The sequence below is a fragment of the Cyprinus carpio genome, chromosome B8, assembly GCF_018340385.1.
Source record: "Cyprinus carpio isolate SPL01 chromosome B8, ASM1834038v1, whole genome shotgun sequence".
In the NCBI taxonomy this organism is placed as follows: domain Eukaryota; kingdom Metazoa; phylum Chordata; class Actinopteri; order Cypriniformes; family Cyprinidae; genus Cyprinus; species Cyprinus carpio.
In genome coordinates this window covers 9,845,638-10,093,137 of record NC_056604.1, presented here as the reverse complement: position 1 = coordinate 10,093,137, position 247,500 = coordinate 9,845,638, and the positions used below count along the sequence as shown (strand labels likewise).

Sequence of the window (247,500 nt, the reverse complement as noted above, 5' to 3'; positions counted from 1 at the left end):
AAACTAAAATATGGTCACTCTATTAATAAAACTTCCTGGATGCAGAACTGACTGTTCTGTCAGACGTTTCCTGTTGTTTTAGGTGTGATCGAAACTTTATCACATCTTTTGAGACAAGTGATGTGTAGGCTGCTTCTGCTTAGCTGGGTCTTCCTCCCGCAGAAGCACTCTGATCGACCTTCTTGCAAGAATAAAATATCAAAGACATATCTCAGTGTTAATTTAATCTCAGCCTCACCCCAAATGTTTGAACACGGTTTTTCCATTACAGAAAGAAAACATTTTGTTTATCATTTTAAAGGGGTCATATGATGAAGTCGTGGCCTAGTGGTTAGAGAGTTTGACTCCTAACCCTAAGGTTGTGGGTTTGAGTCTCGGGCCGGCAATACCATGACTGAGGTGACCCATGTAGTGCATTAGAAGGGGTTTGCATAGCTTGTGCATCTAAGGGTTAAATGTGTTAGAAAATGTATCTAATTAACAATATATTAAACTAACAAAGTTAACATTGTCTTAGTGTTATTCATGCTACCAGGGCCAATTTACTCAGCCATGAAGATGGAGGACAATGAAGAGATTATAGAAAATGACAAAGCAGGTGAAGAGAGCAGTTAGGACCAGGCTACACATGACTAAAACATATAAAATGCATTGCAGATCTAGATAAAAACATATCTGGTGAAATATCTGGTCTCATTACTGTATTAGACGAAGAACAAAAAGTTACAACTACTCAACATATTATGAATACATTAAAGATTAGGGTATTGCATTTAAGATCATAGCATTGCAATTGTTGATTTTTCTTTAAAAATATGTTTGTTTTCTGCATTAATTTGTCATATAATGTCATCTGATCTTCATCAAATTGACTATCTTGTTGTTAGCTAAGATTTTTTTATGTTTTGTGATAGTTGTTTAGAGTCTCTTGTTTGATCCGAGAATTTAACAGAGAATCGATTCCAAAGGTTGGAATCAATTCTATTAAAGTGAATCAACTCTTCTTTAATAGCTAATTTAAAGGAATAGTTCACCCCAAAATGAAATTTTTGTCTTCATTTGCTCACCCTCCCGTTGTTACAAAACTGTGTGTAAATTTCTTTGTTGTGCTGAACACAAATGAAGATATTTTAATGAAAGTTTGTATCCAAGTCATTTTAGCTCACCACTGAATCCCACAGTAGGACATACAAATACTATGGAAGGCAATGGTGACTAAAAACGGCTTGGTTACATAATTTCATTAAAATATCTTCATTTGTGTTCAGCACAACAAAGAAATTTACACAGGCTTGTAACAACTGGAGGGTGAGCAAATGATGACAAAATTGTAATTTTGGGGTGAATATTCCTTTAAGTACAAACTCCACCTCATAACTGATTTCAAAACAACTGCAGGTGACAACACTTTGATGTTTAGATAGTAAGAAGGCTGTTTACTAAAAAAAAAAAAAAACCCGCTAAGAAATGGCATTGTAAAACATCTCACAAATGTTGTGGTTTGCTGTGGCATTGTTTTAGTTATGAAAACAAACACATACTTTTTGTTATATTTTGTTATTTATTCGCATAGTTTATGTATGTGTCTGTGTGAATGAGTTAAACACGGGGCTCTTAGAACTGAACAGAAATTTGTTCATTCATTTTAGCATTTTTAAACTACATTATTAATCGAAAATGAATCGAAAAACTTTTATCCCGTATTTCAGTGACAAGTGAAAGTTGGCAACCCTAAAAACAGGTATGTTTAAGGGGATCACAGCAACATCACATATGAGTCTGGATAAATCATAAGTCCAGCATATAGTGGTTCAGTGAATGTTGTGTTGAATGTGTGCAAGTGTGTGAATGTGTGCGTGTCAGAGACGCTGTAGAAGGATAGAGTGCCGGCCAGACAGTCCACATACACTCCTACTCTATTAGAGTGAGGTGATGGAGCAGGAATGTCTGTTTTATTACTATTGTGACAGGCAATGAATCTTTTAGGAGTGATGGTCAGACTCCAGGAATTTTCACTGTAGTCAAACCAGCAGTCCTTGCTCATGCCTTTCCTCCTGATTCCTTTATAAACCACTGAAGTACGAGCTCCTTGTCCGTTCCATTCAACCTCCCAGTAACAGCGTCCAGTCAGACTCTCTCTACACAAAACATTACAATAGTAATCAAATCGGTCTGGATGATCAGGATACGGCTGAGACTCTTTCACACGTGTGACCTTTCTGTTCCCCTCAGATAGAACAAGTTGAGGGTATGCTGTGTTTGGATCCAGTGTGAAATCACAGGCGTCTAACAACAAAAAAAGATAATAAAAATATATGTATATATCTCCACTGAGGAAGTAATAAGTAACAAGAAACAAAACTAAATATATACATTTTTAAATTTTTTGACAATGACCCAGTTGACAACAATTGGTACTGTATGTGAGGATATGTTTATGTAGAGTATGTCTATGTGATTAAAAACTTACATTTTCGTAGTCCTGGTGTAATCCTGCTCTCTCCTCCATGGTCCAAACTACAGTGACACACAAAGTAATATTTTAACTCTCTTGCCCAGTAGTGACTCACTTGCAGTAATATTAATGAAGTCCAAAATAGGGAAAAATATTTTATACAGAAATTTTAAAAAAAGTAACTTTACACAAAACATAAAAAACATAATAGTAGTTAATTGCCTCCAAAGTTTCCTAAAAATAAAGGAGGAAGATTTGTACACAGTTTTAGTGCACACCTATTGAATTTGATTAGGGACCCTAATGTCTGAAATCAGATGAAACTCTAAATTAAGTTGTACATACTTGAGTGTCTCCAGTCTGTAGTTTGGATCATTTAAATGAGAGATAAGCTGAACTCCTGATTGTTGTGGGTTATTGTAGCTCAGATCCAATTCTCTCAGGTGTGAAGGGTTTGAACTCAGAGCTAAAGCCAAATAACCGCATCCTTCATCGCTCACCATACAACCTGACAGCCTACAGGAAATAAACATGTTTATATACAGTTCATTGAGTACTTTGATAAGTCAGTGTATTGAGATAAATACCTCAGTATGTGTAGTTGACAGTTGTGACTCTTGAGAGCATCAGAGATCAGCTTCACTCCTGAATCCTGCAGGTCATTGTTACTCAAATCCAGCTCTCTCAGAGGAGAGTTTGATGATTGGAGAGCTGAAGCGATGATTTCACAACACTGATGAGTCAGTTTACTGTCAGCAAGACTATAACAAAAAATTACATAAAACACAATAACGTTAATTTGATTTGCAGAACTTTCTCTCATTTCTCAACAGATCTGAACTCATTTCCAAACCAGTATACCTACGATCTCAAAACATTTATGTTACGTGTAAGAGAGGCAGTGCTCCAACAGTATTGATATTTAATAACAGGGACTTTTGTCTCTACACTGTGGTCCAGATCAGTGTGTGTAAGCAGTGTGGAAACTTATCATGAAAGTTATCATGTTCCTCAACACATTTCATATTGTATTGTGGCATATAAATCCGGCACTAAATGTCTATTGTACAGAGGTGAAAACTGTCCACTTGGAAAAGTTGTCAGGTATTACACATTTCCCTTTCTGTCACTCCTCTCACTCTACACCAAACTCTTTATTGCTTCGTGATACAGCCACATTAGTCTAACTCTTGATATTGCTTAAAACTGAATTTTAATAAGCTATACTCACAGAGCTTTTGTGCAGTTGTTGACAGCTGGTATGAGTCTTCTTCTGCCCTCCTCTGTTGTGTTGTATTTCTTCAGATCAAACTCATCCACCACCTCCTCTGACATTTGAAGCATGTAGGCTATTGCTGAACAGTGAGCAACAGAGAGTTTCTTCTCTGACTGTTTGTCTGATCTCACAAACTCCTCAATCTCTCTGTACAGAGTTTGATCATTCACTTCAAGCAGACACAGAAACAGATTGATGGATCGTTCAGTGGAGAAATCCCGACCATCTTTGATCTTGTCTTTGATATATGTAATAGTTTCTCTGATGCTCTCTGAGGTGTCCACCGTGTGTGTCAGTAGATCCTTTAAGAGACTCTGATTGGACTCCAGTGAGATCCCCAGCAGAAATCGCAGGAAAAGATCCAGATGACCAGTTTCACTCTGAAGGGATTTATCCACTGCACCTTTCAGTACAGTATAAATTACATCAAAAAACTGTGAAGTGCCTAGGCTGTTGTAATAGTAAAACACATAGAGAGCAGCAAGGAACTCCTGAAAGCTGAGATGTATGAAGCAGTAGATTTTCCTCTGATGAATTACAGATTCCTCCTTAAAGGTTTGAGTGCAGATGCCAGAATACAGCAAGGCATTGTCAGTGATGTCTATCCCACACTCTCTCAGATCCTCCTCATAGAACATCACATTGCCCTTCATCAGCTGTTTGAAAGCTACTTCAGCCAGTTTCACAATCACCTCTCTGTTGAACCGCAGGAGTTTCTCTGGATCTCTCTCTGGATCATACTTCTGATTCTTCATCTTCATCTGAATCAGCAGGAAGTGGATGTACATTTCACTCAGAGTTTGAGGGATTTCTGCTCTCTTGTTGTCTTGTTTCAGGATATTTTCAAGCACAGTGGATGAGATCCAACAGAAGACTGGTATGTGACACATAATGTGGAGGCTTCTCACTCTTCTAATGTGTGAGATGGTTCTGCTGGCTTGATGCTCATCACTGATTCTCTTCCTGAAATATTCCTCCTTCTGTGCGTCATTGAATCCCTGGATTTCTGTCACACGCTGGATGTATTTGGAGGGGATCTGATTGGCTGCTGCTGGTCTGGAAGTGATCCAGATGAGGGCAGAGGGGAGCAGATCACCTTTCATGAGGTTTGACATCAACACAGACACTGATGAAGTCTCAGTCACATCACAAACTTTCTCACTATCATCTGAAAACATCAGTGGCATTCTGCTTTCATCCAGACCATCAAAGATGAAAACAACTTTACACGCATCATACATCTTTGAGTTCAGATCTTGAAGTTCAGGATGAAAGTCCAGCAGAAGTTTGTGAAGACTGTAGCGATTGTGTCGGATCAAGTTGAGCTCTCGAAACGGAAGCACAAAGATGAAATCTACATCCCAATTGGCCGTTCCCTCGGCCCAATCTAGAATGAACTTCTGCACAGAGACTGTTTTTCCAATTCCAGCGATGCCTTTAGTAAGAACACTCTTGATTTTCTCTCTTTGATATTGTGCTTCAGATAAGACTTTAAAGATGTCATTGCAGTAGATTGGAGTATCTTGTAAGTGTTGTGTTTGGGGCTTTATCTCCATGTGCAAAACCTCATGTTCTTCATTCACTCCTTCACTCTCTCCCTCTATGATGTACAGCTGTGTGTAAATTCTCTTCAGGAGGGTTTGATTCTCTTGTATTTTGATTCCCTCAAATAAACTCTCATACTTGTCCTTCATGCTGGTTTTGTGTATATCTTTCACTCTCTGCAGAACATCAACCACTGGCTGATGTGAACCCTGCTGATGGTCTTCAGTCTCTTCAAGCAGGTCTGATTCTGGGCAGCGGTGAGCAGAACCAGCAGAACTAGATTCCTCTAGGTGTTTGTGTGATTTTAGAACTGGACGGGTTCTTGATCTCTTTCTACATTGAGGACAGTCAAAGTCTTCTGATGTTCTGGCCTGGTCCCAGTAACGGTTGATACAGTGTCTGCAGAAACTATGTCCACAGGTGATAGAGACTGCATCTGTCTGAACCTGCTCACAAACTCCACATCTGGACTGAATCTGGATCAGAACATCCCTCTGAATACTGAATAAACACACCGTGCTGAATCACACTGATCAATGAGCATAGAAAAATAGTTGCTAATGATGACTACAATTACAATGAGTGTCATGAGTATTATTATATTCTAACATGATTTTGTATTTTTAAATCAAAGGCTGATACATTTTAACCACTTGCATTATTCTGGTCCAAATCATAGTCCTGAAGGTCTTTGCACAAGTGGTAAGCTGATTGATTTCATATTTACAGACACTCTGTAGGTTCTTAATATACTGCTTTCTGTATTTGTAGTCTTAGAGCATGAAAATGAATATTATGAACATTGTTAATGTATGCTTCAATGAGACTCAGTATGAGTTTTGTCTTACCCAGGGTCAGATGTCAGTGTTTCATCACTGAGATTAGGCAGACTAACTATTGACTCATTACTGGTTATAGACACAGAGCTGGATACTGGAGATGCTGCAGTGTCCTCCTCCATCTCCTTGACACTCATTACAGAAGCAATGCTGATCTTCTTCATGTCATTCAAAAGAAACAGCTGTCAGTCCTAAAAAATTGTGAGTCACCTAATTTGTAAGTCGCTTTTTGAGAGAAGTGTCTGCTAATTGTAAATGTAAAATAAAACAAAAAAATCATATAAGTATCAGGCAGGTCTCTTGTATATTTTTGGTGTAATGTTACACTTACCCTATTTTGTGGATAAATCAATTCAAATTAATTTCTTTATCAATTTTTTTAATTTTGTAGTGTTGCAAAGCAGCTTTACAGTAAACACACATACACACGATTGTGAACACGATACACAATGTTCTAAAGAAATATTTGTCAATCTGGCCTTCCATAGCCTATATTTTCGGCAAAATGCACTCCCACGTACCATCGTGGACTCTCGAGCCTAGCGCCTACAGAGTCTGGACTAATATTAACTGTGGTTTTTGCCAGAGACATCTGTATCTATTAGAAATATCCGTCCTCCTCCATCCAAGTAGATAGGACTGCTGTCTAGCCAGGACTGCCCCGACTTCGCTAAACGGCCTTTGCACCCATCGGCATAGATTTTAACTGTAAACCATTTCAAGCTGTGTATGGTTGCCTTCTAAATCTGACACACTATATTCAGTTTATGGATATCTCTGCAATCGACCGCATATCGAAACAGACGTGTTGAATATGAGAGAAATGTGCTGTGTAACTTTAGCTATTATTGAATATTATCTGTTACCGTTTTTCTATGAATGTTATTGTTAAATATGGTTCCGTTAGTGAGATAAAATGTAAAATCTGTGGTTATTATGGTTTCACTACAAATGCATAGTTAAACCATGGTTACTGTAGTAAAACCATGCGTTAGTTAATTTCCGTGAGACTTAGATGATTTAAAATGATGAAAAGTAAAGATGCAGTACTATTAGGTATTTTAAGTATTTATCGACTTACTGTGAAAGACTCAAAAAGATGTTTCCGCAAGTCTTTACATTCGGTTCTACGGTGCTTGGCGTGATATCATTCATTTTAGTTAGAAATGCGCGAAAATGAAACCAACGCAAGAAGATCTATGCAGATGGTGCAGCTGTCACACGTTTGCGGGCTTCACCATAGACACACGGAGCGTGTAAACTGCGCATGCTCCCTGACCTTCCGAACAAACCACGCCCGCGTGATGACGTCAGACCCGAAATACTCAAGTGTTTATGACGAAGGCGGGAGCGCTACTGCTGCATGGTGTGAAAGAAAACACGTTTGTTTCTTACTCTATTACTAACAGTAGTACTTTGCACATGTTGTTTTTAATATATGATTTTTAACGTTCTGATGTTTATTTCGTTGTAATTTTTTTTCCATAATAGCGACCATGTGCATATAGTTTTGATTTTAACTGAAAGTTTTAAGGGAGTTTGAAGTGTCCCACAGGTTGTTTATTAATTAGTGAAAGATTAGTTTAGCGCTATGAGCAGGTTAAGATCTGCAGTGCAGAAGGGGAAGAGAGCGGCTCTGGAAAACACAGAGGTGATCAAATCCAGCAAAAAGAAGAAATCAAAAGCCGCCATTAAAGAGGGTGAGTGGTTCTCTGTGTGTGGCTGAGAGACGTTATAAATCAAGGCAACACGACGTTTGCCTTTAAAATGTTATAATGTTTAAGTTTGATTTCTTATTTCCACCAGAGGAACCATCTGAAACTGAACCTTCCTCATCATACCACTTTTTCCATGATCCAACTGAAATCCCTCTTTTCCGCTCTCACCTTCTGCAGTGGTATGATCAGAATAAGAGAGATCTTCCCTGGAGGACACTGGTAAAGGCATATTATATTCTTAATTAGTAAATAACCTGATCTACTAGACTGTCGACTGTACATAGTTTTTGTCACGTGACTATGCTTTTTGGGGCCCATGGTATAACTTGCAGCTGCCTGAGAGATGCTCATTGGAAGTGATCAGCATTTCAATGCTAGTTTTTTTTTTTAATTTTATTTTTATTTGTTTGTTGCACATGTTAAAGCACATTTAATGTATTGCAGAAAAAAAAACTATTGTAGGCCTAAAAATATGATTCATACTGGTAATGAAAAAATGGTCTGTGTATAAAAGCACATAAATTGTTTAGTTAGCAGGGAATTATTGATTTTTTTTTTTTTTTCCAAAATGTTGACTGTGGGGTTAAGTGTGTTAGTTATGATTGAGGGTTATTTGTGTCAGTGGCTTAACTAATGACTGTCACAAACACTGTTACAAAATTGGTTAATTGCATTCAGTGCAAATAAGACTTTGAAATGAGATCAGTCTTTTGTGTGTGTGTGTGTGTGTGTGTATGTGTGTGTGTTGTAATCCATACAGGCTATGACAGAACCAGATGTTAATATCAGGACATATGGAGGTATGAAAAAGTGTTTTAATTTCATGATCATCATAAACTCAAATCATTTTTTATATGTAAATGTATTTATTTTATTTTTATTTTTTCTAATGTTGTCCTAAGTGTGGGTCTCAGAGATCATGTTACAGCAGACCCAAGTTGCCACAGTGATAGACTACTATAACAGATGGATGAAGGTAGGCAAGCTGTTTGACATCTCCTCTCACAGTACCTCTGGAATGCCACATTTTATGCTGTTTCTGCATCTTTATTTTTAGAGATGGCCAACTGTGGAAAAACTTGCTGCAGCTACACTGGAGGTGATAGTTAATTCCATAGACATACGCAAAATATAAAGACAGAGACATAGTGAGCATCTGACAGTGGTGTATTATTGTCTCCTTGCAGGAAGTGAACCAAATGTGGGCGGGTCTTGGATACTACTCTCGAGGGCGCAGGCTGCACGAAGGTGCTCAGAAAGTAGGTTTGAACATAGTAATGCAGAATTTAGATACAATTTAGATGTTTGCTTTCATATATTTGTGTAATCTGCACATATTAAAAGATTTGATTCTTACAATAGGTAGTATCAGAACTGGATGGACAGATGCCAAAGACCACAGCAGCACTACTAAAACAGCTGCCTGGAGTTGGACGTTACACCGCCGGTGCAATCAGTTCTATAGCACTTGGGCAGGTAAATTTGTTGATGCATTTGATTTGACCCATGTTCCTAAAGAAATGGTTCACCAAAAAATTGCTGAAATTTACTCACTCTCAAGCTGTCAAAGACGTAGATGAGTTTGATAAGAAATTTAGCATTTTATCACTTGCTCACCAATGCCTCCTTTGCATTGAATGGGTGCCATCAGAATGAAAGCACAAAAAGCTGATAAAAAAAAATCACAATGATCCACAAGTGATTCACACAACTCCAGTCCATAAATTAACATCTTGTGAAGTGAAAAGCTGCATGTTTGTTAGAAACAAATCCATCATGAAGACTTTTTTTTTTTTAACTTCAATCTGTTGTCCTCTCACTTGATAAACCACATATTAGTTTAGAACTGTTTTGTACTTTTTTCACTTGTAAACTGTGCCTCATTTGTGCATATTTTTCTCCTGACTCAGATGACTTTTTCACCGGAGAAAACAATATTATGTACAGAGGACTTGTATTTTAGCTGGAAGCAACAGTTTGAAGTTAATCGCATCTTAATGAAAGCTTTTTTCTTCAAGACATTAATTGATGGACTGGATTAGTGTGGATTACTTGTGAATTATTGTAATGTTTTGTCAGCTGTTTGAACTCTCATTCTGGCACCCATTCACTACAGAGGATCCATTGGTGAGTAACTTATGTAATGCTAAATAAAACAATCTCATTTACACCTTAAAGATCCTATATTTGGGGGAAATTCTACTCCTTTAATACAATTAATTTACTTGTCTGATCCACTAATAGTGCAGCGCAGATCAGTTTGGGCAGCATTACATTGTTGGGATATTAAACGCTGTGAATATTTAGCAGTAAATGCTGTTTATTTATTTGATGCAGTGATGTTTGTTGTTCTCCAGGTGACCGGTGCCGTTGATGGAAATGTCATTCGAGTTCTTTGTCGCGTTCGAGCCATAGGTGCAGACAGCACCAGTCCTGCTGTAACAGATGCTTTGTGGTACTGAAAGACCCATCAAGTTGATTGTACCATTAAGCAAATGTAGATCTAATATGTAAAATGTTGGCTTTAATTGGTCTATTTCAGGAAAATTGCTGATACACTTGTTGACCCAGAGAAACCCGGAGACTTTAATCAGGCTATGATGGAATTAGGGGCCAGAGTCTGCACCCCGAAATCCCCTCTGTGCGGCCAGTGTCCCGTTCAAACCCACTGTCATGCCTTTAGGAAGGTACTGCTGAGCAGCTCTCACCAAAACGCTTCCTTGTGAAACTGTCAAATGACTTATTATATATCAGATATTGTCGTCTTTACTGTAGGTGAGCATTAAACAAGAGATTGACTCCAAAAGACTTCTAAGTAAACTTGTCTCAAAGCTCAACACCTCAGTTCCTGACATAGAGAATTGTTGTAAGTTGTAAAGTCTTCTGTTAATCAAGAAATATTCTCTTTTTATTCATACATCAGATTTATAAATTAAAAGCAGTGTCTAAAGTATGTTCACATTCTCTGACAGTGGCTGCTGGCAGCTGTGACTTGTGTCTATTAGAGGACTGGGACCCTCAGCTGGGGGTGCAGAATTATCCAAGAAAGCCAGTTAAAAAAGCTCCACGTGTGGAGCAAACCCTAACCTGTATAGTGGAACGTCAGCGAGACGGAGAAGAGATGGAGTATCTGCTTACTCAAAGACCAAGTAAAGGTGAAACAATAGTTTTGACTGGGTGAATGAGAAAAAGATGAACAACTGCTAGAAAATATCATGAAAAAATGTGATTTTGGATTACATGGATGTGTTACAGGACTCTTGGCAGGGATGTGGGAGCTACCCAGTATGCTCTTGGAGGCTGACGTCTCTGAGAATAAATATAAAGGCTTGATATGTGACATGATGCAAAAACTGCTGGAAAAATCTCTAGACGCTAACTCAGTGCAGTTTGTGGGAGAGGTTTGTGTTTTCCCCAAAACGTATCATCTTGGGTTTAGAATAATCCAAATTTATGCAATATTTGATTTGCATCTTCGGTGATGATTTGCACGTTTGGTTACAATGCACGTGTTTGATATTCATTCATGTCTTTCATGTTCTCTGTCAGGTGGTGCACATTTTTTCCCACATCCATCAAACCTATATAGTCTTTTCCGTGCGTGTGTCTGACTGGTCAGAAGGAGAGCAAGAGCAGAAGACCTGCTGGCTCACTAAATCTGCTCTGAAGGAGGCGGCTGTATCCACTGGGGTTAAAAAGGAAACCAACATTAAAACAACAAAAAAAAAAAAGCCAAACAAAAATCAAAACTACAAAAAAAAAACATTTTTTAAATGTGCTTGTGTGTACAAGAAATGCATTTTTTAAATGTGCATTTTTTTTTTTAATACTTTTTTTAAACCATGTTGTTACAGTGATTAACATGTATGTAAAGATCTTGTATTTTCAATTACACAGATTATGAAGCTCTATGAATCTTCAAGCAAGGTGGACAGCAACGTAAGTGTTCCTGAGTTTGCATGTGCTTCATATATTGCACTGTTTGGTGTTTTTGAGTTCTTTTTATTTTTCATATCTTACTGATACTAAAATTCTGTTTTTGCCCTATCCTAACATTTCACACTTTTTCAGGAAGAGAAGAGAAAACCCAGCCCTGAGAAACGGTCAAATAAAATAAAAAAGCCTAAGGGTGCTGTTACTAATGAAGGACCCAAACAACTCTGCATCAGTCAATTTTTTTCTACCTCTAATACAACAGCCAAAAGCCAAAACTGTTGACATAAGCCTGTCTGTATATTAATTATTGATATAGTCAATGTGTAGTCATGTAAATTTGATATGTTAAGAGTGTTACATATAATAACACGTATTACCTACAGCTTTAATGTTTCATTTTTTAGAGGGATAGTTGTGTTTGTAAATAAATAATAAATGTATAATAAGGCTGATTTTAAAAAGGGAATAAAAAAATTGGGATCCAGAATAAAAGACTTGGGTTTTTAAATAAATCTGACCTGATTTCATAACACATTTACACACACACACACATACACAAATCTTTCTCTCCACTTCAATTTTTTAGTTTGCAGCATACAGATTTAGCCAGACAGATAAATTAGATTACATGGTCATGTTCATTTAATTCTCTGCGCCCTGAATGCCCTTCCCTCTCTGATACTAGGGTGTCAAAATAAGAGTCAAGATTATATATATTTTTTTAACAAACCTGAGATTATTTCTTATATGACACATATGTGGAAAGATACTTTCTTAGTAAAAATTGCAAAATGTATCATTTTGGTCTATTTGTTTAAATTACAGGTTAATGTGTCTGTTTTCTCGGTCCTAGTGGGACTTTTAACTGTGAAATGTGAGTTATGAAAACTGGGTGCAGTCCAAAGTTTTTCTTCCAATAGTTATGTGCACCTCTGCATAACAACTGTTAACACCCTATTTCCCATGTTGCTCAAATAAGTTTGTGTGAATTTCAACGTTCCTATCTGACCGTGACCGAACTCTTCCGCACAGTGCGATACACCTGTACTGTTCCTCAGGTAAGTTAACCGGTAGATTTATGTTGATTGCAAAAAGACGATTGCAGTCAAATAATAAAAACATCCCATGTACGTTAAATTTCTTGTCAATAAGTTGAACGCTTTGTCATTATAATTAAGTTGCAATAATTACAAGAACAGCCTGCATAGGGAGAAGGTATCCCTCAAGGACAAGACCACAAATCATTGTGTTGCAAATCTACTTCCTTAACAAGGTATGCAACCCTTCGCAATTTTTTTTATACCACGTGGCCTATTATTAAGAGCGCACAAACACGGGATATATTATTCCTCTTTATACATGTTTTGCCCTTTTCTGCTGAATGCTAGTCTAGTCTCTTTTTTATGATAAAGCACAGTCCTCTATGGAATCAGCATGGCAGAGAGTGGAATCCATGCACCGCTGGATTCTGGAGAATGGGGGTATAAGCATGATTTATTTTACACCTTGTATTTTACTGTACTATCTAGAGAAAAGTTACATCATAAAATATGCATATAATAATCTATAGAATGCACTTTTATGCAGAACTCCTTGTGTTTCCTGTCATGGTATTTCAGATAAGCGGACTGATCCATGGCTTCTTGTCTACTCTCCTGTACCAATCATCTGTACATTTTTGTGCTATCTTGGTATTATCTGGATTGGACCTAAGCTTATGAAACACAAGGAACCAGTGAACCTAAAAGCAGTGCTTATTGTATACAACTTTGCCATGGTCGGTTTGTCGATTTACATGTTCCATGAGGTACATTATTTCATACATACATACTCTAGTTCAGTCCAATATAGGTGCATACTATTTCAAGGTCTTACATTAAAATAACCTAGTCATCAAATCTGAAATCTATTTTTCTTTCGACAGTTCTTGGTCACATCTTGGCTGGCAAACTACAGTTATCTATGCCAACCTGTGGACTACAGCCCCAGTCCTCTAGGAATGAGGGTGATTACATCTCTGTTTAGCTGCCTAGTGTTCTTTGTTAATAATCAGTAATTCCTGTTTTCCAAATCATACTCAAATTTACCTATGATGTTATCATTATTTTTTAGATTCTCAATAAATATGCATTGGTTGCCTAATAATTAATTTATCTTTTAAATGGCCAGTGTATGCTGGTGGTTCTTCTTCTCTAAAGTTATTGAGCTTAGTGATACAGTAAGTTCTACTCATTTAAAAAATATGATTGTTGCAGATATTTACACCCGTTTTAGACATGCAGTTCAGATAAAGAAGCTTTCCCTCCCAACTTCCTCTCTCAGGTCTTTTTTATCCTAAGAAAAAAGAACAGCCAGCTCACTTTTCTACATGTGTATCATCATGGAACTATGATCTTCAACTGGTGGGCAGGAGTTAAATTTGTGGCGGGAGGTCAATGTAAGAGAAACATTAAATAATTCATATATATTCAGTGACTACAGTTAATATGCACCGTTTCATAGCCTTGTTTGATTCTATGTATTTTTATATACACATTAAATATAACAATTATGCATGCATTTTTTTAAAGTAATTTTTTCATGTATTTTATTATGTTGTGTCTTTTTGCTTATTCATTCAGCATTTTTTATCGGGCTGCTGAACACCTTTGTTCATATAGTGATGTATTCTTACTATGGCCTGGCGGCCCTGGGGCCTCACATGCAGAAATATCTGTGGTGGAAGCGCTACCTCACCTCATTACAGCTGGTAAATACACAATACATTGATATTCTGCTCATTTAGTCTTTCACTTTTAGTCTATCAGAGCCTTTTTTTCACAATTTTTTATTCTTTTGTAAATTACTTCAATACAGATGTCCTGTTAGATGGCAAGATGATAATTTTTTTAATTAGAATTAAAGGGGTCAGATGATGCTTTTTTAAAGATCATTATTTTGTGTATTTGGTGTAACAGAATATGTTGACATGCTTTAATGTTCAAAAAACACATTATTTTTCAAATACTGTACATTATTGTAGGTTCTCAATGCCCCGCCTCTCTCAAATGCATCCTTTTTTACAAAGTCCCTCCTGACAAGCACAGTCTGCTCTGATTGGCCAACTGACCCAGTGCATTGTGATTGGCTGAACACTACAAGCACTTGTCGGAAATGTAACGCCCCTTTCCATAATCGCGAGCTTCATCTTTCAAAATAAATGTAAAGACAGTTAATAATGTCCTTAGTTTTACCATCGCGCAAAACTCCGCATTTGAACAGTCAATAGCAAAAACTAATAACAAAACATACTTACAGTAGCTGATTCAGAATTGCCAGATTGTTGTAGCAAAGTCAGAATTACCTTCACTCCTAGGTTCATGAAACGGTCGTCCATAAAATGCGTTGCTGTTCTGTTGTAAGTAATCTTAAAGATTTCTACATGCATCTGCTTTCAGAAGGCCAAATAAAGTGCTGTTGCTTTCGCCTCGATACACACAACATCTCCCTGACGTGGCTGCTTCAACACTAACTGCGATAACTGAAACCATGCCTTCTTTCTTTGCGTGAACATTTTGGCAGCATTACGCAAATATCTCCACATAGTGACGTAGATATGTGGGGGCATGTTTGAATGAGACATTTTAGGGGGGCGTGGCAGAGTCTTAACTTTTATAAAGAATATCTCTTTGGATTTGAGACTTTAGTCTTTGCAACTTTACAGATCTTCTTCATGCACCAAGAGCTTGTAACACTCCAAAGAGAAAGGAAAAATTGAAATCACATCATATGACCCCTTTAAAAAATTTAAATAATAACATAACATCAGCGGGACTATTGAACATCTTCTCATTACAGGTCCAGTTTGTCTTGCTGACTATTCACACTGGTTACAACCTCTTCACGGAGTGTGATTTTCCTGATTCCATGAATGCAGTCGTGTTTGCATATTGTGTCAGCCTCATTATACTCTTCAGCAACTTTTACTACCAGAGCTACATAACCAGGAAGAGCAAGATGTCTTAACATAGTTGGTCCACATGATGAGGAGAGGACTCACCCATCCTTTGAAGACTAATTTGTCCATTGCTGTTCTCACTGCAGTCATTCCTCAGCTAAATTAAGTATTCAGGACTGAAAATTTGGTGAAACCACTGACCACATATATAATTTGGGTTGTTAATGACTTATCCAATAACATGTCTTATTGCATTTTGGAACCTCAACCAAAATAACTTGATCTGTAAATAAAGTGTTTCGTTTTAAATAACTTTAAGATGGAACCTTATGTAAAAACAGCTTTGTAAAGTCTTATAAATTGTCTTTATTAACAATAGTGAAGTGCACTAGATGGCGCTATTTACGTATCTTGACTGCAGCTGCCTCAAGACAATGTCACGAGTCCAGTGTTGCCAACTTAGCAATTTTGTTGCTAAATTTAGCAACTTTTCAGACTAACCTAACAACAAATTTAGCTTGGTTTTATTACAGTAACCACAGTTTACCACAGTATTTGTACTAAAACTGCAGTAACCACAAATTTACCATGGTAATAATAATAATAATACATTTTAGTACTTATGTAACACCATGTTTATTTCTCATGAGGTATTCTCAAAGGTGTACCTTTGTAACTTATCTACCCTTAAAGCATGCATACTTGTATGGCACTAATCTGCAGCTGGATACTATTGTCACTTTTTGGGGTATAGTTGCAGCTTTGAGGTTACTGCCCAAGTAAAGGGCTAAAATACAATTATAGTATATTTTATTTCAGTGAGTGACAGTGACGTGACATTCAGCCAAGTATGGTGACCCATACTCAGAATTCGTGCTCTGCATTTAACCCATCCGAAGTGCACACACACAGAGCAGTGAACACACACACAACACTGTGAACACACACCCGGAGCAGTGGGCAGCCATTTTATGCTGCGGCGCCCGGGGAGCAGTTGGGGGTTCGATGCCTTGCTCAAGGGCACCTAAGTCATGGTATTGAAGGTGGAGAGAGAACTGTACATGCACTCCCCCCACCCACAATTCCTGCCGGCCCGAGACTCGAACTCACAACCCTTCGATTGGGAGTCCGACTCTCTAACCATTAGGCCACGACTTCCCACAGTTTTTGACAGTGTAAACAAAAAAGGCCTATGAAATTTAAAAAAACATGGCTTTAAAATCTAATATTAAGTGAGTATAATTACTTATTATATTATTTTAATAATTTAAAAGATCAGTTTAGTTTAGAGGTATCAGTATACTGTGCGATATCAACGATACTGGGCTTGAAAATATTGGAATCGGATCGAAAGGAATTAGCATAGAAGAAGATGATGATTTTGTAGATTTGAATTGTGGAGAGTGGAATCAGGTAGAGCCGACATCTCAGAAACGGAAAGACAGGCTCAGATTTGGAAGAAATCGGGGGAGAAGGAGGAAGGAGTACAAGGTTATGTTTACATTTGCAACAATGGGTGAAATGAGTAATCCTATGCGATTAACCAAAGTTCTCAAAAAAGCATTTGGAAATATTAAATCTGCAAAATACCTTTCAAACAATTGAGTGCTTGAGTTCTGTCTGAACAAAAAGCAACAAGAGATGGCTATTAAGATAAAAGAATGGGGAGGAATAGGAGTGAAATGCAATGTGCCAGGTGAAGAGAACGGAATTAAAGGGGTGATGGGGTTCCATTGACACTAACTGATGAGATACTAAGGAAACAGATTACAGGCATAAAGGTAACAGAGGTTAAATGGTTGACATCAAATAGGAATGGGAAAAGAGAAATGAGTACAACTCTAGTGATAGGTATGAATGAGAAAATTCTATCAGTAAATGTTAAAATCGGATTCATGAGCTAACCCTGTGTGCCCTTACATAAAGCCTGCATTCAGATGCTTCAATTGTCAACAGTTAGGACATAAGGAAAGAAAATATGTTGCAAATGTTGAGGGGAACATGACTATGGGGAATGTGGAGATATATTTGGACCTAAATGTTGTTATTGTGGAGGCTTTCATAGTGGTGCATATTTTGGGTGTATAGCACAAAAACAAGCAATGAAATATAAATCAGTTCACAATGTATCTTATGCATAAGCAGTGAAGAAAATCCAAAATGATGAAGGAAACTTGATGGAAACATCAATGAACGGGAAATTACAAGCAAAGAGACAGACAAGAATATAAATAATGAAGATGCAAATGTGCTTATAGTCAGTAAAGTAAGTTTCATTGCATTTATTTCTGAAGTAATTAACTGTACATATAGGGAAGTTAATATAGATACACAAGATGAAAGCATTAAGGTGGAGGTTTGGACTTCAATAGGAAAACTAACAATAATAAATTATTATAATCCTTGTGGACAGTTATCCTTGTTAGAATTAAGCAAAATTTGGAGTAAGAAGGTATAGTAATATGGTGTGGGGATTTTTATGCACATAGTGTTACACAGGGAAGTAGATTCAAGTTGTACGTAGTTCTTTTAACTATTGGGGCTAGACAAAAATACTATTGAAATATAAACATATTTCATAGTACTAGCATAACCGCTGATTATTGTCTCAGCTTTAGTTAAGTTGTACGTAGTTATATAACTGTTGGAGGCTAGACAAATAGTACTAGCATAACCGCTGATTATTGTCTCAGCTTTAGTTAAGTTGTACGTAGTTATATAAATGTTGGGGGCTAGACAAATAGTACTAGCATAACCGCTGATTATTGTTTTGAGCTTTAAATAAGTTGTACATGGGTAATTGTAGGGGACTTAACAAAAATACTATTTAAAGAATGGTAAGCCTGGGCAACCTATTAAATAGTATTAGTCATAACCTCTGGCTAACGAGTTTGTGATCATGGGGCCCACATAGAGCGGCCAACATGAGGCACCCTGAGCGACAGATTCCTAATGAACGAATAAATATAAAGTAAAGAGTTAACTAGAATAATCAAATGTCAGAATAATAATAATAATTAGAGACAGACAAACAACCAATTTGCCTTTCAACCTAAATTCGAGGTCATACTAAAATGGAATCAGATTAGAATTTAACTTAAAATTGAATAACTTTGCGCACTGAAAAGACCGAAAACGCAAGAAACCTTCATCCACAATTGGATACCTTCCTTGGGCTAAATTTGTGGACCTTACAATGGATGATCCAAGTACTGTATAAATATTGCACTCAGCAGAACAGAAGGGAAACAGTTAATATTAAATGCATGCAATATTGTATGGCAGATATACTGGGACTCATGTCAAACAGGTAGGCATTATCACAAAGTACAAAGGAGTATAAAGATAAGAAAAATCATTCATAACATAAGTAGAAGGGAACAAGTCATTTTAACACATATAAAAACAAAACATTCAAAACACAAAAAAAAACAATACATTATAGGGAAACATAATATTGGTCTATGTAATGTTTGTTTAACAGAGGAATCAGTGGAACATGTTATGATGATATGTACAGCATATGAAAGAGAAAGGGACCGACTTAAAGATGAATTGCAATCCTTAGGAATTTAGAAAAAAGTTATTCTCAAAAATCATCAAAACAAATAAAAACAAACAAGAAAACTCATAAGAATTCTTAAAAAATGAGCAAAATTTACTTCATCACAGTACGTGGCGGTATGCACCTATGAAGTTGGTTCGCAACCCGCCATAAAACCAAAAGAAGAAGAACTTCCCCTTAAAATTAGTTGGTAACAGTGGTAGTGTCAAAGGGGACTGTTGATCGGCGGTTGACAGCACTGAACTGTGACTGGAGCTGAGATGGTAGGAAGTGACGATGGATCAGGACGTGAAGAGTTGGAATGGATGGAAGAAGCTGGTGAGGGAGGTAGGACTGGAATGGAGTGGAATCTAGTTCTAGTGCATTTACATTTACATTTAATCATTTAGCAGACACTTTTATCAAAAGCGACTTACAAATGAGAACAATAGAAGCAATCAGATCAACAAGAGAACAACGGTATACAAGTGCTATGACAAGTCTCAGTTAGTCTAGTACAGAACATGTAGCCAGGTTTTTTTTTTTATTTAATTTTTTTTAAGAATATGATAGACAGGAAAAGAAAAGGTAAGTACTAGTATTAGTTGTTTAAGTGCTGGCGAAAAAGATGAATCTTTAGATGTTTTTTGAAAATGAGTAAAGACTCACCTGTTCGAATTGAGATCGGGAGGTCATTCCACCAGCTGGATGCAGTCCAGGAAAAGGTCCTTGAGAGTGATTTTGAACCTCTTTGGGATGGCACCACAAGGTGTCGTTCACTTGCAGAGCGCAAACTTCTGGAGGGCGCATAAGACTGAACTAATGAGCTTAGGTATGTTGGTGCCGTGCCAGTGGTCGTCTTGTAGGCAAGCATCAGTACCTTGAATTTGATGCGAGCGGCTACTGGTAGCCAGTGTAACCTGATGAGGAGAGGTGTAACGTGAGCTGTTTTTGACTCATTGAAGACAACCCTCGCTGCTGCATGCTGGATTAGTTGCAGAGGCTTGATAGTACATGCAGGAAGGCCCGCCAGGAGAGCATTACAATAGTCCAGTCTGGAGAGAACAAGAGCTTGGACAAGAAGTTGGGTGGCTTGCTCTGACAGAAAGGGTCTAATCTTCCTAATGTTGTATAAGGCAATTCTGCAGGACCAGGTCATTGTAGCAACATGGTCTGTGAAGCTTAACTGATGATCCATCACAACTCCTAGGTTTCTGGCTGTCCTGGAAGGAGTTATGGTTGACGAACCCAGCTGTATAGAGAAGTTGTGATGAAACGATGGGTTAGCTGGAACCACCAGCAGTTCAGTCTTAGTAAGGTTGAGCTGAAGGTGATGGTCATTCATCCAGCTAGATTAGTCACTCAGACAGGCTGAAATGCGAGCAACTACCGTTGGGTCATCTGGTTGGAAGGAGAAGTAGAGTTGAGTGTCATCAGCGTAGCAGTGATAGGAAAAGCCATGGTTCTGAATGACAGATCCTAATGACATCACGTAGATGGAGAAGAGAAGTGGTCCAAGTACTGAGCCTTGAGGAACACCAGTAGCAAGTTGTTGTGACTTAGAAACTTCACCCCTCCAAGACACCCTGAAGGATCTATCAGAAAGGTAGGACTTAAACAACTGGAGTGCGGTTCCAGAGATGCCCATCTTTCTGAGGGTGGACAGGAGAATCTGGTGATTAACGGTCTCAAATGCAGCAGACAGGTCCAGCAAAATGAGTACTGAGGATTTTGAAGCTGCTCTTGCCAGTAGCAGGGCTTCAGTAACCGAAAGCAGGGCAGTCTCAGTTGAGTGGCCGCTTTTGAAGCCAGATTGGTTGCTGTCCAGGAGGTTGTTCTGTACAAGAAACATAGAGAGCTGGTTGAACACAGCTCGTTCAAGTGTCTTTGCAATGAATGGAAGAAGGGATACGGGTCTGTAGTTTTCTAGAAGTGCTGGATTTAGAGATGGTTTTTTTCAGCAGTGGGCTTACCCGAGCCTGCTTAAATGCTGAGGGAAATGTTCCAGAGTGAAGAGAGGAGTTGATAATGTGAGTAAGTGAAGGTATGACAGAAGAAGAAATCGCTTGAAGGAGGTGAGTGGGGATCGGATCATGTGGACAAATAGTAGGATGACTGGACAGGATAAGTTTGGAAATGTCCATCTCTGAGAGTGGAGAGAAGGAGGAGAGAGAGTGTGCATTAGTCGTTGTGAAGTTATCCTCAGTCTACGGTGTGGAGAATTGGTCACTGATGGTTCTTGTCTTATTTGTGAAGAAAACTGCAAAGTCGTCAGCTGTAAGAGTCGATGGAGGAGGAGGTGGTGTGTGCTGGTCTAGACGACAGTGGGCAAAAGTTGTCCAAGCAAGAGGTTAGAGTGGAGCAAAAAGTGTCTGTAGCACTGTTCGTGTCCAGAGCTGAAAACTGAGAGAGTGAAGGAAGTGAGGATGAAACCACAGAGATGGAGAGAGTGAGTGTAGGTTCCTCCGAAAGGTGAACTGCGTTGGAGCGTGTGCCACTTCAGGAGTAAGTGCTAGGTTAGCAGTAATGAGGAAGTGGTCTGAGGTGTGCAGTGGAGCAACTAAAGAGTTGTCCACAGAGCAACAGCGCGTGTAGATGAGGTCCAGTTGGTTGCCTGATTTGTGAGTCACTGTAGTAGACACTTGCTTGAGATCAAAAGAGGCGAGCAGAGTGTTGAAGTCAGCAGCCTGGGGTTTATCTAGGTGGATGTTGAAGTCAGCAAGCAGTACCAGAGGAGGACCATCTTCAGGATAGTTTGATAGCAGCACGTCCAACTCCTCCAAAAAGTTTCCCAATTGACCTGGGGGACAATAAATGACCACAAAGTGGATTTTAACAGGGTGGGTTACAGTAATAGCATGTGATTCAAATGAACCGTTACCTGTAGGTGGTGGTTGAAGATCAAATTTCCAATCTTTCGATATAAGGAAACCAGTACATCCACCCCTCCCAGTCGTACGAGGGGTGTGGGAACAAGTCAAATTAGTGGAGAGGGCTGCGGGAGTGGCAGTGTCTTCAGGTTTGATCCAAGTCTCAGTCAGTGCCATGAGGTTGAGACCGGAATGAGTAGCAATAGAAGAAATGAAGTCTGCTTTGTTAACAGCAGACTGGCAGTTCCAGAGACCAACTGGACTAGAGAGCGTAGTAGTAGTGGTCAGAGGGACAGGCCGTAGATTTGTCGGGCAGGCCTTCCTTCAACGTACATAGCGTGCTTTCTGAGTGTTAGTAGTGATAGTAGAGATCGTAGATAGTAGACATAGTGACTACAAGTGACAGAAATAAGTATTTGAGGACAAGCTATAAATACTCAAGTGCCCTGTCGGTGTCGCGCAGGTAGAGTCGATGGTCTTTACACTCGTCGGTCTTCACACGAGGAGGCTTCACACGAGGGCTGCCTCAGTGAAACATACCACTTATAAATTTGCCTGATTATCTGTGATTGAAGTCAGCTGGTCACGCCTCCCTATTTAGCAGACCGAAACTGGCCAGTCCCGCGATAGGCAAACGCAAAACTAAGCGCCACTTCAGCACGTATTTACCAGGGTAAGACACACAGTAAATAAAGCAAAGTTTTCCTAGCAACGACGATCACGCAGTAGTCTAATGAGAAAGCGAGGCAAAACACTTACAAACTGCTGTCCTTATCTGTTGCTCGACTGTGGAATGTAGAATCTAAGAAAAGGAAGTGATTATGTGATTATGTGGATAGTGATAGTGATTATGAGGAAAGTAGTTGAAGAAACATGGAAAGGAAGAAAGAACATAAGGTTATCATTAATTTTGAAGTGCCTGGATCAAAGAACTCGTTGAAGATAACAGCAGCACTCAAAATGAAACTAGGGAACATTAAGTATGCAAAAACACTATGTGACAGAAATATAATGCTAATATGCAGAGATGAAAAGCAGAAAGAAAAAGCATTGCAATTAAAAATACTATTAAATCATCTTATTTATGCTTAGACCTTATAAAGTATAAGAATGCACAAGCTATAGTAAGGAAAACTATTAAAACAGCTAAAAGAAACTATTGGAGAAGTTACTGTAATAATATTGGATGGAATATACAGATTTCAGTTATTTGGAGTATGATTAGAAGGATGGGAGGTATTTGCAAGAATTTTAACATGCCGGTATTAAAAAATGGAAATGAAATTTAAGTTTCAAATCAAGAGAAGGCAGAGATGCTAGCTGAAGTATTTGCAAAAGTAAATTGTAGTAGAAATTTGACTGAAGAGGCTAAGGCTGAGTGTAGAGAGAGAGAGTAAGGAGAGAAAATCCTGATATTTTGAAGGTAGATTTTTTGCTTTATGAATTAAAAAGAGCAATTGCTAAAGTAAAAGAAACTTGTTATGTTATAGTATGATAGGAAAATTATCAGATGTAGCCATTTTTAAATTACTAAAGTTATACAACAAAATATGGGCAGAGGGCAAACTTCGTTCAGCATGGAAACATTCAATAGTTATCCCTGTAGGAAAGTCTGGCAAAGATAGGTCGGAAGCAACAAATTATAGACCAATAGCACTAACATCAAATATTCAATTATGGAGAGAATGATTACAAATAGGCTTACATATGTAATAGAACACAGAGGTCTTTTTACTCCTCATCAAAGTGGCTTCCGGATAGGAAGAACAACAATGGATTCAGTATTATGTAAATAATAGTCGTAATTGTTGAAAATGCTTATGACGTGTTATGGAAAGAATTAGAGGAAGAATTTATAACTGGGTGTTGGATTTTTTTATATTTTAGATGAAAATTCAGGTTAGAGTGGGAACATCTTTTTCTACTGTTTATGCAGATGGAAATGGAACTCCTCAAAGGAGTGTGTGTAGCCCTCTTCTCTATTCACTATAATGATGATAAATGATATATTCAGTGATTTACAGCAAGATATGGGTACCTCTTTATATGCGGATGATGGGGCACTTTGGAAAAGAGGCCGAAATGTTTCATATACAGTTAAGAAAGTTCAGGCTGCAATAAATAAAGTCGAAGTTTTCGAATATCAGTGGCCAAAACACAAGTCATTTGTTTTACAAAAAAAAAGAGAAATGTTAATATTAATTAAGCACTGGACAGCATCTGGAACAGGTGTCAATGGTAAAATTTCTTGGAGTGTGGTTGGACTCAAGATTGACATTTAATACACATGTAGAAAAATTGCTGACCAAGTGCAAAAAGGCACAGATCTCAAAAATATAAAATTCATTACAGTACATGTCAGCAGTTCCACCACGGATGTTTGTAACGCCTAATAATAGATCTTCATTTAACAGATGAAGTGAAGAAACATGATTGTGACCCAATAAAAATAAGAGTTAATAAATATATGTATCAGAAATATTATGATATGATACAGATATTTACAGATGGTTCAAAAGATCCAGAAACTATGAAAACAGGAGTAGCAGTAGTAAGTCCACAATATGAAATATTTATTAAGAAAAGAACTCCACATTTTTTTAATCTTTATTTACAGCAGAGATGGTAGCTATTGTTATAGCTCTCCAGTGGGTAGAGGAAAATAAAATAAAAAAAGCAGTAATATGTTCAGATTCATAGGCTGCTTTAAAGAGCATTCAATCAGGCCAGTCTAACTGCAGACAAGATGTCATACTTGAAATACTGCAGTGTATATATACAATGAAAAATCATTGATACTGATTTTTTTTTTTTTTTTCCTTCATTTAATAAACTACAAACCTGGTTAACAGACTCTGTGCCTGGGTCAGTAAGAATTATCTTTGGTGCTCCAAACCTGTAAAATAAATTAATGCAGTACACAATTGCTTCATATTTAGTCAGAATAGCATAGGCTATTTTGTGTAATAGTCAATAAATGTACTCATTTACATTGTTGGTCCTGGTGATTTTCCCCACTAATTCATCACCAGCTGTTCCAGAGGCTTGTCCACCTTAAAATTAAAATAGCAACATTAATACATTTAAATTTTGTAACCTCATGACTTCCCTATCTTAAAACCCATCCACATCTGTGGACAACAAGCTTACATACACATATTGGGATGTACTTGGGCTACTGCTTGATGGAAAGTCAGCTAAACTGGTACCGGGCACACTGCAAAACCTGATGTTCAGAAATAAGCACATGAGAAATGCATTCCATAACATAATCAGTTTATATGTCTCACAGCAATGTTGAAAAGGAAAAGATTTAGTAGCCTATTTACCCATTTATCAATGTCCACCCCATTCCAGGCCAGTAGAATCTAGGTGAAATGGCAAGCTTGTTTTTTTCTAATTCTAAAATAAAAATTGGCTGACCTCTTTTTGTCCAGCAACCACTTTTCTTCTAAACTTTACATGGTCTTTTGAGGAGATGTGATAAAGTTTGCCATCTGTTGAAATAGCTTTATTGTTAAAATCTAAACAAGTGTTCTAAAGGCACAATTGAAGGAATACGCCCATTTAAACTGAAATTGGAAAACAGGTCATTGTCAATGTGCTAGTTGCATTAAGTCAGTTAAGTATAGTTTCTTTAATTTGCATAGGAAAAATTAAACTGCAAAAACTCGGACAAGACAAAAACAAAGGAACAATTGCAAGATGAATAAAAAAATAATAATAATAGAGCATTAACTGGAGTTTGAGAATCATTTTACTATGCTGCAGTGTAGCAAGACATTTGTCCCTTTTTGCTTTCCTTACATCCAGTTGTGTTTGGTGTTGCCAAATCCACAGAATTTTTTCCCCACTACTTTGGGGCAATGTTTGATTAACTATTTGGTCGGGTTTATTACACAGACCGGGTAAACCGAGGGAAAACAGGCATTCCAGAGGGGAACAGAATCGACTGCTGCAATGGCCCTACAGTTAAGCCTCACTGTAAAAAAAAATCTGTGACATTTACGGTAAATTACCGGCAGCTGTGGTTGCCAGAAACACTGTTAGAAATATGGTAGCAACATTTTAGGTTTTACAGACTTAACTTAAATTCACAATAAAATACCGTATTTCATTAAATGATCTAATGTTCATAAACCAACATATTGAAGTACTAATATCTATTTTGAACCATTGCAATGCACTAATAACCACCAAAAACCGGTGGTGATGAGAAAGTAACATGATGAATCAAAGTTCGTCACTAATTTCCACAAGCTGAGAAGGGATATATATATATACATATATGGAAGGTGCACAGTGTCATTCACCCAAACACTAAACACCATCATGGTAACACACGATACTGAAATAATGCAATAAACATTAATTTAACAACTTTAGATGAAAGATAAAACCCTAATGTACACAGCTGATAAGAAAAAACTAAGAAGAAACATAGTTATTTCAATGAAAAAACATAAAATACGAAGTGTCATGCAGGGAATTCTGGGAGTGTCAAATTACAGTTTTTCACTGTAAATTCAACAATGACTTTTTCTTTTTCACTTCCAAAAACTGTAATTTTAACATTATTTTACCGTAAAATTACATTAAATGTAATTACAGTTATTCACCGTATATAGTATGGAAACTTACTGATAACCAATTAACAGGTTTTTACTGTAGCATTTTTACAGTCTTTTACTGTTAAGATCACAATCATTTTTTACAGTGCTGTGTTACTTTCCGCATGAGCAATCCAGACGCGGACTTCCATTTATACTTCCGAAAGCGTACGCTGATGGTCCGCTCTGCAACAAAGATGTGAACAAGCACATCTGGCTGTCTTTATTCTTTTATTGACGGATTGCACAGGTTCGAGAAGCAATGGGCTTAACCCCCGAATGTTTTGTCAAAAGCCCCGAATCTTTTAGTTGTTTTTTTTTATTTATTTTTTAAATAACTTCAACTTTGTTTCATTTCCTCTCAGTCATTCAGACTGGAGCGACAAAAAAATTAAACAAAATCTCTATTACCGTGCGTGGTGGCGGATGGTAATGTTTGCCAACTGCCAATAAAAACTAACGAAGAAGAATATAAATCTTCTTCTTCGTCGTTGTCATCAGGGGCTGGTGGCTTTAATTTTTTTTTAAAAGGAACACTAACAGTAAACCTCACCGGCCGGAGAGAGATTCAGAAGCAGCGTCAGACGAACCGCGGACAAGTGTTACAGGTTTGTGAATCCGCTGTTGTAACGCTTGAGTTACGTGACTGTACTGCTGGGAAAACAGGAAAAAATTGTATTGCTGGAAATTACAGGAAAAGACTGTTACTGGAAATTACAGGAAAAAAATCTCCCCGGGGGAGTATGCCCCTGGAGCCCTCTAGTTTTGTTCACGTTCAATTGTGTTTTTGAAGCCTACTGACCGCGCGCACTTGTCCGCTCAGAGCCTCCGCACATTCTCTGAAGACGATTTTTGCGCCATAGCGGACACTAGCGGATTCGCGGACGCGGAAAGTATAACAGAGGCTTTATAATAAACATTAGAAGAAGAAGAGGTAGTAGCGTAAAAGGCCAGAAATGGGTGAGTATTTCAAAATATGGAGTGAGTAACCTAAATTACGCAGGTCTGTCTAAAGCCTTGTCAATACTTTATAAACCCTAAATTTACAATTTGGACATAATATGTATTAGGTTTGTTTGATATGCAAATAAACAGCTCAGACAGGGCTCCAGACTGAGACCAAATGGTCGCATTTAGCGACTAATTTTTGTGAGCGGTAGCAAACGAAAGCGAAACTAAACCGCGCTACGTTTCAGCAGCGCGGACCGTTTATCAGCTCGAACCGCGACGCAAACAAACTTGTCCGAGCTTTACTCGGGAGCCAAAGTTGATTTCGCGACACTGTTACTGTACAGATGCAACAGTGCTGCGAGATCTATTGAGAATCATATTCCTTCGTCAGGAAACCATAGGCAGTAACGCTAACTGTAACCATAGTGTTGTGGTAGAAATAGGCGAATGCATTACATCAGGGGATCTCAAACCTCTCCATGAAGTATCCCCAGCACTGACACACCCATTCAGGTCTCCACTAATCAGCGGAGTTGAATCTGGTGTGATAGATTAGGGAGACATACAAAATGTGCAGGGCTGGGGGTACTCCAGGGCAGGTTTGAGAACCACTGCGTTACATCATTCATTTCAGGGTTTGTACAACCTTTTCAGAGAGAAATTGAAGCACTTTTCAATGACTTTCAAGCATTTCACACAACAATTTCCAACACTTTAAAGCTCTCAGTGATCCAGTTTGAATGTTATTTTTAACGGGATGACCAAAATATACTTTGTGGTAAACAAACACTTATGTAAAATGTAAAAAAAAAAAATACATTAAATCACAGTTATAATGAGTAGATGGCAGCAGAGGAGCACTTATTGGCTTATTAGTCATTAATTTCTACTTTTTCTCTATATTTTGACATTTAACTATTATAAAATATTAAATCATGAAGAAATCAGATTTACCCTTTTTTTAATGTATGAAGTAAGAGTCACAAAGGGCCTTGAAAAACAAACTTTTCTTCAGTTTGGTAAATCATAATCACTGTAGTTGGGCAGTTACATATGCTAGAAGAATAATGGTACATGTAATATGGAATATATAATTTTTCTATATAAAAATTAGATTTTGCACCTGTTGCTGTTGTTAATAAAAGTAAATTTTGTATGCATCTTAACTCAAGCCTAGTGTTTACTATCAAATCTGTATTAACATTAAACAAAAGAAAAATAAACAAGAAATTAACATGTAATATTACTAGTAACTGCACTAACTAATGCAAAACAAAAGTAATATTATGATTAAATGATCTATATTTTAATACTCCTGCACACCACCCCCAGTGCTACAAAATCTGCTCCTGGTGCCACCATCTGTAGAACTTAGTGGCGCTGGTGCCACTGCTCTCAAATGTTAGTCTGGAGCCCTGATCTCAGAGCTGGTATGATGGCGGTATTTTCTGCTTATTGCTGTAATCAGCTGTAGTCTGTAGCTCTTCAAGTTTCAGTTTTGCACTACAAACAGTCAACTCAAATCAAGCTGCGCAATATCTGCGACAGGCGGATTGAACTTTACTGTTTGTGCGGAGTTAATTCCCTGCAAATACAGCAGAGCATTATTTTTTTAGGCATTAAAAATAATAACATTTAACTTTGGTGCATGTAATTTCGAAATAATGTCAATTCTTTTGTTTGTTTTTGTCATCTCTGATCTCTTCAGGTATCTTCAGGGATCACTGGCACAAGCGTAGTAAAACCGGAGGGAAAAGAAAGCCCTGCCATAAGAAAAGAAAGTATGAACTGGGTCGCCCTCCTGCCAACTCAAAGGTGCGATACTTTAGTTGACGAGCACCAAAGATCATAGTATTGTTAGGCATTGCTGGGAACTCCCACAAAAACGCCATAACCTTTTATGCCGTAGGGGGAAAACAAACAATTCGAATTAACACGCAGAGACCTTGTTAGGCGCTTGATCTTTACGTTTTGTGAAGATTTTGTTTGATTTTTGCTTGGTGCAGTGCCGGTTGCTGTGTGGCGTTCTGTACCTCTAATAAGTATCTGAAGATGTATCTGATCTGAAGATGTATATGACTGATAAACAGACGGAGTACCGGAGGTAGCACTGAGCGGGTAGCACAGATAGGCTACACAAACTTACCCTGCAATGATCTATCATTAGTCCTGTCCCCCTGCACAGCTTACAGTAACACTCCTTCGCATAAACAAACAAATAAAGCTGACTCTCTGATATTTTGAGATGTCAAAAGCGTCTGCTAAATGACTAAATGTCATAATCTATTAAAACATTTATTTCATATTATTATACACAATCACTTACAAAAATTAGCAATGGTATTACTACAGTAAAAGGTTTTTTTTTTGTTGGTGTTTTTATTACCAATTATAGCCTTTAACCACAGTTTTACTACAAATACCATGGTTAAACTATGGTTAGTGTAGCAAACTTTGTTTTTACCATGGTTTAACTAGTAACCAATAACCATGTTTTTTTTGTATTTTATATACAATTTTTCAAGTTATATATTTATTTTATGGCATTTGTGAAAATGATTAGGCAGCCGCAGCACACACCCCATAGAATAACACTGCACATTTCAGACGTCTTAGTTTTTATGCATATGTTGCTCTGTCGAGCGGCAGAAATAATTTTATGTATGCCATTCTGAGTCAACACCATGCTTTTCCAATGAGGGGGAAATGACTGTTTTCCCCCACGCCCACTCCGCCCACACAGCTATGACACGACACTGAACAAGTCAATAACGCTATTTGAGCAAAAGTAACAACATTTATGACACAGTTGTTGTCAGATTTCTTTGGTGATTTCAAATATGAAATTTAATCATAAGCTTAGTGAACAGTTTTGGAGAATTTGATGTTTCCCAATTCAAAGAGATAGGAGTTGCACTTGCATGCCCAAAAGACGTTTCAAAGATGGCCGCTGAGTGACATGACTTGTCTTAAAAGGACTTTGACTATAGTAACCTATAACCATGTTTTTTTGGTATTTTATATACATATTTTCATGTTATCTTTTTATTTTACAACATGTAGTTGTGAAAATGATTAGGCAGCCGCAGCACACACCACATAGAATAATGCTGCACATTTCAAGGCACTTCAGTGGACCTTAATGTTACCTGTTTTGTCAATGTTATAAATCTTTTTAATATATCAATAAGAAAGTACGACAGGCTTTTAATCAAATCTTTATCACTTTATTAAAATTAATCAAAACAAAACTACAAATGTTTACCTTCACAAGCCATCTTGTATAGGCTTGTAGTAAGCTGTTTTTTGCTCAATTAGGTAACAAAAAATGTTGGGAAACGACACCTCTGGCCATTCCGTTGGGTTGTTTGTCCAGTCACAGATACCGTACGGACAGTCCGACTCAATGCGGCTCAGTTTTTATACATATGTTGCTCTGTCGAGAGGCAGAAATGATTTTATGTGGGCCATTCTGAGTCAACACCATGCTTTTCCAATGAGTGGGAAAGGTCTGTTTTACCCCACGCCATCTCCACCCACACAGCTATGACATGACACAGAACAAGTCTGATAAGCATCAGGTTATGTGCATCATTTCAGATGTATTTGATTTGATGACTGCAGAGACGCAGTCTACATCGCAATATGCTGTTAAATGCATAAAACTACACTAAGAATGCATAAAAATGTATAATAACAAATAATGTACATAAAAATAAATTTAAAATAAATAGTTATTTAAAAACTTTATATATCCCCCCCCCTCATACACACACAGCGCGTGAGAGGAGACAAAAAAAAAAACACCGCGCTCAGACACTACACAGCGAAATTTGCCTGGGGCTTTGAATGTAAGTGCACATTCCTGCTTATCCAAAAGCAGGTTACTACATTTTTTTTTTTTTTTACATTGACCTAACAATGCAACAATGTTAAGCTCGAGAGTTTTAATGTTTGCATAATTATTACGATTTATTACATAAAACCTTGTAAGCCCTTTATTTGTTAGCTTATTAATGTAGTTAACATTTTCTTTATTTGGTAATAATCAATAAATTGATCTCATAAGATTAATTTTATTTGTAGGTTTGTAAGTTTTAGGACGAAACTGATGTTGCAAATTAGCTCAAAAGGGAAATATTTATAATTTATAAAAACTGGTTATAATTAATTATGAATATTTAGATCTTAGAATTAACTGTAGCAAAATCAATATTACAATGATTTAATCTGTTTGTCCACCAACAGTATAATCATTTATCAGTTCTAGGAAAGATTATTTTCCTGGCCAAGAAATAATAACTTTCCTACTTCATACAGTACTAGCATTAACTTAGCATGTAGCAAGATCAACATTCAGTGACTCAGAATTGTGAGCAAATTAAGCAAATTACCATGCTTTCAGACAAAGGGCCGTAAAACTCTCCAATATTTCCAACTTCCCGCTGGAATTTCAGCCTTTCTCATTGGACAAGCCCATCCTGAGAGGCGTGAATCTTCTCAGACCTTAAAAGGCTCACGCACAGTTCTGCCCATGGTCTTCTTTCTTCTGCTGAATCTTCTGATTGCTGAACGTGGCAAATTCAGTGCACACAGACTGAAGTAATTTAAGGCTTTGGTTCTTTTAATTGTGATGATTTTGGCTCACATTTAACAAAAACCCACCAATTCACCAGCAAATTAGAATACTTCATAAACATTTTTAGTGAATTGTTGGCCTTCTGGAAAGTATGTTCATTTACTGTACATGTACTCAATACTTGGTAGGGGCTTGTTTTGCTTTAATTACTGCCTCAATTCGTCGTGACATGGAGGTGATCAGTTTGTGGCACTGCTGAGGTGGTATGGAAGCCCAGGTTTCTTTGACAGTGGCCTTCAGCTCATCTGCATTTTTTGGTCTCTTGTTTCTCTTTTCCTCTTGACAGTACCCCATAGATTCTCTCTGGCCAGTCAAGCACACCAACACCATGGTCATTTAACCAACTTTAGATGCTTTTGGCAGTGTGGGCAGATGCCAAATCCTGCTGGAAAATGAAATTTAGCATCTTCAAAAAGCTGGTCAGCAGAAGGAAGCATGAAGTGCTCCAAAATTTCTTGTTAAACGGGTACAGTGACTTTGGTTTTCAAAAAACATAATGGGCCAACACCAGTAGATTACATTGCACCCCAAATCATCACAGACTGTGGAAACTTAACACTGGACTTCAAGCAACTTGGACTATGAGCTTCTCCACCCTTCCTCCAGACTCTAGGACCTTGGTTTCCAAATGTAATACAAAACTTGCTCTCATCTGAAAAGAGGACTTTGGACCACTGGGCAACAGTCCAGTTCTTCTTCTCCTTAGCCCAGGTAAGAAGCCTCTGACGTTGTCTGTGGTTCAGGAGTGGCTTAACAAGTGGAATACGACAACTGTAGCCAAATTCCTTGACACATCTGTGTGTGGTGGCTCTTGATGCCTTGACCCCAGCCTCAGTCCATTCCTTGTGAAGTTCACTCAAATTCTTGAATCGATTTTGCTCGACAATCCTCATAAGGCTGCTGTTCTCTCGTTTGGTTGTGCAACTTTTTCTTCCACACCTTTTCCTTCCACTCAACTTTCTGTTAACATGCTTGGATACAGCATTTTGTGAACAGCCAGCTTCTTTGGCAATGAATGTTTGTGGCTTACCCTCCTTGTAAAGGGTGTCAATGATTGTCTTCTGGACAACTGTCAGATCAACAGTCTTCCCCATGATTGTGTATCCTAGTGAACCAAACTGAGGGACCATTTTGAAGGCTCAGGAAACCTTTGCAGGTGTTTTGAGTTGATTAGCTGATTGGCATGTCACCATATTCTAATTTGTTGAGATAGTGAATTGGTGGGTTTTTGTTAAATGTGAGCCAAAATCATCACAATTAAAAGGACCAAAGAATTAAACTACTTCAGTCTGTGTGCACTGAATTTATTTAATACACGAGTTTCACAAATTGAGTTGAATTACTGAAATAAATGAACTTTTCCACGACATTCTAATTTATTGAGATGCATCTGTATAAATCAGCCTTAAGGCAGGGATACATTCATATGTCTAGATCCAAGTAATTGGAGCTTTACTACAGTACTACAGAGTTATAACTAAGCTACTATAACCTAGGAACATGCATACAACACAGGAATACACTATGTACATTTTGGAACAGTTTAATTGTGAATAAATGGAGTCAATGTCCTTTCCTATGTGTATTGTGGCTTTTGAGTATGTCTGGGCCACGGTTAGTGGCTCCTTGTGGGGATGGGGGAATCGTTCCTTCCACCCTGGAATCTCTTTGAAGCTCAAAGAGAAAGTTGACGACTGTCTCTGGTAGCATTGGAGAAGATAGCAAAGGTGATAAAGCTCTTTGAACCAAAGGTGGACGTTAGACATGCATCTGTAATTGCATCTGTAATTTAGTTATGACAAGGGAGCAGGGAAAGTTTAAAATGCCTAAAACCTGATTGAACGTCTTGATTTCATTCAAATGCTACACTGACCAGCTCTATTGAATTACTTTTGACTTTTTAAACGTGCAGACGTCCATTAAAATGCTAATTATTGTGGTCTACTGAGTGAGTGACTGAGCAGTCATTCAAACTTCTGTTGCAAACTTATAAATCGGTGTGTTTTGGTGCATTGTCACCCCCTCTAGCTTCCAGATGTCTTGACAACTAATATTTTTATTGGTTGTCAGGACACTGAGTCTGTTTGTCAGTGCATTTAGAAGTATTAAAACCATGAAATGCCTTTAGACTGAGATCATGGAAGAGGTGCCTGGAAATTTTGTGTGAAGCCTCTGATGTAACACATCACTGTTAATCAAAACAATTTGCTTGTGCAGGGAAAACTGTTGAATTGACCTGCTCTTAAATGTATGTCTCATGGGTCGCGTGGACATTTTTCAGTTTTTACACATGGCCTACATAATGCCATGTGAATTATTTATTTACTGTGAGCAAATCTAAACATGACATGGGTGAAATCCTGCTCTGGAAGTTCTCTGGGTTTTTTCTCTCGATTTTTGGCAATGATTAAAAGCACATGTAATTTTTCACTCTAATTCACAGGTTGCACTCGCAAAACCAGGATCATTGACGTTGTGTACAATGCCTCCAACAATGAGCTTGTGAGAACCAAGACCCTGGTGAAGAACTGCATTGTTCTGGTGGACAGCACACCGTTCAGGCAGTGGTATGAAGCACAATACGTCATTCCACTGGGCCGTAAGAAAGGGGCAAAGCTGGTAGGTATTAATTTCACAGCTCACACTATAAATAGATGAGCATGTGTATTATTAGAGATGAAATTCAGGCATCTCAGCCACAGTGTTCATGCACCATTGCATGCATATTGCACACAAAATGCTTTTCCAAAACCACAAGTTCCAATGTGTCATCTTTACATGGTTGCTACAATGCAGATTTTCATAGGAGCTTGTAATTGCATTGCTCATTTATGAAACTGGCAATTCAAGTGAGTAGAGCAAAGTTGAACTTCATGCAATTAAAATACTGCAGACACATAACTAGTATCATAACACCTGCAGCAATTTGTCACATCCGGCTCGCAAGCCGCGACAAAGAAGGGAATGACACGTTGAAGTGGTATGCAAAAAGGAATAACATTTATTAAAGTAAAAGTAATAAAGTAAGAGAATAAACCAAAAACGGGAACAAGACAACAACTAAGACGACAACAAAATGGCACGAGGGGAGAGCAACCCCGTCACGACTGAAGGGAGCTGCTTTAGTTTGCCGGCATCAGCTCTAACACAGGTGTTCATTATGACGTCACTCACTCCAACTCCAACCTACAAAACAAATAACAAAGGACAACCAAACCCACACAATATGACCCACACTGGGGTCGTAACAGATTTGATAAATAGCTATATAAATGCACCTTTAGACTTCAGACTTCAGACTGTCAACTTTAGAAGTATGGGTTAGTATGGCATCTTAAATGGATACTCCACCCCAGAATGAAAATGTTGTCATTAATCACTTTACCCCCATGTCATTCCAATCCTGTAAAAGCTCTGTTCATCTTCGGAACACAATTGAAGATATTTTGGATGAAAACTGGGAGGCTTGAGACTGTCCCATAGACTGCCAAGTAAACAGCAGTGTCAATGTCCATAAAAGGTATGAAAGTCGTCTTCAGAATACTCCGTCTGCCATCAGACATGCAATCTGGGTTTTATGAAGCGACGGGAACACTTTTTGTAAGCAAAGAAAACAAAAATAACGACTTTTTTCAATAATTCCTTTGTCAACAGTCTCCTCTGTGTCTCTCCATATCACCGTATGCTGTTTGTGCTCTTCAGTGTCATCTGCGCCACAAGGATGTGCTGTTTTATTTCAAATCAAAGCTAAATACATGTAGAAACGGCGATTAAGTTATTAATGACAAAATTTTCATTTTGAGTATCCCTTTAAGCAAGAATAAACCAATATTGTTTTCTAATTAAGCTCTAATATTCAATTCAGATATAAAATTAAAGACTGGGACCTTGTTCAAACAATCCATACCACATAAAACACCAGAATCTAAACCTTCTTGGAGCTATTAAGTGCATTATTTTGTGAAGTTGCCTTTGTAAATTTACATATGCATCTTCATCGCTCAGACTCCAGAGGAGGAGGAGATCTTGAACAAGAAACGGTCAAAGAAGGTTCAGAAGAAGATTAATGGACGCAGGAAGAAGAGCAAGATTAGCAGTTTGCTGGAGGAGCAGTTCTTGCAGGGCAAGCTTCTTGGTGAGTATTCCACTTAGAGGCATTCACAACCATCTCCATTTTCTTAAACTGATCATTGAGAAGAGGATGTTTTTTTCATCAGCATTAGCTAGAGGTGACACATTTCCATTATTCCATTCAATCCATGGTCCAAAGCAAATAAACATTACAGTGTCCTAATCCTTGCTGACTGATTAAGTAATATCACAGGATGCTCTCATCTTTATTATCATATGAGGAACAAGAAACAAGCCAAACTCTGGTCTCACACACTAATTTTCAGTTTTTTCTGTGTTGTTCAAAACCAGTCAGAATGGTCTCAGTCAAAGACTAAACTTTGTTTAATTAGTCAAAGAGTCCCAGTGCTTCTAAGTTCGCTTTTTACTGTTCTACTGTCTCAGCCTGTATTGCATCCAGTCCTGGCCAGTGCGGCAGAGCAGACGGATACATCTTGGAAGGGAAAGAGCTGGAGTTCTACCTCCGGAAGATCAGAGCAAAGAAAGGCAAATAGACTTAACCCCTTTGCTATCACACCCCACAGTTTATCTCACATAAGCTCCTTTCACACTGTGATTCCGGAAAATACACAGGTAATGTGTCCCAGCAATTCTTCCCGGGTCGTTAGATTTTGCACTTTCACACTGTGATCACACCAGTGATTACCCGGAATATGTTCGTGCGTTCATACACAACCCGTAAAGGTCCCATGAAGACACGTGATATCAGGGTGGGACGTGTAATATACGAGTCGAAACCGCTAGGCACGTTAACTTTCACTTAAGCTGGTGAACGATCTCAGCTTCAACGCAGATTAGTGAGGAACTAACTGATCTCTGCTTCATTACAGTTTGCACATATTTGTTTCATCGCGAACGTTAATCTGCCTTCAAAACATGCTAAAAGAGTCACGCGAAAACGTGCGTCATCACTACGACATGGCATTAGTTCTGGCTTTTGTTCACAAAGCACTCATTCCGGGACTGAACCCGGCAATGTTACTAGGTCCCCGACCCGGAATCAATCCCGGTACGTGTTTGCATTCACACAGAAGGCGACCCGGCAATGTTCCGGCAATTTTCCGGGTCGAACGTGCACTGTGAAATAGGCTATACAAAACAAACAACACACACACAATAAACACAAAAACAAAAAAAAACAAAAAAAACACCCATAATATACAATATGAATATGAAAAACAAAGATATAGTTATCATACATACATATACACACTAGACTTGTGCCGGTATTCGGTAATTCGGTAATGAATATGCACGATATTGTTATCGTGGGCACTTCTAAATACCGTGAATAATTATATATTACAAATTATTCAGAATTTGGAATGCATTTTAAGAATACTTTTCCCATCAACTGCTCAAAATGCACAACACCGCTGTATGCTGCTTGAAAGAGCTTGTGCTCTGATGAAGAAGCACATGGGGGAACACGTGAGAGACGCACAGAATGAAAGCACATTTACTCTCTGAAAGCAGATGGCGCTAAAATGCAGCCCTTACCCTGTAAACCCCATAAATAAAGCAGCTGCTACTTTCTAAAACATATTTAAATAATTTTAAATAGCCATTTAGATTTGTGGATTTGCTATGGTGTTCATCACAGAGCCAAATACTTAAATATTTAGACCTTATAGGCTATTTATTTTCAAACTTTTTTTTTTTTTAATCTGGACTACAACATGCCCTAGATATTGTTTGAAAGTGTTTTGATTCTTTATTGTTCATTCACACTTTACATTAGGGCTTCTTTAGTTAACAACCTGCCAATGAAAAATTCTTCTGAACATTCATTAATCTTAGGTATTCCAATATTTAATAACACATTGTTAAAACTGAAAGTTGCAACTGTGTTATTTAATGAGCTAACATGAACTAAGACTTGTATTTTTTTAACAAAGATTAATAACTTCTATAGCAAATGTAGCTATTGCTCATTGTTTAGCTGTGTATTTATTGAATGAGCACTATGTGATGTCCGAACTGATTACACTATATTTTATGTATTGCACTGTATTTTATTGCACTGTATTAAAATCATTTTCTATTTTTAAACGGTCTTAAATTCTTTTTAAGTCAATTTTTAAATAATTTTCAAAGTTCTTAAATTGCTTGTTTTATTTTTGTGGTTGTTTTTCTTTATGATTTTTTTTTTTACTTTCTTTTATGTAAAGCACTTTGAATTACCATTGTGTACAAAATGTGCTATATAAATAAACTTGCCTTGCCTTGAATGTTAATGCATTAACTAAGGTTAACTAATGAGGTCTTATTGTAAAGTGATACGTATTGGTCTTTATAGTTCTTTTGCACTTTAATGTGTAAAACTTTTAACTTTATATATTTTTCTGTATTGCTTTATTGTATTTAAATGTTCAGTTATTTTTGTTATAAGAAAAAAGTTATTTAACCTGTTATACTGTATTATGACCACTTTTTTGAAACTAAATTTCAATACTGTGATAATACCGTATAAATAAACTGTGATAAAAGCATTATCAATTAATCGCAACAGGGAAATTTGATACCGGCATATCCCTAATACACACATATACATATATATATACACACACATACATATGCACACATACATACATACAGTAGCGGAGTGGCAATCGGGAGAGTCTGGACTTTTCCTGGTGGGCCGGTAGTGTTTTGAGGCCGCGAGAGCCGGTCTGATAATAGTTATACATTGCGAGTTATATTAGCAACAGCATCTGGCGGCCTGATGTGCGGCCACTTCCCGCAGGCTCAACACTTCCCGCTGGCTCAACACAGTATATAAAAGTGCTCAACCCGTTCGGCAGGTCCAACCATGTCTAGGATTTTCAAAACTATAGGGGGATCAGTGAGCGGCCCCTCCCCAAATGGCATAGCCTGTCCCACCGAACACCTCTTTTTCCTCATCACGTTTTGGAAGTTTAACATCCGTGTGAGTTAAATGATGCAAAGGCAAAAAAAAAACTGGAAAATGGCGCTGAGAAAAAAAAAACTGGAAAATGGCGCTGAGAAGGTCAGATTCAAAAGGAAAAAAATTATGGAGGAGGAGGCAGTGAAATGCTCCAAAATAACAGACATGTTCCGGGCATCAACGAGCAAAGATACTACAGGTAAAATAAACTGAAGCACATGTCGTCAAAGCTAGGCACAGATGGGAATTAGCACCAGCTACCAGCCAACCAGCCAAGAGCTTGTGACATTTGAAAGTAGCTGTGGTAAATATGAGACAAATGAATAGTTTACTATTGAGTGACTTGAATTTGTCCTTCAGTGGTTGGCAGATTTCCTAGTTTTAAAACGAGTAACTTCCCTTGGCTGCTGCTGCTATGTTAAGTGTATACGGATTATGATGTTAACACTAGCAGAAGCTAACGAGCAAGGTGTCGTGTCACCATGAAAATGGACCCTTTTCAACAGGGTGATTAGAGCGTGTGTGTGTGAGAGAGAGAGAGAGAGAGAGAGACAATACACCCGAAAACAACTCACAATAATTGAGAAGTCAGTAAACACAAACCAATTTTGGAATAATTGGAAAAATCTGAAAAAAACTGATCATGAAAAATTGGCAATCCAAAATGGAGTAATATGGTAAAGTCATTTCCAAACATTGTTTAATAAAGTACAAACAGACACAAACTGTAAACCAAATCAAACAATCAACCCGGAAAACTAGAATTAGCAATCAAATATAACCAAAACCCATTAGATTTAACAATGACTGATAAAGAAAAAATCTAAAACCTCCAACTCAAAAAAGCATCTGGACCTGATGGGATATTAAATGAAATGATAAAACACACGAGCAGTAAATTTCAATTGGCCATTCTAAAACTATTCAATGTGATTCTGAGTGTAGGTTACTTCCCTGACATCTGGAATCAAGGCTTGATCACACCAATCTTTAAAAACTGAGATAAATTTGATCCTAGCAACTACAGAGGCATCTGTGTGAGCAGCAACCTGGGAAAGTTATTCTGTAGCATAATAAATGCTCGACTATTAGACTTCATCACCACACACAATGTACTGAGCAGAAATCAAATTGGATTTTTACCAAATTACCGTACATCTGACCACATCTATACATTACATACTCTAATTGAAAAACATGTTAACCAAGATAAAGGTAAAATATATATGCATGCTTTATTGACTCTAAAAAAGCTTTTGACTCAATTTGGCACCAAGGACTATTTTACAAACTTATCGAAAGTGGCATAGGAGGTAAAACCTATGACCTTATCAAATCAATGTACACTGAAAGTAAATGTGGTGTAAAAATCGGCAACAAACGTACGAGGTATATTTCCCAATAGCATGGAGTGAGACAGGGCTGCTGCTTAAGCCCAACATTATTTAACATTTACATCAATGAACTGGCGAGCAGTCTGGAGCGATCTGCAGCCCCTGGCCTCACCCTACACAACTCACAGATCAAATGCCTGCTGTATACAGACGATCTGGTTCTGCTGTCCTCCACTCAGCATGGTTTACAGCAAAACCTGGACCTGCTAGAACAACACTGCCAGACCTGGGCCCTGACAGTCAACCTGAAGAAGACCAAAATCATGATCTTTCAGAAAAGATCCAGATCCCAGGGAACACAACACACATTTACATAAGGCACTAACCAGATAACACACACAACACACTACAACTACCTGGGTTTGAAAATCACATCCACAGGAAACTTTAATCATGCAGTGCATGAACTAAGAGATAAAGCACGCAGGGCCTTCTACGCCATAAAACAGCAATGTCCTATAGAAATCCCTATTAGAATATTAGAATCAGTAACTGAGCTCATTGCCCTCTATGGCAGTGAGTGTGTGGTCCATTGACAAATCCAAATCAAGATTTCACCAAAAGGGAAAAACATCCAATTGAGACTCTGCATTCAGAACTCTGTAAAAATATAATACACATGCGCACAACAAATAACGCATGCAGGGCAGAATTAGGCAAATATCCTCTAATCATAAAGATACAAAAAAGGGCAATTAAATTCTGGTAACATCTGAAACTCAGTGACCCCCAATCATATCATTATAAAGCCCTGCAACACCAAGAGATGAGCAAAGAAAGCAGTACCCTCCCTCAGCTGATCCAGAGCTTCAGTCCTGATGCTTCACTAACATCTACTGATGCTCTGAATCACATCAGAATCAATCAGATAACTGCACAATTCAAACAGAACTACATCTCTCACTGGCAAACCCAAACACAAAAACTAAAATGCAATGCTATTTGGCTCTAAAGAGAGAGTACAGTATGGCAGAGTATCTGTATTATTTTATTTCTAACTTATACACTTACATACACTAATTCATTTAGCACTACATGCTTAATACTTTTTATATATTTATATTATTACTATTATTCTTTTTCTTTCTGTTAATACATATGCACACTATTTGTAAGCAGCCCTGCAACTGCTTTGGCAATACAAATGTACAGTTTTTTGTCAATAAAGCTCACCTAAATTGAAATTGAGTGTGTGTGTGTGTGTGTGTGTGTGTGTGTGTGTGTGTGTGTTGTGTCTGTTGTGTGTGTGGTGTGTGTGTGTGTGTGTGTGTGTGTGTGTGAGAGAGAGAGAGAGAGAGATTGTGTGTGTGTGTGTGTGTGTGTGTGTGTGTGTGTGTGTGTGTGTGAGTGAGTGCGAGAGAGAGAGAGAGAGAGAGAGAGAGAGAGAGATTGTGTGTGTGTGTGTGTGTGTGTGTGTGTGTGTGTGTGTGTGTGTGTGTGTGTGTGTGTGTGTACAATACCACTTATGTTTGTGTATAGTCAAAGCATCTATATTAGCAACTGTTAAATGGCCTGTTTAAGGTCTGTTCTAAACATGCATATGCATAGCAAAATGTGTCTGTCATAAATTTTTTTCAGTTATTACTGTATGTTGTTGTTGACTTCATGATCTTTTAAATAATAATTATTACACTTGGTATTTCATGTTGTTGTGCAGTCATTTTATTGTAATTTTAGATTTCAGCATTTGCTTATTTACAGGGAACCATTTTCATGAAACTTACAAAAACTTCACTGTTCACTCTATAATCTATTAACTCCGTAGAACGCATAGAACAAAACCTAAAACATGATGCGGCGTTGTCAAGGTAGCAATTTCAATGGATCTAAACAAATCAATCTAACCATAGATGTGACCAGTAGCGGTGGCTTTCTTAATATATATAAAATAATTTTGCAAGGGTTCTATGATTATTATTTTTTTTTTTTTCTTATGAATATATATATATATATATATATATATATATATATATATATATATATATATATATATATATATATATATATATATATATCTATTTTTTTATTATTTTTTTTTTTTTCTTATGACCACCAAAGGCCAGTAGATTGTTTGGTCCCATTCCGCCCCTGCATACATACATACATACATACATACATACATACACACACACATACACACACACATACCTACATACACATACACACATTTATACACATTACAATTATGATACACATATCTACACACATATCTATACATATAATACTTGCTTGAAAGGGAGTGGGAAGAAGTAGAACTTATTTGCTCTCACCCCCAATTCATTCCCATATATAACACCATATGGTTACTTCCATTGTCTGTTACTAATAATTTATAATTTTTATATGCAAATACCCAATTACAATAGGACCATCTCAATAATCACAATAATACAATATAACAATCTTAAACATTCTAATATGTCCCAGTATTCATAATAATCATGTAATATAACCATATCCTATTATATTGTTAGATCACAGTTTTAAATAACAACAGTAGTAACAATAATAACAATGATAATGATAGTAATAATAATCTTTTCTACCATCACAATAGCAATACATCAATTCCAATACTATGACTAAATTAATTTTTGTTGTAAATTACAATTTTGTGGTCATTTATTTGTCTGCTTATGTCATTATCATTATTATTATTTGCTTAGCTATGAAATTGTATCCCATTCTGTTGTAATAATATCACCATTTATAGTATCAATATTAATAGTAAGAACAATTAAGATCATCCCCACTACCGTTTTTATGCAATAATAATCACCCCATAATCACAATCCTGAGAACACCAAGATCCTTCCCTCAGCCTCAGCACCATTTCTTTATATCTTGATTTAAACAGATAAATATTTGGGCATTGCTTGAGCTGTATCCCCAAACCATTCCATAGTTTGACACCACACACAGACACACACAAACTTTTCCTGGTGGTTCTCACCACCTGGACTTTAAGGTTCCCACATGCCCTCAGATTATAGCCACCCTCTCTTCCTGTAAAGAACTTTTGAATATTACCCGGTAGTTCATTTTTGTTGGCTTTATACAAGAGCTGTGCAGTATAAAAATCAACTAAATAAAAATTTTTAAATAGTCTGGATTGCAGAAATAATATATTTGTGTGATCAAAATATCACACCTTATGTATGATTCTAATTGCATGTTTTTGAAGTACGAAGAGGGGATGTAGTGAACTTTTATAGTTATTGCCCCAAACTTCTATACAGTAAGTTAAGTAGGGCAAAACTAATGAACAATCCAATATATATAATGCATTATATTCCAAAACATATTTAACTTTATTAATTACAGAGATACTTTTGGATACTTTACCTTGTATGTATCTGATGTTTGGTTTCCAGCTTAATTTACTGTCAATAGTGATTCCTAAGAATTTAATTTCTGACACTTTTTCTATTACAATACCATCTATACTTATTAAAATACTTCTGAGTTTTCTTTATAATTACCAAACATCATTACTTTAGTTTTATTTAAATTCAAAGATAATTTATTAACATCCATCCACGTTTTTAGTTTTACTAATTTTTTATTGACTGTGTTTATAAGTGTATTATAATTATCACTAGAATAGAATACATTAGTGTCATCGGTAAATAATATCAATTTCAGATACATTTTTAGATACATGGAATATATCATTTATATATAAGTTAAATAACTTAGGACCCAATACTGATCCTTGAGGGACCCCACAGGGTTTCTTTAACTCAATAAACATTCCAACTCCATATTTTTTTCTCTCTAGGGTGTTTGTGATTTCTTTTCACAGCTTCAATTATGGCCATTGATTTTGACCTCTTTGCTCTAAAACCATACTGACTTTCATTTATTATATCATATTTATCAATAAATGTTTCTAATCTTTCATTAAATAGTTTCTCTAAAATTTTTGAAAATTGAGGTAGCAAAGAGAAAGGTCTATAATTTGTGAAGATGTGCTTGTTTCCATTTTTATACAGTGGTATTACTTTTGCAATTTTCATTTTATTTGGAAATATTCCAGTCTAAAATGATACATTGCATATGTACATTAGGGGTTTTGAAATAATAATGTCATATTTATGTCATAACAATCAGTAGATGTTTTATTTTTGCATTTATTTACAATAGTTTTAATATCTGTCTCACTCACATCAGAGATGAAGATGGTCTTCGCATTCCTTTCTATAAATGAATCATTCAATTTATTACTTCCACACTCAGGAATTATTGCTGCTAAATCTGGCCAAACATTTACAAAAAATTATATACTATTTTATGCATATTAAAGTTTTCACCCTTCATATCAATAAAATAATCTGGATATGGATTCTTATTTATTTTATCTTTAATTATACTTCTTAGTATTCCCCATAACCCTTTAATATTATTTTTGTTTTCATTTAATACATTTTTATAGTATAATTTCTTACTAGTTCTTATTATATTAGCCAATTTATTTTTATATGATTTTTGTCTGTTTTCACATTCTTTTGTCCTCAATTTAATAAATTGTCTATATAGAGTATTTTTCTTTTTACAAGCATTTTGTAAATCCTTAGTTAACCATGGACATTTTATGAATTTATTCTTGTAGTTGATTTGACGAATGGGACAGGTTTTGTTATATAATGTGCTAAATATTTCTAAAAAACTATTATACAATGTTCCAGTCTTGTTCCATTAAGTCATAATTGAGTGAATTAATTGCTTCTTTTGTCCTTATACGTTTATATATAGATGTTTGGGGAGTTTTATTATTTATATAATTGTCATCATACAATGTGAAGACCGGCAGATGGTCAGTTATGTCACAAATCATTAGGCCACTGACATTAGTGTATTCAATGTTATTTGTAAATATATTATCAATGAGTGTGGCACAGTGAGAAGTAATTCTACTGGGTCTAGTGATGGTGGGGTATAATCTCATACTGTACATCCTGTTCATAAATTCAACCATTATTTTATGTTTATTTGGATTTATCAGATCTATATTATAATCTCCACAGATGAAAAGTATTTTGTTACTTGTTATAGAAAACATTTTTTCCATCCAGTCAATAAATGACTCCATTCTTGAACCCGGTGACCTATATATACAACTTATAATATTTTTTTTTCTTTTCATTGTGAATTTCAATCGATATACATTGTAGTATATCATTTATTGTTAGTGTCATCTTTTCAATTACGTTAAACGTAAAATTTTTGATACTGTTGTTAAAATCATCTTCAGTAAAGTCGTTACAACTAATATTGATAGAAGAAAAAAACATGTTATCAGGGTCTATTCCATCTTCCAGGTCTTGTGCATTATTTGAAACCTGAAAGGATAGTTCACCCAAAAATGAATTTTAATTAATGGGTTTGGAATGACACCAGAGTGATTAAATGAAAATTGTTCCTTTAAGTATATATAAAAGATTTTCTGAGACGAATGATCCTTATCCTCTCCAAAAGGGGGCAGACTCCACCTAAGAAAAGTCTGCAATAGTTTATTAAATTACAAAATATTTTTTTTGCTCAGTTCATTTATATGGCTGGGACTAGTTCCAATAAACTTTTAAAAGTAAAGGGAACATATGCAAATCATTTGCAAAATATCTTGCAATTTGATTCTCCAGTATTTCATAGTGTTTAAACTGAATTTAATGATATTTGAGTTAGAGTAACGCCATATTTATTTAGTTAAACAGTCAACATAATTACCACAGCTCTAAAATATACAATGATGAGCATTAGACCGCAATATTCAAGAGTCATTTATTTTCAGAGATTGAGAATTATTAATATTAAACAAACTGTACATTTTATACATACGTTGAAGTGTGGTAGATATTAAAGCCATCAACCATTACAAAATAAAGAACTCTGTTTATCTGGGATGACGACAACCAAATGACAAAGCAATACAAACATTTGCAAACATTCACTGACAAAACACAGCAACACTAAATAATTGTTTCCAACACAACAGCCAACAAATCAGAAAAAGAGCTGTGAGAGGGAAATGTGGAACTCATCACTGATGAGCTGTGGTGGTTCTGAAGTTTCTATCAAACCGTTCCAAAGTTACAATAGGGTCTGAGCTGACCAGCTGGATTTATTAAGACTAGTGATGCTTTGATGACGACAAGGGAGTATCTCATGAGACTTTGAACATATCTTTCAAAAAACTGTGAAAAAAAAGCACAATTTCATAACATCCACAAATAAACACTCCACAACACAAACCCCTCATCATTTAACCCTCGTTGCTGTGGAATAGCAGCTTTACGCGTAGTCAAGGAAGCAGATATTTCAGTCCAATTGAGGTGATCCAACTATGCATTTCAGGAAAAAAAAGATGAATTCTGAGAAGAAAAAAATCTAAACTCTTGATAGGTTGAAACTGCATAGATAAAAGAAAAGAGGGTTTTGGTCTGAAAGAAGAAGATTGTGTTGATGGCCAACAAGGTAAGCTGGTCCTATGTTTCTGTGTAAACTGACGACATTTGGCTCAAGCCGCGATCGAAGCCGCCCACCTGAAAGAAAACACTCTCCTCTGTGCCCGGTGAGAACTGGCAACCTGATCCTATGATGTCCGGCACCAAGCTGAAACTGCATTATGAAAAAAAGGTAAATATTGAAAAATGTGTTAAACTTGTATTAAGCTTTTAGAAAAAGTGCTAAAAAATGTCCTGTTAGCCCATAAGCACCTAGAGGTATTAATTATGCTACTAATGTGCACTCATGAAGGGAAGATAAGGTTGTCTTTTTGAAGGTACTGCCCAATTTTTGCAGATTTGAAAAACACTTAAATTAAAATACAACAAGAATAATTTGTAGGGCAGTGAAGAAAAACGACAAGGTGACTACAAGACAGATCAGTTGAGCTGTTACTAGCCATGTTGCCTATTACTGCTGATGTGCTGAAATGAAGCTACAGTGCCCTTATGTATAATGGCAACTGACAATATCAGTTATACTTAATTTTATTGTGATATTACTTATTAAAAGTATTTGAGGAGGTAAAAGTGTAGTCACATTTACTGTTGTTGTGTGATTTTTCATTTTCATTTCAATCTGCTCAATTTTGTGTCAGGGCAAAAGTAGTAAAGGCCAAACAAAGCATTTTATTTTATTATTATTATTATTAATTTTATTTTATTTAAAAAAAATAATAGTAGAAAAAATTGTAGACATTATTTTAGTGATTATTTTAGTGCTAGAACACTAATTAAATTGCTTTTGGGGAAAAAAAATGGCCACTCAACAATCTCCAAAACATATAATCAATTCAAAAAAAAATACATACAAAACTCATAAAATAAAAATTCTTAATATATAACACTACTCTACTGACAACAGACAAATTTTTAATGCCCTAGTAATTTCACTAGTGAGATTGTACTTTAAGGGGTATTTGTGTACCTGTGGAAGAGGTGCTGGTGGAACAGCTCATGTGGAAGCCGTTGTGTTGGTTTGTGTTGAAGCTGTGGGACTCTGCAGGTTGATGGCCGCTGCTGATGGACTGGTCCATTCTGTAGCCATCACCAAAATGGAAACAGCTCTGGAAATTGCCACGGTAATCTGTGCACACACACCCAAACACAAAGTAAAACATCAGAATCAAATGTCATTCAAATGTGGCTTTTTTGTATATGTTCAAAACTTAAACTAGCGATGGCAAAAACCACAGAAAGTCTGCATTACTGTTTGTATTTCTATCTTTGGACTATTCCAGTTTCTCCAGGGTTGCTTCCAGAAGTGTTAAACAAGTAGTCTCTCTCCAATGGGGGTCTTGGATTTGAGGTGGTACACACATGTACATCTGTATCCTGACAAGGAAGTCGAGCATTTCTCTTTCCCAGCAGTTCTTTTGACAGACAGCTGAGCTGTTTTGAACGGGGTGGTTTTAGAGCAAAAAGCTTCCTCTTGTGGTTCCAGGCGTCTCTTTCAGCCCACATGTTCTGGCTGATGCACACAGCACTGCAGAGACTACGCCAGCTCTCACACCGATGGGGCTCTCTCTGACATCAAACACTGAGATTTGCTGAGATCTTTCAACAGGTATATTCCAATAAATCACAAAAAAAGGCAGGCAACTGGAACCGTGAGAGTTTTGACTCTTATTTGTGGTACATGCTCAGGAAATCATGATTACTAATGTTACTTTACAATGAAATCAAAAAATTTACAATTATTTTTTTTAAGGGGTACTGCAGTGTTCCTTATATATTACTGTATTTGTGCACATAATTTTAACCCCATAAAGCCTACTGTGTCATATGTGACGTGAACACTTACTGGACTGAAGTAACTTCTTCAGTTTTTAGAAAAAGCATGTTAAAATGTGAACATCAAATATGATACATCAGACTTTTGAAGAATGTTCATTGGTTAATCTCTTAATCATCACTGTATTGCACTGCATCAGATGATTTTTCTACATGTATATGAATTGGATGCAAATAGTCTGCTATACTGTTAAAGATCTCATTGATTTACAAGCAATCAGAATTTCATCTTACTCTTCACCATATAATATCCGCAACTTCAACAAATTGCATATTTTTGCTCAGTTTGGACCTCCTTGTCCTCCTTGAGTATGAGCTCCATATATACTATATATCATACAATATCAACTATAAAACCTGATGTATCAAATATGATACTCTTCTTTTTTGATTTTGCATAAAAGTTCAATAAAATGTTAACTAAAAAAATATATATATATTTTCTGGCCATTGCATAAGTCAGGCTTTACAGGGTTAAAATAGTTAAAGAAAGACAAATCGCAATTTCCTTTTAATGCCGACTCCACCTTTTATAACCTCATCTTATTTCTCAGATTTGTGTTAGGTTATGTGGCTTCTTGAAGAGATGTGTACTATTACTTTTCTAAGCAATCATACTGACCAATAAAGCAGGCAAACAAAAATCCCATAGACTACTGAAAGAGGGATCTGACTCTGAGGCACTAAAATTATATTAGCGACTTCGCAGTGGGCTCTTTTAATTTGGACCAGTAAGCAACTACTGTCCCTAACAAACACTCAGAACAACTTAGCAACACATTATAAAAACATTCTGAATAACTTAGAAACCACATAACAACACCCTGGCAACCAACCACAACACCCAAGAATCATGGAAAAATCTAGTTTCATATCCACACTGAAAAAATGTTGGTGTAGGATTTACCTTTAAACAATTTTCACTTAGAAATTATTAGTAAATTTCACAAAGAATTACAAAGAAATAGCAAGTAACACACTGAATTAAAATTTTGAAGTAGAAAGACTGAAGTAGTATTTTCTTGTAAAATGTAAAGCAGTGTTTGCTTTAATTTACTTTGAAAAATACTTTTTTTTTTCACAGTGAGTTTTAAATCAGCCTGAAGGAAGTGCTGGACTTTTGATGTGTGTGAAGACTACCACCCAATAAAATCAGAGCAAACAAACGCAGAAGGTCTCGTACCCTCAGTAGAAGGCAGGTTGTGGAAGGCGGTGTAGGGTTTATGGTGAGTGTGGAGGTGTTGCTGGCTGGAAGAGGAGTTCTGTTGCTTCTCTAGTGTTGGTGAAGGAGACGTGGCGGCCTTCAGCAGACTGATCCCTGGAGACAGCAAAGCTCCAGATAACTCAATAGAGAAAGTAAGCGTTAACTATTAAGATTAACGGTGGAAGATAAGCAGGCCAAAATAATGCTATAAAATTTCATATAGCTTATATAATTTATACGAGTCCAGTGAATATTACTTTATAGTAACTTTATAGCCTCACCCCATCCTACCTTTAACCCTGAGAAAGATCTGAGAGGATTACCTCAGAAAAAGAGTCACATAGCCTAAAGTGAAACATTATTTATTTATTTTATTCATTTATTTTTTATTTACTCTAACATGCTTCATCCTTTTCCAATTCTTGTTATAATGGAAAGTCAAGAGCCTGGTTTTGATTGAGTACAAGCCCGTTCTTCACTCCAGATGCCACTTATACATAACATGCCACTGACTTACTGTACACAGTGATGTCTTTGGGGAAGTTATGATAGCTTGCTCATGCTTGCACACAATGGAACAAATAAAGGCTTTGTTAGTGCCATTAGTTGCAGCTGTCACAAGCAAGTCTTCAAATATGCAAAACCAAGTTCCAGCGGGATGCAGAGTGCCAACCCAATGGCCCTGTGAAGTCGTTCCTGCCCCCTAAGTCAAGGCTCTCTGCCTTTAGTGAGAGCCTTTCAGAAATGAACAGAGAACAAAAACAAACTCAAAGAAGCGCCTGTTTAAACAGAAGTATGACAAACAGATGCTAGTTGTGGAGAGATATTATGAGGACATATGCAGTTATAATCTAAGGATTTTATAGTTTTTCCATGGCCCTGTATAAGCTAGTCTACTCCCAAATACTGATTTCACTTTTTACTGATTTTCACACTAAAAAAATTCACTTTTAGAAGATAAACACTACGGTTCAAAGGTTTGCAGTCAGCAAGATTTTTTTAAAACAAAATAATACTTTTATTCTGTTATAACACAGTACATTTAGCGAAAGTGACAGTAAAGACATATAAATGCTGTTCTTTTGAATTTATCAAAGAAATCTGAAAAAAATGTATCCTAGTTTCCACAACAACATTAAGCAACACAATTGTTGTCAATATTGCGAATAATAAGAAATGTTTCTTAAGCACCAAATCAGCATTTTAGAATGATTTCTGAAGGATCACGTGACACTGAAGACTGGAGTAATGACTGCTGAATATTCAGTTTTGCCATCACAGGAATAAATTACATTTTAAAATATATTCAAGTAGAAAACATTTACTTTAAACTGTAATAGTATTTCACAATATTACTGTTTTTACTGTATTTTTGATCAAATAAATGCAGCCTTGGTTACCATAAGAGGCTTCTTTCCAAGACATTCAAAATCTTACCGACACCAAACTTTTGAATGACATTGTACACATTATTATTTACAAACTTTCTTGTCTGGAAAAATGAAGCAAAATCATCGATGACTCATCCTGCACTGCACCAATTTTTGTCCAATCAAATGCTCTTGAATGAGAATGTCCCTCCCCCAATATCATGTGCAACCCAGCAGCAAGCAGCAAATGTTTGTTCATTGCTTTGATCCTTTGATATGTCCCACACAAACTACAAAAAACAATAACATAAATAAATCAGTGTTAATTAGGCCAGTGATATGATCTCATGTGAGTGATTTTAAACATTTAAAAAAAAATAAACACAATTGCTACGAGTAACACTTTTTTAACAAAGGAAACCTTTCCTGCACCTTTAGAGCATGTACATTTACACAGACACATTATTGCATTTAAATGTCCTTTTGTATATCATCCACAGAGTTAAAACCTAGCAAAGCATTAATGTAAAATTTGGACTCCAATGAGCTGATAATTCTTTTTTATTTATGTTTCAGGCCTTACGTGGGAGTGATATTTTCCATCGTTCATTTGCCCAGAATCTGATAAGGACTTCCTTGGCTGTTACATCTGTTAGACCATTATGTCGTTTTTCACTCTTAGCCAAATTCACATTCCAAGGACTCAGTTTCATCACTGAATTCAATACACTTTTTTTTTTTTTTTTACTGTGCTCGGATGTAACCCCATGATTCATGGGGCTCTTCTCAAACAGCCATGTCCTCAAAAGCTTTGCTAACATATTTCACAAGGCATGCAGCAAATATACGTTTAGGAATTAGAGTTAGAGGGCTAGCTGTTCAGATCTAGTCGCTGGCTGTGATCTGACGTACGGCCATGTGTTTCTGCGGAAAGCACGACGGCAGCGTTCCCCCTGGGAGATGCTGTCAGCACAAGCTCAGGAAACAGTTATACTGTTCATATTTTTACAAGCAGCCTCTATGTGCAGCTAAAGTGAATCAGGCTATAATCACTGCCAGCTGCAGCTCACTAAGGCTCCAGGAATGAGGGGAATCTTTCATATGCAAGATTAATCTCTCCCTTCAGTATTTACCTTCACTGATCATCTGCTTTCACCTTCGCAGGCTCTTTTTGTGACTATACAGCCTGTGTCTCACGTCATAAGAGCTTGTATGGCCGCTGACCTATGAATCATCCAAAAGTTGATGTTCATCTAATCTTCAAAAGTGATAGAAAAGCATTTGGCTTGCTCAAGTATGACACTTAAGTCGAACTGGATGTAAACAAGGAAAGAAAGAATTTTACATTTAAATAAATGCTGTTCTTTTGTACATTCTATTCATCAAAGAATCCTGAAAAAAGTATCACCGTTTCCATGAAAATATTAAGCAGCACAACTGACCCTCGGCAAAGACCCGCCCCCTACACGCAGTGAAAAATACCTCATGGAGCAAAGAGGAAACTGACACCGCATCGACAGACAAGACAGAACAGGTTATTTTTGGTATGAAACAAAGTCTCAGCTTACAAATTTTGTCATTTTGTAAGAAATTCAAACTATAAATACCGTTTGGCTCTTTAATGTGTCGTGACAGATCGCTTTACCGCCTCAGTTCAAGTGGCACGTGAACCGAATTGTTTTTATATTTACTAGTTATAGTATGGAGTAAACATGAATGAACATCAGAAGGTGTCTTGTTTCAACCTCGGAAAGACGTCAATACACACCATTTTTCAAAGTTCAAGTACACCCACATTAATGTACTCTCCTGTCTGGCTTGTTTGTTGGACAAAATGGCCGATTCCGCAACTGGGCTGGCATAAAGTTGGTTTAACGTTGGACATTCGATATTCGCAAATTTAGGGACCATCTCTAAAGATACATATGACATTGGTATACACTTTCCTAACTTCAAAAGCATTTAAGGATGTTTATAATATGATACACAATACTTATCATTATTTTCTTGGCAAAAACATGCCAATTGGGAATTAAAATAAACTTCCAAAAATGTTAAATAAATACATTTTCATTTAAATTATATGTTTATTTACATTTTCTAGTGATCGCAGCAGCAGTAATTCAACAAAATATAGCATATCCTCCACTCAGAATCAGCAAGATGGGGAATTGAGTCATGCAAAATTGTACTTATGACTGATTTGTGAGCCTTCTGAATTGGTTATTTTGAGTCAAGAGTGATGGGATAGGAAACTTTGGTCTACTATCTTAAAAAAGGCAATGATGATGAGTCGACTACAGGAACTTCAAAGCATAATGACCTAACTCTTAATAGTTTGCTTGTGAACAAAGTGTTTACAAATGGTATTTCTTCAAAGTAGCAGATTGAGGAATAAAGGCAAAGTGTTTAATGTTGACTGTGATTCAGTGAATGTGACTCCATGGGAACGTTTAAATATCCCAGAGCATCGCTCAGTTGACATGAGTAAGTCCTTACTCAGCACAGCAGACATGATTCAGTGAACATGACTCCAAATATGAATATGATTCACTGGACTTGCTCCATGTTAAAGAACATAGTTACTTTATGTCTGGCTCAGAAAGTAACCATCAAAAGGATCAAAGAACTACTGTCTAAATGGGACATAGCAACTCTGACCACAAAAAAAATAAATAAAATAAATATAAATATATATATAACATTAATGTGGACAAACCATTGGGGGTTTGAAGTTAAGTTTACACTGATGACACACATTGAAAAGTTACATTTTGGATGAAGGAATAATAGTTATTAAATGCAGGCTGCGAGGTTCATGAAAAGCTCTGTCGTAGTGTCATGTTCCAGTTTAAGAGGGGTCAAAGACCTTACAAATCGTGCAGCAGAGGTGCTGCTTTGAGGGGTGAGGCAATCCTAATGCTCAAACAGACACAAATCCTCCAGGAGTCGGCTGGAGACAAAATAGATCAAGATGGAGTTTTTTCCCCCCACATCCTTTTTGAATGAAGATTCATGAAGAAGAGTGCTCTGTTCTCAGTTTGTCTTGTCTCACCTGTCAGGTTGTGCTCCGCTGGGAGACGGTGTGTATGAGAGAGCGTGGATAGCCCCGGTGTCTCACGGTAAGATCTTCTGATTGAAGAACGAAGTGGCCGCTGACTTGGCACGGGTCGGTGGGAACCTTTCTGGTTCTGGTTAGCAAACTAAAGCCACTCGTGAGAGATCAGGCCCTTACTGATCCAAGCCTATTGCTTGCTTCTAAACACTCAAAAGCTTAAGTGCTCAAACCCTGAATGCGCAGTCAACCGGGGAAATTAGTTTAAGATACAATGTATCAGTGTAGCTACCGTTTAGATCAGCAGGTGATACTGAAACCTGCTGAAATGGACTCAAGTTCAAGGAATTTTATTCTTTATGACTATATTATATGACACTAAATGATGTTTTATTAACGAAGTTCACCACCTTCTCCACCCCTTCTCTGCACTTACAACTATTCCTATCCTAACATGTGGGAGGGGGGGTACTCTGGGTTCAGGCCGAAATTCTGAGCTTGGAGAGCCTCCCATCGGACAACACGCAAAATACGCATAACCTTTACTCTGTTTATTATATGTAAGTGTGAACTCATGAATCAGACTTTTATGAGACTAAATATATGCAATGTTGGTCAAAAGTATAGAATTACAAGGATTTTCTTCATGTTTTTGAAATAAGTCTCTTATGCTTACCAAGGCTGCATTTATTTAATAAAAATACAGTAAAAAACTGTAGTATTGTGTGATTTAATAACTGTTATATATTTTAATATATTCTAAAATGTAATTTATTTCTGTCATGACAAAAATGTAAAAGTTTCAGGGTCACATGATACTCAATTATTAATAATTGTTCTTATTATCAGTATTGAAAAAACTGTTTCAATTTATTTTTTATTATTATTATTAATTTTTTTTGTAAATGTATTTATAAATGAATTTTTATAAATGTATTTTTTGTCCTTTTTAAATCTAACTTAACCTTAACATTTGAATGGTAGTGCATCGTGGTAATGGCAACATTGATAATAATAAGAATTTTTTCTTGAGCACCAAATTAAGGATTTATGAACTATCATGTGACACACTTAAGACTGAAATAATTCAATTTGAGATATAATTAGATAAAATAATTGCAGCTTTGGCGAGCATAAAAGACTTCTTTCAAAAAACATGAAATTCCAACCCCAAATTTTTGAACAGTAGTGAATATAAACATACTTTTTTTTTTTATTATCTTCTCGTTAATACAAACCTGTTTCTCATTACCATTAAGGTACACCAGGATCGGCTATTCCTAATTTTACTGTAAAACTGTCACCTACAAAACACATAGCCAATGCCACCCATTACGCTCCTCGGCCCTCCAGGCTGGTGAGCACGCTCCTCTGAGCAAAAGCGAACACTTCTGCCTCCCTCCATCTCAAATTCCACACAACAGAGACCACTCAGAGGCTGCAGCAGTGGAGTCAAGCAAGTTAGATAATTTTGTCAAAATGTTTAACGTCCTGCTAAACCATTTGGGAAAAACAAGAGCGGCAGCTGCTGTTGACACTGGCAGCCAAGTGTATACTCTAGGCTTTAAACACATAAAATCAAAATGCTCCATCTTCAAATGTAAGTAGACGTTTCATACCCTGTTTAGTGTGTAGGTCCTGGCAGAGAGATGTGGCGTTAGATGGATGGCATAAAGCATGCTATATGTGCATATACCTTTCTGATCGGGAACCCCAACTCTAATGACTTCCGCAAACAAGAAGACAGCCATTTTCTTAATACTGTGTTGTCAGCGCGACTGTATGGGGAAGTTATAATATTACAGCTGACACTAGACTTACTAGGTGGATAAAATACTACATTTCAAGCTCAAACATATGCTCATTACTTACACAAAATGTTCATGTCCACTGTCATCTCATGCTTTGTGTGAAGGGTGTGTATAAACTTCCATTTTTCGCAGACTTAAACTTTCAGCATCAGTGAATAGCAGAGTCCTCTGTTCGCTCGAATATGTCATCGTGACCTTCAGTGCACGTATAGAGTTACACACGTATCCTCTGAGCTGGTTTTCGTTCAGCTCTCATTCCTCTCCAAGTAGCAGTTATTGTTTGTGGAGCTTTAAAATGGCTCCTTAAATTTTTTTGTGTGTGTTCTTTACGTGACCTGGAAAAACAGCTCACCTTCCAAAAAGGTTTTAAAGAACATGACAACTCACTGCTGCCTGGGCACATTTTATGGACGTTAGAGTATTTTTACTAGAAATTGATGTATCCAACTGGCTTATGCTAACGAAAAACGTCACATTTGATTGAAATTTCAATCTGAAAAAAGAAACAATATTTACACACATTAACAGGGCATTCAAAGTATACATGTTTTTTGTTTTCCTCTGGGAAATCAAACCCACAACCTTGGCATTGTTAGCCACGATGCTCTACCAGTTGAGCAAACATTGATAATAATAAGAATTTTTTCTTGAGCACCAAAATTAAGGATTTATGAACTATCATGTGACACACTTAAGACTGAAATAATTCAATTTGAGATATAATTAGATAAAATAATTGCAGCTTTGGCGAGCATAAAAGACTTCTTTCAAAAACATGAAATTCCAACCCCAAATTTTTGAACAGTAGTGAATATAAACATACTTTTTTTTTTTATATCTTCTCGTTAATACAAACCTGTTTCTCATTACCATTAAGGTACACCAGGATCGGCTATTCCTAATTTTACTGTAAAACTGTCACCTACAAAACACATAGCCAATGCCACCCATTACGCTCCTCGGCCCTCCAGGCTGGTGAGCACGCTCCTCTGAGCAAAAGCGAACACTTCTGCCTCCCTCCATCTCAAATTCCACACAACAGAGACCACTAGATGTATTTTCACTGGCATATTTTTTAATATTAGCTTCAGAAAATGACACTAGTATTTGCGAAGTAAAAGGAGTCTAAATGGGCCATTTCAGCCAGGGTAAACACATTTAGCAATGAGGTCAGAGGCTGCAGCAGTGGAGTCAAGCAAGTTAGATAATTTTGTCAAAATGTTTAACGTCCTGCTAAACCATTTGGGAAAAACAAGAGCGGCAGCTGCTGTTGACACTGGCAGCCAAGTGTATACTCTAGGCTTTAAACACATAAATCAAAATGCTCCATCTTCAAATGTAAGTAGACGTTTCATACCTGGTTAGTTGTAGGTCCTGGCAGAGATGTGGCGTTAGATGGATGGCATAAAGCATGCTATATGTGCATATACCTTTCTGATCGGGAACCCCAACTCTAATGACTTCCGCAAACAAGAAGACAGCCATTTTCTTAATACTGTGTTGTCAGCGCGACTGTATGGGGAAGTTATAATATTACAGCTGACACTAGACTTACTAGGTGGATAAAATACTACATTTCAAGCTCAACATATGCTCATTACTTCCACAAAATGTTCATGTCCACTGTCATCTCATGCTTTGTGTGAAGGGTGTGTATAAACTTCCATTTTCGCAGACTTAAACTTTCAGCATCAGTGAATAGCAGAGTCCTCTGTTCGCTCGAATATGTCATCGTGACCTTCAGTGCACGTATAGAGTTACACACGTATCCTCTGAGCTGGTTTCGTTCAGCTCTCATTCCTCTCCAAGTAGCAGTTATTGTTTGTGGAGCTTTAAAATGGCTCCTTAAATTTTTTTGTGTGTGTTCTTTACGTGACCTGGAAAAAACAGCTCACCTTCCAAAAAGGTTTTAAAGAACATGACAACTCACTGCTGCCTGGGCACATTTTATGGACGTTAGAGTATTTTTACTAGAAATTGATGTATCCAACTGGCTTATGCTAACGAAAACGTCACATTGATTGAAATTTCAATCTGAAAAAAAGAAACAATATTTACACACATTAACAGTGCATTCAAAGTATACATGTTTTTGTTTTCCCTGGGAATCAAACCCACAACCTTGGCATTGTTAGCACGATGCTCTACCAGTTGAGCAAACAGGAAGAGAAAAATAATAAAAGTAGAGCTCATTATTGTTTCAATAGGGTCATGTTGTTTACAAGCTCTTGAATAAGTTTCTGTTCTAAGATGTGGGTGAAATTAGTTAATTTACTTAACACTACCCGTTTGCTTTTGTTTAACTATGATAAAGAACAGAAAAAATCCCATTTAAATCTATTGCTTTGAAAGAACAGATTTGCTCTATTTTTTCTCCATTTCTCTTTCTCATTTCCAGCATCTCTGTTTATCACTATACACATTGGGCGTCTTGATGACACATTGGATTTGCAGCTCTGGACTTGGCTGGTCCAGAGGGAAATCATGGTTTTTAATGGGAAACATGCCTCAGTCCTGTTAGGGACATATTAGGCTTCATTGTATTTGTCCTCTGAGTGTTCCAGAACACTAAACACAGCTTCACTCTTAAAAATAAAGGTGCTTAAAAGGTTCTTCACAGTGATGCCATAGAAGAACCATTTTTGGTTCTACAAAGAACCATTCAGTCAAAGGTTCTATAAAGAACCATCTCTTTCTTACCTTTTTACAATCTGAAGAACCTTCTTTCACCACAAAGGACCTTTTGTGAAACAGAAAGTTTCTTCAGATGTTAAAGGTTCTTTATGGAACAATTTAGACAAAAAGGTTCTTCTATGGCACCGTGAAGCACCTTTATTTTTAAGAATGTTGAGGACAGAGAGTAACACACAGAGAAGTGCACTAGAAAATCTTTTTTGGGAACATGGTCCTGCTTTAATTACACAGCACTGACACCTCCAAACTGAAGCAAAGTGCACAGAGTTGGTTTATGTTGTGTTAGGGTAACAAGAGAAGAGCCCAGCCGCATGGATCAAATGCATCGTAGGGTGTGTGTTTTAGGAGCGTGTTACAATGAAAACAAACACTCTGTATGGACAAGGGAAAAATCTGCCGGTGGTGCTTTGGATGGTAAATAAATCCAGGCCCCTAAATCAATATGGTTTCTACACACAGTGAAAAACACATTAGACAGCAAACATTACCAAAGAAAATCTCCTGTTATGAGAAAAACCTTGCAGCATTGCAATAGTAACAAGATCACAATGTGACTAGTTATTCCGAAGCAATTTGATGAAATCAAAAAGCACACATGCATTTCGTAGTTATTAGCAAAAAAGTTATTTAAAAAACTCATTATTATTCAGGTGTATTTTTTTAGTCTCTTTCTGCTAGTTACATTGTTACACCAGTAAGTGGCAACAAATGATTGTCTTTACAAACAAGTCAATGAATCAACACATCTGATTCTTTCTAAAACAGATTCATTCAGGAATGAAAGAAGTCTTTATGAGTGAGTCAGAAAATCATTCTCTCAACCAATTAGTTCCAAACATTTAGTTCAAAACAAAACACCAGAAAAATGCTCAATGATTCATTCAAATTACTGATTTATTCAGGAATTGGTCAAAAACTGCCTGAATTCAGAAAAAATACATACTAGTGACCTACTTACTATTTGTATTATATATTTTTATGACAAAAATTGTACTATTTTATGCTAGTATTCTATTCTGAATTCAGCCACAGATTCATTCCAGAAAGAAAAAGTCTCTTTTAGTCAATTAATAATTTACTCAATGATTCATTCAAATTACTGCTTTATTCAGAAATTGATCCAAAACAGTGGATGTATTCAGAAAAGCATACTAGCATACTACTTACTATTTGTACTATTTGAACTATGTCTTTAGTTGGCAAAAACAGTAAGAGTTGAATGCTAGTAACCTATTCTGTATTCAGCCACTGATTCATTCCAAAAGAAAAAAGTGACCCTGACTTTATAAACGATTCATTCCGAAACACAGATTCATTCAGGAATGAAACAAGTGAAAATCTTTAAGAGTGAATCAATGAATCATTAACTTAATGATTCATTCAAAAACAATGGCTTAATTCAGCATTCTATTCAGTGTTTGTGCTATATGTTTAATGGCAAAAACAGTTAGAGTAGTGTGCTAGCGTGCTATTCTGAATTCAGCCACTGATTTTTCCCTGAGAGAAACAACTGACTGTCATTATGAGTGAGTCAAATTCACTCAACAATGATTCATTCAGGATGAAACAAGTGACAACTGAGTGTCACTATCATTATAGAATTACTTTTTAATTAGACTAAAGTACAACATTTCATCATTCATTTCTCACTTCGTCAGACATCTCAGATTGTTCACAGAGCATATCGCAATGCATGGTGGGACAGCCTTTCTGTTACAGCTAACTCTTTGGAACAGAGCCAGTGCGTGTAACTTCTTTGCCTACAGTGATATCTGTTATTGTGATGACAACCTTCCTCCGTTCTGATGTCATCTACTGTACATCGATCTCATCCACCCTGCGTGTATGTCAGAGTAACTGAAAGTAAATGTGATGCCCATTGGGTTAGGTACTCACCCTTCCCGGGTGTTCTCGAGGCCAGACAGCGGTGAGAGATGGTGGGGGCTGCCAATGTTGCGGTCCAGGCGGGGCTGCCTGGGAGGCAGGTCAGGTCCAGAAGAGAGCAACTCAAGTTGGGCTCCATTGTGTTGTGTGCTGGAGCCGGCATACAGGCCTGGAAGACAAACAAAACTAATGCACAAAACATGCCTGATAAACCTCAAGGAGCCCTCAAGAACGGCACATTGACCAAATTAAATCTCCACAAAACAGCCCTTAATGGCAACAAGCACTTGTTATGACAACAAAAACTCACCATGGCCCTTTTGGATGAAATTAAATGTTCCTGTTCTGTGCTGTGCTGTTAGCAATTTACTGTACATGATTTATGTTGCTGTGAGGCATGGATTTGATTGACTGTTGCTGTTTTGAACGTAACATCTTTGACAGATCGGTTGAATTTTAATGGAATGGCAGAACTAATAAGTATAGACAGATCTACTTGAAGCTACTTGTATTGAAATGAAAGGAACAGGTAGGCTGGATCTTTAGCCAAGGACACATAACCTTGAAGCGAAAAACAGCAGACGCATCAACTTCATTCGCAGTTTATAATGGAAATAACAGTGTAGATCAGAGCTCCAACTGCTCCAAATGTCATCCCGCCATAGATTATACTACTGTACACAAACTGGGCCAGATGAAAATAATAGTCGCTCGTTCCGCAAAGGGGCTTCTACTGTCCCCGGGCTTCTTGTGCAGCCTGAGAGACTGACAGGCGGACACTGTTCCCGGTTGCTCCAGCTGTTAATGTGTTTCTCTGAATTTGCCCAGTAATTGTTTTCCCAGAAGCCCTCTAGAGGGATGGCTGTGCATTGACTGTCGTCAGTGGCTCGTCCCAGCAGCCCTTCTCTTTGTGCTCCTCTTCAACTGCTTTACGGTGGAAGCGGGGCCCATCTGACAGTTTTCTGAACTGGTTACAAACTTGATTCATTACCCGAAATCATCAATCAAAGTCCTTAAATGCTTTCCCCTTTAGCCCTAACATCTGCTACCAGACTGGGAAGCATTCAACAAGTAATGGCCATGATTGCTTTAGTTGTTATTTGCTGGAGAGAGGGGAGGGGTGCACCAGGAGGCAGAATCAGACTCTAATGGCTGAGAGTGATCGTGAATTTCTAAATAATCAGTACATTCATTCATTAATGTGTGTTCAATTATTAGTACAGGTTTTCATGAATGAATTCTAATTAGGACAATTTTTTTAACAGTTTGTAAAAATGCTTTCATTAAGACAATTTTCTAATTTGATTTTTTTTATTACACTTACATTTAAAAGTTATACATATTATTTCCCCCCCAAAATAAATTAAATTATATATATATATATTAATGCTGTCAAATGATTAATTGCGATTAATCACATACAAAATAAAAGTTCTGTATATTGTTTGTATAATTGTTAGTGTGGAAGGAATGTTAGTGTTGAAGAATCCATAACCAGCCTTATCACAGCGTATAATTATGGCATGATTAGCATATGTTCAAGCAGCCACAGAGATTGCACAAAATTGTATGGACCAACCAAACACAAACCTACACAAAGACAGAACAGAGGACTAGAATGCACTTGATATGTGCAAATTACAAAATGACAGAGGTACCCGCTCTCCACTTTGCTTTACTTTTTCTACTGGCCCCAGAACAAAGCATAGGGAGAGGCAGAAACATCTACATTAAATGCAGGCATCTTGGCAAGACACAACCACAACTTCTCCTCTAAACAAGAACAAACAGCCACAGTAACATAACAGGTCCTTCAGGCTAAAGACATTTGCACATTGAAGCAACAACTTATCCCCTTTGAACCGAGAGAATGAGAAAGACGGTGCAAGCCAGGACATCTATTTTTCCCTGGCAGACGTTGGCAGTGATTTAAGCTGTTGCACTGCAAAGTGTGTTTTGTACAAGGATGCTTTAATGATGGGGAGTTCTGCAATTGTCCTTCAAATTACTCTCACACGGAGATTAAGGGTCTGTTCTACCTTTCTCTTGCCTGAATTACTGCTCTTAAAGGAATAGTTCACACAAAAATCTAAATTCTGTAATCATTCTTCCACAGAATTCTAAAGATGAAATTTTGAAGACTGTATTCCATGCTCTGGTTTTTCTGTGCAACTACAATTAAAGAGATTAAAACATGCTGAGGAAAAAAGCAAAAGCATAGTAAAGGTGGTCCATATGCTGTGTTTTAGACATGATGTGTGAGAAACAGACTGAAATTTAAGTCATAAATCACTGATAACTGTGGAAAAAAACAATCTTGATTTACCTCACAACAATATTTAAAATTCTGACATGAACATTTTAAAATGTGATAAAAATCTTATAAGTATGTTGTGCTTGTTTGTAGATATGCAAAACAACAAAATGACATTTTGAGATTTTAATGAGATTTATGTTTGATATTTTTAGTAGTACTAATTATTTATTAATCATAATCATAATAATTGTTGTTGTTAAATAAAAATAATAATACTAAATAATACATCACATAATTAAATAACAGAAAACTAATTTCAATATTTATAATAATAATAATAATAATACTTATTATTACTACTATTACAATATATTTCTTATAGGTTTGGGAAGATGGTCGATTTTACATGTTGCGTTTATCAGTAAATAAAAACTTACATTTCAGTCTGTTTCTCACAAAAACCATCATCTGGTTTCAGAAGACCAGAATATAGTCACATGGATCACATTTATGATACTTTAATGGTGCTTTCACATCCTTTTTGAAGCCTGAATGCTTCAATCCCCATTCCTTTTAATTGCACAGATGAGAGAGAGCAACAGTTTTTAGAAAGTTTCCTTATGTGTTCCATGAAAGAAAGAAGGTTTGGGATGACAAAAATGTTTGTAAATGATAACAGAATTTTCATTTTGGGGGAACTTTCAGTGTTCTAGGCTTTGCCTTTTCATGAAATCTCCTCTGCTAACAATTGCACTACAGTATGCCCAGCATTATGACAAGAGCAATCAGAAGAACAAGAAAAATGGCTTACAGGGAGGACCATAACTACTGTGGTTTAACTAATGCAAATCAAACAAAATACAAAACATGCAAAACCTTAACCTCTGACCTCCCTCTCTAAATCAAAGAGTAGTGAGTCATAGCAGGGTATTTTAAGGTAAGTGTCCTCTAGGTCCGATTTAGCGTGAATTGCATAACATTGGAAGTAGCATGGGAAAATTCCCATCTAACGCAGATCGTGCATTGCAGCTGTTTGCAATATTATCATAGCATATGGTCTTCATAACATTACAATCCCCTTTATTCTGTCATGTCCATTTGAGCTGTTAAATCGGAGCTTATTGGTTTTGGATCACATAAATGGTTCTGCAAGTGAATGTACACTTAAACACATCTGGGTTTTGGTACATTCTAGGGTGGAGGGAACAATCCTCTACCCATCTCTACAAAACATCCCAGGATACATAAATTAGACAGCACGTATGCACCTACAAAAACAAGCAGTAATGGATTCTATAGACCAAGATATACAATCATTTCTCTCAAGGTTTGGAAAGCGGCAGTTAATCTCACAAATTCAAGTATAAAATTACAATCAATATAATCTTTAGAATCATTAATGTAATTATTTAAACACTTTTCAGATATTATTATTAGGATTATTTAAACATCTTTAGAACTAAAACTACATTGTGGGGACCATCGAAAACTCACCATCACAATGCTAGATGTTTGCTATGCGGTCGCAAGGGTGTTCCGGATAGTTTGTAGGTGGTTGCTTATAGGCCAAAAAAAATAAATAAAAAAGCAGTGTGACACACATGTATATGGGATATTATTTTGCCTCTTTTTAACATCCACCAGGTTAAAATTTATACTTTATCAAATCTTAAAATGTTGAAATAAGTATTCCAAAAGTACCTGGGTTGTTTACTATTTCAAATGGAAATTTGAGGTGCTGATCCATGCACACTACAACCACAAATAAAAGTGTTAAAAACTACAAATATGGTGGACATACTGTAGTGCAACAATTAGAGAGAGGGTTTAGGTGATCAATAATTGATATCCACATTGATGAAAATATATTTATTTAATGTGGTCCATGTTATATTTTATCTATAACATCACAGTGAACTTTTTATACCGATACATTTGGTCATTAACTTTGCATCGTTAACTTTGTATCAAATGAATCATTATGCAAACACTCTCCAAATGAAGAGAGTTCTCAGTATGAAAGACCTGCATGCAGATCAATGTGCTACTTCCATTCCTTTCCAATATGGTAGAAAAAATAATAAATCCTGCACACTATACATAGTTGCAAATGTATCAAAAATAGCGGTCACACTTTATTTTAAGGTCCAATTCTCGCTATTAACAAACCATTAACTATGACTTTTGCCTCAATAAACTCCTAATTTACTGCTTTTTAATAGTTAGTAAGGTAGTTGTTAAGTAAAAATGATTAAGTTTAGGTATTGGGTAGGATTAGGGGTGTAGAATATGGTTATGCAGAATATGTGCTTTAGAAGTACTAATAAACAGCCAATATGTTATTAATAGGCATTCTATAATAAGCAACTAGATAATAGTGAGAATTGGTTCCTATATTAAAGTGTTACCAAAATAGCTCTATGCCTGAAATATGCCTGATGAAGGTCATAGGACCAAACCGTAGGGAGTGAATAAATTAATTTTTTATACATTTGCAAGTACATATATTGTGCAGGATTGTTTATTTTTTGTTTTGATTTTGGACCTGTTTTTTGGTCGTTTTTCCTGTACATTAATTGATTACCTACAGGTGTGCATGGGTAATTGTTGATGATATTTCCAATATGGTAGGAACTTAAATTAGACAAAACATAAAGGATGTTAAATGTGAAACATGACTGACAGGGCAGTTTAAACAGTGACAGAATGCATGCAAGTAGTATGTCCCAAAGCCCGTATACTTTTCTTTTACATACTCAAAAGTATGTACATTTTCTTCTCTAAAAGAGTATATACTCTTTGGGCAAAGTACAAGTAGGCAAACTGGGATGCAGCATTATAGTAACAAGCCACTTGACTTGAGACATCATTGTGTTCATAGTACAAACAAAGCTGCACCCAAGTTTAATACTCATGGTATGAGCAAAAATAACAGTGTTGCTTGTTTTAGCGAGCACCTCTAATTACAATTATAATCCATGATTGAAACTAAATATCCATTCCATCTAATTTCTTTTTATACTTCACCCACTTTACATCACTGTCAAAAGAAAGTGAATGCAGAGGATAAATTAAGCCGTACCTGTGAATATCTCCTGCCCGAGTGCTGGGGAACGGCCTTCTTTCCCATTCAGAGAGTGCTGGGAGGTGGCAGGACAGTGGGGATGCTGGGAAGGGGTGGGGCCATGAAGATGCTGGATTGACAGACATTCACTCAGAGCTTCTGATTCTAAATGAGGGCAGGCCCTTAGCTGTCAATCAAAAATAAAAGCAATTAAAAGACTAAGCAATAAAAATAGAATGTTGACAGGAGGAATGCACATTAAAAACATGTGGAACGTCTGTTCCAGAGTGTGATGGTGTCAAAGAAGAAATGAAAATAGTCACACTTGTGTAAAATGGACTGGCCCCAAACAAAAGTCTTAAATAATAATCATACGAAGAAAACACATCAGTTTGTGGTGACATCCCACACCAGCCAGCAAAGGAAATGACAAGCTTAGAGAGGAATGATTTTTCACCGCAAACAGGAACCTTTGATTGGAAACATGAGGGGATGAGGGGAAAGACATACCCCACATACACATCCATCGCCCTGAGTACAGGTTGGGACGCCACGTTACCAGCTACAGAGAGGTGAGACACAGCTTTTGCTGGTGAGATTAGCATGCAAGGTTGATTTTTCCCTTCGCAAGGCAACAGAATCAAAGTTCTGGGAGTAATCATGCATTATATGCAACATTTGTTTAGAGTTTGGGGAGTCATATGTGTTTAGGACTTTTAGACTGACTTTGAAAGCTCGGATTGTAGCATGGAATTATGTTTAACTGGAAAATTATCTTCGGTCACATGAATTCGTGATGAGTGGACTGAATCTGGAGACGATTCCTCGCTATAAACAATAGCCGAAATGAGCCATGACATGCAACTTGAACGTGTTATGTCATTTTAATTCCACTGCAATTAAGATTTTCAAAATAAGAGCTCACAAACTTGTGAATTAGATATAAAACAAACACGCTTAATTACACGCAAACTGGCAAAAGAGCACAAACCGCACGTTTTTCAGTTCCCAGCCATTCGTCAAAGGTCTGGTGCTTTGCTGCAGCGTGCTATAACAGGCGTCGCTCGCGATAGATGGAGTGGGAGTGTTTGTTTGACATCGGCCCACAACATCTGGCCACTGGGGTATAGCGCTGCACAGCTTATTAACAATGGTACACGCTCACATGTGTTTCCGCTTACAACGGCAAGCAAGAAGAACGCATCAGTCGGCTGTCGTTTAGACCAGTGTAACAATGAGGCTATTCTGCTTATAATTACCCACTTTAATGAGGAATGCACTCTTCACCATGTAGATGCTGAAATGTGGTCAGAGCTGATCTATTGTTGGGAAAATGATTTTCAAAGACAAACCTAAGTAGAACCAACTGCACCAAGCCGTGAAAAAGACACAATTGACCATGAAAAATATCTACTAGAAATGTTTCTCAAGGCTGATGGCAAGAGCCAAAAAGCTAATTGTACTCTGATGTGCTGATGAGATGATTTTAACAGAGACCATTGTAAAAGAGAGAGAGAGATATTATGTTTTTACCCTTACCTTCCTACGCACCTGCTGCTCTTTGGCGGAGTGGATCTTCACATGCTTGCGGAGGGAACTGGGGTCTGTGTAGCGTTTAGTGCAGCCTGGGATCTGACACGCATATGGTTTCTGAAACAGGAAATGCACAATGAGTCTGAGAATCATAATTATACTCAGTTCAGCCACAAAGAGGGCAAAGAAACACACTGCTATGGACACAAAGACCACAAAATCATTACATTATGACAGCGTTTATAATTGAGTAGCTATAATTATAGTTTGGAACAGACATTAGATACAGTGCACAACATTTATGAACAGACATGGAAACTAAAAATACACGACAATTTAGACAAGCAGCTATTTTGAACTCCCAAAACAAATGTTGTGTTTTTATAAATGAAAGTCTAAATAAAGTCATTAATTCTGCATTAAATGTATAAATATAAAAGAGAGAAAATTTTTTTTAATTCAATATCTAATTTTCAAACCTGCAACTGAAAATTTAATTTAAATCTGATAGATAATAAATAATAAAAAAAACAATTTAATATTCTGCACTATATACGTCACCAATACAGAGGTTGGATATGTTCTTTCTTCATTTAAATTTGTGTTTAATGAGACAAAAATTGACTTTTGAAACCCACTGCAAAGGCCTACTTTTTTTCAGCCTTAATATTTACACTTTCAATCTGTGTGTAAATGGACAAACACAAGTGCAATATCTGTTTGTTTTGAGAGTTTATAAATAGTCAAAGTTTAAGAGGAAAGACAGTATCCTACCTTTCAGCTGAGAGGATGTAGGAAGAAGAAAAGAAGAATACAGATTGTTCGGTAAATGTCAGAGAAGCATACAGGTACTGTACAAACATTTACTAGTTTGCAGGTAACAAACTATTATGCCAGTTTTATATTACTTTGCATTTTCTCAGGGTTAAAGTGTTTAAACGTACATTTTAAGATATATATCTATGTACCCATGATTCTCAGTGGTAAACTTTACTGAAACACTCTCACTCGGTCCAAAACATGCAGTGGTGATTTTCTCCCGTGCATTTTACAGTTTTTTTTTTCTAAAACAGAGGCAGTCATTAAAGTGAAAGTGGATAGGCTTCCTTTATTAGCTCCCTTTTCCTACCTTCTCTCGTTCTCTAAATAACGCTGTTTTTACAAGCCGCTTGCGGGGCAGCTCGTCTCTGTGCATTTATTTGTTTTCACTGTGCAATGCCATATAATCCCCCTGCTGTCTAAACGCACTGAAAACAGAAACCAAGAAAGCTTAGGAATGGAAAAAAGAAAAAAGGCTGTCAAGAATAAATATCATTACAGTCGGAGTGATTTTTTCACTGTATATGAGGCATGTGGGAAGGCTGTGACAGGGCGCACAGGCGAGTTAATGTGCAGCACTGGGCATCTGGAGTCGGGGGGCTAATTGGCTGTGGCAGTGTGACGGTAGCGCAGTGCGGGAGCTGTACTGCGATGTGATACAACACAGGGTTCTGCCAGTTAGTGAGGAATTACTAACTCAAGCTTTCCCTGACTTTTATTTTTCCTCACATTGTTGGAGATTGGATGCAAGACATGCCTGCCTCTCTGCCATGTGTCGTTGCTATCATAAACGGAGCATGGTGTTAAACGATGTGTGATAAAACATGTTTCACCTTGTCAACCCATAGAGACATAACCTTAAGGCTGTTTTGTGCATGCAAAATTAACATTTGGGTCAAAGAAAGGTAGCAAACAGCACATTTATGGGTTTGTTTGTAAGGTCCATTTGGTTGGGGACTTGAGTGCTTTAGATTTTTGCTCTGAACTTAAAGGTCCTTGGATCACTCATGGTTCATTCTGTAGTTTTGTTAAAGACAAGATACTAAAATTAAAATACAGACTAGTTAATCTTTTAAAAGTAGGTAGCAACACTGAAAGCTACTAACAAAAGAAGCAAACTACATTGTACCGACAATATGTAATTATATTATATAAAACTCCTAAATGATATGTAAAAATGTTGAAGAACAGCAGTATTTAACAAATCTAGAATGCTATGCACAGACTCAGATTGTTTCATGAATTTTTTGTTAACATTACTTGTCTAAATGACCTGATTCACTAGAATGAATCAGCATTCCCAGTGCTTTATATCAGAGAGAATCATTTAGGATGAAACAAACCATTTGAAAAAAAAGAAAAAAAAAACTTTCCAACCCTAAAAATGAAAGTGACTGATTTTGATTCACTAGAAGGAATCAGAGTTTAGAATGTTATATATGACAAAAAATAAAAATTAAAAAATGATGGAATGAGATATCAATTCTATATTTGAAAGAACCATAATAATTAACCAGACCACTAGAATAAACTGAACCAATTCAGTTTCCAATGCTATACAGCATAAAAGAAAAAAACATTTATGATAAACCATATCACTAGAATAAACTTTTACATATAACTTTCATCAACATACGAAAGTGAGGACCTTTTAGAATGAACTGATTTGTAATAAAGTGACAACTTTTCAGTGCTACATAGAGAGAAAATGATTTAGGTAGAACAGATTCAATAGAATGAATCAGACTGCCAACACTACGTAGGAGGAAGGAGGACCATTTAAGACGAACCGATTCATTAAAAAAGTATTTCCAATAAAAACTACTGCCACACTTAAATGTATTAAGCGTTTAGTAAAACTAGGCTGCTCCGATTTCTATATTTAGGATGGTGTCAGTAAAGAGCACTATTCGTATTCTTGTGTTTTGAGGCACTTCTTTTTGAGTTGCAGCTATGACAGGTTAGGGTCGGTTGTATTCATTTACTCACAGTGTCCAGATGTGTGCGCTGGTGCTTTGCCCTGTCGCTGGAGTTGCTGAATGCTTTCTGACAGCCCGGATGTTGGCACAGGTACGGTTTTTCTCCTGTGTGACTCCGCAGGTGAATCTTCAGATTCTCCAGCCGTGAGAAAGCTTTGTTACACCCTTCAAACTGAGGGAGAGAAATATGACGTCAGTAAACCTCAACAAGTGTGTTTTTATAGAAATGCCAGCTTTTTTGAAGGATGATGGTTTACTAGGCCTTGCCTTTAATATGTGCATGTATGTAAACAAAGCTTTTCATATTTGTTTTTCCATGTCATTTTTCATGTCAGCACTGGTCTGGCCAATCAGAATCCATAAACAGTCATTACAGGATGGCCGTCTGCAATCTATTTCTAAGACACCTGTGTAATGAGGCTCTGGATGTACTGATAGTACATGCTGTCTTGTAATTTAAGGGCCTCATACATCCTATACAATCTCTTAGCTCCACCCCCAAAATGTCAAAAGCTTTCCAATCAGGAGCCTTGGATGGGACAGAGTTGCAGATTATGGAGGTGTCAGAGAGAGTGAAACCTGACATGGCAGCTTTGCTCTCTATTGTCCACTGACCTCTAACTGAGGCCCCCGCTTCTATCGCAGCTCCAGTTTCACTGAAGGAAAGAGCCTTCCATTCTTCTAATGGGCCCTCAGAACATCATTCGGGCTCTGGCCTCCTTCAATCACTCGCAAAAGGCTTGCTATTGATGCCAGGCCATTTAATATGGGGCGAAACCTTAGACTGCCACGCTCGGGATATATTGAGTGACCTGGATTATACAGTGTGTGTGTGTGTGTGTGTGTGTGTGTGTGTGTGTGTGTGTGTGTGTGTGTGTGTATTTGTGTGTGCTTTTCTCAAAGCATGTGGAAATGAGAAAAAAAAGTCATTTTCACATGTTTTGCACACTTTTACACACACACACACAGACAAAACTGAATTTGCAAAAAAATAAAAAAAATACTAGTGCTTGTAGTCAACTTTGGTTCTGCATAAATGAAATGTCACATCAGAGACACTTTGCCACAAGTCCAGACTCTATTAACCTTAAAAAAAAAAAAAAAAAAAATCAATAATAAAAAAAATATTATGTGTAAAAGTATGATAATATAAATAAAGAGTAAACAATTAAATTACTTCATGGGAAAATTATTTCTCTCAATTTTTCGAGGATTACAATATTTAGCCTTTTATTTTTTTTTTTTTAATTTTTTTTTTTTTTTTTTTACGTTTTACTTCTCAAGGAGCTTTTTTTTGTCAATATATGCAAAAGTGTGAAAATATGCCTCAATCGTTTCTATTTAGGATAAACTAAAAAAAATTACATTATTTTAAAATGAAATGTATTCCTATGATGGTAATGTAAATTTTCAGCAGTCATTATTTAAGTCTTCATTGTCAGATAATGCTTCAAAAATCATCCTAATATGCTAATTTGGTGCTCAAATTTTTTTAAGATGTTAAAAAAAAAGTTGTGCTGTCTAATATTTTTGTGGAAACTGTGATACATTTTTTCTGGATTCTTTGATGAATAGAAAGAAATCTTTTGCAGCATTATAAATTGAAAAAAAATTGCATCCGCTTTTGATCAATTTAATGTGTCCGAACTTAAAAGTGCCAAAAGTTTTATAGTATAAACATCCATAAATCAAACTTCTTATTAAAGTACATAAAAGTTTATATATTACATAAAACAGAATTTATCTACAAAACAAAGTTTTACTGGAGTTCTTATGTCAGGCAGTTATAGCTGAATTAATTGCAGAGATAATATGTGGGGGTTTGTGAAAGGAATATCAATCCACACTGCAATTGGCCACGCACTTTTATTCATTCATTTCACACAATGGAGCGACACAGTGGTTGAGACACTGCATGGAGCTTTTGGACGTGCAAACCTCACCATGTCAACTTGTGCCTGTATTATTCCACAGCATGAAAACTGTCTGAACATACCCACAACACAGAGCTTAATAAAGTCTCTGAAATCCAGGCAAGTTTGAGATATATGCCCTGTTCTGACTCCTAAAATATGTCTTGAAAACCTGAGTTTTCAAAACAAACACTGCGATTATGTATGTCCTAAAATGTGAGTATTTATGTATAGGGGAAATAATCATTCTTTCACTGCTTTCTTTAACATAATACAAATTTCAGTCTAAATTGAATTTATGGGTCCACAGAGAGAATCCTGATAATCGCGTAAAGCCTGCCATTAGCATGAGGATCGGCTGCCAATGGAGCGAAGTGCAGAGCATTTTGGGATACCTTTCAAACACAGCTATGCATTCTGGGATGCCATGCAAACACAGAGATCTGCCACATGTTTAATCCACATGACTGGGAGGAACTTCTTTCTCTCACTGCTCATGTCTCTCATTGTCTCTCCCCTTATCTCTGGCTTTTTTTTTCTACTTTTATAGAACACAACATTCTCTTTTGTATAATAGTGCAAAAATGCATCTGTATTTGCCAAGCATTGAACATTATTTTCCAAATAATTCTAATGCAACCGGTTTTACAACTGATGTCAACATCTATCAAAACATCCCCAAATGTTAACCGAGGAATGTGAAGTTTCTGAGATACACACAGACGTTTATCATAAAAATCAGAGAGAAAAGTGAGACTCCAAACATGCTAAATATAGGTTGCATTTTAAACCAACCGCTATAAACCAACTATGACAGCTCCTAAGTCTCCACAACCCTTTGATTTTATTTGTAAAAACAGTTTAGCACGCTAATCATATTAATTGCCATAAACGTGTTTAGCTTTCCCCTCTGAAGGCCTGTGTGAGGGTAAACAGAGTGATAACCGTCAAAAGTGGATGGTGGTAAGTCATCTGACGCCATCTTTCCGAAGTGGGCCTCAGGATCTGCTGTATACACACAGAGTGATAGTTCGGGCTGACATTTTTGTCAGGGGCACACAGCCAATCATGGATGATTGCAGACCACGCAAACCCTAACCTGATGACTATATGGGAAATGAAGCATGATTGCGGCCGAAAACGTCCAACGAGGCATCGGGCAGCTAAAAGCCCATAGTGTACACAAGCACTCGGAAGAAAAAACAGTTCATTAATACCTTTAAATACCTGTAGAATACAAGCCAGCCATTATGGCGCACGTAAAAATAAGGCCACGTCGTGTCACTTGTCGACGTCACACTGAGCTCTGAAGGAATTAAATGAACTGAGAGGAAGAGAAAATGTGCTTATTATGGGAATTGCATTCAGGCCACATTCTTTCCCATGGAGTCAAAGGTCCACCGCTGTTCCCGTTAACATTCAGAGGTGCTCTGAAACATAAAATATATTTCCCCATTATACTGTAACTACCAATCTCACCTTCCCTCAGGCTTGCGTTTATTCTGACATTAAAACCTTTAGCAACTAACAAGCATTAAATACATTATTACTCGTAATTAGTGGGCTGAAAGGCAAATTTTAATGAGCACCATGACTTTTCTTACACCCAGACACGTTTTCTGTAATTCGGTGTGACATCCAAATTGCCTCAGCGCTCTCAGATATGCAATGTCTGCAGGTTATGGCGATGTTCTGTGATCAGCACTTGTACGAAATCAATTCTGGTTCCTTTTGGAGAATGAGAGGTGTTACGAGGTTTACCGCTGAGCGCCTGGAGTAACTGTGACCTGTAAAAGAGAAACCGCCAACACGTCTTTCGGCACGGAGAACAGCGGAGCTCAGACGGAGTGGCTAAAAACTACAGGCGAAAGCGAACATGTGCCTTTAATCTGCCTGTTTCCAAATGCCCCCTGGCAACCACAGCAAAGAGCAGAAAAACGTAAATGGATAAAATTATATCCATATGATTCAATGAGACAGCTAAAGGGAGACAGGTTTCTCATGCACTTCATCAGGGTACAAAATTAAACACAGCTTAGCTAAAACATTCGCATTACATAGTTTACACATATCATTTCCACATCCAAACGCCACTCGTTTTAGCAGCCAGCTTCATCTGTTGCTAATAGGAGGCCTAATATGAATCAAAGATCTGGTTAATTTTTCTCTTTCACTCTCTCATTTTTTTTTTTTTTTTTTTTTTTTTTGAAAAACATATTTTTGGAACGAAGCTGATGTGAATTCACATTCAATTATTCTCACGAATCTTTGATTTTTCTTTGTTGCTCTTTCGTCCATTACTTTCGAATTTCAAAACATTTGATTTATACCTGATGTTATGCGTACACAAATCCTCAGCTGACAAATGTTGTCCAGATGGGATCGAAGGCTTGGCCGATAAACTGGTGGAGGAAGTAGTCATGTAAATGACTAGCAAAATTGCTTCTTCGAACAGCCTTTTTTGTTCTCATGCAACACTGGTGAAACCAGATTGAAACCCATCTAGACTGTAGATTGGACCTTCACAGGAAGCAACCTATGATGACTAAATTGGGCCTCTCGTGTAGTCGTTAAGCACCCCCACCCCACTCTGAGCAACGTTTCTGAAGGAAATTGAATTGAAGGTGTATTATGGATTCTGGCCTCGTCGCTATGGAAGTCAGGCATGAGCAACTTATGCTACATGTGGGAATCCTGAACGAGAACATGCAGGAAACATATGGGTCTTTATGGGAGCACTTAACCCAGTGTCGTTCTGGGGCACACCGTCAAAGTGTTACCAGCCAGGAGACACAGTGTCCACCAAAACTAGCTGTGATCTTCTTTTGACCTAGAAATAAATTCATATTTAGACAGGTGAAGGTCTCCTTCCGGGTCAACTGTTGCTTCTGCATGTTCTCTTCTTTTCTAAAAGCCTTTAACCTGTAACGTCTGGTGTCCCTCGCCTGCAGCAGTAATCTGAATTTATGACTACAGTAGGTGGCGTGCTCATTTAAACATCCTGAAAACAGACTGAAATTGTTGAATAAAGTCATTATTTTTGTTTTCTTTGCACACAAAAAGTATAAAGGTTGAACCACTGATGTCACATGGATTATTTTAACAATGTCCTTACTACCGTAGTTGTGTTGCTGTCTATGCAGCGTCAGAAAGCTCTCGAAAACAAATCTTAATTTGTGTTCAGAAGATGAACAAATGTCTTATGGGTTTGGAATGACATGAGGGTGAGTAATTAATGAGAGAATTAAAATTTTTGTGTGAACTATCCCTTTAATAATATATGCACATACTATAGTCATCACTAGTAGTAAATGCACACTGTTTTTAGGTATGGCATCTTCCCACATCCTGCCCTAGATTTTACAGGCCTAAAGACCTGGCACCATTAACTTAGTGTCAAATTTATTTAATCTGTGTTTTCTTTGTTAAACTGAACACCAAAGAAGCCAAACAGCGTTCTCAGTTTCTTTGGCCATACTGTGGAAGCTTTCAAAGCGCTGAAGGACACCAAGCACAATCTGTCACTCCAGTAACCGGCCTCTCACTCTATCTGTTCTAAGTATCTCTAATAGCTAATTAGAGAGTATTACACTCGCCCCGATGCCTTTACAATACCACCGAGCCATCAATTATCTCCCCGTTTCGTGCAACATGACCCAGGACACAGTAAGATGCGATGAAACTCCTCAACATGATATGTGCAGTGTGTTCATGCCTGTGAAGGGACAAATCCAGCGTTTGACACAGAGGGATCTCAGCGTCCATTAACGGCCGTCAGTCCCCATCTACTCACTGACACCTGCTAGCGTCCGGTTCCCAGCACCGGTGGCGTAAAGTGACAGATACTTTGACTTTAATCGCTCAGAAACTTCCTCTTTAACTGGTCAGCGTGAGAAACACGTCGCTTTTAATATGCTGGAGTGTGAGTTTTTCGGTTTATATATTCGATTTAGGAAATACACTTGCTGAACTTTCTAAGTGACACCACACAAACTCACAATTCTCACATGTGAGCTCTTTATTATAAAAAATTGACTGTCAGGGTCATGCCATACTTCATCAGGTTCAAACGTCATCCAAACTCTAGGCTAAATACCAAAAAAGGCCACATTTCAAAACATCTCTCATTATATGACACGAATATGTAGACTATAAACTCTCCTGACCAGCTGTCTTTCTCTAGTCTTTTCTTTCCACGCTCCACCCTGTTGGCATAATGTCTACAGTTGACACAGCTGGCTCTGTCTCATGCCCGCTCTCTAAGCTACTCTATATCTCTAACCTGACAACAAATAAACATCCCAGAGTGCCTTGCGCCTTCCAAGTCAAACCCCTCTTCGTCAAAGGCTCTGTCAGATTCATGAATAAAAACAAAACTATTCAACTGAACAATAGGTCAACATGGCATGTTAAATGTATTGAGAACAGTCAAATGACATCTAGCACAGTTGGACTGAGCTGGAAGCAGAACATTTAAACCCTCCAGAAATGTGATGAAATTCAACTACAATAGAGAGAGTATGCGTTGTTGTCTTTTGGGAGCCTGATTGTTGCGTTTCCCCTTCAGGATTCTCTTGTTTTGTTATTTTCTGCTCAAAAGTGCAGTGAAAGGGCAATTTATCAGGTCATATTTCAGCACAGAACACATTATTAATACTGATACGTCATACAGTATGACTCCACATTAAATCATGTTGAATCACAGTGGAATATGAGGCATAAGGTTTTGCACTGAAAATAAATATGTAATACTTACAAAGACCAAAAATGAAAATCTAACGGCGCAACAAAAAGGAAGAAATGTTAATAAGATAAAACTATTTACAATAACATAATAAAATAAAATAAAATAAAAATTTATATCCAATTGTCCAATAACTCAAATTGGGAACAGTAGTACTTATGAAGATATAGTAATCATCATACAGACCAAGTCATTATTAAAAAAAAGAAATTAAAAAATTACTATAAAGTAGTTTCACTTCAAATACATCATACAAAATCAGTAACACAATTGAGAAAAAAAAAAAAAAAAAGATAGATAGACCTAAATAGCAAGGCCTCAGTGGCCTGTGATATTCCGCAGTAAATGTTTTCATATTTATGGAGTATTTAACTTGAAATTTCTCATCACGCACTTGTTTACCTTAGCAGTAATATGAGTCTGGGCTGGCACTCAATCCCCTCTTGGTATTTGCAAGCGAGACGCTCACGGTATTACACAGCAGTGTTTTTTTCAATGCTAATATCCATTTTCCATCTTTGCATTAAATTGCGCATGACCTAATCTAAGTCTTGGCTTTTCTATGCTGAAATATGAATTTGGCTCATCCGTGTCACTTGTTCTGGTTGTATTTAAGCTTTGAAAAGGATAATATCCAGTCTTCAAGGAGCCATAGAACGTGCTATTTTCTTAATATTTCACTACTGTGGAAACAATGGCTGGACATTATACAGAAATTTGGAGCCTTTCTTTATGATCACATTCAAGTCCATTAAGAAACTGAATCCTTTATAGCTTCACAAACCTGTCATTTTAAATCAAATTTAAGGGGTGAATAGATGAAACATGAGTTTTGAGGTCACATAGAATTTATCAGAATGCATCATGAGACCTTTAGAGAAGGAATGAAATCATTGTTTGGAAGACAAAAAGTTTTTTGCAGTTTGTCACCACAATGAACAAGACAAGAGTTGTACTGTATGTCTGTGCTACCGATCTTTGTGAATTCACATCAGTGAGCTGCACACAATAACAAGCCACATGTTATCTCAATGAAAACTCACAAGGACAAATGAAGCAGGCACTTTCATATGGAAACATTTCTGCTGGAGCAATGACACCAAGGTCAAGGGTTCGATTCCCAGAGAGTACATGAACTAGTTTAAAAAATGCTGTATAAGTTGCTTTGGATAATACCATGTGCCAATGTTTGTGGTCTGTAAGATTTTTTCATGCTTTTAAAAGTCTCTTAAGTTGACCAACTTTATTTATTTTACCAAAATCACAGTAAAAACAGCAATATTGTGAAATATTATTACAATTTAAAATAACTGTTTTCTATTTCGATATATATATATTTAATATATCCTGTGACGGCAAAGCTGAATTTTCAGCGGCCATTATTCCAGTCTTGTGTCATATGATCCTTCATTCTAATATGCTGATTTGATTTATTTTTGATAGAACATTTATGATGAAAACATGATACATTTTTTTCTGGATTCTTCAATGAATAGAAAGTTCAGAAAAACAACATTTTTAACCTACATTTTTTAACAGTAGCGTAGATGTGAAATGTAAACCCTGTGTCCATCTCAGAGTAAATTAAACAAAAAAGTAACTCTGACTTTACTAATGTGAATTCTCTCAGCTACGTCTTGATATCTCTGTCACTTAATATCAAATAATTTGACATTATCTCAAAACGTGATTTTTTTTATGTTGAAGTTCCAACTATATATATTAAATGATATATATAATATTATATTATTTTAAACTTTATATGAAAATTACCTTTTTTACTCTGATGTAGAAACAGTCTGCCATACTTTCCTTGGCACAGAGAGAAATAAAAATGTACTTTATTTCTTAAATATATTAATGAATGATCTTAGGAAAATGTGACAAAATTATACTTTAGTCAAAACATTCTAAGTATGCAATTTGTAATAATAAAGAATGATGTTAACAAGTTAAAGGGTAATGCGAGTATTAAAGGTTGAAAGAATAGGGCAGAAGTTAGTGTTGGTATGAAGTAAAAAAGTTACTGCTATTATTATTGGTAGAAATTGTCACTCACAGTGTAGCCATGGTGCTGGCTGTTTCTGAGCCGTACCTCCATATCAAATCTTGAAATAAATATAGGGACTTGACAATATAATCAGACAAGTGCTTAGAGAGAGCATGGACAGCTCTTCTGGCGGGGAATAAATAGTTTCATGGGGAGAGCTCTAATTGGCCTGTTGAATCCAGCTGCGAGTCAGCAGTAAAGCACACCATGTCCTAACTGGATCTCTATATAACACCCCACTTGAAATGTGGAACCGAATCAGCACACCACATTTTTACTGCACCCCCAAATCCACACCCATAACCGTCGCTGTGGTGAAGGGTTTATGGGAACAGGCTTTTGGTGAAGACGTTGCTCTGGTTACATCCATCTGAGTGACAGCAGATGACAAATGAGACAGAACACTGTCACAGTCCATAAGTCTGTAAGAGAGACGCTGTCACAAGCCTCCCACACTTAGTTTTGGGCTCTGTTCAGACCACAGATGGGACGTGGTTTTGGGCTAGAGGGTGCTGCTAAGTCCCCTGGCCAATCTGTGTACATGAGAAACACTGGGATATTCAGTTTAACTCAAAACTGTCCGTGCTCTGTTTACATGTGGCTGTTGGTGAATGTTAAAGGCTGGGTTGGTTTACTGTTATTTTATTTTTTTTGAGATGATACTTGGGAGGCCAACATAAGTGACAATGACTCTCTGTGCTGCTAATTTAGGCCATCCCATGAGCCCATCTGTGTACCACAAAAATTTACCTCAACAAAAATTAAAAAAACTAAAAATAAATTAAATATATATATCCCTTATGGTACGAGAACACCATGAAAATATTTTTTTACAATAAGTTTTTTATTACATGAAATAGCTTAACTCAAAACTGTCCGTGCTCTGTTAAACTATGATTATCTTTTCTATGCTGATAGGGTAAGTAGGTCCTATGGTGAACCTTCAAAATGTTTATTATAATAATGCGGAAAGGACTTCGCTTTTGTGCGATGTTTTACATCCACAAAGATTCCAACAACAAAAACAAGTCTTTTTGAAAGTATAGCGCCATTGACTAATACCATGTAGAACATATTTCAGGTATTTTAAGGAGTGTTTGCAAGCAGATGATTTATTTGGCGTAGAGCAGTGGGCAGCTATATCCAGCGCCCGGGAGCAACTGGGGGTTCAGTGCCTTGCTCAAGGGCACTGCCATCGGTATTGAGGGTGGAAGAGAGCTATTCACTCTCCACCCACCGTCCTACCAGCACAGACTCAGACGGTGACCTTTGGGTAAGATACTCCACAGCTGCCCCTCAAGTCCATCACTGTGCAATGTCTCAGTCCAACTCAAGTCACATTTACGAAACTGGCCCTGTGATGCAAAGGTGCAAGTCACATTTGCTGCACTTCATGCGGACGATTTAGGGTATTTGCACTTCCCTTTATTCTCCAGGGCCAAGTCTGCACCCTGAAAGCTGTACATTTTTCTGAAATTAATACATAAACCAAATCATTAAATAACTGTGATAATTTTATTGATGCTACTACAAAAAATTCCAAATGCGGAAAATATTACTGCAATTCCACTGTGGTACAAAATTTTCCATTATATGGCCACTTAATTTCTATGTTAGACAAAAATTGATTTATGATGAAAATATCTAATTTACTTACTAAAGATGTTGCAAAAAAATCCCCCTTGAGAAAAGATAAAAAATAGAGCAATTCTGGATCAACAGGTAAGGGTGACAGTAAATTAAAAGTTGTCATGTGACTTAAAAACAACATCATTTGGCTAAAGGCCTACCCTTTTAATTCCCATAATGTGATATATCGTAGTTTTTTCAGAATAACAAGGGAATGATATATTAATTGTTGCCATATGGCAACTCCGTACCATAGAGGATATATATATATATATATATATATATATTTCCATACCTGTGACCAAAATGGTAGAGACAAATTATTATTTTTTATTAAAGGAATATTCTGGATTCTACATAAGTTACCCTCAATTTGCAACACAAATGTTGATTAATACAGAAATTAGAGAAAGAAAAAAGTTGACAAGTGACATAACATTACAGCTAAAACCCTTAACACGACTGTAACAATTATGAGAAATTTACAGCTCAAATAATATAAATGTAAATGATTTATAAAATTATAAGATTCACATTTATGCTTTTACATTTGGGCCTAAATTTTAAAATTGGGCCCATTTGTTTTCATTGTAAGTGCCTCACTGTAGCTATTTTTTAAGTAACTAATTTTTAAGAGAACCTTTTTAACTGAAATTTTTATTTGTTGTAAGAAACATTATGCTGTCGAGTGAGCTTAACTTGTAAAATGTGAACCCATCAGTCAATGTATATCAACTTTAAAGAAAAATGTATGACCAAGGAGCATAAGAAATATGGCTAGCAGCTCTTTAAAAGATAAAATAAGCTATAACGATACAACTGAATTCCAAAAATCTGTATTTAACTAGCAACACTCAACATTTTCTTGGCACACTCTCGGGCAGATTTTTTAAAGTCACCTGGCTGGATCATGTAAAACCAAGTGATTTTCCACACATTTGTGCTGCAGTGCTAATAAACAATAACAGAAAATAAAGACAGAGGTTATATGGGAATAATAAAAATAGTGAAATGAAATAATAAAAGCAATATGGCACTAATATAAATTAATAGTACTATACTGGAAAAAAGCACAATAGCAATAAAAAAAAAAAAAAAAAGTAAAACTTGAGGGTTTCCACAACTTTGTGCAGTAAATAAACCAAAAAATATCTTACAATGCTAGAATCAAGAAATAATAAATTAAAGTTCAGTCAACAATCCACCTTTTTATGTAGATATTCCCAGGAATAATTCTGACCAGGACTCTCACAGTCATTATTTGGGAAATATTATGTTAATGGCGAATGTTTCAAATTACCTTTCACAAATCTACTGGAAAGTGCATTTTAAGATGAAAGACAAACCTCTTTCTCCATAGTTAGGATGATGGGACTAAATGAAGCCCGTTCACCTGTGTAGAAAGCCATAAATGTGTGTAGTATAAATACTGCATATAGCAGGATCTATTGCTCAAAAAGCCAGAGGAAATTTTGCCATTAGCTGTATTTATTCCCCTAAGTATATTAGCAGACGATCCACCCCACTCACAGGGTTAAACCGATTAAGCACTCGGATTCGGGACAGATATGACACAGTGCTAAAATAATGTGGCCATTGGTCTCTGTCTCACATTTCAGGTATATAAGTAAATGTCACAAAATTACTTACTTAAAATATAGCATTCCAGACAAACGTAATTAGCACAAAACATGTATGGATATATCATTCTTTGATAACTGGCTATGTGCATTTAAAGCCCTACAGCCATCAGGTAAATTGGCTAAGTTGAATGCATCCCATAAAAATAAAGTGTGTTTAGCAGGAAAAAAAAAAGAGCTACCAGATATTTGACAATGATTATGGGTTAAGTAGCTATTAAGAATGCTTAAGTGGCAGAATGTCAGACAGGAAAAGAGAGGAGAGGAGGAGTGACTGGATTGCATTACTTTACAGAATGATTGGAAACCTTTTACGGCTTGACAAGAACTTGGCCTGGTATATTTGACAAGGGAAACAAGCACGATCCATCAATTCCCAGGCCTTTCATTCCATTGCCAAAACATCAGTCTCCTGACAAATCTCAGACATTTTATGCCAGCAGTTTCATCATGCTAATATATGTATCACATATGGTCTCCGTTGCTTAGCTATTAGCATGACGGAAAGACAATCGAGTCGTAGATTGGGTCTGACAGCAAGCAAAAAAAATAGGTGGATTTGTTGATCTTGAAATTAAAGATATAATTCAACCGTAACTTTCATGTGATGAAACATTAGAGAGTTGAAGGTTGCAAATTATGAGCTGTAATTGTAAAAATGATTCTGACCGCGTGCATTCTTCTGCAGTACCATCTGGAAACTTGAATTCGAGTGAGATTTATGACGTTTCTGAAAACTCATATGAACAATGATCGTGATGGAATCATAAACTCCTCCTTCTTATTAAATACCCCAAACAGAACAATCTCCCCGAGCCACTGTTTAAATCCAATTCACCCAGAATGCAAAGCTTTGGCAAATGGAGTGGAAACAGATACAGTCTTCGAGTCCTGCTGCTTCGGTGCAGGTAAATGTCGCTACCTGCAAGCATAATGGGGTAGCTTAGAGAGCTGGCAGTTGCTAAGTTAAGTAGACAGGGCAGTAATGTCAGCAGCTCATTCTAGTACATCCACATTAGTTTCAACGCCACTTTCTGCCTTTGCAGACAGCTCGGGTTTCCCCACTGCATTTAGAAGAAAAAGTCAGCTCATGCACAGGCCATGCGTTTTAATTAGCTAATGGCGCTAGCCGTTTCATCTCCAGCATCTGTGTTGATTGCTTACAAAAGCCTCCATTTACTCCAAAACACGCTATTTTGGCAAAGGTCTGGGCCGGCTGCTGCTGGAGAATTCTGAATGCTTGTCCAAAAGTCAGTCTAATAAATCTTTATATATAAGTTTGCCGGTTTCACACTAGCAAAGGGGGGGTGGGAGGAAATTCCATGATCTATGTTTTTTCCAGCAGGTTGTTCAAGCCAATTTTTCTTCAAGTAAAGGCCTGTATGTTCAAACTTCGTCGTAAGGGTGGCTCCGCATTTAATTTTGATGAGGTAACAAAAAAGGTGTGGTTTAGGAAGTTAAATCCTAATATCCGTTAACATTACAACATGCAATTTAAAAATAAAAACATATTTTTTGCGAGCCAGATGTTCAATGACCAGCTGTCTTGTGATGGTGACAATGACAAAGATGAGAAACGCAAGCAAATGGGTGTGTACTGCCCAGAAACATTTACTGCTTCATTAAAAATTAAGTCAGATATCCAAACTGAACTGCAAATACTTGTACACCCTACACATGTGATCTTGTAAACGAAATATTTCCCAAATGAAAAGCATTACAAAAAAAGAGGTCACTTTTGAAGATGTAAAATTTGGCAAACGAGCAATGAGTAAAGTAATAATTAAATATTTTTATAATTATTTATAATGTATTATGATTAATAATAATGATAATAACAATATACTGTATACTTTTAGAAATAAATGTAAAAAATAAATAAATAATTTCTAAATAATTATTAAATAAAATATTATTTAAAAATATGGTTTTCAATCCCTGAATAAACAAAACCATAGCTGAGAAATATATATCATCATTTTATTTTAAACTTGAAAAGACTATTTAAAGGAAAATAGAGGTCACTTTTGAAGATGTAAAATTTGGCAAACGAGCAATGAGTAAAGTAATAATTAAATATTTTTATAATTATTTATAATGTATTATGATTAATAATAATGATAATAACAATATATACTTTTAGAAATAAATGTAAAAAATAAATAAATTATTTCTAAATAATTATTAAATAAAATATTATTTAAAAATATGGTTTTCAATCCCTGAATAAACAAAACCATAGCTGAGAAATATATATCATCATTTTATTTTAAACTTGAAAAGACTACTTAAAGGAAAAAAAAACCTAAATGACAAAAAATGCAAGAAAGAAATCACTGAACAAACAAACAATCCAGTTCCAAAATACACTGGCATTTTTGCATCAGACATATGCCTGAATGAATGTCAGCACAGATGATGCAGGAAAAGCCAAATAGTAAAATCTAAAAGGTTGGAGGAATTAAAACAGAGTGTTATTATGACTATGAGAACTCAGTGACCATTTAGTACAGTAGTAAACACACACTAACCACATAAAATACAGAGCAGCACAGTCCATACTTTTAACCTGTCACAGCAGGAACAAACTGCAGAAAATGGCAAGAAAACCTCAAGTCGACTGCAATAACGCTAAACCAAAGCCTACATATTAAGGAAATAAGATTAAACCAATACATTCCAGAGGAAATTCAATAAAGAAACCATCATTAATTTCCAACGTTGTAGCATGGATCTGCTCATCAAAAAGTAACTAGAGTATTATCAACAGATACGCTTTGATGAATATTTACATGAATTTCATGAGCTGCTGGGATAGGTGATCTGAAATACAAATCCAGTGTTGAATCCAGTACAGCATTGACGTATAAGAGCCCTGGGACAGTGTCGGGGCAGCAGTCGCTGGATACATTTTTAATATTAATGCAGACAAGAAGGGCAAAAAAGCAATAAACTAAAACAAAACTTGAATTAGACATGAAACACAACAGGATATTGCAGTGAGATTATGTTGTTTCCTTTTAGATGCCTTTTGACTCTGCTGTCTGACTACCACAAAACAGCCCGCGGCACTTTTTAATTGGACAGGGTGAACCGAAAAAGCCTCTCAAACTCTGCGAAGTAGTTTTAAGAGGTCTGCCGAGCTCAGTGATTGCAGATGTAGCTGTGTTTTTACGTGCCGGGGCATAAAACCACGTCCAGGTATGGACGGTGACAAAGCAGAGAGTCAGAACCCCGTCCTGTGTTTCTGATAATGACTTTTTCCTGCCAAGGCGCTGCATGATACAAATGAAATGCAGCATAGTTGGGAGAGAAGACAAAGCAAGGGAGAGAAAGAGAGGGAGAGAGAGAGGAATGAGAGAGTGTTATGTTTGGATGCACGGAAATCGTGCCTCGTGCGCTCTCTGAGGAATCTGCAGTTGGAAAGATAATAAAGGGATTAGCTGGGTTTTCTGAAGCATTTGCTTCTAAATCAAAACGTCTCATCGGTTTCCTCTGCACAAATAGTTAGAATACCAAAATGTCTTTGTATACTGTGCAAAGGCCACAAATGCAACATGTTTCAGACAAAAGCTGCTTCCTGCAGAGGTCCCAGGAAGGCATCGATTCGCAGGAAAAAATGAAAACACTTCAGAACCTGAGAAAGGTCAGCTAGTCAAGTATGTGCACTCATCCAATTTGTGAAATATAAATAAATAATTATAATTAAAAATATATATATAAATATAAAAATACAATTTTAACTAATATAAATTATATTTTAAATAAATAAAATAATATAAATATAATATTTAGTTCTTCTCCGATGATTACAAGGTACTGAATGAATCAAGATGAGTTTTCATTCAGAATCACACAGTTTGTGTAGTTAAGTCTGTACGTCAAAAACTTCCCATAAAAACTGCATATCAGTTAGCTTTAGTATTAATATCATTAAAGTCACTTTTAAATTAAAAAACATCAATACTGTAAAAAATTATCTCACCAAGTAACACAATAATTCTGCTACAAGTCAATTCCACACAAATCTACTCAAACTTGAACACATTACCCACATTAATTTTATTTAATTTAAAAAATCTGTTTAAATGTAAGTAATTAATATTTGAAAGCACTAAGTTACAAAAATAAAATAATTTTTTTTTCCAAATAATAGGCCTGAAATCTGCCTAAGTACCAGATGTACTGCCAGTTGGGATTAATTTAATGATCCACTAAATTTAAATGTTTGACTTAAATTGACCTTTTCTGTTTTTCGCACAGGAAACATTCTAGTCCAGGCCACCGGACTGCCTAAAAACAGAGACTGAACTTGGACAAAGTTGACTCAGTGAGAGGCCTTTGCTACATCTAGAGACAATGTCCAGCCATTTTACAACAATAATGCGTTTGTTCCTATCTTAGCATCTGCTTAGCATCGCCATGAATAAAAATGAGTGTTTGTTTGTTCTGACAGGTTGTGACACCAGGGCTCTTGCCATATAGTCCGGGCAGAATTTTGAGAGTAAGAAGAGAACTCCTACAGCACTGTTGTAGCCTACGAGTATGAGCAAGTGAGAAAAAGAGAGAGATTATGCTATAAAAAAAGAAAAAAACAATAATACTCAAATACATATATACAACAACAAAAGCAACGATTCACAAAAATGATTTCTAGAACTACCAAGTTTATGCCGCAGAGTGCGCAACAATCCCGAAAATGTAGTTGCATGGATTTGAAGGAATTTATAAGATCTAATTACATCTGTCAGTCCAGCTGCTGTGAGCTCAGAGTAAACCAACGTCTTCTCGAGAATAAACAAAACTTGTCATTAATAACCTCAACGGAACTACTTAATGCTACCCTTGTAACATACTCCACATATTAGTGTACAGCTGTCTCCTATTGACACGGCTAACCAGATAATTCGGATACAAAAAGGCATTCTGGGATTTAAATGAATAGGCCAACTTCGAAACAAGCTGTTAAAGTATCTGTAAAATAAAAGGATTTTTGGACAGAATCTTGTTTAAGAAATTGAATATATCTGACAAGAAATCCAACGTTCTCCGATTGAGCAATAGAGGGGAATTTTGCTAGTCATCTCCTCTGCGGCTCCGTTCTTACAGACTACTACATTTTTCCAAGTGTTTAGTTTGGATAAAGAGCCAATTCGCTTAATACTTGTGGGACGGCTAAACGTTTAAACCTCCTATTTAAAGGGATCAAGTGCACGCATTGTTTTGTTATGTTAAACAGATGTGTAGTGTTTTTTCTTAGATCTCAATCATTTCGGGAGGGGGGGGGGTTGTTGTTGTTGTTTTGTTTTGTTTTTTGTAGAGGAAAAGACAGAAAGACAGAGAGAGAGAAAGAGATCTTAAGAAAATAAACAGAGTTTCACCCTACACAAATTGTGGACTAATTGTGTGCATTTGGTGGGGCTGGAGCCATTTTTCCACTTGAGCTGAGAATGTTAGAAAAGGCACTTTGACATTGATTAGTGTGTTGACTTGTGGAATCGGAGAGTTTTACCTGGATGTCTTGGGTTTCACCACGACACTATTTATACAGCTAGACTACAGGTCCAATTAAATACCCAAACCCGTCAGTGGAAAAGTTAGCTGCGCTTTCAGTTGAAATCATAATTTCTCATGCCATGTGATATGGTTGTGTAAAAAAAGCTGAGGAAAATAGGCATAGGTGGTCCCTTGAAAGCTGTTACGAAAAATGAAGCTTGGAGAGAACTTCCAATTCTATTCCTTGAATAAAAAAGACATAAAAATAATGGATTTGTAAAAAAAAAAAAATGTGGGGCCTTCAGAAAGAAATTTGGTTTAATAAAGCCTAATGAAAGAGTTATTTGTCCTTGGTTGATAATACATACTTAAAACTGATTTTAAAACTGACCTGCTTAATTAAAAATAATTATACCGGCATTTGGTTTCCCCAACTTTCCACTCAAATTAAAGCCAATGAGGATTCCAACAAAAGCAATTCAGTCTGAAATACTGCATATGCATTTTCAAGGCCATTTCAGCTGCCAGCTATAATCACCTCTATGAATTTCATTATGGGGAACCGCTGGAAATTGTGCGCTTTTGACGGCCAGCTAAAAATGGTAGATACTCACCATGCATTTGTTAGGTTTCTCTCCAGAGTGAACTCTCATGTGGATGAGCAACTTGTAGCGGGCGTTGAAGGGTTTGTAGCGACGGACACATCCGGCCCAAAAGCAGGTGAAGTCCTCGCCCTTGCGCTGGTCAATGTGGACCTTCTCGATATGCCTAACCAGCTCCTCCTGCTGCTCATACGCCGCACTGCAGTCAATCCATCGGCATACCTGCTTATCGCTAAATACGTCCTCCCTGTCATCCACCTGCTGTTCGACCAGGCCAGTGGGTTTGGGTTGTGCCAGCAGGCCTGAGGGTGGAGACTGCTGCTGGCTCTGAAAATGCAGTAGAGCTCCAGGGCCGGAGCCCATGTACTGGTGCAGGTGGTAGGGAGGGGGCATGGACGGCCGTGGGGGGCCTGTTTGATGGTGGTGGTGATGGTGGGAATGCCCACCGCAGTGGCTTCCGTGGCTCGTCAGATAGTGATAGTGATGCTGAAAGAGCTCCTCCTCACTTGGAGAGAACTCATCCACCGGTTCCTGTTTCAGCGTCGCCGTACAGCTGTCCAGCACAGCGCCGGGCTGTATGAGAAGTCCAAGCCCGTCGCTGCTACCCACGCCAGGCCCCGGCTGCATGGAGCCCACGTCCTCACAATGCTCCACCGATGACACCGAGGAGGACGAGGACGAAGAGGAGAGGGGTAGGAGGCAGGACGAGGTGGAAGGTGACGGCAGCTGAGGGCTGGGGAGAGGCTTGTGGGAGAACGTGGCAGCGGTAGGCGACGACGAATTGGTGCGCAGGCCGTTAACGCAGGACATCTGGGAGGAGCATATGTTTGCGGCAATATCGATTCCCTCCGAGGCTGACTGGGAGGCCACCGAGAGGCAGCGTCTCTTCAGTCCGCTCGTGTTCGGCCTTGCTGAGTGACGCGAGCTCGGGGACAAAGCCAGCAGGGAGGAGCCATCTTCATTATTAAATGGATACACAGTCACCGCCATTGCTGACAACGAGAGAACTGTTGCTAAGTTACCTTCACCACCACCGCTGCCACCGCCACTGCTCAGACGGTCCAATTCCCTGCGACCTGCTCCCATTCCTCCTGAAAAGTCACCCAGGGCCGATCCCAGCTTGTAGCCTTCCTGTTTGATGGGGTACGACGGCAAGGCATGACACCCATTGACGCCACCGGACAGAGACGACGAGCTGAGAGCTGTCTGAAAGCCAGCAGACCTGTGGGAGAATGAAACACACCCAGAGGAATATGAGGAGCATTTAGGCAGAACAGAGCAGAAAGAATATGCACACTATTAGCAGCCTGGCTTGTTGAAAGATAAAGGCCAGGGCTTCTCAAAGCACTGCCAACTCTGCACTGTCAGACACCAAAGGAACAGACAAGCTCTGTGCTCCGGTCCTGGCAGACCTGCACTCTCAATCATCTCTGTTAACACTGACAATGTTTGACCAAAAGCGACACGATTGGAGATTCGTTTTGCAAACCCTTACAGAATCTTATTAGGTTATAATGTTCGGTTTGTGCTGATCAGAAGCTACTTTTTATGTCCCTCTCTCTCACTCAAGAAACAGGCATTGGATGGGTTTCCACTGCGGTGTATTTTTAAACACAGGTTAGATCCACCACAAACGCTCCCGAGTAATTCCATGAATAAATGATGCAGGAAATTTGGCCTGAACTATAGTTATGAATGGGTATTTAAAAATAAGAAAAGAGAGAGATGAATACAGGCAGGCTGTCGTACTCAGCGTATGACAGGCTTTGATGACACAATAGGAGTTAACCGAAGCCTATATGTGAGCTAAATAGAAGTCACCTGGTTTTGGTGGTATAATGGTGGGCCTCTAAACGCTCTGTGTTTACAATACTCCCCATTATAGTGGGAATCTTTGCCCCCCCCCCACCCCCCTTGAATGGAGGTCATATTTCCCAGTGCGTTGCTGTGATCTTCCACATAATAATTCCTGTCAGTTTGCTCATTATGGATTTGTGTGCAAAGCTCCGGGATGATGTGAGAAGGGCCCTCTGTCCCAGCAGCCTATGAAAGATTTTGTCTAAGTCCCCTTTTCACTCGGTGCGGGAAACCGCTAATGCTAGAGCGCTGGCTGAGCCGAAGCCTCAGGTTTGTCATGAGTCGCTCCATTCAGGCTCACCACTTCCTGTTTGGCTGAAGCAGTGACATTCAGCGACAGTATTGGGAGAGTTGGATGGCATGTTTGAGTGAAAGCACTTTGGATAGCATCCCTCGCTGTACTGCGGCTACACAGAAGCCAACAGAAACCGACAGCAGTCTCTTTTCCTAGCCATTTAAAAAACAAATGCAGCCAAGAAGCGCCATCAGTGCTGCAGTGTTTTACTAGCTTGTTTGACTTGTTCCGGACTACATTAAAGCTTTATTAAACAACCTACTTTATTTGCTTTGCAGATATGTGTTTATATTTCTAATGTAATTAGCAGGACTATAAACTTGCAATCTTAAATGCTTTACATGCACTTTACTAGACTCACATGAACTGCTAATCCTGGAAGTCTCAGAGAACAAAAAGTAAATACTTGTTTGTTTGTTCATTAATAATCGTATTAATATACTATTTCAAAGTTAAGGTGTAGTAAGATGTTTTTGACAGACGTTTCTTATGCTCACCAAAGCTGTATTTATTTGATCAAAAATGGAGTAAAAACAGTAATATAGTGATATACTATTACAATTTAAAATAACTATTTTCTATTTTAAAATTTATTTTATTCCTTTGAGTGCAAAGCTGAATTTTCAGCAGCAATTACTCCAGTCTTCGGTATCACATGATCCTTCAGAAATCATTTTAATATGTTGAAACTATGATACTGGCCCAATTTTTTTCAGGATTCGTTGATAAACAGAAAGTCCAAAAGAAAAACATTTATTTGAAATATAAATATGTATCTTTAGAAATCTTTTGTAAATCAATAAATGTCTTTACTGTCACTTTTAAAAATAAATGCTGGGCCGCCCCCACTGCTCAGACAGTCCAATTCCCTGCGACGCACTTTTAAACAAATGAATGTTATCTTGCTTAATAAAAGAATTAATTTCTTTCCAACCAATAAATAATTTCTCTGACCCCAAACATTTGAATGGTAGTGTAAGTAGGAGGAATAGCTGGTTGTCATGTCACAAAATAGCAATGTTTCACTCATAAATATTAATTAGACTATGCATAAATCACTAAGATCTTTCACAGTTTCATCAAATAAATGATCTGCAGTAGATTATTAGCTCATTTCCAAGTCAAAATTGAATGAAATAATGTTATACTTAGCAAATGTTCAATATATATTTTAAATAGCACATTCAGTTACTTTTTTAGTCATAAACATTTCTCAGAGGGCAACTATTCTTATTGATCAGTCCGAGTATTGTGCTGTGCTAGTCTCACCTGGCGTCTCGGTGGGGGTTTTCCTGCAGGTGAAGGTTCTGTGAGGGCGGTTCACAGTGGCTGCTGTGGTGGTACTGTGCTCCAGGCTGAACTGGCAGGTTCTGTCCACATCGCAGCAAGGTTCCTTCTTCTGCTGTCAGCTCAGGAGTGCTTTCCTTCTCTGAACAGAATGAGATACATCCCCCATTCACTGAAACAGGTGGAAAATACGACAGTTATATTAACATTTACAGATTTTTAAAACCATCCACCAATCTTTTAAACCCATTGCACGACTCTCTGGAGTACATTATTTTAACAACGAGACACAGTCAATGTCATTGCACAGGGAGAACTCTTAAACTGAGTGTAGCAAATGAAATCAAAATAAAGATAAATACGGTTTCATAGTGTTTGAAAATATTTCCAGAAGGAAAGCTGACACTCTTTTGGAGTCCAGTGTGGGTGACCACATTATTCAAGTTTTTTACTAACTCAATTTTAGAAATTAAATTTGCTCGCAATGATGATATTAATAATGCAACATCCAATCGAGTCTGATCAAAACCAGCATCTAAACATGTGGATAAAGCCAAACCAAAGACAAAGGAGGTTCAGTAAGATATCGTTTCCAAGTAAACAAAATGAAAAGGTGACAAGTAATTGCTATAAAGCAAACAATTGTGAGGGAAACAAAGAAATGAGTGTTGAAAGGCGAGAAGAAACGAGAGAAAGAGAAAGAGAAAGAGAAAAAGAAACGATGGAGAAGGAGGTCATAAGACACGCAGGTCCTGTAAAGCACATGCTGGATCCACTCAACTCTATAAACAGAAGAAACACACTTTTTCACATCCATTCTAGTTTTCAAAGAACAATAATGGTTGTTTATTAAATCTTGGATCATTTTTTCTTGGCTTAGAAATCCCACAGTTGGAATGTCAAACTGTGTTTGTGTATAACATCACCGCTCGCTGAGCTAAAGCCAGGGCTTTCTTGCTTCATCTGGAGAGGATTGAGAGGTTTGTCAATGACGTTGGAATAGTTTGTTTCACACTAAAACTAACATTCTTTTAATTACGTCCTCCTGCTCTTTCGTCCCTTAGCATTCTACTATGCTGTGAGCTCATTTTAAATAGAAATTATATACGTTAAAATTATTTTAGGCTTGATTCCTGTATGTGACACTGATCATTGGTTTCACAAGACGTATTCAAATGCCACAAAATCAAGTAGAGGTAAACTATACTGCTGATGTGAGGTGCAGAGAGAATATAGCCAGAAGCCACAGGAATTTTCAACACAAATCTGTTTTACAGATTTTCAAAATTGCTCAATATCATATCTGGGATGCAATTCTTGCCACAGGAGGCAGCTTGTGAAAACAGTTCTGCTGTGAGCCATTTAGCTAAGACCCTTTAACCCCCAAAATAGCTATTTAAGCAACCATGAGGAACAGAAGACACAAATATGATTTTTTGTTTCAAAATAACAGTAGAACCTTTGGGGCACTTTTGATTACCAGGCATAAAAACGATCATGAATAGCAGATGAAATGCCTTTGTTGAAGGTGATGATTGGAGTTTTGATGATTGTCCCCAATCGACGCGCTTGTGCAACACAGAAATGTGCACATCCAACCTGCAGAAGATGAGGCAAATGGCTCAGTGTCAGAATACTTCACACTCCATATGATTCTTTTAATGTATTACTGTCCAATTCCAAAAACGTGCTGCCAAGTTACATCAATTCAGATCCAAGTTTGCATTAAAAGCCTTGCTCTATACGGAGAGAATTATGGGAGAGGTTTAAAGATATGATGCTTTGTTACATTAACAGAATTAGTCACGGCAAGGCTGCATAAGAGAAGCTCCACCACATTTGGAAACTTGGACAGAATGTTAGATTGGATTTATATTGAATTTGCAATGGTAATTCACTTGGTTTTGGTCAGAAGGTGGGAGTCTGTGAAAGCTCCAGTTGTGAAAGCTGGAACAAAGAGAAAAAGAGAGAAAAAAGAAAGAGAGAGATTCTAATGCTCAAAGAGCAGTGGAACCTACAGTCTACTTGTACTTAAAACACTGGAATCATCAGATGCATGACCGAATTTATGTTTTCTTGTATAAAAAAACATTGTTTATGGATTTTATCCCACTTTTCATTGATAGAGACAGTAGAAAGGGGATTCATGAGGAGGGCAATAAGCCACAATACTAAATTGCTTTTTTCAAAATAAATAAATAAATACTTTTTAAATACTCTATGAAGGTGCTATTTGAAAATTAAATATAATATGTCAGAAGTAATATAATATAATATAATATAATTACAGAAGAATTATAAATATGCTGCTTGAAATATGAAGCAGGCTGCAGGCTGAAGCACAGCAATGCTTTATGTCAACTATCCAGATGTGGACATGATACATCATAAAAAGTCTTGATATATACACAATAGAAACCTCTAAAAGTGCTTTTTCTCCCAGACCTTTTGTCTGTATCTCACACAGCGAAATTAAACTGAGAAGGATGAAGGACGAAGAACACGTTGGCTCTCATCTATACCTGGAGGACAGACAGAACACAGAGGATGTTTCTTCAGCTCTCTTAGAGGATCTCTGATCCTTGCCCAAATGTAAGCCAGGGTAAAGGAGGGAGCAGGTTTGCAAGCATTCAGAAGCTATTAAGGAATGACAATCTTGGGTGTGAGATCACTGCAGTGTGATGCCAATAACACCTGAGGGCAAAGCAGAGAGCTCCATGATGAAGACCAGACTGGTGTGCTGGCCTCATTCACAAGAACACAATCACAGAGCAGAAAAACACTTCCATTGTCATCCTCGTTTCACGTGTACAAAAGAACATGGCTTTTAGACTCTGGGCAAATAACAAAGCTGTTTTATATGACAAACACTCCCATGCTATAAATCCATCTTATTCAGACTTGTTAACTTTTAAAGAGGAACTGAATACACTTCCCATATCTTTTGTTGACATCAGAGTCTCTGATTCCAGTCAAGCTGTGCTTTATTTGGTGCAAATTCATCTGTCATTTGGTTAATATAGTTACTAAATATTTGGGGAAATTAAAAACTATTGTTTTATCAAGTAAGGTATAGATAAGTAAATTAAAACAAATAAAATTAAAACTTTTTTTTCTTTTTTTGCTCACTGATTTTACTTTTTACACTACGGTTCAGAAACTTAGGGTCAGATTAAAAATTTTGTAAGATTTGTAAGCTTTTTTTTTTTAAAGAAAATAATATTTTTATTCAGGAAAATTGAAGTGAAAACATTCATAATGTTACAAAAGTTGACAATTTTTGAATGAATGAATGAATTAATGAATCATGGTTTCCACAAAATATTAAGCAGAAAATACCAGTATAGTAGAAAATACCTTTTCCATAATGTTACAAAAGAATACTATTTCAAGTCAATTCTGTTCTTTTGAACTTTCTATTCATCAAAGAATTTTGTAAAAAAAAAAAAAAAAAAAAAAAAAAAAATTACCAAATCATGGTTCCACAAAATTATAAAGCAGAAAATACCGGCACAGTAGAAAATACCTTTTCTTATTTTTTTGGGAGTGCATGTCTTTCTGCAAATAACTGATGTCAACAGATTGAAAAACAGATTTGAAATCTCATGTAAACATATTTTTCTTGTATGAGTTACCAGGGTATTGTTGCACATGTAAACATTCAGCATTTGATTTTATGAATATTTTGTTGATATTTTGTTTGATAAACAATTTTATTATTACTGGTTTGAGGCCAAATGTCCACTTGATGTCCAAAATCAAAACTGGAATCAAGAAAAGCTATAGAATCACTGCTTTACAGTAACATACATTAGGAGAAGACACAGTGCAACCCGTCTACCCCATAACCCCACCACTGGACCACGGGGACTCCCTGCATCTGATCAGCAGATGGGTCGGCCATTATTAAACGTAATTGGTGGTAATCTTAGGTGATTTTTTATTTCGGTGACACTTCATTTTCTACAATTCTCGCCTCCTGCCTTTCAAGTCACCTAAGTGCAGCATTAAGTGCTGGAGTGAGACCGAGCTTGTGCCAGCATTTAATGTTTTCAAGTCTTCAGAGATGCTGGCAATGGAAAGCAGATGTCCGAAGACGCTGGAATACTGAACAAGACGGTGCTTCAGAGAGGATGGGAGAGGGCTGTGCATATGCGCATGTGTGCCAGTGCACGTATGTGTGTATCAACTCTAATGCACGTCAAACATGTAAGTCTACAGAACAACAAGCTGCCAAAACCACAAGACAGATGCATCTGGAAATGCACTGTGACATTTCTACTCGGGCCACTTTAGCACCATAAATCATAGCATCCACACTTAAACAGTTAATAACGATCAGAACTCTCTGATGCACTCTTCCTCTTACATTCGCTGCTCTTTTTCGGCCTTATTAACTCATTAGTGGGGCTAGCTAAGATGGGCATAACTATTACTAGTGTTCATATTTGGGGTTAGAGATTAAACGTTTACATCTGTCATACCTCAAATCATGCGGCTTGTTGAAAAAAGAAGCTTTAATACTTTTCTAAAGGATCTGACATGCAGTTTTACCCGGTGGACCATAAAATGAAAAAAAAAAAAAAATCTTATATGTGACATTATTAAGGCTTGGGGAGCAAACCACCTTGCAACCTCCAAAAACAATCTTCGATTAATATGCTAAAGCACAAGTTTTATTTCCTGTATACAAAAAAATTTTAATAAATAGTTACTTCACATCCCATCCAGTGATCTCCTCCAAGGCTATGAAAACATACATGTATGAATGTATAGTAATTTCACTATTGTCCATTTAAAAACTAAATTTAACTTTAAAAAAAAAATGTCAATATTTTTGCACTGCCTTGCCTTTTTCTGTTGCTCTATGACATCCATTTGATGCACATGCATAGGTACACGTTTTGTACAAGTAATGACATTTTAATTAAACATTGCAAGGTTAAAAAGTCAATTTAAACATATGCATGGTCGAATTGTTCACAATACAGTTTATAATATGCATTTAAAAACTAGATTTGAATTTGGGTGAATTGGGTGAATATTTATTTCATGCTTACTTTAAGTGCAAAGTGTAAAGGCGATTCACTTGCTGTCAGAATGAGCATTTGTGAAAAATTAAAATACTTGCATGAATTTATAACATAGATAAGAAAATAGTTGTCATATGTATGACAGTACACGTACCTGACAAGAACTGACATGAAACATTTAAAAATGTTTGGATCTTAATCTTTTTCAACAGTAAGTAGCTCTGTGGCCATCCGCCATTTGTCAAATCTGTATTTTTCATAAAAATGTTTTTTGTAAAAAAAAAAAATGCTGGTGAGTTTCTCGTTGTGCACTGCAAAGACCTAATTAATTGAAGATTAAATTTGTCTATCATTATTAATTGAATAAATTACTTGATGTAGCCCTACTTAGAAAACCATAACAACATAGCAACACCCTGGCAACCACCTACACTCAAAAAAAATTAAGCCTTTTTTATGATTGACGCTATCTAATTAATAGTAGAATTCTGTTAAACTGAATAGAATAATCCATACATAATTTAATTGAATTATTGATTAAGGATTCAATTATTAAATTAAAATACGGTTTATTCGATTTGATTTTAATTTTAAATTGGGTAAATCTTAAAAAAAGGCTTAGATTTTTTTTTGAGTATTCAAATTTCTATTATAGTGCCAAAGATTTCACATTTTCTTCAGAAAAATATAAGCATCTAGTTTCTGTTCCATATTTTATTTCTCTGCTTCTCTTGCTTTCTTTTGCTTTCCTTTTAATGGTCCTGTCCCTCTCCTCTCTTTTTTTCTTTCAGAGACCAGGTCAGCAGACTCCTGAGGAGTGGAGCTTATACTGGATTTTCTTGCAGTCTTCAACACGACTGTCCTGTGCAGATGTTCCATATTATGGATGAGAGCCTTTTGCATGTTTAAATCTCATAACTCATGTCTATACTTGTGTCTCCACACAGACCCGGAACTTATTTGTTTGCTTAGTAATGAAGGCTTGATTGAAAACCTGAGGGTACAACAAAATGAAAAATAACAAAGTCTAGAGAAAGGTTCCCTTAAACAGGTGCCTGGCCCTGCAAGGGGGAAAACTCGATTAAATTACGAGGGCCTGAAATGACTTTGTTTTTCTTGCTGGATTATTGGTACCACTAGACCAGGTTTTTCATGAGGATGAAATTGGTTTGTTATGCCAGTTTCTGTATGAAGACAAATCTTGATTTGTGTTTCACTTCTAAAGTCAAAAATGTCACTTTTAGCAAAAATATATTCTTCAGCCAGTATTTCATATCAAAGGAAACAAGGTACACCAAAAGCACAGAATATGATGGCCGTTTTATGGAGAAACCACTTTTGTGTCAGGGTTATTATCAATTATTAACTAACACTAAAACTATTAAAGAAAAAAAAATCATTGATTTGAAATGAAATAAATGTAAAATAATGAAAAAAATGAAATATTCTTTTTTAGCTACTTGCTGCTTAGTCTTTTTCTTTTATATATATATATATATATATATATATATATATATATATATATATATATATATATATATATATATATACTATATATATAAACATTAAATTATTTAACCTTTTGAGCGGTACGGTCCCACATATGGGATTCTAATTGCCGTGCCTCTGAGAGTACGGTCCCACATATGGGATTTAGAACGTTCAGTGACGTCACATAACTGTCAAATTCAAACTGCGTTTTCGCTCGTTGGCTGGCGCTGAGCCAGAGAGAGACGTGCACTGCTCTTGTTATATTATCACAACTATGCAGTGTTCTTAACCACATAATGCATATTTTAGGTTTCAGACATTTAAATACACATAAGTACTAGTAAAACAATACATTTAGAGTTTGAAAAACTACACGCATATGTCTATGGAAGCAACAATAACAATCCATTCAAATTTAATTTGCAGATGTGTTTTATTCATATCAGATACACATCGAATAAGTAACTGTAAAGTTCACTCTATTCATCACCCAGTTCACCTGCCACTTATTACCTGTATTTCGGGAGAAATTGATGAATTCACGTGCTGTAAATGCGACTGACAGGACTTTCTGCACTGCAGCGCGAACAAACATGGCGGCGCCCGTCTCACATTACAGATCACGATCAAGATCATTTAGAAAGCTTTTTAAACGACAAAACACACTCATTTACACATATTTATGAATCGGAATATCAGATTGTTCATGACATGGTATGCAAGTTTGTGAATATTTTAAATAAAAAAAGGAAAAACTAAATAAATGCGATCCATCTGTCACACAGTGTTATTGTAGACGTGGTGTGTCACGTGACAAGCCTGACGCGTCGCCATGGAAACAGTAAGGGGAACGTTCTAAAATAACGGTCGTCTTAAAAAAACTCACTCTGGGGGGACCGCTGGAATATTTTAAACTCACCACTGAAAAGGTTAAAATGATTTTATATATTAAAATGTATTTATATATTAAATATTTTTTTAGGTGTAAAACATAAAAACTGTGCAAAAAGTACTAAAAGTACATTTAGAAGAAATATTAAAATTAATTAAAAGGTCATTAATATTCTTTCATAATTTACATAATTTTTCTGTGTGGTACAGTTAGTTCATGATGACAATGTCTATCAAGTTCCAATTGAAAATAAAATTAAAGCACCATGAAAGTATAACAACGTAGTCATTTGTAGTTTATTTGTCCTTTTTCGTCATCATTTGTTGTATGCAAAAACCTGCATGGACCAAAAAAAAAAAAAAACCTTATGGGTTTGGAACAACATGGACGCTGACTAAATTCTAACAGAATTTTTATTTGTGGGTGAGCTACTCCTTAAAGGAACTATTTACAGCACAGCAAAGATTTTCTCTTTTGTAACCAACCACATGAAAGGTTTTACTTTCAGTTGCGCAGACAAAATTAATTTATAAATAATAGGCTTAAAGATCTGCTGTAACATTATATCCGCACAAGAGTTCATCAAACAAAAGAAGATAAATCGTTTGCTCGTGAGAAGGACAGACGCAGCTGGCCACTGATTTCGTAATAGCCTCGGCTCCTAAAACAGTCCGAACTGACCGCAGACTACTGAACACAAACAAACACAAAACACTGCCTGCACTACTCCCACGGTTCAATGACTAAACCGCACGCTTGGACAAGAGAACCTTATAAATCAAGCCTCACAGTGATTAAAGCATTACACAGCCATTTCAAAACTGTAACACACACACACACACCTAGGCAAAAGACAATCTGTCCTGCCTGTGATCAGGCCAGTGATAAACTTCTTGACGTGCTTCCAGAGGTCATGATCAATTGTTGATGTTCTTCCATACCTTTATTGTAATTACTGGGTTCCACTTGGGCATGTCACCACCTGCTGGTGACTGGCTGTCACTGGAGGAGCCTGTGAGTCTGTCCTCTGTGGACTGACGTGGGAGGATCTGGACCACCATCACTTCGGTTTCCAGTAAGCTGCGGGTGAGGCTGGGTCAGGGTGGTGCTGGAGAACCTGGCAGAGCTTTGGCGGTACCCATTGTGCCAGAGATGGGGTACATGGCTCCAGCTTTTCAGTTTGTAATGGATACACTCTCATCAAATCTAATAAGATACAATGCAACTCCTGCCACCTAAAAGACTTTTAAAACTGTCCAGATCCACAAGCATTTAGGTCTTCTTTTTCAAAATCAACAGTCATATTCAATTCTGCCATTATGATCATTATCGTCAGTCATTTTGGTCATGACCCTCATCAAAAATGTCAGACCTTATTATTAATGTGACATTTTGCTAAAGCAAGGTTTGTAAACTTTGAATTGTGGGCTTGTTTCCAGAGCTAAAGTCTTGTGGAAGAGGTTTAGAGTCTAATGAGACATTAGCTTCGAAATGGGATTTTGTTACCACCACAGTACAAATAAATAAATAAACATACAGTATTGCAACTTTTAAATTCACAATTCTGACTTTATAACTCACAATTTTGTGTTGTGAGAAAAAAAAAGTCAGAATTGTGAGATTCAGGATGTTAAAGTGGCGGTTACCTTTTTTATTTTTTATTCTGTGGCAGGAACAAAAAAAACAGAACTGCAAGACGTAAACTCAGAATTCAAGAAAAAAAGTAATTGCAAAATGTAGACTTTTTGTGAAAAAATCACAATTGCAAAACAAATTCAGTGAGATGTAAATTTGGAATTTCATATAAAATATTAAATATAGTTGCAATTCCCTTTTTTATCACTTTATTCCATGGAGCAAACATGCTTCCATAATTCAAAGAGCAATCAGTCAACTAAAATGATTTTCTATTGTTCTATTTAATTCTATTGTCTTAGAAAAACTAAACCACATCATGTCCCCTTAAAAATAATGCAATACAAACACAGAACAAGAACAAACTTGTTTTACAATGAACAGTAGTAAGAAAGGGTTCACAAATAAAGTTCTTGTTTTACGGTCAATGTACAGGATGAGGTTACTGGAAAGGATTTTACATCAGGCCCACTTAAATCTATAGAGTGTAAAATACTGGGGCTGATTACAATGTAAATGTGTCAGTAGCACGGGGCTGTGGTGCATTCCTGTGTCTTGTGCCATAAAAACGTACAGCTTTAACATTAAGACTCAAGGTTTCTCATCACAGGCTGCTGTTCTGGCTTTTATGGGATCTTGACGGCTCTTTGGGGCTCTGTAAAAATCTTTGGGACCTCAGAGGCCCTGCTGCAACTGTATGGGTTGCATTACATTGTTTCTGTTTTGTGTGTGTGCATGTGTGCAACGTATGTAGAAATATGTGCGCATGCGACTATTTAGTTATTCTAAGCTTTGAGACAAGACAAACAGGCCATATTTGAACAGAAATAAAGTTTTTCTTCTTAAGCAAAATGCTTTGGTTTCTCTTTTTCCACTGTGAAGTTGTATTTAATCATATTTCCCTGCAAAGATCATGTGAAATTAATTCCATTTGCAAAATATCTTTTCACACTAAATCAGGCTGTCAAGGTTGTGACTTAATAATAAAGTTCTCGCATAATCCTTATTATGAAAACTGCCCTTGCAATTAAAAGTGAAATGCAGTCTTGTACGGTATCCAACATTCTAAGCTCAAATTCCTGTATTGTATGAGTCAAGGCTAATATTTTCATTTGGAGCATTCCTAAGGTATGACAGCTAATGGTCAGCATGCCATTTTCAATAAATACATGACGAAGGGAGTTTTACTATATACTCTCAGCTGTCCTATTAGCTTGAAATAAAAGGCAAATTGACAAAATCGAGTAATAACAAATAGAATCGATGGCTGTCCTGTCACTGTCTGTGGTACAATCTGAACACAACTGTATTGGCCCACATTACCGAGTATGGCGTTCCCTTTAGGCTGCTTCCAATATTTACAAGCAAGCCTGAAACTGTGAGAGAATTCGATTGAATGCAGATGGCAGGAAGTTCCACTCAAATGACAGTGGCCAAATTCAACCACAAAACATGAGAGGAACCTCACAAACACACATTGCATATCCTCTTTCCAAATGCTAGAACACTTGCCTGAAGTTAAAGAAGACTGTATTCATACATTGTTACATTCAAGACACTGATAATGTCTATTTCAAATACATTATTCAAGTTTATCATGGTTTACACGATTATAAGTGGCAACAATCATTTTGGAAACCCCTTGACAGTTGCAGTTTAATGATATAAGTGCTTGTAATTGAGTCGTAAATAAATCGAACAATGTTTGACAACGATTATATTGTTTTCTATGCAATGCAATTCTCTACGGGATCCATTGTATTTAGACGGTAAAACCAGATGGTTATGTGAGGAACACAACAGCGAATCGTATTTCATTTCTTATTTTTTGTTATGTTTGTTTTAGTTCAGGAAGAAATAATGGAAGCTTTCTTTCAGAATAAGACGTTTAAAGCAATCGGTATAATTGGTTTGGCTTTGAAGTCACTGGCTGGGATCGGGATGAAATCTTACTACCAGACTCACACACTGACTAGTCTTGTTGATTAAGAAATGACTTGGCTCCACCATATTTTCTGAAGACTTTTTTTAGGAGCCATGATTTGCTTTGACAACAGGGGCAGAGAAGGAAAAGCTTTTATTTTTATTCGATTATTCAGCTTGTTTCATGTTTCCCGCTCCAAGCCCCATGCTTTCCTGTTACAGTGTACTGTGATGACCAGTCCAAACCGAAACAAGAACATAATCCCTGCTGATATCCCCAAACAAATGTTATCTGCAAATCCACAGCAGATGACAGAGCTGGCTGTACTCTGCAATGGTAAACTAACTTAGTCATTATCAAAGCTCTCTCTCAGTCAAGCATCATGGCCATGGTTAAGACTGTTTCAAGCTTTCAAGAACACAATAGAGTAATTCAGCCCAAGGCAACTTTGCAAATAAATATAACTGTCAAAATTGAGTCCATGCTGACTCTTGATTCTTTCTAATATGAATATTGCATCAGAGAGCTCAAAATCAATAACTGTGTTTACAAGAACATCATTTTCCAATTAAGCTCCAGATTTTGGTCAAAGGAATATTTCACTAACAAATGAAAATTGTCATCATTTTCTCACCATTTTGGCATTCTAAACCCACATGAATTTCTCTCACGGATCACACAAGGAGAAAGGTTCATTCTATGCTTTTCTCTATGCATTACAAAAAACTTAAAAAGGGTGAAAGAACCACTATTAAGGCATCCTAAAAGTGGTCCAGGTGACTCTTGTGAAGCAATACAGTAACGTTGGTGCATTTATGGTAGAAGAAGCGATGTCGGATTCTTTCACGAATCATTTTTGAAAGTTGGGTCTTTTCAATGAATCAATTGATTCGGTTCATAAAACAGGTCTGAATGATCCGTTCATGAATCAGACTGATCCGTTTGAAGAGTTCATCTCACTGATTCAATAATCCGGTCACAGCTTATTAATAAATAACAACTAACATTTTGGTCACAGTATATACAGTAGTTATACACTACCGTAACACTAAAAGAAACACACTTTAACACTACAAAAAAAAAATATATATAAAACACTTATTTTAAATTGTAATAATATTTCCAAAAACTTACTGTATTTTTAATCGATTAAATGATGATATAAAACATTTAAAAAACAAACTTTTAAACAGTACTGTAAATGTATACTGCATTCTAGTCAATCTTCCAAATAAGGTGTTTAAATGATGCATTCAAACTGATATAGAAATATTCTTGAATAATTAAACAACCCAATGTTTAATATGTAAAATAACTGACTTGTGAAGTTTAGAAATAAGCACAGGGGACCTAACAAACACATTTCATATTCTCAGAATACATCCACAGGGATGCCAATGTTTTTCCATCACCTTCAACCTGCATAGAGTTTCAAACCACACATATCCCTGAATGGAAGTGGGCAAAACAATGTGACTCTTTTTTGTTTTGCGGGGTATCATCCTCACAACCCAAAGGATCATTCTAAACTGACCATCTTTTATAGTTCCCCCACAACTCCTGTCCCGCTCAGGCCCCTGGTAACCCGAGAAGTGACAGATCAGCAGACAATATACATCACACATCAAACGGGGCCCTCACAATGCAGACGTCCCCAGAGAGGAGAAGAGAAGGTAGGGCATCCGTCAGACCAGGAGCCCCTGGTCAGGAATAACACGCCGGCTGCCGGTTTGAGAAATGAGGGCTGAAGAACTGAAAAAAAAAGGAAAGCAAGGGGCGGCATGTATAAAAAAGCAGGGCATCATGGGGTGATTTTAATGGAAATTCTTTCAATATTAGTCCAGGGTTTGTAGGGGAAGGTGGTAAATAAAGGGGTATTTATGCAGACAACTTGTCATATCCAGCTGAGGAGATGGGCCCACCATCAGCGTGGTTTAAGAGCAAATCTATTCTCACTGTGCAAGCATTCAGTGGGTGTTTTTTTCTGCTTGCTTGATAGCCATCTTTTACTTAACTACATGTGGTAAACAACATCATTACAACAAAATGCCTTAAGTTATGGCTCAACTAACAAGTTCACGGTTCGATTCCTGATCCAGAGCTGCAGAGTTTGGCTAATGTATCATAAACAGCGCTGCAAGTCAGTCAGCTAGTGTTTTGTGGATCTTTATTTCCTCTCAGGGCTGCAAGCATGACTTAACACCAGCATTTTCACACAACCTGGCATCAGCCGTGCGTTTATGAACTATAAATCATATTCATTTCATCCCCGGACTTTTCCAAAAAAGACTCCAAACCCATAAAGAGTTTGTTTTCCATTTCACTCTGAAAGAGCTTTGAAATGCAAATATTTGTTTCCTTTGCGAGCAAAAAAAACAACTCGAAATTTGAGGCGAAATATGAATTCTTGCCATTTTACATCATCGCTAATACAAACATGTTAAAAATGGGTCCATGGTGGGTTCCTATGGTCTTTTTTGTGTGCTCTTAAACGAGTGAGTTTTGGCTGGCAGTAGTGTACATATCCTAATGATTTGCTAGCCAATTATTGGACTTGGTCCTTGCTTTCAGAACTCCTGAGGCTTGTAGAAAGCTGCCATCTACAAACTGTACAAACGCAATTTGACGTGCAGCCAGTGGTCAACTGAGCATCGCCAGTCTATAATCAAGTCTAATAACCCTTGATGACATGCTACAAACCAAGATATTTCACAGCAGTTAGTGTCGTTCATCCTATAGCTGACCGCATTTTGCCTTGGAGTGATTTGATTTGGTCTAAAAATATGTCATGTATTTCCTTTATGTGGACTGCTGTTTGTTCAGTCAAGGTTGTGTGCATAATTTGACTTTTAAAACTAACTTTTAAGGGGCAAAAGAAAGAAAGTGCTTATTTCACACATCTAGTTAAAAATATTAGCTCACTGAACAGTTTGTGCTCTGCAAGCACTCACACATTTTGAATCCATTTATAAAGGATCACTCATTTATCATTTTAACGGCTTTTAACATTAAGCGTTCTGGCGTGATGTACGTTTTATCAAAAAGTACAAGCAAGCAAAACGAGTCACTGAGATAATGATGAGAAAGCACGTACATCGAAAGCTATTACGCAAGTCTTTTTCTGCTGGCTTCCCTACATTTTTCTGCCATCAAGTAATCCTCAAAGACAATCCTTCTATTTGTCACTGGAGTCAAGTCAAAACTATATGGAGTCAATTAAAGCATAAAGTGATCTGAAGATGTGGCTAACCCCATGTAAACAAAGAGAACATATGAAAATACAACTCAGAGTCCTTTTCAAGATGTGTGGTTGGCAGCGATCTGGTGAATTGGAATGAGAAACATGTTTAGAAAGCTCCATGCTTCCAATCGCAGAGGCATTCAAGAAACAGAGGAGGAGGGCGTGGGAGAACCAAAAAGGCCTTCAAAATGAAGCCGCATGTCTAACGTCATTTCTCTCCATATGCTTCACTGATAAGATGCTTGCAAAAACATGTTGTTACATTACAGAGACGGGATTGCTAGTTTAATGAGTGATTTGGCGTAAATACTAAAGTAAATGTCATGATCCATATGGATACATCAAGTAGGCTAGTCAAGATCTGGTTGGTTAGTACGGCCCTGTCAGCCCCTGATGGTAGAAGCTGTAACTACACCATTTTTCTTCATTGACATACATTCAATAGTAGTTGAGTACTGTAACAGAAGAGATTACATATTAAAAAAAAATGCATCACTTCCTTTGACATGCCATTTACAGAGCTACTTAAATTTCAAAATATTTTAAATTAAAATTTGGCATTTCACAAAATTGAATTTTTGTGGTATATTTTATAGTTTTGAATTAAAATTTTAAAGTTGTTTCATTGTTGCCACATCATCACACTAGAGATTTCAGTAGCATGACTAGCCAAAATCCTCAGTTCAGCTAGTCTATGATCTGAATCCTCAGTTCAGTTTTTGTATGATCTGAATTTTTGAGTTATGTATTTTATCCTTTTAAAGTTTCATATCTCTTCTTAATGTAATACTTGAAGCTGTAACATTAGAATCTGAATATTTATATTAATTTTATATTAATAAAATAAAATCTGCAAAATACAAATCTATCAAATGTCATAAAAGAGTTCAAATATCTTAAATACCACATTTACAATTAAAATTTCTAAAACGTAAATTTAAAAAAAGCCATAGACACATTTTATTAAAGGTCACAAGGATTCAAATTGACAAAAATCATTGGTCACGATTGCTAACGGATAACTTTCTCTAGGTAATTCTCTTGACGTCATGCGTTAACTTGGCAGAAACGTCAATCACTGTAAAGGCTCACAGACTTGTTATGACAATACAATCCTCTAGGCAGTCCACTGTCTCCACTCTGTAACATCCTTGAAAATAAGTGTGCCGATTCTAAAGAGAAACCAGAGCCGCCAGATGAGCGCAAACGTCTCCGGTAAGGCTCGCTCACATTCGCAGTGTAACCCTGCAGACAGAAGGTATGTGTTAGTCACTGTTTGATTCAGACATATTTTTGACGAAGGCTCATTGAGAAACAGGGGCTGTTTTGACTCGGTCATCTTTGAGAAAGCCTGGGCTTGGAGACTAGCGGCATTTGCAAAAGATTAGCGGGCTAGCTCTGATCTACTGTGCTCGGGTCAGGTAGAGTGCAGTAAGCAAACAGTTATAATGCTGATATCTCTCCATCTATTGCGGGTAGAAACATTCCTACAACATGGACAGCCCTGTAATCCAATTAAGCCCCGCGAAAGATGTGACCTTTCGGAACGAAGGTTAGGTTTTCAGGTATCCCGAGGCAAGATTTTTGCAACGTAATGCAATTTCTTTATGTCGCAGATCAGAAAATCCCTTTTGATGAATCTTTCTACCGCAAGTTCCCGAGCATTAAACTCTCAATCGATCTTTCTGTCAGCGTAGAGAGCGAATATGCTTTGTCATTGCGGGAACAGGCCCAGCTGGGGTGCGTTCGCAGTGAAACACAGCGACAGCAGATCACTCTGCCTTAACCTATCATTAGCCAAAAGAATAAATGCAAACCAACTGTGTGAGAACAATAAAATAATTTGTCAAGGGAAAAGGGTGCAGATAAATTCTGGGACTCATTTTCCAGCTGGCCTGAGAAGTGGAATCGCTGGCCAAGTCCACAGCACCTGGCTGTCAGGGCTTTCATACAGCCTTACTTCATTTCAGTTTTTAAAAAGCAAAGCAGTTAGGTCATTCACAACACCAGTGCTTTTTTTCTGTATTAGTCAACATTTGACTTTTTAGGGCAAGAATCAAGTAAACAGCAAAAAAAGAGCTAGGACAAAATGAGTGAAACATACCACAGCTCCAAACAGAATTTCTCCTCTGAATATTCTTGTCAGAAACTGCGAGTGATATATAACAACTGTTTCCTGCAGCCTGTGTCATCTTTTTTCTTTAAATATGAACCTTGTGAAGTCGGGGATTGCTTTATGTGTAGATTTAGGAGCGCTAGCAAATCAGTTATATGGTAAAGTGTAGCTGCTGTAAAACGTGAACGTGGAGACAAAGGGAAGGCAGAAACTGTCAAGCGCAGCCTGGACAACAGCGTGACCTGGTTCTGATTAGGCTGAAATTGTTTTCGTTTCCACTTTCTCCACGGAGATATAGAGCACACACACACTCGTCGCTTCCATTTCCATAAGATCCAGCAATGTCTAACCTCCCTCATTTGTGTTAGTTCAATAAGAAACACACGTGCATGAGACATAAAGGTTACGAGTGACAGACCCACTCAACATGGATTCCTCGCTACGTCACTTACAAATGTGACCTGGAGGTCACCAGGTGTACTTCCCATTTTTCTGGTACCGGTGACGTTCCTGTCTTTGACTGCTAACAGTAGCGTCCCTTAGATATCCTAAAGTGTCTAAAATGATGGTATAGTCAAACTGATAAGCACCCAGAAAGGGTTTTCTCATGCATTCTATAAGCACACGCCTGGTTGAAAGAAAAATCGAGCAGTCTGCCATAATGGGATGTCTTATTTCTCAGTGGAATTAATGCTATGTCAACACTAGAGAAGTATCTTAACGTTTATGGTACATTTGCTGCTGCATGATGAGTATTTTCTCGCACACACAAACACACGTGCACATAAAGGGGTGACTCCAGTGGAACGTTTGGCACAGGACGAGTCCTGGAAAACTCATCTGTGAGATTGTGGTGAGGGCTTAAAGGGTGAAATAGTGGGGGAAATATTTGTGGTAGGTGATAAGTCAGCAAACTCGGTGCAGATTGTAAAAAGCTGAAGTCAACATTCATTCCTCAAATTCCTCTCATCCTGTTAAAGGGCCGGGACGCATTAGTCTCTCTCCTCTCATGCTCTGCTTTCTCATGAGCTATTGCAGCCATATCTCAAATGCTTTATTAGGGATTTTGGTTCTCTTTATGCATTAAACTGTAAGGTTTTTTACACATTCTACATCTAAACTGCATATTTACATTACATGGCATCCGTATTAACTATTATGGCAGCAAAGTGCTGCGGCACTGAGAGTATAGTTTCAGCAATAAGACTATGCATGTGGGATTTAAAGAAAACACACTGAAAACACACTGTAAACCTACCAATCACAATCTACTAATCACCAATTATTTGAAAAAAGGCACGCAGTGACAGCTAGAGAAGAGAATAGTAAAGAATTTAATTATCCATTCCAATTCTTACAGTGTTTTAAGAAATAACTATTTGAGAAAAATGCCATTTCATGTATGAATAAAAAATTAATTTCAATAATAAATAATACTAAAATTGTTTATTTACGTTACACAGATATTTTAATGACTTTTTAGAGGTAGTAAACAAATGCAAGTCCAATAACTGACTATTATAATAAATTAAACAAAGCAAAACAAAAATATGAAACATTGTTTACTATTTATTTTATTATTATTATTATTATTATTATTATTATTATTACAAATAATTGTATCCTTAACAACATTTTTCACAAATCAGAATATACTGGTTGCACTGTATGTTTTTGAGTCATTATTAAAAACAACTGCACATACTGTATAAGTAATTTATTCTGGACTACACTGTATAACTTTCCCCATGTTCATACAAGTTATTAATTCAGGAACTGGAATACACTGGTTGCGTTATACATTTCTGATTCAATGATGCAAAAGAATCATTGTTAGGAAATAATATTTCTTGTTGCACATCCTGTTCAATTCATTAAATAAATATGCCTTATACAAAATAAACTCCAGAGTATTTAAGCACATTATTCTGTCTGCATCAGTGTAACCATGCAGATGGTTAACAGAATCTTTTTTTTTTTTTTTAATTTCTGGTATTTTTATATATACTGTATATTTGTGTTTTAAATGTCACCAGTTATTCTAAATGGTTATTCCCAAGTAACAGCTTTCTTAATCTATATCTATTTTTAAAATAAATATATAACCTGAGTAAAATAAATATATGCATGTAACTTAAAATTTATTTTAATTTATGTATAGAGCCACAGCACACACTCACACAAGAACTCCTCATGTCTGCCATTGCTATGACGTGCACGGCCTGCAGACACAGTCTGGTCTAAATTTTTACAAGGCGGCACGTAACAATTATTGGTCAAGAGTTCTTGTATTTCACATTAAAAATTCCCATAACGTAAAAACAAAGTTAAGGATCAGGATAAAACCGATCGGACAGTCTGTGTCGTGGGAAATTGTGTCCTCTTATCATTCGCCGGCATCTTTTTTTCCAAATATTAATCTGCCAAACTGCTGATTTCAATTTATGCTTTAAGTCTGAGTAAACACCCCAGAGCACTGTGTGGAGATGAGACGACAGAGTTGTCTGACAGAGAAAAGTTTAATAATGTTCGGTGTTCTTTTAACCTCGCTCTGAGCATGTCTCCGTCTGAGTAATCCAACAGCAGCTGACGGAAACAGGAAGTAGGAATGCTCAAAGCTTACCGATTCGTGACTGTAGCCTGTTCTGAAATGCCTAGAAAAAACTTTCAGCCCTGAAGGTCAGATGAATCTGATTGGACTGTCACTAGACGCAACAAAAATTCAGTAAGTAATAGCACTAAATTATTAGTTCCACTTCATGATGTCCATGATGTCTGGTATTCATAAAAATATTAGCTTTGTTGAAGAAAATGAGGACATAAATTATATTTTAGTGGTATTTGTGTTCTTACAGCAAACGGTCTGTCTTGGAATATTTATTAATGTCTGTCAGTTCCTTTTTTTGGCCTTTGAACTGCAAAAGGTCAAGTTTACTTGACACGTGCTCAGCTGGGAAGGCAGTGAAATGTTATTTCTGTGGCTGTACTTAGAAGAACTTTACTAGACAAAAAGACAATGAAAAACAATAAATACACAAAGGTTTTTCATCTTACTAGCATTCCCTTCTCAAACATCGTTACACGCACAAGAGTATGAATATATAAAATTTACAGCCTTCAATGATTTTAAAGACGAACAGCTCCCATCACATAATCCAGGTCTGTTCGTAAAAGTGAAGTGTTTTCATTCTAAACAATCAGCATTCAGGGCCCATGTCAGGTTATTAGCCGTCAGAAATCCCTGAGCGTAATGTAATATTACACTCGGTTGGTGTTGGATCACTAGAGGACGAGAGAATAACTAATTCTTGCAGAACCCTGCTCTTTATTAACAACCAGCAATAAAGTATATAAACTGCACTATTAGACTTTATAATGTATTTCATAGTCCTCAAGGGTCATTCCAGCCAATCAGATCGCAGACCGAATGGGCACTGCCTCATGGCAGCTTCCTGGCACAATGAAACTACTGAACAACAGAGAGGATATAACCATGCCTACTGGAACGATTTCTGCTCTCTGCTAATGAAGGAATAAATGTTTGCGCATTTGTTTTTGACCACTCGGATGAAGCCAGCACTCGATTGGACAGCTGACGTGCCCAGACTTGTAAATAAGAAGGTCTAAGGACTGGCAGAAAATGCCTTATGAATCTGTCTACATTCACTACGTCCTCTGAATAAATTAAAGGTGGTTTGTGGGGCCAGATTCTGTTTGTACTGAGAATCTGCTGTAATCTTTGTGGTATTTCTCGATATAAAAGAATAATACTTATTCTAATAAAAGACCCACTAGGGAACTTGGCACAGGTTTTGGTATCCATATTTATGTTCTATTAAACAGGCAAGTGAACTGGGCGGAGTAGAAAAAACAGCTGTACTGGTACAAAGACCAGCGGGGTGTCAATCACCATCCGTCACCTTTAACACTAAATCAACAGTGGATACGAAGGGTCACGGCCACCTAGCCGTCTTGCAGCATCCCGCTTCGGGAAGCCGGGGCCCTCATGTCCGTTTTAGGCCTCACGATCAATGCCGCCACAAAGAGGATTTTTCTTTGATGGAGCAAACGAGCACCGGGCCAAGAACAGCAAGTGCCACTGTCGAAATGTAAATCAAAAAACCACCCGCGTGCATGGTCACACGTGCTGAGAAGTCTGGAGGCACAGTTGCTGCCGTCTAAAAATGCATGAGCAATTCGGCCCATGTAGATGTGCGGTTAGCTGTGGCATGTCCCCCTGGCACAGGCCGAGAGCGAGTAGCCCCTTCATCTCAGTACGGAGTCAGGGAGACAGAGTGAGTAGGCAAAACAATCAGATCCATTTCACATGAGGCAGGAATTCGACCCCTATATCAAAAAGCAAGGGGGAAAAAAGGTTGGAGAGTGTGGGCGCATTTTTATGAGTGATTCTCAAGACATGGTCCAAGCTAAAAATACGTTTTATGATGTATAAACTAATTCCAATTCTGTTTTTCCTCCGTTTAAGCCCAGGTCCAGAGCACATTTCCTCTGGTATTCCAGCGATATTTCGACACTTATTCAAACCAGATAATATTTTTTTAAGAGAATTATTGGTTTGAGGGTTGTATTGGCAGGGCGAGGGTGCCCTTGAAATGAAGGATGATTCAGGCCATTTCTTTGGCCTGGTATTACACATCCCGCAAGCATAAATAAAACAAAACTGGACATTGCTATGACATCACAGGTGCCATAAAAAGCCTTAATTGTAGTTATAATCCAACCAGCAATAAAGGTGGTAGATGTCTGAATGTTTTACCTCAGGATTGATTAAGTAGGTTGAGGTTTTACATATGATTTGAAAAACAACAACGGAATGATCTCAAACCATAATGATTGAGCGTCAGATGCTGTAATCTTCTAAAACCACAAGAGCAGCTTTCATCAAACGCTACTCGATTAGATTATAAAAAGTTTTTCAAACTTTTTTGCACATTATGCCTCACCGACCGCATCTTTCTCTCAAAAATAAGCTCGTAAACTCCCAACCAAATTAAGCTGAATCAACACTCGAGACGGTCCTCGAGAGACCTGTTTGTGAGAAATGATTCAATGGCTTCCATTACAGCAAGCTGGCTCTCTAAGGCTTGGTGACTGACGCTGAAAAATGTTCACTTGTTAAAGGTTTGCTCAGTGATGTCATCGACCAGGATGAAATAGCACTGCACACTGATCATGAGGACTTTGTGAATCAATGGAACAAGCTGCAAACATTACAGTTTCCCCACATAATCAATTTATCCATGCCTCATTCTGATGTCATAGGAGTTCCCCAAAAGACGTGGGCCGCAGTCGAGGAGGATGTGTGGGAGTGAGGACACATCTATAGAGATCAAGTGTGTGTAAGTGTGACAGAGAAAGCACAAAAACCAGAGAAACAAACAAAAAATGCTCAGGCGAGAGCAGGTAATTGCACAGCCCACAACGGTTTACCAGTGATGCAACCACCGACGTCAACAGTTTTTTAAACTTGAGTGCAATCAGCCACAGCAACTAAAACAAAGCAATCTTGTGGACAACACATGTTTACAGGAAGCAATAAAGCTAGTTGTTGTATATAAAGCATCCACCTATAAATCACCTGAATGAGAATTTCTAAATCTGAATTCTAAATTTGAGGGTTTTATACTTTTTTTATAAGTCAGTAATGGCAGCACCACACCACACATCTTGAGACATACTGATTATCCGCCAGGCAAGCACAGGAAACTTCATCAAGCTATAGGAATTCAACAATGAGTGCAAATGCCACATTTTACAGAGTGACCAAATGGTGCTAAGTTTGTATATGTGTGTGGGAGTACGCGCATTGCCATAGAAACCCGAAACACTATACCAATGACTCCCTTTAGAGTCAATTACTCATTTTTTCATGAGCTGAATCAACACTTCGATGTGGGAGTTTGTCTGTGAATACTAAGTATTACCTTGTGTTAAAAAAAAAAAAAAAAAAAAAAAAAAAAACAAGCACGGACAATCACAGAAACTCTGATAATCATAATCTCGTTTGCTGAAAAATGACAGTGAAGTTTTGAAGATAACTTGATGGGATGAATTCAGAATGTTCGATATAATATCATTCAGCTCAGAAACTGGAAATGCGTTGATTCAATGAAAAATGATCTGACTATATTTACCAGTGCACCACAAATCAGTAGACTAATCAACCACACACAAAAACAAAAAAAAAAATAAAAATACACGGTAGAGAGATTTTGTCCCATCGGACAACTGCTGCGTTCTTAGGATGTTCATCATGATCATGTGCGATGCCTTGCCAGCTCACTGGTTGCATGGCCATAACTTTCTCATGATCTTGCTGAATTGTACGGTAAAATGCGAATGCTGCTGCATTAAAGGCATCTCCCAGATCACTTTATCTTGTATGATAACATGGCATTTCAACAAAACCTTGTCTAAATAAGAGCTTGAAACTACTTGGTTACAAAACAATTACATAATTAAATAAGTGTCTTAACATAAACTGAAAAGCTTCATTTACAATGAAAACAACAACATTTAAAAAAGTAGACATGCAATGCATAAATCCAACAATTGGCCTGAATGAATAAAGATCCTTATAACTTAGACCTGAAAATGAGCTGCAGCACTATGTGCCAACTAAAAAACCTGTGCAAGAATAATAGGTGAAAAAGAGTATGCTTCTTCAGAAAAACAAAAATCACCATTTTCAAAAAAAGGTAGGACTTATAGGTAAGGTAAGTTTAAATACTTGTACATTTTCTTCCTTATCACTTCATTTAATGTACATTCACGCATGTTCTGCCACTGCAGTTGAAATGAGCACCTGATCAATGACTATTTTTAACGGATGAACTGTGGTCTATACTCAAAAACAGACTCACAAATGAATGCAGAATCATATAATCAATGTTTGATTGCAATGCTATTCTTTTATTTAACATTTGAAAATCATTTCCCATGTCAAACAAGTGAGATAATATCTGTAACCTGTTCTCTGAAACACGTCAACAAGATCACGCAACACACTACAACATGCTTACTTCAAAACATTTCATAAAAATCTATTCCATTCCTTTCCAGTATGTAAATTAGGATGCTCAAATAGGCATATCGAAAACATCTGTGTTCCTTTCTCTCAAATACATCTGAGAGACATTGAAATAATTCACTTTGGACGGGGGTGAGCTGTGGACCCAAGTCTCATAAATGCTGAGACAAACATTTGGTTTAAATTTGTCAGGCAAACGTCATAATCAAACCCTCTGACTCTCTTTTGTGACAAGGTATTATTACTAATACAAGTCAAATTTGTATAATCATAAGCTAAAGTAAGCGGTTAGCTTTGCCAGCCCCCGCAATCCCACGCCATTGTAGCATCATCTAAACAGGGTGACCACCCTAGTCCAATACCAGAGAGCCTTGTTCTTGAGGGATGCATGCTCAATTACAACTAGCATGACTTGCGATAAGAGTGTCACATACATTTAAGCATATATAGCTATTAAAGTGCATAATCAATAGAATGTGTGTTCCTTCTCCAATGAAAATAGGGAGGTAAGATGCAAGTATTAAAATGATTTTGTGACTAAATATAATTGAAATGACTGAATCACTCTTTATGTTTTGCCTACAGTGATCTCCCAGTGCAATATCACGGTATTCTCATTTACTCAGCCTCATGCAATAAACCTGTATGACTGTCTTTCTTTTGTGGAACACAGAAGATGTTAGGCAGAATTATAGCCTCAGTCACTATTCACTTTTAGTGTATGAAAAAAGATGCAAGGAACGGTGAGTGAAGCTGAATCACTAACATCTACGTTTGTGTTCCACAAAAGTAATGAAGTAAAGTTTGGAACAATATAAGGGTGAGATCCACAACATAACATCAATTTGTGGGAGAACTATCCTATTAAGGAACATAACAATGAATTAATGTAGCCTATTTAACGCGATCAAGTATTTTGTCAAAAGACAAACCGATTAATGTAACTTTGTTATTTAACAGTTTTTTTAAAGGTTACGTTACTAGGCTATGCGCGACACATTTAACTTTCCTCAAGACACGATAACCTCTATCAAGGAGGAAATGTGACCAAAATACACCGCGACAGGACGATGTGCACAATTTTGCGTTATTGTAAATTACGCCCACATATTATTACATTCTCAAATAAATATCACCATAGATGTCAGTTGGAAAGAGTGTAATAAACCTTCCCTGAAAGGACAAGGTCTGCATTAACTAAATTTTCTTCGGCAAATGTAAAATTCTGTGTCTGATTTTTTTATGTAGGCTATATCTGGCTGCTATGCAACTAAATTAATTAATACATCCAAAACATCAAATTGTATATGCAGCCTAATTCATTTTTAGTTTTTATAATCTATTTATGTTTTTCTTATGCATTTATTTATTATAAATTTATTTTATTATTTTTCTTAATATATAGCTGTGTCCAAAAACGAATGGCCTTGTGTGACAATGACATTTAGTATATGTTCAATTAAACGTTACAGAAGCCGTTGTAAGCTAGACCTTATTTTATTTTAATACTAAATATTTTTATTGCTATTTTATACTTGCATTTTTAATTATGCTCAGCCATACATAGCATCAATCAAATCAATAAACAAAACAAAAAAAAAAAAAAAAATAAAAAAAAAAATCGGTAAATACAAATAAATAAATACACCCGTAAAGACAAAGGTCCGCAGGTACATACCCTCTTCGGGTGACATGGTGAAACAGTGAAGTTTGGAGGTGTGATGCGCGTGGAGTTTGAGATGTTCAGATCCGCAGCGCATCTGTACCGAGGCGGGATTCGAGCCACAGCCGTCAGCAGGGACGCGTTTCGGGCAGATGTCTGTTTTACTGCTGAACATGGAGAAAGTGAGCTCGGTGAAATCTGTCTGATGACTGACCATCCCAATAAGCGCAGCAGATTTCTGCATCTGGACCTCTGACTTCCAAGTGTGCTTGTCAGTCCCCATACAATATTAGTCCTTATCGCTTCTTGTACCTGTGGGACGAAGAATCATGAACTTGAACTTCACTTGAAAGAACAAACTCTTACAGCTCTCAAAGGACTCTGAAAACACCATAAGCATACAGTCAATCATTTTTATAGCCTAATACAGTAAAACACACTGAATAATGAATGTTTTCATATGTTGTAGAAGAATTTTAAAACATAGCCTACCTGTTTAAACCCTCCAAAGCAGGAAAGAGCGGATATTTGGACTGAATGATGATGACTCTCAACTTCTGCGTCCAACAGGCTGTTAAATGTGTTCTTACCGACCGCATCCTCTCTCCTGTTTCAGCAGCAATTTTATGAGTTTTCTATAGCATCAATTCTGAAAAGCAAAACATGCGTCCCTGCTTTGATTGACAGCTCGAAGTGCCAATGAATATCCGCTGCTGAAAGAGGACCAATCGGGAACAAACTGGATGCATGTTTTGTGAATAGTGAAATTGATCTCGAGCCACTTCAAACTGGGAATAATAATTTGCATTTATACAACTAAAACAGTTCTGTACAACTTCCTCAGATAATCAAGCCATGACAGAGATGAGATTCGTCATCACACAGCAACAAATAATTTAAGATCTATTGTGTAGCCTAATAGACAAACAAGATCATTAAGAGTACATAGATCAATAATAAATATTTCTTAGGCTGCCTGGAGAATGATGTGGCACTAGCGTAAAATTCTAATGTTTTTTTTTCTGACTTTCGGTAGAGAATCGCAGAGAGTATGATAAAAAAAAAGTGATTTGTGAAAAAAGGCAAAAACAATAGAAAAGTGATGTAGTCAAACATGTCAACAGTGACATCTTATGGACATTTTTAGAAACTAACAATTAAACGGCAGTCTGCCTAATAATTATAAAGACCATAGATGGAACTTTTTTATATAAAAAATACATACAAACAATGTGCTATCAATAAAGTATTTTTTTTTTCAACCGAAAATAGGTCCTACACTATGATTCAAATACAAAAGAAGTTCCATTTTACATGTAATCAACGCACAAAGCCAAGTTATGATTCTTACTATGGCGAAGGTTGGTTCATGAATATTAATTACGCTCCGTAGCCCAGCTGTTTGCTGAAGGAAAGTGGTCGCTGGTCATCTGACTAGCGAATCAAATCCTGCTGTGACAAAGGCTTATGAATATTAAGTTACAGGAAGGTTACCAAGCAACGCCAACACGACCTAATTAATAATAATAAGCAAAACCTTTGCCCTAGTAAGATTTGATCTTAAATTTTGGCGTGATGTAATATTGTTGTGGTGTGGAGGGCGGTAAGCTTTTTTCATTCAAGTAGTGCTCGCGCAACGACTTTTTTTTTTTTTCAAAAAGCACCTAGCAACAAATTTAGCTATTTTTAAAAAGATTTTGGCAACTTTTAGCAATTTTTGTAAAGTGACTCAAATGATAAAAAGGCACATATTTTCATCTAAATTGCACAAAAAGAGGAAATAATTGAACAGCTTGCCAGCCAAGCAGCACATCAATCTGGAGAGAGCTGAAAAAAGATGCCTAACAGTACAAACATCAAATGTGCATTAAGTTGCTAGTTTGGTCAATAATATTTGCACATTTATGATACAGCATGTTATTAGCTTGTATATATAATTGTTGTACAGTTAGGTACACTGTAAGAAAAAATATGTAGAAAAACTGAAAAGGTACTAGTCATTTTCTGCCAGGATGTTATCCTTGAAGGTGTAACCCTGTATCCTTAAAACACAAAATGCAATATGGAATTTAAAACAAAGGTAAAAGACCTGTGAAAAATCGAACGGATTGTTCCTTCATATTAACAGCACATTGTGTCCTATTTTTACAGACTTTTGTCTAGCACACTAACTAACTACCAGTACACTGCTTAAAACTATAATTGTTCAGAATACACAGTTATACTAGTTAATAAGAAAATACATAAAATGTGTAACTGTTCAATAAATCAATGTTGTAAAAAAAATCTGATCATAAAGTTGTTACTTGTTACTTTTACAATTTAAAATATTTTATGTTTATAATCAATTATAAAGTTAATAAACTTAATATTTTTATGAACAAATAACATTAAAAAAAAGGCCTTTCGAGGATTTCGATATAAGCCAAGAGGAGTCTGGTTTTCCTTCGCTAAAGTAAGGAAACTTTGCTTCTTTTGATCCTGTAAACAAACGTTGATTTTCACAAGGCTCACTGGCGAATGCGCAACGCTGACCTCAGACATCATCGTCCCGGAACTGCTTCTGTGTACAACTGTTGGTGCAAGCTAGATTAAAGTGATTACATTTTGAATATGGCTATTTTTCTTACAAAAACACATCGATTCACTACAGGAGGCGTTTTTCACCCCTGGAGCCATGTGAGACACTTTTTTTTTTTATGGAAGGGCGCTTTTTATTTCATGTCTTTTGGACTGAAGGAATGCAACACCCATTGAGTGCCATGAAACAGCTTGAAATACCAAAGACAATTTTTAATATAACTCCGACTGGATTCGTATGAAAGTCATATACACCTAGGATGCCTCTGGGGTGAGTAAAACGCAGCCTAATGTTCTAACCCTTTAATCTGTATTTAAGTAAAGGGTTTTTTTTTTTTACATTTAAGAACAGTACAGTTTTTATTGAACTTTTGGTACAAAACATTTGAATGTAATCATTATTTAAGGGGTTTTTTTTTTGTTTTTTTACCTATGTAAGCACAGTGCAGTGTTAATGTTCAAAAGGTATTTCTGTCTTACATTCATTCATATTATCACAGAAATACTGGGTTAAAGTTTATAGTTCAGATATAAACACTGATGTCTATGGCAGCGATCAAAATAGAGCAAATCATATAAATGTAGCCTTGGTGAGCAGAAGAGAATTCTTTAAAAAAAAAACATAAAAAATCTTACATTTCAAAAAGTTTTGGACTGGTAGTGTATATTAAAATGTTTAATTATTCATTCAAATTAATTAAACACATTTAAATAGACTGCAGCGATAATATTTTGTCACACATTATTTTGTTAGGTTCAGAATCACGGGAGATCGTGATCTCTATCTGGGACAAAACAAATTGTGATTCTCAATTTATCCAGAATTGTGCAGCTCTAATCCGAATACATTAAATAAGTGTTTAATGAATAGTGTTGTGCACTTTGTTTCCAACCCCACTGTTATTGAACTGTAAAGTGAAAATATTGTATTGCATTCAGTTTCCAGTTAAAGATTTCACTATCAAAGTTGATATGTTAAATATTTATTTTTGGTGGGTTGTGTTTTTTTTTTTTTTTTTTTTTTTTTTTTTTACAGGACAGTAAAGAAAGTGCACAAGTGGGAGAGAGAGGAGGGGACGGCATCAGAAAGGACCTAGAGCTGGGCATCTTTCAAGGATCAGCCGAAGCACAACCACGCTGTCTATACAAGGCTGTTGGTTCTAACATTTTATCAGAATTTGAAGAAGCATTTCTACTTGAAATATGAAATGGTTTTTCATTCAAGGCAGGATTTTTCCTGCATAAAGAATTAAGGCAACTGTCTCTGTCAAACTCTGTCGACAAAAATCAAGAGAATCAAATAAAAAAAATCAAGGTGGTTACATGCTCCTATACCACTTTACCACCGACACTGTTTCTGTTGCGGGTTCCATTCTTAAACTGTTCAACATCTTCACTACACAAATGTACACATCTTGTAATGAGACTCATTAGTAAAACACGTTTTCATAGAAACTGTAATTTTTCACCAAAATAAAAGATCAACTGTTTTCAGTCAGAAAGTACAAGGGGTTTCTCTTGCAAGTGCGGTGCAAAATATGCATGTTATTTAACAAAGATTTTGTTTTAGACTTTAAATGTTGTATTCGGGTTGTTCTTCTACAGGTTTTTAACAATACATCCAAGCACAAACACTGCAAGCAGAAGTTTTGGGTTACTTTCATCTGTTTTATACAGTACATTTCCAAAACAAAACTGTTTTACAAAATTAAGCATATGGTACACTCCATAACTCAAAACTGCTCCTCAAACGAGAACAACCAGAGAGTCTTCTACGTCACTCTTGAAACATGAAATTGCAGGCGGGTGAGTGTTTCACGCTTTAGGCTAGATTTGACTATCCTTACCTTACCTGATTAATCAAGGGTTACAGGTGTAATATACAAGAACACACCAACACATAAAGCTAAAATTATCCGCAAAATAATGTCAGTTAATTGCAGTGTGCAAAGAGGAAGACTAAAAAGAATGTTCCAATACAGTGCACGCCTTAGAAGGGCTGTAATTAAATTAAAAAAGACAAAACAATTAATTTCTCCAAACCCATTGCCTCTCCCTAAATCTGATTGGTAGAGCTACAACGCCCCGCCCCTACACGCAGGTATATATACAATCTCATTGAGCAGACTTATTAGCAATTTGTTTGTCAACATAACGAGGAAGAAGAGAGAATCAAGACAGGGCGAGTCAATAAATCCCATTCAAGCATGTATATTAAGGTGATTGTGTCGATTTTGGTCTTCACTTCGGCCGTGATGAGCGCTGGGATTCCTGGAGGCATTGTAGATGCAGACATTAACGATGGAGATGTTCAGAAGGCGTTACAGTTCGCAGTGGCCCACTACAACAGACAAAGCAACGATCCGTTTGTGCGTAAGGTTTCCAAGGTCCTCAAGGTTCAACAACAAGTAAGTCCTTCAAACGTTTATTCGGTTTGTAATCGTTTAAACTGGGAACATCGCTGAATCAAACCCAGTGATAAAGTTCCTCCTAGAACGCTGTCATGGGGACTAAATGATGACGTAAATATTTGTTCAGAGTTGAGAAATCTCAGAACCATAAAATTTTTCCGAGTTGTACAAAGAGAACAACAGAACTGTTTGCCTCAACTTGAAAGCTGTTTATATTATATGCTACAAGAAAATAATTTTATATAAGGTAAGCTAGTAAAGGATTGCGCAAGTGTGGTCCGCTAGACATGTTCAATAAATATTGAAACTTGAAAATCGAGAGAGGGCTTTCTCCAGCATGACTTTGTAACCGTGGTGGCTGCCCCTAACTTAATTTCTTAAGAATTTTGGGCCTCAGACAGGTTTTGTTTTAAACTTTGGGTTGACCCAACTATGTCTGAACATGTTTCTGTTTGACACTCCAGGTTGTCGCTGGCATGAACTACATGTTCACTGTGAAGATGGACATAACCAACTGCAAAAAGGGCGGAGTTAAGACCATGTGTGCCTTTCCGAAGGGTCCCAATGTTGCACAGGTAAGACCCACTGTGTCTGCTTTACAATATTGCGACTTTCCATTTTGATTTCCATGAGATTTTTTTTTTTTTTTTTTTTTTTCCTTCAAGGTCATTCAGTGCAAAATAACGGTCTGGAGCCAGCCGTGGTTAAACTACCTTGAAGTCACTGAAAACACCTGCATGAAGCGCTTGTGATGAGTGCAGTTTGGGTCTTTTTAACATTCAAGCAGCAATAAAATTTACTGTTGGTAATAATGGTAAACTGTAAGTCTTTATTCTTGGTAAAATAGAAACTTTGTCCTGAGAACCTGTCAACAACAAATCATGTGATCTCAGACTCTGCTCAGAGTCCTAGTTGCTCTGGAAACTACAATTTGTAGGAACTTCTAAATCCGGGATCTCCAACCCTGCTCCTGGAGAGCTACTGTCCTGCAGACTTCAGTTCCAACCCTGCTCCAACACACCTGTCTGTAATTATCAAGTAGCCCTGAACACCTTGATTAGCTGGTTCAGGTGTGTTTGATTGAGGTTGGAGCTGAAATGTGTAGGATGGTAGCTCTCCAGGAGCAGGGTTGGAGACTACTGTTCTAAATGATAAAACGCATGTTTCTATTTTAGTTCCACCATCCACCACAAAAACCACAATCAACAAATAATGCGCCGGCTGGGAGCACATGACCGACCTTCAATGTTAAAAATGTTTAATGTTAAATGGCTGAGAGGTTGAACACTTCAGTGAAAATCACTGAATTTAAGATCTGTATGTTGAATCAATTTAGTGTCTTAAGGACTTTGATGCTGTTGAAGTCAAGTCACTTGGTGGCCATCTTTGAAACTCCTCTTGGGCATGCAAGTGCAACTCCTCTCTCTTTGAATGGGGAAACATCAAATTCTACAAAACTGTTCACTAGGCTTGCGGTTAAATTTTATATCTGAAATCACCAAAGAAATCTGATAACAACTGTGTCACAAATGTTGTTTATTTTGCTCAAATCAGAATTTGAAGACTTTTCTACTTGAAATATGAAATGTTTTTCTTGCATAAAGAATTAAGGCGACTGTCTGTCACATTTAGTGCCACCTCTGGCTGTCGACAGATCAAGAGAATCAAATCAAAAAAATCAAGGTGGTTACATGCTCCTATACCTCTTTACCACCGACACGGTTACATTGCAGTTTCCAATCTCAAACTGTTCAACATTTTCACTACACAAATGTACACATCTTGTAATGAGACGTTTTCACAGAAACTGTAATTTTTCACCAAAATAAAAGATCAACTGTTTTCAATGTACAAGGGGATTCTCTTGCAACTGCAACACAAAATATGCATGTTATTTTACAAAGACCTGAGTTTTTAAATCTTGTAATTGGATTGTTCTACAGGTTTAACAATACATCCAAGCACAATCACTGCAAGCTCAAGTTTGGGGGTTATTTCCATCTCTTTTATACAGTATGTTTCCAAAAATGTTTTACAAAATTGAGCATGTGGTAGTTTATTGAAGTTGATTGTAACACCATTACTGCCAGTCATTTGATTTTTAAACTTTATGAATGTACAGTGTTGATATAAAGTCAAACTAGTTTTCTAATTGACCATATGCAAAATTACTTCCTGGTTTTAGATAAACCAGCTCAGTCATTTCCGGTCAGCTGCACTGTGCCATAAGGGGAGTGCCCTTTCCTCTGTTTCTCTACGTAATCCAATTTGGAGAAAAGTTTTGTTTGTCTAAGATGACCAAATGTTCACGTATAACATTTCAGGAATGACAAACACGAATGTAAAATTTATGCGAGAGAATCCGCTTAATCATGCTGGGAGTCATTGCTATGATTGACAGTGGTAACGGAATTAGTCATCTGACGAGACGATGTCAAAATAGTAATTGATTGATTATTGAGAATACCATTACGATTTAGTTTAAGAGCTTAGCCTAACTGCCTAAACCGTTACGATAGTGTTTATTTGTCAGCATTCGAATGTACAGTTATGTGTCTGGGTACTTTTCTGGGATTACCAGACTCTGCATATAAAATTATGTGTATGTTAATTTCACTATCATTATTTACGGTGTTGCAATTGTTTTGTTTCTCAGTTTCTGATAAGAATGAGGCAGGAGAGAGTCTTTACTTATATATAGCACATACAGTGCACAGCAAAAATGATTCCCTACTCTGAATAAATATAAAAGATGAAGTTTCTTAAAGATCACTAATATAATTCATGGAAAGATGGCAAAATTGAATCATATTAAACATACTTAATAAAAACAACAAAATATATGACAATATTTTCTGTAAGATAAGTAAATAAGCCAATTTTGTTTAAATGAAGGATGGCAGAAATGAGTACACCTGAGATTTAATTCAGAAAATGTATAATATTCTAGTACTTGGTATGTCCTTCAGAACTTAAAGTATACTGCTGTGACCCTTCTTGGCACTGAGTGTACAAGTTCATGACAAATTTTCACATCTGTCTTGTTTAACTCCTGGACGACCTCAAAAGTATACTCCACCCCAAAATGAAAATTGTCATTAATCACTTACCCCCATGTCATTCCATGTCACCCGTAAAAGCTTAATTCGTCTTCGGAACACAATTTAAGATATTTTTGATGAAAACCGGGAGGCCTGTGATTGTCTCATAGACTGCCAAGTAAAATACACTGTCAAGGTCCAAAAAAGTATGAGAGACATCGTCAGAATAGTCCGTCTGCCATCAGTGGTTCAACGTTATGAAATGACGAGAATACTTTTTGTAAGCGAAGAAAACAAAAATAACGACTTTATTCAACAATGCCTTTGTCAACGGTCAAGGATGCACTGTTTTCTTTCAAATCAAAACTAAATACACGTAGAAACAGCGCATTCTTGTGGCGCGGCTGATACAGAAGAGCATATGCAGCATACGGTGATATGGAGAGACACAGAGGAGACCACTGACAAAGGAACTCTTAAATAAATATTGTAGGTGGGGGGAGTGAATGTACAGCGCTCTCTCTCACCTTCAATACCACGACTGAGGTGCCCTTGAGCAAGGCACTGAACTCCCAACTGTTCCCCGGGTGCCGCAGCAATAAATGGCTGCCCACTGCTCCGGGTGTGTGTTTTCACTGCTGTGTGTGTTCACTTTGGATGGGATAAATGCAGAGCATACTTGGCCACATGTCACGTCACTTTTCACTTAAATGTTTTTTTTATTATTATTATTATTCTTTTCACTAACATTTAGATATAAAAAAATTATAAAACGTCAACAATAAAAATATCTAATGTTAGCTAGTTTAACTGATTAAATTAAAGGTCTATATTGCCATTATTTAACCCTCATGTTTCAAAATCACACCAAAAATCAATGTAAAAAACTAAATTTACAGGCTGATCCAACTTGCATGAAGTTCATCAAAGCAATATCGGATTCTCTGATACATAATATTCAAGAGGTTCTCAATTGGATTCAAGTTTGGGGAACGTGAGGGCCAGTCAATGGCATCAATGCCATTGTCATCTAAAACCTGCACACTGTAGCCATTGAGGCCAGGCATTATCATGCACCAGGAGGAGCCTAGGGCCCACTGCACCAGCAAGGTCTGACAGCGGCTCTGAGGATTTCATTCGGTACCTAACAGCAGTAAGGGAACCGTTGGCTAACATGGAGGTCTGTGCAATCCTCCACGGATATTCCTCCCCAGACCATTAATGACGCACTGCCAAACCAGTCATGCTGGACAACATTCCCCACGACATCCCCAGACTCTTTCACGTCTGTCATATGTGCTCAGTGTGAACATGCACTCATTAGTGCAGAGAACAGGATGCCAATGACAAACCTACCAATTCTTGTGTTCTCTGGCAAATGCCAATCAAGCTTCATGGTGCTAAGCTGTGAGGTCAGGTCCCATTACAGAACATCGGCCCTTATGGGACCCTAATAAAGTCTGATTCTGACAGTGTGCTCCGAGACATGCACAACCATAGCCTGCTGGGGGTCATTCTGTAGGGCTCTGGCAGTGCTCCTCCTATTCCTTCCCATACAAAGTAGCAGAAACCGGTCCTGCTGCTGGGTTGTTGCCCTTCTACGTCCCTGCCCAGCTCTCCTCATGTAACAGCCTGTCTCCTGGTATCTCCTGTATGCTCTTGAAACTGTGCTGGGAGACACAACAAACTTTGTGATGGCACGTATGGATGTGCCATCCAGGAGGAGCTGGACTACCTGTGCAACCTGACTGGTTACAGGTACTGCCTGCTGCTACAAGAACCCTAACCCTAGGCTCAGATCAATGAGGCCTATGATAATAAACACAAAACCAATCCTAATTGAAAGAAAACAATCCTAACTGAAAGAAAATCAAAAAAAAAAAAAGATTGACACCAATATTTGGTGATATTGCATAAGAAGAGATTTATTAGCTATTTTTTGTGGGCCGGTCATTTTTGCCTGGGAACACCACAACTGGTATAGAGATTTGAACACAACACAAGGTTTAATACCTTATTAACACGTTCTCTGACAAGCCGAAACAATGAGACTTGTTTTCTGGGTTTGGTAAGTGAGTGATTCTGTTGTGTCGCGTTGTTGCATCATGTCTCGTGTGGAATCATTTTGCATTGCATGTAGTTAAATATTTTCCGATATATATATATATATATTGTCACGTATAATATATATATATATATATATATATATATATATATATATATATATATAATATTTATTAATAATAATAATAATAATATAATTTTTTTAATATTTATATTTGTTTAGTGATATTTGTTATTCTTTTTATTTTTAATTTACATTTACATTACATTTAATCATTTAGCAGACACTTTTATCCAAAGCGACTTACAAATGAGACTTATTATTACTTATTACAGACCAGTGTTGGGTAAGTTACTCTAAAAAAAAAAAAGTGATTAATTATTAGTATTATTACTAATAATAATACTTATTACATTTTCTCTAAATGTAATTAGATTACTGTAGATTACTGTACTAAAAACATTAAATTTTATAGTCTTTACTGTATTTAATGCAATTACATAAAAAATAACTGTAATTAAATTACAGCCAAATTAAGAGCAATCCCTTACTTAAATTACAGAAATTTAGTAATGCATTACACCCAACACTGTTACTGATGCAGTCTTCTTCACAGGGAACCGTCCACTGGTTCTGAGTTTCGGAAGCTGCACCTGACCCCCATTTCTCTACAAACTTGACGAGTTCAAACAACTTGTCAAGGACTTCAGATATGTGGCAGATTTCCTCGTTGTTCACCTTGCAGAAGCGGATGCAAATGGTAATGATGACAAGAATATTTCAAATAATATGCTGTTGTTCTGATGCTGTTGTAACAATATGGGCTGATATAACCTTTACATAGAATACACTGTACTTTACAAGTAGAGCACTAGGTGATAAATGTTATGTAACTTGCAAAATTCTTCTGTTTTCTTATAGTTTGGGCCTTTGAAAACCACGTTGACATCAGTGTGCACAAAAACTTGGAGGAGAGACTAGCTGCGGCCCGGACCCTGGACAAAGAAGACCCCCTCTGCCCTGTGGTAGTGGATGAGATGACCAACATCACTGCTAGCAAATACGGAGCCCTGCCTGAGCACCTCTGTGTCATTCAGTCATTATAGTGGCACGTAGAGAGCCAAATATTTTCTGAAGCGGTACTTGGTATAAAAAATTTGAAAACTACTAGTTTAAAGGAATGGTAGAAAATGAAATCCTGCTTTTTAAGAACTTCTCAGTAAACCATTTTTTCTTCTTTTGTGATAGGTTTTGATTTTACTTAGTTTAATAAGAATGTACTTAATTTGATTTGACTTGTTTTACTAAATACACTGTATAGTTAGAATTCTGATTAAAACTGTGTAACTGGGGGCTCTGGTGCTTGTGAATAATTTGTTAATATTGTAAACTTTCATCTGAATTAGAGCTCAGTTAAAAAAAATGTAATGTAAAAAATTGCAATCTCGATTCAGACACCCCACGATCTCATTTCTAAAGGACAACGATTCCCCGTGTCTATTAAACCTTTGACAAAGTCTTACCGGATCATTCAAATCTGTGTTCACACTGCCGCTGACACAGAGAGAGCAGTTACAATGTTTGGTTAAAAAAAACATCCACAAAAAAACACACTATCATATCATTCTCACACTCACACACATTAACACAAACACAAAAATACTTGTATAAAGTTTATAGTTCAGATATAAACACTGATGTCTATGGCAGCGATCAAAATAGAGCAAATCATATAAATGTAGCCTTGGTGAGCAGAAGAGAATTCTTTAAAAAAAACTTTACTTTTCTTTTAAAAAAAAATCTTACTGTTCAAAAAGTTTTGGACTGGTAGTGTATATTAAAATGTTTAATGATCCATTCAAATTAATTAAACACATTTAAATAGACTGCAGCAATAATATTTTGTCACACATTATTTTGTTAGGTTCAGAGTCATGGGAGATTGTGATCTCTATCTGGGACAAAACAAATTGTGATTCTCAATTTATCCAGAATTGTGCAGCTCTAATCTGAATACATTAAATAAGTGTTTAATGAATAGTGTTGTGCACTTTGTTTCCAACCCCACTGTTACTGAACTGTAAAGTGAAAATATTGTATTGCATTCAGTTTCCAGTTAAAGATTTCACTATCAAAGTTGATATTTTAAATATTTATTTTTGGTAGGTTGTGTTTTTTTATTTATTTATTTTTTTTTTATACAGGACAGTAAAGAAAGTGCACAAGTGGGAGAGAGAGGAGGGGACGGCATCAGAAAGGACCTAGAGCTGGGCATCTTTCAAGGATCACCCGAAGCACAACCACGCTGTCTATACAAGGCTGTTGGTTCTAACATTTTATCAGAATCTGAAGAAACATTTCTACTTGAAATATGAAATGGTTTTTCATTCAAGGCAGGATTTTTCCTGCGTAAAGAATTAAGGCGGCTGTCTCTGTCAAACTCTGTCGACAAAAATCAAGAGAATCAAATCAAAAAAATCAAGGTGGTTACATGCTCCTATACCACTTTACCACCGACACTGTTTCTGTTGCAGGTTCCATTCTTAAACTGTTCAACATCTTCACTACACAAATGTACACATCTTGTAATGAGACTCATTAATAAAACATGTTTTCACAGAAACTGTAATTTTTCACCAAAATAAAAGATCAACTGTTTTCAGTCAGAAAGTACAAGGGGTTTCTCTTGCAAGTGCGGTGCAAAATATGCATGTTATTTTACAAAGGTTTTGCTTTAGACTTTAAATGTTGTATTTGGGTTGTTCTTCTACAGGTTTTTAACAATACATCCAAGCACAAACACTGCAAGCAGAAGTTTTGAGTTACATTCATCTGTTTTATACAGTACATTTCCAAATTAAAACTGTTTTACAAAATTAAGCATATGGTACACTCCATAATTCAAAACTGCTCTTCAAACGAGAACAACCAGAGAGTCTTCTACGTCACTCTTCAAAAACTTCAAATTGCAGGCGGGTGAGTGTTTCATGCTTTAGGCTAGATTTGACTATCCTTACCTTACCTGATTAATCAAGGGTTACAGGTGTAATATACAAGAACACACCAACACATAAAGCTAAAATTATCCGCAAAATAATGTCAGTTAATTGCAGTGTGCAAAGAGGAAGACTAAAAAGAATGTTCCAATACAGTGCACGCCTTACAAGGGCTGTAATTAAATTAAAAAAGACAAAAAACTGCTCGGTCGGTCCCAAATTATTTTATATTTGCCTTTACCTTGTATTTATTTTTATTTATTTTTTTAATAGATCAGTGGTCACGAATTTAAGTCGTGACCACTGATCTATAATAGAGAATATATAGATCAATGGTCGTGACACATCAGAACAAAAACTGGAATGTTAACACAGGAAGGGTCAGATGTGTTCGGCGAGGTCCTGCAAACATACGGGCAAAATCAGGTAAAAAAATCGCTATCTTTATTACCTTTGAAAAAATAGAGTATAACGTTACCAGAGTTTATAAATGGGTTAAAGGACATGTAACCTGCAGAAGATAAATACCAGTGTTTGTTTGTATTGCTTTATCACAGGTGTTCAAGTTAGATGCAACATCTGTTGTGTGTTGCTGGTAATTTGTTAAAGGGGTGTTTTTTCTTTTTTTTTCTTTCAATTTTCCTTTCTCTTTGAAGTGTTACAAGCTCTTGGTGCATAAAGAAGGTCTGTAGAGTTGGAAAGACTAAAGTCTCAAATCCAAAGAGATATTCTTTATAAAAGTTAAGTCAACCACACCCCCCTGAAATGGCTCGTTCTACCACGCCCCCACATGTCTACTTCACGATGTGAGAAGATTTGCATAATGCCGCCCAAATGTTTACGCAAAGAAAGGAGTAACTTTTATTCTCCATGTAGTATTGTTGTTTCCACGTCACCATGTACTTAACGTGAAACTTTGCATGTTGCGTTTATTCTGGGCTCACCTGCTTGCCTGTACATATTAGTTATGCATTTTAATAATGCAGAGAAGCATATTGAGTTTGGCCTTTATCATCTTAGTCCATTATGCCACATTTTGCGGTATATGAGGAAAATACTATATACATATTCATTATATTAATTAACTGTATATTTAATTTGATATTTTAATAGCATCTTAATACATTAAGCCATGTTAAGTGTTTATGTTTTTCTACGGGAGGAAAACGCTTAGCGAGGAGACTTTTGCGCAAGCGTTATATTCTGGTGTTCTGGCCACAGATTTGCGGTCTTGTCTTTTCTTGCAGGACCCTGTAAACATTTATAGTACTAAATGAGTTTAAAAAAAAAGTTTAATCACCACCACAGCTTCTTGTCTCCATTGGGCAACATGCACTTGTGTCGATTGCAAAGTGTCGCAGGTAGCAGAGAGTGCAAGTAGGGATTGCAAGTGACATTGTAATTTAGTTTCTTTTTTCTTGTCTTCACCACCTGGCTACTGTTATAAAATGTTGGAAAATTCAAACAAAAAGTAATAAAAAATTCAACAAAATAAAAAATAAAGACTGCAAGTGATGTCACTAGCAGTCACCACCGACACTGTTATGTTGCAGTTTCCAATCTCAAACTGTTCAACATTTTCACTACACAAATGTACACATCTTGTAATGAGATTTATTAGTAAAACATGTTTTCACAGAAACTGGGGTTTCTCTTGCAAGTGCAGCGTAAAATATTTAAAAAAATTTTTTTTTTTTTTTTTTTTTTTTTTTTTGAGGAGCTTTAAATGTTGTATTTGGGTTGTTCTTCTACAGGTTTTTTAACAATACATCCAAGCACAGACATTGCAAGCATGAGTTTTGGGTTATTTTTTATCTGTTCTATACAGTATATTTCCAAAATAAAACTGTTTTACAAAATTGAGCATATTAGAGTTGTGACGTTCGCGAACGAACCGATTCTTTTGAACGGCTCATAAAGATGAACGATGGGAGCCGAGTCGCGGCTGGAGGGGAGCCGTTCTTTCTGTAGTTCTTTTTTCCTATGCGTGTTTCACACAGATGCACACAAATGAGCTCCTCCGCGAGACAGAACAGTTATAGGGGTAGGGGCGCACCCAGCGCAGGCCAACCCTTTATAGCCGGATGATATTAGTTATTAGTTGTGCACGCATCCTTCACGTGAGTACTCCAGTGGAAAAAAACCCTGCGTGCCTCTGTCTAATTTTATCTACTTTAAATATTTTTTTGTTTTCTATCAAAATGTTCTTGTGTGATAACAATGTTCTTGTGTGGAAGTGTTTGTAGTAAAAGCTGTTTTGCACAGAAATTCATTGCAGCCGGCTTTGTTTTTGATGTTTATTTGTGAGTAGGTAGGCTATTGTATGAATAACATAAGTCAACGTAGCTTTACACACACACACACACACACATTTGTACTTTGTACTAAAGGTAAATCCAAAAATAGTGATGTCACTGTCTAAGCAGAGGAATTTGTGCAACCCTATGGAATATAGTCCACACATGACAAATGAGGTAATAATATTTTAGAATAATTCAAACTCAGATATTGGTGTGTGATATCTGAGTTTTAATTATTTGACTACAAATCTCACCTCATCATTCCTCCCAGTGATTTATTTCCAGGATAAACTGAGATGCCCCCAAGCTGGCTTCTTAAAACTGACTAAATATTTAAAAAGAGCCAAAAGAGCCGTTCTTTTGAACGGCTCTTTGAAAGGAACGGATCGCGAAGATCCGGATCCCCTTAAAGAGTATGGAGTCAATATAATATCACATATATACGCGAAAAAATAAAGTTTTGCAAAAGAAAATAAAGTTTTGCAAACAAAAATTAAAGTATTGAGGAAAATAATTTTGCTTTTTGCAAACAAAAATAAAGAATTGCAAAACATAAATAATACCTAGCGAAAGCAATGATTTTGCAATACATATTTTCCATGGTCATATCTACAATTTAATTTGCAACACTGATTTTATTTTGCGTGTCAGTCTAGTTTGAGCGTGCGCTGCAGTTTTTCCTGTGCGCTTCATTTTTCTGCGCGTCTCGCTTTGTGGCGCTGTTTTGACGTGGGGGTGGAGTCAAGGGGCAGGGGCGTGTACAACATGCCTCCCTGGAATTGACGTCATCGGCCCGAGACGCAGCTCACTGATCCAGGTACTGTCATGATGAGCAGATGCATGCGAGTGCTCGCTTCCTTTTATTCGCTAGCATTAAAACATGCATGGTTTCGTTTTATTAACAAATGTATAGCCTATGTGTATTAGCAGCGTTTGCTCAAGTTAAAGAAGTTGTTACCATGCACATCTGCTGTTTATTTCTCTCGATGTGCACACTTTTCTAGCATTAAAATGTGTATTGTTTCATTTGGTTAACTGCATGTGTATTAACAGTGTTTGTTTAAGATCTCTTAACCTGTGGGAGGACGCCAGCGCACAGAACCGTTCTTTGTTCACATTAGTTCAGAGTTACTGCTAGTTTTAACGATGCTTTTGGAAAACGCAGCCCTGAAGAGTTTTGTAAATAAAAGCCTATACTGTAAAAGCCCAACATGCCAATAAAGATTTTTTACTGGAAGTGCACTTTAGAGGATGAATTTAACAATAACCCTATAATAATAAATACTAGAATTATAAATGAATAATTCGCTAGTTTCATTTGTAAATGAAAACACTAATTTAACAAAGAACGTTAATTAGGTAAGCAATACACAAATTAAAAGGGGAAATAAGCATAACAATAAATATAAAAATATAGCCCTATTTAATATAATGGTATTATCAATTATTATATATGGTTAGCCTATATGAATAAATGAATGATGCATTTATATAGCGCTTTATAATGTATTGTTGTACACCCAGTTCGCTGTACGATCATGTGGGGGGTCTCTCCTCAACCACCAGCAGTGTGCAGCATCCACTTGGATATATTATGTATATATATAATGATAAAAATAATAAAAGCCTTATATGCACATATATTACATAAAAAGACACGATCAACGGACTGTGGGATGAATATTTGATCAATCTCTGATAATCTCAGGTTGCTATGGTCACGCGGGTTTGTTTATGCATTAAACTCGTGGCAAAATTAAACCAAAAAGATTCGAGCTTTCATTTTTTTTTTATCTTACAATGACAGTCATTTATTAATTTATGCCAGGAGTTATGTAAATGAAAAACGAAGTCGAGATCGATATAAAACTAGACCCCTATAAATCTTCAAAGTTTAAAAATTTAAAAATTGAGGTAAAAATATCCAAAAAATGACCTACATGCATCAAAAGAATGAGAAGAAATAAGGGCGATGATGTCATTAAAAAAATGTCAAGTTATAGTGCTGCAGAGATATCAACCTTAATTAGCATTAGCATTACTAGCCACGGCCCGACAGGAGTCGTAATACCAGTTTCGGCCATGGGAGGCGATATGCGGGCAACATAACCACCAGCCAACCTGCAATACACGAATAACTCGCACGGCTTGTGGGCGTACTTGAAGCTGATGTCAAGCAACCGCGTTCGGAATCACAAATCAAATCCGATAAGAAAAGGAGCCGAAACAGAGTAAACATCGGCACTGCTTTCCATCGCTGGAGACAACTGATGGACTTGAAAGAAATGAGCTTCGACTCCGAACTTGCAAACTTTTCTTTTTTTGGATTGGTAAGTAAGATGCTGTTAGTATTTCGCTAGAAGTTTGTTTTATATGTTTGCGTATTATTTTCGGGAAGTTATAACATAGAAATGTATCGAAGGCTGTTCGATAAACGTGCTAATGTTATCGATGGCTAACCGTAGCTGCGTTTGATAGTAAGCTAGCTATAACTTACCCACAGATCCGATCCGGTTTTTCACCTGTTATCTACCAAAGCCCGTCTCTACCAAGCTGATGCTAAAAATGTAACATTACCTAAGAAGCTTGAAATGTCTTCGATGATAATGAACCCGAGAGAGAGAGAGAGAGAGAGAGAGAGAGAGAGAGCGTGCCCCGGCCGCGCACGCACTCACTCACTATATTCAGAGCGGTCAAGTTTTTGAAAGCGTGTGAAAAGAGTCAATTGCGTGTGTCTCACGGTGAATGCTTGAGAGTTGGCAGCTCTGGTTACGTTGGTTGGCGCTAGCTTGGTCAACATCAGCTGTCTGATGTTGACCAATGATGTTGACAGAATGCTGTCTGTCCAATTCATTTAATTCAAATAATGTGTATATACAATTCAAAATGTAATATGAACAAAAACGAATATGAACATATTCACTGGTAAAGGTGAAGGGGAGTAGCTTGAAGATTTCATGTTTCAAAATCACTTGACATCACCCAACGTTCCTCTGGAGGCAAAACGTCCTCTTAGGCTTCGGCTATGGCTCTAGGGTTGTTGTGAAGGTAGGGGCGGTAGCATAGATAGAGACTATGCCGTTTCTCGTTTGTTTACTCTAGAGTAGACCAATTCACTTTATTGAGGCATACTGCCCCCATCTGGTATGGAATGTGGAGTATGACTTGATTTTTTTGCCAGACATTACACATGGCTCCTTTAATGATGTACGTTATAGTTTATGAAGTGAATTGCATAATTTTACATTAAAACTAGCAGTATCTAATGTGAACTAATGTGAACAAAGAACGCTTCTGTGCGCTGGCGTCCTCCCACAGGTTAAGAGATCTTAAACAAACACTGTTAATACACATGCAGTTAACCATATGAAACAATACACATTTTAATGCTATAAAAGTGTGTGACTGGCATATAGTTGGCTTGACGTTGGACGTTCGATATTCGCAAATCTAGGGACAGTCTCTAAAGTTACATGCAAAACTACTATACACTTCTCTAACGTCAATAGCATGCAAGGATAATGACTAACAGTCATGAAAACAACTGTTAACTGTTCATCCAGGTGTCAACTATAATGCAAACCTTTTATATTTTTTGATAATTATTAAAATAAACTGTAAATCAAATGTAAAATATTGCTAATTTTCATTACCGAATGGGCTCAAATTTAAAATATGCCATAATTTGAAGCTCAATAGCATTTGAACAGAATGACTCACTTTCATAAAACATACTGTAAAGTGTTCATCTTCGTGTCAACTATAATGCACACCGTTCATATTTTTCATAATTATTCAAATAAACTGTAAATCATATGTAAAATATTGCTATTTTTCATTACCGAATGCACTTAAATACAAATTTAAAGCTCAATAGCATTTGAACAGAATGACTCACTTTCATAAAACATACTGTAAAGTGTTCATCTAGGTGTCAACTATAATGCACACCATTCATATTTTTTCATAATTATTCAAATAAACTGTAAATCATATGTAAAATATTGCTACTTTTCATTACCGAATGCACTTAAATACAAATTTAAAGCTCAATAGCATTTGAACAGAATGACTCACTTTCATAAAAGATACTGTAAAGTGTTCATCTTCGTGTCAACTATAATGCACACCGTTCATATTTTTCATAATTATTCAAATAAACTGTAAATCATATGTAAAATATTGCTATTTTTCATTTGAGCTTTTGAGCTTTAAATTAGTGTTTACGTCCATTTGGTAATGAAAAGTAGCAATATTTTACATATGATTTACAGTTTATTTTAATAATTATCAAACTGTTAGTCATTCTCCTTGCATGCTATTGACGTTAGAGAAGTGTAAAGTAGTTTCGCATGTAACTTTAGAGACGGTCCCTAGATTTGCGACTATCGAACGTCCAACGTCAAGCCAATTTTATGCCAGTAAAAGAGTGCACATCGAGAGAAATAAACAGCAGATGTGCATGGTTACAACTTCTTTAACTTGAGCAAACGCTGCTAATACACATAGGCTATACATTTGTTAATAAAGTTAATAAAACGAAACCATGCATGTTTTAATGCTAGTGAATAAAAGGAAGCGATCCACTCGCATGCATCTGCTCATCATGACAGTACCTGGATCAGTGAGCTGCGTCTCGGGCCGATGACGTCACTTCCAGTGAGGCATGTTGTACACGTCCCTGCCCCTTGACTCCACCCCCACGTCAAAACAGCACCACAAAGCGAGACGCGCAGAAAAATGAAGCGCACAGGAAAAACTGCAGCGCACGCTCAAACTAGACTGACACGCAAAATAAAATCAGTGTTGCAAATAAAATAATAGACATGACCATGGAAAATATGTATTGCAAAATCATTGCTTTCGCGCGGTATCATTTATGTTTTGCAATTTTTTATTTTTGTTTGCAAAAAGCAAAATTATTTTCCTCAATACTTTAATTCGTTTGCAAAACTTTATTTTCTTTTGCGAAACTTTATTTTTTTGCGTATATATACGGCATTATTTTGACTCCATACGGATCCCCTCAAAGAGCCATAAATCCCATCACTAGAGCATATGGTTCACTTCTTAACTCCAAACTGTTCCTTAAACAAGAGAGTTTTCTACGTCAATCCTTCAAATTGCGGGAGGGTGAGAATTTCGCGCTTTAGGCTAGATTTGACTATCCTTACCTTACCTGACTAATCAAGGGTTACAGGTGTAAGATACAAGAACACACCAACACACTAAGCTAAAATTATCCTCAAAATAATGTCAGTTAATTGCAATGTGCAAAGAGGAAGACTAAAAAGAATGTTCCAATACACTGCACGCCTTACAAGGCTGTAATTAAATTAAAAAACACAAAACACTTAATTTCTCCAAACCCATTGCCTCTACCTAAATCTGATTGGTAGAGCTACAACGCCCCGCCCCTACACGCAGGTATATATACAATCTCATTGCGCAACCTCATTAGCAGTTTGCTTGTCAACATAAGGAGGAAGGAGAGAGAATCAATCCCATTCAAGCATGTATATTAAGGTGATTGTGTTGATTTTGGTCTTCACTTCGGCCGTGATGAGCGCTGGGATTCCTGGAGGCATTGTAGATGCAGACATTAACGATGAAGATGTTCAGAAGGCGTTACAGTTCGCAGTGGCCCACTACAACAGACAAAGCAACGATCCGTTTGTGCGTAAGGTTTCCAAGGTCCTCAAGGTTCAACAACAAGTAAGTCCTTCAAACGTTTATTTGGTTTGTAATCGTTTAAACTGGGAACGTCACTGAATCAAACCCAGTGATAAAGTTTCTCCTAGAACGCTGTAATGGGGGCTAAATGATGACGTAAAGATTTGTTCAGAGTTGAGAAATCTCAGAACCATAAAATTGTTCCAAGTTGTACAAAGAGAACTGTTTGCCTCAACTTAAACTTTTTTTTTTTATATTATATGCTACAAGAAAATAATTATGTAAGGTAAGCGAGTAAAGGATTGCTCAAAGTGATCTGCTAGACATGTTCAATAAATATTGAAAAGCGAGAGAGGGCTTTCTCCAGCATGACTTTGTAACCGTGGTGGCTGCCCCAACTTAAGAATTTTGGGCCTCAGACAAGGTTTTTTTTTTTTACTTTGGGTTGACCCAGCTATGTCTGAACATGTTTCTGTTTTACACCAGGTTGTCGCTGGCATGAACTACATGTTCACTGTGAAGATGGACATAACCAACTGCAAAAAGGGTGGCGTTAAGACCATGTGTGCCTTTCCAAAGGATCCCAATGTTGCACAGGTAAGACCCACTGTGTCTGCTTTACAATATTGTGACTTTCCATTTTGATTTCCATGAGATTGAGATTTACTTTTTTTCTCTCTCTTCAAGGTGATTCAGTGCAAAATAACGGTCTGGAGCCAGCCGTGGTTAAACTCCCTTAAAGTCACTGAAAACACCTGCATGAAGCGCTTGTGATGAGCGCAGTTTGGGGCTTTTTAACATTCAAGCAGCAATAAAATTTACTGTTGGTAATGGTAAACTGTAAGTCTTTATTCTTGGTAAAATAGAAACTTTGTCTTGAGAACCTGTCAACAAATCATGTAATCTCACTAGACTCTACTCTGAGTCTTAGTTGCTCTGAAAACTACAATTTATAGGAATTTCTAAATCCGGGATCTCCAACCCTGCTCCTGGAGAGCTACTGCCCTGCAGACTTCAGTTCCAACCCTGCTCCAACACACCTGTCTGTAGTTATCAAGTAGCCCTGAAATACTTGAGCTGCTTCAGGTGTGTTTGAGGTTGGAGCTGAAATGTGTAGGATAGCTCTCCAGGAGCAGGGTTGGAGACCACTGTTCTAAATGATAAAACGCATGTTTCTATATTAGTTCATCCTTTACTTTTTTTTTTTTTTTTTTTTTTCTTTTTTTTTTTTTATATATTTTTAAGCAGATTTTTAAATGATGTGCATGACATGTGAAAAACACACAACCTGCTTTTTTTTTTTTTTACATCAATAGAAATGAATAAAGAAAAATTATACAAATATACAGAACACTCTTAACACTACCCAACCCAAAACATCCCATACACACACAAAAAATAATAATTCAAATCTCCAGTGAAGGTGTTGTCTCAACAAAGGAGATAATAGGATTCCACACTTTATAAAATGAGTTAACAGAGTCCCTGATGGAGTTAATTTTTTCCAGGTGTAGAAAGGACATTAAGTCTTTCAGCCAAGAAAAATTAGAAGGGGGGCATGAGGATTTCCAGTGCAACAGTATTCGTCTTCTGGCCACCATTGAGGCAAAAGCAATAATATCAGCATGACGTTTGTTGTACAAGCCATCAACAGGTGTTATTCCAAAAATTGCAATTATCAGGCAGGGTTTCACAGAGACATTGAGAGCCTCTAACAGTGTATCAAAAAAAGAGGACCAGAATGAATACAATTTAGGACAGGTATAAAATGTATGAGTGTGATCTGCTGGGGAGAGCAAACATCTATTGCACCTATCATCTTCTATTAAAGAAAGTTTCTTTCTTCAGTTTAGCTTTGGTGAAGTGAATTCTGTGAACAATTTTAAACTGAATAAGATTCAAGCTAGCACAAATGCAGACAGAGTTAATTTTAGCTAGAGCCTTACTCCACAGCTCCTCGTCAAGCTCCAGTCCCAGCTCTCTCTCCCAGGTTCCCTTGAGTGCAAAGAGAGGATCATCCTTTACTATTAAAACCTGACTGGACTAAGTCTGTGTGCTCCTAGCCAGCACATGACCGACCTTCAATGTTAATGCTAAATGGATGAGAGGTTAAACACTTGTAAATCTTTGAATTTTCTAAAGTCACTGAATTTAAGATATGTATGTTGAATCAATTTAATGTCTTAAGGACTTTGATGCTGTTGAAGACAAGTCACTTAGTGGCCATCTTTGAAACTCCTCTCAGGCATGCAAATGCAACTCCCATGTCTTTGAATGGGAAACATCAAATTCTCAAGCTGTTCACTAAGCTTATGATTAAATTTCGTATTTGAAATCTAGCAACTGTCAAATGTTGTGGCTTTTGCTCATAGCATTATTAAAAGCTTTTTTCAGGCTAGATCAGCCAGTGCGCATGCGCAGTCCTAAGAGCACATCTCAGAACGCTGACTGTTTCTATAGCAACCAGGACTTCTAATTCCAGCTGCAGTGACAGCTGACTTTACTGATTAGCGATAGGCTCTTTCATTCAGAAGGCGGGGCTTCCTGCGATTGAGCAGCCATATTGAGCGTCGCATTTTTTCCCCATTCAAAACTATACAAGTGACATGTCTTGGGTATTCTAAGGTGCATACTTGTGCACTACTCTATGATGTTTTGTAGTGTAAGTAGTGTGTTCACATTGAAAATTCCAAAAAGGAAAAAGTGCACTTTAAACACCCGGATGATGCACTTAACCGAAAAATGAAGTGTAATGTTGGACATTTCATGCACTAAACTGTCGCAGCTTTAATTACGTAACGAAGGAGGAGGGGCTATCATACTCCAATTATGAATGGCAAAATAACCTTATATAATTAATACACCATGTACTCAGCCATGTAGTGTATGAGTGTATAGTGCTTCATTTGGGACACAGCTATAGTCTTTGAACAGCATACAAAAGAAATTTCTGCCTATTAAATTAAGATCATTATTTTATTAGGATTTACAATATTTTGATCACAAAACCTATTGTAAAATCTAAAGGCATGTTAAAATATAAAAAAAAAAAATCTAACCACAAAAACTAAATGCGTTTCGCTGCGTTACCAAGCTGAAACAATTCTTATTGGTGGTTTTACCTTATTGCTTTGATCATGATTGGTAAATCTGGCTGTCATCCAGGAAAGTGGCCAATGAAAGTGTTAACCTTTCTAATTTGAAAATATGACTGTTGCTAATTAAAACTGCTCGGTCGGTCCCAAATTAATGTATATTTGCCTCTACCTTATATATATATATATATATGTATATATATATATATTTTTTTTTTTTTAATAGATCAGTGGTCACTAATTTAAGTCGTGACCACTGACTGATCTGTAATAGAGAATATATAGATCAATGGTCGTGACACATCAGAACAAAAACTGGAATGTTAACACAGGAAGGGTCAGATGTGTTCTGCGAGGTCCTGCAAACATATGGGCAAAATCAGGTAAAAAAATCGCTATCTTTATTACCTTTGAAAAATAGAGTATAAAGTTACGAGAGTTTGTAAATATGTTAAAGGACATGTACCCTGCAGAAGATAAATACCTGTGTTTGTTTGTATTGCTTTATCACAGGTGCTAAAGTTAGATACCACATCTGTTGTGTGTTGCTGGTAATTTGTCATCTCCATCTTTATGTGTGATGCGATTTTAAAGTCTCAAATCCAAAAAGATATTCTTTATAAAAGTTAAGTCAACCACACCCCCCTGAAACGGCTCGTTCTACCACGCCCCCACGTCTACGTCACGATGTGAGAAGATTTGCATAATGCCACCCAAATGTTTAGCAAAGCAAGAAGGCGTAACTTTTATTCTCCATGTAATATTGTTGTTTCCACGTCACCATGATGTGGAAATGCTTTGTTTCTTTGTGAAAGCGAAACTACTTTGTTTGGCCTTCCAAAAGAGGACTATATTCGCTTCATGTCTAGAGCTGATCCGTGCTGGTCACTGAAGAAATACAATTTTGCACTGTGAATCTCCGGATCGGCCTTCACTGTGGATGAAGTGGAGTCCAGCCTGGGCTCATCACATGTGGTTGCCCGCCATCTGCGCCGTTCTCAAGCTTGCCTCCGCTCACTCGAGCCCACCGTGTTTTTCATTGTGAAGCGAAACTACTTTGGCCTTCCAAAAGAGGTCACGACTAGAAATCAGTGGTTAAGTTGTAAGTTGCTGGTAGGTGTTTTTGTTTGTCATTCCTCCGATCACAAATGTAGACATGGTTTTGTTTATGCAGCATGATGCAATGTGTAAAAAGACCGTATAAGTCATTATAATCAGTAATTATGTCCCCACTGGATGCAACAAATGCTTTTTGTAAAAGGTTTTATTGGTTTTGTCTCGTCATGCCAGGAGATGGCATCACAGTATGGTGGAGGTGCGTAACATTTCAGTCACACACTTGAGGTTCTCCAAGTGGATATAACTGCAGACCGGAGATCTCCAAATGGGGGCGGGAATTCCAAAACGGGGTGGGAGCTCCAAAACAGGGCGTGGTCTACTCGCCTTGACTGACAGCACGCTAAAGAAAGGGAGAATGGCGGTTCAGGTAAGCAGTCGGTCATACGATGTTATAGCAGATAGGCTAAAGTTTATTTTGGCTTTAATGAAAAAAAATATAAACGTAGGTTTGTTGTGTTCAGGTGTGAAGTTTAATATTAAAGGATTTTTTACTCTATTGATGAATCGGTTGCTATATTCATGCACTTTGTACCGTCTGTGTGTATGTTTAGCACTTAAGAAACGTAAAGTATGTAGTATATTGTTAATAGTGAGTAATAAATTAATATAAAAATTCAATGAGTGTTATATGTTGGTGTATTTTTATTAGGTTCATGGATCAATTATTTTTTTTCTGGACAGACACTTTCTCTACAGTATAAGAATGGATGCTTCCACTGTCCTGTCTGTCATTATCAGACAGAATATGAGTGCCAAGGAGAAGCACATTCAATTGTGCATTTTAATATATTTTTGGACTATAAAGGTAAGAGCTTCTTGTACAAGTGTAAATTTACCAGTGTATCAAAGAATCACATATGATGACTTAGATGAATATCATTACCACCTCAGGTACTACACTTATCTTATTTTGCAATGTGCTGCAAAACCTTTTTTTAACCCCTGTGTAGGTTTCAGAATATACAAATGCCACCAAAACTGCAGACACTGAAGGGACATCTCCTTCAAGAACAAATGGTACGATAGAAGGTTTGTTATTTGTTGGGATTTCATTTTCATTCATTTTCTTTTTCTTCTTTTTTTGTCATTTTCAGATCAACTACGTCTTGGATGTGAGTAAACCAGCCAGTGAGCTGATAGTTGAGGAGGGATCAGTTTGCCTTACCCGAGACAATTTGTTGTCTCTTGGTCTGCAAAGGAACATATGGACTCGTTTGTGGGTACCACTCTTGAGGAGTCAACACCCTATTTTAATTTGTGGAAGTAATGCTAAAAGCAATATTTTAACACTTTTTAAACAGGTAGGAGATGCATGCTTGGATGTTGTGCGTAACATGGCACAAAATCAAGTATGATTTTGACTACTTCCAACATGTAACAGTGTGGCCAATTAATTGCACTGTATGGAAGTTTAAAGCTTTGTATTGTTTTGCAGGGAAAAAACACATTTATTTCCACATTGCATATCCCACCAACTTGGCTCCCACCTGCACACAGTGATCCTCTAATTTCTCTCCCAGTAAGTTGTACTAAGTACAACTCGCATCGGATATTTTTTAAAAATATTTGCATAGAAAAAATATTTACTTTATGATTTCAGTGTATTTTATATTGTTTGCTGTATAGTCAGTAGTTCAGAGTCTTCTTCATTGTCATACAAGGAAATTGGGGCTTTGAACCTTACGATTAGGTTGAGAACAAGTTTCAACTGCTTAATTTTCTGAGATCTCAGATTTCGACAAGCTTTTACACCTATACATAATAAAAGACTGTTAATTACATTTATTAGTTTAGTAACAGTTTAAGTTTTTTCATAATGACTAATATTTAAAAAAAATTTTTTTTTTTTTTTTAGGCAGATGCATCTAAGAAAGAAGCTCTTTTTTTCCCACTAAGGGTTCCAGGACAATATATGCTATGTATTACATTCCCTCCTCTTCAGCAAGCAAACTATGTTGTATCAATGTTTTTAAAGTATATGTGCAATTTTAACTAGAAAGGTATATACTACGAAACATGCAATTTTTTTCTAGTTTAGACTGCATATTCCCTGCATGTAGGTGATGAGGCCTCAACAGAGAGAATTGGTCTATCTGGACTCTATGTACCATAAGACTGCAGGAGAATTTGGAGACATGTCCTACCAAAATGTCCTAAGGTTACTTAATGAAGACGTGCGTTTTGGCAGCCACGTTCCCCTGGCCAGCCTCTGTTTTGTTTCATTTGGTGGTCATGTTCTCTGGCCTGCAGTATACAGGGAACAATTTATGTGTGACTTTAGTGTATGTACTGTTCATGCTTCAGTTCTAGTGTTCCAAGCATGATAAAACAAAACGGAGGACTTCATTCACCATCCTTTTTTTAATAGGAAACTTGGACAGAATCTTGTCCTTGGAAAATGGTCAGAAAAAACTGGAAGTGATTTAAAGGTAAACATACTGTAACTTCAATGATTTTTTTGTGTGTGTGTGATTATGAACTATTCTTTATCTTGTGTTATCACACTGAATAAGTAACTATAAAATCATCTGTTTAAACAGGGAGTTCCTGTGCAAGATTATGGGAATGACTGCAGTATCTTCATGATCATGGTGAGTTAACAAGATTAAATTGACAAAATTATGTAAAAAAAAAAAAAAAATTAATAAAAATACTAATTCATTTTTAAGACTGTTTTATGCTGTTCAGCTATACTGCATGACAAAAATGTTATTGAAAATATATATTTTATATGCAGTACATCTGGTATATGGCAGTGGAGGCTTATTTTGATTTCACTGTGGTAAGTGTTGCTTAAAATTGACGTTATACAGCCTTTCTAAAAACAAGATAACCTCTTAATCATTTCACATACCTCATGTAGGTGTAATCTTGTAGTTTACATGTGATTAACTGATTTGAGTGTTACTCCTGTGTTTGAATTAGTTTATATGAATTGTTTTAGAGAAATTTAAAATAAATTGTTTTCCTATTTAGAAGCACATGCCAGATCTTAGAAGGTGGTGGTGTATAGTTCTGATGGAGAACTTTCATCTAGAAGAGTACTTTTTTTTTTTTGAATTAAATGCTTTTAATGCAACCATTAAATTAAAATAAAATCGTCTTATTTTCAATAATGTGCGTTTGCAGTCACGGGAAAAGATTTGCACATTGGACTGAAGATGGGAGACAAATTCTTAAGGGAACTTTTACACCCGTCTTCCGCATACCAAAGAAAAGAAAATGTCCAGACCCCACAGTAAGCTTTGTGGGGTTTATCTTTTACAGAGCTACTCTAAAAGAGACTGCTAAGAAGTCAGACTGCTGACCACATTTCTAATAATTTTCATATTTCCACAGAAGGATGGCAAGCCAACCAGAAGAATCCAGAAAAACATTATGAAATGGGCACAACACAGAAATGGGTACATCTAATGTATGTACAGATAAATTTTCTCGTGATAAAATGTCATAGGCCTTCACAAATAAAAAAATATCAATTAAATAATCTAAATTAACAAATTCACACAAAAAAAACAAGAAAAATAAAACTTAAAAGTTAAAATTAAAGGAGCTATGTGGAGGTTTTTACTTAAAAAAAATCTTTAAGATAGAGTTTTCATTTGTACATGTATGAGCCAACCATGATGTAAAAAAAAAAGAATGACACCTCGACTGTCCACCACGGTTGCCTCTATCAGCCTGTAGGCTCAATTGTGTGTGGAGGAGTCGGGCCCGAATGGTAAGAAAATTCACAAAATGCGACGTCATGCGCGTTCTCGTCTACTTGGGCTTACAACCGTACGGCACGCCAGCCATTATAGTAAGCAGCGGCAATAGTGTTTTCAGATGGACTCTGTGGATGGAAAGAAGCGACCAGCCTCCGGCAGCACAATTCAGACACCCACGGACACTCCTCGTAAGTTAAAAAACAAAAACAAAAAACGTATCTAGTGTGGCAAAAAGAGAGAGCGTGCGCACTGAGAACGAGCATGAGACTGGCTGCAGTTCCTCTAACGGCCACTGGTGTCAGTAACGGTTAGAAATTTCAGAACCTACGCAATGCTCCTTTAAAGCGAGAAACGGAATTTAATTCACAAACTTTTATGTTGATATGTCCATCAACAACATGGCGAAAGCGAAACGTCTTTGTGGATACCCCGCCCCCTTTTGGAGGTACAGCCCACATTTGGAGTTCACACCCCGTTTTTGGAGATCTCCGGGCTGCAGTTATACCCTTCTCAAGGCAAGTGGTCGTTAGTCCTGTTGGAAAATGAGATCTGTATCTCCATAAAGTTGGTCAGCAGCAGGAAGAATGACGTGCTCTAAAACTTCCTGGTATACGGCTGCGTTGACCTTGGACCACAGAAAACACAGTGGACCAACACCAGCAGATGACATGGCACCCCAAACCATCACTGACTGTGGAAACTTTACACTGGACCTCAAGCAACGTGGATTGTGTGCCTCTCCTCTCTTCCTCCAGACTCTGGGACCTTGATTTCCAAAAGAAATGCAAAATTTACTTTCATCAGAGAACAAAACTTTGGACCACTCAGCAGCAGTCCAGTCCTTTTTGAAGCGAGACGCTTCTGACGCTGTCTGATGTTCAAGAGTGGCTTGACACAAGGAATCCGACAGCTGAAAGCCATGTCTTGCATACATCTGTGTGTAGTGGTTCTTGAAGCACTGACTCCAGCTGCAGTCCACTCTTTGTGAATCTCCCCCACATTTTTGAATGGGTTTTGTTTCACAATCCTCTCCGGGCTGCGGTTATCCCTATTGCTTGTACACTTTTTTTCTACCACATCTTTTCCTTCCCTTCGCCTCTCTATTAATGTGCTTGAACACAGAGCTTTGTGAACAGCCAGCCTCTTTTGCAATGACCTTTTGTGTCTTGCCCTCCTTGTGCAAGGTGTCAATGGTCGTCTTTTGGACAACTGTCAAGTCAGCAGTCTTCCCCATGACTGTGTAGCCTACAGAATTAGACTGAGAGACCATTAAAAGGCCTTTACAGGTGTTTTGAGTTAATTAGCTGATTAGAGTGTAGCACCAGGTGTCTTCAATATTGAACCTTTTCACAATATTCTAATTTTCTGAGATACTGAATTTGGGATTTTCCTTAGCTGTCAGTTATAATCATCAAAATTAAAAGAAATAAACATTTAAAATATATCAGTCTGCGTGTAATGAATGAATATAATACACAAGTTTCACTTTTATGAATGGAATTAGTGAAATAAATCAACTTTTTAATGATATTCTAATTATATGACCAGCACCTGTATATACTATCCCTGAAAGGACAAGATCAACTCTTAACTAATTTTCTTTGGGCAAAAGCAAAATTCTGTGTCTGGCTGCTATGCAACAAATTAACAGATTAATTAATAAATGCATACAAATTGTATGGTGTGATTAACTTTTAGTGTTGTTATCTATTTATATAATCTGTCATGCAGATTTCTGCATCTGGACCTCTGACTTCCAAGTGTGCATGTTAGTCCCCATACAATAATAGTCCCTATATCATTTCTTGTACCTGTGAGATGTATGATCACACCATGATCTAGGAACTTCATTTCTAATTGAAGGAAAAAACTCTTACAGCTCTCAAAAGACTTTGCAGCAACATGATGTGCATATAGCCAGCGGTCGAATTGTAAAAAAAAATAATAGAAAATGTTTGTCATCAATAGTGACATCTTATGGACATTTTTAGAAACTAACATTAAAACGTCAGTCGGCCTAATAAGAATATTGATAGGACGTTTTATATAAAAAATGCATCAAAAACAATGTGGAATTATAAATAATTAAACTTTAAGTTTGGTTAATTTTTTATTTATTTATATTTGTGTCCACTATGATAAATACAATAACAATATACAAGCCAAGTTATGATTCTTACTATGGCGAAGGTTGGTTCATGAATATTAATTACGCTCCGTGACGTTCTTCCAGTAGCCGACCAAGGCAAGTGGTCGCTAGTCGACTGGCGAATCAACAAATCCCGCTATGACAAAAAAGGCTTATAAATAAGTTCCAGGAAGGTTATCAAGCAACGCAAATACGACCTAATTAATAATAATGAGCAAAGCCTTTGCCCTAGTAAAATTTGATCTTGAATTTTGTCGTGATATTGCTGTGGTGTGGAGGGCGGTAAGCTTTTGCTACAACACAGGCAAAGTTTAATGTCTTTTTTCATTCATGTAACATTAGTGCTCGCGCCACGACGCGTGGACTGATAAATTCTTCTCGCGATGGGGACAGCGGTGGGATATGCGCTCAGAAAACTTTCTGTTTATGTATCAGCTGTGGCCATGATATTATTTGCGATCGTGAATGTAACCCTGTTGAAACTCCTGTCCTTCGTTTCCCCGGGACTGATGAGGAAAATCCATCTAAAAATGGGAGAGAAGTCGACGATGACTCAAAACCCCAAATTCAGATACGAAGACTGGGGTCCGACTTTCTTTTCTCTGAGGTTCATTAAAACCGTGCTCTCCGTGAACTGGTGCTCGCTGGGCCTGGAGGCGTTTGAGGGGCACGCGGCTCCGGACACAGCTTTATTCACCCTGGATGGACAGAAAACGAGCATTCATCGTTTTCTTAAAGGTATAGTAAATGTATTCTATATGATTATTATTATTATGTGTATAATTAAACTGACTGCATCAGTCCTAAGGTTCATTTCCAATTAAAGAAAAAAAATCTTGAACTGACCACAGTATTTAAAGGGATGTTACATCAAAAGATTAGTTTTTATAGTCTAGGCAGTATTTAATGCAATTACATTAAAATTAATTAATGAATTAATTAGTAATGCATTACACCCAACACTGTTACTGATGCAGTCTTCTTCACAGGGAACCGTCCACTGGTTCTGAGTTTCGGAAGCTGCACCTGACCCCCATTTCTCTACAAACTTGACGAGTTCAAACAACTTGTCAAGGACTTCAGTGATGTGGCAGATTTCCTTGTTGTATACCTTGCAGAAGCGCATGCAACTGGTAATGACAATATTTCAAAGAATGTGCTCTTGTTCTGATGCAGTAGTAAACAATATGGGCTGATATAACCTTTGCATAGAATACACTGTAGAGTACTTTACATATAGAGCACTAAGTGATAAATGTTATACAAATAGCAAAATTCCTCTGTTTTCTTATAGATGCTTGGGCCTTTGCAAACAACGTTGACATCAGCGTGCACAAAAACTTGGAGGAGAGACTGGCTGCGGCCCGGACCCTGGTCAAAGAGGACCCCCTCTGCCCTGTGGTAGTGGATGAGATGACCAACATCACTGCCAGCAAATACGGAGCCCTGCCTGAGCGCCTCTATGTCGTTCAGAGTGGGAAAGTTATCTATCAGGTGAGTGTTTTGTAATGTAGACAAACTGCACAGTGCACACAGTACAGGAAATGCCTCCAAAGCTTCATAACGGCTCTCGTGAGAGCAGTAGAGAGTTGCTAGTGAAAGCTTTGGAACATAGGCACTGCTTTTGGAAAGCAGTGAAAGCTCTTGGCCAGAGGTTTTACACACACTCTTCCTCTTGTAGTAAGAGATTTCTCGTGGTTTATAGAGGTGAAAGGTTTGGAATGAGCTGAACAGCATGAGGCAAAAGGTTTTATAGTCGCAATTGGTTCTGTTCTTTTGCTTTTGCTGCATTTTTTGAATGCCAGTGTTTTGTATAGTCTAAATATATTCATCAGGAAGTCCACAGTATGGAGGGATTTTCACACTCGTTTTTATTCTTCCTAACAGGGTGGCATTGGACCTTGGGGATACAACCCTGAAGAGGTTCGAAAAGTTCTGGAGAAAACTAATTAAAAGGGAAAAAATTTAAGTTTTCTATCCATGATTGCATTGATATATTTGCACTTTTCTGAAATTCCAGTCCTTGAACTCATTTTCTGAGTCCTTGTGTTTGCTTGTGACAGATACAGATTAAACCAGCTGGTCTCTGTACCTTGATGTTTCAAACACAGGGGGATGTAAAATGTAAGTTGGTGACAGTATCTTTAGCATATATTTTTCAATGGAATTTGTAACCAAATGGGTTTTTTTGTAAACATTGATCTATTTTTTCTGCTTTAATGCAAATGCATAATTATCATACCAGCATTGTATTCAAAGACTATATAAATATCCATCAGCAGAGATTGTGAAGGGCATCTGTGCTTGTAAGATTTTTTTCTTAACTTGTGACTGTAAATGATGCTTACAGGGTAAAACTGTGAACTGTAAACTGATAATTCAGTCATTTGTTCTAAACAAATTTAGAAGCACGGATTTCACTGAATACTGTTTTCAACAACTATTCAAATAAACATATCATATCATATATCATACAGTGTATGTCAGTAGGCATGACAACTTTACTTCACATCAATGGCGTGTGCATGTCCTTCAGTGAAAAGCACATCTTGAACTGCTCTTTTATCCATACTTGACCAGACAAATATTTCAAAGAACTTCTTTTAAGCTGCACAGTTTGAACAATAACAATGTAATTTTCACAAAAAATTATGTGGGGGGGGTTTTCATAACCCTTGCACAATATTTGAACATTTGTTAAGCTGTAAAAGATGGAGAGGTCAAATGAAATGATGGAAGATCATATCAAATTATTAAATGTAAAACAAAGACGTGCTGGATTTGGGACTTCTACCTGTTTAACCTTTAATGTAATTCAGACTGGAGCAATTCAATTCGGAGATATTCATGAATGATAAACAACGATCAGTTCCTGTTTTTAGCTGCAAGAAACCTTAACCTTATGACTGCGTTTGTACTTTGGACTCGTCACATGGTGTATTTGGCAGTCAGGATCCTGTTGTTGGTTGCTCACAGAGCTACAGACTGATCCAAAGACAAAGTTTGACTCAAGACCCTGCTTTCATTCATTTAAAAGGGCTGCTAGAATAAATAATTCTAGAAGCCCTAGAATAAAAAAATATTCTTAAGGACTAATGGTACAACTGGTTTATTAAAACAGCTAAACATGGATGTGCAAAGCTTTTTATATTCACCACAGGCTTTAAAATGTCTTTGTGTCAGTTATATGCAGTAAATGATTGATTTATATCTTTTTTTATCGTGACCTTTGATTTCCATCGTAATTATAATGACAGTTCACTGTTTGCCACAAGATCAGGCAGCCAAGTCACAAAATGTAATCTGTTGAAACTTACCAAGCAACTATACTAAAAATATAATTTTAGCAATGTTGTGATGAGTTTAATTCTCAAAAGGGGGTGGGGTCTTCAAATATTTTTGGAGTCATTATTGGGCCTTGGAGTCAAAAAGGTTGCAAAGCACTGGTCTAGTGCATGTTTACTTTAAAAAAAAAAAATGGAAAACATTTTCTGTGGGAACAGTCACTAATACCATGAGAGTTGCTGAGAAAGAAAATCACTCTTAAGGGCGATCACTGGTTTGCAGTTTAAGTGCCAGTAGGTTGGCCAAAACCTGTAGAGCTCTTATGAATCACTTGAGCCTCGCAGGTTGTGCATGACACCCTTGCAGCCCATTTGAGCCGTGTCCACTATGATCCTGCTGGACGTTTCGCAGAAGAGGAGAGCGAAGAGCTTTGTCAATGGGTTCTTACTACACGCTCTGCCTACTAAAAACATTACATGCATTGTGCCATGAGTGAAAACAGACAGAGGCTTGAGACAATTTGGGAACAACTTTATATTACATTGAAACTGGTTCACTGATTCAAAGAGAATGATTTACATGGAAATCAATTGGCTGGATCTCGGCCCTCTGGAGAGATGCTGCCCTAAAGAAGTCGGGGAACATCAACAGCTTTACATCATTTTCCAAAGTTAAAATCATTTCACACTGAGCTTTCCCTTTTCTCTTAAAAAGTGATTTGATGGAAACTGAAGGTAGGCTGAAACGCTGCTTTCCTGCTTGAATTAGTATAAATGACTGAAAAACATAAGACAAAAATCCTCAAAGGAGCCAAATAATTTAGTAGTCAATATATAAACAAGCCCATTCAGCCCACAGTTAAAAGTATGATGCACAAGCTAACAAAAGCAGTGCGAAACAACTACTAAAATGTAAAACTATGTCCAAGTGTCTGTATAAATAGAAGAAGATACCATTCTAACTGTAGTATGACTTTGATGTCGCTCAAACGAAACCTAATACAAAACAAATCCAAACACACTAGAGTCTGGCTTACAAAAGCAACAGGACGACGCCTTTAAACCAACATCAAACCATTTCAGAGCTAAAACAAGAGGCACATGGGAGGGATTTACATATATATAAAAAAAGAAAACATGATATGGGTTATCTATGGACCCATCCAGACACGTAATCCAGTCACCCGCCTGAGGAGCTCTGAGAAGGTCTCATAGGTAGTATGTTTGTCGGGGTCAGCATCTGAGAGGATCAGCGTATCATTCAGTCTTCACCAAAGATTGAGGACAGCAGTTAAATTTCAGAAAAATAAAAGAACTTGAAATCAGTGCAGAAAAAAAAAAAAAAAGTCCTCTTCACGACAGGACCCGTCAATGCAGTTATTCCTTAAAAGCAGCTGCTTATAATGCTTGAAGACAAAAATGACAGTGCACAAGTAAAATACAACTGGGAGTCTTTCCCATTCAGAAAAGACTGAATTCTCTCACCACTTGATGCGTTTCGCTGGAGAAAAATAAAAACAGGTCATCGAAAGGCAATAAAATATTCACAGAATTCAAGGCCACGTATGAGAGTTCAGTGTTAAAAAATCGGAGGAAGTTTCGTACGTGTAAACCATGCTGAAGTTGGACGTGGATGTCGGATTTCGAGAGAGAGAGCGAACTGCGATTATTCCTCTTCGGCACAAAATGTACACACATCCAGCGATTATGTCAGCAGTAACCATACTTTTCTTCTTAATGAGAGATGGCCTCTGAGGGAACAAGAAAACTAAAAATCCAGGAGCACTGAGTCACATTTAGATCTTCTGATCGTAATAGAGGAGAAAAAGATTTGCTAGCCATTTAAAAAAAAGAAAGAAACGAAGTAACAACAAAAAATCATTTTTGATATTGCATGAGACCACTTGTGAGGACGCAGGGCAGTCCCACCCAATTCCATTTCCTGTCCATGTACTCTGTCTATGTCATCGATGGCCAAACTGTGAGTTTCCAGAATGGAGCAAACAGACTGGCATCAGACGCTCATGGTCATGGAAGGAGAGTACTGCTGTAAAGACCGAAAGAAACAAACAAGTTCGTAATGGCACATTGTTAAGCTTCATAGCTAGCTAGCAGTTTTAAAAACATCTATAATCCCCAAACTTCTTTTGAAATACAGATTTGAGACTATGTTTTTAAGTTGATACACTTTAGTAGGGGTTTTATTCTTCTGATCAAATATTTTTTTTTAAAAAAAAACCATTTAAAATTTTCATGATTTAATTATTAGCTTTCCATCCACTCACAAACCCCAGTTTGGGAAACCCTGTCATAATATATAACATAAAGGCATGTAAAAGTTGCTGAATCTTACATTCTCATTCTGGAAGGAGTGAAGGTAGCTGCCTCCTACATCTTCATCCCTCGGGGTCCCGGGTGGATTGCTCATGCCACTCATGTTGTTAGGAGAATTCTGATGATGAGATGTGAAACTTAGTTGGAAACTTCTCATATAGGATAAAGTGAATAAGACTGTTTGCAGGGATGACGTATTTATCTATTTTTGGCCAACCTGGAAGTTACCATCACCCTAGTTCCAAAACAATTTTCCATTAGCTTCAACATCAACACCACTAGGTTTCTGAAAACTCTTCGATCTTATTTTCTAAAATCTACAAGTTTGAGTTAGAATAGTTTGTAAGAGTGCGAGTACAAACACAACAAGCTGTAAAATCTGAATAAAAAAGTCAACCTCTGTAGTTCAATTTTTTCTTTCTCTTTGGAGTGTTACAAGCTCTTGGTGCATAAAGAAGATCTGTAAAGTTGCAAAGACTAAAGTCTCAAATCCAAAGAGATATTCTTTATCAAAGTTAAGACTCTGCCACGCCTCCTAAAACGGCTCGTTCTAACGCCCCCAAATATCTACATCACTATGTGGAAATATTTGCGTAATGCCGCCCAAATGTATACGCAAAGAAAGAAGGCATGGTTTCAGCTATCGCAGTTAGTGTTGAAGCATCCATATCAGGGTGATGTTGGTGTGTATCGAGGCGAAAGTACAAAAGCACTTTATTTGGCCTTCTGAAAGTAGATGCATTTAGGAAGCTTCATAGATTACTTACAACAGAACAGCAACGCATTTTATGGACGACCGTTTCATGAACCTAGGAGAGGAGGTAATTCTGACTTTGCTACAACATTCTGGCGCTTCTGAATCAGCTACTGTAAGTATGTTTTGTTATTGAAGTATTTGCTACTGACTGTTCAAATGCAGAGTTTTGCGCATCGTGTGTGTGCGTGTGTGTGTGTGAGAGAGAGAGAGGGCCACACTTTGGAGTCAGCTGTCTTAACCGTTCAGTGGCTTGTGTACTGCAAAACACATACGAGCATCATCACTGGGTCTGTCACGCGACTCTGTTACCGTTTCGGGCCTTGAACTGATGGTAAAACTAAGGACATTTTTAACTGTCTTTACATTTATTTTGAAAGATGAAGCTCGGGATTATGGAAAGGGGCGTTACATTTCCAACGAGTGCTTGGGGTGTTCATCCAATCATTATGCACTATGAGTCCGTTGGACAATCAAAGCAGACTGTGCTTGTCAGAAGGAGGGACTTTTTTTATAGAAAAAATGACACATTTGAGAGAGGCGGGGCATAGAAGAGAGGCTCACAATAATGAACAGTATTTGAAAAGTAATGTGTTTTTTGAACATTAAAAGCATGTCAACATATTCTGTTACACCACATACACAAAATAATGATCTTTAAAAAAAGCATCATATGACCCCTTTAACACAAAAACCCCACTGACTTCAGGATGGAACCGGAAGTGCAAAAATGCTTACTCATTTCCATGTTTTAGGACCCACTCCTGCAGAATTCTATTAAATATTCTTGAAATACATCCAATTCTGACTCCAACAAAATATAACATTGGTGGTCTTCAAATACTATTAGAAAGATTATAATCACCTTTGGAAGTCCATCCAGATCTCCTGAACCTATAAATGCAATATAAAGATTAAAAAAAAAAGTTTCAAAATAGATTTAAGTTTTTATTTTTAAATATAACCATGTGTTTTTACAGTAGCTTTACCTCCGTTTCATATGCATCGGGTCCATTCCTCCGCCATGGCCCCTAGGGGGCCCTCAGAGCCTGGGCCTATGGGAAACTGGACAAAAACCAGCGAAAAAAAAAATTAAAATTATTCTGACATGTTCTGTTCATCAGACAGTAATGATGAAAAAAGGGTAACATGAACACAGCCAAGGGCACACTTCTGCTGCGCTAATGTACTACACTAAGCAATTTCTAAATGGTGTGCCTCTGAGAAATGAGTCAGCAGGTCTGTCTCTTACACTGTTGCGACCTCCACCTCCTGAGTTGATCATGGTGTACAGGTTTTCACTGGAGTTGTTGGAGTCTGAGGGTGAGAGAGGTTTCATTAATGGGATGGAAATCTCTGCATGATCAGTTAAACAATCAATATTCTGCTTTAGGCAAAGTCTGGGGTAATTCTGACATCTATTGAAATCAGAGTTCAACTAATATCCAGTTGAGAAGGATATGAAAGATCTCTCAGCTGATTTACAGTGTTTTCTGAACTGAATGTGTGGCAAACAGACCTGCTGGACTAGGGACAATTCCAGGTGATCCCCTACTCCCTCCTCACCCTGGAGGAACAAATGGATTACAGCTTTAAAGTAATACTCCAAAGTCTTTATGAATTATTATAGTAATCAAATGTGCAGTAGATGAGTAGATTTTTTTTTGTTACCCCATAAGCACCAGTAACCAGGAGATGGTGAGGAAATATGGCATCTAAACGAAAACAAAAGGAATTATGTTTGGGAATGTAGTATTTTATTACAGAAATAAATGTAATTACAGTTATAAAATACTTCAAATTAGAATATATTACATTGTTGGCATTTGGATTTGGCCATGGTGGTCTGCCATTTCCAGGCCCCCTACAAAACACAAAATAATGTGGACGAGTATTCAGTTTCCATTTAATCAGTCATTTACATCATTAACTACTGTTCACAAATTTGGAGTTGGTAATATTTTTAAGAATTCTCTTATGCTCACCAAGGCTGCTTTTTTTATTAAAAAAACAGAAATATTATTACAACCTAAAATATTACAACAGAAGAAACGACACTTTAAAATGTAATTTGCTCCAGTGATGTCAAAGCTGAATTTTCAGCAGCCATGACTCCAGTTTTCAGAGTCACATGATCCTTCAGAAATCATTTTAATATGCAAATTTGGTGATCAAGATATTATCACTTCAACAAAACAGTTGTGCTGTTTATTATTTATAAACATTATACATTATTCATTAATCAATAAAAAATAAAAAAAAAAAAAAAACAGCATTTGCTGGAAAAAAAAAACTTCTGTAACATTATAAATGTCTTTACTCAAATTTAATGTGTCCTTGTTGATTAAAGACATTAATTTTATTGAATTCTTAATGACCCCAAACACTATTGTCACAAAAGGTCTACATGTTTCACTCCTGGCATGCCAGGGCCCATTGAGGTGTGTGGCGGTCTCATCCCTCCTCCGAAACTCTGGGGGCCGGGGCCCATGGGACCCATTCCTCTAGGAACATTCATCCTCTGCATCGGCCCTTGAGATGGGGAAAGGAGAAGTCAAATAAGTTTAGGTCATCTGCAGCTTTAAAATATGTTAACTTAAATATACTCATAACTCATGCTCACCCTGTAGTCTGGGATCCATGTTTGGGAGCATTGGCTGGGGTGGGCTGGAAAACTCCACCTTGGGGGCTGGAAAAAAGTGTCGGTACCACATTTTAACCATCTATTTTGATATTAATTTTTTTTTATTGGACATTTTAATTAAAGCTACAAAAGCCTGACAATCAAGACGGCCACATTGATGAACTTCAACCTGGTTGCCCATTCTGATGGGGGGTCGTGGTCCCGACCACCAAAGCGAGGTAGGTGACATGAAAGGCGTGCAACACAAATCAAACTGGTCAGAAAACTGTAACAATGACATTTTTGTCTGAACTAATGAAGTTGCAAAGATGCCGCCTCGGAGAACACAGTCAGGGGAACCCACAGCTCAGCAGAGCAGGCTAACAGGAAGACGGCGAGAGAGAACAATACAGAGGGCAGAATCAGTCAAATGAAATAGCCCGTGAATAGACAGGGAGCCGCTACCTGGCCGTGGGGGGTCCCATCATGCTGTTAGGGGGAGGAGGAGCGTGAGGGGAGGCCTGGGAGCGGGAGGGGCCCTAAGAAAGTGAAGAGACCACATGAGAGGAGAGCAGGAGCGAGAGAGCCCAAGCAAGGGAATGGTGGCAAGTGATAAAAAGGGCAATGGAGAGAGGACAAGAAAGAAAAAAAGAGAGTAGAGAGTCATTAAAGAGCTGGAAAGAGAACAACACCACAGAACGCATTGAGAATCATAAGTGACTGGAACAGCTGAACAGATAAACTCACACTGAAAGAGCAAAAGCACTTGGACAAATTAAACAATGAATCAATGAGTGAACACAAATAAACATTTATGAAGAATTCAACAGAAGCAACAGAATTTGAATAGAGAAAGGCAATACTGGAGCCAACACTGAGTAGTGAGATCTGCCCCATCATTCCCTGTTTTTACTTAAAGGGGTCCTATTATGCTCTTTTACAAGGTCTTGATTTTGTTTTGAGGGTGTACTAGAACAGGCTCTCATACTAGGTTGTTCAAAAAACACATTATTTTTTACATATTTTAAATTATTACAACACCTCACTCGCCAGTCTGGCATGAACGGCTGAAATAGTTCATGTACCAAATGAAGTCCCGCCTTCTGAAATATGAATTGTGCTTCACATTTCCACTCAATCTAATGTTAACCTAGAGAAATGTGCACTGTTTCAAGTGTCTGTGTGGAGTGTGGAAGCTGAATATTAGCGCTCCACTTCAGCACAGATGCAGGCTCCGGTGCGCTCACATATTCTTAAAATACTCTATCATTTTGGTCATACAGATAAGAGATCTGTAAAGACTCCACATTTATTTGTGTTGCTCACAACAACAAAACGACAAAACTTGCTTGTGTTTAAAATAATAAAAAGCATACTGGATGCGCTTTCTGCCATCTCAGCCTCTGTGAACTTGAGCAACAAAAGTCGTGTATATCTTTGCCTTACAGACATTAAAAATATATAACTATAGAGAGTGAAATGTCTACTTTCAAATGAACCAATTCAAACGGAAAACAAATATTCTCAGATTATGCAATCCGTATGAAACACACAGGCGCATCCACTTTTGCGGGACGATGACAAGTCAGTGTCGCCGACTTCATCTCTTAAACCGAAACAAAGAAAGCACTTGTTTATCACTGAATTATTAAAATGTTAATGCAGCCTCCTTACTGTTTTTCCCTGACACATTCATAACCATTACTTCTGCGTTGCGCTGTGGCAAGCTTTATGCATGTACTTGAGCACTTATTAGGCATGTAGGCAGTTTAAGGCTCATTATAATATATACACATACATGTAATAATAACAAAAATAATAATACATTTGTATAAACAGCTTTTTAAAATCAAGAGAAACATTAATTCACTGTGACCAAACGTTTGACTAATAGTCTATGCAGGGTTTGGATCTGTGACACCTTAAAAATATCTCACAAGACATGAGGTTTTAGAAAGAGGGTGATGATCTAACCTGGAAGAATCCAGGGGGCATGGGTCCACCTGGCATGCCATCTCCTGGTGGCATGTTCCCAAGAACAGGACTGGGGGCTGCTGCGGCACTCTGTGGGCACAAATCGTTAAGAAAAAACAAAAGATCAGGACAGATTAGATGGGGGGGGAGGGGGGACACCTGTATATCTTATGTACAGAGATTTTTTCCCTAGGAAAAACAGATTTATTCCACAAGTAGAAATGTAGCTTAATGCATTCTATCACTCATAAATCTGTGCTCTAACAGCAAGCAATAAAGCCAATGGCATAGCCACAACTGACTGGTGTAAAATCAAATTTTTTAAGGTCTACAAAACCAAGAGGAAAGAACTAGGTTTCAAAAGCACACACAGGGATTTGATCATGCATATAATGGCAGTGGAAAAAAGCACAGTGTGGTCTGCTGCCTGTCACACTGCAGCCTGAGTTAACCGAGCAAGGCTTTTCAGAGAAGCACTGTGAAAATACCACAGGAAGGAGGTAGAGGTAGAAAGAAGAGCAGCTGACCCTGATAGAACAACACAGATCAGAAAACCGGCCAATGGGATGGAAGAGTCAGACCGAGACTGATCCACAACAATTGGAGCAGCTACGCTTTTCATTCAGACTATTCAAGTTCACAGTTCAAGGGCCATCGATATAAAGGTCGATCCTAATCACATTCTTAATAGACACAATAGATATTTCTAAACATATCATTCAAACCTTATCAGTGTTATGGTTTACTAAAAAAAAGGGAACAAAAGTCATTGCTAATTGCAAAAAGCTAAAATAAAAATATAAGTATTACATGAAATTAAATTGTAAAATGATTTCAATATGTAATATTTCCTTAAGAGGAATAGGTTTATTACTAATAAGAAACATCATAAACGTACCATCATAAAAAATACTAAAACTTAAAATTAAAAATAATACTGAAAATAAAACCCCACTTCAAAATATTAATAAATAGCACTGCAGTGCATGTTATTCCAAGGAGAAACCTAAAGTTTGTAGTAAAATTCATTGATTTGATCCATTTCCAAAATGACTTTTCTATTTTGGCTGACCTCACCAAGGCTGCCATTTCCTGTTTCGAAGGGTGAGCAATTCAACAAAAAATTCTGGAAAAGAACGCCTACTTTTCATGATCCAATCAATTCTCAATGGACAAAATCAATTTTCACCCTTCCTCCTCTTGCTGAGCATCTTATTTCACTTGGAAAATCATATTAATTAAGTGAAATGGGTGGGAATGTCATTTTCATGGTCACCTTAGGATTAGCTAAAATTTCTCATAACCAAGGAAAATCCTCCAAGTTAAGCCAGGGAAAGGTTCCTGGTTGCCCTACCCTGATGACAGCCCTCCTTCGGCAATCTAACATCATTATATCACCAAAATGCCCTGAAACAACAAAACAAATCCAACACAGTCCTGCTCCACACAGCTCGTCCTTCCCTCACTCTCCAAGTTCGCTTCCATGCTCCTCGTTCCATCTGTCTCTTCCCTCCTTTTCAATCTGCCTACCGACGGGCTCCATGACAGCCATCAATCACTCTCCATCCCCCACCGCAGCCCGAGGAGGAGTGTTTCCCCTGACACAGCATGAAGACAACATGGCCACTGTTTAAAGAGGGCGCAGCCTCCTCCCCCACCCTCTGGAGAATAGAGAGCACAGACCTGACGCCACGGTCCCCGACCACAGCTGGGCACAAAAGGCAGGAGACTGCGGCGATCACACGATGACTTCAAAACATAATGCCCCTATAACACTCCTGAAGATCCAGCCACGCTGAACATGCAGCTAATTTTCACATGGCAGATAATGTTTCATATTTCCCTTATGGCAGCATCTTTTCAGATTAGGATGTCTAGACAGAGGAGCAAGGGTTTGATTTTTAGACTCGCTGCATAGACCTCTGACCTGTGGCCCACTCACTAAAGCTTGCGGCTAGACATCAGCGATGTCCAGCCATATATTATTGGTAGGAAGCTAAAACTGGAGATTCTGGCCTAAGAGTTGCATCATTCCTATATAAGCTGTTGGGAAAATGCATAGAAATGAGAGATGCTACAATTTGCATTTCATGGAAAACTAGGACTTGGCTTGCCTAAAAATTATTTTTATTTGATTTGTTAGTAACTTCATGCCACTGTAAAGGGCTTCTGCCTACAAATCCATTTGTTACCCTGAACCACAAAATCAGTCATAAAAATAGCATGGGTATATTGTAGCAAAAGCCAAACAATCAACATTGTATGGGGTCAAAATTATAATTTTTTCTTTTAATGTCAAAAATAATATAGGATATTAAATAAAGGATCATGTTCCATGACGATATTTTGCAAATCTCCAACCGTAAATATATCAAAACTTAATTTTTGATTAGTAATATGCATTGCAAAGAACTTCATTTGAACAACTTAAAAATGTTCTCAATATTTTGAATTTTTTTGGCACCCTCCAGATTCCAACTATGTGTCCTATCCTAACAAGCCATACATCAATGGAAAGCTTATTTATTCAGCTTTCAGATGATGTACTGGATAAATCTCCCCATTTTTTTTACAAATGACGCTTATGAATGGTTTTGATGGTCCAGGGTCACATGCTGGGTCTGACATTTTAAAAAGTGCCACATAACACAAATTTTGGTGAAATATTTTATCAATAATAAGAGCTGTCCTGGCTTCAATCTTTGTGAAGATGCAGACCGTAAAATTTCCAATCACCCCGAACATCATGTACATGAAAAAGCTGATCGTCTGAGACACGTACCATCTTTGTCTAGAAACAGTGATGATTCCATGGAAACCCTGCTGACATCACTGCTATTGTATTGGTGATTATACATCCTTCACACCCGACACTGTACACACTTCCTTACTTACCAAACCACCCCAGACGACTCTTCCAGAGTCTGCAAGAATTCACAGGCACATGAAATGCAATTTTGTCCTCTAATCTGACATACATTATGGAAACAGTCTGTGTGTTTCTGTACTCACATAGTCATGGAAAGCCCTTGGCCTCGCTTGAAATGTTCGCATGTGTCTCTCCTCTCAGGAGCTGCACAGTAGAGGTCCCAAAAGACACTGGGTAAAGAAAACAAGTGGTCAATAAGCCTGCATGTGCCCATGGTTTTCTTGCAAAAATGATTGCATCATTTACTCATTTTCGTGTCATTTAAAACCTCTACACGTTTTGCTTCAATGGAAAACAACCAAACAAACATTTGCAATAACAATGAACCATACAAATTTAACAGCTGTGTGGTCTATCCACCACATTTTCACTGAATAACATAAATTTCAGTCTGTTTCTTGCATAAACATATGGTTTAAAAAATGGGTCAACTATTCCTTTTAATATTATAAAAAGACAAAATACACTCAAAATACTCACCACCACCAGGAATGCAGGAACCCAGGAGGGTCTCCCAGCGTGATATTCTTTTCCCCCATCGGCATCTAATAATGGACCAATAAAATTTATCAAATATATATATTTTTAAATGCAGTCTATGAGTGCATAGACCTGAAATACATTTTTTAAATTTTAATGTTTACAAAAGTGCGTTGTCTGTAAAAAAAAAAACAAAAGTATGGTCCTCCACTGAGATTGGGGTCGGGGCTTACTTCTGACAGGAAAGATCGCGCGCTGACTTCTGAGCACCAATGTGTAACAGATACTCATATAAACATACAAAGCTAACCTGCAATAAAACAGAGAGAATACAATATTAAGTTAATAAAACCAAAAATTAATAAAAAAAGGCATTATATGGCTGGTGAGGATAAATTCAAGAAATCAGTACTGTGTCACACTCCTCTATGTTTTAAACTTAAACTGCTCTATAGTAAAAAGTAATGTACTATCCAAAGACAATAGTTCATTCTTATCGTAAAGCAACAACAACAATACCTGATTTTAAATATTAACTGAAATTTATTACTATTTATTTTCAGATCAGAAACCCCTCTCGTTTGAGCAAGCATGCATTCCAAAAGATACATGCACAAAATGTGCAAAAACTAAAACAAAGAGATGCGGGGACCCAATCCCCCTCCCAGACTGCTGTCGTCTGAGCTCAACGTTTTTAAAATGACAAAACAAGGAACACGGAAGCGCCCGTACCCGCATGCAGAAACTATTTCAAATGGCTGCATTCAAAACGTAGATGATTTAGAAAGGCAACGGTTTTTTAATTCTGCATGCACATCACAAATAATCAGTAGGCGAACGCTCTGTGCCATGGGGGACGGGTGGCTGGTCCCTATCTATAAGGCTGCACGGAGCAGGCATCTTTCGATTCGGAAAACGGTTATCTCGGCGTCCTCTTGTCAGTGCGGCGGCTACAACCTATAGCGAAGCGGAGCAGCATACGCTCCATGGACTGCAGCCGTGCCTATACTAGGGCCTCTAACACTAGGCAGACCCATATCGGCAACACCATAAGCACACGCTGACGGGAAGCAGCCGATGTCAAAAGACCTTACTGGGGAATTTTTCCCGGTTGAGTTACGGATCAGTGCTGTCCGTGGCAACTAACGCCGACAACTGGCACGATCTGACCCGATCCTGGCAGTGTCACTCATGGGCCTTTTAGGGAAGCATGGTTCTTTTTTTGTGTGTGCGCGCGGTGAGTAGTAGGAGTCTCGCCTTCGACACCTTTTCACTCTATATTTTTCGACAACCTGAGTGCTGAAATAGGGCAGAGCTTGACTCGCGTATCCGCCTCGGGCGGGCGACTGCACAACAACTCTAGACCCCAACTAATGCGGTGTGCGCCCGCCAGTTCTCAACAAGGCCTTGGACCATCTGGGGCGGGGGACGCGTTGTACGTTGATTGACAAGGGCAAGTGACCATGGCATGCTCCGCCGATAACTGCCTCTCGGGGGGTTTGTGTCGGTGCGGGGTTGGTAGGCTCCGCATTGGATGCGGGGTTAGGCTCACGTTCGGTCGCCTGGGCCATCCTCTCTGTGTTTCTTCTTTCGTCGCAACTGTTCCCTGTGTATGTGGCTTGGGTAAAGTGATAGTGTTCCACTGTTACGACGCTTCCACGAATTACTTTACAGAGCCCTTAGATTTGTTTTTACTAGGTTGCCCTGAATGGGGTTGCATACGATGATAGTCAAGAACGTGCGCGAATTCCGATGGGGCTAAATATCACAAACACGGAATTACCAGCCGGGGTAAGCTAATCCGTCGAGGCGTTCAAGTGCGATGCTCTATGGGTGTGAGGATCCTAGTTATTATGTTTCCTGGACAAGTTTTAAAATAGGCTAATACATTAAAATAATAGTAGTATAAAATAATTTGTAACGTAAACCGCACCAGTAACATATTTTCACTTATTTGTTGTTTTTTGCATTACGATAGTTACGGGGCGTGTGCTGCAAGGGGGGTATAGTGTATACAGGCATGTACTTTTCATAAGGACAGCGACAAAACGCTGTGCATAAGTTAGGGATGCTTAGGTAATAAGACAACATATGTTACAGACGAGGAACATTGTTATAATGTGTTTATGCACGGGCTTCGATGTTTGTTAACATAAAAGGGGGGGTTTTGGTTTTGTTCTTTTTTTGTTTTGTTTTTTTTTTGTTTGAGCAGGAGTTTTGTTTAAACTCAACTAAATGGTAAAACCGTCTACACGTAGATTATTTTTTGTTTCTTAATATTTTTCTATAATACAGAGAACGTTGTTACTTATTCAAAACTCTTTTCATAAGTCAGAGTGATCGGGGTGTATGGAATCTTCTAACCTAAACAGTTTTCTGGGCGCTCTTGCTGGAGCTCACTAGGGCTTATGTGAACAGCCGAGCGCAGTGGTGACACTTTTGTATTATTGGGAATATGAACGTCTGTTTATTACTTTTCATTACGTTTTTTGGCAAAGTTTCAGAGTCCCGCGACATAGTTTCTTTCTTTCGGGCAAATCGCTAGTGGTTTTTGACATCTATTTCCATGTAATTGCTTACTTTTCTTGTCATTACCCACCCTCCCCAATAGTATTTTCGATTCAGGAACCGCTTCACAGCTTGGAAGGCGACACTGAATGCTAACCTGCTATGCAAACTTTGGAAACGTAAGTCAGTATTGTCTTTTTGCATACAATCATCAGCATGCATCGGTAATGTTATGTGACATATCATCCTAGCCTAGCTACTTGTATGTATTTTTTTTTTTTTCTTTTATCAGAAAGAAATATCTAGGCCTATATCGTAAGATCGCGATTTCCTTGAATAATTTAGCGGATCTTTTATAACGTACTGCAGCTCACAATGAAAATATACATGAATATAAGAGTAGACTTGCTGTGAGTCAACACACGGTTACCTTACTTCCTTCCCAGTTTCTGTTGGAGGTCCGTTTTCCTGACCCGTAATGAAAGGTTCTCGTGGGCTATTGCGCGCTTACATATTGCATTAAGCGGCACACTGATTATTTGATGTCATTGTTCGTTCACTTTGTAATGCTTTCACACTTTCAGGTACTGGGTCCCTCTAGGGAACAACTTAGGATGAGCGTATATGTTCTTACATATCTCTTAATAGCTGATTGACTGTGCACAGTTTATTCTCATGACCACATAAAACGATTTAAGCTTATTAATCGCTAGGCACGTCGTTTTCACAGACAAAAGGCTTTGTTTTCTGTATATAATCTCTCAAGGTGTGCACCTATAATTGGAATTTGATATGGCAATTCTCACAGCTTTGGATGATCCATCCCCAATAATTTTCTTGGTGTTTTAAAGGATCTTCGTGAGTTTATTACATTTACACTAATTATTTTTATTCATACGTAGGCCTGTAATCTCTTAGGCTCTGCAGCACTTGGCACAGTCATTCCCAAAAGAATTTTCTTAGATTATAAAACGTTGCAAGTGTTCAGACATTTCAAGCTGATTTTTTTTTTCACTTGCACCTTGTGGACGGACCTCTTTTGAAGCTGACTGGAGATTTCTGTGGCTTATGGAAACGATGTTAAAACGCATCACTGGTGCGATAGACATGCATTTGAAAAACACAGCAAGTGTGTGTGATGAGTCCTGTGGAGGATGTACGACAGATTAACCTTGTCTATGAGTAGTCATGCAGCGATTTTGTGTATACGCTAGTAACACCCACTTTATAAGGCAGGGCATTAGTGGTTGACTGTAAAAGAGCTATTTTTCTGACCTCCCTGATGCTCCGTTCACGACAGATGCTATTCTCGGCACATCCTAATGGGGCATGCTAATCGGCACCAATCATATGGCACGCAAATGGCGGCGTTAAACAATGGTGAAGTTGCATTCCAAGCAGAGCCGTAGTCATGGCAACAGTCAGGAGGGCCCAGGGGATCCCATGCCGCTGGAAGCAGCCGCGACAGGTTGATTTCTGAGGGAAACGGGGGAGAAGGGAGTGTTATCAGGAACCAAATAATGAGAGGCAGGTGAAGTAGATGCAGCGCAGAATAGGGGTGGCCTGCCAGTCGCCATGTGGCATAGAAACTAGCGGTGGTTGATCCGGGGCTCGCGGGATTGGTGGCGCGGCAGGGCGTGGTGCTCAAGCTGACTTGGGACGTGCCGTACGTGGCCTGTGGCCTGTCTGGTACGGTTTTGAATGCAACGACCACATTATTTTTGTTGTGATTGTTGTGTATTTTTTTACCTCTGTCAATGATGGATGGTTAAAACTATTCCAGCGTAATGTTAAAAACTAGAAGAAGTACTCTTGGTAGGTGAGTATGATTTTTTGCAGAGGCTGAAGATGCAGTTTCTTTCATGTACACACCCTCCACACCATATGGCTTTTGTAGACTAAGTTGTCATTTAGACATCGCAGATGGATGGGAGTGCTGTGCAGTTTGGGACTGAGATTTCCATCCTAGGTCTGGGAAGAATACGAGCACGTAAGTTGCACAGGCGATGCCTCCGAGGGTGCCGCACGAAACGCCTTGTAGTAGCAGTTGGCATTGGAGTTTTTATTCGTGGAGTGCATGGATGTTGTATTAGAGGGAATTAAAATGGCGAAAAGCGATTTCAGGCTTGAGGAAGTTGTTGGCTGTTAAACCTCTGATGTAGCAGCACGGGGAGGTAGGCGCAGAGTGGTGTTGGGTTGGGTGAGCAGCTTTACCAGTGGGCTTCCCTTAATGGGTGTCTGTAGACCAGGAGCCTGAGTTGCTAGGCACTTGTTTGTTTTCTCACTTCATCCTGGTAGGATGGAAGTCTCAGTTCTGTTGTCCTTGCTTTGCGCAGGGGGATGGAGGGTTAAGTGGTGTTGGGCTTTGCAGTATGACCACTGGTTTGTAGACATGCTTCTGCCTTTGTATGTGCATACAACATTGCTAAATAATTATGTATATTTTGCTTTCCTTGTTCAGCAGCTGTGTAGTCAGAGCTTGCTGTGGGTGCAATCCCAGCCCTCAGTGAATACATTCACTTTGGAACACCATGGAGAGACACCACATACAGCGAACTAGTTATGTTGAAATTGACAACAAAAGTTTTTTGTTTATTATATAAGATAATGATGCTGATGTTGTGTTCTAGAGGGGCTGCGACGAGGTTGTAGAACATTACCATGCGCAAAGTCAAACGCCTGAGCTGTTTAACATGACCAGCAGTGGAGGTGTGTGGGAGGAGCATCTAGCTACTATTTAGTCGTAGATAGTTTGCAACAAAGCAATTTTAATTATGTGAAAGCAAAACATCTACTTTTAATTATAAACATGCATGAATTTGTGTTATTGACTAATCATCGAAAAACAGACTTCTTCGGCATTTCACTTGCTCCGTAACGTGGGTGTTAACCTCTTAGTAATTGGGGAGTTTATACTAGAACATATACTGTAATATTTAATAATTTAGTTCCATATGTGGGCAACTATACTGCTTATATTTTTCAAAATAAATTGCATATCTGATGTAAAAGTGTGATGACGAATATTGATAGAAATAGTGACAAAAAAATATTATAGCAATCAAGACAAAAAACTGCACGTTGCACGTTTAGTACACTGGTAGCCTTGAGATATCACCTAATAAGACGACAGCGTCAAGTAATTAAATGGGTGTAGAGGAAACGACATTTTGATACTTTCATAACTGTTTCACATATGGATGGACCACTTAACGTCTCTTTTGTTTGCCTAGTACTACATTCTCTATGAAATATGTATGTGATTGATTAAAGACGTTTTTTTGATGTTTTAGCATTTTTGGTGGGTAGAAAATTATACGTATCACCTATAGGATTTGAGTGCTTATTTGTACATCTATAAATATACTGGACTCTATATACTGTAGCAACAATATACCTTATCCTCAACATGTGCACATACATGTTTGCACATATTAAATGTGAATACACAATACAGTGATTCAAATATTTACACGAGCTCTCACACAGCACAGTACCCATATTTTCATCTAGCATGTACATCTATCTCTTCTGGTTTTCTGAATATAAAATTACATATATTATGATATAAAGTAATATATCTGTCGTATATATGTTTCAATATATGGAAAATAAATAATTCGCTAAATGTATTATTACAATATAGTTGTAATAATATTAACACAATAGTCTTATTGTGTATATTGGTGCAATATACAATAAATAATTTAAAATTTCATTGATTTAAAATATAAGGAAATATATTTTCTTTGCATACTGAGGGTATGCTGCAAATATTGTTTGAAACTTATGATAATGCAAATGGTTCACTCCTTTAATAAGCTGCGCTTCGGATTAATGCCTTCTTTTCTACATGAAGGACGGCTGATGAAGTGGGATTCTTGTTGTCTCAGGTGGGGATTTCGGGGAGCTGTGTGCAAGATCTCTTCAGTGACAGACAGTGGAAGGTCTGTCACACGCTTTCGCGTCCACTCTTTGTGGCCCGACGTACCGAGCAGGATGGAGGGTAAAAAAACACCACGGTCAAACTAATCAGACACACATTTTTTGTCAAAAAAGTTTTTCACACCCTTGAATCAGATCGTGTGAAAAAAGTTCTTGGGATTGTTCCAGGTCTTGTTATAGGTTGCAGATTGTCATCACGCGCAGTGTTTGGGTTGGCCACAGGGACAGCTGAGATGCAGGTGTGATTCCACGCACCAGGCAGGCAGAGCAGATGGAGTACAGGGCCTCGCAGCCGGAGCGCAGCAGGAGGAGGTGAGACTGATTCATGCAGAGATAATTAACGATCTTCTCAGCAGTGCGTGGCCCTCTCGATACAGGTGAGCGCGGGAGACAACTGCTCAGCGCATACTTTCTCCAGGTTGTTTTGTTTTTACTTGCAAGAGGACTTTGAAGAGAGGTCTCAGGAAGCAACTTTCCAACAGGAAATGCGTTCATGAATCAGAAGAGTGTTTGGAGTTTTTGATTTGAAGGGGTGTCATTCGGTTTGGTTTGGGTGTCTCTTCTATAACATGGCCGCCAACACTCATTTAAGCATATATATATGTGGCAGTAAACCTTCAACCCGTTTCACCTGTCGCTGACAAAGGATCACGTGGTTTGATGGTGTGGTTGTGAAGTAGTGTGTCGATATAAAATGACGGAAGATTGCAGTAGCTCTGATAGAGTGGTGCCTCTATCTGTTTGTCAGGGTTGATGTGAAGTGTCTAGGATTACCCAGGATGCCGTCGTGCCTGCAGAGGAGCGGACCTCGGGTAGGAAGAGTGTCGAGCTTGGTGCTCCCCGCCCCAGGAGTAATCACCAGGTCAGCACGTTTTGGGGTGGACAACGGTTGCATGGCCTGGATGGAGAATGTACCACCATACTGGCTTGCCAGGTGTACAGGGTCACTATTTTAGGCTAACAGTCAAACTCTGATGAGTAAAAAAAAAAATATTTAAAGCATACGCAAGAGAAATCAATGGTGTTTTCAGTGTGTCATACTCGATTATCTTATTCTTTCTAGGCGTTTGTGGTAAATGCTCACCGCCAACCTCTGCGGAGGCATAGACAGTGTTCCACTTTTCGTGGGCCGTCCCACATTGGAGGACAGACTGGTTTGAAGGCAAATGTAAACAATGCTTTTCAAAGAAAAGGTACATTATCAAGGCTAAGAAAATTTTGTGGCTTCTGGTATGGCTGGGGCAGTATAGTGGTTTACCATTTCAAACAACGTTTGAGGAGTTTCTGTTATTTTATAAAATAATTTAAGAAGTGGTTACTTTTATTCAGCAGGACACATGTAATTTGATCAATGACCAGTCAAGACTTTTTATAACATTTTAAGAAAACAAAGTCTTAAAAAAGATGCTGGTCTTTTGAACTTACTATTCTGAGAAGTAATAATCACAAAAAACAAAAAACAACTGCCGTACTGATCTCTGAAAATTCCTGCTTTTGCATCACAGGATAAATTATGTTTTTAGAAATATATTCAAACAGAAAACAGCCTGAGCGAGCCATAAGAGACCAAACCCAAACTTTTAACGGTTATATGTTAAAGATATAAAGTAAAAAAATATATATAATATTTATAACATTTTATATATTATTAATGCTATAAGATTTGTTTATCCTCTTTGTTTTTACTTGGATTATAGTATAGGCGTGTATGGATCAGTACCAACTACTATGTAGACTAAGGATTTTAAAAACAGTAATTGTTAGACTCTATATTATAACCAGTAAAAAGTCTGGTTTTATCACTTACGTCCATGAATCATGAAGCCTGATTTAATCTTTGAGCACACCTGAACAACTGGTAGTTTGTTGTGTGGCTATTTCAGTATGGCGTGGGAGTTGGTGCGGAGTCCGTAGCAGGGTGAGAGCCCCTGCGACACACTCAGACACTCTCTTCATACCTTTGTGGGTCTTGGACAGATGACAGGCAAATCCATGCACGTGCCAGGTAGACGAGCCTGAGTCCTGTGGTGAGCGATGTAACAGCCTGGAATCCCTCACATGGTGGAAAATAGCTTAACTTGTTGATGGAGTTTCAATGAGGGTTTGAAACTAACTGAATGCTGGATGTGCACGGCTGCTTTGCTTAATACTGAGTTATTAAAAGATATATTTATTATTTTAATAAAAATCGATTATCTCTCTGTATCTTGTCTTTTCAGGATGGTAAAAGAACGCTTTCAGGAAAGCCATAGGCAGAACGAAAAATCCGCTCTTTGACAGGTAGTATTCTGTAGGCGAGGTTATGGCCATAATCTTATGATACGAGTAGGCTATATGTTAAGCTCTGGCTGCATGTCATATTCAAAGTTTAACTTTAACAGCTCACAAATGCCTTGCATAGCAGACCAGCATGGGACACTAGATCACATGATATGCTCTCTCTTCTTCCAGGAAGTACATAAAATAATCCTGCAAACAAGCGAGGTTCCTGCTCTCGGTTCCCTGGGACCCAGGGTTGACGGTAAACCGATTGGTAAGTGGGATAACCCTGTTCTAGGTAGGGGCTAAATAAATCTCATGGTGTATTTGCTCAACATGCTCTGTTGGACCCATGTGGACTAAATCCATGTCTTGGCAGCATGTACCGCTCAGTTTTTACAATAAGGTGTTTCGGCACTGAAGATGTTGGCTGCCCCGGAGTAAACTGTGTCTTAACTTCATAGAAGAAACAAGGTTGGATAAGTTTTGTACACTTCAATTTCCATTTTGTCTTTGTGAGATTACATGTGTGACTTGTAGCTTCTAAAAATGTTGTAGATCCTTGAGGGAAGTTAATGAGGCTGAACGACATGTGTGGCCCATGCGTGGAGTTTATACACACTGGAGGAGAACCGTATGGTGTGCTTTAGGTGGGAGACTATGTGGCTGTGGCTTGCCGAGCATTGTGTTTCTGTTGACGGTCGGATTCTAAGGCGAAGGAAGGCATGGGACCATCCACTACAATTAGTCAAATGGATTTTATATATGAGTAAGGAGGAAATATTGAATTATGATAAGCACAGACATTTCACGCCATTTTTAGTGATAATAAGAACTTTGGAGTTTATCGTATTTACATTTTTTTATTAATTTTCTATTTCAAATAATGCCCTTCTTTTGGGATTTCTATTATCCCTTAGGCAAAGTACCATATTTCCAACAAAAAGATTAAAAAGTATATAAAAAGAGTAAGTACACATGTTTTCACACATTGATCATTTCTTGAGCACCTAATCACCGATATTATAATGTTTTTTGTTTGTTTTGGTGTTTTTTGTTTAAGATCATGTGACACTGTAAGACTTGCGAGTAAATTCAGCTTTGGCCCATCACAAGAATGTATTCACATTAAACCCCAATTAAAAAGCAAACAGTTATAGTTGTCATATTTCAAAATATTTGCTTGTTGTACTGTATTTTTGTTTAACATAATTGCAACCTTGGTGAATATGAACGCGAAACAGTAATCAAAGAACTTAAAGAAAAAAAAAAAAAAAAAAACTATTACTTTTAACAGACCATCATCCATAAAATCCATTTAAATCTATAAATGACACACGTTTGGGGGTTGGTTCCCACTTTTTTACTGCAAATGGTAAATTTAAATAAATGTTTACTTTTACAACGTGTCTTTTTTAGTTTATATCTTTACAGGTTCTTTGGCTAAATGGGGTGCTAGAATGGCGCAATAAATAAAATTAATCAGCGCACACCGTTTTCAAATGACTTGATTTAACATAGAACCGCATTATGATTATTAAACTTAACCATAATCAATATGCCGATAATACAGAGAAGTGTGAAGTGATAACTGACTCACATGAAGACGACCATCTACTCGATTGTCCAACACCCCATCACTGACTAAGGAGCAAAGTCCAGGACTTCATCCTCCTGGCCTCCAGGAGGCCGCCCCTTGTGATGTCTGGGTAAATCTTAAAACTTCTACAAAAACTTTTATAAGTGGTGTCTTGTGTATTTTCCAAGAACAAAATAATTATAACATCTTTAGTCAACTTTTAAGAGACCCCATTTTGATTGCCTGTGCGCTCTGTGACCTGGCCTGCATACCCTCGGCCCACTGAAGACTACAACAGAGGAGAGGTGCTGTGTGCTGCGGTTTCAGTATCTGGGAAGAGGAAAACTCTTTCACTAAAGTAATAACAGTACACAGAAAGCCCTATGGACACTTAATACTGAATGAGTGAAATGGGTCAATATATTCATAGAATTAACACGGCTTTAACATGTTACAGCTCTTTACAACTGAAATAATGTGCATGTACATTAGAGCCAATAACATTGTTTATAACCTCATGTTTTAAAAAACTGCCTTAGAGTGGACCAGGTGCTTGTGCCATGTAGGTGGTTCACGTACTTGAAGGTTAAGTGCATTTGGTTTTACCTTGCGTTATGGTATTTCATTTCTCGTCCAGATTTCTTACTACCAACCAGGGCCCACCTCCTGGCGTGCTGCCTAGATCTCCATCCTGACATCGCTGGGCTTTCCTTTCCTCCAGTTTCTACGACAACCTTGCCTCATGTAGTGCTTTTTCTGGATGCTAATAAAGACAACCTTGCTTCCCCTGCCCACCTCCACCCTTGTTAGAAAGCGGAATTTCGAGCAAATCTATTCTCTTCAGAAATTAGGTTTTGGCTTCTTAAAAAATGGTTTATGGTCCCAGATATATATGGATGACAGACATTCACATTTGAGTTTAGTATATTAAGATACATGAACTTTAGGTACAATAAACGCTTATTTTCTAACTATACACTACTCCAGAAAATAAGAAGGCACAGAACTGTCACTTTCTCGGGAATGTGGATCCTATGATACAAACTCCCAGCTAAAGGGACATCACTATACACTAGTTACCTCTAAAGGGTAACAATGTTATTACACTCTTAGATACCGCCCCCTGTGGCAGTTTGTAACTTTTTTGAATTATAAAAAGTGCATTAGCATTGGTTATCAGGGAAGTTCTTTTTTGTGTTTTAAACTCTGTATATATAATATATAAATATATACAGAAATTATTTTGTAATGTCACCCTGGAATGAATATTAAAGGGATACTCCACCCCAAAATAGAGAATGTTGTATTATTACATCACTCTAACCCCATGTTGTTCCAACCCCCTAAAAGCTTCGTGTCTTCAGAATACAGGTTTTCAGATAATTTGGATGAAAAACCGGCGGCTTGTGACTGGTCCCCATAAGACTGCTAAGAAAAATACAACTGTCAAGGTCCATAAAATATGAAAAGACATTCTGTCAGAATAGTCCCCCGCCTGCCAGCGCAGTGGTTTCAAATCCGTAACATTATGACATCGTCGACAGAATCCTATTTTGTATCGCAGAAAACAATAAAAGAACGACTTTATATCAATATTATCCCTTTGTCACCAGTCTCCTCTTTGTCCTCGTCCATATCACCTATTAGGCTGCGTATGCAAACTACACGTTAGAACCAGCACATCCTTGTTGGCAAGTCTGATACAGCCAGAGCATTATGCCAGCCTACGGTGGAGATGTAGAGGACACAGGAGAACGAAAGCTTTTACGGGGTTGGAACGGATCATGGGGGTAAAGTGATTAATGATCAAATTATGTTTTGGGTTGGATTCTGCCTTTTAATAATTCTTTAAAAATGATTAAATACTTCTCGTTTTTTTTTAATTTTTAGATATTTCACCTTTTAAGACTACGAATTTAGGATCATGTGCACTATTGTAAAACTCCTCTACAGACTTCCACGTCCAGCAGGGACTAGCCGTATATCGCGTGTTGTTGTGTCCTTCTCAATGACTCAAATTACTCAAAATAAAACTAATGAACTTCAAATGGGTGGCAAAGTCGAAAAATATTATATGTGGTACTTCCTGGGACAATCACGTTGTGCAGTAGATTTTCAGTCTAGTTATGGTGGATGTTAGACTATCCCTTTTTAATGTAAGGCCAGAACAATGCCTTGATTTTCACACTGCTGATCTCATTGGACAACGGACCTTTTTAAATAAATACTGTTACATGTAGCAATTAGTGTAAGCTCATCTTTATTCAACGTCAAGCTTAAACTTGCCTTGTCATTTAAAGATCATTTTATAGGTCCCTCCTGTTTTATAACCATACAACTGTTGAGGTGAGAAATTAGAAAACATATTGTTGATTTTTGAGTCAGTTCTCCTACTAAAACATGCCATTTCAGTTAATCTTTCTTAAGTTCTTATGTAAAAGAGTTGTAATATTGACCCATAGTAATGTGAAGTTACTTGTTATGTAAAGTTGGGGTGGCTACTAGTTTTCTTAATACTTTGTGCCTGAAGGATGGGGGTGGTTGTTTATTAGGGGGAGTTTTTTTTTTTGGATTCGCAGTTATGCAATATGTTGGATTTTGAAAAAGAGGACGCAGATGTCCTATAATATAATCTTTGCAGACAATCTTCTGGTAAGTACTGTAATATAATTAGTAGATAAATACTATAGCGCCGTATATTCTTCTTCTTGTTGTAAACTACTGTCCACAAAGGGGTTCTAACAACCAATAATGTAACATTTTCTGTTAACCGAAAGTTTGATAAACACATTCATGCATTTTATTGCTGGTTACCACGTTTCCATGTGTGTGGTATCTAAGCATGGCCCTCGCTAAAGAGTTGTGCGTTGGCTGAAACTGCAACCATCTCTTGCTCTCTGATCCTCATCCTCTTCTCTTCCAAAAACTGGGCATGTTGTCTGACGGTGCATGATGGATGTCCTGCTCCAGTTTGGCTCTCTGTAGAGTAAGAGTTTTTCTCCATATCCACCCTTTCCCGCTCCTGCAAGCCAGACGTAACTTCCTGTCCTGTAAGCTTCTCTAAAGATGTCCTCTGTGACCCTTGGCTACTTCACGGTCAATCTGGCGGCTCAGTTACCTTCTCTGCAAGGTGTTTCTGCATTTTGGCTTTATCAAATGCTTGATGGACTCTTTCAATGACTTTGAAGGGGGTGAGGCTGATTTTGTCATGGCATAAACCAATCAGAATCGTACTTCCCCTGCAATAATGGCAGAAGAGGTCGCGTTGGTGGATCCGGCCTCTGAGTGAAGAGAAATGGCTGGATGGCCCTCGCGCACGTCCTGTCCGCAGCTTTACGGGACCACAACATATCACACAGTGGCTCACTCTGGTGGACCAAAGCTTTTAGGTCCCAAAACACGAAAGGTTCCTTCTTCAGTTTCTTCATTACAGAGATCACAAATTCACATCTGATATCTAAGCAGAACAGAGAAGCATTCAGTGAATCAAATCAGTTCTCTCAGAGAGCTAACTAAAGTCAAAAACTTCTGCTTGTACCTTGGTCAAGTGTGTTTTAGATGGGCCTTAGATTCTCAGACTCTGGACTGCACTGAGGAGGGTTGTTTGTATGGTGCTTTTCAATTACTTGTTGACGGTCATTTGATTTTATACTTGCAGCTAGTTCCTGTATACCGTGGGTGGCAAAGTGACAAACGTTAAGTGAAGAGTCTACATTTAAATACACCCTAAAAATTATAAAATGCAAAAAATTCAATGCAATGCACCTTTTTTACCAAAATTATTACATGCCATTGTGGCAAGTAAAAAAAAAACTAGTTTATTCCATTTAAAACCTCAAGTTGCTAAATATTATTCTAATGAGTTTTTGCTGGGACAGTATAAATGCCTTTTAATATAACCTTAATATGTTATGAACTAAAATTCTAATTTCTGTGTTAACTGATTCTCTCTTAAAAAATGTAGTTGTAGAAACTTAATTTAAAAGTCTTGTAATTTTTTTGGCCAGTAGAGTTCTAGTTCCCAGCAGGCTTTGCAGAGGACTAGATAAGAAAAAATGGGAGTAAGCAAAATTGAAAGTATTTTTTTTTTTTTTAAGGAGAAAGACCCTCATACTGCTTAATGCTATTATATTTGACATTTAAAAGCACTTTCAAGTAGTTTTTATATCGGTTTTTGGTCGATTACATTTCATGCTGAAGAGTAGGATCGCATGAATGTAAGTAGCAATGACTTGTTCCTCACAACGCACTTTTTGGTTGAACATAATTTTCATTTACAATTTGGTTAGACGTACAAAGATTTCATCCAAAACGTTACATTATTATTTATTTTTTTGAGCCAACACATTATTTTTTTAGAGTGTACAGTGTTTTATTTTTAAACTGTCACATTACCTCTGCATAGCCAGTTTGCATCAGCTTATCAAGGTTCACATGAAGTCTTTGGATCTCTTTATTTCTCTCTTCATTTTCCTTTGGCTGAGAAACATATAACTATATATTAGAATACTGTACATGAGCATTTCAAATAACCTAAATGCTATTTTTTTCATATTTTAGATTTTATATATATATATTATAATTATATATATATATATATATATATTATAGATATATATATATATAAGATGTATATATTGTTACAAAACATTTCTATTTAAATTAAATTATGTTCTTTAAACATTCTATTCATCAAAGAATCCTGAAAAAAGCAGCACTGTTTTCAACAATAATAAGAAATGTTTCTTGAACGTCAAATCAACGTATTAGAATGATTTCTGAAGGATCATGTGACACTGAGGACTGGAATAATGGCTGCTGAAAATTCAGCTTTGCCATAATACATCTTAAAATATATTAAGATAGACAATATTTATTATTTTAAATTGTAATAATGTTTCACAATTTTACTGTTTTTATTGTCTTTTTGATCAAATAAATGATAATATATAACATGTAAAAAAATTACTGAACCCAAACCTCTGAATTGTAACATATATCAGTCAAATATAGTACATACTTGTTGCGGGTGGTCATCTGTGTCTTCCTCCATGGTTTTCTGAGACTGGGATTGTACCTGGTCATTTTCTGTGCTCAAAGGCGATGGAAATGAATGGTTTCTCAGACGTTATCGGTTTCTTGTACTGTGCAAAGCCTGTCAATGAAAAATCTTCTTAAAAACAAACATCCCAATAATATCTTTATCAAAGTAACTGTTTTGTAACTTTATATGTATAAAATACAAATAGCAAACGATTGCCTAGCAATATCCAAATATAATAAAAGCAGGATCTTTACCAAGGCTTGTTCCTAATTAAACTGACCTCGAATCCCAGCGCTGTTAATAATTGTAATGGCAATAACATCCGGAAGCCTGTTTATCTCTAAATTATTTTTAATGCCCGCTTTCATCTCTGTCTCAAATGAATCCTGAGGAAAAAAAAGAAAACATCAAAATATATTTAGTTTTTGCACTTAGACATCATGCAGTAAACACAACAAACTCACAAGAAAGACCAAGATAACTAATGGGAGGCACTAACCGACGTTTAACGATGGGTACAAACTGACACAAAAGTGTTGATTCATAGGCTTTGAATCGAATAGAAAGGAAAGAGACCAGTTTTGAATAGTTTCCTCATCCGAGAGATAACAAAAGTTGTCCAAGGCCTTCACTGACCATATACTGTTGACCAGACGGTGTCTGTAAGCTCTTCTTTATAACTTTGGGAAGGGCGGGGTTCAATAGAGAGTACAAATAAGCTTCAGGTTTAAACCGCCAGACAATCGTTATAGTGTTCCAATTTGAACATGTTTTGTCGTGTAAGATTAGAAGGTTGCATTCTTTCAGATGACTCCCACCGCGAATCATCAGGGAGTAGAGACAATCTGTGAATGAAAGAGCGACTGATAGTGATTTCGTCCTCATAAAAGCCGAAATCAAATATTCCATGGCAACACATGAAATGAATACCTGATTTCCTTTCAGATCCAGACTTCACCAAGCAGAGTGCATTCCATCCAAATGCGTCGATCCTGAATCGAAAAGTTGTCAGCCAGAAAGCAAATTCGCAGTGGGGCTCTGTCCTGCAAGATCCAATCTGAATCACGACTCTTTAAAAACAAGCTGCTCAATCTGACCATCAGAATGTCCCTTCAGCGCTTTGCTCCCCTCTCCTGATTTCCAGTAGCCATGCTCCAGTATCAGACACTGAGAGCAGTTTATCCAAATAGGCCCAGTATCCCTCCAGAGAAACCAGTTTCCACATCTTTGTGAAATTCATCTCTTCCATTTTTTTTGAAGAAAACATTGTTTTTATAATATATATATATCACAAAAACATCACTGAGTAGGACTACTGTCAACAGTACATGATTTGATAGTAAATATCCTAATATATATTTGGACATATATTTCTAAACTGAAACAAACAAAAAAAATCTGGTATTCTCAGTCCTGCCGTTTTGTTTGTTCTACTTACCATTGTTTTTGTGGCCTTCCTTTGTGTTGGCCGAGTGATTCCAAAGATAAAAGTTGCTATGACCCAAACAAATTTGCTGGAAATACAGAGGCTCCGCCAAACATTTTCTTATAAACCCACTCACACCCACTTTACACAATAAAGCGAATACTGCCTTTGTGTGGCTGTAGGTTGAAAAATTATAAATAATTAATTCAGTTTAATGTATATTACTCTATGAAGAGTAATTATGTATGTTAACAGACCACACGTCCAGGAGTTTGTTTTGTCACGTGACTGGAACCCGGAAGTACTTATGTGAACACAAGGTTACGGGACGTCAATCTAAACGGTTTTAAGAATTTTTTTGCCAAACGCCAAATAACTGATCATTGTCGCACATGTTTCCTTACATCTGTTATCTGATGTCCTGTTGTTGGTTCATATTTGTGGTTGTATAAAAAGTGTCAGATACTTGTCGTGATTTAGACTCCTGATTCTCATGATGGCAGAGCGCGTTAACATCCATCTGCAAAAATCCACCAAGGACAAACTTGAAAAATTCAAACAGATAAGAGGTAAAGCTTCCGTTACGTCTTTAAACTTTTCTGCTTTTACAGCTGCTTGACTTGTTGAGTGCTGAGATTGCTGCTGAGCGATCACGAGCCATGGTATTTACTACATAGTTCAGTCACTTACTACATGTCCAAATAAACATTTTCTATACTTTTTGTTGCTGAGAATATTCACTTGCTTGACATTTGCTGCTCGTTAGGGTTTCTATAACTATAAAAGGAGTAAAAGTTGTTTATTTCCCATCCACAGGTAAAGAAGTTCAGTCTGATGAATTCTGGGATCTCGTGGTCATCACTGCAGTGGATGAAGACCAGAGGTCTGCTTATGAAATTCAGATCACTGACAAACTGGAGAGGAAAGAACTGCCTCTCGGCATCAGATATCATGTGTTTGCAGATCCTCCAGGATGCAAGATTGGTGAGATATATAAAAATATATATTTGAAAATTGTATTTAATGTACATTTTTAAGAGATGTTTCTTCATCTGAATATACAGGTAATGGTGGATCAACTTTACATTCACTGCAGTGTCTACATGATAAATATGGCAAGTCACTGTCAGGATTTAAAGTCATCCTTATCCATGCAGGTATTGTATTAATCTATATAATATTCATCAAACCTCATTCATGCATTTTGTTTATTGTTAATGAGCTGTAATGTACTATTCAAAAGTTTGGGTCAGAAAGTTTTTACATGTTTTTAAAAGAAATTCTTTCTCCCCGGCGCATTTATTATTAAAAAAGTAAAAATAACTAAAAGAAAAAATACCTGTGACACTTTTACTTTCAAAAAATTTTTATTTTATTTTTATTTATATATAATTTTAATATTATATATATAATAAAATAATTTTTAAAAAACCCAAAAAACCCACCACACAACCCCCCACACACACACACAAATATATATTTTAGTTTTTTTTGTTTTTTAATGTAAATTAATTTTCCTTTTTTAAAAAATAAATTTAGGTCCAAAACCTTGATGTTAAAAAGAGTAAAAAATTTTTAAAATCAACCCTGAATGTAACGGAAGCTGAAAGGCCCGGATGTGGATATTCAGTTTTTGGTTCTATCGAATTCGGCCAGTGTTTGGATGAGCTCCGTGTCTAAGGGTTTTTGTAAAACCCGGGTGGGGAGCCTTAATAGTCACGCTGCTGGTGTAAGGCATGAACAAAAAAACAGCAATTTTTAATGAAATCTTGGTATTTTAAATTTGTATCTTTTGTTCAATACTTATTTTTTCTATGCATTTTTTTTTACAAAACGGAGGTTCAGTCAACGTTTGCCCCGTGCCGGGCCCCGGGTAAAAAACCCGTGTTTCCCCCGGGGGAAACCCCTTTTTACAAATGTGGAGCCAAAATTTCATGTAGTTTGATTCCCCGCACCAAAGCCGGGGGTGTGGTTTCCCCGTGCGAGATAAGACTCACAGTGTTTTGACCCAAAAGAAGTGGTTTTTGATAGTCCGGTTTTTGCCCCTTTGCCCATCCCTCCCCTCTCTCTATTGGTACCCCATGGGGTTTTTGTTCCGAACCTGCAGGAAGCCAGAATTTTTGGTATGGAATCAAAGCTCTAAATTCTGCCAAACCAAGCGTCGAAAAGGTTTTAAAGCAAGCGTTGAAAAAGGGAAGAGAGGAGTTTTGTTTACACTGACAGCATTCTATTTTGATTACGGGGCTGCCCTGACCCCCTGCCTTGTTCCCTGAAATCACCCCCTGCATGCGAACGATGCTTATGGGACTTTCTTCAAGCCCTGGGGCGAAGACTACTGTGGATTACACGGAAAACACTGCCAACGTCAAAAAGAAGGAAACGGTCTCGTTGAGATTCGCAGAAAGATTTTCCCATCATCTCAAAGGCACGGCAACTCAACCGTCATCCTGTTGAACAACTCAATTTTATCATGTCGGCACCCACAGAGGAATACTTGTTCCCTTCACTGCTGCCCCCTGTCCTCAGAGCAGAACTCGGCCTGCTCTCTGCGCCTTCAGTGTGTGTGACTTGGAGCCATCGGAGAAAACTAGAGTTTGCGTGTCGCACAGCTCCTGCATCCCAGTGGTGAGCATGTCCCAGGGCAGTGTTGTGGAATACTCCAGACTGGATGCTAGAGTTAAAGTCGGAAGTAGATCTATCTCAGCGGCTGCTGGATGGCACCGATCTGACAGTGCCAAGTGACACCTTCTACACCTTTGTCTGTAAACCTGGATGGAAAAACAGGTTTTGTGACTGTGGTTTTTGGTGTGAAGATGATCTGAAGAAAGTGTATCCATCCTGCTCATATGAAAGCACTGAGTTTGTTTAAAGGGTTTAAACTGGAGGACTGTGTTGGGCTCTGGGGTTTGTTTTCCTGAGAAGGTCAGGTTCTCAGGAGACACATCTATGTGTGTTTGTGGAACGCCTGCATTTTCCCAGTGTTCTCCAATCTAAAGGATTCATTTGTGATGTCACTGGGGATGCTGAAGGCACTGGATAGTGGAACCAATTTCACACTACCAAAAAAAACCACACTTACCTCATTACAAGAAACTCTGCAGAACAAGAACCGGAGGAAATGCGAAATTTAGGGAAAGAACTTTATGAAGACATTCTTAGGGGTTTAATTTTAAATAAATTCGGTCTGATCGTGTGTGTGTGTAAATGATCAATTATTTCTTTGCGTTTGCTGCTCAGTCCTACGAATTTGCCACCTTGTAAAATACATACAAAATAAATTCCAAAAATTTTATGAGTGAGTTTGTACAAATTAGCCACCTTGTCAAAATGAATCAGGGTTGACCATGTTTATAAAATCTTAAATTGCCCATAAAACACTATAGAAATACCAAAGACAGTGCAAAATGCGTATGGTGGAATAATCCCTCCTTCTGAATAAAAGAGCCAAACGGCAATTAGTAAAGTCCTGTGTTGCTGCAGCTGCCATTAAGAGCTTCGGTTTTCCAAAAGAAACAGTGTCCTGAAAACACACATCACACTGGCTGGGCCAGTCTGGATTATAAGTCATTGCCAATGGTTAAGAATTTGACTCCTAAACCCCAAGGTTGTGGGTTCGAGTCTCGGACCGGCAAAACCACGACTGAGGTGCCTTTGAGCAGGCACTGAACCCCCAACTGCTCTCCGGCACCGCAGCATAAATGGCTGCCCACTGCTCCGGGTGTGGGGTTCACGGTGTGTGGTGTGCACTTTGGATGGTTAAATGCAGAGCACGAATTCTGACTAAGGGTCACCATAAATTGGCTGTATGTCACGTCACTTTCATTTTTTTTTCACAAGCTTTTTATTGTTGCTGATTAAAAATTTTTTTAATGTCAGGTGGAAAGCGTTTTTAAGTTTTCGGATTCCCCTCTTTGAGTTGATAGGACTTGCATGCCCAAAATACTCCCCTTTTAGGCTTTGAAAATTGGTGTGAGTAAACTTATGTTGCTAATTATATTTGTATCCAATAATTCGTGACACTAATTCAAAAGGGTTGTCCCAAACCCCTAGTCTTTTTTTTTTTTTTTTTTTTTGTTTATTTTTTTGTTTTTTTTTGCCTTTTTTAAATAAAGGAAAGTGAGGGGGGAGGAGAGAGAGGTGGGAAGATTAGGAAAAGTGCACAAGCGGAGTCAACCGTGATGCCGAAGCGTAACAACACTATTTGGTGCGTGCCCCGGGGGCTATTTGCGCCGCATCAGTGTTTTCAGTTAAATTTTTTTTTTGTTTTTTTTTTTCCGGGATGTTTATTTTTTAAATTTTTTGTTGGATAAATTTAAAATTTTTGTGTGTGCAGAGTTTTCCCTTTTACAATGTTTAAATTTTTTATCTACGGGAGATTTTCACAAAACACCAATAAGGCTGTGAAGTCCAACATGGCGAAACCCTCATAGAAAATTTCTTTTAATTTTTCCCCATTTTTTCGTTTTCAAAAAAATTTCTTATATTTTTGTGGAAATTGTAATTTTTTTTTCAGTAAGTTTTTTTTATTTTATTTTTTTTTTTTTTCAATTTTACTACATGGAATGCACCTTTTTAAAAGAAAAAATTAAAAAAAAAAATCTTACTGTTTTGATTGGTATACAATTCCTTTATAAAACCAGAGTCATCTGTTTTAGGCACATCCAATTTTAGAAGCGAAAAAGAGAAATAAATGAGTCTTTTGCAAAATTTGTCGAAGAGAGAAATCCCGTGGGGTTCACCTGTAACGTACAGATCCTTAGAGAGGGCATGTCATTGTTGTACCGTTCCACACCCAGGCTGATGTTTTTTTCAGGGTCGGATCCCTTTCGGGCCTTCTTATTGTGCCAAAACATTTTTTTACCACTGCTGGAAATTTCCCCCAACAACTTGGGGACAAAGTTTAAACCCAAACCCAAACTAGGGAATTAAATCAAGACCCCTCAAACCTGACAGTAAACATTTAAATTTTTCTTGGCTTTTGATTTTGTTCGGGTTTTTTCATTCAGCTGAGTTAATAACAATTTTTCAGTCTTTTAACCCTTTTTGAATTTACGGTCTTTTCTGCAGTGATAATGATTGTTTTTTTTTAAATTGGATTATCATTCCTGTTGGGTCTTTATTCAACGTTTTTCTTTTGATGGTGGAAAAAAAAAAGTGGTGAGACTATGCTGTTGAATTTAAAAGACTGGAGGAAGCTTGAAAATGAAGGAGGAGATTTTAAGGAAACCAAAGATGTTTTCAGGTGAACTAAGTTTGTTAGCCTCTTTTGTAGTGTCATTTTTAGTGTTTAAAAATGGCTAATTGTGGACTTCTATTTATAAACAACTGAGGAAAAAAAGAAACGGAAGATCTGTTTTTTTGTTTTGATACACTAAATGGCTTAAAAAAATCTGAATTACGCACAGAGGGGGGCGTCCCTGCTGCACTCTGCTGCATGGGGGAGGGAGAGCTAAAACAGGCAAAATTATCTGCTATAATTCAATGATTTATTTGGGAAAATATACTCACCCCCCTTTTCCTCAAGGTTGCTGTTTTCCCCCCAACCAGGGTTATGTCAAATTCTAAGATGAGTGTTCTTCACCCCTCTGCACATTGCAGCTTACTTTGGCCACATTGCAGGTTTTTTTTTTTTTTTTTTTTTTTTTACTTTAAACCGTTCCCTTCCGGCTTGAGACATCTATTAAGAGTATTTATAAATTTTTCATCTGTTCCGATGAAGAAACATCTCATCTACTCTTAGATCTAGACCTGGGTAAGTACATTTTCGGCATGTTTACATTTTTGGGTGAACTATTCTTTTAAAGCCTATCCTCCTATACAGTTAATGCTCAAGACAACGAGGACCTGTTTCCCTTCATTTCTGCTCTCGATTTGGACACCAAGAGGTTGTCCGTTTACTTCTGCAGGACACCTTTGACATACAGCTGCACTCTGTCAACATCTATGGTGACACACATCTCTACCTGTGAGTTCACCTGAGAAATGAATCACACATAACACAAGGTGGCAGTAAACTCAACAAATGCTAAAGTGGAATTAAATAATCTGAAACTGGAGAGCAGTTTTAAAGTATTGTGATTTGAGTCTCATATTCCCCATCAGAGCCTCTACAAAAGGAAGCTTGAAGTGGTGCAGGAAATTATTCAGTTGTCAGGCACAGAGAGTCTGTCTAAGGAGAACATATCTTCAGTGAGACAGCTTTTCACAGGTAAGATGGATCTATCTATCTCACATTTAATACACACTCACACACACACAGAGACATGCATATATATATATATATATAATATATATATATATATATATATATATATATATATATATATGAAGTCAGAGAATGTCTAAAATGACAGAAAATAGGAATGCTGTTCTTGATCTCTTACATTTTCTAATTATACATGACAGGTAAAAGCCTTGATTTTTGATATGTGTGACTGACAAATATACATTTTACTATATATTTACTATATATATGTGTGTGCATGTTCATTTTAGGCCATGATGCCATTGTTACTCTGCTGAAACACTACAAACCACCTCAGGATGGTTCACCCTGCAATGAATATTCTCAACCAGGAGGGGTATAAGACACTCTCCACATGTAGCCTGACAGATTTGTACTGTGAATTAGCTGGTTGGACAAATCTGTTGCTGCTGTGAATTATTTTGTTGTTGTTTTCTGTTGCAGATGGATCTTATGTTTCTGTTCCTTCTCCCCTGGGAAAGATCAAAAGTATGACTAAAGGTAAAGCACACACACTTAGCTGACTCCATGAATCACTGTTGCTATGATACTCTTTTTATGTGCTGAAATACTGCTACCCACAGTCACCAAAACCTTCTGAGAGTCAGTGAGTCAGAAACTCCAAACATCCTCCCACTGCGTAATTGCTACAGTTTAAGCCTTTAAGTTTGTATCTGTCACAGACATTTCAAATAACGTGAACCAATCTTTCATGACTCATGGGCATATGTCAACAACATAAACTGATTAGAATTTCATATAATGATTGATGTGAAGGTATCAAACAAACAAACTACTGTTTACTCTCTTTTCTCTTTAGAGAAGGCAGATGTGCTTCTCCTGAGAGCAAGTCTTCCATCAAATTTCCACCTTCAACTTTCTGAACTGGAGTTTAAGGAGATTATTGGATCAGATATGTCAATTCAATGATAAATATTAGTCCCCCAGTAAAACCTAATCCACTAAAACACTGCAACTATAGGCTCCTTTGGAAAGGTCTACAAAAGAAGGTGCCGCAATAAGATAGTTGCAGTTAAACGGTAAGAGCTTTTTACTAGATTTTCCTTATTGTCCACGTCATGTATACAAAGTGATCTGCCATAACCTTTCCACAGGTACCGCGCAAATACATACTGCTCAAAGTCAGATACAAGTATGTTCTGTTGGGAGGTGTCCATTCTGTGTTGTCTCAACCACCCCTGTGTGATCCAGTTTGTGGGAGCATGTTTGGACGACCCCAGTCAGTTTGCCATTGTAACCCAATATGTGGCCGGAGGATCACTGTTCTCATTGTTACACGAGCAGAAGAGGTTATTTTAAGAATACTATGTTTATATGTGTATGTGTTTACACTACTGTTCAAGAGAAATGTATAGCATTTTTCATTTATAATATTACAAAAGATTCCTATTTCAAATAAATGCTGCTGATTCATCAAACAGTCTTAAAAAATGTATGTTTCCTCAAAAATATTAAGCAGCACTGTTTTCAACATCGATCATAATAAGAAATGTTTCTTGAGCACCAAATAATCATATTAGAATGATTAAAAAACCACCATTACAATGAAAAAAAAAAACCGAATTAATAACTAAAAACAACCCAAAAACAAAAGTATAATGTATATTGTATAATTTATAACAAACATTATGTATATATAATGCAGCTCTAGGGTGTTGATTGAGAGTGTTGATTGAGAGTGTTGGGGGTGGGGGTGGGGGGGGGGTTGAATTGCAATGTTTTATGAAAGTGGGTGGTTAGTGTTGCAATTCCCATTTCCACAGTAACAGCAACTTTTCTAATTGGTGGAACTCAACGTTAAGGTCATGAATAGGCCCATTTACAAAAAAGTTGGACTAGACTGAAAGTCCTGACTAGAACGTAACTATAAGAGAAAGAAATCTGAAGCAATCTAGGATCTGTTTTTAGGACCTGCATCAATTCCACTAAGCTTCTGATTTCTACTTAGTGCTCCATATGCAGTTTAAGGTGATCATCATCTCATTGATCTGTTTGAGTTGGAATGATGGGTTTGTGTATTGATCAGCGGTGAGGAGGAGGTGTTCACTTGATGTCTTTACATCCAGAATCATCGATCTGCAGTCCAAGCTCATCATTGCCATTGATGTAGCCAAGGGCATGGAGTATCTGCACAATCAGACCCAACCAATCATTCACAGAGACCTCAACAGGTTAGTCACCATCATCATCATCATCATCATCATCATCATCATCATCACATGCTTCGTTCAGTAATCATGGTGTTTCTCTGTCCATTTGTGTAAACCGTCCTATTACATGGTAGGCAGCAGGATGAAATGTGGCATTCTGAGCTCTTTGTTTTAAACCTCCTTTCATCCAATGATATCTTTTTCAGTCATAATATTCTACTGTATGAAGATGGACATGCTGTGGTGGCTGATTTTGGATGCGTTTAGCATTGCACCGGAACTAAGTCTTACCTCAGTCTATTTTGTATATGGCTAGAGCCAAAAACCAGTTAAGTCAAATTTAAAGATGCATTCAAAATCCACATTATGCTTGGACCAAAAAGAGCCACAGAGAGAAGCTTTAGGATTTTAAAAAAATGGGGAAGAGGTATGATTTTCTCAGTCCACTAAATCAGATCTGACCATCTGGATTTCTTTTATTGCAGATAGTCAGTTTTTCCAGCTAGGATGTTCACTGGATCAATTTAAAAATGTACTGATATCAGTCAATGGCTTCAATTACTGTAGTCATAAAAGGAAGCCAAAATGGGACAGAAAAACAAAAATACTAAGACATAGAAATTCCCTTATGTTTCAGATACTGATAATACTCATTTCAAAATGAAAAAAAAAAAAATGCATTTAATTAGAAAAAGGCACTTTTGATCTCCACAATTTATGTAATAGCCAAAATACTTCTTTTGTATTTCTGCAGAGTCTCGCTTCCCTGTTGTCTGTGGATAGGATAACATGACTAAACGAACCTGGGGTACATGCATTCCTGTGGTCTTGATTAATTCTGTCTATTAATTATCTTGCCTTAAAAAAGAGTAAATGCATTAATAATCTCTCTTTCAGCATATGCAAAATTGGATTTAGTACCTGCTACATTCTTGCAGTTTTGGCTCTACTTATCGCGTCATAATTAAATCCCGTCAGTGTAATACTGGGGAGTATGTGGTACCTCCTTTTTAGGGGATTCACAGGGCATTTTATAGAATCACGCATTGTTTTGTGTTCATCATTTGCTCTGTGCCACTCTACAGAACCTGTATTTAAGATGGCCCCAGAGGGATATTTTACTTAGTGTCTGCACGGTAGAAAGCGGACGTATTCAGCTATGCTCTCTCTGCCTGTAGGAGCTACTCCACAGGGGAGATTCCGATCACACATCTCAAACCCGGCACAGCACTGTGATACGAATACTGCCCCTTAATGCCCACTTTAGACTGGGTTATATGGTTTCATTTTCTCTGTATTTGGAACTTTTTATGGGTTTTCATCATCTTTATTTTCAAGCTGATTAGCAAAATATTGTAATAAAATACTAAACATGAAAATTTACTCACCCTCAGGCCATCCAAGATATAAATAGGGTTGTTTTGTGATTCAAATAGATTTGGAGAAATATTGCATTACTTGCTCACCAGTGGATCCTCTGCAGTGAATGGGTGCCGTCAGAAACAAACAGTCCAAAATAATCCACATGAATCCAGTCCAATTAACTTCTTGTGAATCTAAAAGCTGTGTTCATAATAAACAAATTTAGCATTAAGATGTTTTTTAACTTGAAACCATTTCTTTCACTGGGGGAAGTGTTACTTTAGAATATGGAGTTGTATTTTGGCCAGAAGCGACTGTTTAAATTTAAATTGCTTTAATAAGGGATTTGTTTATTACACACATGCAGCTTTTCACTTCATAAGATGTTAATTGATGGACTTGAGTGATGTGGATTATTATGATATTTTTATCAGCTGTTTGGACTCTCATTCTGACGGCACTCATTCACTGCAGAGGATCTACTGGTATGCTAGTGATGTAATCAAAATTCCCAAACCTGTTTCTGGATGAACTACACACACAAGTTCATTTTCATTTTCTGGGTTGAACTATTCCTTTAAAGTAGTAAAGAGATATTGAACACAGATGAAAATATAATATTGTTTCAATTAACATTGCTGCTGCATGAGTAGCGTGAATGTCTTCCCAGAGGTGAGTGACCCACATCCATCCCAAAACATACCTCCAGAAAAAGAACATAGGTTTATCAAGGAGTATACGTTACACCTACTTTAAATGAATGTAAATCTATTTTTTTTTTTTTTCTCAAAATCAAATAGGAAATTAAGAAAGCCTGGTTGCTTTTCCATCAGTTTAAACAATACTAACGTTCTAGTTGTTTGGTTTCTAGGTAAAGAGGTGAGATAAACCACTCTTTTAGATTACCCAGAATCTCTGTAGCTCAGGGCAAGTGGTATTTCCTATTTCTCTGCTTGAGCATCCAGTTGCTGTGCCGCCTACCGTGGTTCAGCGAGCACACAACCTGTGCCAGGTGTTAAGTGCGTCTTATATAATGGCGTCTCTGGCAATGGCCCTCTTTGCTGGTCCCTCAGTTGTGGGGCTGGAACTGTGTCAAGCGTGCTTATTAGGAAATGTGCCCTGGTACCAAGTGCAGCTTGACACTATTCCCCCGTGAGCACAGAGTTTCTTTTGCTGAGCAACACTTTTAAAAGAGCCCAGGATGCTAACAGCTTCTGTAATGTTGCTTTCATGTAGTGTCGCTTACAGAGATGAACAAGATTCAGTTTTAAATCACCGCTTTAAATATTTTTTAAAAACATGACTTTTCTAGTTAAATACTCTTCCTGTACTCTTCAGCAGGTCCTTACGTTCCAGCTCCTCTCAGTGCAGTCACCAGTAACCCTTAGGAAATCATATCTGATATGCAGATTTGCTGGCCAAGAAAACATTTTCTACTATTATCAAAAGTTGAAAAACAGTTAGAAGGCATACTATATTTATGGAAACCTTTTAAGCACATAAAACAACGAGGATTCTTTTTTTATACCAAAGCAATGCATTGCAAAATTTCCCTTTTTAATACATGTACTGCTTAAGAGGTTTTTTGTTTTTTTTTAAAACCAATAATTTCATCGTTGGTGCATCTATTTTGTAATTCATGTTGGTTTTGTGTGGTCTCTTTCTCGATGAAGTATCTGTGTCTGTTTTTGAAGTCGTCACTCTGAATGATGCTTAGCAGGATCAGAGAGTCCTCTTCGAGCAGCAGCCTGATTGGATAGCCAAAAGTTATTTCCTGTACTTCAAAACCATGCCTCTCTGATGAAATTCCCATATTTTGTACTCGCCCCCCCCCCCCCCCCCCCCCTCCCCCCCCCCCCACCAACCGGCCCCCCCCCCGCACAAAAACCACGTGGCAGTTCAGAGTCGCACCTTACCCCCCCCCCCTCCCCACACACACCCACACCCACAAATCTAAAACAACAACACCCACCCACACCGGCACATGTCCAACCCCCCCCCCCACCCCCCCCCCCCCCCCCCCCCCCCCCCCCCCCCACCCCCCCACCCCCCCCCCACCACCACACCCAACACACAACACCAAACCCCCCACACACACACCGCCCCCCCCCCCCCCCACCACCCTCAACCAACAAAACCCCCCCCTCTCCTCCCACCCCCCTTCCCCCCCCTTACCCCCACCCCCCCACCCCACACATCCCACCCCCCCCCCCACCCTACACCCTCACCCACACAACAACACCAAAAAAAAAAAAAAAAAAAAACAAACAAAACACAACCCCCCCCCCCCCCCCCCCCCCCCCCCACCACCCCCCACCCCGCACCCCTAGACCCACCACCCCACAAAAAAACCCCCCACCCCCCCCCCACCCCCCCAAAACAAAAAAAAAAAAAACACCCCCCAACACACCCCCATCCTCCCCCCCGCACAAAGCTGACACACCCATAAAAAACTCAACGGGAAACAATATCTTTCTCTCACCAACAACCCCCCACCCACAACCACACACCCCCCCCTCCCACCCAAAAAGAAAAAAAAAAGAAAAAAAACCCACCACCCCCCACACACACCCCCCCCCCCACCCATATTAATTTACATTGTTATTCTGGTGTCAAGTACGGATCATATTTCTATGTGTGTTCAGCAATGTCTCCAGCCTCCAGTAACAGCAGTGGTTCTCTTTCCGGCCATCATACCTCCACTGACTGCCTGGTAGCACGTGGGAGTCCCTGGACTAAGTCCACGTAGTGTGCCCTTCGATTTTGCGTTTTGAGTAAGCAGAGTTAAAAGAGTTAAGAGCAAGAGTAAACCATTCTATCACAAAACTTACATACTAACCAAGGACTGAGACTTTTTTTTCTATGAATTTCGCAAAACTGAGTTGTATTTGGCTATGAAAATGCCTCCCACCAAATTATGCCCGAATTACATTACAGACGAAAACACATATGAATTTAAACTAGAGGCCCGTTGGCGTCATACCCTACACTAATGGTAGGAGTCAGGTCACCTTGCTCTTTTAGGTTTTGTCACTCCATTGCATGCAGGCCACCACACCAATTCTGTACAGTCCGAAGTGCTGTTGCTTGTAAAACCAAGGCATGAACACCAAAGGAAAGCAAACTGCAATGAAACTTGCACCACACATTCACCATTGAGGAACCTTTGCGGTGTGGTCACCCTCTCCATTCGTTACTGGGTGGCTGATGAATACATGGTGTTGTGGAAGGAACCATAGGAACTGTCAACCAAAACCGCCCAACTGATAGAAATTCCTAGGAAGGCACTCCGACTTTGGAAGGCCATTTTAGTAGTCATAAATCTTTGGGCAATGTGATGTTTTATGTAAACAGACTCTAGCGATGGACGCAGTTTGGTGGTGGTGAGCAATAAATAAGGCTAAAGTGGACACTGTGATAACTTAAATTCCCCCCCCCCCCCCCCGAAAACAAATTCAATAGAGGATCATCTGAGCAGGTGGACAAACCCTGCAGGACTCATTGAGCTGATTATGACAACGAACAAAGCAACAGAAGTGTATCCTATTTAGCATCATTTAAAATTCATAATCGAAGAAGAATCGTGCTTTGTTCTGGTGGTCTTTAGATGTAAACCAATACGAATCGCCATTGGTTGAGTTCAATTCCTTTCCTTTAGTTTTGACCGCTCTGGTCCAAGGTCTTCACAGGGCTTGTCCCTGGATAAGCTGAGGAGTAAAATGCAGTATCCCCCAACCCCCCCCCCCACTGACCGAAACGGTTAGTGTCCAAACTGGAAATGACTATACAATGACTATCGTGTGTTCTGTGATTCATTGTTTGTCTGGTACCGGTTAATGGGGGGCAACATTGTTTTTCATTTTATTTTAATTACCATATTTTTTATTCACAGTATGGCACAATCATGTTTTTGAAGTAAAACATGACATTTTCACAAAGATGAGAGCATTGTGCGTGTCAGCATATGGTGCAACAAGTGGTGTGTTGTATTAGAGTGCGTGTCAGTCACTGTGTTCTGTGCTGTTCCCGCAGGACATGTGTCAGATCCCATGAGCACCATGCGTTTCCATTCATGCAGCAGCAATGGAAGTTTTGAGGACAGCAACTAGAAGCAGCAACTCTCTGAAGAACATCACACGCAAACATGACATGTCTGATTACCATAATTATGGAGTTTTCGACTTTTAAAAACCACTATTTACATTGCTGTCAAAGTCATAATGTTCAAAAGAGCTCCTACTTCTTTCAACCAAAATGGCACGAACATGAATCAAAACCTCACAATGAGTCATTTGGCAAATAAGAGTGTTATTAAAGAAACCTAATAATTTCAGAGGTCCCCCCCAGAGAGCGTGAACAGCTCAAGAGTAGGATATCAGAATTGTCAACTTGTAATTATTATGTTGAACGCACCATATTTAGTGCTAAGGGACACATAACACTCAATCATTGACACTTCAGTCATTGTGTGTACTTCTGTATAAGAATGAAGATTTCAACATACTTATTATACAGTTATACATTTTCATTATACATACTATTATCTCAAAGTTTTGATTTCAAAGTCAAAACTTTTATTTTTATTGTTTTATTGGTTTTTATATTGTGTTTGGTGTTTCAGTGTCGATTAAGTATCTGGTAGAGCAGGACAAATAAGTGTATTTCAGTATTTTATTCTAATTTCAAAAGCAAACAGCTTTTTTGAGCATAAGCCAGAGAGAAACAGGAACTTGACAAGATCATGACTGACATCACCTAACAACACAGGCACTGTTAGAGCAATTTGGCCTTGCTTGTGGGTCTCGAAACATCTCAAGTATATGACAAGAAACAAAGACGGTATCATAGCAATGTATGTGAACTAATCCAGTGTAAAAATCATAAGAAACTCATTAAACTAGTGTCAAAAATCAGCAAGGTGTTCATGTCATTCTTCTAATACTATAACTAATCAGGAACACAGAGGAAAGTGCAAGCATTGATGTTTTAGTTCAATTTCTCTTAGTTAAGTTCTGAAGTATGTCGGTATACTGCTAGTGCAGCCTGACCAACTGGAGGGTCTCCGCATCATGAATAATTAAATTATTTGTGCTGTGCGAGTCCTACGGTGTCTATTTTCAGTGGGCTGTTGATAGCTTCACTACCAAGCACACAGGACTCACTATGGGTCTCTGATAAGGAAAAGTAAGTGCCCTATTTTAAACCCATTAATATGGGTCTAATCCTGCTCCTGGAAGGCCAATGTCTTGCAGAGTTCAGTTCAATCTGCCCCAACACAACTCTGTCTGGAAAACTCTAGTAATCCTGAAGACCCTGATTAACTTGTTCTGATATGTTTAATTGGGGCTGAACCTAAACTCGGTGGAAAAGGAGAAGGATTGGAGACCCCTGGGTTAGCTTAAGGATTTACTATTGCTCTAATAACTGTTCTCAGTGTGAGCAGTCGTTAATCTTGGATATCCTGCGGGCCCAAAAAACCTTGCGTCGTCCAATGAGAAAGTGCTTAATGTGTCTCTGCTGCTGAGAGTCTGTTTTAAATGACCATCGATTACTTTCGTTCTACTGTTTCCATCCGACTGTCTGGAATGGAAGTCTACACTTGCAGGTGTCATCTTGGCTTCCGTTTCCCGATTTATTGATGATTGTGAGGTCTGTAATTACTGTGATTGTTGGACTCTGAGGCTCGATACACTCGGTCTGAGATACATGTTCAGGTTGCAAATTGTGTTCTAAACTCTCCAGGGTCTCTTTTTTACTTGCTTCCTCTGTTTGGGATAAATGCATGGTTTCATCAGTCATGTTTTGTTGATTACTGCTTTCATATTCTTTTCCATTCAGGTCGACATTTGTTGGTACATTCTGATGTTCAGTTTCAGATGGTGCTCGCTCTTGAATGTCTTCAGATGTTGCTGTTGTCCCTAGGTTTATGGTATCATCTGATATTGATGTTTCCTGTCCAGCAATGTCTTTTTGATTGTCTGTTCATAATTACTCTGTCTTGACCTAGTAGTGACCAAAGAACCTTTAGTATCTCCAGCCTCCTGGACTCTTTCATCTTTGGGTTGAGGTATGTATGCTGTCTTTGGTAGTTCTACTGTGAGCATCTGCTTCTATGGCCTCAGCTTTGGTCTCTGTTTTCAAGCTTTCAACTACAGACTCTGTGTTCACACTGAGATTTTTCCTTGCAGGAGTTGCAGTTTCATCTCTACTATTGAGTGTTTCATCAAGGCCCTCAATATCAGTACTTGTTGGTGTGTCTGTAGCTTTTAATACTTCACCATTTAGCCTCTCCTCAGTTTCTTCAGAGATGAGACTCTCTTCATCAAGCGGCTCGATAAATGTCTGAAAATACCTTGATCTTGGTGTATGCTAATCCAGTTACTTACTAGATCCACCCCAACTGATTTAGTTAAAGCTGATGAATGAATGGCCAGATCTTCTGAATCGATGCTCAGAACTGGATCTTTGTCTTTCTCCACAGGCTGTGATTTCAGTGAATGGGTAACAGATGAACCACCATCAGTATTTACAGAATTCACTTTACTCTCCAAAGGTTCCACTGGATCTCCATCCATTACTTTAGGAGCATCTCTACTTCTCAGTTCATTGTCAGTACTTTTCAGTTCTGACTCATTTGGTTCTTGTGCTTTGGCATCTGCCGAGACAATGTCATTTTCTGTATCCTTATTGGTTGTCTCCTGGGTTATCTGAGAGGTTACGTTTTCTATGAACGTTGTTGCAGATGTCTCTGATTCTTTATCAGCCTCTTCTTTGTCTGCTTTTTGATTGTCACCGGCCTGGTCCTCATGTTCATTACCCAATTGAGACTCCCTTTCCGAGGGAACAAGTTCAGCATCTGACTTATTTGCAATCTCTTGCTCGTCGTCATCTGTTTTTCTTCGTCTTTCACATCTTTATCAGTTTCTGGCTTTTTTATTATCATCTATAACTTCTTGAGCTCTATCACCAGTTGTCTCACCCTCTGATTTACCTTGCATTTCCTCTTGGAGATATTCTTCTACCTTCTCAGCCTCCTCAAGACTGACGTCTTGTCTCTCTCCATTTTCAGCATCTGTGTTTACTATCTAGCAGGTCATTATTCACCCCAGCAGGTTCATCATCACTTCTCCCTGGTACTGGTACTGACCTCTGTGTCATCATCGGGTGCCCCCCTTGAACCTATTTCATTTTGTTCTTCCTGTGAAATAGATTCCTCATTTTGGTCCTCAAAGTTGACCTCTAGTTTTTGGGCTGTATTTTCATCAGAAACCGCCTCTTCTTTTCCATCCCCTGCTTCTAATGTATTCTCACTAATTTTGTTCATATCTGTCACCTCTTTCTTTGGCTCTTCTACCAACTTTTCACTTGTTTCTAGCACATTCTCTACACAATTTCCATCTGCTCCCTCTGCCATCTCATCTATCTTCTTGTCCTCCATCTCTGCTTCTTCTCCCTCTTTCTGAGCCCCATCTTCCATTGTTTTGTCTTTCACTTTTTCTTCGTTTCTCCTCCATTATCATCCCTCACTCTTTGGTTTCTCTTGCCTTTCTTCCTCTGCCTCAACACTAGTTCGTTTCTAACCTTTTCATCATTCAGGGGCATCCTCCTCTTTTTCATTACCCTGTGTCCTCACATCCTGAACATCCTCTGACTCATTTTGTGTATTCCTAGCCTCACTAGACAGTTCTTTAGCTTCACCTCCTTTAGCTTCATCATTTACACCATTTTCATCTTTTTCTGTACTGTCCTCATTTTCTTTCTTTTCTGCATTTAAATTATTGCCACCCCCAAACTCATTTTCTTTCTCACCATCCTGGGTCTCTTCATCCCCAGGTTTCTCTGTCTCCTCTTTTCCCAGACTTTCCCTTCTATCCTGAACCTCTAGCTTTTCTGCAGCTTCTTCCGTTGCCTTATTTTCACTAGATTTTTTCTCCATCTTCCACCTTACCATCATCAACCTTGTCATCTGTCTCCTGTACCATTTCCCCGGTTGACCTATCAACCCCAGCCTCATCTGCTAGGTCTTCTCTTTCATCTCTGTCTGTCTGTCCATCGCTCCTCCTCTCTATGTTCTGATCTACGTCATCAGCATCTCGCTGCCTCTCAGTGTCACCTGCACCTGTTTCTGTACCATTCTCTGTCTGAGATGCCGAACCCTCTCCCTCCATCTCTGAAACCTCAGTGTCTGTATTTCCAGTGTCCAGCATTTCAGCAAGTGTTTCTGGTTCTTGTACTAATGATACTTTGTCTTTTTTAGACTCCGTATTAACCTCTGCATTTGTATTATCCCCATCCATAACTTTCTCCTCTGCCCCCTCAGTTTCAGTTTTTACTTCCTCTCTTTTATCTTGTTGTTCAGCCTCGTTTGTACTCTCACTTTGTTCTTTCGCCCTGTCTAAACTTTCTGCTCCCTCCTGAGTCTCATCTATTTCTTGTACTTCTTCTTCTGTGTGGAAATTAGGTTCCTGTTCATATGTCTCTTCGGTAGGCTGACACTTCTCAATATCATCATGCGCCCTTTCCTCACACACAGCTTCATGTGTGTTGGCTTCACTTTCATCCAGAATGTCATCACGTGTATTTGATGGTTGTGGCGAAGTGATTTCAGCCATTTCGGTTCCTGTAAAAGTGAGCATTTATAATTAAACCATTTCAGATTTATACATATTTACAAACACAAAACTGTCAATATTTTGTTTGTGTACTACAGAATACAAATTATCTTTACTAGTGCTATTTTGGAAATAAATAACTGTGTTAATTAAAAGACAATTTGTTTTTTTACCTTGGCCATCCTGTTGGGTCTTCACTGAGGCCCCTTCATCTTCCTCTGTGCTTGTATCACTAAACTCTGGCTCTGAACTACATTGAGATTCCTTCAAAATGGTCTCAGCCAACTTCTCCTGCATTGACTTGGCTGTTTATAGTCACGGGGAATGAGACAGACATATGAAATCCATAACAAAATGTTAATGTTACCTTGTGAATTAACTACATTAATAACATTTAGTCAATCATGTTAAACATATTTAGAAATGAAACATAGAAGCAATGAAACAAAAATAATAGTGTAAATGAAAAGTTTATTACCACAAACACAGCAAACACTTTGATTGAGAACACAGCATGCATGCAGTGAACAATCACTTAAAGCTTTCAATCGAAGGACGGGGTGCCCAAAAAGGATCCATAACCCTCTCTGATGAGAATACACATGGATTTTTACACAACACTTGAAGTGTACCAATTAAGCAAAATCATGTGTGACAGAAAACAAATCAAAAATGGTTGATGCACATTTGATACACACACACTGAAATCAAAAACTTAACACAAAATCACAAATAGAAAACACTGCTCTGTATTCCCATCATTTAAACAAATCCACAAGAGCTAACAGGTAATGCATAATATATAGATTGTTTATAGATTGCTTTGCAGTGCACTTGTCAAATTAAAAACAATAAGTAGCTCAAAAATAAGTCCAAACATTCTTGATGAATTGTGAAAGTCAAGACAGATCAGTTTATACAGAGCAGTATGCTTATGGAAGCACACATAAATGCTATCAAAAACACATTTGATGACACAAACCAATCAATACAATGCTGTTTGCAAGACCACATAGAGTTTAACAAACTGGGCTCTCAGTGGTCTTGACAATTACACAGAGAATTATGTTACATATGTACTGTTTAACACAATCAGAACTCGAGTAATTAGTGAGGTCATGTACATGTCATTATCCTCTCCCCACATGAAAAAAAAAAAAAATTTTCACAAAAAATACTCACATATTAAAAATGAAAAAATTAATAATTATTATGCCTGTAGTGACAATAAACAAAAATGTTAAAACAGATGTCTCTGCATATTAAGTTGGGATAGGAGAAAGTATTTCAACATCCAACAAATGACACTTCAGCTTTAATTAAAAATGCAGTGTGAAGTAACTAAACACTTTGTTTATCTCGCAGCAATCCCAGCTAGTTTATTTGTAAATAGCATAAAACAGACCCTCCAGTTTGCTGATGTTGTAAAAGCTATCATGAATAAACACAAAAGATCATGACAGACACACAGCACTGTTTTCATGCAGACACTCACCTCTCTCCGGCTCATTTTCTTGTGGCTTATCTTCAGGTTTGGCATCCTCCCCAGATTGCTCACCTTCAGTTCCGTCTTTCTTGTCTGTGTCTTCTGACATTTCCAGGTCGCTCTTCTCCATGCCATCCCCTGGACTATCCTGTGTCCCAGAGTCTTCCGCAGCAGCTTGAGGCAATGTAACATCGCTGGAATCTGTGGCCTCTGTCTCCTCTAGCTTGGCCTCAGCTGTTGTGATAACTTCCTCTGCATGTATGCTCTCCTCTGGAACATCAGCAGTGATGACTTCTTTGGTGTCCTCCACAATTTCTCTTTCACTATTGTCATTGTCACTGCTGGACAAGCTGGACGTTCGACCAGATGAGACAGATGATGACCTTTTAACCTCTGAAGGAAGAAGACAAATAATCGGTGAGTAGTAGGTGTTTAAGAACACAGATGGTTAATTTTACATGTTGAACAATTGTTGCTGAATAGTGTGACCATAAAGTAATACATACTAGACATACTGGCAACATCACTGTCAGAGTTGCTTTTCTCTTCATTTATGTCATTTTCATCCCTGGTCTCAGTTTCTTTTTCTCCTTCATTAGCAGTATGTGATGGATTTTCCTCTACTTCATCACCATCTTCAACTGGCCCTTCATCATCTGCCTCAAAGTCCTCCTCATACTCTATATGAGAGCACAAGATAAATGTTAATTTATAGATGCATTAAAATAACTTTTGTGTATTTAACAAATACGCGACCCCCATGATAAATGCGCTGCTGCCCCGCGACCCCCCCCATATACATACACAAATAATAATTCCCAAACTTCCAAGCCACCCACCACCACCATAAATACACAGATACACCTCTAACCCCCACCATACATATATACAAATATGTATATATATAAACCCTTTCACACTATATTTTTTTTTATTTGTATCAGACTTTTCTGCAAACACCATTTAACAAGTATTGAATTAACCCTTTCACACGTAAATTTAAAATATTCTGGCTGACCCCCCAGCGTGAGTTTTTCAAGGCAATCGTTATTTAGATGTCACTTTATGGTTTCCATGGCGACGCGTCATTGCTTGTCACGTGACACACCACAGAAACAACAGAGCTGAATGAATGATGATCTGCTTTTATGTCATTTTTCCCTTTTTTATTCAAAATATTCACAAATTTGTTAGATATGGCATAAAATAGCTGATATTCCGATTTTCAAATATATGCAAGTGGAAGTGTTTTGTTGTTTAAACACCTTTATAACGATCGCGTTAGTTGAGCTGTATGCGCGATGGGCGCCGCCGTGTTAGTTTGTGCCGCAGACGCAGTTCAGAGAATCGGATCTGTTGGATTTACAACCGTGAATTCATCCACTTCTCCCGAAATACATAAAAGTAAGTGGATGGTGAACTGGGAGAATAATAGAGTAAACTTTAAAGTTACTTACACAATGTGTATCTGATATGCATAAAACATGTCTAATTATAATGGAAAGGATTATTATGCCTCGTCCTTTGACATCAGCGTGTATTTTACAAACTCTAAATGTATTGTTTTTTTTAGTACCTTATAAGTCTGAAACAAAAAAATAAACATTATGTGGTTGAAAACACTGAAAAGTTGTGATGACAGCTCTGAGCGCGCCTGTCTCTGGCTCAGCGCCAGCCAACGCGCGAGAGCACATTTGAATTTCACGTCATGCACTGACCGGTGTGATCGTACACTCCAGGGACCAGCCTAGACTGATCACACCGGTGTGATCGTACGTGCGAAAGGGTTAAATTAATTGCAACAAAAATATATAGGGCCTATATTTTTTTTTTTTTATAGAAATCATCTCGCGACCCCTGCGCCGGGGTCCCGCGACCCCCCGGGGGGTCGCGACCCCCACTTTTGGGAACCACTGTGCTAGAGTCATGCTCTACTGCTCTTCTACTACTAACTCAATAGATGAGACCATGCTTAGTACAATAGACCTGCAGAGGCATCAATTAAAAGATAGTGTTTTTTAAAATCAGCAAACTCATAGAGTTGTACCGTCTTTGGTCTTTTTCTGTCGTGTTGTTTCTCCATTAGATTCTGTCTCCATTTCCTGAGGCTTGTCAGGCTCTGCATTGGAATGTGTTTCTATATCTTCATTTACTTCTGTGGCCTCCTTAGCATAAGAGGATTTAGAGGTTGGCAGCTCCTCTTTCACTCTTTTTTGAGGAGGGGTGGGTTTTTTGTCCAAGCCCATAGCAATAATACACCTGAAGAATGACAACGTAAAAACCACAATGCATCTTGATTAGTGTTTTTTTTCAATAACCAAAGATAATAATGATAAGTAGGTAGTTTGGTGCTCGGTAAGATTTTGTTAAAGTTATCCTCAACAAGGCTATATTTGGTCAAAAACACAGTAATATTGTGAAATATTATTACAATTTAAAATAACTGTTTTATTTTTTTTTATATATTTTAAAATACATTTTATTCCTGTGATAAAGCTGAATTTTTTTTCAGCAGCAATTATTCCAGTGTCTCATGATCCTTCAGAAATCATTCTGATATGCTTTTTGTGCTTCTTAATATTTTTGGGAATACACTTTTTTACAACTTATTATTGTTATAAAATGTATTTACTTTCACCTTTGATCAATATAATGCATGCATCTTTGCTGAATAAAAGTGCAGAATTATTAAAAAAAAGACTTACTGACCCCCCAAATTTTGAAAGGTAGTATGTACATATATAATTGAAATTGATATATATTGAAATAAATTTTCATTACTTGTAGCATGGAGAGGCTCCTTCCACACCGCAAAATCCAAAGTGTCCATGTCTGCCCCCGAGCCGAGCACCTTTCCTGTGTTTGAACTCACAGCAGGAGCTGACCCGATCCACTTGCAGGCCATTCAGGAAGAACGTAAGACTGAAGGGAAATCCCTGGTGGCATCTTGACACAAACTGGAACACTTCTACAAGTAAGTGTACGCAAAGAAAGTTCATTTTCATTTGCCTTTGATGATTGTGTGTCTTATAACCAAAGATGAAGAATCACATAATATATGCATAATATATTCTAATATATGCGACACTACCAGGTAAGAACCACTTATTATCAAAAAGCCCCCAGATCAATAGTGTAAACACAATTCATGGTGTCCTTAAAATATGAATTACAAAGCCCAGATGTACAGAGACCTACACTGACCTCCTTCTCTCAGCTTCCCTTTGTAGACACACAGGTTCTCTCCTCCACAGTGCTGCTGGAAGACCTTCACTTCATCCCTGAGGTCCATCAGATCATGAGACAGGTGAACACTCTTTCCAAAGTACACCATGCTTACTAATACTTTACTCTGGGCTGATGTCCTCTGGAGAGAAGACGGCTGTAGATGGAGGAATAGCATAAGCGTATAATAGAATATTGTAAGTGAAGGTTTCTTTAATGTAAATAACTTCAATATATACTGACCTCTGTAGCAACTGTTGGTGCAGTAGTGGGTCTTAACTTTCGACCCCTGAGTGTGCCGTTCATTCTCGGCTCTCTTTCTTTTTTCTTTGTGAGGGGCGGCACAGGGGTCACATAACTGTTAATGACAGGAAGACGGTAGGGCGAGACAGTGCTAGAGAAGCCTGTTGTGGTCAACTGTTTCACAGCATCTCTGTCCAGCTATAAAACAACCCAGAGAGACAGAAATTTTAGTCATTATAGAGTTATTACTGTTCACTAAAACGTAACTACACTTAAAATCATAAAAAAAATGTTTGTTACTTGAAATAAACATTAACTAAAATATAAGAATATATAAATAAATAAACATATATATATATACTGATTCAAAATATTAATAAAAACTATAATAGTATCTTAATGATAGTAAAATAACAATGCTCTAAGGTTGCTAGTTTATAGCTCTGGAGACCAGTTCTTATAAAACTTTATTTCTTTAAAATCCGTATAAAAGAATAAAACAAACTAATTGAGAACCAACTGTTGACTTACAGTCAAATTAATTAAAAAGACTTTGATTAATAAAAAATGCAATTATAAAAATCATTTGTATCATATCTTTGATAATTTGGTTTTATAAGAATTTTATGAGCAATATTTATAATTTTATTTATAATAGTAATATAAAAATCTTTTTATTCTTCAATACTTCAGCAGGGCAGCACCTCAAAAATTAATATCAGATCTTTGACATTGATTTGAGCTTTGTAAGTGACCCGTGATAAGGGGCTTTGTAAGTGAACATGTATTAGCATCTCAAGAGGGTCTCACCGTATAACTGAGGGGCTGATCTGTGTCATTGGAGGAGTCCCGGTCCCGGGGTCTCTGTCGAGGGGACGTTCTTTTCAGAGAGCCCGTGGCACTGTTACTGTTTAGGGGCTTAAGTCGAACAGGCCTCTGCATCTTCCCTGGAGCTGTGTTTGGCCTGGAAGAACTCGGCTACAGGAGTATGAGAATAACTACCTTACCAAATTTGAGATATAATACCTGAATATACATGTTTGTGACATGTCCTACTAAAGTAACACTTGTGCATTATAGAAAAGGAGTTATATATATACGCTAACCTTTTTATTATGCAGTAAATACAAACCTCCAGTAAATAAAGGTATTGTTGAAATAGATAAATTAACACTAAAAAATTCTAATTGCATTAATTACAAAACTTTAATTTAAGTAACCAGTAAAAACTAATTTTAAGTAGAATTTAAAGCTATTTTACCCATTATACACTCAAATAGGCCACTCACAGATTCTGTTGACTCGGAATGCTCTCCCTGCGGCCCAGAATGCTGTGCGTGTGAGATCTTTGGCCTTGTGGGTGGCCGAGGTGACAGCTTTAGCACTGGTTCATCCTCATATCTCTTGGTGCGCTCAGCCTAACATAAAATGCAAAAAGCTGTATCAAAAAATGAACTTTATTATCATGTCACCAAGGCCACTTTGAGTCTGAAAGGAGTTCTGTAAAAAGAGATACAAACCTTCATTTTGTGGATTCGTTCCCTCCGTGCAAATTCCTCAAGTTTTCTCTTGATCTCAGTTTGATGAAGGCGCTGAATAAACAGCGGAAAAGTGAATTATCTTATAGAAAATATATGGAAAAACATTTTTTTTTTTTTTGCTTTAGTACAGGATTTCATACATTTTATGATTTTATGAGACGTCTAGATAAAAATGACTATTTGTGCTCCATTTAAACGAACTGTATTTGTGTAAAGGTTTCATAAATACTGTCTTTACACTGTACAAATCTGATTATGTGAGCAGAATAGCTGACATCAGTACTCTTACTTTTTGACACTACACAATGGCCAAGGATAATAGTGTCTTGATAAAGCACATGTGGACTGTATAATGCTCTCACCTCCATGTCTAGCACCCTTGTGAAAGATGGCCTGAGCTAGACACTCCCTCACATGTCTCTGATGCCCTCGCTGGATCAGCTTGTGCTTGTACTCCTTATCAGGAACAATCCGGCCGCTCCGAGAGATCTGAAGCACATGCACCTGCATTTCATGACTGATGCATCTGATCTTGTATAAAATAAAGTGCTTTTCCTTTCATCTTTTGACAGGTTACCTAAAGTGATCATTATGTGAATACTTATTCCATTCTATAACTCAAGCTCAACGTATGTTAGTTTTTGTAAATATTTAAACTTTTTCGAACGATCTAAACTCTTGGTTAATTTCAATGAATAATCATAACATAATTTTCTAGCTTGACTATGTTAAATGTGCACATACCAGCCCAACTTTCTGAAGATGTCTTCGTATTCTTGCATTGTTGAAGTACCCAGCCAGATGTTTGTCAGATAAGCTATTGTAAAGCTGAAATAAGACTACATGGAGAAAAACATTAACAACACTGTATTCCTGAACTTTGATACTGTTAAGATGTTACACTATTTGAATTTAATCTAAACAGTTTTTTGTCAATCCCAGTGGAAACCGGCCTGCTGTCAGGCACATTGTAACATTTATACAGGCATGATGGACTTGTAATGTAAAGACAGGCCTGACCAGACTGATGGAATGATTCAGTGATCCTCAAGGCTACCAGTGCCAAGGATTTCAGCTTGAGGTGAACACTACATCTGTGTCAAGTGTAGTCTTGGAAATGCTTGACTGTTTGTCTGCCTGGCTTTTTCCGATACAGATTTGATTTCCCTCAGCGTTTGTAAAGAAGACAGCACAACCTGTACAGCAATCCACAGGCCAAGTAGATACCATTACCAGTGTCTGGTTTCTATTGGAACTGAGTGTGGATGGATAGCACACTTAACCCATGGCCCCCTATGAATTCATGTCTCTGTCTAAAATTGTTCAGAAATAAAACATAATTCCTCTGAAAGACAGTCTAAACATATGGATTCATTCATATTACACTTAGGCTAAATGTAATTCATTTTTGTCTTAATTATCAATTAAGACATAATTAATATGACCCCTAGAGATTGGAGGCATGTTAAACAAACAAACAACATGCCCTTGGTATACAATAAACAAGTCAGTGGTTGATCTCTTTCTGTTGTTTCATCTCCACAGTAACAATAGCTTTTTGGTCATAGTTTCATGTCATAAAAATAAAGCTGAAAACTCATAATTATTATGCATACTGATTATGTCTAAGACAGGACAGTATAGTTAGAGAACATTTTACACCTACATTATAGTCAGCACTGCAACTTGGTCTAGCTTAGTTACTCACCCTGGGTTTAGATGACTCATTTTGCCGGTGCGCAGTGATCTTTGATATGAATCAAGCGATAATAAGAGAGCTTTCTTTTATCCAGAGGACAATAAAACTATGCGTGCATCTGTCTGCCCAGCTCTGAATACTCAACACCTTTCCTGGCGCGGAACTGATGACAGCCAGCGTTGCCATGGTGAATCACGTGACGATGTCCATAAGACTCGGCATTCTGTGTTTTATTTAAATGCTATATTGTACTAATATTAATAAATCTTATAGTCTATTTTTACATATCATTGATGTAAATAAAAATACAGGGCTTATTAGATTGAAATATTAAAGTTGAATAGTGGGGGGGAAATCATCATGTCATGTATTGTCTAACATATCACTTATTCCAAATGTTATGGTTTTGAAGATTCTAGATACAAACAAAAATAAGTTTATTTCGTGGCTATTATTGTAGGTCAGGTTACAATAAGCCTTAAAGCTGTACATTCACGCCAACGCCATCTAGTGTTTTCACTGGGGATTTCAGTGAGTAAAAAAGCATTAATCTTTTTTTCCGGTTTTCTTTTTATTCCTATGTTCGTTCTATTTTCCATGTTCTTTTGCTATGCTGGTTTTACTCTATGTACAGAGAGTCATAAAAAGCATTCCCCTACACGTCGTAGCCTACTGAGTAGGGTTGTATGTGAGAATACATAAAACTTTATGTAGAAGTGATTTTTTTTTTTAAAGCTGCAGTCCGTAACTTTTTTTTTTTTTTTTGGTTAAAATTTGGTTAATAAATTTAAATTTATTTTATTTGAGCAAGTAAATTACCAGCCAGTGTTCAAAACTATCGTCTTAGAGCTGCAGACCTGTAGAGTTTTGCTTCAACCCTAATCAAACACATCTGAACAAGCTAATCAAGGTCTGAAGGGTTACTAGAAAGCTCTAAGCAGGTGAGTTTTAATTAGGGTTTTGGAGCTGAACTCTGCAGGGCTGCGGCTCTCCAGGACCGGAGTTCGCCACCCCTGGCTTATAATAATGTTTTGTAATTGAGTGGTAAGTGTAGGTTTTCCCAGGAAATTGAGCATGCTGTAAACATGAAGTTGTCCCGGCTACTAGGCTGTCTCATGTGAGGATCCTGCAGGTGGAGGATCTTTTCTCACAGCAGCTAGAATAATTAAATCTATCATTTTTGATGGAGGATTGTAAACCAGAGAGGACTATGTGCTTATGAAACACAATGTGCATGACATTAAATTATATTGCAGTTTTAGATGTGATTACAGATAACGTTAGCCCGGGATTACACAAGATTTGTGTTTGAAGAGAGCATATTTTGCTTTTTGGGTTAAAAGAATTTCCTAATATGAAATTCGAATTGTATGAAAATTAGAGATTAGACTGTACAGAAATTGAAATATACATGCTAATACATAGGCAATTCTGATGTTGTTAACATTAATAATTGGAGAATAAAGTATAACAATAATAACAATTTGCACAGTTTGATGTGATATGAGCTAACCGATCGTTAGATTTAATCACCACTGGTAGCCGCGTTTTACTGTAATGCTTTTTTCCTCAGTTGGTCAGAACAAAGTGGCAGACTTGTTACTTGTTCAGATGACAATAAACGGTGAAAATTCTTATTTGGATCATATTTTTTAAGACGCAGACTAGAATCTGTGATTGCGAAGTACAGTAAATATCCACACTGGTGCAGTGACTGACTGCCACACACACCCCAAAAAACAATATACACACCCACTCCACACAACAACAAACACAATTAAGAAAACTCCACAAAAAGCCAAAATCACATTTTCAAACATAGATATAGCAAAAAATAACCAAAACCAACTTTATAGGGGCCGTTCACGTATCACGGCTTTTGCGCACTTAAGTTTGTAATTTCATATGTAGACGCGAGGCAGGAACACTCATTTTGGAAGCGACGATTGCCAAGCGCACGCGGTTCAACGCGCTCATTTTTTCCAGGCCCAACCGGCCTCATCGAGAGAAAAACATTTCAACTTTTCAGAATGCCCCAAGCGCACCGCGGGTCAGTTGACAAGAACCAACCAATCAGCTTCATCCTTTCCCGTGACAACATTGAAAGCTCAGCCAAGATGAAGGAACAGCTGATCAAAAGTGTACAGGGATAGCCAGTTTTAGCATCTGGAGAGCAAGCGCACAAACGTTTTTTTTTTTTTTTACATTTTGGTGCAACATTTTACAAAAATCAAGATTAAATATATTTGGTCAAAATCCCATGTTAAAAAAGATGAAGTGCTATGCAGGCTATTTAAGAGAATATTGTCCTGATTAGTTGGCAAATGCTGACATAAAATGCAAAGTGTTTGCTCTCTCTCTCTTTACCGTTCCCACATCTCAGACCCTCACATACATAAAAATTACCCTTTTTAGACATAAATATAGAAAATACTATGCAAACCTAACTGAAACAAAACCCAGGGGCCAGTTGCATAAATTTAGCCATCATGCTATGACACGGGTCTTTAGAACTAGTCTGACCAACTACCAGTTGCCAAGGGCTAATCAGTCTTACTCTTCCGATACAAATAAGACCAATCTACCTTTTCATAACTGAATTAAAAAAGTTATGACCAGACATGAAGAAAAAAAAAAAAGATGACTGACTTTTTAAGACTAAACAGTTCATGCAACCGGCCCCCAGTACGGTACTCTTGTAAGACCTCCTCCCTCCGCTCCCTCAATAAATACAATATATCACTGGATCTAAGCAAATCTCATTGGTGACATATTTTGATCAAAAAAGTGAGTTGTCACTGAAAGGTGAAGAGTTTGCATCTATGAATTTCTCAATCTGGTCGCGTGATTAAAATTGTAGGATAACACGTAAATTACTCTACTTATTTAATTTCACCTAATTTTCCAACATTTTTTCTGTTATTACAACTGCAACATGGTTTATATGCTTAAAATTACGCGTTCTTATTGAAAAAAAATTATTTTCATCTTATATGGTCTTTGCGTCACATCTTGTGTTAAAATCTGACCTTGAGGCCTTTTCGTTGCGTTCCATGCCTTGCGTTTGTCAACAAACGCTCCTTTCTCAAAAGCCTTGTTGCTATAGCCCTTTTCTGTAGGCTGCTAACGATTATTAATATCATCAAAGCAATAATTTTCACTCCATTCTAATGTGTAGCCTGTATATTGCATTGCCTTACTCTCAAAACATCAATGATCCTTCATAAGCAGGTACTGCGTGAAATGCATACAGGAATGCTTTGTGTGTGTGTGTGTGTGTGTGTGAGAGAGAGAGAGAGAGAGAGAGAGAGAGATGGCGTCAGTGGGATTTTCGTGGTGTTTGGGTGTACTGCTGGTGGCAGCAAGTGCAATCAGTGTTAGATTGGACATTTGTGCTGTGATTGTGGAGAAGGCAATCACTCCTGATTAGGGCATTTTTACAAGGCTTTCTGATTGGCCTGACAGAGATCCCTGCAGTCCTGAAGTGATCACGACACCCTTAACTCAAATCATGCGGGCTAAAGAAGGCCTCATCAGAGTGCAGCGATGAAAATTTCCACTGGCACATTGTTCAAAAAAAATAAAAATAAAAAATAATAATATAATATAATATATGTGTATAATATATATGTTTTTGTTTGTTTTTTTGGAAACTGATAATTTTTTCTGGATTCTTTTATGAACAAGTTAAAAATCTTTCCTAACAATATGAGTCATTACTATCACTTTTTATCCATTTTACACATCCTTGCTGAATAAAAGTATTCATTACATTCAAAAAAAGAAAGAAAAAAATTTACTGACTCCACACTCTTGAAAGGTAGTGTATATTGTAACACAAGATTTCCATTTTGAATAAATGCTGTTTTTTTATTTTTATTTTTTATTTTATATTCATAAAAGAATCCTGAAAAATGTATCACAGGTTCCAAAAAACCTGAAGCAGCCCAACTGTTTCCAACACTGATAATAAATCAGCATATTAGAATGATTTCTAAAGGATCATGTGACATGTTAAAGTATATTAAAATAGAAATTGTTAATTTAATATTCACAAAATAACAAGTTTTTTTTTCTGTATTTTTCAAATAAGTACAGATAAGTACAGCCTTGATGAGCTCAAGAAACTTAGGTAAAAAAGATTAAAAATCTTAATGATCCCAAACTTTTGAAAGGTTGTGTGTGTGTGTGTATATTTATAGAGAGAGAGGGAGAGAGAGAGCCTATGTCATACACCCTAAAGCTAATGGAATTCTCATGTAAACAGAATAACAATAGATGCCATTTATGTGTTTTTATTACTATAATTGTTAGTCTATAATCTACAGTATAAATAAGCCTATTTAGGATCAGCCATTAGGCACAATTGCTGAAATTGGGTTAATTAAAAATAATAAAAAGCGACCCCATAAACTTAGGGCCTACTTATAACTATACGTATTAACCAATAGTCCTATGAAATTAAATCAGTATTGATAGACTAATAAAATTTTAATATAATGATAATAGATTATTGTTATTGTTTATCTTAAAACATTAAAATAATGTAAGAACATTCAAACAAATGTTCAAAGCGTCCGACTGTGCGGCACATGTCTGTCAGCTGGTCCATACAGATTTTAAAACCACACAATTAAAATCAAAACGCTCATTAACACGGAAATTGCTTAAGGCCAACTCCTATTGTTTAATTCTGAAATACCAACAATGAACAAATAAATAACTAGAAAGCTGCTTTCTGGTCATAATGATAAATTGATTTTTTTTTTGTCCCGAAGTGATGTAGCCTATTCCGTCCACAGTTCAGGCGAAATATTTCCACGATTTCCCCTAAATTATACCAGAAGAAGAAAAGGACCCGCCTTGAAATGGCGGCAATTAAATGTCAAGAGTTTAACGAGACCTCTTCACCTTTGGGTTGCTCTGGTTGCGCGTTTTTGCCAAACGCGGGGTTTTTAATTGGTGTTATTAAATAAATCAATTCTCTTCTTCCACTGATTCTTCAGAGGTTTTGATTGGCATGCGTAATTGATACGTTTGGGGTGATGCCATTATTTGAACCGTTTCCGAATCCCTAATGCGGATTTCAAGTACATAATACACTGCAAGAGTCGGACGTTTTAAACAATGACTGGGAGTCCTGGAAGTCGTAAATGTAGTTTTGGTAATTGTTGCAGTTGTCATGGTGAAGAGGAGAGCGGATGATGTTTACGGGATGAAGCGCGCACATTTAAAGGCTGCATGTTTCGAGATTTGGGAACACGAAGCTCATTCACTACAGTCAGGTCTATGGATCGCAGTGAGGATTTTATCAGCAAGTGCAGAGAAGTTACAAGCGACATTTGTATGGTAAATCTACATATTTATATACTACGGATCTACGATGTTGAATCTACGGTCGACTTTTTTTTACTAATATTCTAGGTTGGCTTAATTCTTCGGGTTTTATTTAAATAGCCTACTTTTTAAATTTTAAAATAGTTTTACAGTTTTTTGTGATACACATGTGATATGAATAAAGCGTTAATTAATGACAATAGCCTACCTGAGTTTTCCGTCGGTGTAACCGATAGCCTACAGATCCTAATAGTGCACGAGCGACGGTTGCTGTGGTTACCGCCTCACGCGAACGCGATATTTTTTCGTAAAACGTAGCAAAGATACGATTTTTTTTTGTTACTATTTTTTATTTTATTAAAAATTTACTTTTAATATGTACATAAAATGTTATTTGTGGGATTAAATGCAGAATTTAACATTTAGTATCATTTATAAGACGCATTTCCCTAACCCAATGCGTTTCTCTGTGCTTTACAGAAGTGCGCTATAGTTTACAGTTGTGAGGAGCCAATAACATTTTCTGTATGTTTGAAATGTCAGATCAAATAGAATTTCTGTTTCTACAGAGTTCACCAGAACTTCTGAATGGCCGGTTTTCTCCATCTGCTCTTCCTCAAACAATGGCATCTGATGCTTTCCAAGGCAAAGCAGTTTGCACAAGATGTAGAGAGGACATCCTAGACCGGTATCTGCTTAAGGTGAGAAGGATCCTTTAACGTTAGTTAATATTTATTCATTTCATTGACAATTTGAAATGCTGTATGATCAGTTCCATCAGCTGATTCTCAGTTTGTAATAAAATGTCTTGTTGAGTGCAGGTCAATGACTTGTGCTGGCATGTGCAATGCCTTTCATGCAGTGTGTGCCAAACCACTCTGAGTGGACACACAACCTGCTACGTTAGAGAGCGAGAGGTCTTCTGCAAACTAGATTACTTCAGGTACTTCTGAAAGGTGTATATTATGCATATACAGACAAGATGTTTCAGTATGTATTTAACTAAATCCATTATGGCTTGATAGGAGGTATCGAACATGGTGCTCATGCTGCGGTGAAGCGGTTCACTCCACAGACTGGGTGCGCAGGGCGAAGGGAAATGTTTACCACCTGGCATGTTTCTTGTGCTTCTCTTGTAAGAGGCAGCTGTCCACAGGCGAGGAGTTTGCTTTGGTCGGACAAAAATTGTTGTGTCGAGTTCATTACGACAGCATGCTGGACGAACTCAAAGGTGCTGCTGAAAAAGGTAAGAGTCCTGCATGAGCACAGGGGGTGCGCTTTAACTCTATAAAGCCTGCTGTATCATAATTGATGATCACATTTCTAAGGCCTCTAAATTATCAACATGATCTTGCATAAACTTTGCTGAAAAAAGAAAAAAAATACACACAAGTAGAAGCTTTTCGGTGTAATTCCAAAAATGTCCACCTTCGGGTTGTGATGCGTGTCTTTTTTATTGTGAAATCTTTACTGATTGAAGTGAAAATTAAAGTAAATTTAAAATAAATAAATGAATAATAATAATAATATATACGTATATATATATATATTGATAGTAATATTTCAAGATGAACACTTACTAGACTGAAGCAACTATTTGATTTTATTCATTTATTTTTATTGTCCATATGTAATGTATTAGAAAAATCATGATTTGAGGAATGTTTATTTATCATTTATTGCATTGCATTATGATTTGCCCAATAATTAAAACTAGAGATTTGATCATATACTGATTAAATATAATCTTGCTAAGACACCTTATTGTGAGATACTGACTGATATTTATAAGCATTTCATGTAAGAAGTCTACTATAAGGATGCCACTGATTTAAAGGTTTTAGAATTTCATGTTCATTTTTGGCCATATACTGTACATATCAGCAGCTTCGTTAAACTGCATATTTATGAAAACAATTACTGTTCTTTCCTCCTTTACTATGAGCTCCTTTATTACGAGGTCTGCAGTTTCAATAAACTGTTTCATTAAAAAAAAAGGAAGAATAAAGCAGTTGTTTGGTTTTAATGTCTTCTGGTTTGTAGCATGCTTAGTTTGTCTTATAAATAATTACACCTTTTCCTTACCATTTATTATTCCAGGAAAAAACGTCTCTCCTGAAGGTGTGTTGCATACAGGCTGTGAAATAAACCAAAAACCATCTAAAAGAGCACGTACCAGTTTCACTTCAGACCAGCTGCAGGTAAACAAAAGCATCGCTCTCGTGGTTCAATATACGCCACACACTGAATTCTGGGGTTCAGAGTCTTATTCAAATGAGGTTCAGTATAAGCAATAATGGATCCCTGCTTTGTTGTTGCTACTTGTAATCAAACCATGCTAGAGAGTTCCCTCTGGCTTAATGTCTCTGGCCCTGTTGACACTATTTTGATGTTTGTGGCTTGCAGGTTATGCAGGCCCAGTTTGCTCAGGACAATAACCCAGATGCACAGACACTTCAGAGGCTTGCTGAACAGACTGGCCTTAGCCGACGCGTCATTCAGGTTACATTTCTTTAGCAATTTCTAAAGTGCCTAAATTAAGCCGTCTAAAAATGTATGGTTGTGGCAACAGAAGAAAGCTCATATGCTGTCTAAGTAATTTCTTTGAATTTATTTCTGGTCAGGTTTGGTTTCAAAACTGTCGCGCCCGTCATAAGAAGCACATTTCTCCTCCTCGTTCAGCAGTACCCACAGGAGATATGCCTTCACTCCAGTCCGTGTCCACCCTGGATGAGCAGCACTATTCACACACATCCCTGCTTACAGCACTGCACAGCACCTGCATTGATGGTGAGGTTTGAGGAAATCTAGTACAATCAGATAAATTCTTTAAATAGGACATAAGTACATTTATTATCGGTTTTTGATTAATATTACTAAAACTGCTGATGGAAAAAGTATCCAGTGTTAGGATGACATACATTTGTCTCTTCGTGTTTGTGCTTTTGTTAATGGCTATGATTCTCTCGTTTGTTTTTAGTGCACACACCATCATCTCTATTCTATCAGCCGTTACTGTCCCAAAAATCAACACATTTACCAATCAGCAGCAGCTAAACGGTTTACAATTCAGTTGTTAATGTTGTGCCAGTTATTGTAACTACATTTATGTCACTGATACCTTTGTATTTAATGTATTAATTTATGTTTTCATTAGTGCTGTCAAAATATTAATCGCATCCGAAGTAAACGTTTTTGTTCACATTATACGTGTACTGTGTATATTTATTATGTATATATAAATACAAACACATGCATGTATATAAGAAAAATGTTGTTTATATAATATATATATATAATATAAATTAAATGAATATAAATATATACATGTAAATATTTTCAAAATATATACTGTGTGTGTGTGCTTTTTTATATACATAGTAAATATACACACATATATATTATGTAAACAAAAACATTTATTTTGGACCCAATTAATTGTTTGACGGCACTAGTTTTTATTTATTATTGTGTGTTTTGTTCATATCCCATGTGGTTTAACTAAAAATAAATAACTCGTCACGTCTATATGAAATAACTTTATTTCCGAAATTATCCTTGCACTTGGATTACATCATACAGTGTTATTAAGCTTTGCAAAATATGTTTTATGCAATATATGTTTACAAAAATAGTAAAAATGTGTACCACACTGTAAATTATGTAGATAATTAAATAGTTACATATCAATGACATGATTAGACAAATGTTAAACTCAAAATACAATTTAGATGAATAATGAAAGCTGAATAACAATCCAGAACATGCACTCACTGTCACTGTTCACATTCAAGTGTTTTTAAACAACATAAAACTGGTAAAGAATACACTCTTAATACTTAACACTCTTAAGACCACAGCAAAACAATTTTTTTTTTTTTTTAAATAAATGAATACTTCAAATTGATGGCATCAAAATATGAGCAGAAATTAGTTCACATAAAATAACTACCACTACTCTGTACACATATTAATATCAAGGTGTTATTAATATAAATTCAAGTCCTTCCTGGGCTAAAATGAAGTGTGAACGGACACAATAAAAATCACACTGAAGGAGTGTAACCTCCTAATGCTAGAGAGCAGTCAGCCTGATGAAAAAAGCAGTTGGATGGATGAATAAGAGCAGTAATGAAAGAATAAATAGAGTTCTGCACAGCAGAAAAGGGCTCATATCAACATGTGGTTGAGGTTAAAGAGCTGTTAACTGCTTGTTGGAATAAGGCACTTCAGCTGAACTGTAAGTACAAACAGCAACTTACAAAAGTTGAGAAAAATTCATTTAGTGAAGAGCAAATAAATGTTACCGGTTGTTTTCTCAATATGAGAGAAGAGGCAGTTTCACCCCAAATGGGTGCTAACGAAAAATGCAATGGTCACATAAAAGACAAGAATTGGTTAAAAAAATTACTATGTGTCTAAAATCTACAAAAATCCACACAAAGTGAGACATTTCCACACATCCATAAACAGGAAATCATCTCAATTCATTTAGTTGCTTACTGTCACTTATATTTACTTGCATAATAAACAGAAAGATGCAGATCAGTACAAAGATTCTTGTATTTATATTTTTGGGTTTCTAATGAGATTTATAATACAAAACTATCTACATGCATGACTGAATATTGCTTAAATCAGTCCATTTACTATAATAACCAGAATCTGTGTTTTACATGTCAGTGCCTTTTGTTTGGTTGCTCCTTCTTTTGTTTTCTACGTTTCTTTTTCTCCTCTGGTCTCTTGTTTTTCTTGTTGAGGATGGCACGCAGGCTGCTGGCCATGTAATACGGCCGGGTCGCCGAGCCATCGTTCTTCTCCAAATCAAGCACTGAGAACAGGAGCACAAGCAATGTTAATGCCAACCAACCGCTCATGTGATTTTGGAAACAGTGATACATTTTTTAAGGATTCCTAGATGAACACAAAGTTTGAAATAGAAATCTTTTGTAACATTATATAAACTTTCTTGAACTTTTGAGCAATTCAATGTATGCATGCTATACAAAAATAATGCAATAAATTTTTTTTTATTCTTACCACAAACTTTTGATTGGTAGTGAATCACTGTTTATGCAAAAACATTAAGCAACAAAAACCGTTTTTAAAACTCATAATAAGAAATGTTTCTTGAGCACAAAATCCGAAGGAGCATGCTTTGCCACCACAGGAATAAATTACATTTTAAAATATATTAAAGTAGTTCTTTTAAATTACTCATTTACTGTAAATAAATGCAACTTTTGGTGAGCAGACGAAAAAAAATCTTAACTATTCCAAAGTTTTGAACAGCACATATATATTGAAGCTGAGAATGTAATGAATAATAATTATAATAAAATTTGTTAGCATTCTGAAAAATGAAAGAATCAAACCATTCATGATATTTAGTTCAGCTTTATTCTAATGGAAAATGTAATTCAAATATTTTTTATTTTTTATTTTTTTTTACAAAACTTTCCCCCATTAAAAGACAACTTGTATACTGAACTACACAGAGTAGACGCAGCATCAAACCGGTCTACAAAATTACAAAAAAAAATGGCTTTTATGTTCCTTTTATAAATTTAACTTGAAAAACTTTCAGATTGATTGCAAAAAACAAAAGAGATTAGCACTCTTCCTTTTAAACCGGGCACAGTTACTAAACACTGCCATCAGAACACCTGAAAATTCATAGATTCTATCAAAACATGATTATAAGAGAATATACACTGTATCTATTAAGATTCCCCCAATACAATAGCATTTTCCAATAGATTATGACAAAGTTAATATTAAAATCATGTGGACTAAGAATTCGGGCAATCCATCCACATGCACATCAATGTACTGTATGAAATACTAAACCAAAAATGACATGAAAACAAAGGACTGTATAGAAAGAGAAAGAGGATATAAAGAGAGTAAATATATAGAATAACTTGCTTTCATCATTGATTACCAGAGTATTATCAGACCTTTGCTCCAGAAGACAAACATAGGTAAGGCAATGATGGACAGAATTATCAGCAAAAAGAAAAAGAAGGAAAAAAGTATGGGAAAAAGTACAGCAGGAGTCAGTCAGTATCAGCAGACAGTGCAGAGAGAAGATCGCTTCTATAAATGCTATCTGATTCCATATCCCAGAAGGCTTTGCTGTGCTGTGGGAGAGATGCAGTGTGCTACAGTACTAGCACTGTTCTTCACGTCCCACTGAGGTGACGGTTTCAGGACACAGCATACTTTTTGCCTCCTTGATCAGTTTTTGTTAAGTATCCTGTGCAGGCCTGGAGGCATGTAATACGGTTTGGAAGGACTGCCATCGTTCCTTTCAAGATCTTCACCTGAAGGATGTCCCGTCAAATCAGACGACGGAAGAACGGAAGAGTTAAGGAGGAAAGACAGAGGGTTTCAAGGAAAAGGGAAAAAGAAATAAGAAAGCAGAGTTAGTCAGCAGTCATGCAGAAGAAGTGAAAAGAATAAATACACAAAGATTACATCAGTATTATAATTAGAGAACAGAAGTCATGCACAGAGAAGAAGAGGAAAGGTAAAGGAAGACCGGTGGGTGGGTATGCACAGTATTTATCAAGGACTAAACCAGCTTTTTAAGTTGAAAGCATCATAAAGTTCAGCATTTATTACCAAAGACACATAAGTGAATTCTGCAAATTTAAAAAGGTGTACTTACAGAAGCAGAGGAACAATGTATCTACACACATGGCATAGACGTTAAAGAACCCGTGTGCAATCATATATGATCCAAATATCACAGTCTGTGAATGGGGAAAAAAAGATTAAAACAGAAATTAAATTAGAAGAAATTCGTGGTCCAAACATACTTCTTTATAAATGCATTTCAATAATGTTTTATAAAATAAATGTTATCTTATTTTATATATATATATATATATATATTATATATAATATATTATATATAATATATATATATATATATATATATAAATTACTTAATATTTAAAAACACAAAAGACAGCAGACAAATTATTTATTTTTAAATGCATATATATATATATATATATATATATATATATATATCTATATATATATATATATATATACACACATATATATATATATACTGTATACACACACGCACACATCATATAGATGTAAGATATATATGTATATATATACACACACACACACACATATATATATATCTTACATCTTATATATACTATTACATATATGTAAGAATTATATATTTTTTAACTTGTTTTTTAAATAAATTAACAGATATATAAAAATGTGTTTATATATGTGTGTGTGTGTTTGTGTGTGCAAGAATTATATTTTTAAATAGTTTTTTTAAATTAACAGATGTATAAAACGCATTATAAACACATACACACAGAATAAAAAAAACATTAATCTATAATATATTGATATATATATATCACTTAATACTGCATAAGAATTTTGTTAATAAATTAACAAATTTATAAAATGCAAATAAATAAAAAAAAATATAGAAATATTCTAGAACATGAAGTTGTATTGCTTGCACTCACCAGCAGAGGGACCCAATAATAATTTAATGACGGCACCTCTTCCTGGATTACTGGTATTTGGCGGGTGAAGAAAAAGAATGCAAGGACACCTGCAAAGACATATTCATAACATCAGCAAACAAAAAAAGGTAGAATTGCAAACAACGTGCCATCATCAATCATTTTTGTGTTTATAATTTATGTGTATGAAGGCAGAAGGTCTATGCCATGTCTGTGTGTGTGGTTAAAGCCCCCTGACTCTATTAGTCTTAATGTTGGCCTGTCTGTATGTCACAGATGAAACGGTTGACTTACCCACACTCCCTGAGATCAGCAGTTTGCCCAAGAACAGCAGGAAGTCAGTCACCTTGTCCAGAACAGCAACTCTAGAGAAAAGCACCCAGAATAATAAATAGAAGCTATATATAGTCATATTTAGTCTTGGAGCTCTTATGTAAACTTTTTTTTTTTTTAAATTGCAATTTATTAGAAAACAATATTTGTCCAAGTACGAGTTGTACCAGACAAAGATGTTTTTCTCCATTCATGACCTGTGCTAAAATTATGCTTCACAAGTTGAACACAAAAGAAAAACATCGGACAACAAAACATATTTCTTTAATGACATGGAGGCAACATTTAGAGTATTTTGACAGTGATAAACTTAATAAAACAATAACAACCTAAAAACATCCTGGAAATGTCACAATAACTGAAATAAATTCTCAAACAGGTGTGTGTGTGTGTGTGTGTGTGAGACAGAGTCCTTGCAACTTCACACCTTGACAATGACATTATAAATGTAGCAGCTGTGCAGAGTTTTACCTCATAACGTTCCTCATTAACAGGAAGAAAGCGTCTCGCGCCGAGGCACAGAAATTCTTCCCATATATTGAAATCTGAGGACATGAATCAAATCAAACAATAAATGTCAATGCATTCCTTCTTTCTGTCAGTCTGTTTCTTGACTACACAGGTTCGACATTGGCTTTCATATTTAAACAAATGAAACTATTTAGTTATCCACATTGAAAATACAGTATATGCTGTTATATGGTACTTATATATATACAGCATAAAGTTATGAAATGCCTGTGGCTTGAAAAAGTGGAGTGACTCACCATAATGTAAGCATTCCTGTTCATGAACTTGATGAAGTGCTCTAGGCACCAGAAACAGCATTTTAGGCAGCACAGCAGGAAGCGTGTAAATGCATTGTGAGCACCTGCAACAAAAACAGAAGAAAGAGAAGCACCATTATTCACAATTTATTCTACACTATAGAATATATTGTTGAAACAGTCTTCTTGATAGTTTTGTGGAAACTGTAACAAATGAAGACATCTGAGACCATCACTAATGACGAAAATGAGTCAAACTTTTAAAAATTCAAATGTGATTCATGCCTTTCAGTTTGTGGTCGAGGTACTCCAGAATAATCCGGATGAACTGTACAATGGACAGAATCAAAGCTCCAAACGCAAGAGAGCCTGTGTGATACCTGGAATAACATTGTAATGTGATTACAGTGAACAATTCATTTCAGTCCAGCAGCTCTCCACTCAGAAACAATCAATCATCTACAAGCTTCTAAGACCACAGATGGCAACATACCTTAAAGCCCTGCCAAATGATGAAGCCAAGGGGCAAGGTGGGATGTCTTCTGGCTTCCTCAAGGCCCAGTAATACGAAGCGAACGCCCCGGCGAGGGTGCACTGACCCAGAGCGATGGTGAAATTCACCAGCCAGAGGAAGACCAGCAAATTGCAGAGCTGAAGAACAAAGATGTAACGGTGGTACAAACTCTCCCCACCATAAAAAGCAAATGTGCACTGGGAGCCTGGACACAGTTTAGTCACGTTGGATTGACTGAAGGTCTGAAACACATCAAAGAGATGGAAGGAATCACAAGTGTGACACAATTACTAAATCTGAATCAATATAATGGATTTAATATTTAAAATGTAGTACAATTAAACCTGTACGCTGTGTATCTCAGATGAACACAGATTACAGGAGGGTTAGTTCTTACCTCTGGGTCACAGGTGAGGTTGGTATACTTGCAGTCGGGTAGCGTTGACATTACTTTATATACTGCCTCACCAGATGATGCCAGGAAACTCAAAGAAGTTGTAGTTAAGAAAAATACAATACCTGTACTGTAATATCTGTGCCACCAAATGTAACGGCTAAAATAAAGACTTCTCCTATAAAACAGGTGGTCTTGTATGGAAGCTGGTTTCTGCCACAGAATTTTCAGAAGTTTACATCTCACAGTTCAGTTTTTCTTTTGTTTTTGTGTCTGCCACATAATAAAAATTGTGACATTTTATCTCACAATTCTGACATTTTTGTCTAGTAAATATATATTTAAATATATATTTATTTATCACAATTCTTAGAACTGCAAGAAAAAAAGTGTGAATTGTGCGATACAAATCACAATTACCTTTAAGATTTTTTTTTTTTATCCCATGGCAGAAACAGTCTTGTCCCAACACCATGCATCAAACAAAACCTATTAAACCTAAAAAATTAAACTGTTTCAATGTTTTACATTTTTTATATTTGCCATTTAAAAAAATAAACTATTAAACAGTTTTTATAAAAAATATATTTATAATTTTACAAAAACTAAAATTATATATATATATAAAATATTTACACTTAAAATTAAAAAGTACTAAAGTTCATTCAGCATTCAAATTAATTTAAAATTTGGATACACAGCTGTAACAGCCCAGTATGCAATACAAAGAGCCAGAAGCAGGAAGGTGATGATGGGATAGAACAGTGTTGACATGATGCAGCCAATCGCCCTGTATGAAAGAGAGAGATAACGTATAAAATACCACTTGACAGCTTTGTTTCAGGCGTTTTCCCATTCTTTCCAAGCACCACTATTAAACAGAAGAAAAATAGAGAAAGACAGGCAGAAAGAAACTTACTTGCTGCCCTCCTTTAGAAGAGCAATGGCAATACGAACTCTGCTCCGCAGGAATATCAGCACTATGATGATGATAGCTTCAATGACAGCCAAGGAGATCACTGTGGTAAAATATCAAGCTGTCAGTCACTTCCATCAAACTGAACTTTCATCAACTTGACAGTGCGACTGCATTTTTTGGTTAAGATGCATTATCCGATTTAAACTTCACTGCAAACACTCATATATAAGAATAACTGAAGAAATCTCACTGAATATGAGCCAGGTCTGACTCAGCTGCAAGTAAACCCGGAAGTCAGTCTGGAATCCAATGTCTGAGATGGTGATGTCAGAGTCCGGCTTCCCCTTGAGTGTACTGTACTCCCAGTAACAATGCCATATTCCTGTACGTGACAGTCAGGACACAGCAGTTGAACCCACAGTACAGAGACATTCACAAACTATCATACTGTCTGACACATCATTTAGTGTTAAGGTCAGTTACAAGATCAGGGTTTAATTTTTAATGTGAACATGTATTGTCTGAGAATTCAGGAGAACCAGATAAGTCTGATTCATGAATGATTCATTTAGTTTTTTGAACTGGATCATTTGATTCACTGATTAGATCGGACTGAAAAGAAGACAAAAAGGACTTTTGACAACATTCATTCAAGAGTATATTATATAAGGGTAAACTATTTTGTTGGTAAACTATCCCTATAATTTTGAAGAGTCTAGAATATAAGAGTTTAGTTTTGGCAAGTTTTATTCTGTAGTGTTCTGTAGTCATCACCAACCATAGCCCACAGCCACGATGACCCCAAAGATCACCATCCAGAAGAGAACGCCAGCGGTGAACCTCAGCAGCAGAATGAAGATCAGACTGACCAGCATACTTATCACCAGACCACTGAAAACACCCATGAACCACATATCAGCCACACCGTATCAATCTGTTGCATTTCTTAAAGGTGAAAAACTGAGGTTATACATACATTAGGATCCAAAACCACGAGCTGGCGTAATCCTCAAAGATCTTGACGCCCACCTCCTTTGCATCCAACAGGCTGGTGATGCCACTGTAAACAAGCACAGAAAACAGTCAAAAAGAGTCAACTCTACTGACTGTACAGAGCAGTTTATGGGGAGGTTAATCTCATAAACATGCCATATACAGTCCTTTCTTCATTAAACTAAGAAGCAATGGCACACTACAGCAGGTTATTATAGATCTACAGTAGTCAGTTCGATGTTTCACACAGGTGTTACTGGTGTAAGAAAACATCAGATTTGTTCTATTGTCCTCCTTTCATGAAAAAAGCCATGTTTTTCATGCACAGTGGAGGTGAAGGGTTAAAGAACTTAGTCAAAGTTATTGAATCTGACACAACTGAAAATGATGCTTTGAGAGACAGAAGCACAATCAGTGCAATATGTTCTACTGTTTAAAAGATCACTGGACATCTAATTCTCAAAATTTTAAAAAAAATTTATATTATATCAAAAATTTTTTAAAAAAACACTTTACTTCAATCCCACCCCACACACTCTTTTTTACTAATCACAAAAAAAAAAAATAAATATAGTGTGTGTTCTATGTAAGTCTATGGTGAGAGAAGTGCTTTTACATAACTACCATGAAAGGTTCATATTTTGGTTTTGGGTGTCCCCATCAACAGGTTAACATGCATACAAGGTCAAAATAACACTTTAATTGTCTTAAAATATGCATTTATTTTTACCTTATTTGCTCAACGGCTCCCAAACAATTTGCTCAACGATTTTTCCAAACCCCACCTTTGCTCAACGCTAATCTGCGGTGATTGGTCTGACTTGTCAATTTCATTTCCATTTCATCTTGACCATAATGCCTGATAAAACAGCTTCTGTTAACACACTTCACCAGTTAAAAACACATACCTTCTAAACCAGACACAAAATCTTCACCAACAAGTGGGTGGGCAATATGCTGATGTTTCATTTGATGTCAACATGAAATGGCTTGGAATTCATTTTTAAAATGACTTGTTTCAATGATTTAGAGTCGACTCTTTCTTTTGAGAGACAATAACTTTATACACAGTGCACTTTTTTAAGATTTAAAACTTTGCAGGATGTTTTCATTCACTTAGAGCTGTATTACACACTACATGGAAGGTCATTTTAAAAAATCCATAATAGGGGCACTTTGAGAAATCAAAATTTTATTACTTGTATGCTGGGTATATTTTATATAATTTTGTGATATTCATTGATTTGTACAGAAGTGAGGTAGGTTTGAAAAGGATAGCAGCAATGTTATAGAAGCTATTTTGAAACTAATTTGTCGAGCTAAAAGCTACCCAATTTAATGTTGGTATAAACTACACTGAAGCTACTTTTTAATAAATGCAGTTATCTATACTTAGCTATAATTTTGTATACAGGTGCTGGTCATATAATTAGAATATATCATAAAAAGTTGTTTTATTTCACTGATTCCATTCAAAAAGTGAAACTTGTATATTATATTCATTCATTACACACAGACTGATATATTTCAAATGTTTATTTCTTTTAATTTTGATGATTATAACTGACAACTAAGGAAAATCCCAAATTCAGTATCTCAGAAAATTGGAATATTGTGAAAATGTTCAATACTGAAGACACCTGGTGCCACACTCTAATCAGCTAATTAACTCAAAACACCTGCAAAGGCCTTTAAATGGTCTCTCAGGCTAGTTCTGTTGGCTACACAATCACGGGGAAGAGTGGTGACTTCACAGTTGTCCAAAAGACGACCATTGACACCTTGCACAAGGAGGGCAAGACACAAAAGTTAATTGCAAAAGAGGCTGGCTGTTCACAGAGCTCTGTGTTCAAGCACATTAATAGAGAAGCGAAGGGAAGGAAAAGATGTGGTAGAAAAAAGTGTATAAGCAATAGGGATAACCGCAGCCCGGAGAGGATTGTGAAACAAAACCCATTCAAAAATGTGGGGGAGATTCACAAAGAGTGGACTGCAGCTGGAGTCAGTGCTTCAAGAACCACTACACACAGACGTATGCAAGACATGGGTTTCAGCTGTCGGATTCCTTGTGTCAAGCCACTCTTGAACAACAGACAGCATCAGAAGCGTCTCTTTTAAAAAAAGGACTAGACTGCTGCTGAGTGGTCCAAAGTTATGTGCTCTGACGAAAGTAAATTTTGCATTTCCTTTGGAAATCAGGGTCCCAGAGTCTGGAGGAAGACAGGAGAGGCACACAATCCACGTTGCTTGAGGTCCAGTGTAAAGTTTCCACAGTCAGTGATGGTTTGGGGTGCCACGTCATCTGCTGGTGTTGGTCCACTGTGTTTTCTGAGGTCCAAGGTCAACGCAGCTGTATACCAGGAAGTTTTAGACCCCTTCATGCTTCCTGCTGCTAACCAACTTTATGGAGATGCAGATTTCCAACAGGACTTGGCACCTGCACACAGTGCCAAAGCTTCCAATCCTGGTTGTAAGGACCTGGTTTTTAGGACCATGGTATCCCTGTTCTTAATTGGCCAGCAAACTTGCCTGACCTTAACCCTATAGAAAATCTATGGGGTATTGTGAAGAGGAAGATGCGATATGCCAGACCCAAGAATGCAGAAGAGCTGAAGGCCACTATCAGAGCAAACTGGGCTCTCATAACACCTGAGCAGTGCCACAGACTGATCGACTCCATGCCACGCCACATTGCTGCAGTATTTCAGGACAAAAGGAGCCCCAACTAAGATTGAGTGCTGTACATGCTCATACTTTTCATGTTCATACTTTTCAGTTGGCCAAGACTTCTAAAAAATCCTTTCTTTGTATTGGTCTTAAGCAATATTCTAATTTTCTGAGATACTGAATTTGGGATTTTACTTAGTTGTCAGTAATAATCATCAAAATCAAACAGAAATAAACATTTGAAATATATCAGTCTGTGTGTAATGAATGAATATAATATACAAGTTTCACTTTTTGAATGGAATTAGTGAAATAAATCAACTTTTTGATGATATTCTAATTATAAGACCAGCACCTGTGATTATTGTAAAAGGGGAAAAGTAGAATAGACGTACATTGCTACAAAAAAAAATCAGTGCAGACACCTTCGCAGGAACTCAAAGAATCATGAATGATTCATATGGGAGCATGAGTCTGCAAAAAAAAAAAAAAAACAAAAAAAAAAACATTGTCATGTTTTATCACTACTTGCTCGAAAAAGTAGCCTGCTGCTGGAAAGCTGCACTATACTTAAATCAGCTCAACTCATTTCATCAAACTGAAAAATGTTCTCCAAGTAATGCTGATGAAAAGTGTGCTTCCCTATCGCAGAGAAGCATTAGGTGAATAGAGAAGAGCTCCGTGTCCCATTTTTAACATCTGCATTTTAAACTCCTACGCTCAGTTTTCCCTTGCTGAAAACATGATCAATGTAGTTCATGTACAAAACGACCTTGCGATGACATTAAATCACATCTACCTCACTTACGTTTGCCATTATATTCTTAAAAAGCTCTTTCAGCAGAGAGACATCTGAAAGGCAGAGGGATTTTGTCAGTGACCTCAGTTTTGACAAGGGGAAAAAATATACAGAGATGTGTTTTTTCTGTTCTACAGATTCTTTGAGAGGCTGCAGGTGCAGAAAATGTGGTGAGGAAGGTTAGTTCGTAGATAAGCGAAGGACAAGGTCGAGTTTCAAAGCTGACAAGAAATGGAGACCTTTCTGTTCCTTGCTGCATAGCTGTAACTTTGCTACAAAAAAAGAAGCATTGAGCATGTTACAAAAAGACACATGAAGCAAAAAACCTTGGTTTTCTGCAATCAGGTGAAGAGTTGCAAAAAGCATCTGCAGATTAGAGTATAAAAGTGCCTGTTTTTGTGAGTGAAACTCAATCCAAAAGTACAATTGTTAGGTCCTGTTCACACAGGATACATCCTTGAATTAAAAAACAACTAGATGGAAAAAAGCTAAACTACTTTATAAACTAATATTACCAAGATGTGATGGCAAAGACGTAAGAACACATCCTGTGCGAACATTGTCTTGCAAACTAGTTACAAGAAACCTGCCTGCCAAAAAATAAGAAAACACCCTGTGTAACCTTTTACCCCAGGTGTTTAAATCAGTGCTATTATGGCAGCAGCAAACTCATGCGAACATGCACAGCTTGACTTATTTGCTTAAAAGGCCAGATTCTCTCTGACCTTTTGTAAGCCTAAATGTCATACCCAGATAAAACTGTCCTCTCTTGCCTGGATGGAAAGACAGTATATTTAGGAAGAAATGTTGGAAATAATGGTATTATTTGTTTACCTGCTGCATTTGTACAAATGCACACATTTTTAATATCAAGATGGAAGATATTTCCATTCAAAAGTCTAATAAAATAGTTTTTTTTTTAAATAAATTAGTGCTTTTCTTCAGCAAGGATATATGAAATTGATTAAAAAAAAAATAGTAAAACATGCATAATATTAAAAGAAAGGTTGTTTCAAAGAAATGATTTGACCTCCTTTGAATCTATTCATTAAAGAATCCTTTCAAAGGCATTAAGAAGTTTTACCAACCCCTAACTTTTGAACGGTAGCATACACCCACTTAAACTCTGACTCATACAACTAAAATGGAAACTGAGAGCTCCTTCAGAAGAGCATTCATTAATTAATAATCATTATATCTAATTAGAAAGAGCTGAGCGATTTTATGCAGGCCAGAAGATATTTTTAGACTCGTATATATGGGATAATGTATAGTCAGCCAGTTATTACCTCAAAATAAGCACTGACAAGGAAATCGATACTCTGAAGAGGTTTATTTTGCATGGGTAACCAACTGACTGTACATTACCCCACCTAAAACACAGCTACTTAACCAAATAAATATATAATTATACATGAAACATTGATTTGAGATGAAATTATTTTATTATGGAAGAAGACAGAGACTGCGGAGTGATACAAGTGAAACTAGCACAGGTTTTAAATTATATGCAATATAATTACGCAAGTAAATTATATAGTTTAGTGGCATTATATAACAGTATTTGAATAATTTTGTTTTGCCTAACTAGTCCTCCTATTTGTGTTACTCTCAATGAGAGCAATTTTGAAGCCATACAGGCAGTGCAAAATCAGTCTTCATTTTTTTTTTTTTCCTGTAGTCTTATATGGGTGCTATGTACTAAGCACTACTAATAAGTGAACTTACTTGGCTGCATCTCTCAGATCGACGACACTTCTGACTTTACCGTGTCCATCCTTGAAGTTTGTTTTGTTGGCAACAGTTAATGTCCCGTTTCTGGTGATGAAATCGGGAAAGCACCTCTGAAGAACTGATGGAAGAGCAAAGAATAACGAAAAAATAAGTATTTAAAAGTATTTATAAGCTGTTGAGGACATGTTTTGCGTCTGTCTGCTTGTTTATCTTCAAGGCCAAAGAGGTGATAAGCAGCAGCTATCCAAGGGTTTCGTATCATTCTGTGCCTCCTCTGCTGATATGGAGAGGGATGCAGTGACCTTCTCAGCCTTGGCAGAGACATTTTTATCCTCTCTTTCTCTATCTCTTATATTATTCACAATGTTTACATTAAAGCAGATATGATGGCCTTCAAAGAGATCAAGTGGCCTGAACTGAAACTCATGATCTCCTGATATTCAAGTTTCAATTGAAATTCATGCAATCTTTCATTGATATCTTTTGAAATTACAAATAAACAAATTCTAACATGAAATTAAATTTAACTCACTTATACCCATAAACTGTTTGTTCTTTGTCTATACACTCGCTCATTCCTTAAACTTCTGAGATTCTATTGGAATTGTGGGAATTTTTATACGGGTGCATATGCATTTTAACTAAAATTTGGGCACCAAGACATGGCAATTATAAAGAAAAATACCAGCACAGAAAGCATTGATTTGATTTTAAATTTCTCACAAAAATTATTCTCTAAAAAACTTACATGGTCTGCTTGGCACAATCATTGAGGGACAATCTTCCCGAAGCACCTGAGAAACCGGCTGTCCTGTCAAATGAGAAAGAAAAAAAGAAGATACTTAAAAAAATATATATATATTCATGCTGCTCTTCGACAGTATTTCTCCAGCATGTCAGGCCTGGCTCAAAACACAGTTACCATGTGTGCTTCTAAATGTGCATGTGTGAGAATGTGTGAAAATCCTGTGAATCAGAAGAATCAGACCATTGATGGTTTGCGTTGGCACATTTACGCATTGACACGCAAAGAAATGTGGGTGCCTGCTGTAGTGTACATGTGTGACATATAGGCCTGCTAAGATGAACCATCGTCATCAAAAATTGCTCATGTATCTGACCATAACAGGCAAAAATATTCCTCTAGACGTAAAAGGGTTCCCGCACTCTTTTAACTAATGAATTTCTATGAATTTTCAAGTATTTTGTGATTACTGGATAAGGATTATTCTATTAACTATTAATATATGTATTTCATATATTTACATTTTATGAGTCCAGCTCAACAAAAATTGAAAATAACCATCTTCAGAAAGATTTGCTTACAAATAAGACATTCACTTAAAAAATTTCAATTACTTTTTTCAAACTTCAGTGTGCAAGTGATGATCACTGAATTGAAACAAAGTTTTGGTTCTTGCAAATACTCTCTAGTTTCCACATTGTACCTTATCAGGATTGTTGAAGCCTGGCTTGCAGAATTGCTTGTAGTAATCCCAGTAGCTCTTATTGCGTCTATAGTTGTATTGCATGTCGATGTATGTGGCAAATCTGTCTGGGCACTTGGATACACACAGCTGGGGTGAATAAGAGAGAAAGTGTAGCATCAGTTACAAAACAAGCCAGTGCTAAACACAGAACATTCCAGCTTAGAGAGACTGACAGATGGTTTGCAAATAGTGTCTGTATTACCTGAGTTTAGGGCACTGTGAGGTTAATGAGGGACTGTAGGATTGGCACATTGTAAAATATGTTGAAGTAAAATAATATGGCTTTTTTTTCTGTGGGGGGAGAAACAGAAGGTGTTTCAATCCATCTTTAAACTAAAAATATCTAATAGGATAAATAAATATCTTAATATATTAAGTATGAGATTATTTTTAAATATTTTATGCAATTTATTAATTGAAGTATAAATAACAGCATTAACACCTCAATTTGTCTCTGGCTCATACTCACACGCCATTAGGAGTACCCTGCTGTCCACAGAAACTCTGCCCATAGCTATCTGTTTTTGGGTTTGGGTAGACCACTTTCCGGGATCCCCATGCATCCAAGCTTAAAAAACACACAACACAAGTCATGTCATCTGAATCTGTTTCCAATACTCAAATAAGTTTACCACAGAATGCAATTCAAGGCATCATGCATTTCAAAGAACTGCTGTAATAATAATAAAAAAACTAAACTTGCACCAGCAACCTCAGTATTTACGGGCAACACTGAAAAAAACCCACTGTTCCTGCTGAGAAGGAACAGGCAAAAGCAAAGAGAACAAACCATGTACAGATGCATGAAAAAACAAACTAAAAATAAGTGAAACCTCTTATTTAATTCCGAGCACAAGAGGCTCTTTATGTAATTGAATACGAGTGATTTGAATCCACAGAGAATCGAACACACTACAGCTCTGTAGAGAAGGATTCTGCCTGATGATGATCTCATTTTCTCCACTCAAGTCTGCATTGAAAAGTGAATTTGATGCTTCGGGGTCACAGATGTCACCCAGAGCCTAAAACGGTCACATGAGTTGTCAGTGCACTTCAAAGGGCAACAGAAAAGGCAAGTCGTATTAATTTAGGCCTAGTCAGGATTAAACCGATAAGGCCAGAGCAGATGAAAAAAAAAAAAAAAAAACAGCACTGTGGGAGAACCGTCGAGTCTTCCATACTACACCCCAGAGACCCAATATCCACAGTTTGTACAGTTTATAGAATTACAATTGAATATAAATTAAATTGGAAACCATTTTAAACTATGTAATTTTACTCCTGTGATGGCAAATTCCGAATTTTAAGCAGCCATTTCCTCCAATCTGTCATTTAACTATCATATTATCTTTCAGAAATCATTCTTAGCATTCTAAAAAAACAAAATTGGTGTACCTTAAAATTAGATCCTATAAACTTTTTTGGGTGCCACTATATATATATATATATAGCAATCACAGGCAGCACGTTTCCAAGTCAGACAGATCCAACAGTCAGCAAGCTGTGAGTCTCACAGACTCCACATTTAAACCACAAATGATGTAACCGAGCAAATGTCACAGTGAATGAATGGGTTCGTGTTGAGTCCTCTTGCTTTTTTGAGAATGGGACTAAATGATGTTCTTATAAAACAGCCCACATACGGTGAGGGGAGTGGTAACTGAACCATAATGGACACTGCATTAGGCGGCTGTTACACGACTGACGCTTCCCCGCCGCTTCTATTTGGCTGCTTAATAGTGCGGAATTCATGAGCCGCATTACGCAAACCCTCTCTGCTTGAAATGCACGTTAATGAGTGTAACTCACCAACTTGTTGTCCCAGAACGATGTAACCGAGGATGGACTATGACGATGACAAAGATCACACAGCAAGCACGTCTGTGCAGCCCCTGCAGTGGGAATGTGAGAAAAGAGAATGTAAGGGAGAGGATGTGAGCACTAAATGAATAAATCACACTATCTCTACATTCATAATGGCATTTCAGTAAGTACATGAATAAGTAACGAAATTTACATATTCCTAATTAATCAAATGTTGTCAAATAAAACTTGTGACTCTAATCTAAAAACAAAATAACAGTTATTCACTAACACAGTGTGTTAAAAACACACATACATCTATACATAGAGCACATTATACCTGTTATTTGTAATCATTTTTCCCCTGCTGACTGTAACCTCATTAGAACAGACTTGTGACCCATTTATTGGGTGCCAACTACTAGTTGAAAACCAAATAAATAGCCGCTTTGCAGACAGAGAAAGACTAAGGCAGAGGTCAGAGCAGGGCAACAGAAAAGATTAACAGATGTGCTGCATCCTCATTCGCATATTATTCATCCGAAAGAGTATGCAAGTAGCACAGGGTGGTTACTATTAACTAAATACTAAAACTATTAAAAACTGACTTCATTAAATTAAATTAAATTATTAAAACAGTGCCGTTCAAAAGTTTGGGATCCCCCCAGTTAGATGTTTTTTAAACTTTGTTTAAACCTTTTTAATTCACCAAAGAATCAAAGGAAAAAGTATCACTTTTTTGTTCGGTTTCAACACTGATAATAAAATCAGCATATTAGAATGGATCATGTGACACTGAAGACTGGAGTAGTGGCTGATGACAGCACTGCTTCACAAAAAATACATTTTATAATATATTTGAAAGTATATTATTTAAAATAGGTAAACCAGTCATTACAAATTGCAATAATTTTCTAGTTTTTTTCTGTATTTTCTGAAACATCTTACTGATCCCAAACGTTTGAAAGGCAGCGTAAATATTAGATCAATGAAATGAAAAGTGTTGCATTGACAAAACTACCTGAAATAAAAGTTTAAAGACTAAAAAATTAAAACTGAAATTTAAAAAAACTTAATAAACGAACAAATGTACTTAAAACTTAAAATAATTACTGAAACATAATCTAATTCCAAACATTTATAAATACTATAATTGTAAAAAAAAAAAAAACATACTAAGCTAGAAATGCCCAGACGATATACTCCATTAAAAAAGAACCTTTATGCAAGGACAAACATCCTAAAGTAGTTTTTAAAAAGAACTCGAAAGTTAGAAACTAAATAAACTAAAAACTAAAATAATGAGTAGCTAGATGTTAACAAGACCCAGCAGGAGGTCTGTAGCATTGAGATGCAACTTTATATTGTGGTAACGTGTCCTAATTTAATACTAAACATTAATAAGTATACTTGTAGGTGCAGAGTGTAATGTAATGCTAATTGGGATGTAGCCATATGGTTCAGCAGGACCAGTAAACTTCAGTATTGTGTTGTATTTGACTGCACTAATCCAGATCTGACTAACTCTCAGCATACAGCAGCTTGGAGTGGACAGCTAATGTGGAGGACAGTCGAAATGAGTGACGTGTTTGATGTGGTAAACTTACAAAACACAAGAGCTACAAACCCACAGTGTCATCTGTAACAGCGTTGCCCGAGCTATATTTAATTCTGCTCAACACAGACGGGGAGTGGGTGGTTGCATCGGGCCACTTTCAACAAAGGTGCGGATTTAACGTGTCATTGGGAGCAATGACATGTAATGCAATACAGCTTGGGTGATATTTTTTGGGGAGATTTAATGGACTGGTGGAAAAGTAGCAAAAAAAAATATATATATATGAAAAATAAATTATTCACAGGTATAGTTATCCAAAAAATGAACATTCTGTCATTATATACTCACCCTCCATATCGTTCCAACCTAAAGGAGGTAATTTAATTTGTTTTTTGAAAATACAAACTACGACTCTTCACAAGAAAACTAGCCACTATGATAAACAACTGGGTCAGCTGTGACGTGGATTGTACCGCTGTGCCGCACTTCATCACAGCAAAATCATAGCCAGCGACAGTACCAAAAGCAACTAACCCGACAGAGCTTAAGTGTTTTACATTAGCCAACCCTAATAAGCAGTACCTGGGCCTTATAAATACAGTAAAAGCAAAGGAAAGCCACATTAGAAACACACTGGGTTGCACACTGTGATGGCCACTCTCTATTGATGAGACAACAAAAAATACATTAAAAACCGCATGGCTTGTTGTCCAATAAATAGCAGGGGAATTACCATCCTTTTTTTTTTTTTTTTTCAATCTGCTGAATCCTATTGAGTTTGAATGTTTAATGAGGAAAAGCAACTCTAGACATGTGAGCAAACAGTCATTGATTTCTCTGCTCCTGTGGGGTGAAAACCGTGCTGTCCGCTATCACTGCCGAGCTAACCATTGATCCACCAGCAGCTCTGGATCAGAGCGAGAAACAGGCCAGCGGCGTGACAGGTCCATGAATGAAGTCAATATTTTTATCAATAACAGACACATGCAAATCAGGACAAAATCAAAGACAATGCTATGATGGTGCATTGTCTGTTGTTTCTGGATTAGCTGTAGTTTTTTGGGGGGCATTATATATACACATTATTTGAAGGGGTCTAAAAAGAGCAGAACGAATAAAAAAAAAATGAAGAAAAAAAAAAATATCTGAAGTAAATATGAATATAATTCTTTTTTTCTATTCCGTACTTTTAGACCCCTCCAAAAATATAAAAATTTTTAATATATATTTACTTTTATAAAATATATAAATGTATATAAAATATAAAATTTTGCTTAAATTATTTTTTGTTGGACATTAAAATGTGACATTAGAATTTTAACACCTACACCCTAAGTGTCTTTTATATGATAGCAGTAAACTGTAAATTCAAATGTATGCTAAATAAATCCAGCCATAATTACTAGCTCAAATGAGTAAATGCGTTTTCCTCTTACCGGTTGAAATGTAGTCCGTTATTATTTTAATAGTTAAATTAGTGATTTGTAACTTTTCATTTAGTGTTTCTTACTGCTTTAAAGAGCAATTTTAGATTGAATGTTTGAATTTTGTACTAATAACCTTAAAAAGGTTATAGCAGTCCATAAAACCAGAGAAAGACTTGCATGGCACGAAACTGTGATCAAACTGAGCTATGGGAAACTTGCCTTTGGAAACTAAATCAAGTGACAATAAATCAGAACTGGCTTATTTGGTAAACTTGTTTTATGAAACAACCCTTCAGATGTTAAAGTTGTAAGCTTAGTCAATAGTACTTACGGACTAAATTTAAACAATAGGAAGTTAGAATTTGCTTCATTTAATAACAACAGGAAGTTCCCTTTTAGATACATATGCATTTGTTTCATGTATAAAAATGTTAGTAGCTGTTCTTATTTCGCTCATTGGAAATCAAATGTATAAATTATGTCATGTAAAATTATATATATCTGACTAGACATAATATACAATCATTTTAAAATAAAATACCAATAATAATAATAATAATAATAATAATAATATGTATACGTGTATATCATGTGATACATGTGGCTTCAAAAAACCTATAAATTTTTATTATCAAATAATTATCACAAGGAAGTAAGATTTACTCTACCTGTTATGAAACAGGTCCTCTGAATGTGGGCATTGGTCAAATTTGTGTGGTCCCCTGTAATGCAAGAAACAAAAGTGTCAAAATCACATTTAAATAGTGAAAAAAAATACAACTCCAAAAGAATTGAATTATACCTTTGCCACAACTGAAATTTAATCTATTCTTGTTAGGCGCCACTGTTAGTAGATATTCTCATTAGCGGCTGACCAAACAGAGCAAACAAAACTAATCTGATTTCAGAAAAAGCCCACAAATGATACAATGCAAAACAATGTCACCACCATGTTGTAAGTAACAAAAGAACTCGATCAAGTAGGTCTGAACAGCCTCATAACAAAGAGCCATAAGAAAGCACAGGCAAACAAAAGAATTTGCTACCTGCCACAGTTCTAATACCAAATGGATAATTTTGACACCACGTAACAGAGGGATATTTCCCTTCATCAAGTATTACAGGTAAGTTCATAACCAATTCTGCTTTGTAGATAATCCTTTGTTTTCCGCTCATTTCAGCTCTCTGAACGAAGGACATGTGTGTTATATAAGTTGCTGTGGTTGGCAATTCCTTATGAGGCTGCATCTTCTAGCCTTTCTGTCAGATTAGGTTAATCATGTACACAAAAAAGAGCGTTTTGAGAGAGGCAGTGGAGAGTAAGAAACAGGCGTGGGGGGCGTGGGGTGTGAGTCCATCTTTGCAATCTAGCGGTACAATATACAAAGTCTGCAATCCTATATTATCCGATTTCTCCTCTCTCTCTCTCTCTGACAGGCTAACAAAGGAACAGAACTGGTGTCTCGCGGCTCAGGATGGGTAGCATCCAGACACACACCAAACACAATGAGACAAACAGCACGGCAGACCCTGCTCAAAGCTTTCGCACGCGCACACACCACAGATCTCAGAAGTGTATACCCGTTTGTATGTTTCGCAAAACATTACCCTCACTTCTCATCTCAGTGGAAATTCACATCCTGAGGGGGTACTAACACAATTTAACTTAGATAAAATCCTTAAATTTAATTGATGGCCAGATGCTCACTGTCTGGTGCAGGCAAATTTGACCAGAACAGGAAACACTCCGTAGGTCCTGCTAGGAGCTGTGCCAGTTCGTTATTCTGAACAAGCTGGATGTTGCTAGCCGGAGACAGAATTCTACGCGCCGTAACAATATGATGAGGCCTGCCTAGGGGACAGCCAATTGAGTTGGGTGGTTTTTGAGTGATCAGGCTGCACGGGTTTATGTGATGCAATTATGGCAAGAAAACAAAGCCATCTTAGCTGGTTTTAAACGGTTTTCAGATGATCTTAGAACCCCATAACCCACTATAAAACCTGCCAACCGACAACCCTGACAAGGCTGGGAGAAAGAAGCTATAGGACCAACAAACCAGTCTGAGGCAGGTATTTAAAGCAGTTTTTGATGTGCTACTTGTGTGAAGCTTTATTGAGTGCTATCATGATGTCCTATTGATAAGGCCAGTTGATTGAAAATGCTCTTAAGCGGCCCCAAAACCACTATTGAATAGCCAGTCGTCCTAACCAATGATATGAAGAACATGGCAACCCATCTGAGATGGTTTTTTATTTTTTTTTTTATTTTGTTGTTTTGTTTTTTTGTTTTTTTTTTAAAGCCGGTTTGTTGGGGATGTCAATAAGTGCAGCTTTATGAACTGCATTCCTTTGCTGTCAGGTTTATGATGGCATAGGTTAGAACGATATGAATGAGATTGGGTGAATGGCATATTCTCTTAAAGTAGGCTCTGTCTGATCTTGCCGAATTGAAAATAACAATCATAAGACCAAGTTTTGTCGTTATCTGTCAATTATTTATTAATTAATTGTGATAAAAAATAAACAAAGAAATGTGACAGTGGAAAATTTTTGTGTTGATGTGTTTTGTGTTTTTTTTTGTTTTGTGTTGTTGTGTTGATGGTTGATTCACAAAACAACCAACTTTGGTGGTTTGCTTTAGATTGTGGTGTAGTGCTATACATTGTTTGAAAAAAATAATGTAGAAATGTTGTGTGTGTAAACCTTAAAAAAAAAATTAAAATAGCCCTACATATAGCTTTTCACACCATTTTTGTGCAAAAAACGCTTTCAAAAACAGCCAAATTGACTAATGTCTGTATGCCAACTTTTTTCTTTTTTTTGGTGTGTTGTGTTGTTTGTTTTTCATTTCCTATAGGCCATAAATGGGTAACGATAAGATATGTTCTACATACAAGTGACGTGGGGTCTTCATGCTCACTGTATACATTATCTCTAAATTTAACATTATCAGAGAAAACGCTCTCACCTGCTGATTGGTTCAGAGGGAACTAATGATGCCAATACACAGCTCTGTTACCACACATCTTGAAAACCAAAGGAAGATCCTTCACATTCATAAAAAAATTAAATAAATAAATAAAAATTGAAAAAATCATTCTGGATCTCTTGAACCTTGGCAATTCCCCATACGCGCCCCTCACAGAACAACCCCTGCCCCGAACCCCCCCGCCCCCCCCCCCAGACCCCCCCCACCCCCACTCCCCGACTACCACAAGATTTTGGTGTGCCTGAGCGCCCAATTAGCAAGTAGTCAGCCATGCACCTCCGTCTACTATTATCATGAGGGGATACCCCTCTTACTGAACACACACCGGAAATGATAAACATTATGAATTTAATTGAAAATGTTTTCAACTCCTTGCAAAACTATCTTGGCGAAAGGAATAAAAAGTGGTGTTTTTGTGGAAAAAAACAAGAGTTTCCTCCGAAAACTGTAGTAGAACATAAAAGGACTGTATAAAAATTGTACTACATTAAATTTATCCTACTTTACTGGGTTAAAGATAAATGTAAATACAACAGAACACATGAGGGTAGGTTGGCCTTGAGGCATATCTTAAGGAGCAATAAATGACCACATTTAAATAGTTAAAAAATAAAACACAGAATGTGTTCGTTGCATGAATGAAATATTCTATGAATGATTTCATTAGCATACTTCTCATGTTACCACCCTCAACCTATTGACTTACAGTTACACTTACAGTCAACAGAGATGATGAAGCCTCAGAGGAAGAGCGTGTTAGACAAAAGGAGAAAGGGGACAACGGTGATAGGACAGAAGAAAAGAAACGAGGAAAAAAAAAGGAGACAAGAATGATAAGACGAGAAGGACAAATAATACTGGCAGAAGCAGAAATGAGAGTTTAAGAAGATGAGGCAGATGAGAGTGAGGACAGTAGAAGACTCAAGGGATATGATAAGACAACCGTGGCAAGGGGGCACCATGGGAGCAAACAGGGCAGGGACATCGTGCGAAAGGCCCCTGAGGTATTTTATGGGGAAGAACAATGTTATCGCACTTGTACGGTTCCATTTGAATATAGGTGCAGAGGGGGGTGACTCATGAACACCGCACGTGTGTGGCGGCCCACTACATGCTTTGAATTATATTCCCTCAAACTTACAAGACACAGCTCTTTCAAGGAATTAAGCTCCTCAACACTAAAAAGTTTGTTTAAAATTGACTCACCCTAAGCGCCAGCCATGATGAAGAAACTAGGAAACTAGCTGGTAAGGCGGCTTGAGGGTGGAGTACAGTTTAAGGCAAATTTTCATGTAATGGGTTGACCTTATAGTACAGCTAATTTTAGGAAAAAAAAAAATCCTCTCTTGTACCCCTTCAATCCTCAGAAGTTGGAAGTGTTTGATTTATTTAAGACTGGCGAACAAAATGAAATGCTTTCTATGAAAAGACCAGCTCATAAGTAGTAACAAGCTAAAACTAACAAGGCAAGGCCTTAACGAACAGATTTAGGGTCTGGTCTTTTCTAACAATTTCTGGATACACTATAAAAAACAACAAATCCTTCAACGCAGTTACAATGGTTTCATCAAAATAGTTAGAACCATAGTGTTTTCTTCCCCCATAAGTACTCGATTTGACTTGCCAAACGAAAAAGATTAGTGGGCAATAATAGTTTGCCTCGCTAACCGGCGTCTCCAAGGAACACCTATGTTCATCACAGCCCCGGCCCCACCCGCAGACAGCAGATCACGGCGTCTCCCACTTCTTACTTGTTCGACGTCTCATTTATAATCTCGTCCGATCATTTAACAGATCCTCGAGTGGTTCGTCAATGTTTGCATGGCTTAATTGCATCAAGTGAACCGCCCATAGCTAAGGATACAAGCTGGTGTCAATCCTTTCCAGGATAAAAACTAAGATTACCACCAAGCGAGACCAGGGCACGAGATTCCTCAGGGACACTAAATTTCCCCAAAAAATGGGGTGACACCTTTAATCACAAACATCATTCCTGCCTATTGTAGCATTTTCTTGTCATTAAGGGACTGACACCATATGTATATGGTACACATTTCAGGCTTAAAACAGTGTAAGTTTCATCTAATAAACAAGAATACCTATATACTATTATATATTATATATATATATATATATATATATAAGAAATTAATAATTTTTTTCAGGCAAGGAGTGCATTCAATTGATCAAAAAGTAAGTAGTTAAACATTTAAGGATGTTAGAAAAATAAGTTTTTCAAAAATAAATGCTTTGTTCTTTCTAGCAATAATAAGACGTATCACAGTTTCCACAAAAAAAATTCAGACATTTCATTATACAGAAGGGTTTTCTTGAGCACCAAATTATACCTAAAATATTAGAATGATTTTGACGAATCATGTGACATTGACAGACCCAAAAAAATATGAAATATGCTATTACACTTACTCCAGTGTAGTTTTCCCTCATGCTATTCTGAATATTGTTCACACAGCAAGTCCTATCGAGTTCTAAAATCCTCTCGAGATCCTCCTTTATGAAGCACATTTCCCAAAACATCAACCCTGGACGAGATTTACTCTGGTTCTTTCCCCACTCTCCCCTTATTTACTGCTGATATGAAATTTGCATTAGAATGATTTGGCACAGAAGGCGGATGTCATTCGTGTTCGAGAAGGACTCAAGCAAAAATCATTGCCATAGTTTCTGGCTCTTTCGAATAGCGAGTGGTACAGTAATTCCTTCCTTGAACTGCCTCTTGGAAGTCTCATCTCCACGCTATACCTCTTATTCTCATGCCTATGGTTCCACTGAAGCTTTTTTCCTATTGCACACACAAGTTCATCACACTTGAGAGCAGTGACACGTCTCCGCAGGCCTTCGCTGTTATAACACAAGCCTCTTTCACGTGTTCTCCTATAAGGAACAGCCTGGGAAGGCACGCAGGTGCAGTACAGCATGGGTTTTGGTCGAGTGGAAACTCTGTGTGGTTACTTTTTCCTCATACTACCAGAAAACATGGAGGTTCCAACCCCATTGGAATGTTCTTACGTCACAAACAAGTCACTGACATAACGCGGCATCTCAACGTGACCTCACATAGTGAAATTGCTGGAAATCTTTTCTTTTTCAATTTTAAAATAATTTTTAAAGCCGATTCAATCATCTACTCAACCAGATAAATAATATACCAAATAGACAATATTCTTTTTGAAAAAAACAAAGGAGGAAAATAACAGAACTTTTTTTTTTTGGACAGCAAATGTCATTTGAATAGTGGTTTTTTAAAATGGTATAATTTCAGCATTTGTGCGTGTCGTTCATTAAACAGTAAAATGTACTAAATATACCATACATTTTTTATTTTATGACTATATTAGGCCCTAGCATTTACCGCGACTGCAAAAACGATAATCGAATCACAGAATCCAACTCATTACAATATCTGGTAATTTTACTATACTACGCAGAATGTCACAACATTTCCACGTTTTTTGTGTTGCCAATCGCATAATAAATCAAAAGTTGTGGTCAGTACACTTAGGCCTAAATTCAAAATGTGAATGACTAAAGTGTGAAGATTAAGCTGCAAAAAGACTATTCAGTAGGAGCCTGCATGTTCTGCAGGTTTCCCGGTGAGAATGAATCTACATCTAACGGTAAATAAAATTAAAAATAAAGTATACATTTTACTATAGTCTTTCCACATAACTCAAATTTATAGTTCTATAGCCTATAATCTAATTAGTTTTAGAATATGTCTGGATGCATCAGAAATATAATACACATAAGCGACTATTACAGGTATTAGTCTATTCCTTTTTATGATTCTTTAAACACATCAACAGATAAATCATATTCTCATACTGCAGATATAAGACAGATACTGAGTGGACAGACAGCGAGACAACGTAAACCGTCAGGACAGATGACCAAGCGAAGGGACAGAGAGTGACAGACACTAAGAGCAGATTGGGAGGCGGAGAAACTCTCAACTAGGCCCTCCACTGTTTTGTCCCTTTAAGCTCATGTTTTTGCGGAGTCACGTGCCAAACCACTGGCTTATAGAGCGTGTATACGAATATGCTTATTACTAATAATAGGCTTGGAGAGCTGATGAAACTCGTTACGTTCATGTGGCTGCTTCCATTTACTGCCTCTAAGCAAAGAGCGGTTTGCGTGGTAAATTTGCCAGGCCAACCACAACTGGATCACATATCAAATGAACACATTACGATTAAAGACAAATCGAGACAGCACTGTTAGCGGGTTTCTATCGTGTCTTTATTTCTTGTGTGATACTGGCACTTAATATAGATAAATTGTCACTATTACGTTACTTAGTGGCATTTCTGCCACCATTATTTAAACACTAACAACTACGGAAGAGAATGTGAAAGCCACACGTCCATTTGTTCACAAGGCAAAATGCAAAAGTCATAGTATCAACATCTTTCACACCAGTAAGTGCACATGTTTCTGTTGCTCAGGCCCTCTCTGAACATAAAACCCTGCCAGTGCCATGCTGAAGATGAGTGGAAACTAGCTGTGCATATCCTCTCCAAGGGACAACCAGCTTTCGCTTTGAGCACCAGGCGGACATCATAGACCTTGCCCAGTGTGAGTGTGAATATGAGGTCCTGGATACCTGCACAAATGTGATTATGCATACTTTACAACCAGCACGAGGCATCATTGCAGTCTCTTTTTTTAAGGTGGCACCAAGTGCCGTTCCTGGCTCAGTTATTCCCTATGCACAATAAATCAAACATTAATCAATTAACAAAGCTATTTTCAAAAATATCACATTGATTACTATTAATAAAAAAATAAATAAACTTTTGTCAACGCCAGGTCACCTTTATACAATGCTTATTGTTTGCATTTCAAAGCAGGTCCACATTTAGAAACAGGACAATATCAGGGTAACATTCAGCAATTATACAACGCCTTTCATTTCTGGGGCTGTAAAGCAGAACAACAGTGGTCATTATTTAACTCAATTTCGATCATTGTTTGTTTCAATTCATTTGAGGAACTGTGGGCGAGTGTTGGGCAAATTCATCAGTTATGAAGAGAGTTCACATTATGCAACAGCATTATATTATGTGTGTGTGGTGTGTGTGTGTGTGTGTTGTGTGTGTGTGGTGTGTTCAAATGAAGCAGCCCTGGGGTCCATGTTGTTCATTGAGATAAAACATGACCAAAAAACAAACCTACAAAAACAGAAACCTTTTGACATGATGGCTAAATAATGTTGCCAATGGTACTGGTGTTACATCACATCCCTGCCATAAAAAGAAATTTGAGTTTCCATTAGCTCTTACCCCTAACATGTTGTTTCTATATGCCTGCATCGACTTTCTAGCCTCATAGTAAACAAAAAAGCACCATTTCGACACAGTCTTTGGTCATTCTTTTCCATGCAATTACAATGAATGGGGAGGGACGCTTGGTGATTTCACAAAAGCACTATAAAAGTATCAAAGAAGTGGGTCAGGTCTACCTTGCCACTGTATTTCAAGTGTGTTGAAGCCATACAATAGAGATAAACAGACGGAAGGAAGGTCAAATCTAAAAGGCAAAAGACCTGCTGCTGTACTTGCGACTCAATTAGACTGACATGAATGATCTTCTCTGCAACAGCATTTTAGACAAAATTTTTTTACCACTCCAATCAAGAGACACACACAGTTTTTTTGGAAACTGTCATTCAAATTCATTTTGAGATTCACAACCAGACAATATGCTTTGCGTAAGGTCCTTTCATACAGGACCAGTTATGCGGTGTCCATTAACTGAACCTATACCGACTTCCCCAAGTCTTATTAAACAAAGTCGGCTGGAAAAAGAGATGAACCCATTATGAGGCCATTCAAGTGGGGCCGTCCGATTAAGGAGCCAGGAATACCCTCCCTTATAGCGATGGCATTTGAAAGTAGAATCCGTCGATTCGTGTACTGTCCAATAGCGGGGGTGCACATTAGAAAGCTCATTATGAAACACTAAGGCGACTATGGCAAGCTTCACTGCGGAGAAGACTTGCTATTGTACCACCAGGGCAGGGTTTACGGCGGAGCTAGCACATCATTTCGGAAAGAGAATCTTCTGTTGTCAACACTCTTTTAGAAGATAAAGATAGACTAGCTGTTCCCACATGATGCACTGCACTGGTCCTCCAGGACAGAAAAAAAAAAGGACTATTCACCTACATCATCCCAGGCAATCCTTAAGGATGTACCATGGTCTGTGGCCACAGCACCAGCTCCTCCCCCTGAAGCACGAGTATATTTTGCTCTCTGCCCTTCAAGGGAAGATCGTCCTGTTGAGGAACCTGTTAATCAAGAATCCTGGTCCAACGTCCGAGAAGGGAAAGGCTTTGGTTAAAATTTACAATCCTCCAGACGAGGCTGGGAAACCTAATGCATTTCAGCTACTTCACTACTTTCCTTGCTCGAGAGAGCTTGAAAGACAAAAATGCTCAATCTTTTTAACCAGCATTTTCTTTTGATGTCAAATATGTCTGGCTAAAATGGTTTATCACAAGACAAGAAATAAGAATCAATGGAGTTAAAGTCTTATGTTACAGCCTCTAAGGAGCCCAAAATTTTCTGAGACCTGAACTCTTGACCTATGGCAGATAAGAATTATGATTAAATTTTAAGTGCATTTCTCCACAAGCTATTGCATGACTTTGTAGAAGACTTTGGACAATAATGAACAAATCATGTCATAGTGAACAATTCATATTATAAATTGACTTGTTCTTTTATCACTTCTAAACTCCATTTAACATTTTTACAGTAAAATCACATGAAAATGTAAGATTAAATCTATTAGTTTTCCCTGTATATAGAAAGGAAACTTACTGTTAAACAAACTTACCCATTTCAGTTTTTACAGTAGTTAACACATTTTATTTTACAATGAACTTTTCCAGGGTTTTTCATCTTTTGTACATATATGGTTACCGTATGCTTGCATTATACTAAAAAAAATATAAAAAAAAAAAAAAGCACTACTCTAAGATTTAAATATCTATATTTCAAGAAGAAGAAAAACTACTGGTTTGGAATAACATGAGGGTAAATTTAAACAGTAATGTAAATTAGTTTCTGTAAATTTTGACAGAATTTTCATTTTTGGGCGAACTATCGCTTTAAGAGAAAGGAAGATAATATTTGGAACAGTGTTTGTAGACAGATCCTAATCTTTTTAATTTATTCTAGAGGAGTATGTATCTCTCACCTTTCATATTCTTCACTCTCCCGCAGCAGTTCTGGATTGCATTTGAGATCAGACAGAACAGCAGACCCAAACACGGGTCAAACAACGCTCCGCCCCCATTCAAACGCTCCACTCTCCCCCCAGACATTTGAAAAACCTACACAGTTCCACTTCAAATGAACTGCAATGACAGACCGCCTCCTTTGTAAGTCATCTCAGTACAGTTACTGCCACTGCATGATACCAACTGGACAAGAACAACAGCAACAAAAACATACCAAAAATCTGTTTCAAATTTGGAAAGGAACCAGACGCCAGATTGATGCTCTGACAAAAAAACACAACTATACCTCGAAAAACCCATATGCTTCCACATCATATCCGATAGCTTTTTTCCTCTGATTTGGGTATCCCTCCACAGGACTATTTCCCAATTCCAGCTGACAATAGTTGTGATTGACAGGTGGCTCGTGGGGAACTTAACAATACATGAGGCAAAGGCCAAAGAGCTTGACCCTGCCCAAGCGAGACAGAGAAACAGCTGCTCCCTGCACTATTACGTGACAAAGAAAACTCCGTTCTTTGACACTCTAACAGCACTGCCATGGTGAGCCATCTAGGCTGTAAAAATAGAGATTCAGATGCAGTATATCACATGATAATAATACAACTTTATTTAAATGGTTATGCTGAATGGCTGTGGGTCCGTAGCCGTACCAGATGCATCCCTTTGGCATGATTATGTGTTATTATTAGACAGATGCCTCTGAAAAAATATTAGTGTAGTTGTGTTAAAATGGCTAGAGGGGTCTGTGAGTGCTCTGCTCCAGCTCATAGGGGACTGTGAACGATTGGTTTCCAGAACAATGTAAAAGGTCTCTGATGACTCTGGAGGAATGTGAAGTAGACTACAGACTGATTGCATTCCTAATGTTTTAATAAGTTCTCAACATTCTGTTCCCGATGGACTAAATTTTAAATTTGGTTCACTTAACTGGCTTTTTAATGATTTGTGTATACTTGACACCTATTGGCCTCAGGCAGTAAGTTTTGTTTAGTAACTGGTTGCCACGTTGGTTTATTTTGTCACGTTCCTCTCAACACATTCTTGATTAGTTTAACTATGCTTGTCGGTGGCTGCACTTCAATTTCACCAAACAAGTGACTGAGAGGTTGATTGATATGACTCAATAGAGAGAGAACGCACTTCATGCCAATGAGCAGCAACAGACGTACTGCAGCCACTACCAAAATGGAGTGCAGACAGTGCAAAGCCTTGAACCAACAGGACTCTGCCAACCACTCAGCAATTTATTCGCTGTCACATTAGACCAACATACTAGATGACCAAAACAACATTTGATATGCTGTGCAATGTGCAAGTTTTCCCCATCCCATCGTGCAAAATCACAAGACTTTTTTTTGATGTCATGCATGGTTGAATTTTTTCCGTATGCATTTGTCTTATCAGATAAAATTTGTTACATCCCTACTCAATTTTTGTTCCCTAAGTTTTTTTTATTTGAATTTTTTTGAATTTTATGCCACATCTTTGCATTTTCCATCCAGCCAGCTATTTCCAAACGGCGCACAAAAATAGGTGATTGGAAACATAGCTTACTGTGGAACAGGTGTTCACGTGATGGCAAGATTTTGGCAGTCATAGCGGGGCGACCCACCTCCTCATGAAGAAAACCACTGGTTGTAATGCATGCTGTTACCACAGACGATAATTATAACAATAACTACTATACACTTTTTTGTAATTGTTCTAATTCTATAAGAATAGGTGAAATCTACATCAATTAATATTGTTTGAATGACTTTACGAACACCTTTTTCCAACTTAATTAATATTGACAGCCACTCAGATCCATCTGACTTTAAAGAATTCAAGCATTTAAAGCAGCAGAACAAATAGTCGTGTGATGGCAAAAATAGCCACTGCAGCGTCATGAAGAGGAGACCCATTAGCATGTAGATTAACACAACTGGTTTACACCAAAGACTCGACTACATCGAGTTTTAATAATTGTTACTTGTTCATATAATTGGAAACACGTTCAGAAGCACGACATTTTATGATTCCAGCAGATGAACACTAAAAACCATTACCTACCTTCAACCTCGTAGCATTTAAAGCGTTAGTTATTAACATTTACCGTACTAGTTATCGTGCTTGGTTTTATAAGGATTTAAAATGTCCATTTCATGTGCGAGAATAGAATCATTTTTATCATATTTATCAAAGGTGCCGTTCCATTTTTGTATGTGTATCAATCCATAATTACAAAAAAAAAAACATTTAAAGAAAATAAATAAGTAAAATATCGAGTGTGTCTTTAAAAACTATGTTTAAGACTACAGTAACAGCAAACGTAATCTAGGTCTGCCTGCCCACAGTGCCGTATAAATGAGAACTTAACCCAGGACAAAGACACAAAACCCTCTCAATATGAAACACTTGCGCATTCAACTCCATACATGCTTTCTATTATTTCAAATGTTTGCTCTTTTTGAACGCGTCCCATTTAACTTCGTGACGTAACAATTAAATCCTTCCGGGGGGATTATAAAGACACGGAATCCGAAATCTGCGCCTTCCGTGCACTTAATTCCAGTTGTCGCAAAAACAAATAATCAGGATGAAAACATCTGTCAGGGGATCTATCGTGTGCTGCACAAAGGGTCCTTGAAATATTTACTGCGTGAGAAAACGAGCCCAAACACTTAGATTAATGAATCGGTTGACACCAGCAGCGCTGGGTCATTCCCTTTGTCAACGGTCTTACTGCAAACCTACAGCTCTGACTTTGACGCGATTCACAGGCATCTTACCATAGTATGAAGGGGGGATTGCACTTTTCCTTGCCATTGCACCTCCGACGAATCGTTCCTCGTGTGTTCTTTTGT

At 37.3% G+C, this 247,500-nt stretch overlaps 11 protein-coding genes, 4 long non-coding RNA genes and 5 pseudogenes across 23 annotated transcripts; 10 read left to right on the top strand and 10 right to left on the bottom strand.

The window, feature by feature from the left end:
• Window positions 1-1,541: 1,541 nt before the first annotated feature.
• LOC109083717 (NLR family CARD domain-containing protein 3-like) lies at window positions 1,542-7,381 on the bottom strand. 2 transcript variants are annotated; one of them, XM_042728895.1, is made up of 6 exons: window positions 6,125-7,381; window positions 3,687-5,777; window positions 3,043-3,216; window positions 2,801-2,971; window positions 2,471-2,517; window positions 1,542-2,286 (listed from the first exon to the last, which is right to left on the bottom strand). In XM_042728895.1, exons 1-6 carry the CDS (start codon window positions 6,277-6,279, stop codon window positions 1,757-1,759), a joined length of 3,168 nt encoding a protein of 1,055 aa, XP_042584829.1. In that variant the 5' UTR covers window positions 6,280-7,381; the 3' UTR covers window positions 1,542-1,756. The 2 variants fall into 2 exon arrangements, with proteins under 2 accessions (XP_042584829.1, XP_042584830.1); XM_042728896.1 differs by having other exon boundaries at window positions 3,687-6,273; window positions 7,197-7,380.
• A 40-nt stretch (window positions 7,382-7,421) lies between these two features.
• Window positions 7,422-12,277, top strand: mutyh (mutY DNA glycosylase). Its single transcript, XM_042728929.1, has 15 exons — window positions 7,422-7,815; window positions 7,922-8,052; window positions 8,594-8,633; window positions 8,736-8,809; window positions 8,891-8,932; window positions 9,021-9,092; window positions 9,196-9,309; window positions 10,191-10,288; window positions 10,376-10,520; window positions 10,609-10,699; window positions 10,806-10,988; window positions 11,089-11,234; window positions 11,383-11,532; window positions 11,731-11,772; window positions 11,905-12,277. Exons 1-15 carry the CDS (start codon window positions 7,707-7,709, stop codon window positions 12,049-12,051), a joined length of 1,584 nt encoding a protein of 527 aa, XP_042584863.1. The 5' UTR covers window positions 7,422-7,706; the 3' UTR covers window positions 12,052-12,277.
• Window positions 12,278-12,591: 314 nt separating this feature from the next.
• Window positions 12,592-16,044, top strand: elovl8b (ELOVL fatty acid elongase 8b). Of its 4 annotated transcripts, none has more exons than XM_042728950.1 (9): window positions 12,592-12,827; window positions 12,969-13,042; window positions 13,187-13,250; window positions 13,389-13,576; window positions 13,694-13,774; window positions 13,931-13,987; window positions 14,092-14,206; window positions 14,391-14,518; window positions 15,607-16,044. In XM_042728950.1, the coding sequence occupies exons 3-9, from the start codon at window positions 13,193-13,195 to the stop codon at window positions 15,772-15,774; spliced, it is 795 nt and encodes a 264-aa protein (XP_042584884.1). In that variant the 5' UTR covers window positions 12,592-12,827; window positions 12,969-13,042; window positions 13,187-13,192; the 3' UTR covers window positions 15,775-16,044. The 4 variants fall into 4 exon arrangements, with proteins under 4 accessions (XP_042584884.1, XP_042584882.1, XP_042584883.1 ...); XM_042728948.1 differs by having other exon boundaries at window positions 12,948-13,042; XM_042728949.1 differs by having other exon boundaries at window positions 12,593-12,827; window positions 13,182-13,250.
• Window positions 16,045-19,890: 3,846 nt separating this feature from the next.
• Window positions 19,891-27,591, bottom strand: LOC122138327 (annotated as a pseudogene).
• Window positions 27,592-27,686: 95 nt separating this feature from the next.
• Window positions 27,687-37,539, top strand: rps8b (ribosomal protein S8b). The gene is made up of 6 exons (XM_042730410.1): window positions 27,687-27,690; window positions 29,390-29,496; window positions 31,460-31,532; window positions 34,764-34,939; window positions 36,326-36,455; window positions 36,836-37,539. Exons 1-6 carry the CDS (start codon window positions 27,687-27,689, stop codon window positions 36,943-36,945), a joined length of 600 nt encoding a protein of 199 aa, XP_042586344.1. The 3' UTR covers window positions 36,946-37,539.
• An 8,979-nt stretch (window positions 37,540-46,518) lies between these two features.
• LOC109081765 (zinc finger protein GLIS1) lies at window positions 46,519-118,007 on the bottom strand. Of its 3 annotated transcripts, none has more exons than XM_042728897.1 (11): window positions 117,772-118,007; window positions 117,295-117,591; window positions 92,216-92,405; window positions 88,807-90,016; window positions 70,731-70,892; window positions 67,929-68,039; window positions 66,408-66,576; window positions 61,081-61,237; window positions 50,234-50,394; window positions 48,185-48,343; window positions 46,519-47,372 (listed from the first exon to the last, which is right to left on the bottom strand). In XM_042728897.1, exons 2-11 carry the CDS (start codon window positions 117,560-117,562, stop codon window positions 47,239-47,241), a joined length of 2,721 nt encoding a protein of 906 aa, XP_042584831.1. In that variant the 5' UTR covers window positions 117,563-117,591; window positions 117,772-118,007; the 3' UTR covers window positions 46,519-47,238. The 3 variants fall into 3 exon arrangements, with proteins under 3 accessions (XP_042584831.1, XP_042584832.1, XP_042584833.1); XM_042728898.1 differs by having other exon boundaries at window positions 67,941-68,039; XM_042728899.1 differs by having other exon boundaries at window positions 92,216-92,375.
• Window positions 118,008-121,978: 3,971 nt separating this feature from the next.
• LOC109083736 (cystatin-like) lies at window positions 121,979-139,183 on the top strand. Its single transcript, XM_042728958.1, has 4 exons — window positions 121,979-122,053; window positions 138,175-138,387; window positions 138,832-138,942; window positions 139,033-139,183. Exons 2-4 carry the CDS (start codon window positions 138,187-138,189, stop codon window positions 139,117-139,119), a joined length of 399 nt encoding a protein of 132 aa, XP_042584892.1. The 5' UTR covers window positions 121,979-122,053; window positions 138,175-138,186; the 3' UTR covers window positions 139,120-139,183.
• Window positions 121,983-123,079, top strand: LOC109076654 (cystatin-like). Its single transcript, XM_042728959.1, has 3 exons — window positions 121,983-122,267; window positions 122,735-122,845; window positions 122,936-123,079. Exons 1-3 carry the CDS (start codon window positions 122,067-122,069, stop codon window positions 123,020-123,022), a joined length of 399 nt encoding a protein of 132 aa, XP_042584893.1. The 5' UTR covers window positions 121,983-122,066; the 3' UTR covers window positions 123,023-123,079.
• Window positions 127,953-128,721, top strand: LOC109083713 (annotated as a pseudogene).
• Window positions 139,184-148,531: 9,348 nt separating the features above from the next.
• Window positions 148,532-150,885, top strand: LOC109083735 (type I iodothyronine deiodinase-like). The gene is made up of 4 exons (XM_042728951.1): window positions 148,532-149,156; window positions 149,408-149,551; window positions 149,713-149,912; window positions 150,306-150,885. The coding sequence occupies exons 1-4, from the start codon at window positions 148,802-148,804 to the stop codon at window positions 150,369-150,371; spliced, it is 765 nt and encodes a 254-aa protein (XP_042584885.1). The 5' UTR covers window positions 148,532-148,801; the 3' UTR covers window positions 150,372-150,885.
• Window positions 150,886-153,710: 2,825 nt separating this feature from the next.
• Window positions 153,711-155,724, bottom strand: LOC122138124. Its single transcript, XR_006155326.1, has 3 exons — window positions 155,656-155,724; window positions 154,056-154,154; window positions 153,711-153,749 (listed from the first exon to the last, which is right to left on the bottom strand). It is a non-coding gene; the product is annotated as an uncharacterized LOC122138124 (long non-coding RNA).
• Window positions 155,725-155,816: 92 nt separating this feature from the next.
• On the bottom strand, window positions 155,817-156,341 carry LOC122138127. The gene is made up of 3 exons (XR_006155330.1): window positions 156,310-156,341; window positions 156,043-156,107; window positions 155,817-155,855 (listed from the first exon to the last, which is right to left on the bottom strand). It is a non-coding gene; the product is annotated as an uncharacterized LOC122138127 (long non-coding RNA).
• Window positions 156,342-156,636: 295 nt separating this feature from the next.
• On the bottom strand, window positions 156,637-157,478 carry LOC122138125. The gene is made up of 3 exons (XR_006155327.1): window positions 157,414-157,478; window positions 157,198-157,322; window positions 156,637-156,654 (listed from the first exon to the last, which is right to left on the bottom strand). It is a non-coding gene; the product is annotated as an uncharacterized LOC122138125 (long non-coding RNA).
• A 1,902-nt stretch (window positions 157,479-159,380) lies between these two features.
• Window positions 159,381-162,852, bottom strand: LOC122138130. Its single transcript, XR_006155333.1, has 3 exons — window positions 162,797-162,852; window positions 162,400-162,486; window positions 159,381-159,477 (listed from the first exon to the last, which is right to left on the bottom strand). It is a non-coding gene; the product is annotated as an uncharacterized LOC122138130 (long non-coding RNA).
• Window positions 162,853-175,853: 13,001 nt separating this feature from the next.
• LOC122138326 lies at window positions 175,854-176,880 on the bottom strand (annotated as a pseudogene).
• A 3,145-nt stretch (window positions 176,881-180,025) lies between these two features.
• Window positions 180,026-180,800, top strand: LOC122138121 (fucose-1-phosphate guanylyltransferase-like). Its single transcript, XM_042728957.1, has 3 exons — window positions 180,026-180,126; window positions 180,374-180,541; window positions 180,622-180,800. Exons 1-3 carry the CDS (start codon window positions 180,051-180,053, stop codon window positions 180,783-180,785), a joined length of 408 nt encoding a protein of 135 aa, XP_042584891.1. The 5' UTR covers window positions 180,026-180,050; the 3' UTR covers window positions 180,786-180,800.
• A 1,052-nt stretch (window positions 180,801-181,852) lies between these two features.
• On the top strand, window positions 181,853-188,235 carry LOC109094079 (serine/threonine-protein kinase TNNI3K-like). The gene is made up of 7 exons (XM_042730409.1): window positions 181,853-181,939; window positions 185,660-185,765; window positions 186,246-186,302; window positions 186,622-186,714; window positions 186,784-186,841; window positions 186,917-187,111; window positions 187,889-188,235. The coding sequence occupies exons 1-7, from the start codon at window positions 181,853-181,855 to the stop codon at window positions 188,055-188,057; spliced, it is 765 nt and encodes a 254-aa protein (XP_042586343.1). The 3' UTR covers window positions 188,058-188,235.
• Window positions 188,236-194,628: 6,393 nt separating this feature from the next.
• On the bottom strand, window positions 194,629-205,410 carry LOC109094083 (annotated as a pseudogene).
• A 5,875-nt stretch (window positions 205,411-211,285) lies between these two features.
• LOC109104696 lies at window positions 211,286-214,692 on the top strand (annotated as a pseudogene).
• A 309-nt stretch (window positions 214,693-215,001) lies between these two features.
• Window positions 215,002-229,736, bottom strand: LOC122138116 (choline transporter-like protein 5-B). 3 transcript variants are annotated; one of them, XM_042728914.1, is made up of 17 exons: window positions 229,563-229,736; window positions 228,863-228,920; window positions 228,109-228,232; window positions 222,898-222,981; window positions 222,700-222,812; window positions 222,172-222,303; window positions 221,922-222,021; window positions 221,700-221,792; window positions 221,006-221,093; window positions 220,588-220,850; window positions 220,380-220,474; window positions 220,095-220,198; window positions 219,799-219,872; window positions 219,289-219,359; window positions 218,995-219,083; window positions 218,151-218,235; window positions 215,002-216,308 (listed from the first exon to the last, which is right to left on the bottom strand). In XM_042728914.1, exons 1-17 carry the CDS (start codon window positions 229,719-229,721, stop codon window positions 216,157-216,159), a joined length of 1,884 nt encoding a protein of 627 aa, XP_042584848.1. In that variant the 5' UTR covers window positions 229,722-229,736; the 3' UTR covers window positions 215,002-216,156. The 3 variants fall into 3 exon arrangements, with proteins under 3 accessions (XP_042584848.1, XP_042584849.1, XP_042584850.1); XM_042728915.1 differs by lacking the exon at window positions 229,563-229,736 and adding an exon at window positions 226,620-226,652 and having other exon boundaries at window positions 228,863-228,893; XM_042728916.1 differs by lacking the exons at window positions 215,002-216,308; window positions 229,563-229,736 and adding exons at window positions 216,918-217,803; window positions 226,620-226,652 and having other exon boundaries at window positions 228,863-228,893.
• Between the last annotated feature and the right edge of the window lie 17,764 nt (window positions 229,737-247,500).

Bases quoted from the DNA above. Each gene is read 5' to 3' on its own strand.
- LOC109083717 (XM_042728895.1), bottom strand. From the start codon at position 6,279: ATGAAGAAGATCAGCATTGCTTCTGTAATGAGTGTCAAGGAGATGGAG. The intron at 3,217-3,686 runs GTGAGTATAGCT...TTTTTGTTATAG, and splicing joins AACAACTGCACAAAAGCTCT to TCTTGCTGACAGTAAACTGA. The intron at 2,518-2,800 runs GTATGTACAACT...GTGTCACTGTAG, and splicing joins TACAGACTGGAGACACTCAA to TTTGGACCATGGAGGAGAGA.
- mutyh (XM_042728929.1), top strand. From the start codon at position 7,707: ATGAGCAGGTTAAGATCTGCAGTGCAGAAGGGGAAGAGAGCGGCTCTG. The intron at 8,634-8,735 runs GTATGAAAAAGT...TGTTGTCCTAAG, and splicing joins TAATATCAGGACATATGGAG to TGTGGGTCTCAGAGATCATG. The intron at 10,700-10,805 runs GTAAGTTGTAAA...ATTCTCTGACAG, and splicing joins TCCTGACATAGAGAATTGTT to TGGCTGCTGGCAGCTGTGAC.
- elovl8b (XM_042728950.1), top strand. From the start codon at position 13,193: ATGGAATCAGCATGGCAGAGAGTGGAATCCATGCACCGCTGGATTCTG. The intron at 13,988-14,091 runs GTAAGTTCTACT...TTCCTCTCTCAG, and splicing joins TTATTGAGCTTAGTGATACA to GTCTTTTTTATCCTAAGAAA. The intron at 14,519-15,606 runs GTAAATACACAA...TTCTCATTACAG, and splicing joins ACCTCACCTCATTACAGCTG to GTCCAGTTTGTCTTGCTGAC.
- rps8b (XM_042730410.1), top strand. The intron at 31,533-34,763 runs GTAAGTGCACAT...TCTAATTCACAG, and splicing joins ATTTGCCTGGGGCTTTGAAT to GTTGCACTCGCAAAACCAGG. The intron at 36,456-36,835 runs GTGAGTATTCCA...CTACTGTCTCAG, and splicing joins CTTGCAGGGCAAGCTTCTTG to CCTGTATTGCATCCAGTCCT.
- LOC109081765 (XM_042728897.1), bottom strand. From the start codon at position 117,562: ATGGGGACTGACAAGCACACTTGGAAGTCAGAGGTCCAGATGCAGAAA. The intron at 50,395-61,080 runs GTGAGTACCTAA...TTTCTCTATTGA, and splicing joins CTCGAGAACACCCGGGAAGG to GTTATCTGGAGCTTTGCTGT. The intron at 47,373-48,184 runs GTACACAAATAC...TTTCATAATGCA, and splicing joins CACCAGCACCTCTTCCACAG to GTTTCAGCTTGGTGCCGGAC.
- LOC109076654 (XM_042728959.1), top strand. From the start codon at position 122,067: ATGTATATTAAGGTGATTGTGTCGATTTTGGTCTTCACTTCGGCCGTG. The intron at 122,268-122,734 runs GTAAGTCCTTCA...TTGACACTCCAG, and splicing joins TCCTCAAGGTTCAACAACAA to GTTGTCGCTGGCATGAACTA. The intron at 122,846-122,935 runs GTAAGACCCACT...TTTTCCTTCAAG, and splicing joins AGGGTCCCAATGTTGCACAG to GTCATTCAGTGCAAAATAAC.
- LOC109083736 (XM_042728958.1), top strand. From the start codon at position 138,187: ATGTATATTAAGGTGATTGTGTTGATTTTGGTCTTCACTTCGGCCGTG. The intron at 138,388-138,831 runs GTAAGTCCTTCA...GTTTTACACCAG, and splicing joins TCCTCAAGGTTCAACAACAA to GTTGTCGCTGGCATGAACTA. The intron at 138,943-139,032 runs GTAAGACCCACT...TCTCTCTTCAAG, and splicing joins AGGATCCCAATGTTGCACAG to GTGATTCAGTGCAAAATAAC.
- LOC122138121 (XM_042728957.1), top strand. From the start codon at position 180,051: ATGATGGCAGAGCGCGTTAACATCCATCTGCAAAAATCCACCAAGGAC. The intron at 180,127-180,373 runs GTAAAGCTTCCG...TCCCATCCACAG, and splicing joins AAAATTCAAACAGATAAGAG to GTAAAGAAGTTCAGTCTGAT. The intron at 180,542-180,621 runs GTGAGATATATA...CTGAATATACAG, and splicing joins TCCTCCAGGATGCAAGATTG to GTAATGGTGGATCAACTTTA.
- LOC109094079 (XM_042730409.1), top strand. From the start codon at position 181,853: ATGCTTATGGGACTTTCTTCAAGCCCTGGGGCGAAGACTACTGTGGAT. The intron at 186,842-186,916 runs GTAAGAGCTTTT...ACCTTTCCACAG, and splicing joins AAGATAGTTGCAGTTAAACG to GTACCGCGCAAATACATACT. The intron at 187,112-187,888 runs GTTATTTTAAGA...CTTTACATCCAG, and splicing joins TTGTTACACGAGCAGAAGAG to AATCATCGATCTGCAGTCCA.
- LOC122138116 (XM_042728914.1), bottom strand. From the start codon at position 229,721: ATGCTACACTTTCTCTCTTATTCACCCCAGCTGTGTGTATCCAAGTGC. The intron at 228,921-229,562 runs GTACAATGTGGA...TTGACAGGACAG, and splicing joins GCTTCAACAATCCTGATAAG to CCGGTTTCTCAGGTGCTTCG. The intron at 218,236-218,994 runs GTGAGTGCAAGC...CCCCATTCACAG, and splicing joins ATTATTGGGTCCCTCTGCTG to ACTGTGATATTTGGATCATA.